The 288,358-nt window shown below is 36.9% G+C and overlaps 2 protein-coding genes across 4 annotated transcripts; both read left to right on the forward strand.

Moving 5' to 3' along the window:
- The first annotated feature begins 8,195 nt into the window (after nt 1–8,195).
- Nucleotides 8,196–151,796, forward strand: LOC131054660 (fructose-1,6-bisphosphatase, cytosolic). 2 transcript variants are annotated; one of them, XM_057989210.2, is made up of 12 exons: nt 8,199–8,580; nt 31,333–31,380; nt 31,586–31,660; nt 31,800–31,861; nt 31,982–32,048; nt 33,161–33,274; nt 62,837–62,923; nt 85,453–85,523; nt 85,603–85,668; nt 150,975–151,061; nt 151,201–151,276; nt 151,438–151,796. In XM_057989210.2, exons 1-12 carry the CDS (start codon nt 8,422–8,424, stop codon nt 151,555–151,557), a joined length of 1,032 nt encoding a protein of 343 aa, XP_057845193.2. In that variant the 5' UTR covers nt 8,199–8,421; the 3' UTR covers nt 151,558–151,796. The 2 variants fall into 2 exon arrangements, with proteins under 2 accessions (XP_057845194.2, XP_057845193.2); XM_057989211.2 differs by lacking the exon at nt 31,982–32,048 and having other exon boundaries at nt 8,196–8,580; nt 31,800–31,907.
- A 101,747-nt stretch (nt 151,797–253,543) lies between these two features.
- Nucleotides 253,544–270,969, forward strand: LOC131054674 (uncharacterized). 2 transcript variants are annotated; one of them, XM_057989229.2, is made up of 11 exons: nt 253,545–253,933; nt 254,176–254,330; nt 258,971–259,054; nt 259,170–259,259; nt 268,442–268,484; nt 269,266–269,372; nt 269,482–269,577; nt 269,681–269,791; nt 269,899–269,987; nt 270,198–270,267; nt 270,470–270,969. In XM_057989229.2, exons 1-11 carry the CDS (start codon nt 253,837–253,839, stop codon nt 270,704–270,706), a joined length of 1,179 nt encoding a protein of 392 aa, XP_057845212.2. In that variant the 5' UTR covers nt 253,545–253,836; the 3' UTR covers nt 270,707–270,969. The 2 variants fall into 2 exon arrangements, with proteins under 2 accessions (XP_057845213.2, XP_057845212.2); XM_057989230.2 differs by lacking the exon at nt 269,681–269,791 and having other exon boundaries at nt 253,544–253,933.
- Nucleotides 270,970–288,358: the final 17,389 nt, after the last annotated feature.

The raw sequence follows: 288,358 nt of genomic DNA on the forward strand, positions 1-288,358 counted from the left end.
CTACCTCGAAACTGCGCTCTATTCGATGCTGATCAACGTACAATTTCTGTTGATTCTGGGCCTGCTATATATTCTCCTTGAGCACTTTCAGGATGTCCTGACTATCCTACAATAAGTTTTTGGCTTTGGGCACTCTGCTATCCCCCAAAACTAAATCCATGAAGCTAGGTGCGTCATAACCATAGAGTGCCATGAAAGGAGTCATCCTGATGGACATATGATAAGTGGTGTTATAACAATACTCTCCCATATGCAACCATCTGACCCAAGCCTTTTGTTGTGTAGTTACATAGTTCCTCAAATATCCCTCCACCCATTTATTCACAATCTCTGTTTGCCCATCTATTTGCGGATGATAACTAGTGCTAGGTGTAAGATCTATACCACACAACCTAAACAACTCCTTCCAAAAAACACTCATAAACTTACTATCCCAATCACTGACAATGAATCTGGTTAACCCATGTAACCTGAATATCTCTCTAAAGAAAAGATTTGCCACTTGTGCTGTTGTGTAAATGGACGGAATAGAAAAGAAGTGAGCGAACTTTGTCAAGCGGTCCACCACCACATAGATGCAATCCCTTCCCTGCACTCATGGTAAACCAGTGATGAAGTCCATCGAAATACTTTCCCATTTCCTATCAGGAATGGGCAAGGGCTGTAATAAACCTGCAGGAAATGTGTGCTCTCCCTTATTCTGTTGACAAACCGCACACTCCCTGACATACCTCTGAACATCATCCTTGAGCCCTCTCCATGAGAACCGCTCTTGGATCTGCCTGTAGGTCTTGAAGATCCTCGGATGCCCAGTTGTGGGTGCATCATGAAATGCCTTCAGTATCACCTCTCTCAAATGTGATGACGGAATCAAATAAACCCTGTCCTGAACTCTGATCAATCCATCTATCACCTCATAGCGATCATCCTGTATAGTACCTGAAATCAATCCAGAAGCCCAAGCATCTCCAACATACTCTACTATAATCCGATCTCTCCAATCTCCTGAAACCTCTGCCAGAGCACATAAGTGAGGTCTCCGAGATAAGGCATCAGCCACCACATTTTTCTTACCTTTGACAAACTCTATGTCAAAGTCATAAGCCTACAATTCAGTAACCCATTTCTATTGCCGGTCATTAAGATCACGCTGGTTCATGAAGTATTTAATACTGTTGTGATCAGTTTTGATCACAAAACGTCCACCTACCAAATATGATCGGAATTTGGCCAATGCATGCATTATGGCCAACATCTCCTAGTCATAGACAGAATAACTCCTCTCAACTCCCCGGAGCTTCCTACTCTCGAATGCAATGGGATGCTTCTCCTGCATCAATACTGCTCCAATCCCATCACCCGATGCATCACAATGAAGCTCAAAAGGCTTTGAGAAATCTGGTAGAGCTAGAACTGGACATGAAGACATTACCTGCTTGAAATGCTCAAAACACCTCTATGCTGCCCCTGTCCACACGAAGGCCCCCTTCTTGGTGAGATCTGTCAAAGGCGCTGCCGTTTGTGAAAAACCCTTAACAAACCTTCTGTAAAATCCGCAAAGACCAATAAATCCCTTAAGCTGTGTGAGGTTCGTAGGAGTAGGCCAATCAACTATAGTTCTAATCTTTTCAGGGTCTACTCGAACTCCATCTGCACTAATAATATGCCCAAGGTATAGTAATTCTATCATACCAAACTCACACTTAGACTCCTTGGCATACAAAGACTCTCTCTCTAGGATAGATAATACCTCCTCCAAATGCTGTGAATGTTCCTCCCAGGTCTTATTGAAGACCAAGATGTCATCAAAGAAGATCAAGACAAATCTTCTCAACTGCTCCCTGAATACCTGGTTCATACAACTCTGAAATGTAGCGGGTGCATTGGTTAGTCCAAATGGCATAACCATAAACTCAAAGTGGCCATAGTGACATCAGAAGGTAGTTTTCTCAATGTCCTTTGCCCTCATCCTGATCTGATGGTATCCAGACCGTAAGTCTATTTTGGTGAAAAAGCATGCTCCATGTAATTCATCAATCAACTCATCAATTTGAGGAATGGGATATCTGTTTTTTATTGTTTTCTTATTCAATGCCCTATAATCAATGCACATGTGCATTGTTTGATCCTTCTTCTTTACCAGAACTACAACTGAAGCAAAGGGGCTTTTGCTAGGCCTGATGTGCCCCATTTCCAACAACTCCTTAATTGCCTTCTCTATCTCATCTTTATGTTTCTTAGGATGATGATAGGGAGTGATCATCACTGGTTTGGCTCCCTCCTCGAGCTCAATAACATGCTCTGCACCCTTGTCAGGAGGAACCCCATGAGGAATATCATTGAATACCTTGGCATGTCTATCAAGAATCTCCTGTATATCTGGTGGATGACTCTTCACCCGAGGCTCCGGTGAAGATGACATAACTAAGCACTCTGTTGCCCACTCTATGCCATTATGCCGAAAAAGTCTCTCCATTCTCCTCAAAGAGACTACCTTGCAACTCCCATCTGAAAGTCCCCTGAGAACAACAGTCCTACCCTCATGCTGAAACCTCATTTCCAACTTCGCTAGGTTGAAAGTGAACTCAACCAGCGATGCCATCCATGTCATATCGAGGATGATGTCGTAATCTCCCATGTCCACAACATAGAAATCATCCTCCAACTCATAGCCATCTCCAAATCTAATGTGAAGATTTGAAACCTTCTGAGTACATAATAGCTTTTGGCCATTAGCCACCATGACTCTAAAACCATCATGCTCCTCTGTCTGTAAGCCTCTCTTGGCTACCAACTGTGTATCTATAAAGTTATATGTAGCCCCAGTGTCAATGAGAGATATCACTTTCTGCCCCTGGATAGTACCCTTGACCTTAAATGTGATTGCCTTTTGGGCCCCTGTCAAGCGTGCCAATGATCTATCATCCTTAGAAATGCTGCTCTCCTCTATCGTGTTACCCTCATCTGAATCGGAGTGTTGATCCTCCCCCTCTGACTCTGACTCCTCTGCTGAAAAATACTCCATTTGATTTGCCTTAGCCTTGAGAGAGCATTTATGAGATAAGTCCCAAGGCTCTCTACACTGGAAGCACAATTTCTTCTTTCAAAGTTCATTCAAGGTTTCACTGTCTAGTCCTTTTGATCCTTCTTTGGGTTTGTTATACTCTTTCTGAAATGGTTTTTTGTCTCTGTCCTTGCGGTAGGAAGAATCTGTTGAATGGTATTTTCCTTTGTATACCGAAGGGGCTAAATCTTGTACCTTTTTAGTTGCTTCTACTAAGGTGAGTGGATCATGTCCCTTCACCCAACCACGTAATGGATCAACAAGCCCATCACAAAATAACACCACCAATCTCCTAGGAGAGATATCAGTAACAAGTATAGACAAACGCTGAAACTCGGTGATGTAATCATCCACAGAACCTGACTGTTTTAACTGTGCTAGCTCCTTGAAATGTAACTCGGGATCCCTAGTGTCAAATCTCTCAATCAGTCTTTCTGTGAATTCCTCACAGGATGTAATTTGATTATGCCCCAGAGTCACCATGCCATGATGCCACCATTCATGTGCAACGCCGTCCAAATGCATAGCCACATACTTGATAGCCTCCTCCTCAGGCATAAGATTTAGCTGCAAGTATGTATCTACCTTCTGCACCCAAGCTCGTGCGATCATCTTCCCTGAAGCATCATAATAAGGCAAGGAAAGTTTTCCAACTTTCTTTCTCAGCTCAAAATTCTAATTCCTCCCTCCTGCTCTAGGCATATGTCTCATCCTCAAGTCCATATAATCTTTGAGGGAAATATCTACCTGAAACTCGGGTCCACTAGCCTCCCATTCCCTCCTAAACTGACCCTGTAACTTAGTAATCTGCGGTTCGTTCACTGGTTGAACCGGATCCCTAGGTGGGAAGGTGGGTAGAAGAGGTCTCGAGCTCGTTGTTGGAGCTAGGCATGCAACGTGTCTAAAGTTATCCACCTCATTCCCATTGTTGCCATGTCCATTATTACCATTAATGTTATTCTCAAGGCCATTGTTGTTGCCTCGGCCTCCATTATTATCATTGCCCCTATTGTTATTGTTTCCCCCATTGTTATTGTTTCCATTGTTAGCATCACCTGGATTAATATTGACGCCCATTTGTCTAGCCATAAGCTGCAACATCATGTCCATTCACCTATTCTGCTCCTGCTGCATACGCTGCCCTTGCTCTGACGTACCCAGTAACTGTCTGAACATTACCTCCCCCTGATCTGGATCGATATTCCTATCATCTCGGTCACCCATACTGCTGTCCTGATCAAAGAATATCTCCTCTATGTCTGTATGACTGGATTCTATGTCCACCTGCACAGATGAACTAGACTGCTTGCTCTGTGAGTTCAAATTTCCGTTTTGTCTTGCTTTGGTATGGTGGAAGTTATAAGGCCCCTGTTGCATGCTTAAACATACATGCTTAGCATGTTTTTTAATTCATTAATTTCTGATTTTAGTGTTTTGATATTTCGTCAAACACTTTTCCCTCTATCCGGCTATTCTAAAGTCTTTGTAAGACCTCCACAAGATGGCAGGACTTATAGCTCTGATACCACTGTAATGGACACCCCGGAATGCCCAAAAACCATACCAATTGCTGCTAGGAATTTTATCAAATAGTTTGCATCCAACTCCTTATTTCTTCGTTTAATGTTTTAAATTCCCTTATTGCTTCAGAAATGAAATGTTGGTTTGTTTTACATGGAATTGAAATCACAGAATATGGACAAGAATGAAACTACAATAATATGCAAACTAAAAATTGAACTACTGCTGATAAGATGTTATTTTCAGATTTTAATAAAATCAAATACATGGCAGATTATCAATTCACTAATTATTCCAGCATTATTGACATAATACTCCAGCAATCATTTTCAATCTTGCTGCTATAGTGACATGAATACTACCCACGTGAATAGTAACTGCATGAATAGTACCCACGTGAATAGTAACCACGTGAATAGTACCCACGTGAATAGTAACCACGTGAATAGTAACCGTGTGAATAGTAACCACGTGAATAGTACCCACGTGAATAGTGTTGCAGTAATATTAATTTGTCTTCAACAGGTCCAATATCTTCATAAAATCATCTCCTCAAAATGGCATAAGCATCGGACAAGTAGGGAAGAAGATATGAACAAACATTAAATCTGCCTGTAGCTGGAAATGCACCCAATCTGCCTGATAATGAAGCTGATAGCAATGGACTTCAAAGGCCAAACCCCAGGGGAATGACGTCTAGAATGTCACAAGAGAGGATAGACGTCCTCTAATGCCAAAAACGGATCTGCAACTCACACATACCAATTCTTCTCATATTCAACATATCTAATGAAGCCACAAACGCTTTCTTTTATTCTTTTTCCAAGGGTCCACTCAGCTCTAATGGGCAATGTGGGATAAAAGATGAGCAATATAAAACATATATTAAAATATTCACTTATGTCTCCCTTGGGTACAGATCCCCATAGAATAAATATTAGAGTAACACTTTAATATTTTACAATTAAATTAATATTACTTTAATAAAACTTCAGGCATTAAAATGTATTAGCAATTGGACTCCGAATAATGCGAGTGATAGCTCGTTGGAAAGCTCTCACCAAGGAGTATCAAATCCAAACACCAAAACTGGCCTCCACTATGTCCTGCTGACTCACTAAAAATAGTAAGTATGCCTGAAACTGAGTAAATCAACTGTGTTTTGGCCCAAACTGAAAATGACTAGGCCAAAACACTCCAGGATCCCCTTAAACCCTTCGTTAGCCCTCAGGACCATGTAGAACAAGGCTAACGCACACACACTTGGTCAACTGCTAAAGTGGGGACATTACACTCTTCTTCCTCTTCTTTATTTTCCTCCTCTTCTTTTGGTCTTCTTCATTTTCTTCCTCCTCTTCTTCCTCTTCATATTTTCCTTTCCCTTTTCTTCCTATTCTTCATCTTCTTCCTCCCCTTCATTCTTGTCTTCATTTTATTTCTTGTCTTCTTCTTTTGGAGCCATTTATCTAAGGAAGCTTGTTTTGATTCATCTTAAGAGGAAATATCCTTAAATCTAATGGTGCACACCATTTCTCAGCTTCACCTCATAAATGATGAGAAAACCAATATTTTCATTGTATAAGATGACCAAAAGATCTTTTATATTTGTGCCACTATTGTAATGTATCTCCACTTCCATCAAAATTAAGAAAACCTATTGAAAGTAGGGTTTTTTTAAAAAGTGCCTCAATACATAACCCTTCTACCAAATCCAATTGACCCAACTTTGATCTGACCAAAAAAGGATGTAGTTGGCCTCAAATAAAAAAAAATGAAATTAATAAACCCCCAACAAATTTTCTACATGACCTTTCCAAAAATGTAATAATTTTAGAAAAAAACATTGGTTTGTGACTTGGAAGGCGAATTTATGAAAAATAATAAAATTTCAAAAACTCACAAATAAATGATAAAAACTCAAGTTTTGGACTGTAGATGTTTCAATGATATCCTCAAAAACCTTTTAAAAATATTCACTTAGATCTATGAGATATATGCTTCACAAAAAATTAGGGCAAACACACTAATTTTGCAATAACTCACTCAATTATGTTTAAATTGCTCTAAAAATAGGACTAGAAATGCTTTAATATGTTCTTCAAAAACCCTTTAAAATCCAAGAAAAAAAATTGCTCAAATTTGAAAGATATGTGACTTCTAAAATGACCTCCAAATTTGAAGAAAAATGTCTTGCCTTCAAGGTGCCAAATCTCATGCTTTGATACCACTTCAAAGAACTTCACATATATTAATAGAAATGATATGTTGCAGAAGATAGACATCACATGACATAAGAGATGTATATGGGTCCAATATTTCACATGGCATAAGATATGTACATGGGTCCAATATTCCCTAGTATCGACTATATAGAGCAAACCCTTAAGATAGAGTAACACCATACGATTCTCCTTAAGGAAGAAGCTATTCCATGCTATATCTCCAAGAGATCCCAAGTGCAATATATCATACTTCACACATATTTATTAAAATGATAATCACCTTCCTTTATATATACCACCTCCTAATAATACAATGAAAGGGTAAATCCTAAGGCCTACTCATATCTTGATATAACTAGTTACATGCACTATTCACATGACCCAACAAGAGTAACTTAAGGGATGTGTGTCACATGTTGACATCTCCATCCACCCTTAAAATACCTTATAATATCATATCCTTGGTTACATAATAATGCAAATCTCGATAAGCAATTTTTTTGTTAAAAATTGCACACCTATTCTATTGGGTTCCTTTTTGAAACCAAATGCTTCTAATATTCATCACTAAGATTGTTTATGGAGGATGATTATCTCTTTAAAACACAACATGTTGCTATTGTTTATGGAGGATGATTATCTTATTAATTTAGGTTGGGGTCTCATGGGGGGCTCAAGCTTCTATTTTTCAAGAACATGAGGTCCTATGAAAAAATAAAGTTAGGAGATTATTTGGAATCTTTTCCTTGAAAATAAGAGCTCCTACTTTTTAGGCTTGCATATTTGAGCAAGTGAAAATGAGTTGGAGCTAGAAATTGCCCCACTAGCTTAGGAATATTATTTGCCACCTATCAATCATCTAACCTTAGATTTCCGTCAAATTTTTTTTGGAGAGAAAATAAGTTTTTTTTTAAGTTATTTTTATCTTTGTATACATTCCATAGAATATAGAAGACAATAGATAAATGTACTATATTCATGAGACCACCAACTTCCTTAAATTTCAGAGCTTAAACTATTAAGTTGAGCTACACTACAAAATTAATGAGACCAAAAACTTTAAAATATTGCTAAAAATCTCAACAGCTCCAACACTATTTTTTAGGAAGCTCCCCTCCATGAAACCCAACCTTGGAGGTTTTATTTCAGTCTTATTGGGATCCCTATAAATAAATGCATAGTTTATTTGAAGTCATCACTTCTCATACCCATTCCATAACATTCATGGAACAATTGATATTTTCTTTGAAATTTTAAAAATGAACCAAAAAAATTAGTCAATAGAGAATAACTACAAATGACGCTGCCCCAGGTCACCATCAAACGCCGTTTTACGCAATCTATTTAGATAGCTAACACCTGATCTCGAGATGAACGTTAGCATCCATCGGGGAAATTGATTTTTTCTTGGAATTTTTGAAAAAAAAAAAGCAAAGGCACTATCGGTAGTGGAAGATTAGAAATGACGCGCCTCCAGGTCATCATCAAATTACGAAGTAATCCAATCAGACAACAAACACAAGGGCAATACCTATAAAAGCGGATGGCCAATAGCATATAGTTACCAGAAACTTGGAGAATTTTTATAGTGCATCTGCATTTGGAAGAGCCAGGATGGATCACGCAGCAGCTGCTTATCATACAGACTTGATGACCATAACGCGCTTCGTTCTTAACGAGCAGTCAAAACATCCAGAAGCTCGTGGCGACTTTACAATTTTGCTCAGCCACATTGTCCTTGGCTGCAAATTTGTTTGCTCTGCTGTCAGTAAGGTTGATTTCTCAATTATCCCACATCTTACATTTCTTTTGTTTTTTTATATTTTGGGTGTTTGGGAATTTTGCAAATTTCTAATATCAACTATTCTTTTCAACTACATAGAATTTTTAGGATCCCTGTAGAATCAAATTTTATTAGTTCCCCAGTTGTCCCCTCATATTTTGAAGTTAATTCCTCTGTTTTCTTGGAAGCTGAGTCACTGGTATGAGTCACCTGTATAATTGTTGGCATCTGGGTATCTGCTTGCTTTTGAAATGAATTCATATGGCTTTCGGTTGATGGAGTATTATTAGGATCGAAAACATGCACTGCATTTTTTCTTGGTTACTTGTGTGAATGGGTTTTAGTACGATTGTTCAGTTAGATTTCGATTCAGTTGAACTCTGGCCATTATTTTCATTAATACGCCGAAAATCATGATTTCGATACCTGTTTTATCGGTCAATCTAGTCACTGGCTTTCTCCAACAAACCCAGTGGTAGTCGAATTAGACTTCAGCTTGTGTCAATTGCAGATACATAATCTGTTTTGCGCACAGTTTTCCATATCCATGATAAGCTTGGTTATATTGGCGTCTAATCTAATTCATTGGCACACATCTTACTTCGTCTTATACCTGCCATAGTAGGATTATTTGTAGATTTAATACTAATGTCTATGCACATTCAGTTCATAGAATGGCCATGTGAAAAACATGAAGAATATAGAAATGAACATGTAGATGCATAAATGAAACAAATCCAGTACACAAATATTTCAGATTTGGCCCGGAGAAACCAAGTGTGGGAAAATTCGGACATCTTGGGTTTTGCTTTCAATTTGCTATCAACTAAGATTCACAAAGTTACAAGCTCACAATGTCATGTCATATGACTATATGCCTCTCTCCCGTGTTATGCATCTCCAAAGCCCTATTCTATGTTGACTTTTCCTTCCTTTATTACTCTGCATCTGACTTCAAATTCTTAGATGATTCTTGACATTCCCTTCAATGCTCTGCTATGACTTAAGCATACAGAAAATTCAAGACAAAAGAAACATATACGAAATTCAAGACAAAAGACTCCAATCGAGGACAAACCCAATAGACAGTGTTCCAATCCATCCAAACTGGGTGACAAGTTTCATCTTCTGTCTTATTGAGGATGAGATTAAACTTGAACAGACACATATGGATGAGTTTGGTCCTTGACAAACACTTTCATGTGTTATCTGGTTTTGGGGACAAGTTTCTTCTGGAACGAACTCGCCACAAATTCATAGGGCTGGTTTGGTCTGGACAGAGTTGCCCCTGTGAAATGCTGTAGCAAAACAGTATGTTCCAAAAGATTCTCTAAGGCTCCTATCCTTCCTAGATGAATTTTGGAGCTCTGTAAAACATTGTGAACACCTGTACAATTGTTCTTTAGCTGATCACTGGGCTAGAGTCTTATTGTCTTTCTGGGAGAGATACAACATATATGATAGCAACACAAACCACATCATGATCCGATTTCAGCCACACGGCCCCCGATGGGGAGGTTTTTGGCTTCCAAAAGCTTAGTTTCCTACAAGATGAGAGCAATAAACCCATAGTTTGTAACAGAAGCTCTCTTATTCATTATAATAGAATGTGAAAATGAAAAATCTCACATTGATGAATTCCTCTATTTTCTTCTTGGAATGCATCTTGGCTTTGCTTGTCAACTGTTCCTTCTGTCCAACTTGCATTTTATCCTCTCCTGGTTTTCTTCACTTTCTGTTGCAGCACCAAGTGTTCTTTTAAACCTCTACAGAGGTAAGATTTCAAATATGGGTAGCACGAGACATGTTTCTTCTTCATACAACATGTAAGGTTTGAACCTAAGTTACCGGTTCGGGTACGAATTCGTGGATTTGGCAAAAATTTTTTTTTGTTGGGTATGGGTACGGGTACATCAGTACATATATATATATATATTTAATTATATATATATATATATATATATATTTAATTAAATATATATATATATATATATTTAATATATATATATATATATATACACAATGTGACTTTCCATACATAAATGATAAATGATAAATCCATAATTGCCAATGCCAATAAATATTCATATATCGCAAATGTAATCAGTAATAACTAAAGTCTAATATCATGTTAAAAAAATATTAAAAAAAGCGTTTTTTATTGTTTTTTGTGTTTTTATGACCTGTGGGCCCTGTTTTTGGGAACCCACAGGCGTGCGTTCTCCTTGGGTTCCACCCGGGTCCTGCCCAGGTGGATGGGTTCTTTGTGGGTTTTGCGTCAATGTGACTTTCCATACATAAATGATAAATGATAAATCCATAATTGCCAATGCCAATAAATATTCATATATCGCAAATGTAATCAGTAATAACTAAAGTCTAATATCATGTTAAAAAAATATTAAAAAAAGTGTTTTTTATTGTTTTTTGTGTTTTTATGACCCGTGGGCCCTGTTTTTGGGAACCCACAGGCGTGCGTTCTCCTTGGGTTCCACCCGGGTCCTGCCTAGGTGGATGGGTTCTTTGTGGGTTCTGCGTAGGACCCACAGAGAACCCATCCACCTGGGCAGGACCTGGGTGGAACCCAGGGAGAACCCGGGGAGAACCAGGACCGAGCAAGAATCAGGACCCGGACCCAGCCTAAAATGCCAAGAACCGGTATCTTAGGTTTGAACAAGTCTAAGTTTTCCACATTGACAACAACACGCAATCCCATGGAAGGGATGTAGGTTTAAACTCATAGTATTCCCACTTATGTCCCTGTATCTTAGAGTGACCATACCTTAACTGCTTAAGTTTTCTTGCTTGGCTTCAAAGTCGATCTTTACTCAGGTATAACCATACCTTGTCTTCCACTTGGAACTTATGCCCAATCTTATTTTGATAATGCCTATCCTTGTGCATTGCTTGTGACTCTCTAACCTGAACATGCAAGTATATGTGGATTTGTGTCACTTTCTCAATCAACTTTGAGACTCAACACCTATTTACATGCTCCTCCTTGTCGTCTTGGCTGCCCGATCACAACATCAAAAGGATTAGGAATCATATTATCCAAAAAATGGTTCAAATGTAGATTTTGTGGTTGAATTATGCATAGCTCTATTGCTTGAGTGTTGAACATATCCCAAATTCTCATCACATAAAAAGGTTCAAATGTAGAATTTGTGGTTGATGTATGCATAGTTCTATTGCATTAGTGTTGAAAATATCCGAAATTCTCATCACATGTTTGAGGATGCTTTCCATTATAATCCCTCAAGGGGTGAAACAAATGTTCCATATGTCACTTTAGTCTAACCTAGTGTTGATACTTTCCCATAAAATTGTCCAAAACCAGCCCAACACCTTGTATCTTTGTTGGAAACAATAGGATTAGGAAAAATCAAATGTACTCAAACATTGGTGAAAAGCAACTTAACTGCTCACCCCTTTGATACATTTCTACATTGAACCAGAACTCACATTTTTCTAAAGTGGTCAACTTTTACAAATATATAGTCATGTGCTTCCTTGGCCTAGAAGGAACTGTAGTGGCATATATTGCCCAATTTTCTATATTTTTGCTTACTATGCTACATAACAAACATCCTGTTATGAACTTTGAAGTATCACCTCATAGCTTAGATCAGCAGACATAACTTCACAGAGTCGATAATTTCCCGGGCACTCCAAAATGACTAGCAACTTTGGAGGCATGAGGTTCATTCTTTCATCTTTAGGCATACAAAAATTCTCAATGTCATAAAACATTTGGTGCTGTTCTATTTTGAAATCGAATGCAATCATTGCAACCATTGATACTTCAGTCCAAAATATGCATCTTGCACATACTGCTCCTTGTTGGCCTCATGTTTGAATGGCTCAAGCTGAGATATAGTAACTAAGTTGCATTAAAGGTGTCCTTGATGTGCCAAAGATGAACCAAATGACCAAATGAAATTGCTAGAGGGAACCCATACATTATTGTGCTTGTAAATATTTGGAAATTGGATGGTTGGTATGAATGATTACTTCCTTACCTAGCATGTAACGCTTCCCCCTCTTCACTGTGTGGATAAAAGCATACAACTCTGTCATATTTATTCAAGATTTCTCTGGGAGAAAATTCAGAATGTGAACGCAGTGGTTTTCCTCTTTCCTTGTAATTGCTCCCATGGCACAGTTTCTTGCATCTGTTTGAACCTGAAAGGATTGCTGCAAATCAGGGAGTACTAACAAAGTGCATTGCTCATTTTGTGTTCAGCCAATCAAAATACTCATCACTATACTCACCATAGAACACGTCAGACTCTTGGACTAATTGAGCCACAACACATTGTGAAGAAGAGTGCGGAAGATTGCAAGCAATACACTATGGGGTGTCATCTACAACATTGGTGTTGGGTCTCTACAATGGATCCGGTGTCTCCTTGCTGAAAGATCCTTTGTAATTATTATTCACTGGTTTCCCATTGTGCCAGTTAGTATTATAAGGCATATCATGTAACCCGGGTCTGTCATGCCTGTGATAATTAGGTCTATCATGGGATAGGCCTTTCTCATTTTTGGCCACCTTATAACTCAAATTCTTCAATGCTCTCATGACCTTGTCGAATTTGTCTTCCTCTTTAAGCTGCTTGTTCTGATGCCCCTTTGGATTCTGCAAAATCTTATGTAATGTCCCCACTTTGAAATATAATTTAATAATAAATAATAATAATAAAATTTAAATACAAAAGAATAAAAACTAAAAATAAAATAAAAATATAAAGGAATATAATTAAAACTTGATTAAAATTAATGAATGGTCAAAAGGTATGAAATGATAAGTTGTGACTACCCCAAATATGAGGTATAAAAGGGAGAAGAGAACTCATTTGAAGGGGGGACAATTTGGGAATCAGAAGGGTAGATCTGATTTAAATAAGAAGTGCAGATCTGATTTTGAAAGGCTGTGTCCCTTTCAAAGGGCAGAAATAATGAAGAGTTGCACTCTTTCAAAGGGTGAAAGGATATGTCTCTTGCCAAAGGGCATACATGATGAAGAGGTGTGATCTCTACCTTATATGGAGAGATATAAAGGAAAGGAATCAAAAGCATCCAAGGAGATCACCATCAATCAGATCAGATCAGAACTGTTATTAAGTTACAGGCAGTAACATCCTTGTTCTTGGTGGTATTCATGGGGATGTGCTTAATATGTATGTTTAATATATGAAACTTGATAATGTTCTTATGCAGAATTTATTAGTAATATTAATATAGACTGCAATATGTATGATGGTCATACTTAATTACATATATATTCATAATACATGAGAAGTTAGTATACTCATAGCATGATAGCCCAATTACTTAATCAATTCTAATTCTTCCCCCCATAAGGAGAGGCAAGGTGTTGTTAGGGAGAGGGGGAGTAAATCCATCCCAAATGAGGTGAGCCCTAGGGTGAATGGACTGATGATCCTGAAATCTGGGCTGCACTATGAGCCCCAAGGGTGAATGGACTGATGTTCCTGAAATTTGGGCTGCATTATGGAGGTGTTGTCATCGTGCCCTAGTTAAGTAAATCTCCATCTGGGTTGAGAATAAGAAGGGATTAAGATTAGAGCTTGAATAAGGACAATATTAGTTGTACTATGAGCAACCATAGTTATTTTATATGTAATTAATGTAGCATAATAAGTAGTAATGTATGTTGCTTTTTAGGAATTGGCAGTCTTCTAGTAGGGGACATTACAATTGGTATTAGAGCTTTGATCCTGCCATCCTGCAGGGTAAACATGAATCAATGAATCTTTCTAGTCAATAAGAAGGAATCCAACAATACATGTATGCTCCGTATTTGCATATATCCCTGTGTATGCTCTGTGTTTGGTTTATGCTTGATATGTTTTTAAACATGTTTATTCCATGTGTGTTTCCAAGGCCATTTCATATTAGAAGTCATTTCAAACACTCCATGATCATTGCTTGAGGACAAGCAATCTTGGGTGGGGCGGACTGGAATGTCCCCACTTTGAAATATAATTTAATAATAAATAATGAGAAATAAGCCAAAATTAAAAAGTTCCCTTCTCGCTCTTTTATGGCCTATAAACCCGGAAATCCTATATCCTATAGACGAAGGTAGGTTGCATGCGGGAAACCTAGCAAGCAGGGAGGTAGTTTAAAATAGGCTGGGTAATATGTCTCTATGAACCTAGCGTAATAATAAAATTTAAAATACAAAAGAACAAAAAATTAAAATTAAATTAAAATATAAAGGAATATAGTTAAAGATAATTAAAACTTGATTAAAGTTAACGAATGGTCAAAAGGCATGAAATGATAAGTTGTGACTCCCCCAAATATGAGGTATAAAAGGGAGAAGAGAACTCATTTGAAGGGGGAACAATTTGGGAATCAGAAGGGTAGATCTGATTTTGAAAGGTTGTGTCCCTTTCAAAGGGCAGAAATAATGAAGAGTTGCACTCTTTTAAAGGGTGCTAATGGTGAAAGGGGGTGTCTCTTGCCAAAGGGCATACGTGATGAAGAGGTGTGACCTCCCCCTCATATGGAGAGATATAAAGGAAAGGAATCAAAAGCATCCAAGGAGATCACCATCAATCAAATCAGATCAGAACTGTTATTAAGTTATTACAGGCAGTAACATCCTTGTTCTTGGTGGTGTGCATGGGGATGTGCTTAATATGTATTCTTAATATATGAAGTTTGATAATATTCTTATGCAGAATTTAATAGTAATATTAATATAGACTACAATATGTACGATGATCATACTTAATTGCATATATATTCATAATACATGAGAAGTTAGTATACTCATAGTATGATAGCCCAATTACTTAATCAATTCTAATTCTTCTCCTCATAAGGAGAGGCATGGTGTTGTTAGGGAGAGGCAGAGTAAATCCATCCCAAATCAGGTGAGTCCCAAGGGTGAATGGATTGATGATCCTGAAATCTGGGCTGCATTATGAGCCCCAAGGGTGAATGGATTGATGATCCTGAAATCTGGGCTGCATTATGAGCCCCAAGGGTGAATGGACTAATGTTCCTGAAATTTGGGCTGCATTATGGAGGTGGTGTCATCACACCCTAGACAAGTAAATCCCCATCCAGGGTTGAGAATTAGAAGGGACTAAGATTAGAGCTTGAATAAGGACAATATTAGTTGTACTATGATCAACCATAGTTATTTTATATGTAATTAATATAGCATAATAAGTAGTAATGTATGTTGCTCTTAAGGAATTGGCAGCCTCCCAGTAAGGGACATTACATCTTAACATCATCCCTCTTACCCACTTTGCCAGAAGCCTTTCTCTTATTTTCAATATTCAAGGTGGCCTTGAAAGCATCCCTAAGTGTTTGGGGTTATCTGGTCCTCAATTATCCCATCTTGGGATCAAATGCATTGATATAAAATACCAAACACATGGAGTCATTAGGCTTCAAATGTTTAGGGATTTTATTGAATATCTTCATAAAATTTGCATTAAAATCTGCAGCAGCTTCATTATATCCCTTTTGAATATTGGTCAGATCATGTAAAGCAAACCTTGGGTTAGACCCAACAGACCCATCTGGCAAACTCATGTACCAATCTCTTGCATCTTTTGTTAAAGATTGCATGAAGAGCTTAAGAACATCTTCATCTTCTGTTTCAAAATTGTCGATGACATTCATAAACGCCCTGAGATGGTCTTCACCAAATAAAGCATTATTGCCAAAGAACTTAGGCAGAGCATTCCTAACCTCATTGCTGATTGGGTTAGGAAATCTAGGTATAGTAGTAAAATCTATCTGCCTATATCTATCCATCTGCATTGTCATTCTAACAAAAGGATTAACCCTTTGATTTGGAGGTACCGAGCATTCTAATTTTGCCGCATTGCAGGTTGTTGCTAGGCATTCTGATTTGCAATTTGTTGAGCATTGATATTGCCTTGTGCATTTTGTTGCAGTGCATTTTGGGGCTGAGGCTGTCAGGCAATATTTTGCTGTTGGGGCTGTTGGAATGCTTGTTGCTGAAATATCTAGTGATCTACTACAAATTTTGCTCAAATATTGTGTTATAGCAAATGGTTCTCAATGAAATATGCCAAGGAAAGCATGATTGACTTTGAATTTGGCTCTATTCTTGGTTATCAAGCATTTACCAGTAATTGAGAACAATTTCTAACTCTATACTACTAATAACATGAAAGGGAAAAAGATGGATAATCTGGGAGTGTTTCTGAACTCGAATCAAGCCATTTAACAAATTGGTGCCTACCCTAGGGCATGGTGTCAAATAGAGAAACAATAAACGTAATCCCTCAACAAATTAGATGCAACCATCGGATACTTGTGTTAATGCCTTGCATCAACAAATCCACTCTTGCTATCACAACTTCTACTTACAGATCCTAATTATTTATTCAAAACCACAGTAAATTGTTTAAAGCATTTAGTTGTTTTCTTAAAAGAAAGCAATAAATAGTCCACACAATCATATAAGAGTTGCAATGACAAATCCAAATATCCTTGATACATTTTGAATTCATATGATTTTGAATGTACAATCAAGAGACAATTTTGTGATATTCTCATGAAAATATCAAAAATATAGTTGACATTTGCTAGAAGAACACAACATTTACTGTCTACATTTTTCTCTATGCTCTAAATTCAACACTATTTTGTTCTACCCACCCAATACAAAATTTCAAAACCCTTGGAAATGGCCGTAAAGTTCCCTTTGTTGAATGAGGGAGCATTAAGCCTTAGGCCATTTACAATTCTGAAGCAAGTAGTTGGAACAGTGACAGATGGAACATAAGTGCTCATCATTGGGTAGTTGAAGGATTCACTCAATTGGCGAATCGCACACGAAGATTGTACCATAAAATAGGACCAAATCCAATCATTTGTTGACTGCCGCAACAAATCGAATCATTGTCCTCATGATTGGTCCTTCATACCTCATTATCAAAGATCGCAGAGAGGTACATGTGAAAGACCATGCCCATTAAATGCTGATTTAAGCATCTAAACAACCAGTCGTCCCTACACTTTATTTTATCTCATACTCTTGCTGGTTCAATCATGGCGATCTCATTAGGTCCCTGGAATGGTGGCTTGGACCCATAAAATCATCTTCAACTTGTTGCGCACATCCACCAATTTGAAAAAGAAGCCAATCTCCATATTTGTACAGTCGTGCAACCAAAAAATATTGAGCAATCAGACATTTGACATATTCTGGAAACCATGTCAGAGTTCTAACAAGGTTTCAGAACCTCTCCAAAACTCAGCCTTTAAGCCTTTTCAACCTACTACCTTTGCCTTTCAAAAAATCAACGGGTTTCGGAAATTGAAATTTGTTTCAAAACCATTCACTTATTCCACCCTCACTTTATGCATTCACCCACTCCTTTTCTTCAATTCTAGAAATGATGTTGGACTTTGAACCATTGTTGGCAACCAGAACTAGTTTCGAAACTGGTCCCTATCGCTGAAACTCCAACTTAAAACTTTTCTTTTCTGTCCCTTTTCTGGAAACAACTAGTTTTGACGACCAAGTCGGAATCCGAACTTGGTTTCAAAACCAAGGACTAACTCTGCCCTTCGGCCCTTTATCTTTGCTTTTCTCCTCAACTCTCCTTACTTCGTCGAAAAAGGAACCGATTCTGAGAACCTTGTCGGAAACCAATGAAGGTTTCAAAACCACAATAAAATGCCACCGACTTAGATTTTTTGAAAGAAATTAAACGTATGTCGACCCCAAATGGGTTTTGAGAACCTTGTGAGAACATGAACTCAATTTTGAAACCAATCTTAAGTGCCAAAATCCTTTAACTTTTTGAAAGGAAAAGAGTAAGTTGGGTCCTGAACAGGTTTTGAGAACCCTGTAAGAACCCGATGAAGGTTCTGAAACTAAGCCCAAAGTCCAACTAGATGAAATACTACCCAAGTATTTGAGCTTCTTGTGGGCTTTCTTAGGCCAAATGAACACTTTATTTTTGGAATGCCAAACAACTGAAAAAGCGAAAGGTAGAACCCTAATGCAAAAATATGACAATTTTGAAACTAAGGCAACGATTAAAAATTGCAGAATTTTAGAAGTGCTAAAAAGCCCATCCATCTATCTTTCCCATCCACATTAGGTATACTTATTGGGATGTTTTGATACATTTAGTTTATTTATTTTATTGCATATTATGCTCCTAGGGTAGCATAAGCTTGCTTAGCTAGCTGTCTACTTAGTTAGTTGTACTTGTATCATGTGACTTGTAGTTTTTTAGATTAGTGGAGATGTTTTGCACACATTTGCCTACATCTCCTTTATCCCACATTGGTTTTACATTCACATATCTTGGTGGGGTGTCCTATAGATATCCACTTGTAGCTCACATTTGAGAAATATCTCTCTCTCTTGCTTCTCTTTTGCATATTGCATCATTGAAGAGAATAACATTATTTTGTCACTTTGTTCTTTTGAGTTCTTTGTGCTTTCCTTTATCTTTCTTGATCTTGGGTGGCTACCTTCATAGCCAAATCTTACATCCTTAAATAGATTTATAATTGTCTTGTTTTAGGGCTCATTATATTTTTCTCTTCTTGAATTGGTTGGTTTCTAACCGATCTATGTATTGAAGAATGCAAAAGTAAGCCAAGTCCCTCCCAATATACATCATCTACAAGCAATTTTTTCAATTACAACAAATGTTCTGTAAGAACCTTGTTTCTTACCCTTCTACCTATGGTAGCCATTATTTTGTTAATGTGATAGCGTCGGTCAGAATCTTTGTGAGCCGACATAGACTATTAAATTGTCTAATTGGCCTTTTCGGCCTTAAACAATTTAATTGTATCGATTTGCTTCTATTTGTTAATATTCTGATCATGTGTAATCCACCACCCTTGGGTTATAAGACACATTTAATTAAGACGTGTTTGTACTAAACTGATTAAGATGTGAATCAGTTCTAATATGAGGCGTGTTGATTAGAAGCCGACTTGTGGAGAAGTCGTGATGGTTGAAAGTATCTATGTTCGGGTATATATATGTGTTGCATTTGTCTCTCAAAGGATTTATTCAATATATAGATCCTGGTCGAATTAAACACATCAAGAAGATCGAAGCATATTCATCCTACTGCAGTTCGTGATATTCATCCTACAACAGTTCGTGTCAATCAATCAGAAAGTAGAAACATATGTAGTGTGCTTGGGGGTGACGATAACAGTTTATCGTCTATGGTTGGGAAGGCAACAGATCTGAGTGATTGCCTGTGGTTAATCGAGCACAACCAGTCAACATGGTATTAGAGCAGGTTTGGTTGGTTGCAGGCTTTTATTGACTGGTTTCTAGATCTTGGCACCCCCCGTGTGTGGCGAATCATTCTTGTTGATGTGTTTTTTATGTAGATAACATTTCAGAATAAAATACCAAGGTAATTTACCCTCTCTTGAACAAAATCACCTTAGATGCTAAGAATGAGATCAACTAAAATGATTCCAAGGTTTCTACATGTCAGGTCGTGACGAGTGGGTAACTCAATGGTTGATGTGAATTGTTGTGTTCACTTGGGGACTTACGCAAATGTTTGGATTATCATGAAGATGTGGAGTAGGTGTGCTGACAACTTAAGATTTATCAATATGGCTCTGGATTTACTTCTTACTAAAAAAATGGGCAAAAGGAATAGGGTTCAGGAAATCTATTCTAAGCCTAGGAATGTAGGAAATGATGAACAGATCTAGTGGAATCAAACTAGGCGAGGTCTCATAAACAGGTATTGACACAAGCTTAGTGCAATCGTCTAAGGTATACTTAACGTTGACACCATCCAAGTTGATGCTTGTCAAGGGACGCGTAATAGTTGAAGTTAAGCTTACTTAAATTTCCAGTTGACCACACAAGGTGCACTTACCAGTGGCAAGAGGTTAGTGGTATGGATTAAGGATTCCACACAAATAAATTCAACAAATCTTTCACTCAATCTAACATACATGAAAATAAATTCTAATCTAACTTGGAGGAATTGAGAAGCATGAATGCAAATACAACACTTAAAGAGCAAAATCACCAACAATTGAACAATGATTATGATTCAAATCGCTGCAGCATATACCAACAATTCTACAAAAACTCTCTCTTACAAATGAGAGACAAGGAGGCATATACAGTCTCTTACAAAAATGGATGGCCCAGATTGATCCAAGATCAACGACCAAGATCATGCCAACAAAACCCTAGAATTGCCCTAATTAGGGTTTACATAAAAAATGGCACCACCTACATATGGCCCAATAAAAAGATACCTAGTCATCAAATAGGGAATCTTCTAGAAGATTCCTCCCTGCATCTCTCTCTCTCCTAGTATATTCCAAGAATCTAGCCAATACTGAATCTAACTCCTCCATGGAAATGCTAGGCAAGGTATCCTGTTGTAAATCAATCACGTCTAGTGAATCCGAGCAAGCATCCAAAGTGTTCTCCCAATCTGGCATAAGCTTCTGTGAACTATGAACATGAATCAACAAAGAGACCAAGTCATCTATCTGACCCTTCTTCAAAGAGTCCAACTGGCAAAAATACATAAATTTCATCTTGTCTCTTAATTCGTCTAAGTGTAAACAACTAGCATCACTAACATGAACACCCAATAATTCCTCAATCGAGGCAAGGATCTTCATCTGAATGTCCTGAATCAATCCTTCCATCTCCATACAACTCGACTGGGCATTCTCATAAGTTGATTTCTTCACGGCTAATGAACAATACCAGCCATGGAAATTGTATCTATCTCCACTGTACACAATGTTCTTGTTGACCAAGGTGGAATTAGGAATCTTCTTCAAAGCTTGGAGGCGTGGAATAGTCTTCTCTTGAATAGGTCGGAATTCTTCCCAAACTCTCTCCAAATACTGGATTCTAAATACGAGCCCTGTTGTCCTATCTTATGCATGGACAAATTGAGTAAGGAAATTATCTGCCTGCTTTCTTATATTCTCAATCCACTTTTCCACCTCTGAGAGTGTATCTCTCGCTGCCTCATAGTGTGAATGCATTCCATGGTCAACTGCAATAGGGGAAATAAGGGTGGGATTTCACGCCTTATCTCTACAATATACTCTCCAAGTCTGATATTCTCTTCTTTGTACCTTTCTTTCTCCGCAATCTCTTTGTCTAACTTGGCATCAATTGCCTTGAGGTTTTCACCAACCTCCTGAAATTCTTGCTTTCTGGATGTACGACCAAGGGCAACTGAAGTGATCTGGAAATCCATAAGAGTAGCTATGTCCGCTGTCACGCCTGCAATAGGAACAACAATCTGCGCAATCCGCATTCCTGTCTCATCTCTAGCTCTGTGCGACAAAATCTCCGCTTTCTTGGTCTCTTTCTCCTCAACACTCCTAGCTAGGTAGTCATCAATGTCGTCAATAGGCTGTACCTATGGCATTTTCTTCCTTTTCTCCATACTTCTTATCAGCCATTCAGGAATAGCGGCCATCTCCATACCATTGTCGAGACATATTTCTCGATCAAGTCCTCTCAATGCCGAGATAACATCATCATCATCAGGATTATTCCTGGTCAAATCATATATCTCATTTCCCAAACTAACTTCCAAAAGGACAGTAGGGGATCCCGACTGATCATCATTCTCATTTGGAGGTGCAGATGTCGCTGTGGCATGTAACTCCTGAATATTCCCTGGTAGTATCACTGTGTTGGAACATTGCTGAGTCTCCTTGTTTTGCTCTGTTACTTCGATCACTTGGGGGAATGATAGTCTTCTGTTTCTTCTTCACCTCCTCAATCTTCTTCCCTCTGGCCTTGACTTCTCCAGGCGTGTTCTTCCTTCTCTTGGGAGCTTGACTCTCTTCGTCTGCATGAATCCTGACATCACTAATAGTCCTCTGATCATCCTCGGAAGTAGACTCTTCCGGCTTCATCCTTTCATAAGTGAAGGGAACAGCCATATCAACTAACTTATTCATCTGTATATCTACCCATGCACAGGAGAAACTCAAGACCTCTCTCATCAATACATTCAAGTCAATCTCTTCTGACTCTGGCCAATTTGGCAATAGGATTGCCTTCTTCATTTCACTCTCATACTGTGGATGCGTATGATCTCTGTTATTTAACACTTGATCAGGAATGAGGAAAAGTCCACACTTCCTCATGAAATCCACTGACATTTTGGACCACATTCTTCTCTTTACTGCTTGCTCGTCCATCAGGTTGGCCCAATAATCTTCTATGTCAACTTTGTGAATGAACTTCTCTCCACTGATCAATCCTACTTTCTTATCTGGATCAAATCTTTCTCTTTTCTTATATGTAGCAAATCGATAGAATGCAAACTCCTCACTCGTAGTGTTGGCGGCTATGGCAGATTGGCAAACCTCTAACGTCTTCCCCACTGAAATAGGGAATGTCATGCCTGTCCTATGCTTCTCTCTTTGAATGACATCGGACTCTAGAAGCTGTCTCACCACTTCCAACAAGATCATTCTGTCGGTCGGATACCTAGAAAGCCTGTAGGGTTTGGATTGAAACCCATGAATCCTAAGGTACGTGAAAGTGGGAAACTGGATATACCACGATCCATATATCTCTATTAGCTCTGTTGCCTCCTTGGACAATCTTCTGTGGATTCCGCCTTGCAGCATCCGTGTGATGTATATAGTGAATGCATCATTCACTTTCTTATAGTCTTCAATTCTATACATGCTCAGCTGGGAGTAGCATTCATGACTCCTGAATTGTCCTTGCCCATTTTCGACTTCACCCTTGCATATCAATCCTCTGTATGAAACAAAGTGCAAGCAGGTATACTAGGTAAGAAGTCATGGCGAATGACTTGGATTGCTCTACATTTCTTAGCTGAAAGTCCAGATTGTCACCTATAATCTTAGACCAATTTACTATTGTTCCTCTAAGACAATCTTGGATGAAATAGAACATCCATCCATCGAATATTGCTCCCTACGGCATCCCCATCACTTTGTTGAGTAGGAATATTAAGTCGCTATACTCCTCTTTGAAGTCTATGCATATGAGTGTCTTGAGAGCCTTGGAATGATGAGACCTAGGCTCAATCATCCACTCTTTGTTTATCATATTCTTGCATGCAGCCATCTTCTTCATGTATCTTTCTGTATATTCATCCTTGGTCACATCCTTCATGTCTGTTCTGCATGGAATTCCGAACACCTCAGCAATGGCATCCTCAGCAAGGTAGGCAATACCAACTCCCTTAGGAGTCTTGATCATTCGCGTTTGCAGATCATAACATCGTGTACACTCCAGGATAAGCTCACTGCACTGTATGGACTGTAGAAATCCAGCGGCATGAAAAATACCACTCTTCATAATGTTCGCATATGCTAGGGAAGGAACCTGATTTCTGACTCCGAACATCTGCTGTCGCATCTGATCCAAGTCTAGGAAATGCATGTTTGTATCTGTGATCTCCTTCCATCTGGATGAAATCTTGAGCTCTGGTTAGAATCTAGTGTCTAGCATCTTTAGTAGTTCTTTCCTTTCCTTAAATCCGGACTTCGACATCGTACCTGTACAAAGCTTGAAGTTAGACTTAAGAAAATAAATAATGCCCTTTGATAAAATTCCCGACTTTCTAAAGGTTTTAGCTAATTAGAGCATAAGGTCAGGAGAATAATCCATACTCTTGGTAGTTTTTTGACAATTAGATTCAAAGTGTGACAATGCTAGGGCATGGAAACCCTCTATAAAATTCATTAATACCTCCTTATGCTTAGAAATTATGCAAACTAAAATGCAAAGGAGTATACCGGATCAGCGATGACTAAGGAAAGGTGTGAAAGGCTGTGTTTTCACACAAGGTATGTCTAAAGACACCTTCTGCAGTCAACAATGAAGACAACCTGCAACTAATAAATTAACTTCAAAAAACATGTTGCAATCCTTTAAAAATATGCACAAACTTGATAAAAATCAGTCTTGATAATGAAAATAATTAATTTTAGAAACATGGTTATGGCTGGTAAAAGATAAATTTTTGAGGACAAACAACCATTAACAAAGTTGCAGACCTTGAGGCAGCCTTCTTATGGTCTGAAAATGATTCCAAAATGCCTCCAAATACTCTCCAAATGTAAATCGCTAAAGTTGCAGCTGGCTGGGCAATAAAAGTTAAGTCTGAAAATTGAATGTACAGCCAACAATGGAGGTCTAAATCTGAAGCAAATGATAGCAAGTAGGGAGGCAAAGGCGGCATCAAACATGCATGGAATTCACCAAAGTAAGCTCCTAGCACTTACAAAATAAAAATCAAACTTTCCCAGCCATAGCGCCATTTTTGAAATTCTGAAAATGTCTTCAATGTAGCTCGAATCTGCAACAATGGAGGTCTGGAACAACAAGCAGCAATGGAGGAGAAAATCGCCAAAGTCAGCAAACACCAAAAATTGCCATCTTTCACCAAAAATCGCCAAACTTAGAAAATCGAAAAAATCTGGAAATGGTCTTCAATGGCAGCAATGGGATGGATTGCCAAGCTGGAAAAAATGGAGGAAAGAAATACTCAATCCAACACTTCACTTCAGCACTTTGCCAAAATTCGCCAATAAGAGAGAAAAATCGCCTTTCATGGAGACACGTGGCAGATTTAATAATAAAATATTGCTGGAGGCTCCTCTCTTATACTTGCTTTTGCCTCTCACTTTCACCACACAAGCAATATGGGATAAAACACTTGCTTATATACTTGTTTGGCAAAAACCAACTTGCTTCTAGAAGGGTAAAATCATTAAATGCTTATTGCAAGTCATTTAATTTTGCTTTTAAAATTGTAAATAATCATTAATCATCATTTAAAAACAATTAAAAATGGGGCTCACTTATTAAATATTTCAATTTTAAGTCAAAATTGAGCCTCCAGGGGAAAATCGACTTTAGTTGGGATTAAGAAATCCCATTAATATCACTTAAAATGTCAAAATAATCCCCACAAGGGAAAATCGATCTTAGCTTGGATAAAAATCCATGCAAAAGTTTATCAAAATGCACACAAAACACTCTAGGGGAAAATCGATGGCAGTTTGGACACGTAATCCACACTCTAAATTCACTTTACTTGCAAAAAACACTCCCTGGTGGAAATTCGACCTCAGTCTGGATGAAAATCCGGACTCAAAACTCATCAAAATGCTTTCAATGGAAAATTGACTTGGGTATGGACTGAGAGTCTGCACAAAAATCCGCACTAACCTGTCACAAAACAGCCTGGTGGAAAATTGACCCGGGCATGGAATCATCCTCAACGTTGTTCGCACTATAGTCCGCATTCCTGGTGGAAAATCGATGGTAGTCTAGAAAAATCCTGACAACCAAATTTTAGCACTTCCAGGGGGATAATCGACCCAGGCATGGATAAACAGTGGTGGAAAATCATAGCCAGTATGGATTTAAGTGGAAACCCATGTGTAGTGTGGATTTTGAGTGGGGGAAAAGGGTGGGTAGTCTGGAATATGAGGGGAAAAGCACCTCTAGCATAGAATTTGACCTTCTAACCCTTGGAATATGGATTTCCCTTAGGAATTCGGCATTTTAACCACTCAAAATCACTTAGAAACTTCAAAATTAGACTCGACTTAGGCAAATTTTCCAAAAAAATGAGCCAAACACTAGGAAATTATCGGGATAAAGTGCGAAATCAATTTAAATAATACCTTGGGAACGAGAAAACAACTCCAAAAGGTCTAGGAATACCTTGGCACTTTTAAATCATTGATGCGTGTGTTTAAAAACACCTAGACAAAATTTAGGATCATTAAAATATCAACGTTAGCAACTTGATCCTATGACCTCAAAAACCCTAAACGACACTAGGCATGATCAAAACTCCGAGACTCGGGCACGGGAAACACAAAATTGCCCACTAAGCAGCCAAAACCCTAACCTAACAACGCAGAACGCCAGAAAAGATGGGGTCCCCGTTAGCAATGGGGCGATGTGTGAAAAGGTCACAACAATTCCCAACAACAATTGCAAATTGTGGCACCCCCCATATGTGGCGAATCATTCCCAACAACAATTGTAAATTTGTGGCACCCCCTATGTTCCCATATGCACGACATTAACATGTCGCCTCACCATTGCCATTAGCGGCACCCTCGACCTGCAACTTCACTCAGCATTCTCGGCTCCCCCAGTGCACTCATGCAACACATTGTCTACAACCACGCTTCAACATTGTGGCAGATTGGTGGATGTGCACCCATGATGCATCCACACATGCAAAATGCTTAGAAGCGGGGGGTCGATTTGAGCGTGGACGCCTAGGCATAGGTCGTGGCGGTTGAGGTATTTGGTCTAGCAACACAACAACTAAAGGCTTTGTATTTGACTTGGATCACACAAAGTGCAGAGGAAATAGGCCGAATAGCACTCCATTTGGTGAACAAGGGTTGTCAGGAAGCGTGCTGCTCACACACAGGCAGAGCGATCAGCAACTTGCAGTGCGCAGGTTGCACCCTTAAACGCCATTGTTGACCACCAAGGACCGAGAACTAGGTGAGTGCAGATGTTTTTATGGAGCGAGGAGCGCGCCATTGGCTCAGCTCTAGTGGCGTTGCTCGGTGGAGTAGTTTGGACCAAGCATTAGCATTACCAACGTTGGAGCGACCAAATTATCTGTCCTTCCCTCTGGTTGTTTGATAGCCTACATGCTATTACCGTGAGCAGAAGCGTGATCTATGTGGAGCGGCAAATTATCCATCTCTTTCTTCTTCGCAGCATTCGTTGATTCCTATAGACTAGACGACGTCGCAGAAGTGGAATGAGATTAAGGATCCGTTCGAGGAGTGGCAGAGAATGTTGAATAAGAGTTCCTGGATGTGATTGCACAGATGGAAGTGGACTACGATGGCCTTGTCCCCAACACTGCCTCCTTCAACTTGGTGCTTAAGGCCATGTACCAGTCCCGTGAGCCCCTGGCCGTTGTCAAGCTGATTGATCGTTCCATAACTAGTTCATATAAGTTCACGTTCATGTTGGATGGATTGGAAATGGAGTTCTGGAAAATCTTTCTTCAACTATAAAAACAAAGGACATGTATAATCAGTTTTTAATGCAATTGCCCCTTGGTTGAATAAGCATTAGCAAATCAAGGAACACCGTCATTGAGTTTTCTGCACGCAGGCAGACTAGTCTAGATTTTGAATTTGATAGACGTAATAGTAGCATAGTTAGCTATAACAGTGAGGAGGAGAATGCTGTGAGTATGGAAACGGATCCATTGTTTGAAAGTTCTAATTTACCAATTATTAGTGAGGATAGTGTCAACCGTGGTCATAGAAGTGTCAACAGTTCAGGCATTGATGTTTGAGGATTTGAAGCCACTCAGGTTATTAGACTTCCAGCTGATGTTATTTCACAAGATTCAGATCATCATGCATTTGCATGGCAATAGGCTGAGGCGTGTTTATGAAGCCGTGGATTCCTGAGGCTAATATTAGCCTACTGATGCTACAATTGAGAAGTTGGCTATTGCATCCGAGAAGTTGGCATTTGAATATGAGAAGCAAATTGTCTCCATCCCAGATGTGATTCCTATTTCAGATGATGAAGATGACTTTGTTATTGATAGTGATGCGATTATCGGCTTGAGCTGAAAGCTTGGCCTATAGTGGAAGTGGATAAAGGTTCTGATATCCATCATAAAGAGATAAGTATTCCATGTTTGATGAATTTTTATGTAGTAATTAATTCATGCTATAACATTGGGATAGTGAATCTTGGTTACTTCTAGCATTGGTATTCCCCTTTGGGATAGATTAGTTATGTTAACTATTTGTAATCTCTCTTTGAAATGCTTTAAGGATGGACCAAGAAGCATAAGAGATTGCATTCAAGGAAGAAAGAACTTGATGCTTGCTGCCATGAGACTGAGTTGGTGGCTGAAGACGTTTCTTTGAAGAGGAGGAATTAACATTCAGAGGGAGTTTGACATTTCATCAGAGGCATCCTTGGATGAGGAGGTCAGAAGGTTGATATCAGATTCAGAGGGAGTTTGACATTTTATCAGAAGCAACCTTGGACGAAGAAGGTTGATATCTGTTTCAGAAGGAGCCACATCTCATGAAGATCTGCTTAATGCATTCTTCTCTGTGAGGGAGAAGTTTGAGGTGCAAGCTCTTGTTAGTGCATTCTTCTCTGCAAGAGAAGATTGAGGTGAAAGGCTTTGTTCCACCCTCTGGGAGTAGCCATGGTGAACGCCATGATGAGATGACGACATCACATTGAGGATTTCGTGATGGGCACTTGTGTTTATTTGCATTTCCATTCATGGGAGTAGCCATGATGGATCCACCCTCTAGGATGAGTCATGGTGGATGTCATGTGTGTGATGCCATGACAACATCACGTGAGAGAGTCTGTGATGATTTTCTTGTACTTGTGTGTCCACCCTCTGGGATGAGCCATGGTGAATCTCATTGTGAGGTGACGATCTCACAATGATGAACACTTGTGCATTTTACCATCATGGTGAGGTGATATCTATTCTTTCACCATCCATGGGAGAAGCCATGATGGTTGACATCACGATGAGTGATAAGCTTTCTTCATTCACATGAGTGTAGTCATTGTGTTAGTCATCACGATGAGGTGATGTGACTTGTAGAGATTGAGAAGGATTCCTCCCTAGCTAAGAGGGAGTGTTAATGTGATAGCATCAGTCAGAATCTTTGTGAGCCGACATAGACTATTAAATTGTCTAATTGGCCTTTTCGGCCTTAGACAATTTAATTGTATCGATTTGCTTCTATTTGTTAATATTTCGATCATGTGTAATCCGCCACCCTTGGGTTATAAGACACATTTAATTAAGACGTGTTTGTACTAAACCGATTAAGATGTGAATCGGTTCTAATATGAGGTGTGTTGATTAGAAGCCGACTTGTGGAGAAGTCATGATGGTTGAAAGTATCTATGTTCGGGTATATATATGTGTTGCATTTGTCTTTCAAAGGATTGATTCAATATATACATCTTGATCGAATTAGACACATCAAGCAGATTGAAGCATATTCATCCTACTGCAGTTTGTGATATTCATCCTACAGCAGGTTGTGTCAATCAATCAGACAGCAGAAACATATGTAGTGTGCTCGGGGGTGACGATAGCAGTTTATCGTCTATGGTTGGGAAGGCAACAGATCTGAGTGATTGCCTGTGGTTAATCGAGCACAACCAGTCAACATATTTGTTTAGGAGGTAGAATCATTTTCCCCTCCTCATGAAGGCAAGGTATAGTTGATGAAACCTTGAAATTTTGACCAATTAATTGCCCTTTTTTAAATAAGACTCATACAAGTAATTTCAAAGCATAGGCTAAAGTTCAACTCTCTGAATAATAGTTAAGGAACAATGATACTAGGGAAATAGTTTCTTTGATGCCTTATTATAAGATTAGTCTATTTTATTTAATTTTTTGGCTCTACTTTGATCAATCTGCAATTCAGTTTGAGCAGATTCCTGGTCTGTCTTAGCTGCATGACCATGGAAGTACCATATTTTTTCCCACAAGGTTGATACAAGGAACTGTTAAAGTTTGGATCAGATTAGATACGTAAACAGTTTTTTTTTTTACAAACCTATATGTCAATGAACTCTTGAATGCAGGTTGCTGCACATATGAAGGGAACACAACTTAATGCATAATTTATATGAGAGTCTGCTGTATGAGGCAGATCGATATCTAAAAGGCTTGCACTTATAATTACTGTACTTGCCTTATTAAACTCGAACTGCACCATATTATATACATTACGGTATAGGCATGTCAATGGACAGACATGCCTCTACGTATGTGGAGACATGTTGATGAATAGACATGTCTCCACATACGTGGAGACATGCCTCTTCATTGCGATGTCTCTACACCTAAGATTTGTACAAAGCAACGATATCTTAATCGTTATTTATTCGGTTTAATATTCAACCACGATTTCTCTTATCGTTTAGTATTTAACAATTCTTCAAATCGTTAATCATTATTGTTACGTGCAACAACGATTTCCATAATTGTTTTGAAGGAGATCGACTTAAGTCGATATGCATGATGATAAATATATATCGGATTTCTTTATAAGAAAAGTCGATTCACATTGATCAAATGAAATGATCAATATAATCGACACTTATGGATACGGTGCTCATATTCTGATTTGTATAGACAATAATAAATATTCGTTATGTATATATATAGATATTTGTATATATAATAATAATGACTATATATATATATATATTCATATCAACGATAATATGCATTACTTATACATATGAGACTTCTCCGACCGAAGCTATAAAACATCAACAGGGACAACCAATCCTGCTATAGATGGACTGGGTTCTCTACTCTACTAATCCTGTTTTGCATTTACTTGAAATTTTTTTAACAGAGTTTGATGGGTTTCCTGAGAAAATCGGTAGATTTAGCATCTTTGATTTGTTTACAAATCATATAAATGCAAATATCTGATGCCATCTATGATCTGAATTTCTGGACTACTTTCATGTATTAAAATTTGGTATTAGCTATCATCTTGTGTGTTGTTTGCATCTTCTATAGTTATGTTCTGTAACTTGATCATTGAAACTATCTTTGCAACTTGTCCATTGATATTTTAAAAGAATATGACAAGTACATTAAGCAAGGGTTGAAGTCTACTTTTTAACTATCTTCCTGTCAATGTTGCTTGAGTAGGCAGGACTCGCCAAGCTTATTGGTCTTGCTGGAGGGACCAATGTGCAGGTTGGTACATCCATTTTTGTTGATATGAATTCTCTATTGATTGTGATTAAAGGATTTCCATATGTATTTTTGAAATATGGATGAAGTCCTGATTATAAGAATCCTGGTTTCAAGAATTTGTGTTCAGGACTCTTTTGATAGCAGGCGTGTTTCTGGTAAATTATTCAACAAGAATTTGATTATTTTTTTTTACTTGTAAATTCAGGGAGAGGAACAAAAAAAACTAGATGTTCTCTCAAATGAAGTATTCATCAAGGCTCTAGTAAGCAGTGGGCGCACAGTAAGTTCATTTTATAAAGAAAACCAGCATAATGGATTTATTCTGTTGATTCCTTTGTACAATGATCAACAGTTCACTGGTGTCTATGCATCTTAACTTTCAACTTAAATATGTTTGATAACTGCTAGATTTCTCGCAGAGCATTCTTGTTTCTGAGGAGGATGAAGATGCATTTTTTGTAGAGCCATCAAAAAGGGGAAGGTGTTCCTTCAAATTTTTGACTGTGGGTTTTTGGTATTTAGCAATGGTATCTATTCATGACTACAAACTTGGTCTCTCTTTCTGATAAGATGTGTTTATTTGGACTTTATCCTTGTGCAGATACTGTGTATGTTTTGATCCACTTGATGGATCCTCCAACATCGATTGTGGAGTATCTATTGGAACAGTAAAACCACAATTAACACTCTCTTTGATATTGTTTCAGTAAATCTTGTTAGTTTAATTTTTTATTTTTACACTAATGAAAAATGGATGCCTTATTGATTGTCAAATGAACAACAATCAATTCAGAATACACATACACAATAAGGAGGTCAAATTGAACACACAATTCAGATATTTACCTGTTCAAACTGAAATTCATCACAATTTGGTCTTGATGGACCTTCTTTAACTCAAATATTTTCTTCTGCACAATTTTATTTAGTAAACCCTTAACTGCTAAACTAACCACTTTGTCTTTATACTTTGGGTAGACACCCCTCTCCCTTTCCTTCCTAGCACGCTTTCATTGAAGAATGCATTATAAAAAAATGTTGTTGTGATGCAAAAGGGTAATGCTATATCACCTTCTGAATGTTATGAAATTGCCAAGCCAAGAGACATGTCATCTTTGTCTGTTTTGTTTTACAAAGCTTCTTCTGCATCTCTTTCATCCTAGCCATTTTTCTAAACCTTTGATAAGAACTGTTTCTATTACTTTCAATGATTAAAAATTTAGTTCGCTTTAATTTCTTGTAGAACCTTACCACCTGTCAATCAAGAATCTTTACTGTTGTTTAAACTTTAAAGGAAAATTTAAAATCATTTACTTGCTTTGAGGGCACAAGGTGCTTTTGCCACTGTTGATACCAATTGGATGAATACTCAGGCCTGGCCAAATTATCCTCAAAAGGATTCTACTGCTGCCCATCTGTCAAAACATCATCTTCTGGTTTGATTCCATGTGATTCCCCAAGATGCTTCAAACAATGCTGACCATTAATGTGATCCAACATCACGTGCTCTTTTGTGTTGATATGGATTAGTAGCCTATTTCTACCTTAGCCCTTAAAAGCACGAAAGGCCATTGATCAAGATTGATCCGACTTCCTCCAGGCCAAGATTAGTATGCATTTTTAAACCTTCTAAACTGCTTCTTTGCTAACTAATGGCATGTTAATAATTGCTTCTGCTTTCTGTAGACTATCTGACACTGGAGCATGGGTATGGTTCTTTTTGTTTTATTGAAAACAATGAAAAAGTGGGCACTAATAAAAGTTTGTTGATTTCTTGTAGATCTTTGGAATATACATGCTCAAGAATGATAGTGAAGGAAGCTTGAATTCTGTATTGCAAGCAGGCAAAAACATGGTTGCTGCAGGGTATTGCATGTATGGAAGCTCTTGCACGGTAATAGATCTCTTTGTAACAATGCACCGTAATAGGCAGACTGTAACTGTTTACAATATTTTTGATGTATATGCCCCAATTTTTTTGAATTGATTGTATCTGATTTCCATGCAGAAAGTTGCAATAACAATGTTGAAGATATTTCATGTTCTGAACCTATGTAACCATTATAAGCCAATTTTGATGTTAGATTAGTATGACGTTGCACTGTGTGTATAAGTAGTCAATCTTCTTTTTTAGGTTAATCATACTAAGTCAAATGTGTATTTAGTGAGTCAAATTGTCTCGTTTGATATATTAAGAGTCATTTTATATGAGAAACTTATAAGTATACTCTTTAATGAATTTGATTTACGTGCTTTTCAAAAGTGGGAATATTTATGTTGAACTAAGCAAACTACATAGTTACAGTGAATATATATCAATGTTCACAACAGAACAGTTTCAGGAGCTAACAGTACAAAACAAATGATGCAAACATGAGTGCTACAAGCACACAGAAGTAAAACCGAACAGGTAACAGTAGCAAAAGACATAGTCAAGATCACTTTGGCTGTAGAAGAGAACCAAAAACATGAAGCAAATTGGCATGACCCCGGAAGATTCACAAATGAATGGCTAGAGATTGAACACTTTGACCACATGACATTTGATGTGCATGTCAGCTGAGCTGTTAATACATTTGATAGTAGCTTGAATAGTTTAAAGATAAAGATAGTTGGCCTTGTTAATTTTGCCTTTATTGTGGAGTGTGTTGGAAATGGTAGAGAGCTGATTGGACTTACTTGTTATTTGAGAGATTTTGGTAGCCATCTCTTGTTTACTTTCTAGAGCCTGTAGTTGGGATTGCAGAAGATTAACCTGTTTTTCAAGATCTTTGTTGATGCTTAGTTGCTTCTTCATAATTCTGGACAAATTGGACATCTGCAATGGAGGGCTAGAGTAGAGTATTGTTGAGAGAAGGCAACAATACACCAATATTTTTAAATGAATTATCCTCAACTTGTTTGCAAATTTCTGAAATCACATTATGAAAAATTGAAAGGCTTAACAGCGCTGATTTCAAGATGATTTGTGTAGGAAGAGGGTTGGGAGAGAAGACATGATGGATTGCTAGATCTTGTGAGCATGAGGACAGAACCAAAAGGCATGTTTGACAAGCTCTAGTTTGGTACAAGAGAGGTTTAGGATGGCTGGGTGGGGGATGAATGAAATTGAGACTAGATTCTATACAAAGTTGGATGAATAGGAGTTTCTAAGTTGTGAGGTGGGATTGTACAACGACTTTTGATTGCCACAAATGAAGGCTGAGTTCGTTGCGTCTGGCATTAGGAAGTTTGCATTTCCACTTGGCATTTAATCTAGGAGACATAGGGAGAATGGGGAGTAACTTCTTGTAAATTGATTTGAGTGGGAAGAAGTGGATAATGCATAAGGCCAATGCTAGTCTTTAAGAAAGTTACAATGCAGAGAGTGTGATAGTAAGGGAGAGGGGGAAAGCTCCTGAATTTCTATTATAGTTTGTTATCATTGCTGAGGCTGCACTCATGTTTGAGCTGCTGCTAGGCTTTCCATTGAGGTTGAGCATATACAACAAGGCTTGAAAAACTTGAAGGCCCTTTTTGAAGAGGCATTTGCCCTTTGGTTTGCAAATGAGCCCTAGAGGTTTTTCATAGAGTTGAATCAACTTGTTTCACCACATTGAGGGGGTGAAGAAGCTAAGTCTATGCCTTAAGGATTGGTTGTGCTGGTGAGTTGTTGGGACACAAGCTATTGAGCTTTCCAAACGTTGTCGAAAGGGGCGGATCCTTGGGTTTTAAAGGGGGCTAAGAGAATCTTGTCTTTTCAAGACACCTGATTGTGAGGTTTGCCTATAGCAGCCAATTGGATTTTGATTCTAAGTTTTACCAAGGGGTTTCTCCCTTAAGAGCCCTCTCAATTCACTTAATAGTTTAGCGAACACCTGATAGGAGCCAAGGGGTGGTGGAGGGTATACCCTTCTTGTTGCCCCATTTGAGCCATAGAAAGCTTCATATATGTTGTGCTAAATGGTTGTTAGAGCTCTGAGAAGTAAGCCAACAAGAGGAGATGTAGACATGATTGGTGAGGAGGATCTTATTTGCCATATGAATTCCCCCAACATGGACAAAAATTGGTTGCTTCAATTCGTGAGTTTACCTTTGAATTTTTTAAGAAACCAACTCCTCATATCTTTGAGAGAAACTCCATGCTAAAGAGGATTCCAAGATACTTGGTAATGACACCATGTTTAACTTCTTGTTGTTTGGTAGGGATCCAAGGGTGAGGATTAGGCCTAGTTATGAGGAATTTGGATGAACATACTATGCCCATAAGTAGGAGTTGAGGGCATTGACATTATGAGGAAGAGAGATACCTTGAATCAAGTGGTCAGAATGATTAATGAACATGTTGGAACAAGTAGCCAAGGGCATTAGCAATAGGGAAAAAGAGGAAAGGAGAACGGGGGTAGCATTGACAAATGGAATCTTGGATGGAAAGCGAGAGTGAGCTATTTATAGCCAATTTGGCATTGGTATCTATGACAAGCATTCTTATGTGGTCTAATAAGAGCTTAGGGCCAATCCCAAACCATTGCATCATTTTTAGAATGAAGTGTTAAGTTTATATAAATTCTGTGATCAAGAGGATAGAAAAGATAAAGATGTAGTCTGGAATTTAATTTGAACAGCAGTTGTGTGAATGAAGGAAGCACAACACTTATTAATTTTCGGTATTGTCTTCCTCCTTATCGTATGCATGTTATATATCTAAGTGAATGAGAGGGTATGTAGGGAAGAGATATGTCTTCTCATGTGGGAAGACACATCTCTCCCTATGTACCACTCAACACATTAACAAACATATCGCGATTTGTTTAACCCAGCCCATAAACATTACTGGGTGTGACCGATAATATTCCCAACCCGATAACAATGACGGGGTGTGACTGGTGGCACTCATCACAATTTGATATTTATTTATAGTTTATAGTTAACGTGTATACTACTTATGTTAACATATATTTAATTCATGTATCGGAAATGGTACGACCGATGTTACAAGAATTAACACTCCCTCTTAACTAGGGAGGACACATTTCATGTTAGATAAAACATCACAATTCATCCATTGATTGTGAAGAGAAGAGATATCACACCATAGTGATATTCAGAGATATGGTTCAACAATGAATATCAAGTCTCATGATACTCACCATAACTCATAGTTATCAAGTAAGGTATGTGCACTGGCATCAAGTCACATGATGCCTACCATACTGATAATGATTCATGGCATGTCCATGAATATTTTGTTCATAATATTCACCATGAATATCTCTATCATAATTATGGTTTATTTAATGATATCGACCAACTGATATCTACCATAATGTCTTAGAGATATATATACTATCATGACATGTCTACAGATATCAAGTCACATGATATCCATCAAGATAGATAAATTGATAATTGTAAAATCGTCACCTTACAATATCAATTTGAAACAAGTGTTCATTATTGAATAGTCGTAACCCTTCAATAATGTTCACAGAGGGCCCATGAAGTCATGGAGTCACACACATGACAAATAAAAGAGTTTACACATTAAACATCTTTAAATATATTAGTATATCAAAATAAATGAGACTATCTCAAAATTAAATAACATTTTCAACCATACCAAGTTTATCTCAAAAGTGTTCAATCTTGATCCTGGAGAGAGGCTTGGTAAGAATGTCTGCAATCTGATCACTTGTACTAAAATAATTCAGTCGGATCATATTCCTTAACACCATATCTCGAACATAGTGATAAGGAATCTCAATGTGTTTAGACCTGTCATGAAATACTGGATTCATTGAAAGCTTGATGCAACTCTGATTGTCACAATAGATGATAGTAGGATTTAAGGGCTGACCAAACAGTCCTACAAGCAATTTCCGGAGCCATACCGCTTCTCTTGCTCCCATGGAGGCTGCAATGTATTCAGCTTCTGTAGAACTCTGAGCAACTGAAGACTGTTTTCTACATATCCATGAGATCATTCCTGATCCTAAACTAAAGCAACATCCTGATGTGCTTTTCCTGTCAACTACGCTTCCATCCCAATCAAAATCAGTGAATCCATGTAGGTCAAGGTCTACATGTTTATATTTCAGACCAAAACCAATAGTTCCTCGAAGATATCTCAGAATATGTTTTGCAGCAACAAGATGTATTTCCCTAGGTTCACACATGAATTGACTTAGTGCATTAACAACATAACATATATCAGGTCTTGTGTTTACCAAATACATCAGAGATCCAATAATTTGTCTGTAGAGGGTAGGATCTCCAAACTCTGATTCTACAACTGCTTCCTTTAGCTTGTGCAGGTGTGGTCATGGATCTACAATCCATCATTCCAAATCTCTTGAGTATATCAATGGTGTATTTTCCTTGATTAAGGGTTATACCATCTGCTTGCTGCCAAACTTCCAATCCAAGGAAGTAGTGAAGAATTCCTAAATCTTTCATATCAAACTCAAAGCCTAATTCTTTCTTACATCGAGAAATACAATTATCCTCTCATGTGATTAGTAGTGATGGAAATATTGTCATTGATGTCGAAGATGCAAGAAGACTGGCATCAATGTCAAAGGTGATGGTTAAGGAATTGGATAGCTGTGGTTTATATGAAGACATCTCCATAATCAGATTAGTGATCAATTTTGAAGATGAACTCCATATACAAGATGTGGGTATATAGTGATCAATGCAGCGATCTTCTTACAAAGACAATGAACCACTAAGCAACAAACTGAAATATATATATATTGTCTCAGTAAATGGCTATAGAGCACAGTGACTGAGAATATATACTGTATATTCTGATATATAATGCTGTACATACACATCAAGACATGACTACAACAACAAATGACCAAACCATAGAAGGAAAAATATTGGTGCAGCAATCAAAGTTGTGGAAGAGACTAAGACAGATACAAAATGGCAACATGACAATGATTAAGACAGAGAACTGACAAATCACTAAAGGTATGGTCGTGGCTAAAGGCGACAATAAGGTTAGAATGCAATTACACAGATATTTAGAATGCAGTGATACAAATAATAAATGAAAATCTTCGAACATATCATAGTTTTAAAACTCGTGGACTCGCCACGGACTCGCCACGGACTCGCGAGTCCATGGGAGCCACGAGTCGACTCGCCACGGACTTGCGAGGCGAGTCCATCTGAAAGACTCGCGAGTCTTTTGCATGGACTCGCGCGACCCAGAAAAAAAGTCATGCAAGCTTTAAAATTGAGTTTTTAAAAAATTTTTTTGCCTTCATTTGGCATAACTGAGGGAGTGAAAAATAAAAGAAAAATAACACCCGACGCCTTTATAAAATAATAAAAAAAATGCCCCTTGACCCCAACTTGGGGGCGCTGCCCCCAAACCCCCGTCGAAAAATATAGGGGGAAATTGTGCCGATGGAAGTAGGGAAAATTTAACCTCCGAGTCTGATTAGGCTCCATATAACAACATAATTAGCATTGAAGAAATCTTGGTATTATACATTTTAGAGTTGAAAGTTTGAAACTATGAGTATGTGACATGTGTAATGTTTCAATTATGGCTCTTATGCTCTCTAAATCCATTAATTTCTTTATGTTTTTTTATAAAACTACGGTTTTTCTTTTTGCTGAGTCCTTGCCGAGTCTTTCATGAGTCCGAGTCCAAATTTTTGGTTTGCCGAGTCCGAGGCGAGTCCGAGATTTTCAACTATGGAACATATCATTGTGCTGAGTGAAAACGTTGATGATGACATGTGCATAGGTATATAGCATACAGACACAGAAGATCAAATCATTATGATAGCAGATTAAGGCGACGGAGAGCAGTAACTATATACAACAATTAATATTGCAATGATAGTGATAAGTTTACGAGCAACTAATATTAATAAACTGCAGTGAAAAAAATAGAGGAGTAAGAAGCGATTATCAGTGATTTATATGAGCAACAATTCTATCTAAGGAGAAAATCATTTGATAAGGAAGTGATTATTTTTTATAAACAACACTCCCTATAATAAGACAAATTTGTCTTATTCAAAAAGAGAAGTATTTCTGTCCTATTCCTATTGTGTCCTATTCTCATGAGAAGTGGTGCGATATGATCATTCTTCTTTGTTGAAGGTGTGATCCTATAGTAGAAGGGAAGATATGTCCAGGTGGCAATATGATTTGTCTTATTCAGAAAAGTAATGTTTTTGTCTTATCCACGTAAGACAAAAAGGTGCAATTCATTAAAGAGGAAATAATTATTAAGTAGCAGACGGAATCAAGGAAAGGTTCTATAAGCGCGATTTCATTAGAGCATTACACCTTGTGGGTGATTTCATTTGAATAAAATAATATGAAGAAAGTTGATTAATGTTAACTATTATTAATGATGAGTAAAGCAATACAAACATCTACATAATGAAGTAGTGTGAATATATACCACTTGACCATGGAAGAAGACACGTGATAATAGAGACAGAGTACAAATGAGAAAGGTGCGGATATTTTAAGATGAGATGTTCAATTAAAAACAGCAATACGATTCATACACAAAAGACATAGACTTAAAGTTACATTCTTGATAAACTTTGAAAGGGTGCGATGAAGAATATAATAGAGATACATTCAACTTAATTGTGTTAAAGTATTTTGAAGATGTGTGACTCCTCATTTGTGAAAAGACCTGTCTTTTAGATAAGGATATATATGTTGAATGATGGAAGAGTCGGGTGAGTGGAATATGTGTGGAGTATGTGATTAATACTGAAAGGAGTATAGCACATACGTGTGAATGTGTGTGAATATGGAATAAAAAGATCCTTGAGATTTATGTGTGTGCAGTACATGAGAAGAACTTTATGTCAGATTTATGAAGATTTTATGTAGACCTTATGAGCAGATCTTGTACAAAAGTTTGGATCAGATTTGGAGCAGACTTTATGTCTGATTGAAGAAAAAAATTGGATCAGATTTTGGAACAGATTTTGTGCCCTATTTGTAGCAGGTTTTGGATCAGTCATTGAGCAGCCATAAAGCAGTGTTAGATCAGATTTGTAAAGAGTGTTGGGGCAGATTTATAGAATGTGTTAGATCAGATTTGTGAAGTGATATAAGAGTGAGTAACAGTTAACATTGAGAATATAAATCAAAGAAGAGAAGGGATGTTTGCTGTCTGTGGTGTGCACAGAATGAAAAGATTTTAGAAAGTAATATGATGTGTGAATTGTATAAAGAGTATATATGCAAACATAAAGAAAATATATTCAGATAAACAAAAGGAACATGATCAGGCTGAATAAGAATATATAGAAGATCATTTCAGATTTGTGAAGGCTTTGTATGAGCAGATCAATTGTATATTTGATAGGAAGGATATGAGGAATTAATAGCAGATTAAGAAGATAGTTTTTATGTGACTGATTAGTAATATTCATCACAGCAGATTTGAGAAGATCAAAGTCCATCATCTATTGTTATAGCAACATTGTAAAGGTGGAAATTCAGATTTATATGAAGTGGGTTGGTGCTCACTAATTCTGAAGTGGGAGTTGGTGCTTCCAGTGGGTTGGTGCTCACAAAATTCAGATTTGGGAGTTGGTACTTCCAGTGGGTAGGTGCTCACAAATCATATTTGGGAGTTGGTGCTTCCAGTGGGTTGGTGCTCACAAACAGAGTTAAGGGTTGGTGCCTACAAATATTGTAAAAGAAGAAATATATATATAAGCATTGATTTACCGTGGTTTTCTCCCATAAGGGTTTCCATGCATATATCTTGTGTTCTACTTGTGTTCATATTATTTAGATCACATATGAATATTGGTGTGCAATGAATATGTTTATGAGATAACTTATATACTTGTGAATGAAGTTGAAAAAGTTCAAATTGGTAAAAGTAGCTGTTATACCGATTCACCCCCCCTCCTCTTAGTATAACCGTGTGCTCTTCAAGTAGATCATCAACATAAATAATAAGAATTAATAATTCACCATTGATTACCTTGTAGTAGAGATTTGGATCTTCTTCATTCTTGGAAAACCCTAATTCCAAGAGATAGTGATCAATTCTTTTATACCATGCTCTGGGGGCCTGTTTCAGTCCATATAGAGCTTTCTTTAATCTGCAAACATGTGGTTCAGCCTTATGAATCACAAAACCTTCAGGTTGCTCCAAATAAACTTCTTCTTCAATCTTACCATTCAGAAAAGCAGTCTTAACATCCATTTGATGGACTTTCCATCCTTTAGATGCTGCAATAGCCAAAACTGCTTCGACAGAAGTGTATCTGGCAACAGGAGCAAATCTCTCTTAATAGTCAATACCTTCTTTTTGTGAGAAACCTCTGGCAACAAACCTTGCTTTGTGTTTCTCAATGCTGCCATCTGCTGCATGTTTGATTTTGAAAAGACATTTAGAAGATACCACAGATTTTCTTTTAGGCCTAGGTACAATATCCTAGACATCATTTTTTAGAATTGACTGATACTCTTCTAATATAGCATCTTTCCAAACTCTATGCTTGAGAGCATCTCCAACACAGGAAGGTTCTGCTTCAATGATGTCACTCATCAAGGCAGTATAATTGGAAATAGGTTAGGTCCCTTACTTTCTCTGAAGGTCCCCTTTGGAGCAGCATAATTTTCAGCTTCTTGAAGTATCTTTTTAGCCCAAAGTGGTCTCTTCCTAGTTTCGGGATAATGTTCTTCTAAAGGTAAGTTTTGAACTTCATGCTCAGCGTTTTAAGGGGTCTCCCTTTGAATCTCAGGGGTGGAATCCTCATCCATGCTTGTAGGAGGATCTTGGTGTTCTAATTCATTAGAGCTTTTGGACCTCCTGAATGCTATGTCTTCTTCAAAGATGACATCTCTTCTTAGTTCAATTTGCCTTTGACCAGGTATGTATACTCTGTAAGCCTTAGAGGTTTCACTGTACCCAACAAATACCCCTTTCTTTCCTGAAGGTTCTAACTTTGATCTCTTTTCTTTGGGGACATGAATATAGACTGGACACCCAAAGATCCGGAGATGACTTATGTCAGGTTTGTTTCCAGTAAAGGCTTCTTCAAGGGTTTTATTATCAAGAAGAGAATGAGGACATCTATTTTGAATGTACACAACTGTCCTAGATGCTTCAGCCCAAAATGAGGTTTCTATATTCTGGTCAAACAACATAGCCCTAGCAACTTCTACTATAGTCCTATTCTTTCTTTCAGCTACCCCATTTTGTTGTGAGTTATAGGGTACAATTAACTCCCTCTTAATCCCAACATTTATACAATAATCTTTAAACATATCAGAAGTGTATTTCCCCCCATTGTCTGTTCTTAAGGTTATGATTTTCTTACCTGTCATGTTTTCTGCAAGAGCTTTGAATTCCTTAAATTTAGAAAGGATTTCTTCAGACTCTTTGTACCTCAGAAAATATATCCAGGTCTTCCTAGAATAATCGTCTACAAATATTACATAATATAAAAACCCCCCTAAGGAGGGTACAAACATGGGTTCACATAAATCAGAATGAACTAATTCTGATACATTTTTGGATTTACTGTTGCTAGAATTGAAAGACCCTTTAGTATTCTTTCCCAAGGCACACCCCTTGCAGGCTCCTTCAGAATTTTGACTTAGCCTGGGTAAGCCAATCACCATCTTCTCTATCTTAGGTAGGGCATGGAAATGAAGGTTCCCTAATCTTCTATGCCAAAGTTCATTTGAATTTGGAGTTTCATGAATCAAGGCTTGAGGTGGAGTGGTGCAAAGTCTGTAGAGGCTCCCTTGTCTTACTCCAATGGTGTGGGCTTTTTTGATGGTGAAGTTCTTTGGCCAAGAAAGTACCTTTCCTTCCATAAAGGATAATCTGTAACCCTTATCTTCAAGTGCAGAAACTGAGACAAGGTTTCTCTTTATACCAGGTACAAATAGAACTCCAGTCAGCTGTAGAGATATGACTGACTTTAGGTTGATATTGCAGGTTCCTAGTCCCATAACTGGATAATTTGAGTCATCACCAATTGTCACTTCTTCATTAGAATTTTCCACAAGTGTATCTAGGTGCTCACGAAATCCAGTGATGTGTTGAGATGCTGATGTGTTGAGATGTTCTGTTGTCAATCACCCATGTGTTGGAACTGGAGGTGACTTGACTAGAGAGGGCTGAGTAGAAGACTAGTTTCTCGGAATCACTCCCTTTCTTAATTTCTACCATTGAAGCCTATTGCTTGATCCTGTTTGGACACTTCATTGCATAGTGCCCATATTGGTCACATCTGAAACATTGTACTTTACAAATGTCTCTCTTCTTCTTTGAAGACCTCTTTCCATTTGAGTCGTTGTCCCTCTTTCTTTTAAAGTTCTTCTTTCATTTCTTGTGGGAATTAGAGTTTAGAACTTGAATGTCTTCATTACCATTGTTTTGATTTATTCCTCTTGTGACAAGCCGAGATTCCTCTTGAATGCAATCGGTTTTCAATCTATCAAATTTAGGAAATTTAGAATGAGCACTGATTCCTTGAATGAACGATTCCCATGAGGTAGGAAGTCCATTTAGGGCCATCATAGCAAGTTCTTTGTTGTCTACTAGATGTCCAATAGTGGATAGTTGACCCCTAAGCTCAGTGATCCTCAAGAAATAGGATGTAACTGTCTCTCCTTTATTCATCTTTATATGGTGTAGTTGATTCTTTAAGGTGAGAGCCTTGCTAGTGTTGTTGATTTCATAAATGTTAGCTAGGGCTTTGAACATCTGAAAAGCCGTCTCATATTTAGAGATAACTGGCACAATGTGGTCTCTCACTGAATCCACAATTATCTTAAGAGCCTTCTCAGTGTCCTTGCTCCACTAAATTTTCTCTGTATCATTAGAGGCTTTAGGAATTTCACTTTTGACATGGGAGTCAATTTTATTTTCTTTCAAAACAAGCATGATCCTGAATTTCCAAGATACAAAATTTGATACTCCATCTAATTGATCTTCAAACCTAACTCCGGTTGCCATTAGGATTATAGGAATGTGATCTACTAAGGGCCGGGTGAAAATCTATAAGATCGTTACAAAATTTAATTTGATCTTCCTTAACTTAGCTCTGATACCATGTTGAGACATGGACTAGCTAAGACTCGAACCTAGAACCTTCCATACGCTGCTGGAGTGCTCTACCACTGAGCTACTGGCCCCTCTTGGACCAGTCCATCGTCGGTCCGGGTGTGGCTTATTTCCAACACCAACACCCCCCCTTAAGCCACACCTCTTTTGTGCTTGGGGCTCCTAGCCTAAACGTTGCTCTGATACCATGTTAAGTTTATATAAATTTTGTGATCAAGAGGATAGAAAAGATAAATATGTAGTTTGGAATTTAATTTGAACTGCAGTTGTGTGAATGAAGCAAGCACAACACTTATTAATTTTTGGTATTGTCTTCCTCCTCATCGTATGCATGTTATATATCTAAGTGAATGAGAGGGTACGTAGGGAAGAGATATGTCTTCCCGTGGGAAGACACATCTCTCCCTACGTACCACTAAGCACATTAACAAACATATCAGGATTTGTTTAACCCATCCCGTAAACATTAATGGGTGTAACCGATAATATTCCCAGCCCGATAACAATGATAGGGTGTGATTGGTGGCACTCACCACAATTTGATATTTATTTATAGTTTATAGTTACTGTGTATACTACTTTTGTTAACATAATTTTAATTCATGTATCGGAAATGGTATGACCGATGTTACAAGAATTAACATGAAGGGCCATAATATGTGGTCATAGGCTTTGTGAAAATATAACTTAAAGATGAGAGAATCTAAGGCTACTTGTTGGGCCCATTTTGTAGTTTCCAAGGTGAGGACAAGGTTGTCTGATATGAATCTACGACCAAGGAACCCTTGTTTGTTCAAGTCTTCACAACCTCCTAAGTAGTATGCTTTATTTTGTTGGTGAGACTTTTGTGATGATTTTATACGAGGTATTAAATAAGGCGATGGTTTGTCATCCATTAATAGTCGTGTTATTTCTGCCCTTAGGGAGAAGTTTGATTAGACCTGGGATCACCTTCAATCTACACATGATAGAATCCTTTTTGAATATGGGGTAATAGAGCTTTGTAAAATTCAACTAGAAGGCCATCCATGCCTATTCTCTACTTAGTAGCCATGCAATTCAATGCTAAACCAAGCTCTTCCATGGTAAGAAGGTGCTCAATAAATTTGTTGTATTGTTGGTCAATTTTTTGGTAAACACAACCACCAATATTGTCCTCAAGAATTGTGATAAGAGGGTCATTAGCAGTGTCATTGGTGAACACCTGTTTGTAGTCTTCAAAGAATGTTCTTCCCATCTCTACTTGGTTGGTTTGAGGAATCCCATTGTTGTTGTTGATTGCAGAAATATGCCCTTTTTTGCGTTTATATCTTAGATATTGGAAGAACTTCAACCCTGTTAGTGTTTTATTCACAGCTTTCAATGTGACACAAGATGGAACAGTTCTTCAAATTAGTATTGGAAGAATTAAAAATTTAGAAGACTTTTCAAATAAACTAGGTTTAAAAACCTATCTTTGTGTTTTCTCAATCTGGAGCACAAAGCATTTTTGACATATTTACATAAGTTAATAAGTTTTGTGTATGTAAACGTATCTATTGTAGAAAATAAACTAACTATAATTAAGGACATTTATTGATTCTAATTAAATTCTGTAATGTTCCCTTCTCGCATGTGAGCAATTGTTTAGCCATTAACTTATTTTTCAAAGTTTTCTTGTAAGTTAATTGGCATTGGAAAAGGGAAAATAATTAAATAATTAAGTTGGCAAAAAGTTACTTTTCAATATTTTAATTGACAACTTACATTTAATTATTTAAAAAAGGTGTTTTAAGTGTGCAAATGAAGTGTCACTAGTCTCAAGGTGATGAAAAGTGGTCATAGAGACACTTTAAATTTTATTATTTAGGAAAAATGTTTTTTTTAAGATGAATGAAGAGCAAAAAAAGAACATTTTTTTGGAAAAAGTAATGAAAAAGAAAAAAAGTGCCTTAAAAAAACAATGGAAAAACAAAGTGTTTTAAAAGAGCAACAAAATAAAGCAAAAGAGCACTTTTTATTAAAAGCCTCAAAAAAGTTATGAGGAGGCTGGGTCTTAAGAAAAAGGGTTATTATGTTATGTCATTTTCTAGCGTCTCTGAGCAAGAACTTCTGTTCATATTTCTTGAGGATGGAAACCCTCTTGGAATAATAGTTTCAAGGATGAAAACTCTCCTAGCTAGATATGGTGATCTCACTTGGAAATCACAGTTGTGCTGCAAGTGAAGTTTGTTCCAACTAGTGTTAAAGATGAGATTTTTGATGTGTTTTAACAGGGGTTTGTTGCTCATTTTTCTTGGTAATGTTTATTTGAGTTTTTAAAAGATATGATAGTAAGATTTTGGCGTGATTGAATCAGTTGGTTGGAGGCCATATCCTTTTAAGGTAGATTTTGATGATTTTACAAGTTTCTATTGCATTAGTACTTGCTGTACCTATTGTAGCAATAGCTAATCTGTTCTGTTTTAGATTTGCAGTTATTAAGAATTGCTAATATGTTCAATATCAATTAGTTTCATGGGTTTGAGATGCTTTTTCAGTTGTTCAGTTGTTAGGCTTATAACATCAAAAATCATTTGGTGAAAAAATCAACAAATCAAAAGTATAAGGTTTTTTGGAAAAAATGGGGATATAAACGGGAAAAATCAGATTTAAGAAAAAATGTATACTATTAGATAGGTCATGGGTTGAAGAATAGGTGAATTGTGCGTTTTTAGTAGGTGAATTTTCTTCGATTTCTTCTCAATTTTAATGTGTTTACACAAAAATTTCGTTGAAAATTATGGGTCAACGACTTTGCAAAAAAATGAAATTAAATGAGGGAAAAATTGGCAAACTTGACGATTTTCAATTTTCCGATCAATAATGATTTTTTCGCAAGTTTTTCTTCTATGGTTAGACTTGGTTGCTTTCATAGTGGGTTGTTTCAGCATCTTAGGGTGATTACAGAGTATTTTGGGTATGCATCAGTTTTGATTTTGATACCATGAAAACAATACAGATTTGTATCAACACTCTATTAGACTCTCGCTTCAACTTTCAATGTACACTTATGTTGGGTTGATGAAAAAACATTTTTGGTATGATATTCCATGCTCATTTTGAATCTTTTAGACCAATAAATGTTATTGTAGTCATTAGATTTTGTAATCATAATATTATATCAGACTTGTTCCAGCAGTATATCAATCCCTTGCTTGAATTTGGGCTGACATCCCTGATATTTCTATTGAGTTTTGGAAATTATTTACACTAGCTTCTTCCATTATGTAATGTCCCTTTTTCGGTCCATTCCAACATTTTCGGAAACTCCAACTTTCTTGGAGAGAGATAGCTTTATTAGAAGGGTATTTTGAAAGTGGCAAAGAGTTCTTGGAGTGAATATGAGTACAATAGTACTTTTTGTGTACAAAGCAAAATTTTGGGAACACTCCACACTTCTTGGAAGAGTTTGTGATCATGGGAGAGTGTGAACCTTCATATATTTGGTCAAAATTCATATTAGGGCTTTTTCATATTTCCTGTAACTTCAGTGGTTGTGCGGAAAATTATTATGCTTTTAAATGGTTAAATATTTAAGTTGTCAAAAAGTGGAAAATTAAAAGACAACTTATATTCAATTATTTAAAAAAGTAATTAATTAAATTTGGAGGGAAAAGGTGAATATTTAATTAAAAGAAATGTTAATTACCTCTAGGGTTTGGATGGAAAGTGATAAAAAGAGAGTTATTAGGAAAAGAGAAAATATTCTACTCATTATCAATTTCGGAAAACCCTCATTTTGGAGAGCGTTGAGTTTTGGTGCAGCTCTTATCTTGAGGACGAAAAAATTCATAGTTTATTTAGGAATCAGAAGATGAAAACTTTTTGTTTCTCATTATTGATTCCATGTATGGGGGTTGAATCTGTTTCTAAATATTATTATTGGTAGTCAACAAGGAATGAGTAGTTTTACCTATGGAAAGGTAGTAGAGTGTTGGTCATACAGGTAATAGATGCCACCATCTTTACAAGGATGGAAATTATGGGATATGGAGCCATCACAAATTAGCTAGTTCATGTGAAGATCCTACCTATAGAGGGTGTTGTTTGGAAAAAGAGAGTTCTGGAACATTTGAATTTGCATTGCTTAAGGGCAAGCAATTCCGAGTGGGATAGAATCATCATGCCCCTTTTTTTGGTAATAATCTAGGTTATTGACTGAATTTCCCATTTCCTATTTTCCATGTTCTTCCCAAGCGCCATTTTGTGTACATGTTCTTGCTCTTCCTTCCCCCAATCCCTATATAAGGTCCTCAAAGTCTGATTTTGAAAGCATGCTCAATCTTCTATATGTTTGTCAATTAGTGGAGTTTCAGAGTTCTTTGTCCAAAAATGCTTTGAATGCTTTCCCATCTAAGTCCAGCCTTTCTTTGTTACCCATTGGACTTTTGAACATCTTCATCCTTTCAAACATATTTAATCTTCATCCTATCATGTGTTCCATCCTTCTCCACTCCTTTGTATTTGTTGAACTTTTAGACCTGTCTTTACTAGCATGCTTATTGCTCAATCTCCAACACTTGGAATTGGGGTATGAGTTTTGTGGAATCTTCGACCCCCAATCGTTGATATTCCTGCCTTTGTTTCCATTCTCTTTGTAATGTCATTAGTGGTTGGTTTTGGCACCATAACTTTTAGAAGTGCGAATTTTTCTCACCCATAATCATTGTTCAAATTTGAAGTTGCAGATATATATTATGGCCAACCCATTATTATTGTGACAGATATAAAGGGGTGAACACATCCATTATGAGGATAATCTTCAATTAACTAAATTCCTTTCATTATCTATTTTGAGCTCTTGTGTTCAAGCATGGGAATCCTAAGAAAGGCAATCTCATTTAGAGTTCATAATTGAGCTTCAGTTATTGGTATGAATTTTCTTTTGTAGTTAATGCTTTTGTAGAACTATTTAAATATTATAGTCGTTATTGTAATAAGGAGATTGAGATTTACACCTGTTATCTGCTGTTCATTGTAATGAGAAGATCATGAGTTATTCCTATCATTTGCATGTTTGAAATATTGCTGATGCATAAACAGTAATTCAAACTTGAGTTATATAAGATTTGAGTAAATGTTAGGGCCGATAGTGTTGTTATTCAAATAATAAGTGTGATGAAGGTTAGGAATCACATTTGCATTACTTTGGCCCTAGGACATTACGAGATGTCTTCTTCATGGAAATGGAACTTGGGTCTACAAAATGAATTTCATGATTCCCTATTGTTGTGACCTAATCACACATCACCCCGTTCCAATGGGGAACCCCTACATTTTTGGTCCTCTTGGTCTTTTGGTTTTGGTTCTTTGGGTCTTTTCGCAGCAATCCCTTCGGTCTCCCCAGTTTGCAAGTGTTTTTGATGAATTTTGATTAGGTTTGCAACTGTTTTGAGCAAATTTGACTGAGTCTGGAACCGGTTTTGTCTATTTTAGGGTTTTTCCCTTCAGACATAGATTTGAGGCCATTTCCTTAGGGTTTTGGAAAATCTGAATGTTGCAATGAAGTTAGGACCCTTCAATGAAGCTTCCAGTGAAATTTGAGCGAATTCTGAGCACTTACTTTTTTAAGTAAGTTTCTATTTTTAGTAAGCTTCATTGTCCCAAATTGGTCAAATATTGCCAAAAATCAAACTTTCTATTTTTAGTAAGTGTCACCCTTCCTCAGTTTGTCCTAATTTGATGTTTTGATGTACTTACTATTTTTTAATAAGTTTACTTTTGGCAAGTCTATCTCAGGCAGTGGTCAGGACATTGAAGGCAAAGCATACCTGAAAATCCAAGTCTAAATCTGGGAAATTGAAAAAGTAGATAGTTGACCAAAAAATGGCTAAGTATGAAATTCTTTCTTGAAGTGTAAAAAGCATGAAAAATATTCTAAGGCACGAAAAATCCACGTCATTCCGAAAATGGCAAAGAAATCCAGGAGATGGGCAAAAAATGTCCAAGGCAAGGAAGAATTTCTAAGTTTGTCAAAAGTCCTTCATCCTGATCAAAATGCATATCAGACTGAAGTTTGGGCTCCATGTAATGTCCCCTACTAGGTTTAAGACTGTTTTAACCATAATTAATCTATTTCAACAGACTTATGACTTAAACTAAATTTATTAGGAGACAATTCTATCTTAACCTGACTAAAATCACGGATAACGTAATCTTCTTTCTTATGTTGAACTGATGATAATCCAATCTGATTTATTTTCTCAGTCTTACTTGTCATTCAGATTATTAAGTTCGGTACTTAGATTATTAAATTTAGTACTCAAATTATTAAATTATAGTATTTAAATCATTGTATACCCAGATCGGTATGCTTAGCGGTACTATCTTTTATTACTATATAATAATATCAATGATCATATTCATTGTATGATGCAGAAGACATCATTTCTTAATGCAAAACAACGTTGTCGATTTCTCCTTCTATTCTGATTAAGCTGTGAGTATAAACACTAACAAAGAAAGATAGTTTCTACTTACCTGTGTGTACCAACTACGTCTCACGATGCCTTCATTTTTCTCTTGATAACACCCGATCCTTGTTTATTATCTCCTATTAGTCTTTCTTTAAGTATCACACCAAGAGCAAGGATGTTAGTGCCTCTAACTGAATAAGAGTTCTGATCTGATCTGATCGATGGCTGCCAGGTAATATATATATACCCTTTTTCCTTCCCTTCATGCATCGACTTCCCCTTATTGCTGGTAATAATACTTTCTGTATCCGGTATGCCGATATACTTATGCAATGCTGAAGATGCTAATAACACTGACGGTGATATGTTGCTGTTCCTGATCTGGAGATTTATGCTTGCAACAATGAATAATGGTGCTGTCTTGGATATGAATATGTATGCATGCAACCTGATGTGCCAAATGCAATGCTCGATAAAGAGCAGATCCATAAGGATATAAAGAATAAATAAAATACCAATCCCATGCCTGATTGTGGGTGTCTGATTGTCGTAATATATCTTGCAATATGAATGGATCGCATCTCTTCATAATCGATGAGACACAGCTCCCCAAGTCGAACTTCTTCCTAACTATCGGTTTACTTGATCAAGGAACCATAATCGCTGTCATCAACAGATCTTGTAATCGATGTCTTTGTTACTATAATATGTGCATTTTGATAATGCTCAACTAACACGATCGCTGACTAATCATCATTTCATCACCTAATTTCCTCTCATTAATATTGATTTTCATCACTAATCGCGGTTTGTTTGGATGCCTTAGTCTACTTGTAATCATATTTGATTTGTGTATTACTTCATCCTTTGTCTTATAATGATCTTCACTATTAATGGATATTGTCATCGATTGTATTCTTCCATGGACACTTGGCGAGTATACTTAGTCTTCCTCGATCTCCATGCCATGTATACGCTTCGACCAGATATCTCACCTATACATGATGATCGATATCTTCAAGACAATAGTCCCTTATTGCCAATGGTTACTAGTATTCATTCTTGAGATTATGCGTCCATAGTACTTAGTCGATGCTAATTGTTATTTAGACTGGGTAATTCTTATTAGTCATTGTCCACATTTATTATTGAATATATAAATTATGTGTTTATTATTTTAAATATATAAATTGTGTTTATAATATAATATTAATTTATTTTTATTTGAATATTTCAAACATTAATAAATATTAATTAAATAATAATATTTAATAAATAAATAGATTTCAAATAATCATTCTTTGATAATTATTATATTAATTAATAATAATAATTGTTTCATTTAGGATATATAACGATCAAGGAGGGGATATGACAGTCTTATTATAATATTAATATTATTTTTATATTAATGAATGATTAATATTACTATTAATATTATTAATTACATAATAAATGATAATTTATTATTATTATGAAGAATCACAAAATCTATTATTGATTACATCACCAGGATGTGGGGTTATGACAACCCTCTCACTTAGAGGAAAATTGTGAAGTCTCATAAATGAGACGATTTTCCCATATTATTAAATGTTAATTAATAAATGTTTTGATTATCGTATTTATTTAATCACAATAATCCAATGTCCAAAGAGGGGTTATGACACTCCAAATTAGGGTCATGGAGGAATTTCCAATTCCTCATGAATTCCTCCTGCATAGTAAAAATCTGCCCAAGTCAGTGCATGGGCACCAAATTGACCTCAAGGAGGAATTTCTTTCTTAGGCATGATTTCCTCCATCAAGGCTAAATCCCGCCCAAACTAGAAGGTGAGCGCCAAAGAGAGGTGGAGGAGGAATTTCCTCCTAAAACGTGAATTATTGCACAAGGTAAAATTAGCGCCCAAATTGGAGGAGTGCCAAAATGGTAAAGAGGAGGAATTTCCTCCCAAAGTGAAATAACCTCCTCCTAGTTGAATTTGCACTCTAGACTGAGATTGGGTGTCAAACAGGGCTAAGGAAGGAATTTTCCTTCCAAGACAGAACTCCTCATTAACATGGAAATTCCGCCCAAAAGTGAGAATGGGCACTAGATAGGGGTATAGGAGGAACTTCCATCCAAGGACAATATTCCTCCGTCATGTGAAATTAGCACTCAAGGATGAATGAGGTCGCCAATAGAAGTCAGGAAGGAATTTTCAATGTTTTCCAAAATCCTTCACAAAGTAGAAACAATACCCAAGGACAAAATTGAAGTGAAATTCATGGCCAAGGAGGAAAATTTCAAGTTTTCAAAAAATTCCTTTCTCAGGAAGAATTATGCCCAAGATGAAGAAATTCCAAGGCATGAGGAAAGTTTGACTAGGTGAGACATTTTCTCTCTCTTAAGTTCCAAAGCTCAAGATAGAAAAAATTCCTAAAAATTTGGAAAAGTGATTGATTGATCAAAAAATCTCTTTCAGAAAGAGATGTGCACAAGAACACGAGAAAATTCCTTCAGGATAAGATTTCTCTCTACAAGAATTTTCTCCTAAAAATTCCAGACGTATATGATTTCTTTCCAAGTGGACAAATTGACAAAATTCTTTCAGGAAAGGAAAATCTTTTAAAATATCTTTATGCATCTAGATTGGAAAGATTTTTGCAATTAATGAGTTGGCAACATGTAAAGGGAATATTCTGCATTCATGACACACAACTTAAGAATTTATGGAATTTTCCATTTTTGAACTCAACGTTGATGATAGGGCTTGTTTGCATGACGAGTTGTCAAAGGAAACATAACACATTTTAACTGCAATTGCCAATTTTAACCTTTCGCCAACTTTTAGCAACTTGGTAAGAGATTTCTATTTAAACGATGGATTGGAATTCATTTCTCACAACACTTATTGGAGAAATTCAAAGTTAGAGAGAGGTGGAGAAAAGTTAGAAGCAAAGAGTCTATTATTTTTCCAGAAGTTCTTGTTCTCAAAGGTTTTATTTTATTCCAAGTTTGGAATTTACAGGCTTGAATTCCTTTTTCATCAATTTATTAAATTCCTTTATGATGATTTTAATGTTATTTATTTTGTTTTGTAGGAATGGCGGAATCCAGTAAAGTTGTGAACACTTCACGGCAGGCGCAGATCAAGAATGAACTAAAAGGATTCCTTCCATAATTAAAGATTATTTCGAAGTGGAAGGAAATCAGCGACACAAACTTAGGGACTTTCCAGTTGGGAGAATTCCGGAATAGAGTTTTTGGAACGGCAGGACGTGCTCCATCAACCATTGCTACCAAGATTGTCAAGAGCGGAATTGTTGCAGCCACCGGTTTCCCTCTAGCCATCCAATACCCAGAGCTGATTATGGAGTGCGCGAAACATTATAATACTAAGAGGAGTAATGTTGACACCAGATGGCAAGAACCTGGCCAACCTGATAGTTGAAGCAATTGGAGACACATTTGGGATCTCGACATACCAATCCATGACTTACAGAACCAAAGAGAGAGTAGCGATGATCTATGATGCTGGCATCGAAAGATGTACTGGAATAATTAACAAGGCTTGGATGCAGAAGCCAAAACCGCATATTTCCAAGATGCCCGAGCAGATCACCAGTTTTGACTTTAAGCAAGAGTATGTCGACCTTGTGCTGATGTTAAGCAAAATTATGGAAGATCCACATGCCTTCATATTCAAAACTTGGATGTTTTACTTTATCAGTGAAGTAATGGAAGGCAATGGAATAGTAGATTGGGCAAGATTGATCAGCCACTACTTGCATGAGCAGCTGAAGAATTTGAAGCAAAAGCAATCCCAATCTTTTTATATGAACTCATATGTCATCTACTCATTGGCAAGAATGGGCAAATTCAATGGCTTGCTGGGACTTGGACAGTTGAAGGTCCACGAGTGCTATCTGCAGCTGCACTTGTATGATACTACTTCTTACAAGTTAGTTAGCAACACCTTTACAATGCACATAACCAGGTTGTTAAAAGGTGGTTTCCACACAAGGTTGTCGCAAGAAGCCAAAAAGCTGATAGAAAACTTTGGAGCCTGGTACATTCAATTTCCAAAGTTTACCTACATCCGAGTCCAAGGGTTTTCTTTTCAGCTGCATAAGCTACCGAGGTATCCAACAAACAAGATGGTGCTGCTAGAGCTTACTAGGCAATTAACCGCCTACGACAAAATCCAAAAGAAGATGCTGTCAATTGAATTTCCAGTTGTCCTAGGTGATTATGTAGAATTGTGTCTGACATTGGCAGCGATTGAAAAGTCCGTAGATGAATTGTTATTTTATCACCTGACATCCCATACGGCTAGATCCTACTTTGATCCACAAAACAAGATCAAGATGGTTGCCGGAGTGAAGCACAAGCATAAAATCCAGCTGGAGCATTACTAGGCTAATGCTAGGGATCTTGAAATCAAGAAAATAATATTCTCCAGATTGTCCCTTGACATGATAAGAATTTGTGAAGTTATTCAGGTGCCAGATCAGGTTAAGGAAGATGAACACGTGGTTCAACCGGAGTACGAAAATCTAAAGGATAGCTTATTCAGGCCCCTATAATATCCCCACAATTTTTTTTTTCAATTATTTTACAACCAACACAAACACCTGTTAGGGTTAGAAAATCAAATCCTAATACTATTGAAAGTAACCCTTTTCACCTTTTGATCACCAAGAGCCCAATTTGGGAGGGTGAGAGCATACAGTGTTGAGGGGATAGTTAGATGCAAGAAACTGAAATTGATTACAATACTTGGGCGGCAAGCCAGCCCCTTCCACTTTTCAGTGGGATAATGAGAACATTGAAAGATCACTTGGCGGTAAACCAGCCAAGGACAAGACAAGAAACTGAAGTAGCAATCACTCAACCACTTTTCAGCAGGAGGATGATTATTAAAACAAGGAAATAGATCACTCAACCACTTATGTAGTGCGAGGAGTAGGAATGAAAACAACAATCACTCTACCGCTTGTGTAGCGGGAGGACAGTATTACAAAATCCAAATGTAGGCGGCAAGCCAGCCTCTTCCACTTTTCACCAGGATTTTCTTTACAATCCAGAAATGGCTAATAGTACTACTATCCATCCTTACAATGATGAGATATGAATCTTAGAATAGAGAGAAGATACTGTCCATTACAATGAATACTTCCAAGCTAAACAAACTCAAACACATGCATAGAGAAATAACACACCACTGTTGTCGGGAATAATCATTATGTTATGTTGTTGTCAGTAATTATGGGTTACGACAGTCAGTTAGTCTTCCTGAAGGGCAGTTGGACGCGATGGTTGGTCGCACCCCTTCGGGTATTATATATTGCATACCTTTCCTTCGAAGTAGCATCATGACAGTCATATCTGGTGTGATGTTGTAAGCACTTGATGCACATGGACTGTTGAATTAATACAGAAACTGGTTCTTTAATATATTTCCGTTATGTTCTGTGCATTTACTTTCTGCGTTTAATCGTTTACCCGTATGTGCCAACCAACCACGGACTCCTATTCTGAAAAAGTAATTTGTAGTATGCAAAAAACAACCACTACCTAAATCACTGGAAAGCTCATAACTCGCCCAAAACACCTCCAAATGACACAAGAACAAAAGCAAATGAAAGATATGATAGAGGCGATAAGACTAGAACCCCAAACTTGCAACATAGATACCAAAAAACTTCAGCATGCAACCCGAGGCAGCCAAGAAGTGGTACGACCTAGCTGGGAAGTACGATTTGCAATATAAAATCCAAATCAGCAAGTGTTGATCTGCAAATTGGTAGACTCCATCGCCTAGGGGAAAGAATCAATCAAACCCAATATCTAGAATGACCTGGCAAACACATAGGGACCTACAAACAGATTTCTACTTCAGCACACACACCAACCAGCAACATGAACACTCAAAAAACACTCCAAACATCTGAAACTGAAACAAAAATCTGCAACATTGTTCCTCAAATCTACTTTGGATGAAGAGCAGTCACAAGCTCAATTAGTTGTTGTATTGCAAGCAAGAAACCAAGCGGTAGCTAGGAGGTATGCATTCCCCGAAGCTTCACTCCAAATTTCGGCAGCACTTCATTATATTTTTTTCATAGATGACAAATAGGAGCCTAACTCTCATATTTATAGATTCAGAGACTCAAATTCACATTCAAATGGCACCCAAATTCCTATCTTCTCATTTAAATTTCATTCCAAACATGTCCATGACTTGGCGTCACCCTCCTCTAGGCATAAGTTCGAACTTTTTCCTTGGTAAACAACTTTGCAACATAAACATCATAAACATGAAATGTTTTTTCATCCTCAATGCCATTTGACTTAGGAAAAATAATAAGATTTAAAATTTATTTTTCCCTTTCCTAAGTCACCCAACATAATAATTAAATATTAAACTTATGATAAAGTATTAATATTTAATAAATCACTTTCAAATCAAGACTGATCAATGCCAAATTGAACCCGAAATTGAAGTGCTAAAAACCAACAAAATTGACTGGGTCGGACCTCTGCACTGAACTGCTAAACATAGCAGAAATGGCACTTACTAAAAATAGTAAGTACTGAAAACAACTCCAAAAAGATTTCTCTTCGAACCTTGGAGATGAGCTCAGAAAACCTAGAAAGACTTAGAAATCTCGTCAACTGCCACCAACTTACTAAAAATAGTAAGTTCAGAATTCTTGTTGGAACTAAACGCATGTTACACCTCTGCAAAGCTTTCGTAAAACCCAGAAGGAATCCATAATCAGAATCATAGAATTCCAACTAGTCAAGCATCAAACAACTCACACAACCTCCTAAAATATTGAAAACCCTAGTTTCTGCTTCCAATTAGCCTACAGGTCTCCAGAATAGGCTAATGGCCCATTGAACTCCTCCTCACTGAGAAGGGGACATTACAACCCCAGATTGGTTAGAGCCAGAAGTTGATGATCTGAATGTTTTAAGTAGACGAGTCCTAAAATTTACTAGGCACTGGGTTGAACAACATATCACAAAGCTAAAAGGAAATAAATCTCAGCTGACCTACCAGTTGATGGGAGAACTGGACTCCCATAGTGAAGCAACGGAAGGATCATTAGCTACCCAGGCTAGAGAAGAGGGACTTCCACAGGATGGAACAAAACAAAGGAAAAAGAAAAATGTTCCGAGGAAGTCACAAACAAAGAAGAGAAAAGAAATCCAGCCAAACGAGCCACAACAAAAAAGACCAAGGATGGAGGATGCACAATCACTGGTTAGTTCTTCTGGTGTGCAAGAAGTTGAGATGTTTGTGCAGGAAGTCGCAAGGAGTTAGCCACAAGAAAATGTTCTTGACAATGCACAAGCACATGATATGCTCAGCATCAGTGCTTCTCATCGACCTATTGAGCAAGAGAATCAAAGGCAGGAACTTCCTCCCAATCCAGAACAATAGGATTGGGATGGTTTCATAGAGACAATTCTGGTGGGTGACTTAGGGATTTTTGAGGAAGTTTCATAGGAACAGGTGCGAATGGAAGTTCAAGATCAGCCAACAACCACTCCATACTAGTTGAAGGAAAGGATGAGAAAGGAGCCAAAAGAAGAAATGGATCCTGCGCAAGAATTGGAAAAAAGTCTAAGCAAAATAGACAAACTAGCAGAAAACAAGGCAGCTAGGAAGTTTTCTAAGATCAAACGAGACAAGTTGGGATCCAAGACATTGCACTTAGCTAAGCCTAGAGTGGATAAGGATAGAAGTGAAATCATGCCTGTTGAGTATGAGATCAGAGAAGTCAATTTAGGGCGTGCTTCCACGACACAAGTGGTCAAAGATTTTGATGAATCTTCCTTAGCACTGAAAGAACAAATGAAAAAGATGAAGGAAAAGAATAAAAGGTTGGGCAAAAATAGGGCCTTGTGTGAATATGTGCAGAGCCTAAAGCATCCACTCAGAGAAGAAGATCCATCCTTTGTTCCTCCTCCTCTTTCCAAGGAATCCATTAATGACATTGAATAAATAAGGAGAAGAGCTCAATATTCTAAGGAATGGGTGGAAGATGTCTTCGCTTCAGTTGGATAATTCATTGAAGACTTGGCTCAATTCCACTGGAGAATTCTAGCTATCCCAAACAGGTTGGAGATTGTGGATAGTTTATGGGAAGATGTGCATATTTACCAAGACTTGACTATTCTTCGACTTAGGGCATTAATGAGAGTTCCTAGGCAAATGTTGGTTGATGGGAAGGTTGTCCAAGAGAATGAAATTTATTACTTCCCACGGTGGTTTTATGCCATCAGCACTAGAAAGGAATCCTTTGAAAGATTTAGCAAAAAGTCAACATCACTGAAGGAATCAGTCAGGAAAGTTCAGGAAGAGGTTCTCAATGTAGTTGAGACCTTATTTACCAGAAGGTTGACTGAGGAAGAGCTGATAGTTGACTTCCTGAATCCTGAAGGACAAATTGCATGAGTTCTTCTTTGTGGATTCCTTTTCCAAGAGGCATCTAGAAAGCGTTCCTTGTTCTCCAGCACGATGCGAAGGAGTCAGGAGGCAGTGGCAAAATTGGGAGAAAATTTTCTCCAAGTGAGAAGAGGATATTTCCCTGCTAGAATTCAAGATGGAGAATGTGCCAAGTGTCCCCGTAGGAGAATTGTAGGCCGTCATTGCTAGATTCATTGCATTCGCCACTAATGAATGAGATAATGGTCATCCAATTTTGGATGAGAATCTTTTGACAGTATGATGGCATAGGTGGCACATTCATTGTTGGAATGTTTGACCAAGTGGCGGCTGATTCAATGCATGGCAGTCATCGTACTTAATGAGATAATAAAGCATCTTTTGCATGTAGCCAATTTTAGAGATAGTGGTGCATTCATTGCACAATGGGCAAATTTTAGCATAGTGGTACATTCATTGCACAATGGGCGAATTTTAGCATGATGGTGCATTAATTACATAGTGGGCAATTTTTTAATGTAAGGGGCGTTTGATGCATTGTGGGTGCCACTTTAAGCAAAGAGCAATTAGTTAGTAGTGGGCGTGATGCATCATAAATGTATGTTCCCACTATGTGGCATCATGAACTTGGAATCTTTTGGTCAAACCCTAATTAGGGTTTGCATGTTTAATCTTAGTCATTGATTGATTTGTAATCTAGGCCGTTCATTTTCAAGCTGGAAGCCTATATATGGGGTCACCCCCTCATTTGTAAAGGGGGGGGATTGTATGAAATTGTTGCGATAAGCTATTGAAGTAATAAACAGTGATATATTGTTCTCTGATGGTATACACTTGTGTTATTTTGTGGCTTGCATGGTTTCACTTTCCTCACTTAGTTTAGATTTATTTCCAAAATTAGATGAACAAAGTTGATTGCAATGTTTCACTGTGAGATTGATTGCTCATACCTTTTGTTAATAGATGATTTTTATCAACAGTGCAAGGTTGGACTGAGCTATTTTATGTGTGCACTTATTCTAAATTATTGGATGAACATTGTTCTCTGATGGTGTTCATCAGTGGTTTAAAACCTTTTAAACACAACCTCTAAAGATTGCACCCGCTTCATGTAGTTGTTTGCTAGTGGTGAAATGAAGTGTGGTTGATCCCATCTGAAACATTGCCATCTATTGAGTTCTTAGATTAAAATAGCTTTCCTAAACCCTTTCCCATTTTATTTTCAGCATTTTCTCATTGAAAAGACCCAAAAAAGAGTTATTTCATTGCCAAATCTTGGGAGAATATCCTTGAAGTTACAAATTTGCTGAAATCTTCTTTAAGTGCGTGTAAGTCCCCTTGGATTACCAGCATTTCACATCAAGCCAACTGAGTTCACATCCACTGCATAATCGGAACCTTGGAATCAACTGTATGAACTTGTCGCAATCTTAGCATACATTGGACTTTGATCAAAACAGGATAAAGTGACTGTTGGAAAACTTTATTCTATGTTGGTGTGGTCATAAAACACCGCTCAACACCTACCACTCACCATAAGTGCGTTGGGATTTGCACAATTAATACTTTTATTGCTTGCTAGATTGCTATAAGTTAATAGTTAAACACCCAATCTAGCTCAGCATAAAACTATAGTAGGAAGTATATTTCAAACAAGCACATGTAATTAAGCTGCTAATTCATATTATACATAAAGCACAGCATTTTAAGAAGATATTAAAGACTGTGTAAGACTGTTGTACATAGTCCATGTCCATTGTACAAATTAACATAATTTGCAAGTCTTGGGTTCTCTTGCTGTTATCAGTCCATTCTAATGTCTGCCATCACCAGTTTGCAATGGAGATAGTGCATTATTAGCTCCAATCTTTGCCGATAGGGTTTAAATCGGCTACAAAATATCATTCTGTGAGTAATTTATAGCCTTCTTCAAGTTAATCAGCCTAGGGTTTGCTGTACGTTCTGTTGCTGCATTACTGTTTGGATTTATGGAGTTTCCTACAATATTTCCAGCATCAATGATTAATTCTATATTTCATTGTGAAAATTTGTGCAGTTCATTGCCATATTGCTCTATATATTATTATTGTAAATGATTACTGTATTCTGGAAGGCATAGCAGCTAGATCCTTCATCTGATATTGCTCGGCATTGTAAGGGAGATTGGAAGATTAGGCACCAAGATCCACATTCATTTCAGTTGTATTTGCATGCATTGTCAGCTGTGAGACTTTCCGCCAACAAGCATATATGATGTAATCTAATCACTATATGCTCTCACCTTGCCCATCTCGGGATCTTGATGATCAGAAAGTGCTAGATTTCTTTTTTTGATATTGGAAATTTGACAAGTATCCCACTCAGGACATTACACAATATGACTTCATGGGATCTACCTTGGAGAAGGCCTCCATATAAGGGTTGATATGGTGATGTAGTAGCTTTGGATTCATGCAAAATATTTTAAATTTTCTTTTTCAGGAAATTTTTGTTCTAAGATGAGGAAGGTCCAATCTTGAAGTAAGTATGCAATTTAGGAAAAGTGGAGGGTTGAAACAGAAACATACTAGTTGAACAAATGGAATTGTTACTACCACATTAGAGAAAGGTAAAGTTTGGTGACAAATGGAGGTTTAAATAACTCTTCAATGAAGGTTTTGTCCCTCAAATGTGTAATTTGGTTGATAAAAAAATAAATATGGATTATGGCAGTTTAAAATCTTTGGTACAATACTCAAATCATCATATAACCACATTACAATCATTCCATCTACTTTTTTCTCTTATATTTCCATGTGTTTTCACGGAAGTTCTGGTCTGAATGATTTTTTCACAGCCACTTATAGTCCTATAGGTAGTTATTACCATGTGTATGTTAAAATTCCATAGCCTACATGACCTGTTTATATTTTTCCATCGTAGGAAAATAAGGTCTGTTCTCTAATAGACCATTCGGTCCTCATATTGGTTGGAAAACAAGTAGTGCATTTAATTTTTCTAATTGGTTTAGGGGAATATACATGCGTTCAATTCTTGGAGTTTCTCATACCATCTGTGATAGATAAATTTTCAATAACCAATTTAGTGCTCAGTACATATGTGGCATTATTGGGGAGCATAATTGTCCCATTTGGATATCTTTCTAGCTGGTGTACTGTGGATGTTTTGTGAAAATATTATTTTAGATCACACTTGAGGATTTTAATTGGAATGTGACTAAAACAAACCTGGTTTTGACAAGTCACATATATATATATATATGAATTAAACTATATAGTTGCTTTTTTAATTAATGAATCCTATTTGATATTATTATGGTAACATTTTGCTCTTTCTGTTGTTGTTGGAAATCATTTTAACATTTTTATATTAGTGGTATTGAGACAATTATTTAGAACATCTAAGATTCTAAGTTCTAACCCATTTTATGTAGTACTTATTTTTTGTATTTCTGAATTTTAAAAATGTCATGCTAGGAACAAGCCTAAGATTTTCTTTTGCAGCTTGTCTTGTCTACAGGGACAGGTGTGAATGGTTTTACGCTAGATCCCTCTCTTGGAGAATTTATTTTGACTCATCCAAACATAAAGGTATTTTAAAAAACCTAACTACTCTTTTTTTGGCATTCCTTAACTGTAAGCTTTATATTTTTAATTTTTGAACTTTGATTCAAGAGCATCCATGGTGTAGGGGCTATTTTCATCAACCAAAAATATTTTTAATTTTTAATTTCCTAGTTTAGTTGAATAAAAGTTGTAGGTAACAAGGTCAATTTTTTTAATAAATATTGTGGTCACTTTCTAAAGTTGCAGCCTTATTGTAATTTGAATGCATTTCACAGGCATTTACAAGGCAAAATATTCAAATATGCCTTCTTGGGCGTGGAAATTGAGAGTTACAACTTGGCATGACACAAGGAATCTTTCTTTAAATGCATCTCATTCAAAATGGGTGTGTTGTGACCATTTCACAACTTCATCCCATCAAAATGGGGACCCCCTCTTTCTTCAAAGCTTTTGAGTCTTCTAGCTCTCATCCCTTGCAAATCCGGTTGAGTGAAGGCTAAGTAGGCTCTTCAATGAGTTGATCAAAGATTAAGGTGGTGAAAGAATGAGTGAAAGGTATCAAAGAGGGGGAGATCTAGCTGTCTACCTAAGGTTTTTCCCATGATCTAATCATATTTCGTCAAAAGGCATGTTGAAAGAGCAAATTTTGATTAAGGATATGAAGACTTCTATTGCTCCCAAAAACAGAGCGATCTCCCCTTGATCACTTCCTTTGCTCCAAATTTAGAGCGATGTGGACTTCTTTTGCATTTTGGAGACGAGGAGTGAAGTCAATGCCTTTAGCATCAAGATTGATCATGGGGCAAAGGGTAAAAGCATCATGGATTGAGAAAGGAATGAAGACAAAATATAAACTTCATAAATCATTTCCTTTGCTCACAATTTTGAGTGATCTGCCTTAATATGCCCTACCTTTGCTTTCAAAGAAGAGCGATCTCCTCTCGGAATGGATTAAGACATGTGAATTTCCCCTTGTCACCATATAATGTCTTGGTTTGGGTCATAAGTCAATCAGCAACTTAAAATCTGGCTAAGTGTTACAGCACTTCCATTGCTCCAAAATTTTAGCGATGAGCATTTCAAGACTTCCATTGCTCCAAGATTTTAGCGATGGGCTTTTCGAGACTTCCTTTGCCCACTGTGCATATTTGAGCGAATTCAGTGCCATTGGCAATCAACTTGATGATTGAAAGGAGAGATGCACCATCGTTTTGACAAAGAGAAGGATGGAGATGGCGAACTAAACTCACTTCCTTTGCTCTTCAATTTTAGGGATGATCACCATAAACTTCCTTTGCTCTTGAATTTTAGCGATCTGCCTTAGGAGGATTTCTTTTGCTCACCAGTTTTAGCGATGTGCATTAGACTCATTTCTGTTGCCTCCAAATTTTGGCGATACCATTAAAAGAAGTTCCATTGCCTCCCAACTTTAGCGATCTGCTTTCTCATGCCCATTAAGAAGATTGAGTGAATATATTGGCACCAAAATACAAAATTCGAATTTGAATGAAAATGTGTTTAATTGTCAAAGTCGGCCAGCATTGAAAGATAATAACATTTTTTTTTTCTTTTTGCTAAACCAAGTCGGCCTTCACCTCAAAAGACACAGCTTTTGCCCCTAGCGCCTATATAAGATCATTTAAAGGATCATTTCAGACGTCAAATCAAACCATTCTCCTTCTCTAAACAGCAAATTTAAGAGCAGACCATCATCGTTAACAGCGAATTTGATCTAAAGTGCAGAAGTAGCGAACCCTAAGGGCAGAAATATTAATTATGATCAATAAAGGAAGCAGACTTATTCAGTGAAGGAGCATATTTACTCATAGAGGAGGCAAACTTCATCATAGGGATAACAAATTCAGTCATCAAGAGGGGCGAATTTCATCGAGTATAAGGCAGATTTATTGATCCACCTTCAGCATCAGCGAAATACCCAAGCATTTCCAGACATTTCTATTGATCAAGTGCATCAACTCAAAGGTGAAATCAGTAAAATCAGAGGTAAGTATAATTTCCACAGTGATAAAGTCATCTGCACGTCTGATTTAGGACTAAATTTTGATCATTTTTGTAAAATTAGATGCTGCAAATTCATTACAAGGTGCAGATAGGCATTCTAAAATAAAGAAATAAGTGTTTCTAAATCATTCACTTTTAAGTTTGTTTAGGGTTTGCATAAGCTTCAATCATTGTAATATCTATTATTATCATCGGTAGTTTAAGTATTCTTCACCACAATCCTAATTTAGGCAACTCTTTCTAGGTGAAAAATGTCAGCCCCAAAGACGAGTGGAGTCGGCACTCGACAAGCGCTCATCAAGGAGGATCAAAAGAGCGATGTGTTGGAAACAAGGATCACATCTCATTGGAGCAGCGTAGGAGATACTAGCCTTGGAAGCTTCGATGTCAAGAAATTCCGCAAAGCACCATACATAGGCAAACGTTCATCAACGGCTAAGAGAATAATAGAAAGTGGAATCATCAAGGCGGCCAGTTTCTCGCATACTGTGCAATGTTGTAACTTGATGGTCGAATGCGCCAAACATTATGACTCTCATACAAGAACCATAGTAGCTAATGGAGAAGTACTTGCATACCTATCAGAGGCAGCCATCAGTGAAGCATTTCATCTACCTGAGTCTTACTATGATGATGATCCAGAGACATGTTTGAGAATCATCAACAAGCATTGGTTATTGAAGAGCAGGGCGGCAAGAGCAAGATACCCGGAAGAATACATTGAATTGATTTCCAAGATGAATTTAGAGATTTGATCACCTTGCTCAACCGAATCACTGATGCATCTCAAGCTTTCTACTTCGAAAATTGGATGTTCTTCTTCATAGAAGTGATCATGCAAGGGAAAGGTATAATCAATTGGGCAAGGATCATCAGTAATAGCCTAGATGTGCAATTGAGGAGACTCATCCACACCAAGACCTTCTATATGAGCTCTTATGTTATATATTCTCTTGCTAGAAGTCATGAATATGCTGGACTAGTGCATAAAGGAGTAGTTGGAAGAGGACCTGGAGAGATAAGAGCTTGTGACTCATATCCACATTTGCACCACCCAGTTAAACAACCCTATAGGAGAGTCAATGATGCTTTCACCATGCATATCATGAGGATTTTACAAGGAGGAATTCATCAATGATTGTCTCCAGAAGCACAAAAATTGATCAAGCAATTTGGTGCATGGTTCATCCAATTCTCAAAGTTCACCTACATAAGAATTCAAGGATATTCTTCTCCTCCATATATGTTGCTACGCTATCCAGCAGATAGAATAGTGTTGCTTGAGGTGGTAAGGTAGTTATTAGCATATGCCAAGGCATTAAGGCACAAACATGGACCCAACATTCCTACTCCTATCTCACTTGGAGATTCAATAGAAGTTTGCCACTCTCTTCAAGTTGCCAAGAGCGCCGAAGAGGAATTATCTCTCTATTCATTCATGCCATATACTCAAAGATAATTTTGACCCTTGTGATAACATTAAGAATGCTGTCAGGAAGAAATACAAGCATATATGGCAATTAGAGGACTTTTGGATGAATGTGCAAGATGATTTTGAAGTAAAAAAGATGCATTCTAGGCTACCTCTCAACATCATCCGAAAATGTAAAGCCTTTAGCGTTGCCGATCAAGCACAAGATAGCGACAAGTATCTTCAACCAGTTTATGAGAAGGTAGAAAAGAGTATAAAGATCAATTGCAGTGAAGTTGAGGACACAAATTTGAAAAACTTGATAAAGCAAGTCTTGGCATATACAAGCAAGTGGATAGAAGTCCAACATCATAAGTTGAAAGAACAAAATGTACAATTGACATTTGAGTTGGAAAAGGAAGATGATGAGAATGATGCAATCGCAAGTGGAAGCACCACTCAATCAACCCCTTCCAAAGGTTCCAAAAGAAAAGAGAATCAAAAGGAGAAAGAACCATCAAAGAAGAAGCATACGTCAAATTCCGGTCATCCTTCCAGCACTTCTTCCAGACGTGAAGATATGATGAACCAAGATGCAAGCCATGAAAACCAAAGGCTTGATCGAGATGCAAGTCATGAAGTGATTGAGTCCATGGAATCTATAGTCCAGAATGACAGAAGTGAGACAAAATCAAGAAAATCCTATTCAAGTGAATGATGAGGATGAAAGAGAAGAAGGCAATGAAACAATTTCTCCTCCTAGAAATGGACAATTGCTTGAAGAATCACAAGTAGGGGAAGGTAGATCTGCTATCCCTGCATGGCTTAAGGAGAGGCTTGTCAAGGAAGTAATACCAATTGGTGAAGAACCATTGTGTGATTTAGATAGTCTCTTAAGCCAGATTCAGGAGGTCACGGAAAGAAAGAAAGCAACAAAGATGTCCAAGGTGATTAGAGATGATACAGGATCTCAAAAAATACAGATTGCTACCCCCATGGTTGATAAATTTGAAGATGAGATTACAACAGAGGAATATGACATGGAAACTATTGATTTGGGTCCAATTAATCCAAGACAAGCCATAGGTGATATGAATGATTCAGTGAAAACGGTTCATGACATGCTAAGGCTGGAAATAGATAAGAATAGAAAATTGGAGAAATAAATAAGGGCGTGGAGAAACTATTTCCAGCAATTCAATGAACCATTAGGATGGCAGGATCCATTAGTCACACCTCCACCATTGCTTCCTTCAGAATCTTTGGATCATATGGAGAAGATAAGAAATTCGGCACAGTTGATGGATGTATGGATATAGTTATCCTTCACAATGGCTAACAAGTTTATAAGAGATATGGCAAAGACACTTGATACAACTGCAAACATCCTTGTAAGAACTCAAGCTCTCAAAGATGCATTCGACACTTTTGTTTATACTAGAGACATCACCATTCCCGGTCTACAAGTATTGAGGAAGACACCTAAACAGATTTTGGTGAGAGAAGGGATATTTAAAGATGGGCAATTACCTAACTTCTTACAATGGGGAAGCTTGCTTCACATAAAGAAGGTCGTCTTTGAGGATATTAACAATAGATGCTATTAAGTTAGTGAAGCAGTTCACTTGATTCAAGATAAGATTATAGAAGTGATGCAAATCATCCTTGAGAGGGTGATAGAACTTGGAACAGATATAGAAATCAGTGAGTTGGAGGGAAGACTAAAAGTCATTTTCCATGGAACTGGTGAGTTAATCACATAAAAGCAGTTAGATGATATTCAAGCACTTATGATATTGATCGACAAGACAAGAGATCTCAAAACAGAATGGGATGCTACTTTCGCCTCAGCCCATGGAGAAGTCATCTATTTGGAAGAGCAATAGAAAGATATGCCATCAAACTGTTGTGACATATTCACACATCGCCCCATTGCAAATGGGGACCCCTGCTTTTTGCTTTCTGGGGTTCGCCTTCTAGGTGTTTAGGGTTCGTTTGTTAGCCTTTGCATTTTGAGTATCATCCTTGAAGGTCTGAGTTAGGTCTAGTTGGTGAGTGATGAAGTCTGGAATGTCATCCTGATCTTCAAATGCCCTGAAATTTGGCTAAGTCTGGAATGCCCTGATCCTGAAATTTGGCTAAGTCTGGAATGTCTTGATCCTGAAATTTGACTAAGTCTGGAAAACTGAAGAATCCTCCAAAAACTAGATTTTGCAATATAACTCCTGGAGGTTCGAAACCACTCTCAAACATCCTGGAAGTATATATGGAATATAACTTAAAGTATAAATCTTTCTTCTTTCTTATACTTAAATGTTATATTCCATAAAATTATCCTGACGGAGAGTCCAAAATGTCAAATTTCGCTCCTGACCCTTCCAAAGGGTCCAAAGCGAATTTCGCTCCTGACCCTTCCAAAGGGTCCAGAGCGAAATTCTCCATAAGACATTCTACTTTGACCAAAACCTAGAACTAATGCATTCCTAGGCTTGAATGAAGGCAAAAGCACTTGTTTGAATGAAGAAATGCGAAAAAATGAAGTTAGGATCATGGCGTAAGGTGAATTTCGCTCCTGACCCTTCCAAAGGGTCCAGAGCGAAATTCTTATTTCCTCTATTTTTTTCCTTAGCTTGACCAAGTTTGTAGACTTTTGAGGCATAATTGAGAAGGTTTGATGCAACTTTGCCTTGGAGAGGAGATTTTAGACCTTGGGATGATGGATTCTAGCTTGGGAGAGGAATTTCGCTCCTGACCCTTCCAAAGGGTCCAGAGCGAAAATCCTTATAACTCTCATTTTCCTTGTTTTGGATGGGCGTTGGTTTATTAGGCTTTGTGTGTGAGTCTTGATGTGTTCTTGCCTTGAGAAGTGTTTTGAAAAGGAAGAATCAAGCCCGAATCATGATTTTTGCTCTTGACCCTTCCAAAGGGTCCAGGGCGAAAATCCTCCTAGACCTCATTTCCTTCCCTATTTGACCAAATTGTGATGTCCAAAGCATGTTGAAAGGGGAAATGGACATGATCTTGCCTTTGAGAGTGTTTGGAGGTGAAAAAAAATGAAGGATACTAGCCTAAAAAGTGAATTTCGCTCTTGACCCTTCCAAAGGGTCCAGAGCAAAATTCTTGAAAGCACTCATTTTCCCTCTAGCCAAAGTCAGGATCTCGGTGGAGATGCAAGAGAAAGGATCTATGTTTGCCTCTCAAAGAGGATTGGAGTTGGAAAAGTCAAGAATCAAGCTCAAAAAGTGAATTTCGCTCCTGACCCTTCCAAAGGGTCCAAAGCGAAAATCCTTATATCTCTTGTTTTCTTCCTTGTTTTGGCTAGGCATTGGCATGATGAAGGAGGAATTAGTATGTTCTTGCCGTGAGAGGGAGTGGGATGATTTGGAAGATCAAGATTTTAGCCCAAAAGAGAATTTTGCTCCTGACCCTTCCAAAGGGTCCAGAGCGAAATTCCTTACAAACCTCATTTGCTACCTTGTTTGGGCTTGAAACCTTGTTCCTTAGGTGGAAAATGATCTATGTTTGCCTCCAGAGAAGATTGAAGTTTGAAGAATGAGCAATCAAAGCCTAACTCAAGATTTTCGCTCCTGACCCTTCCAAAGGGTCCAGAGCGAAAATCTACCTAAGACTCATTTCCTCCCCTGTTCGACCAAATTTTGATGTCCAAGGCATGTTGAAAGGGAGAATGAACATGTTGTGGCCTTTGGGAATGTTTGAAAGAGTTGAGGAATGAGTGTTTTAGCCAAGGAAGGAAATTTCGCTCCTGACCCTTCGAAAGGGTCCAGAGCGAAATTCCTTACAAGCCTATATTTTTAACCTTGCTTGAGCTTAAAACCTTGTTCCTAGGGCGAAGAGAGATGAGATTTTACCTTGCAAAGAAGATTGGGATTGAAAGAATGATGATTTTGGTCTAGAAAGGGAAATTCGCTCCTGACCCTTCCAGAGGGTCCAGGGCGAAATTGTGCAAAACCTATCTTTTCCCTTAGTTTCATGCCAAATCCAGTGTGGATCATGATTAAAGAAGGCCTTAGGAATGACTCCAAATTGCCAATGATTATCAAGATTGAAGGAATTGAGCCAAATGATGAAAATCGCTCCTGACCCTTCCAAAGGGTCCAGGGCGAAAATTCTTCAATCACCTATTTTCCCTTGCAAAATCAAGTCAAACTTGGGTTGGATGAGAGGAGAGAAGTGTTTTCTTGCCTTGTGAGGTGGATTCAAGTTGAAATAATGGAGGAATAAGCTCAAAACAAGATTTTCGCTCCTGACCCTTCCAAAGGGTCCAGAGCGAAATTCTTGGAAACTCATTTTTTCTTCTTGGAGATGGTCAAATTCTTGAGTTTTATGGCATGGTTAGATGGACTTTGAAGTGTTCTTGCCTTTGAATACTGGATTGAGGTAATGGAGTAGCCCAAACAAGCTCAAAATAGGAAATTCGCTCCTAAGCCTTCCAAAGGGTCCAGAGCGAAATTCTTAAGATCACCCTTTTACCTTGCAAATCAAGTCAAAATTTTGGCTTTTATGACCTGGAGAGGAGTGAGGCAAGGTGTTCTAAGTCTTGGAGGTGATTTGAAGTTGAAAGGATGGTGAAATAGCCCTAAAACAAGATTTTCGCTCCTGACCCTTCCAAAGGGTCCAAAGTGAAAATCCTAAAATCTACAATGTTCCACGGGCGTTGGGGACGGGGGGACGGGGGGGACGCGTTTCCGGGACGGGGGGACCAAGGGCCTAAATTTGGGACGACGGGGGGACGACGGCGGGGGGGGTGGCGGGGTGGTGGTGCTCATATACTTATACATATACATATAGTACTTGAAAAACTAGTTTTGAAAAGATGTATGACAGTATTACAGTGTAAGAATTACATTTCAAATGAGACTATAGGAAATTTGAAATACTAAATCTAAATACCAATATTTCTAAGTTGTGTTGTTATATGGAGCCTAATCAAACTCGGAGGTTAGATTTTCCCTACTTCTATCGGCGCGGTTTCCCCCTATATTTTTCAACGGGGGTTTGGGGGCAGCGCCCCTTGCGCGTTTCCGGGTGTTATTTTTCTATTGGCCCACGTCCAATTAGAGTTACCCCTTAACCCTCAAAAAACTTAAAACTCACTTTTTTTTTAAATTTTAATTTTAAACATTGCATATAAGTGGGGGCGACAGGAGACGTCTGGGCGTCTCTCCGTCCTTGGAGAGACGTCTGCACGTCTCTTGAAGGACGGGAAGACGCCCAAACGTCTCCCAAGGAGACGTGGAGGCATCTCCATGTCTCTCTGGGAGATGCCCAGACGTCTCCCAAGGAGACGTCTCCATGTCTCCACGTCTCCCTGGGAGACGCGGGGACGTCTCCGCATCCCGGTGGTGCTTGGGTGGCGGTGGCAGGTAGATGTGGAGACATGGAGACGTCTCCGCGTCCCGGTGGCGCTTGGGTGGCGGTGGTGGGACAGCGGGGGACGTCGCGTCCCCGTCCCTCCATCCCCGAGATGTTTCTGACGGGGGGACGTGCCCAAAAAGGGGGGGACGCGTCCCCGTGGAACACTGAAAATCTACCTATTCCTTTCAAATTTATGCTAAGCTATGCCTAGACCAAGGTAAAAGATGCCCTTGTGATTGCCCTTAAGTCGATGGTTGTCTCCATAAGTGATGATTTTAGGCCAGAAGAGGAAATTCGCTCCTGACCCTTCCAAAGGGTCCAAGGCGAAAATCCTTCAATCACCTATTTTGCCTTGCAAAATAAAGATAAACTTGGGTTAGATGAGAGAAGAAAAGTGTTTCCTTGCCTTGTGAGGTGGAATGAAGTTGAAATGATGAAAAAATGAGCTACAAACAAGAAATTCGCTCCTGACCCTTCCAAAGTGTCTAGGGTGAAATTCTTATAGGGTCTGTTCCTGGAGAAAATCTTGGGCAAGTTTCATGTTAATATCTTTTTGTTGATGATTTAAGTTGAAAATGCTATGTTGAAATGAATTTATGATGTGTCCTTAATCATCTTTTGGTTTGTTTTGGCAGATGAAAGAAGACCAGGCCAGGACAAGGACGGCCTTCTCCAGCCCAGCATCAACAAGGACGACCTTCTCCAGCCCAGCATCATCAAGGACGACCTCTTCCAGTCCAACATTTGAAGGAAAGACAAGGTGGCATCCCAGTCATCACTCCTCCAGTCGGGTTGGTCCACTTCAGCATGTCTAGATTCAATGTACCTGACTCATCAAAGATGGCACTAACTTCGATGTACCCACCCCAGCTATCCATTGGTCGAATATTCTAGAGAAGACATGTGTCCAAATAATGCAATTATTTCATTGGTCAGAATTAAGTTTGTTGTAACAAACCCTAATTAGGGTTTCATTGTAAAATCTCGGCCATTGATCTCAAAGTGATCTGAGCCATTGAATTGTATTGAGGGCGCTATATAAGCCCTGGCTCCTCATTTGTAAAGGCTAATAGTTAGTCAATAATAGCTAATAGTTAATAGTTAGTAATAGAGGCCAGAATAGTAGAATAGCAATTGGAGTAGATTAAGAAGAGAAGGCAAGACATTGTTGCCTTGATTGTAAAGACTTCTTTTCATTGAAGATATGGTGGAATATGTTGTTTCTTTGCAATGTGCATGGTCTCTTGTTGAATCTTCATTTTTGATGATAGATGATTAGATTGAGTGAAGAAAATTGTTGAATGCACCTGTGTGGAATCTGTCTAGTCCATACCACTAGCCTCTTATTGATGGTAAGTGCGCCCTGCGTGGTCAAATGGCATAAAATGAGCTTAATCTTATGTCGTTACACGTCTATTGTTCATGCATTATTTTGAATGGTGATCATTGTTAGATGGTGTACGATTTGAACGTATTGGAAGCACCCCTTAGAAGATCGCACTGAGTTGGTGTTGAATTGTTTAACCTGATGGTGAGACCCAGCCCAGTAGGACTCCACCTAGTCATTCATCCATCTTCTCGCATTCTAGATGGTAGAGTAGACTTCCCGAACCTTGCATCTTTTGCCATTTGTTTGTCTTCCAGTTAGTGAATAGGACTTGTGATTCCAGCAAATTAGACGTTCAGGTCATCGAGTGTAAGTCCCCTTGTGATTCCATCAAAATCACATCATACCGCGAAGAGCTTATCCACGAGTAGAGATCCTACATAACAGAGCCTTGGAGTTACTTCGACTGATCCTTCGGCGAGATCTTCAGTAGTCGGGAACTTTGTTCAAGAGAGGATAAGGTACCCTTAGGTATTTTATTCTGTGTTTGGTCGTGTACAAAATACACATCAACACAACCCCAATAACTGAAATTGATATTCATTGAATTTGCCAGGAAGGAAAAGGAGAAAGGGAACAAAATCCTAGATGATAGCTTGTTGTGTTTCTATTGGAGGATGCTTCCTCATTATTTGTGCTTGTTGATATCACTTTCTCATTGGCTAATATTTTGGACAATGCTTATCTAGTTAGGTCTTGATTGTATCAAACCCTAATTAGGGTTTATGTGTCAAAATATTGGCCCTTGATTCATATTCGATCTCGGCCATTCATTTCATTTTTTAGCGCTATATAAGCTCATTCATTCTCATTTGTAAAGGGTTAATAAGTTAGTCAGAAAGAGTCAGAAGTTAGAAAGAGAGCTATTAAGAAAAGCAAGAGGAGAAATTTGGAGAATTGTTGCTATTTTGCTACTTTGATTAATAAAGACATTGATGTGTGGTGTTTTCTATTCAATCCTTAGAGCACTTGCATGGTTATCCATCTTCTCAAGCTTTGAAATCTGCTTAAGCGTTTAGTATGAATGAGAGTATGTTGTGTATGATTCATAGTGAAACTCTTAATCCATCCCACTAGCTGTTTGTTGATTGCAAATATGCCTTGTGTGGTCAACTGGAATTCCTAATTGTGCTTAAGTTTCCATTATTATTCGATCATTGATATGCATTCAATTGATGGTTTCCGTGCTTGGTGATGATTGGAAAATCTATTTGATCTCCTTAGAAGATTGCATTAGACTTAGTGGAGTGTTCTTGTATGGCAAAACTAAGACTAGTTGAGTTTCACTAGAAAATCGTCCTTCATCTTTACATTCTTAGGAATAGTTTAATATTGCTCAACCCTCATCTTTTGCAATTTTTTTGATAAACATCTAGCAATAATAGGAAAGAACTTCATTGCATATCATCCATAAAGCACTTCATAAAGTCTTCTCATGCGTAAGGCCCCTTGATGAAACAACAATCACAACGACCACTCGTGCTTATCCACACGTCAAGACCTGACATACCAGAACCTCGGAGTTATCTCAAGTGATCCTTAAGCTAATCTTCAGCATTTGGGTGACTTTGATCAAGAGAGGATAAGATACTTTTGGGTATTTTATTCTATGTTTGCATGTGCATAAAAAACACATCAGCTAGGTGCCCAACAGTTAGTGGTTGTGTAGTTTCTATTTTTGGGTCCCAGGTGGAGTAATGGAGTCTTAATTGACTCTTGATATAGAATATTTGTATGGGTGGGAAGGAAAGTTCTTTATGGAGCATTATATGCCATTTCCTTAGCTTTTTGGCATCTTCCCAATCTGGGTATGGGTGGTGGTGAGTCCAAGTGGGACTTTATTCTCCTCCTTGTTGTTTCTTTCCCTTTTGATGGAACTCTTGAGAGCCTTAATGTAGTTTTTGCTTTTTCTTCACTTGTCTTTTGTTGCAGATTTGTAGCATTGGAACTTGTATACTCCTTTATCTTCTTTTGATGACAAAGCCAAGGCCAATTTTAATAAATAGTGGCCTTTGCGAATTAATGATCACATCCAATATTTTGGTGCTTTTGTCAAACTTCAAGCTTCGATTCAACTATTCAATAGATTTCTCCAACTCCTTTTTTAAAGAAATGATATCAAGCTCCAGTTTTTCACAATCAGATTCCTTTGCCTTGATCTGATCTCTTGTAACCTCCTCAACCTGTTTTGCCTCTTCTAATTGTACTTTCAGATCTACAATCATTTTATCCGACTATATAAGACTATTTTTGTTTTTCTTGGGTTTCACTATCCTCTTGAATTCATACCTTTTGTTTCGTACTTCTTTTCTTAAGCTTCTTGTTTTCTTTGTAAGCATAATGGAGTTCTTCCTCAATATCTACTTCCTATTCATCTTCATTGCACACCTCATTTTCTTCTTTCTCTTCGTCTCTATCGTCCTTTACTTCCATTGCCATGAAGAGTATATCTTCTCCATCACTACTTGAACTTTCTTCATTGCTTCCCTCTAATGAGCTATCGTCTTTTCTTAAATAAAGACTCTTTTTGTATTTGTGAGAATTCTTCTCTTCTTTTCATATTTTCCTTTCTTGTGGCTCTTCTTTTGATGATGCTTTCTTCCTTTATTGATGTAGTGATCCTCTTCATCCTCGCTACTTTCATTCTTATCCTATAGACATTTAGAAGCAAAATGTCATATTCTACCACAATTAAAGCATTTGAATGGCAACTTACCTTGATGATTCCCGAATTCTTAGCTTTCTCATGAAGTGAGCTTCTTCCTCATCCATTTCACTACTTCAATTCTCACTTCGTTCGTATACTTTATTGTTTCCCTTTCTTGATGCTTTAAATATTGCCTCCCTTTCAAATGGCATGTCTTCGATCATCATTTGATAGGTGGTAAGAATTGCATGCAAGTAGTTTTTTGTCATTTTGTCTAGATCTCTCATTTCTTCAATTGCCAAAACTTTGGAATCAAATCTTAGAGTTAAAGACCTTAGTACCTTTTGAACAATCATGACTTTTTCAACTTCTTCACTAAGACCTCTTATTGTGTCCATGATCCCATTAATACAAATCAAATAAGAGGCTATGATTTCTTTTTCTTTTATCTTGAGGCCTTCATATTGTCTTCAATAGGTTTGAAGCTTTGCTTTCTTCACTTTATCATCTCCTTCGTAGATATATTTCAACTTATTCCACATGTCTTTAGCTGATTTGTAGTGCATGATCTTCACAAACTCTGATTCGGATAATCCACACAAAATCGCATGCTTGTCTTTTGCATTGTTCTCACTTTCTTTCTTCCCATCCTAATCCGTTTGGGGAGTTGAAGGTATTGTGTAGCTATTTACAACTAATTGCCAAATATGTGCTCTCTTAGATCTTTACGTGGAAGCCCTTGTGGGAGAAAACCAGGCAGAATATTGCTTGCATTAGAAACTTCTTACAAACTTTGTAGGCACCTATCCATAGGAGACACTAATGCCCTTTCAATGACTAGTAGGCGCCAATACCCTCAATTGGGCACCAACTCAGCAAGAGACTAATCTCCTTGAATAGGAGAAACCAACCTCCAAAAGAATGATGTGATGAGTACTTGATCTTCTTCTTGAATCAAACCTAACTCTCCTCCACAAAGCTGCTAAAAAATGCTTCTTTAAATCTGCTTATAATCTTCAATATATTCTTCTCATAGGTCTGCAATAATTCACCTTAAAATCTGCTAATACATGCACCTTAGATCTGCTCTAAGGTTTTCTTGAGATCTGCTCTAAAATGGGAATAATATTTGATTAATGCTTGTTGAAATAAACCCCAAATGATCTTCTTTAAATACAGCCTAAGTACTCCCTTAGCCAATGGATGCAACCCTCCATGCTGGTCGGTCAAGGTAACATTTAAATTTATTTATTTATTTTTATTTCCTTGCCCAAAGTGGGTGCTCATGTCAATGAGGTCAGCCCAAGCAAAATATTTTAAATTAATTTATTTGCAACCCCCAAGTTAGGGCACACCTCTCAAGGGGGTCGTCCCTCGTTAAAATAAATAATTGCATTGAAAATTCCCTTAAAATAGGGTGTCATTAAGAGGGCGTCCCTTGTATTGCATGATAATTTTGCATTTATTTTTCTTCTCTAAACATGAGTCGGCCCATATATAGATAACTATGCAATTAAATATACCTGAATTGCTTCCTTGTTCAATAAAGCTTGAAAGTAGTGCCATAACTTTGGCACAATCTATCCTCCAATTTTGATCTTCAAATGCCTTTGACATCAATGACAATAATTGCCATCAACATGACTGTAATGTCCCCTTCTCAATGAGGTGGAGTTTAGTGGGCCATTAGCCTATTCTAGAGACCTGTAGGCTAACTAGAAGCAGAAATTAGGGTTTCCAATTTTTTAGGAGGTTGTGTGAGCTGTTTGATGCTTGACTAGTTGGAATTCTATGATTCTGATTATGGATTTTTTTTGGGTTTTACGAAAGCTTCGTAGAGGTGTAACATGCATTCAGTTCCGGGAAGAATTATGAACTTACTATTTTTAGTAAGTCGGTGGCAGTTGATAGGATTTCTAAGTCTTTCTGGGTTTTCTGAGCTCATCTTCAGGGTTTGAAGAGCAATCTTTTTGGAGTTGTTTTCAAGACTTAATATTTTTAGTAAGTGGCATTTCTGCTATTTTTAGCAGTTCAGTGCAAAGCTCCGACCCAGTCAATTTTGTTGGTTTTCAGCACTTCAATTTTGGGTTCAATTTGGCATTGATTAGTCTTGATTTGAAAGTGATTTATTAAATATTAATACTTTATCCGAAGTTTAATATTTAATTATTATGCTGGACAACTTAGGAAAGGGAAAAATACATTTTACTTAAAATCTTATTATTTTTCCTAAGTCAGATGGCGTTGAGGATAAAAAAACATTTCATGTTTATAATGTTTATGTTGCAAAGTTGTTTACCAAGGAAAAAGTTCGAACTTATGCCTAGAGGAGGGGGACGCCAAGTCATGGACATGTTTGGAATGAAATGCAAATGAGAAGATAGGAATTTGGGTGCCATTTGAATGTGAATTTGAGTCTTTGAATCTATAAATATGAGAGCTAGGCTCCTCATTTGTCATCTCTGAAGAAAATATAACGAAGTGCTACCGAAATTTGGAGTGAAGCTTCAGGGAATGCGTACCTCCTAGCTACCGCTTCGTCCAGAGGAGTAGATTTGAGGAACAATGTTGCAGATTTGTGTTTCAGTTTCAGATGTTTGGAGTGTTTTCTGAGTGTTCATGTTGCTGGTTGGTGTGTGTGCTGAAGTAGAAATCTATTCCTAGGTCCCTATGTGTTTGCCAAATCATTCTGGGTATTGTCTTTGATTAATTATTTCCCCTAGGCGATGGAGTCTACCAATTTGCAGATCAACACTTGGTGATTTGGATTTTATATTGCAAATTGTACTTCCCAGTTGTGTCGTACCACTTCTTGGCTGCCTCGGGCTGCGTGTTGAAGTTTTTTGGTATCTATGTTGTAGGTTTGGGGTTCTAGTCTTATCGCCTCTGTCATATCTTTTGGGCGAGTTATGAGCTTTTCAGTGATTTAGGTGGTGGCTGTTTTCTACGTGTTATGCGTACTACAAATTACTTTTTCAGAATAGGAGTCAGTGGTATGCTATTTCTCTATGGGTGTGTTTGAGTTTGTTAAGTGTGTTTAGCTTGGAAGTATTCATTGCAATGGACAATATCTTCTCTCTATTCTAAGATTCATATCTCATCATTGTAAGGTTGGATAGTAGTACTATCAGCCATTTCTGGATTGTAAAGCAAATCTTGCTGAAAAATGGAAGAGGTTGGCTTGCCGCCTACATTTGGATTTTGTAATACTGTCCTCCCGCTGCACAAGCGGTAGAGTGATTGTTGTTTTCATTCCTAGTCCTCCCACTACATAAGTGGTTGAGTGATCTATTTCCTTGTTGTAACCATCGTCCTCTCGTTGAAAAGTGGTTGAGTGATTGCTACTTCAGTTTCTTGGCTTGTCCTTGGTTGGTTTACCGCCAAGTGATCTTTTAGTGTTCTCATTATCCCATTGAAAAATGGAAGGGGCTGGCTTGCTGCCCAAGTATTGTAATCAATTTCAATTTCTTGCATCTAACGATCCCCTCAACACTGTATGCTCTCACCCTCCCAGATTGGGCTCTTGGTGATCAAAAGGTGGAAAGGGTTACTTTTAGCAGTATTGGGATTTCATTTTCTAACCCTAACAGGTGTTTGTGTTGGTTGTAAATTGAAATAATTGAAAAACAAATTGTGGGGATATTACAATGACATCGAAGATCTCAAACATCCAGCTGGCCAATGTCTCCTTTTATGAAGGTTTGTTAGGGGGCAATGAGGCCTCTATGCCTTTCCTAAATGGTTTCCTTGGGTGCATCCCACATCTAGTGTTAGATGTAGACAATGATTTTTAATAATCTTTGGTCTCCCTAGAGGAAGTTAAGTCTGGAACCCTCTAGCTCCACCCTGATAAGGTGTTGGGCCTCGATGGCATCCCTGTCAGGCTTGCTGGGATTTTATGGGGTTGGATATTTGGGAGGTCATCAAGGAATTTAGAAAGAAGTCAAAGATCCTAAGGGATATCAATAACACCAACATTGTTCTGGTTCCAAAAAAATTGGATTATTCCTCCATTGATTTGAGACCCATCTCCCTCTGCAACTTCATCTACAAAATCTTTTTTAAGGTTATGGCTAATAGATTGAAACGGATCATCCTCGTGCAAATTTCGCAAGAGAAAAGCGAGTTTATTCTTGATAGGAATATTGTGGATGTTATTATCACCGTCCACAAGGTGCTTCACTCAACAAGGAAGAATTAACTTCAAAGGTATGACTTTAAAACTTGATGTTAGTATAGCCTACAACAAAGTCAAATGGAGATTTTTACTCAAAATCATGGAGCAATTCGGGTTTAGGGAAAAGTGGTTAAATTGGGTCTATGAATGCATCTCCACCCCTAGATACTTAGTTGTTATCAACGATGCCCCTTGCAGTTTTTTTGAAGGGGCCAAGGGACTGTAGCAAGGCAACCCCTTATCCCCTTTCCTCTTTGTGCTCATGGACGATGCACTAAGCTGAAAAATGTTTCTGCCAGAGCATCTTTGGGGTCATGGCAGGGTATTAGTGTTTTACAGAATCTCTCGACCGTCACTCATCAACTTTTCACCTATGATACCCTTCTCTATGGCTGTCCAACCATCTCTAAGTCTAAAGAAATCAATAGAGTGTTGACTAAATATAGTTGTGTTGAGACGATCAACAAGGATAAATTTAAGGTCTTTTTCTTTAACACCCCAAGGGTGACACAGTGTTGTATTGCTATATCACCTGGTTTCAGCATTGACTGCTCGCCATCAACTTATTTGGGGATTCCATTGTTCAATGGTTCTCCAAAGAACAACATGTGGAACAAAACGGTTGGGAAGTGCTTGAAGATGGAATGCTAGAAGGGAAGGTGGCTCTCCTTGGCCAGTAGAATCACAATGCTCAAAATTGTGATTGCAGCCATACCAATCTATATGCTCTCATGTTTATAGGTGCCAAATGACATGACTTAGAAACTCACTTCCCTATAGAGGAAATTCCTATGGAGGGGTTAAACAACAAAAAGTACATCCCTCTTTTAGCATGGGATAAGGTTAAAAAAGCAAACTACGTGAGGGTGCTAGCATTCCTGACATCCATTTGCAGAACATTACCCTTGGGGCTAAGCTAACTTGAAAAATCTTTATGAATCCCGACGCTCAATGGAATAAATTTCTAAGAATGAAGTACCTTGATAATGATGAGCCCAATTGAACTCTGACCATTGCCAATTCATCGAGGAATTCCCTGATCCAAAACTTCATTATCAAATGCAAAAGCACTATTGTAGACTACCTTACGTGGAAAATCAATAGTGGTAGAGACACCTCTTTCTGGTTTGATTCATGGAATGGTTATTGGCCCCTTGCCACCATTCCTGGTTTGGAGGCCGCAATTTAACCAACCATAGAGGGATATGGATGTAAAGTGCAGGACTACTTCATGATGAATGAGGCTGATGGCTCTCGGTTTGTTAAATGGAAAGGCTTTGCTATAGTGGACTCTGCCTTTAAGGATACTCTTTTAAGAGAATTGCACAATCGCCAAGTACTTTTATTCCATGGCAACGACGAAATTATCTAGTGTGTGGTTTGGGCGAGCGAATACACTACCAAGATTGGCTATGAGGTCAGTAACCATGAACTTGAGGCATGCCCATGGCCCATTGAGCTCTGATGGGGCACAAAAGCGCTTCCCAAAGCTGACAGCTTCACATGGACTGCTCTACACAAATGCATTTTGACTGACCAATTGCAGAAGACTGACATTTTGGGCCCACATTGCTGCCCGTTATGCAAAGAGTGAGGAAATGATGGACCATCTCCTTGTTTAGTTATAGCACAAGCCTACTGGTCCCATTTTTGCTACAAGTTGGGATGGATTAGTCCTCTCCCAAATGTCATTTGGGAGGTCTTTACGAGTTGCCCTCACTAACATAGGTTCCCTTTGGGTTGGGCCTTTGGACCGAAGCCCGATTTTGATAATTTGGCATCTAGAAACTCACTTCCCTCTAGAGGAAATTCCTATGGGAGAGGTCAAACAACAAAAAGAACACCCCTCTCTTAGCATGGGATAATTTTGAAAAAGAAAATTGAACGAGGGTACTAGCATTCTTGGCATCCATTCTCAAAACATTACCCTTGGGGCCAAGCTAACTTGGAAAATCTTCAAGAATCTTGATGCTTAATGGAGTAAATTTCTAAGAATGAAGTATCTTGATAATGATGAGCCCAATCGAATTTTGACCATTGCCAATCTATTGAGGGGCTCCCAGATCCAAACATTTGTTCTCAAATGCAAAAGTACTATCACAAACCACCTTTCATGGAAAATCAATAGCAGCAGCAACAACTCCATCTGGTTCAATTCATGGAATGGTTGTTGTCCCCTTGCGACCATTCCTAGTTTGGAGGCTACTATTCAACAAATCATGGACACATATGGATGTAAAGTGTAGGACTACTTCACGGCCAATGAAGTTGATGGCTCTCGGTATGTTAAATGGAAAGACTTTGTTATGGTGGACTTTGCTTTTAAGCACTCTTTTAAGAGAATTGCACAATCGACGAGTACTTTTATTCCATGGCAATGAAAAATTTATTTGGTGTGTGGCTTGGTCAGGCGAATACACCACTAGGATTGACTACAAAGTCATCAACCATGAACTTGAGGCATGACCATGGCCCACTGAACTTTGTGGGCGCGCGAAAGTGCTTCCCAAAGCTAAGACTTTTGCATGGACCGCTCTACACAAATGCATTTTGACTGGGACTAATTGTAGAAGATCGACATTTTGGGTCCACATTGCTGCCCGTTATGCAAAGAGTGTGAGGAAACAATGGACCATCTCTTGGTTTAGTGCAGTATAGCATAAGCCTACAGGTCCCATTTTTGCTGCAAGTTGGGGTGGATTAGTCCTCTTCGTAATGCCATTTGGTAGGTCTTCATAGGTTGGCATTGCTTACACAAACATTTTTTTTTAATGAGCCTTTGGACTGAAGCCTCGACTTTGATTATTTGGCATCTACAAAAATAAAGCAATGCCTTGGACTTCACAGAGAAAGAGTTGTTTGTGGCATTGCTCCTGAACGAAATTGGACTTAATATTAGCAAATATCAAAATGTGAAGGTTTTAAATAGGAAGTGTAAATTCTTCTCATCATGGGACAATAAAATCCAAAAGGAGTGGGCTATATCTCATAATGCCAAGTGGTGACTTTATAAAGTCAAGATTGATCATAATATAGTGAAATAATCGCTCCAACCTTCAGGGAGATTGAATTTAAATTTTGGCAAGGCCTCCAAACATAATCTTAAGCTCTCAAGGGCGGGTTTTATTGTCAAAGATTGTGTCAATGATCTTGTTTGGGTTAGGTTTGTCAAACTTACTAATGGTTCCAACAATGATGTTGAGTTTGTGACTATTCTTGAAAGTCTTCTTCTATGTAAAAGTAAAAATTTGCATCAAATCGACATCAAGGGTGACTCGGCTATCGTGATTTAGGCCATCTTGGCACGCAATGTCCCTAGCTGAAAGCCTAACATGTTGATCGCTGGTATTACTTCGATCCTATATGGGATTGATGACTTTACCCTCAAACATGTCTATAGGGAGGCCAATGGGGTTGTTGACTACCTCTCTTACTATGCCATTGATCAATCAATAGGTGATATTATGTTGAATTGGTGTGAGGCTTGAAGTAACCTTCACAAAATCATCAACCATGATAGAATATCTTGTACGTTGTTGACCGCTCGCCCTATCCAATCTAGTTGACTCCTTGGGGTCCCCATTGTCATCTCTGTCTATCCCTATGTGGTATGTTTTGGATCGGTAAAGGTCTAAACTAGGCTGTTGTGGTAGTTGATTGAGGGTTCCATATCTCTTTTGTTGATCTCCTTTGTGGTTGTTGGTTGGGAATGATCTAGAAGTGTAGACGCACATATCCAAATTCTCACTCTCTCATGATCAGGCCATCCATACTTGGGCGGTGCCTCGAGGCGTCTGAAGTAAATCCACTAGTCAATCTTGAGGCCAGTCCTCTCAACCAAGCTCGATTTTATATTAACCTAGTGGCACTCGTCTATTTCCACTCTTGGCACTTAGGATGGCTAGTGTGTCAAGTGGTTCTAGTTCACCTAAGGAGGATTTCTTGAAGATTCAGGGGTGCGAGTGCGGCTATGCCTACCATTGTGTGATGGATCAATTGAAGGAGATCTTTTTTCTAAAAAGTGACGTTGAAGAAGGGGGTCATTTGAAGGAAAATTGGGGAAATTTAGCCCGCACGCATATGCACAATGCCAAAGTTTTGGAATGGTTTCTATACAACATAGAACATTAGGTGACTTTGGATGGGGATTAAAAGCTATCAATAGCCTGGTGAGACCTACGTTTCAAAATGCCACTTTTGCAGTTGTGAGCAACCTAAGTCAAAACCCATCTGAAGGCCTAGTTGGTGATGCAATATGCATCGCCATGACGCTTAAGTCAAAAAAATCAAGTAGGCCATAATTCTATTGAGAGAAGGGCTATCTAGAAATATCAAAAGAAATTAATATATTATTTTGTGTTTTATCTTCTTATATAGTAATGGCATATACGCTTACCATTTCACACATTTGAGGGAGGAAGTATGGCAAAAAGGTACTTCTCCACAAGTTTATAGAAATCTAGAGACCCATTTTTATATTGTTGTTGTGAATTAGCCAATTTGAGTCATTTTGGTGGAAGGTGAGAAATGGGAGGTTTGAGTACAAGACACAAATGACCTCTTGAATTCCATTTCTTTGACCACTTTGATTACTTGTCCATTTGTATGTTGTGTGAGAGGATGAGGGAAAATCAAGAGGTGATAAGTACTTGCTCTATGATATTTAGAACTTCATTTCTCTAATGCTTTCCATGGCTAGATTGGTGATATTGGAGTTAGGAAATAAAATTTAGGTGGTCTTAGGTCCTCTTCATGATACAATGAAATCTTCTACTCTCCACTAGGGATTTGAATCAGCCAAATATACGGATTGGGATGGAAAAAATGAGGAATCTAGGATCACTATGCAAGGTACAAATAACTTGGGAATGATTTTTTTCAGAATTTCTAGTATTGATTGGGAAAAGTTTATGCAGGATTGATTTAGATATGGTGTAGCATATCTTCAAATATTGTGGTACCAGTACAAAATAGGACTACTGGTATTTTTAGTTCTTTGGGGAAGAGGGTCTTATATATTTGGATAGTTTTGGAAAAGTCAAAGGTGTAGCTTGTGCATGAGAGATTCTTTTGATAAGTGCACTAACATGGGAATTGGCTAAACACATGGATAAAATAGTATCTTCCCATTCAAAAAGAAAAGTGAATGACAACAAGGTTGTTCAATGAGAGCTAGGAACTTGAAATCACTATATAATGAGAGGAAACTGTTTACAAAAGTAAAGAACATAAATAGTGAAAAATGTTTTTAAACATAACATTGTGTGAGCATTGAATTTTGTTGCAGGTTCCTAAGAAAGGAAAAATCTATTCAATAAATGAAGGCAATGCACTAACATGAGAATTGATTAAACATGGATAAAATAGTTTCTTTTCATTTATAAAGAAAACGAATGGTAAGAAGGTTTTTCAATGAGAGCTAGGAAATTGTAATGAGAGGAAACTGTTTACAAAAGTAAAGAATATAAATAGTGAAAATTAGTGATTTTTTTTTAAAACATAACATAATGTGAGCGTTTGAATTTCGTTACAGGTTCCTACGAAGGGCAAAATATATTCAATAAATGAAGGCAATGCAAGACATTGGGATGAGCCAACCAAAAAGTAAGTCATTTTGTCCCCTTCTCTTTGGATTGAATGAACTTGTATCTTCTGTTTCTAAAATACTAAATTTGCTTCACAGGTATGTTGAGAGATGCAAGTTTCCGGAAGATGGATCATCGCCTAAGTCTCTTAGATATATTGGAAGGTTCAGTCTAACCTAATGTTTGTAAGGGTTGGGACATGCTGGTATTCATTTTCTTAAGAAATCTTGTAACAGCTGGAGATTACTTTATATTTCTAATGAAAACTTGTCTTATAATAGTTCATATAGGATAAAGAAACTGCATAGATAATACCTTTCAGAATTTCAGAAAGTTCTCTTCCTATCTAAACAGGGAAAGCTAGAATTTTTTTCTCATCAGCATATCCTTAAAACCATATACAGCGATAACCTCTTGTTTTCCAATTCCTACCTTTCTTTCTTTTCTTCAACATTGTCTATCCTTGCCTCAATTGCCTTGGTGGTATCATGGATTCCTTGAAACTCTTGTTTCTTTGTTGATGGCCCAAGGTCAAGTGTCTTGATCTCATAGTCCATAGGAATGATTCTTCCCTTGACTTATCAACCATTGGGACTGCCACCTGTAAGATGTGTGATCCTGCACTGTCTCTAGTAATCTGAGAGAATTTCTTAGCTTTCTTTTGCTCCTTACTTTTGTCAATTCGAGCTAGGAAATCATCTATATCTTCAATTGGTTGAAGTTCCTCCACCGTTTTCTTCTTCAAGCTGTTTTTCAAGCAATCAGGAATTGTCAATAGTTCCATTTCATCTTCAAGCTGATTATCCTCATTAAGTCCTCTCAAAGCTGAAATGATTTCCTTATCTACCTCTTCATTAGTATTGGGATTATTGGATTCTCCCAAATTTTCTTCTATCTCAGTTTCAAAATGATGTGTAGTTGGAGAAGCCGAACCTTGTTCTTGATTCTCATGATGTACTAATGGTGATGATATGTGTTCATCAAGACTCCCTTGAGGTAGCATCTCTATTTCTGATTCCCTTATTGGTCCACTTCTTGTATTATGTGTATCAATCTCTGTACTGGGTAAAGTACTCATGGTGGATTGATTAGTATTGGACTTCTGCTTCTTATGCCTTTATTCTTGACTAAGTACTTCCTTGTCTTTCTCTTGTGAACTTTCAGCCATGACCTTTTTCTAGAAACCTGAATTTCTCCTTCATTATTTACCTTTTCATTGTTTTTCATCATTTCATCTTTATCGGAGGAAGATTCATCATCTTCCATCTTTCCATATGTTAAAGGAGTACTCTTTTTCCTTAGCTTGTTGATTTGATGATCTACACATTCTCTTGAGTAACCAATCACCTCTCTCATCAATGTGTTTAAGTCTTTCATTTGTGGTTGTGACCAACTGGGTGTTGGGATAGGTTTGTCCTTCTCCCGCTCATATTGAGGATGTATGTGATTCCCATTATCCTTCACTTGATCGGGAATTGGAATGGGACTGCATTTCCTCATGACGTCCATGGACATTCTTGACCATATCTTCCTTCTAACTCCAAATTCATTGGTGAGGTTCGCCCAATAGTCCTCTAGATGAATCCCGTGCTTGTATTTCTTTCCTTCAACTCTAAGGATCTTATGAAAAGGATCGAAGTGAGTCCTAGACTTGTATGTTCCAAGTTGATAGAATTGCAACTCGGTATTAGCCGTTTCTGCTACCAAAGTTGTAGGGCATATCTCTGACATTTTCCCAAGTATGATAGGAAAGTTAACACCGGGTCTATGCTTCTCTTTCTGAATGAAGTCAAACCCAGACAATTTTCTCACTACCTCAAGCAACACCAATTTATTTGTCAGATACCTCAGAAGCTTATAAGGATTATCTGAGTATCCTTGAATCCTTATGTATGTGAATGTCGGGAATTGGATAAACCACAATCCATATTTCTCTGTCAAAGCCATTTCTTCCTTGGATAACTTTCTATGTAATCCACCTTATAACAAACGAGAGAGATACATTGAGAACGCATCATTCACTCTTCTATATTGTCCTTTCTCATGCAATTGCAGCTGAGGATAGCAATCGTATACTTTGTGTTGACCTCTCCTATGTCCCACTTCGTCTTTGCATATCAGCCCCTTATACTTTATATGCCTAGCCAACATATATACCATGTAGGAACTTATATAAAATGTCTTTTTTCTTTCAAAGTTCCTTAGCTGAATATCCAAGTTGTCACTTATCATCTTTGCCCAATTTATCATTACCAATCTGGCTGCAATCTCCTCTATGAAGTAGAACATCCATGTTTGAAATAGCATTCCTTGAGGAGCCCCATGATCCTATTCAATAGGAATATCATATCACCATATTCCTCCTTGAAATTTGTACTTATGAGTTTCTTCTGTAGCATGGAATGATGTCTCCCAGGTTCGCTGACCCATTCATTGTTGATGATAGTCATACATGCTTCCGGTTTCTTCTCAAACATTGCTTGAGATTCCTCCTTAGTCTGAGTTAGCATTTCTTGATGATAAAGAATCCAAAACGTTTCCCTTATTGAATAGTCATTGATTGCGGATCATAATGTCTAGCACAGTCAACCATCTATTCATTGCATTGCACTGCTGGTGGAAAGCCTGCTGCTTGATATATCTCATTTTTCATCATGTTGGCTCCTAAAGAGAATGGCATTTAATCTTTCGTTCCATACATCCTTTGCTTGATCTTAGCCACATTCAGCTGCTCAAAGTTGGCATTCCCAACTTTCTTCCACTTAGATGACATTTGAGACTCCCAATAGAATCCTTCTAATATCTTCTTCATTTGAGTCTTCCTAGCAGCCACTATTGATTTCGACCCCGGCATGTTCCTGTATGAAGCTTGAAGTCAATAACCTTGAAGAGCAATTAAAATGTCAAATTGATTCTAAATAGATTTGCAAGCTTCCTAAGTTCTGTTTTTACTTCAGAATTTAGACCTTTTAGTTTTGACAATTAATGCTTAATTCTAGATAGGATAACATAGCAAAATTATATTCTAGAAACCTGATTCTTATCACTCTAATAAGATCTGATTACCACTCAGAATTATGAGATATGCCTTTTTTTCAAAAATTTAAGAGTTGTTGATTAGATTCTGCGATTTTGACTTTGAATCTTATTGCAAAAATTTGAAAGGGAGATCCACGGATTGTGTCTTGAAAGCGATAAGGGCTTTGATCTATGATCAGCCCTCATGAATCTCTCCTTGCAACATTTTTTCTCATATAATTTGCCCTTCATACTGCTGGATTCCTTATACTGATGGCGATCTTAAATATTTCCTTAATGCAAACTTGTTTACTTCTTCTTCTTGAGCGATCTTGAAACAATTCACTTGAATTAGTAAAAACTTCCCTTACTGCGATTTTGAAACAATTTTCCTGGTGCGATTTGTTGTGTCTTTCCTTAATGTGATTTTGGAAGGGCAGGTTTGAATTTGGTTCTAAATGGAGCGCTTCCCTCCTCCTTAATATATGCCTTGCTATGAACAATTGTATCCTTTCAATCCCTCTTGCAAAGCCGACTTGTTTGGAATTATTTTATGTTTGTTTAAATTCGAATTTGTTTTTGCACAACAATCAAGCCGGCCTTCTTTCATCTTTGTGCAATTTTTCAAAAATCATTAATTAAAGCGCTTAGGTTTGAGTGGGAATTTGATAAGGATAGTGACAAATTAGTCCCCATTTGGAACTGCATTATCCTTGTCCTCTCCACCAAATGTAATGGTGGAAAATTGATATGAATGGGGACAAATTAATCCTCATTTCAAGTCAACTTGTCCCTGTGAATTTGTTCAATCCTTAGCAAATTTTATTCCCATTTGGAGATTCTATAGGGATAGGGACAATTCAGTCCCTATGAATTTTGATTAATGCTTACAAAGTAATTTATCAAGTGGAAATTCGACATCTACAGGGACTATTTGGTCCCTACTTTTTGTTCATAGGTTTACACCCCCTTAGGCAAGTTGGATTTCATAAGGACAATTTTGTGTTTTATGTTGATAAATCTTTGGTGGAAAATCGATATTGATAGGGATATATTAGTCCTTGTGGAATTCATGATACCTTTGCAAGCTTTTCACTTAGGTGGAGATTCAACCTCCATAGGGACTATTTATTCCTTATGAAAATTCATCCTTCCATAGCACATTTGCTCCTTCAAGTGGAAACTCGATGGTAGGAGGGACTAGTTGATTTATCCCTATAACTTTGTTCAAATTTTGCAAGTTTAGCCTTGAGTGGAGAATCGATCTCCATAGGGACAAATTAGACCCTACTTTTATCCTTATTTTCAATGCAACCCTCCATAGTTAAGTTGATTCCATGCTGTGAGTGGAAAACCAAACCTCAAGGATTTTTTGATCCCTATTTTTGTCCTTATGAAATTGCTTGTTATCTTTGCAAATTTGACATTGAGGGGGAATTCGATCTTCATAGGGACAAATTAGACCTTAACTTTGTCCTTGTGGAAATTCCATTTGGGCCTTGTTCATATCATGGTGGAGAATCAATCTCTATAGGGAATTCTTGGATTTTCATCATCATTTTCTTCAATTTAAACCCTCAGGAATGGAAAAACGACCTTCATAGGACAAATCCACCTGTCGCCACAAAATTCACATGATCTTGTAACCATCTTATCGTTTTTGCGCTAATCCAAAGGAAGAGTGGAAATTTGATTCTTGTGAATACCTTTTGCATTTTTTGACCTTGCAAACACTACAAATCCTAAGACCTATTTACGCTTGCAAGTTGGAGACTTGGAGATTTGATCACACCTTGAGGGAATAATTCACTTTTGGAGCTCAAAATTGATACCTGGCTACCTTCACTCTAGGAGTTGACACGACCGGAAAGCAAAAAAGAGGTGGTCCCCATCTACAATGGGGCAATGTTGGAAAAGGGCACAACATCTGGCAACTCCATTGGGGAAATATTCCCAAACATTTCAAGAACAAAAATCAATCCAAACCTCGAATATTTCATCAACTCTCTCTAAGATATCAAGAGGTTAGAAGATATACTTGAAAGGAAAGAAAATCGGAAATTGTATCAAGGCACTTGGTCTTTGATTTCCTCGTGTGTGCAAATGCGTTCATCTCCTCTCACAAGGTAATTGTAACTCATAGAATACATCGTGGCTAGATACATGACTTGTCCTAACTCCAAAAGCATCCTGGATAGAGCCTCACTACTGTTGTGACGTTTTCACACATCGCCCCATTGCAAATGGGGACCCACGTTTTTTTTTTGCTTTTTAGGGTTTGTTTTTTTAGGTCTTTTAGGGTTTTGTTAGTTAGCCTTTGCATTTTTGAGTGTCGCCCGGGGATCACATGGATAAGCAAGTCCGGCTTGAGTGAGGTCCTGATCCTGAAAATTTGGCTAAGTCTGGAATGTCCTGATCCTGAAATTTGACTAAGTCTGGAAACTGAAAAACCTCCAAAAACTAGATTTTGCAATATATCTCCTGGAGGTCTGAAACCACTCTCAAACATCCTGAAAGTATATATGGAATATAACTTAAAGTATAAGAAATGTTTCTTCTTTCTTATACTTAAATGTTATATTCCATTAAAATTGTCCTGATAGAGAGTTCGAAAAGTCAAATTTCGCTCCTGTCCCTCGCCAAGGGACCAGAGCGATTTTTGTTTTAGATGATTTTCTTGCCCAATTTGAATGGATCCCAAGGCATGAATAAATGGAATGGAACATTGCGAATCCGTTGAATATAATTTTTGAAGGATATGAAGTAAAGTGAAGCCTACAAGAGCAAGATCGCTCCTGTCCCTCTCCAAGGGACCAGAGCGATGTAATGAGTATATTGCTTCTTATTCAAGTTCAAGACATTCCAAGACGGAGAACAAGGTGGCAAGGACATTTCAAGACATTTCAATCAAGCACGAAGTTACAAAGGTCGCCAAGTTGAAGGTTTTGCATTAAAATATTCTAGTTCGCTCCTGTCCCTCAGGGAGGGACCAGAGCAATATTTCCATAAAGGCATAGATTTCAAAAGTTAAGCAAGTGTCAAGCGACCAAGGAAGATCAAGGGATCACGTTTTACCCGATGAAGACAATTGCAAGTTGAAGAAAGTAAAGGCAAGTCCAAAACCTTGAAATTCGCTCCTGTCCCTCAGGAAGGGACCAGAGCGATATTGATTATATTGGCCAAATCTCTCAAAAATTGCGTTAAGTCAAGGTTTTGCGGGGTCATACAGGGTCTAAGATGTCTTTTGAAGATGATATACAAAGGTTTTTGACGTCAAAATGTTATCAATTGAGCCAAGGAGCCTATATCGCTCCTGTCCTTTGGACAAGGACCAAAGCGATTTTTATTAAAACACTCATGCTCCTTCAAAACCAAGACAAGGCAAGGATAGCCAAGGTCAAGGACGTCCTTTGGAAGGCAATGAACGAAGAACGAAGATCAAAAGGTGGCAAATTCTAGCTAGAACACATGGATCGCTCCTGTCCCTCTCCAAGGGACCAGGGCGATATCACATCTTAAAGACATTCCTTCGCACAAACAAGTCAATCAAACTTGAAGGACCCAGCTAAAATGCCGATTTGAACGTAAGGATCAAGATTTTGGACGTCAAAAATGCAAGGATCAAGACCAAATTGATGGATCGCTCCCGTCCCTCAGTCAGGGACCAGGGCGATGAGGTATGTATTATTTCATTTTCAAAAATTTGGCGCTCAAACACATTTCTTTAAATTTATTTTAAATGCTAAAATCGATGGATTGCAAATTTAATTAAGAATGGCATTTAAAATTTGCGCTTGATATCTATTAATTATTTTTGCCTTTATAAAAATCGAAATTTATTAATTTAAATAATAAAGGCATTTAATAATTAATTATTAATTAATAAAAAATCAAATGGGGCGCTTGATTTAAAATTTGTTTCATTTTACAAGGGTCGGCCTTTTAAGTTTATTTTAAATTTGTCTTATTTACCAAAGTCGGCCTAAGATCAATATGAAGGTAAGCGCCTATAAAGGGAAGGTGGTTTATTCATTTCAAATCATCATTTAACATCCTTCATTAGCATGCGATTTGGAGAAGACAAGGAGGTGCGAAATTGTCATCCAAGAGGAGGGCGCAGACATCATCAAAGGAGTGCGAGCTTAGTCTCAAGTTGGGCGAACTTGCCAAAGACCACGTCAAAGATATCCTCAAGGGTGATGAATTGATAAAGGGATCGTTCATTTAAAGGAGATCACGTTGAAGCCATCAAATTTTGATTTTTGCCTAGGCGATTTCCTTTATTTTGGCATTTTAGAGTTAAGCTCTCAAGTAAGGTATGGCAAGATCTCTTGTTTTAATTTCGAATTTTGATCGTCATTGCCTTAAGCTTGAATTTTGAATTTTGAATCCTTAGCTCAATCTTTTTTAGGAAATGATTAATAAAGGACTTATCATTAAGTTTCCTAAAATTTGCTCTCTAATTTATGTTATGTATTGCAAAATCATGGTACTAATTTTGAAATGTTGTGTAGGCATCAAATGGAGATCTCTTCAAGAAAAATCAAGCTAAATCAAGGACGATCTTCGCCGGGACGATCAAGCCAGGACATGGGCACCCTCTTTCAATCCAACATTCCAAGGCGAGGTACATCATCATCCTGCACATCAAGGACACAAGGAGTTAGAACAAGGGCTCGTTGAAGAAGCAAATAATTCCAGATGAATTAATTAAAGCAAGCTTCTCAACAACATCAAGTTGAATATTTACCAAAGTTACAAGTGTCAGATGAGGTGGCATCCTAGTCATCACGTCTCCAATCAGTGAGGTCCATCTCAGCATGTCCAGATTCAATGTACTTAACTCATGGAAGGTGGCACAAACTCCGATGTACCTACCCCGGCTATCCATTGGTCGATTTTTCTAAAAGGGACATGTGTCCAAGCAATACAATTTTGTCATTGGTCAAGCATTAAATGTTATGTAATGGTTGTAACAAACCCTAATTAGGGTTTTCATTGTAAAATCTTGGCCATTGATCTTGAATTGATCTAAGCCATCAAATTGTATTGTGGGCACTATATAAGCCCTGGCATTTCATTTTGTAAAGGCTAATTAGCAATAAATTAGCAATAGCTAGAGAGTTAGAAGATAGAAAGTAGTTAGAAGGTGATTAGAATAGCAATTAGAGTAGAATAGGAGGACAAGGCAAGAAATTGTTGCCATTGATTGTAAACAAACTCCATTTTCATTGAAGTAATGGTGAAATATGTCGTTTTCTTGCAATTTGCATGGTTTCTTGTTGAGTCTTCAATCTTAGATGGTAGATGATTAGATGAATGGAGGAAATGTGATTGATTGATGGTGGAATTCGTATATCCATACTACTAGCAGTTTGTTGATTGCAGACTTGCCTTGTGTAGTCAACTGGAATCGTTCAGCTTAAGCTCAATTTCAATTTGTTGCCTCTTCATTGATATGCATCAACTTGGATGGTATCTATGCCTGCGGTGATGATTTGAACATCATAAAGCTTCCCTTAGAAGATCGCACTAGTCTTGTGTAGATGTTCCATTGATGTCAAAACAAGATCTAGTTAGAGTTTCATCAAAAATCAAGTCATTGCTCCTACATTCTTAGTATTAGGATTAGATCCTCTCTTCGCCCTTATCCTTTTTTCATTTTTCAAATCTAAGTTAGTAAGAGCCTGTGTCCAGCAAAGCAGATCGGAAGTTCAATCATCACATGTAAGTCCCCTTGTGATTCCAGCAAATCACATCATACCACTGGAGCTTATCCACATGTAGAGACCCTACCAAAAGGAACCTTGAAGTCATCCTAACTGATCCTTCATGCGAATCTTCAGCAGTTAGAGACTTTATTCAAGAGAGGATAAGATGCCCTTAGGTATTTTATTCTGTGTATGATGGTGTACAAAATACACGTCAACAACTACCAACAAGCGTCCATAGCCCCGATGAGGTTATCGCTGTAATCTCACAGAGTTTTGCTCTACTTAAGGTAAATTTTCTTTTTTTGTACTTGTAAAGATGTCCGCATACCCGAAGCCAAGCATTTTGATATCTCCTTTTTTCTTTGTTTTTCTTTTGATTTTTTAAATTTTTCTCTCATATTTATTTCTTTTGATATATGTCCCTTTCCCCATATTGTCCTATTGTGACGTAGTCACACATCGCCCCATTGCAAATGGGGACCCCCTCTTTTTTGTTTTGCTTTTAGTTTAGGGTTTGTCCCAGGTCTCTTGCCTCTGCAAATTGGTCAAGTTTTGTGAAATTTGGAGGAGTCATTAGAGTCAAAAAATGAAGCAATGGTCGAATGGACGTTTTAATGCTATGGATGGTCTCAGATGGGTCAAAGGAGTAAAATCACAATTTCTCAGGGTCAATTCTGACAACTTGCTTTTTGCTTTTTTTTTTTAATTTAGAAAGTTTTGTTTTTGGCATTTTGGGGCCAATCCGGGAACTTCCTTTTTCGGCCTGCTTTTTTTTCTAAAAATAGAAAGTTGCTTTTTTCTTTTTTGAGTTCTTGGATTGTTTCAGGTTCAGGAAAACAGTCAAGTTAGAGGAATTCATCCAGAATGCACTAAGTATGAAATAACTTTCGAATCTAGAGGATAATTTCTAAAAAGCTAATTGAAGATTGCAAGAAATTGGAGTCTGGAACCTTGATCGAAAAGAAAAATTCCTAAAATTCCTTGGAAAAATTCCTAAATTCCTTGAAAAAAATCCTAAATTTCCCTGGAAAAATTCATAAATTCCTTAGAAAAGTTCCTTGTTTCCATGGAAAACTTCCTTGAGCATAAGCAAAGTCCGCCTAGGCAAAAATGTTCAAAATTAAAAAAAAAAAAAGAGTTGAGTACAAGGAGAAATTCGCCCAAGTCATGAAAGGAAAGAGTTTGAACTTCACTAAATTGAAAAGGAAATAACGCTTCTAGAAGAGAAGCTTCCAAGAAAAAAAAAAAGGAATTGCCAATAAGTCTTAAAACACAAAAAAAACAATAAAACAAGGAAAGTTCAAATTGGAAGCCTAATTGTGTCCACATTCATTATCCTTCAAAAATTCAAAAAAACAAAAAAACAATTCAAAGAAGGAATTCCAATTTCCCATGAGTATAGGCCTTGGCCTTTTATTATTCACACTTCTTTCTAGGAATTTGAACTTTCTTAGTCTCTCCAAGTTTTTTCTTAGGCAATTTAGGAGTTTTATTGCAGGTTTCAAGAAGAATTCAAGGCATTCATCAACCTTCTTTGAGATCTTCCTCCATTTATTGCAGGTCTGAAACGCTTCTAGACAGAATTCTGACATTGTGGATTCCAAATTTCTTCTTTTCTGTCTAAGTTCTCCAAATTTCTGAGTTCCATCCATGATACAGGGCTGCTTTTTGGTATTTCTTTTCGTCGTAAGGGCAGAAACCCTTAAAATCAGACTTTGTTTTATGATACTAAGATTATTTCATGTCTGATTTTAAGTTTTGGAGTTCAAATCAGACCAAATTTCGTGATTTCCAAATATATCCTCAGTCTGATTTTAATTTTCAGGCTTCATTTTAACCAGATTTCCACTTTACAGAGTTCAAATGAGACCAAATTTCATAACTTTCAGGTATTTTGGATCTGATTTTGGATTTCCAGAACATTTATAAAGTCTGATCAAACTAAGTTTCATAGTTTTTAGAGTCTGATCTTCGGCTTCTAGAATGATTATAAGGTCTAATTTTAAATTCTAGAACCTTACTTAAGTCTGATTTTGATAAGGTCTAGGTCTGATTTTCCAGAATCTTTTAGTTTGACCAGACTCTGTCCCATTAGTTTTCAAATTTTCGAAGTCTGATTTTGAGTCTCGATAGGACTCCTAGGTCTGATTGGCAATTCCAAGTTCATTATCAGTCATTATTTCTGAAAATTCCAACTCTGATTTTTATTTCTCAGACCATACTCGGTTTGATTCTGAATCTGATTTTCAAAGTTTAATCAGAAAAATCAGAGTTATTGTTCGAAATATCTTAAGTTGACATCAAATTTATCACTCCTAACTTGTGAATTTCTCTATATTGCAGATAGTAGATGTCAGCACAAGGGAGGATTTCTAGAAAGGTGCCGATGAAAGAAGGAACCAGTTGGAAAGATCATTCCACAATGCATGGAAGGACAACATTCACACTTCAAGGTGGAATCCAAGAATGAATGCAACAGAGAAGGACCTACACTTCATCAAGACATTCGAAATGATCAAGTCATACAAGGATGAAAGGTCCTACATCGACCTTGGATTTCTTTTGGAAATCCAAAATCAAAAGAACTCCACCCAGGAATCCAAGTCCAAGGCAAGGAATTCCAAAATCAAGGAAGGGGGATAGTTTCAGAAGAATTAATCAAAGTTAGAAACTTGATCATCCAAGATGATGCAATTGGAACAACTCGATCATCCAAAAGATATTGCCCAAGGCATCAACACTTATTCATGATGAAGAATCAAATCTACAAGGCAAGCTGAGATGGCATCCCAATCATCAATCGACCAATCCAAGGGTGCCAAGTCAGACATGTCTAGGTGCAATGAACTAGACATAACAAGTGGCTCCTATTTTCTCATTGGTTATCTAGAGTGTTGTAATTTTCCCATTGGCCGAAAGGATTTTTTTTGCAAGTAACCCTAATTAGGGTTTTATCTATTAATCTTGGCCATTGATTTCAAATCAATGTGGGCCATTGCTTTGTAATGGTGTGCCTATATAAACCAACCTCCTCTCATTTGTAAAGAGAGAGAATTCTAAGAAATTGTTGTACTGATACTTCTTAAGTGCTAAGACATATTCATTGTTCAATTGCTGGTGAATCTTGTCTACTTTTACAAGTTAGCATGGTTTCTTGGCTCTCCATAGAATAGATTTCATTTCAAATTGTTAGATTGAATGAAGGATCTGATAGAGATTGCTCAATGTGGAATGGATGTGTCCATACTTTCTATAATTGGACGATTTTCAATTATTTTGCAAAGTTAGCCTGGGCCAATTAATGCAAACTTAACTTCTATTGCTATGTTCATTGTTCAATATGTTGGTGAATATAAGTGATAAGAAAGTCTTGTGAATTTCTCAGAAGATTGCACCGTTCTTGTGTAGTTATTGAATTTGGCAAAGCAAGGATTGGTTTTGGATTCCACTTTTGCAATTTCCATCCTTGGAATTCATAGGATTAGATTAAGATTAGAAGTAGCTTCCTAAACCCTCATCTTTTTGTCTTTTTGTTCAAGTTTGGATAGAAGTAGGATTGAAAAGAGCTCATTGAAAATCATTCCAAAAAAAGAGAAAGTCACAAGTGTCAGTAGCTAGTCCATTTCCTCGAACAATTACATAAGTCCCCCTTGAGATTACTGGCATATCACAACGAACCAACTAAGACTATCCGCATGAATTTGGAACCTTGGAGTTGTCTTTGTGATCACACAGTCTGTTTGTTCAGCACATAGAAGATTTTGATCAAGAGAGAATAGGATATCTCTGGGTATTTTATTTTGAGTTGCGCGTGCATAAAAAAACACACCAACATGTCTGTAATTTGGCTCATAAGCAATGAAGTTTACATGGGTTTGAGAATTATAGTGGTGCTAAAGCAGGATTTTAGATTTTTCACTAGCCACGACCTCACCTAAGAAATCACAACAACTCCAAGTAATTGATTAAATGTGTAAAATATAATAATCAAAAGATTTCAATATCAACATACAATAGGCGATTTTCTTTCAAGTACAGTACAAATTCTAAACAAACGATACATTAGAAAAGAGCAACCTTGGATTCTAAAGAACTTCATAAGTGTTCATTCAAGAAATGGACTGAACATAACTAGTAAAATGTCAAAGTGTGTCTTAACAACATCACCTTTCTCACAAGCAGGAATCCCTTGGAACTAAATCTAAAGCAAACCAACTAAGGCTAAAGCACACCAAAAGTAACCTAAACTAAGGCAAACCAACATCTAAACTAAGAAACCAGAAGAAAATCTAAACTACGAAAGAAAATCTACTCTAAGACAAGAACGGAAAGGAAACCTATTCTAACTATGTACAAGGTAAGCTCTGAAAAGAAACCTAGGATTGGAAGTAATGTTTGGGGAATTGTCCATTGACGAGCAATGCAACATCCTCTTTAGTTAAGGTCTTCAGTTCAAATGCATTCTCTCCCAATATTTCAAAAATCTAGTAGGGACTCTTCCAAATTTTGTCAAACTTATAATGCTCACCTCCCCTCATGGGCTTTGTCCCAATATGACACAAGGTTGGAAATCCTAAAGGCTTTTACTCTCGCTTGTTTGTCCATCTTTTCACCACTCTCTAATGCTTGGCAAAGTTATCTAGAGTTTTGTCTCTCTTTTCCTCCAAGTTCATCAATTGTGTCAATCATGCTTGATTCTATCTTCTCCCTCCACATAATTTTGCATGAACTACAAGGTTGGGATTCTTAGCAACATTGGGAAGACAGGTTCCTATCCATATACCAAATAGTAGGGAGAGGTTCCTAGTGAACTTTTGCCTCGGGTTCTATCTACCCAAAGGGAAAATCTCAATTGTGTATGCCAATCTTTTGGATTCCTCTCTAGTAATTTCTTGATCACGCTCAAAAGGTTCTTGTTTGTTGACTCGGCTAGGCTGTTTCCTTGTGGATAGTAGTTTGATGAGAATTTTAGGGTTATCCTATATTCAAAGGCCCAATTAGAGAATTTAAAGGATGTAAATACAAAACCATTATCACATATCAAAGCATAAGGACATCCAAAACTGGTTATGATGTTCTCCTCTAAGAATTTAATCACAACATTTGTAGTGCATAGCTTTAAGGCCTAAGCTTTTGACCACCTAGTACAATAATTAGTTGCGGTTAGGATATATCTTTGTTGCGTTGAGGAAGGGGGATTGATCATACTGATAAAGTCCATACCCCACTTAGCGAAAGGTTTGGCCTCAATTATAAGCTGCAATGGCATTGTTGGGCTCCTCTCAAAAAACAGCTACTTGACATGTGTGACATGTTTTCACATGTTTGTGTGTGTCTTGAAATAGAGTGGGCCAATAATAGCCTACCCTTAAGATTTGATGTGATGTAGCTAGATTAGCTCCATGACTGGTCTTGAACCTGTTATGGAAATGTTCCATGATTTGCTTCGCCTCTTCTTTTCCAACACATCTTAAATAAATAACTTCATGATTTCTTCTATATAATAGTCAGCCTTGGAGCATATCACGTTGACTCTTCATCCTTAATGCTCTCTTTTTTGCATGCGATTCATGTGAGCGGGACACCTTTGATTGAGCAAGTAACATACGATGTCTTTGTACCATTCATTTGGAGTGAAATCTTGGAGTTCGTAGGCTTGTTGGACTAGTCGAGGTCCATCTATTGCTAGAGTCTGCGTTAGTGCTTGCCCTCAAACAAGTTTCTTTGGCTGGATCTCAATGTCATACTTCTCGATAGTGGCAACCCACTTGCTTCTTCTTTCTCCCAGCTCATTCTGCATTAGAAGAATTTAACTACTGCTTCTAGCACTATAGTGTGGACTTTGCTTCTTAGTATGTAGTGCCTAAATTTCTTGATAGCTTTTACCAGGGTGTATGCCTTCTTCTCCACTTTTGGTTATCTCAACTCAGCGTCCTTAAGCGACGCACTCATGAATGCTATAGGGTGTTCATCTTTTTCTTCATTCCTCTGGGTGAGGATAGCAACACATGTGTGTTCTGAGGTGAAACAATACAAATAAAAATGTTTTGTGTAATCTGGACTAATGAGAACAAGAGCATCAACAATTGCTAATTTAATTTCTTTGAACGCCTTCTTCACTGTTGTTGTCCATTCCATCTTAGCATCTTTCTTTAGCATTTCATTTAATGGTCTCACTATCTCCACAAACCCGGTGATGAATTTCCTTACAAAGTTGATTTTACCAAAGAATGATTTTAGTTCCTTTTTATTGGTTGGCAAGTTGATCTTTAATATAGCCTTTATTTGCTCTAGATCTGTGGAGATTCCTTTCTCCAAAATTACATGTCCTAATAATTTTCCTTCAGTAACCCCGAACATGCATTTCCTTGGATTGAGAAATATTCCATATTTTCTACATCGCTGAAAGACTTTTCTCAAATCTTCCACATGGTCTTCTCTTTTCCTAGAAAATACGGTGATATCATCCATGTAGATGATGATACATTTCCCTATCAAATTCTAGAAGGCGATGTTTAGTGCTCTCTGGAAAGTAGCTCCAACATTGATTAATCCAAAGGGCATTCTCCTATATGCAAATGTTCCCCACTTTATCGTGAAAGTTGTTTTCAGTCTGTCTTCCTGTTCTACCATCACTTGGTTGTATCTTGAATATCCATCCAAGAAGGACATCATCTATGATCCATTTACTATCTGCAATACTTCATCTAACGATGGCAGTGAGCAGTTATCCTTTTCTAATGCTTTGTTGAGGTTTCGAAAGTCTACACAAAGCCTTATCTCTCCATTCTTCTTTCTTACTGGGACCAAATTGGTGACCCACATGGAGTGCCTTGCTAGAAAGATAATTCTAGCATCAAGCAATTTCTTCACTTCTTAATATATGAGAAGTTCTAGTAATGGATTTATTGGTCTTTGACACTGCTTGAAGGGCTTGCTTCTTGGCTTTAGAGGAATTGTATGTGTGATGATGGAGGTGTCGCATGTGTTCAGGTCTTCATAGCTCCATGCAATCACATCAAGAAAATTGCTCATGTTCTTGAGTATGCCTTCTTTCTCATCTAGTGTGCATGATTTTCCTATGAACATGTTCTTGATCTCTTCATTATAACCCAAATTGATTGTTTCACAGGTACTTCCTTTTGCGCTTTGATGTTTGACTACTCGTAACTTGTCGAGATCAAAAATTCTCTCTAGCTCCACCTTTCCTTTGGGGATGGTATTAGTCTTCAAATTCAAAATGGCTCCAAGATCAAATTTTGCTTCTTCAATTTCCTCTTCATCAATTATTTGGCTCAAGAAAACATTTGAATTAGTCAGGAACTCCAATATGTGTTTATCGCCTTCAAACACCTAAAAATTGGTGATGCTATATGGAATTGAAGGTACTGAGGTTAATTCCATGGTAAAAAAAATTAATCCTTCCATGGCGAGAGGTGCTAAGGAACTAGAAACTTGAGCAAGTGAATTCGCCACTTGGTTTTGAGATATATATACTAACTTGATGCTGGAGGTGTCGAAGCTCTCTATAAGGTCCCATACTCTGTTGGGGTAGCAAGTCAACCTTTTATCGTGGCAAACATATTGCTTCCTTATTTGCCTTATGATTATGTTTGAATCTCTAAATACATGCAAAATCTTCGCCCCTATCTGAATGGCAAGTAATAATCCGTGGACTAGAGATTCATGGCAAGTAATAATCCGTGGACATTATTAATGCAAGGAAATTGCAATCTATAGGTGGCTAGGTAAGTCTCTCTAGAAGGACTAATCAACTCGAAGCCCACTCCTAATTCTTTCTTCGATTTGGACCCATCAAATCTTAGAGTCCACACCTAGCTCCCTTTACCAGTCTTTGTTTCTTCCCTTTGTTTCTCTTTTGGGGCTTGATCGAGCTGTTGCTTAACTTACATCTCTGTTTTCTTCATCTAATTTTGGTCGAGCTATTGCTTAACTTCATCTCACTCCACGTGGGTCGCCAATTTGGTCCGAGTAAGAAAAAATAATGAAGAGATAAGGCTTTGTGTAGATCCGGAACGGTGAGATACGAAATCTCTCTCAATCCAAAGAAATGTATGCTCAGGGTTACTGAAGGAAAATTATTAAGACATTTAATTTCAAAGAAAGGAATATCCATAGATCTAGAGCGAATAGAGGCTATATCAAAGATCAACTTGCCAGCTAGTAAAAAGGAACTAAAATCACTCTTTGGTAAAATCAACTTTGTTGGAAATTCAGCACCAGGTTTGCGGAGATAGTGAGATCATTAAATGAAATGCTTAAGAAAGATGCTAAGATGGAATGGACAACACCAATGAAGAAGGTATTCAAAGAAATTAAATTAGCAATCGTTGATGTTCCTATTCTCATTAGTTCGGATTACACAAAACCCTTTTATTTGTATTCTTTCGCCTCGAAACACACATGTGCTGCTATCCTCACTCAGAGGACCGAAGAAAAAGATGAACACCCTATAGCATTCATAAGTGCGCCACTTAAGGATGCTAAGATGAGATACCTAAGTGTGGAGAAGCAGGTATATGACCTAGTAAAAGCTATCAAGAAATTTAGGCACTACGTACTAAGAAGCAAAGTCCACGCTATAGTGCCAGATGCAGTAGTGAAAATTCTTCTAATGCTAAATGAGCTGGGAGAAAGAAGAGGAACGTGGGTCACCACTATCCCAGACTATGTAATGTCCCCAATTTTAGCCTTTTGGCTAAAAGGAAGTATAAGGAGAAATTAATTAAATTAATTTCTTATAAAGTCATTAAATAAATTAAAAATTAAAAAGTGACTTTATATTTAATTAAAAAGTGACTTAAAGTAAAATATTAAATTATAAAGTCACTTAAATAATAATAATAAAGTGTACCTACCCTCTTCTAGAAGGAATCTCATGATAGGCTATGAAAAGAATAAAATCAGCCAACAAATTAATTGTTGAACTTAGAAGATTACATCCTTCTGATTTCAATCGTGCAATCCACTCATCTACTACTCGGCCCTCGACTCCCACTTGTTCAACCTTCTTAAGAGCCTCATTATCTATTGAGGAACCAATAGGCTCGATTTCTTGGGAGGATTGAGTAACCTTGAGAAGAACACTGGTTAATTACTCACACTTTTGTTTTAACTCATTCTTCTCATCTCTTTCCTGATCAAATCTCCGCAACAAAGAGTCGAAAGCAGTTCCAGAATCTAACTTAACGCTCTCATGCGTTTCCACTCCAAGCTCTACAGTTTGCATAGTATAGTCCTCAGGTTGTATATTACCTTTATTCTTATCTGATGACGGTACCATGACCTCAACATATATCCTCTTGGTAGCTGGATCTACTTATACCCGAGAAACAGTCTTCGGCTTTTTTGCACCTTTGGGATTTGGGGGAACCAACTGTACAAAATCAAACTAATCCGGTGAAATTAGTTGTTTCTTTCTTTTGGGTGCTACTACCTCCATCCAAGGTGGTAATTCTGGATTGGCGGGTGGAGTGGTAGCCTCTTGTTGAGTATCAACTAGTATTTCAGAAGGATGTAATTACTTGTATCAAGGCTGAAGTGTCCTGTGATATGCCAGCTGATGTAGCGATAATAGTTGCTATTGATACCTCCTTTGTAACAACTATAGATGGAAGAATTGAAGGTACATTAGCAAATATCTCAATACTTACAAGGGGTGGAACTTCTGCTATAACCGTTGCAGAAGGTAAAGTCACCATCTGCTGTTCTGCAAATGCTTGCTCCATAGTTTCAATAAAATCCAACATTGAGGATTCAATAGTGGTTGAAGGAATATCATCCAAACTAGTGTGAAATATTGTTGGGCAGTCTCTGATTGTGGTATTTCCATTTCTAATTCTCCATCACCAAATTCCTCATCTTCTTGATCTGAGTCAGTTTCAATAGAATGAATAACAACTTTTGGATGAGTTGATACCTGCGAGGTGGTAAGAGTATTACCCTCTCCTTGAAGTGTTGGTTCTTCGAGTTGTGCTTCCACTTGATGAGGAATTTTCCCTTCTTCTGGTTCTTTTTCCTTTTCAGTTTCCTCAATAAACTGTTGCTATGGCTCCTTTGTTGTTGTCTCTTGCACTGTTGAAGAAGACTCACGTTTTTTAGACGTTTTGATTGTGAATTTGATTTTAGGTCCTTTTCCCTTAGATTGTGTTGAAAGGACTGAAGGTAGTGTTTGCTGATTTGCTTTGCATTTGGTCCTTGTTTCGGCCATAGTCGTTTTACCAACTGGGCCATCAATATTGTCATCATCACTGGAACTAGCAGGAAGTTGTTTCATTCTAAGCTTCTTCTTCAACAACCATGCATTGGTATTTGCCAAAATAGGGGAAATTCTTTGAGTAATAGATTGACTCTCCTTTTTTGACCATTGCACCGGTGGGAGTGGAGAATCAACAATTTTCCTTTCATAATAGACTGGGTCCACTATGTCATCAGTATCATCCATGGTCATTGGTATTTTAGCCAGATCTAGATTTTCAATCTGCTCTAAGGTAAGACGATTGAAGTCCATTCTCCTTATGTCTTCTTCATCTTGATAATTTGCCCATACATCTTCAAATCTAAAAACATGGGTGTAATTTCTTTTGAGCTTATTCTTCATACCACGAAAATCAAAATTATTTCGTGCTTTGAACCTCCTCATGGTATTCCATTGTATTTCCTCTTCCATGTTTTTGGCCTTGGGATTAGTCATAACTGAATACCGGCCAATAGATTCCGGGAATTTTAATCCAGTCTTATGGGTTTGCGACTACTTTTCGTGCACATAAATAAGTTGCCGACATAGCTCCATGAGTACAATTTTGTTAGATGGATATCTTGGCAAAATGAAAGGTTATCCCGAGAAACATCCTATCCGGATGTAGGTGAATGTAGGGAACTGAAGAAAGACATATCCAAAATGAGAAACCTTGTTATATGCTACCTCTGACAGTCTCTTCTTCTGCAAGTCTTTGTCAAACATACACTTCCATACAGCAAAGAAAGCGTCATTGACTCTTCTGAAATGGTTCCCTTGATTATTATCGTGAGTTGATCATAAGGATCCCAGACAGGTACTAAGCTCCTGTCACCTTTTGTAGATAAACTTGGATATTGCTTCATGGAAGCAGTTGCATATACAAGGTACGAGGTCATATAGAATTTCAGTGTTATCTTAACCTCCTTTAATTGTGCATAGAGTGCATCATTGATCTGTTCACGCCAATCAATCTTGGTAGCTCCTTTCTTGATTATGTTCATATAATAACACATCCAGCTTTGAAAATAATGAGAATCTTTCAAACCTTTTACCCGTGCCAACATGGTGACCATATCATTGTATTCCTCATTGAAGTCACTTCTATGGAAATACTTTGGCCATCTTGAAGTGGTGGAATTTCTAGCAGCAGAAAGAAAAACTATATTAATTACTTTCTTACATTTTACCTCATTTTTCTCAAAATATTCTTGAGCACTTTCTTGAGAAATGTCGGCCACTTCCTTGACTGGAGAACCCTTGAAGACGGTGTTAAAGAAAACACTATCCAATGTCATAACCACATTTTGATCAACATCCTTTACTTGTCTAGTATTTGGATCAGAATGATCCGCCATTGGAAGTACAAAATCTGGGTTGTGAGTTTTCTGTATCCTTGATCTCCTTGATATTGGAATCTACTGAGTTTTCTGGGTACATATTCAAGTATTTATCATACTTGTACTTCATCTTCTTGGCTGATGGTTTGCTCGATGAGGATTCCAATTGACTTGAGGAAGGCTCTGATTTGTCTTGAGAAGGCTTTGACATTTGCAAAGTACTGCATTCAACACCGAGGATTAGCTTCTTTGACAGTCATCGTCATCAGAAAATCAAATTTTATCAAATGGATCGAAAATTCGGAGTCAGAATGAACTTGGGAACAAAATTGTCGAAAATTGGCAGTTAGGGGAAAAAAGTCCGATATGCACCTTAGGAGTCAAAATTTGCACATTGGACTTTAAAGTCCAATGTGCACTTTAAAGTCCGATGTGCTGGGGCAAAACATTGTCCTTGTATATCGAACTTTAAAGTCCGATGTGTTGGGGTAAAACATCGTCGTTGCATATCGGACTTTAAAGTCTGATGTGCAAGTTGGGAAAAAGTTATTAGCACATCGGACTTTAAAGTCCGATGTGCATATCCTTTGAGCATACTTCCCTTGCACATCGGACTTTAAAGTCCGATGTGCTATTGTCAATTGATGTTCTTCCCCGTGCACATCGGACTTTAAAGTCCGATGTGCATATCCTTTGAGCATACTTCCCCTGCACATCGGACTTTAAAGTCCGATGTGCTAATAACTTTTTCCCAACTTGCACATCGGACTTTAAAGTCCAATATGCAAGAAAGATGTTTTGCCCCTGATGTGCAAATTTTAACTCCTAAGGTGCATATTGGATTTTTTTCCCCGACTTGCCAATTTTTGAGAGTTTTGTTCCCAAGTCTGTTCTGCCTCCGAATTTTTGATCCATTTGATAAAATTTGGTTTTCTGATGACGATGACTGTCGAAGAAGCTAATCCTCGGTGTTGAGTGCAGTACTTTGCAAATGTCAAAGCCTTCTCAAGACAAATCAAGGTCTTCCTCAAGTCAATTGGAATCCTCACCGAGCAAACCATCAGCCAAGAAGATGAAGTACAAGTATGATAAATACTTGAATATGTACCTAGAAAGCTCAGAAGATTCCAATATCAAGGAGATCAAGGATACGGAAATTGGTCATGTCAATTTGCAGGAGTTCATTGATGGAGTTGAGAAAGCTCCTTCACGCCTGACAAACTTGATCAAATCAGAGCTGCACAAATGCACTTCCTTCCCAGTCGCAACTCACAACCCAAATTTTGTACTTGCAGTGGCGGATCATTTCGATCCAAAGACTAGACAAGTAAATGATGCTGATCAAAATGTGGTTATGACATTGGACAGTGTTTTTTTTTATAGCGTCTTCAAGGGTTCTCCAGTCGAGGAAGTGGCCGACATTTCTCAAGAAAGTGCTCAAGAATATTTTGAGAAAAATGAGGTAAAATGTAAGAAAGTAATTAATACAGTTTTTCTCTCTGTTGCTAGAAATTCCACCACTTCAAAATGGCCAAAGTATTTCCATAGAAGTGACTTCAATGAGGAATACAATGATATGGTCACCATGTTGGCACGGGTGAAAGGTTTGAAAGATTCTCATTATTTTCGAAGCTGGATATGTTATTATATGAACATAATCAAGAAAGGAGCTACCAAGATTGATTGGCGTGAAGAGATCAGTGATGCACTCTATGCACAATTGAAGGAGGTTAAGATAACACTGAAATTCTATATGACCTCGTACCTTGTATATGCTACTGCTTCCATGAAGCAATATCCAAGTTTATCTACAAAAGGTGACAGGAGGTTAGTACCTGTCTGGGATTATTATGATCAACTCACGATCAATAATCAAGGGAACCATTTTAGAAGAGTCAATGATGCTTTATTTGTTGTATGGAAGTGTACGTTTGACAAAGACTTGCAGAAAAAGAGACTGTCAGAGGCAGCATATAACAAGGTTTCTCATTTTGGATGTGTCTTTCTTCAATTCCCTACATTCACCTACATCCGGATAGGATGTTTCTCAGGAGAACCTTTCATTTTGCCAAGATATCCGTCTGAAAAAATTGTACTCATGGAGCTATGTCAACAACTGATTTATGTGCATGAACAGCAGTCACAAGCCCATAAGACTGGATTAAAATTCCTGGAATCTATTGGCTGGTATTCAGTTATGACTAATCCCAAGGCCAAGAACATGGAAGAGGAAATGCAATGGAATACCATGAGGAGGTTCAAACCACGAAATAATTTTGATTTTTGTGGCATGAAGAATAAGCTCAAAAGAAATTACACCCATGTTTTTAGTGTTTGAAGATTTATGGGCAGATTGTCAAGATAAAGAAGACATAAGGAGAATGGATTTCAATCGTCTTACCTTAGAGCAGATTGAAAATCTGGATCTGGCTAAAATACCAATGACCATGGAGGATACCGATGACATAGTAGACCCAATCTATTATGAAAGGAAATTTGTTGATTCTCCACTCCCACCGGTGCAATGGTCGAAAAAAGAGAGTAAATCTATTACTCAAAAGAACTTCCCCTATTTTGGCAAATACCAATGCATGGTTGTTGCAGAAGAAGCTTAGAATGAAACAGTTTCTTGCTAGTTCCGGTGATGATGACAATAGTGATGGCCCGGTTGGTAAAACAGCTACGGTTGAAACAAGGACCAAAAGCAAAGCAGATCAGCAAACACCACCTTCAGTCCCTTCAACACAATCTAGGGGAAAAGGACCTAAAATCAAATTCACAAGCAAAGGAAAGGTGAGTCTTCTTCAGCAGTGCAAGAGACAACAACAAAGGAGCCAGAGCAGCAGTTTATTGAGGAAATTGAGAAGGAAAAAGAACCAGAAGAAGGGGAAATTCCTCATCAAGAGGAAGCACAACTCGAAGAACCAACACTTCAAGGAGAGGGTAATACTCTTACCACCTCGTAGGTATCAACTCATCCAGAAGTTGTTATTCATTCTATTGAAACTAACTCAGATCAAGAAGATGAGGAATTTGGTGAAGGAGAATTAGAAATGGAAATACCACAATTAGAGACTGCCCAACAATATTTCACACTATCCAATTTTTCTAGTTTGGATGATATTCCTTCAACCACTATTGAATCCTCAATGTTGGATTTTACTGCAACTATGGAGCAAGCATTTGCAGAACAACAGATGGCGACTTTACCTTCTATAGCGGTCATAGTAGAAGTTCCACCCCTTGTAAGTACTGAGATAGTTGCTAATGTACCTTCAATTCTTCCATCTATAGTTGTTACAAAGGAGGTATCAATAGCAACTACTATCGCTACATCAGCTAGCATATCACATGACACTTCAGCCTTGATACCAGTAATTACATCCACAACTGCCACACATTAAAGCTGGTTTTCTTCTGAAATACCAATTGATACTCAGCAAGAGGCTACCACTCCACCCGCCAATCCAGAATTACCACCTTGGATGGAGGTAGTAGCACCCAAAAGAAAGAAATAGCTAATTTCACCAGATGAGTTTGATTTTGAACAGTTGGTTCCCTCAAAACCCAAAGGTGCAAAAAAGTCGAAGACTATTTCTTGGGTATTAGTAGATCCAGCTACCAAGAGGAAATATGTTGAGGTCATGGTACCGTTATCAGATAAGAATAAAGGTAATATACAACCTGAGTACTATACTATGCAAACTGTAGAGCTTGGAGTGGAAATGCATGAGAGCGTTAAGTTAGATTCCCAAACTACTTTCAACTCTTTGTTGTGGAGATTTGATCAGGAAAGAGATGAGAAGAATGAATTAAAACAAAAGTGTGAGCAATTAACCAGTGTTCTTCTCATGGTTACACAATCCTCCCAAGAAATCGAGCTTATTGGTTCCTCAATAGATACTGAGGCTCTTAAGAAGGTTGAACAAGTGGGAGTCAAGGGTCGAGTAGTAGATGAGTGGATTGCACGATTGAAATCTGAAGGATCTCATCTAAGTTCAACAATTAATTTGTTGGCTGATTTTGAAGTAATTCAAAGTCAAATGCAAAGTATTAAGACTTCCTTATCTCAACAAAATGAAGATTTTGAGAGAAGTGCAACTCTTTGGAACAAAATGGAGGACTTCAGAATAGATGTCCTTGTAGAGAATAAAGTAGTTCCAACAAGAGAGAATTATATCCAAATCTTGTCATTGTTGTTTCACAAGAAAGAGACAATAAGGTTGATGATTGCAGTACTAGATCGAGAAAGGAAGGAAGGTGATGATGAGATTGATCTCATTTCGGCCAGGATTGCTGACATTCCTTGTTATCTATATGATGACAATCAAAATCTTTTTACTAGCGACGCCATCACACAGGAATTTCTTTCCCTAATGGATCACTGCACGGAACATGATTTCTCTCTAAGTGCATTTGATAAATTACTGGAGATTCAAGTCAGTTTTGAGGTCCTTGCATCCATGTTGAAAGATGGAAAAAAGAAATATATAAAGGTTGAGGATGCAATCTCCCGTGTTCGTATTATCACTGATTCTACCTGTTGTGACCATTTCACACATCGCCCCATTAAAATGGGGACCCCCTCTTTTTGCTTTTGTTTTGCTCTCTGCTTTTAGGGTTTTGATTAAGTGAGTGAGTCGTCTGGACTAGGGTTAAGCTTTAAGGGTTTCTTTTGGATATTTTCAGGCCGAGTCCAGTCAAATTTTGAAGACCATTAAGCATCCTCCCAAAGATTGCAAATTTTGAAATAGGATAAGCCTGTCAAAAGGTCAAGTATGTCTCAGGTTAGGTCCAGTCAGGATTTTGAGGGCAAATTCAAGTTATGTCTAAGTGTTAGCATTTTAATGATGGAATTGTGCATTTCTTTTGCCTAGGTAAATTTTGATCAAATTTTTGAAGGCTTGCTAACTAGTTCCCGGCCTTGAAGATGACCTAACCCTGCCTTGTCAAGTGACTGAAGACCTAAATTTTGGATATTTTGGCAAAATCGCTCCTGTCCCTCTCCCAGGGACCAAGGTGAAAATGACATTTGGTGCATCTTGGTTACTAACTTGTTTTAATTGTTTTGTACAGGGTCTCCAGCGGAGGTGATTGGACATAACTTAAAGATTTTGGAGATTTTGAAGACTCAAAAATGATGAATTTTGAAGGTTTAAGGTGAATTCGCTCTTGTCCTCCACTGAAGGACCAGGGCGAAATGGTTTGCTTAGGTCATTCTTGGCCTTGATTGATCAAATTGAAGCACCAAGGATACAATGGTGGATGAAATCAACATGATAGAACACCTAGACTTAGTCAAAAGCGATGAAAGGTTGAACGTTTTACCTAGCAAGATGAATTCGCTCCTGTCCCTCACCAAGGGACCAGAGCGATTTTCTTCAAACTGTACTTTCTTGGCCCCTTTTTGGACTTGGGCTCTCATTCACCGATTGTCAAAGGATGATATCTTCCCCAGCAAAGGAAATTTGAGATGAAAATTGTAATGATTTGGCCTTGAAGACAAAAGGTGCTCCTGTCCCTCACTGAAGGACCGGAGCTTGAATTCTAAATTTGCATTTTCCTTGCAAGATTTAAGTGATTTTGCGATTTCAGGAGGTCGAGAGAAGTATGTTTTATTCGTTGAATATAACTTGAGTGGCCCACAAAGGAGAAAATCAACCCAAGTTGCAATAGGCGCTCCTGTCCCTCTCCAAGGGACCAGAGCGATTTTTGAAGGATGCTCCTGTCCCTCTCCAAGGGTCCAGAGCGATTTTCTAAAAGTGTAAATTTCTTACAAAAGACAAGGCAAGTTTGTGATTGAAATGGATGGAATAAGGCATGATTAGCCCATTGAAGATAATTTGGAAGGCTAGTAGAGGACAGACAAGCTTGAATTTACAAAAGGCGCTCCTGTCCCTCTCCAGGGGACCAGAGCGATTTTCCCTCAAGACAAGTTTTTGGCAAAGGAAAAGCAAGTCTTACGTCTGAGATGAATGAAGGAAGGCGTAATCAATCCATTGAAGATAATTTTGAAAGTTTGCAAAACACAAGTGAGCTCATAATGGCCAAAGCGCTCCTGTCCCTCACCAAGGGACCAGGGCGAAAAACACATTGTCAAGTCTTCCTCCCCAAATTGGGACGAATCCAGACCAAGGCATGAGATGGCGATGATATTTAAATTACTTCAAGGAAGAATGAAGTTGCAAGGACCACAAAACTTGATGAAAATGGCTAGGGTGCTCCTGTCCCTCACCAAGGGACCAGAGCAAAATCTTCAAATTTGCCTAAATAGCCTAACATTTTGGAATGCTACTTTCGTTTCCAAGACTCAAGATGGAATAAGGGATGATGTTTTATGCCTCGAAGGTCATTGGAAGTTGATGCGATCTTGAATGTGTGCAATAAGCTAAAAAGCGCTCTTGTCCTTCACTGGAGGACCAGGGCGATTTCTATAAAGTCAACCATTTTCCTCCAAAGCCAACACAAGACAAGGTGATACAAGATGAGAAAGGTCCTTCGAAAGATGATGGACAAAGAATTGACCCTAAAAATCAACTATCTTAAGCTCAAATGTAAAAATCGCTCCAGTCCTTCACTGGAGGACCAGGGCGAAAACCTTTGGAGAGTCTATGTTGCCTTGGAGAAGCGAGTTAAGCATGCATAGAACAAGCAAAAATGATCATTGCCTACCTCACATCATGGATTGGCGATTTGGAAAATGAAGTCCAAGGACAAAAGGTGGGATCGCTCCTGTCCCTCACCAAGGGACTAGGGCGAAAGTGTTTTAAGGCACACTCCTTCCAAAGAAGGAATGAATTAAACTCAAGATTCCAAGCTAGAATGCCACTTTGGACGTCTAGGAAGAGACTTTGAACGTGAAAAGAAAGAAATACAAGGTCAAAAATGAAGGGGCGCTCCTGTCCCTCTCCCAGGGATCAAGGCGAGGTTCTTACAAATCAATATTTTACCATGTCTAGGCGCCAATGTCCTCTAAGACACATTAAATGCCAATTTCGCTAAAACTCCAAGATATTTTAAAATCAAATTGACATTTAATAAAAGCGCATACCATTTATTAATTAATTTTTTGAGGCCTTTAAAAAATCGAATTTTTTAATTATAAAGGCATTTAAAATTAATTATTATCAAATTAAATTTAAAAATAGAGCGCTTGGGGTATCATTTTAATAATTTTTTATAAAGTCGGCCTCCTCTTTTATTAAATTTTTGTTTATTTTTGGCCTATTTTCCAAGTCGGCCTATGGGAAATTGCAATAGTGAGCGCCTATATAAGAGGGGTATTTTGAGCGATGTTAATCCATCATTCATCATCCATTCAAGTGCGATTTGAAGAGGCAATAAAGGTGCGAAATCTGGTCCAAGAAGGAGTGCGAAGTGTGATTTAAGAGGAGCGAATTTGGTTGAAGGCTAGAGGTGGTAAAGTTAATGCTTGCGAAGTCTAAAGAGGAGGCGCATTTTGCTAAAAGACTTCGACCCACATTTTGCCTAGCAAACTTGCCTAATTTTACATCATTTCTTAGATTTAGTTCTCAAGTGGAGGTATGGTGAGATCTTCCTAGTTTAATGTTGAAATTTTGAATTTTGAATTCCATTGCGTAGTTATATTTAGGAAATGATAATTCAAAGATTTATCATGAAGTTTCCTAAATTTGAAACTTAAATCTAGTCTATATTTCTACGTTGCAAAGTATATTGCTGATTATGAAATGTTGTGTAGGTATCAAGATGGCGACCCCAAAGGCAGGAGCATCCACCAGTCGTCCAACCCTCATGAAGGAAGATCAAAGGCATGAAGAATTGGAGACCAAGATCGTGTCAAAATGGAGCAACATTGGAGATACCAACTTGGGAAACTTCAGTGTGAGGAAGTTTCGAGAGGTCCCTTATATTGGAAAACCATCACCTGTCGCAAGGAGAATAATTGAAAGTGGCATCATCAAGGCGGCCGGCTTCCCTCCAGCAGTCCAGTGTCATGAGCTGATGATTGAGTGTGCCCGCCATTATGACCCACAATCAAGATCAATCGTGTCCAAGGAAGGAAACACTTTGGCTTACCTTTCAGAGGAGGCTATCAGTGAAGCTCTCCATCTGCCAGAACATAAAGATATGATTTACAAAAGCTTGGAAGGAGCTAGATCCATGTACGAAGATGATCCAGACACTTGCTTGAGCATCATCAACAAGAATTGGTTACTCAAAAGTCGTCCTCGTCTGAGCAAGATTCCCAACACACCACATAGGATCGACTTCCAGGAAGAGTACAGAGATTTGATAACTTTACTCAATCGAGTTACAGGGGCTCCTCAAGCCTTCTATTTTGAGAAGTGGATGTTCTACTTCATCCAAGTGATAGTTCAAGGGAAAGGGACAATTCATTGGGCTAGAATTATTAGCCATTGCTTGGACGTGCAGTTGAGAAGACTGAAGGCTACCAAGTCATTCCGCATAAGCTCGTACATCATATATGCCTTGATCAGGAGTTTTGAATATGCAGGACTACCTCACAGAGGAGTGATCGGAAGAGGGCCCGGGGAAGTCAGAGTTTGTGAATCTTATGCTCATTTGCATCATCCACCTGGAAATAACTACAAGTTAGTTAATGATACCTTCACGATGAACATCACCAGGACATTGCAAGGCGGGATTCACAATCGGATATCTCAAGATGCACAAGAGCTTGTAAAGAGGTACGGTGCTTGGTTTATCCAATTTCAGAAGTTTACATATATTAGAGTTCATGGGTGTCCTTCACCTCCATATATGTTGCCAAGATATCCGACAGACAGAATAGTATTACTGGAGGTGACTAGGCAGTTGGCAGCTTATGCAAAGGCATTCAGACACAGGCATGGAAATGGAATTCCTGTGCCTATCATACTAGGGAATTCAGTTGAGGTATGTCCTAATGCTCTAGCCATGGATGATGCAGAGAAAGAATTGGCCTTATATTCATTTTCATTCTTTGCCTTGAGAGAGAACTTTGATCCTTATGGGTATAAAGAAGAAACAGTTGGTAGAAAGTACAAGCATGAATTTCAGATAGAGGACTTTTTGATGAATCTCTCAGATGATTTAGAAGTGAAAAGAAAGATGCATTCCAGGATACCTTTAGATCTCATCAGGAAATGCAAAGTTTACAGAGTGGCTGATCAAGCTCAGGACAGTGGCAAACATCTCCAATCATCTTATGACCAAGAAGACAAAGCAGTGAAGATAGATTGGAATGAACCTGAGGTTTTTGACTTAAAGGCTTTGATGGCACCAGTTTTGTCTTGTACTCGCAGATGGGTTGATGTGCAACATCAAAAGTTGAGAGAACAGAACATATCTATGACTTTTACTTTGGAGGAAAGGCCAGGGGAAGGAGGGGCAAGCACAAGCGAAGGCAATCCTCATCCTAGGAGCACAAATGAAGACAATCCTCACCCCAGATGCGTAAGTGAAGGCAATCCTCATCCTAGAAGTGCGAAAAGGAAAGAAAGACCTGAGAAAAGGGAACCCTCCAAGAAGAAGCAAGAAGCCCATCGAGATCACTCATCTGGCACATCTTCCCGACATGAAAAGAGGACAAGTCAAGGACAAGAGAAGAGGGTACTTGAAGTTGAGGAATCTATGGAATCAATGGTTCAGAATGATAAACATGAAGAAAGGCAAGCACCTCAACGTTCATCAAGTCAATCTCCCCAAGTCAATGAGCTACATGAAGACAAGAATGATGATGAAGTGACATCTCCTCTCCGAGAAGAAGAACCATTGCCTAAAGAGATACAAGTCAGAGAGACAAAGTCCGCCATTCCAGATTGGTTAAAGGAGAGGCTAACAAGGGTGATTGTGATCGAAGACGAAGATAATGTGATTGATTTAGAAAACCTTGTTGGAAATTCTCAGGGAGTAACAGAGAGAAGGAAGGCCACCAAAATGTCCAAGATGATCAGAGATGAGACAGGGTCCAGGAAGTTGCAGATAGCTACACCGGCAGTGGACAAGTACGAAGGTGAAATCCTTGCAAAAGAGTATGATGTAGAAACATTTGAACTTGGTCCACTCACAACCGAGTAGACACTGGATGAGGCAACTGATTCATTTGAGGCACTTAAAGACAAGCTTAAAGAAGAAATGGAAAAGAATAGAAAGCTTGAGCGAGAGGTCGGTGCTTGGAGAGGCTACTTTACCCATCTCAATCAACCTTTGGGACGTCAGGATCCAGCAGTTTCTCCTGTGCAAGCACTTCCCCTTGAATCAGTTGGTGAGGCAGAAAGAGTTGATAGCTTGGTCCAGCTTATGAGCTCTTTGATTGACAAATCCCATACCATTGCCATTGAGTTCGCAACAAGAATGATGCAGACTACCCATCGAGCTATCCAGGTCCTTGAGATCATTCACAACCTAATGATAACAGTAGCCGCCTTTGCCCACACTAGAGATGTTATCATTCCTGTTCTGCAAGTAATCAGGCAAACACCAAGAAAGATCTTAGCACAAGAAAAGATAATGGATGGAGAAGCTCATAATTTACTCCAGTGGTCAACTCTACTTCAGATGAAGGAAGTTCTTTTCGAAGACATTAGTACGAAATGCAATCAAGTTGAGGAGGTCATCCATCCGATTCAGGACAAGGTGTTTGAGGTGTTATGTTCTATTCTTGGCAGGAGGATTGAAGATGAGACAAATGTGAATCTTCAAGAGTTGGAGGAGAAGGTCAAGGTCATCTTTTGCAAAGATGAGAATGTTATCACAAATGAGCAAAGAGATCAAATGTTCGCTACTATGCTCCTGATTGAGAAAATCAAAGAACTCGAGCCTGGATGGGACATAGCTCTTCTCAATGCTTTCGATCAGGTCATCCACTTGGAGGAACGAATGAGGAATCTTCCAGAGATTCCTATTGCTAAGATTGAGGGAATTGTGTCTAGATTCACTGCATATGCTAAGAAGGAGCATTGGAAAGGGAACAAGGTTCTAGAAGAGAGGTTGTTATAGATGATGTGGCACCTTAATTATCATTGGTCTATGTTTCCAAGATTTTTGTGCCAATTAAATATTTGGCTATGCATTTAATATTGTTCAATAAAAGGGGAACTTTTGTAATAAAACCCTAATTAGGGTTTAGGTGTCAAAATCTCAGCCGTTGATCTTCTTTTGATCTGGGCCATTCATTGTAATTGAGGATGCTATATATCCTCTCATTCATTTTCATTTTGTAATAAGAAATAGATATAGATAGAGAATAGTAGAATAGAATTAGAGCTTTTGGAGAGAAGAAAGTTATTTTGTAGCAAGATTGAGTTTTGAAGAGAGAATTTCAAGCAATTGTTGTCTATTTTGGCTTTGAGATCAATGAAATATTGAAGTTATGGTGTTTTATTGCAAATCTTGTGGCTACTTTCATGGTTGCTTACTTTCTTGAATCATTCTTGGTCGAAGTAGTATTTAAATTTGAAGGACTAAGTGTTGAGCTTGATCTTTGGTGAGATTCACGTTCCAAACCACTAGCTTCTTACTGAGTGTAAGAACGCCTTGTGTGGTCAACTGGAGATATTTGGATTACTTAAATCTTCAATCATCATTGAACCCTTGATATGTACCTTCATGGTAGTGTCTACGATCCTTGATGAATTGGAAAATCATTAGTCACCTTAGAAGATCGCATCAATTTCAGTTGAGTTGTTATGTTTTGGCAATATTGAAATTGGTCGAATCCTACCAAGTCTAGCCCACATTGAGTCATTTTTAGGATTAGATTAGAATTCATCTCTTGCAAACCCTACCCTTTGATCTTTTTGAGAACTTGTTAGTTTTAGGAAACCCTGTTCCTGTACGGAAACGTAAGGCCCCTTGATGAAACAACATTCACAACGACCACTGGTGCGTATCCACAGTAGAGACCCTACATCAAAGAACCTTGGAGTCATCCTGATTGATCCTTTCTCGCGACATCTTCAGCAATCAGAGGCTTTATTCAAGAGAGGATAAGGTACCCTTGGGTATTTTATTCTGTGTTAGGCAATGTACAAAATACACGTCAACACTACCCCAATGCTAGACAAAGCTGTGTGTGAATGACATATTTTGTCGTCGGTACACTAGTGACAAAATATTCACCCAACAGTTTTTTGGCGACTCCATTGGGGAAGAACATCGATTGACATGTCGGTTTTTAAAACCCGACATGTCAATCAGACAAACCTGACTTACATATCGGACTTTAAAGTCCGATATGTAAGATATAACCCTTCTGCTAACACTTCAGGTTTTAAAACCTGACATGCCAGCAAGAAAGATATCTCCTGCATATCGGACTTTAAAGTCCGATATGTAAGATATAACCCTTTTGCTAACACGTCAGGTTTTAAAACCCGACATGCCAGCAAGAAGGATATCTCCTGCATATTGGACTTTAAAGTCCGACATGTAGGAAATATCTTCCCTCACTTGCATGTCGGGATTCTAAACCCGACATGCAAATGAAGAAAAAGAGGGTAAGGAAAGATTGAGAGCAATCGGATTTCAAAATCCGATGCACTCCAACCTCAAACATGGAAACCCCAAAACGGTGAAAAAAGAAGAACAGAGGACACAAAACAAAAAGGAAAAACCCGAAAAGAAATAAACGAAAACCTACCTCAATCAAGGTGATCAATGAAAATCCAATGAATCCGCAAGATAGGCGAGCGAAAACGGAGGAAAAAGCAGGAGGGCACGCAAGATTAGCAAACGAAATGAGGAATTAAAACGCAAAACTTAATAAATAACCCTTTTTTAGCAATTAATGCCCTCATTAATTACTAATTGCGCTGTGCATGTCGGACTTTAAAGTCCAATGTGCAATTCTTTCAAAGGAGAACCCTGCAAACGAAATGAGGAATTAAAGTCCGACATGAGAGACCTTTATTGTAAACCTGCACATCGTCCGATGTGCAAAGGCAAAGACCCTGCAGGTCAATCTTTAAAGTCCGATCTGCAGGAGAAAGACTACCCTGCAGGTCGGACTTTAAAGTCCAATGTGCAATTCTTTCAAAGGAGAACCCTGCAGGTTGGACCTGCAGGCAAAACTGCAAAAAATAAGAGAACTTAAAAACAAAAGACAAAAAGCAAAATGAGCTAACCGACGGAGTCGATAACCTCTCCCGGAGGACGTAAGGTACGAAACGGACCAGTTTCGTAGGGTTGCCTCATGATTTTAGCCGTGCTGAAATCGAGGACAACACATATGTAACATTGTAAATTCAACTCTATGCATTGTAGTGTTGATTTTCAAGCATTGGAAGCCATCTATAGTCATTTTAATAAGGACATATCAGACTGATATAATAGACCAGCAAGCTGGAAGGCTGCATATGAAGTGTTTGACAATATCCCTTGGGTTAGAATACATCATTTTCTACTCCTGTTTGACCAAGGGATATTACAAACTATGACATTGAGATCCAACCAAAGAAACTTGTTCGAGGGCAAGCACTCAAGCAAACTCTAGCAGTAGATGAACCTAGTCTAGTCCAGCAAGTCTACAAACTTCAAGATGTCACTCCAGATGAATGGTACAAAGACATCTTATGTTACTTGCTCAATAAAAGGTGTCCCACTCAATGAATCTCGTGCAAAAAAGAGCATTAAGGATGAACAGTCAACGCTATATGCTCCAAGGTTCAATATTATATCGAAGAAATCACAAAGGTTTTTATCTAAGAGGTGTTGGAAAAGAAGAGGGAAACCACATCATGGAACATCTTAAGGGCGGGCTATTATTGGTTCTCTCTATTTTGAGACACACATGAACATGTGAAAACATGTTACAAATATCAGGTAGCTTCTTTTCGAGAGAGGAGCCCAGCAATGCCACTGCAACCTATAATTGAGGCCAAACCTTTCGCTAAGTGGGATATGGACTTGATCGGTATGATCAATCTCCCTTCCTCAACACAACACAGGTATATCCTAGCCGCAATTGATTACTATACTAGGTGGTCAGAAGCCCAGGCCTTAAAGCTATGCACTACAAATGTTGTGATTAAATTCTTATAGAACATCATAACCAAGTTTGGATGTCCTTACACTTAAGTATGTGATAACGGTCCTGCATTGACATCCTTGAAATTCTCTAATTGGGCCTTTGAATATGGGATAACCCTAAAATTCTCATCAAACTACTATCCACAAGGAAACAACCTAATTGAGTCAACAAACAAGAATGTTTTGAGTGTGATCAAGAAATTAGTAGAGAGGAATTCGAAAGATTGGCATACAAAACCAAGATTTGCCCTTTGGGCAAATAGAACTCGAGCCAAAAGTTCACTAGGAACCTCTCCCTACTATTTCGTATATGGACAAGAACCAATCTTCCCAATGTAGCTAAGAATCCCAACTGTACAGTTCATGCAGAACTATGTGGAGTGAGAAGACAAAATCTAGGCATGATTGACACAATTGATGAACTTGGAGGAAAAGAGAGACACAATCCTAGATAACTTTGCCAACCATTAGAGAGTGGTGAAAAGATGGTTTGACAGACAAACGAGAGTGAAAGCCTTTAGGATTTCCAACCTTGTATTATATTGGGACAAAGCCAATGAGAGGAAAGGTGAGCATGATAAGTTCAACAAACCTCGGAAGGGTCCCTACCAAATTTCTGAAATATTGGCAAAGAATGCATTTAAACTAAGGATCTTAACCGGAGAGGATGTTCCATTGCTCGTCAATGGACAATTCCTCAAACATTACTTCCAATCCTAGGTTTCTTCTTAGAGCCAACCTTGTACATAGTTAGAATAGGTTTCCTTTCCGTTCTTGTCTTAGTGTAGATTTGCTTCCGGTTTCTTAGTTTAGATGTTTGTTTGCCTCAATATAGTTTTCTTTCTGTGTGCTTTAGCCTTAGTTGGTTTGCTTTAGTTTTAGTTTTGAGGGATCTCCATTTGTGAGAAAGGTGATGTTGTTAAGACACACTCTGACATTTTACTAATTATGTTTAGTCCATTTCTTGAATGAACACTTATGAACTGCTTCAAATTCCGTGATTGCTCTTTTCTAATGTATTGTTTGGTTAGAATTTGTACTTAACTTGAAAGAAAATCGCCTATTGTATCTTGATACTGAAATCTTCTAATTATTATATTTTACACACTTAATCAATTACTTCGAGTTGTTGTGATTTCTTACATGAAGTCATGGCTAATCAAAAATCAAAAATCTCGCTTTAGTGCTACCGTAATTCTCAAACCCATGTAAGCTTCATTTCTTACAAGCCAAAGTACATAAAATATGTGAAAAGAGAGATGTATCAAAAGAAAGAAAAATGAGAAAAAATAATCAACAAAAAAACGAAGCAAAAAGGAGATTTCAAAATGCTCAGCTTCAGGTGTGTGGACATTGTTAATGCATGATAGCCTCAGTAAGATAAATGATTGAATGAGAGATAAATGAAGTCTCTCATTCAAACATTTATTATCGTGAGGGGGCACGATCAAGTGATGTCTTGATCGGCCATGTCCAAAAGACATGGTCGGTCAAGGCATTGCTTGACCATACCCAGCCCACTACATATACCAAATGAAATGTGTGAGAATGTACATTGAAATAAAAATGCTCCTCCTCTCCTGCAACATAAAAGAAGACAATTAGATTTATACAACAATTCAATGATAGATAATACATAGAAGAAGATAAATTTTAATTCTGATCCACAAAATTAACATGGTATCAGAGCTAGGTCCAGGCTAGGAGCCCCAAGCACATGAGAGGTGTGGCTTAAGGGGGGTTGTTGGTGTTGGAAATAAGCCACATCCGGACCGACGATGGACTAGTCCAAGAGGGGCCAGTAGCTCAGTGGTAGAGCACACCAGCAGCGTATGGAAGGTCCTAGGTTCGAGTCCTAGCTGGTCCATATCTTAACATGGTATCAGAGCCAGGTTTCCTTCTATAAAGCCTAACCGCCTGAAGGAAGATCCGATTAAGATCAGATTGATATCTCCTTGAAAGTCTCGAATATGGCCACATTGCAAGAACTTGTCCTCTCAAACTTAAACTACAAGCGTCCCTTGCTGAAGTCAGAAATTCAGACGTATGTTCGGAAAATATGTTCTCTAGAAGAAACTCAAGATACCTTGTGATTGAGAGGGAGCTTACTAATCAAGATTGAGCACTTCTGAGGTAAAAATTGTAAATATTGATTATTATTATTAATACTAATAATTATTTTATGGGCCCTGTGTAAATCATAAGGAAGTGACAACTTCCAAATGATTTGCACTTGTATTTTTGAGGTTATTGGAAGGTGACAATCTTACAATAACTCAAGATTGTGGATAGAATCGCTGACTGAGGCAATCCACGTAAAAGCTTGTGGATAGAATTGCCGACAGAGGCAATCCACACAAGAGCTCATGGATAGAATCGCCGACTGAGGCAATCCACGTAGGAGCTTGTGGATAGAATCGCCGACTGAGGCAATCCACGTAAGAGCTCATGGATAGAATCGCTCACTGAGGCAATCCACGTAAGAGCTCATGGATAGAATCGCCGATTGAGGCAATCCACGTGAGAGCTCATGGATAGAATTGCCGACTGAGGCAATCCACACAAGAGCTTGTGGATAGAATCGCCGACTGAGGCAATCCACACAAGAGCTTGTGGATAGAATCGTTGATTGAGGCAATCCACACAAGAGCTTATGGATAGAATCGCCGACAGAGGCAATCCACTCAAGAGTTTGTGAATAGAATCGCCGACAGAGGCAATTCACATCTTGAAACTATGGTCCCAAGATAAGCATCATACGATTTATGAATATTGCTCCCAATACCTTTTACATTTATCTTACCTAGCTAAGAGGGAGTGTTAATGCATGATAGCCTCGGTAAGATAAATGATTGAATGAGAGATAAATGAAGTCTCTCATTCAAACATTTATTATCGTGAGGGGGCACGATCAAGTGATGTCTTGATCAGCCATGTCCAAAAGACATGGTCGGTCAAGGCATTGCTTGACCGTACCCAGCCCACTACATATACCAAATGAAATGTGTGAGAATGTACATTGAAATAAAAATGCTCCTCCTCTCCTGCAACATAAAAGAAGACAATCAGATTTATACAACAATTCAGTGATAGATAATACATAGAAGAAGATAAATTTTAATTCTGATCCACAAAATTAACAGACATCTCTACAAGTACAAAAAAAGAAAATTTAGCAGAAGTAGAGCAATCTCTGTGAGATTATAGCAATAACCTCGTTGGGGCTATGGACGCTCCCTAGCAACGAGGCTCTATCCAGGATGCTTTTGGAGTTAGGACAAATCATGTGGCTACCCACTGTGGATTCTATGAGTTACAATTACCTTGTGAGAGGAAATGAATGCATCTACACACATGTAGGTAATCAAAGACTAAGTGCCTTGATACAATTTGAGATTTTATTTCCTTTCAAGTATGTCTTCTAACCTCTTGATATGTTAGAGAGAGTTGATCAAAGATTCGATGTTTGTATTGAGTTTTGTTTTTTAAATGTTTTTGATCAAAGTATCAATTTTGAGCTCCAAAAGTGAATTATTCCCTCAAGGTGTGATAAAATCTCCAAGTCTTGAACTTGTATGTGTAAATAGGTCTTAGGATTTGTAGGGTTTGCAACGTCAAAAAATGCAAAAGGTATTCACAAGATTCAAATTTCCACTCTTCCTTTGGATTAGAGCAAAAACGATAAGATGGTTACAAGATCATGTGAATTTTGTGGTGACAGGTGGATTTGTCCCTATGAAGGTCGTTTTTCCATTCCTAAGGGTTTAAATTGAAGAAAATGATGATGAAAATCCAAGAAGTCTCTATAGAGATCGATTCTCCACCATGATATGAACAAGGTCCAAATGGAATTTCCATAAGGACAAAGTTAAGGACTAATTTGTCCCTATGAAGATTGAATTCCCCCTCAATGTCAAATTTGCAAAGATAACAAGCAATTTCATAAGGACAAAAATAGGGATAAAAAAATCCTATGAGGTTTGATTTTCCACTCACAGCATGAGATCAACTTAACTATGGAGGGTCGCATTGAAAATAATGATAAAAGTAGGGACTAATTTGTCTCTATGGAGGTCGAATCTCCACTCAAGGCTAAATTTGCAAAATTTAGACAAAGCTATAGTGATAAATCAACTTGAAATACAAATCAACTAGTCCCTATTACTATTGAATTTCCACTTGAAGGAGCAAATGTCCTAAGGAAGGATGACTTTTCATAAGGAATAAATGGTCCCTATGAAGGTTGAATCTCTACCTAACTGAAAATATTGCAAAGGTATCATGAATTCCATGAGGACTAATATGCCGATATCAATATCAGTTTTCCACCAAGGAGTTATCAACATAAAACACAAAATTGTCCTTGTGAAATCCGACCTACCTAAGGGGGTGTAAGCCTATGAACAAATAGTAGGGACCAAATAGTCCCTCTAGAGGTCAAATTTCCACCGGAGAAATTACTTTGTAAGCATCGATCAAAATTCGTAGGGACTGAATTGTCCTTATTCCCATCGAATCTCCACTTGGGAGTAAAATTTGCTAAGGATTGAACAAATTCTTAGGGACAAGTTGACTTGAAATGAGCATTAATTTGTCCCCATGCATATCAATTTTCCGCCATTACATTTGGTGGAAAGGACAAGGATAATTCAATTCCGAATAGGGACTAATCCATTCCTATCCTTATTGAATTCCCACTCAAACCTAAGCGCTTTAATTAATGATTTTTGAAAAATCGCACATAGATGAAAGGAGGTCGGCTTGATTATTAATTGCAAAAACAAATTCAAATTCAAACAAACATAAAATAACTCCAAACAAGTCGGCTTTGCAAGTGGGATTGAAATGATACGATTGTTCATAGCAAGGCATATATTAAGAAGGGAAACACTCTATTTAAAACCAAATTCAAACCTGCCCTTCCCAATTCGCATTAAGGAAAGACACAGCAAATTGCATTAGGAAAATTGTTTCAAAATCGCAGCAAGGGAAGTTGTTACTAATTCAAGTGAATTGTTTCAAGATTGCTCAAAAAGAAGAAGGCGCGCTATTTGAAACATGGATGTTCTACTTCATAGAGGAGATTGCAGCCGGATTGGTAATGATAAATTGGGCAAAGATGATAAGTGACAACTTGGATATTCAGCTAAGGAACTTTGAAAGAACAAAGACATTTTATATGAGTTCCTACATGGTATATATGCTGGCTAGGCATATAAAGTATAAGGGGCTGATATGCAAAGGCGAAGTGGAAGGTAGGAGAGGTCGACTCAAAGTATACAATTACTATTCTCAGCTGCAATTGCATGAGAAAGGACAATATAGAAGAGTGAATGATGCGTTCTCAATGTATCTCTCTCGTTTGTTACAAGGTGGATTACATAGAAGGTTATACAAGAGGAAGCAATGGCATTGATAAAGAAATATGGATCGTGGTTTATCCATCTCCTAACCTTCACATACATAAGGATTCAAGGATGCACAGATAATCCTTCTAAGCTTCTGAGGTATCCGATAGACAAATTGGTGTTGCTTGAGGTAGTGAGACAATTGTCTGGGTTTGACTTCATTTAGAAAGAGAAGCATAGACCCAGTGTTAACTTTCCTATCACACTTTGGAAAATGTTAGAGATATGCTCTACAACTTTGGCAGCAAAAACAGCTTATACCGAGTTGCAATTCTATCAACTTGGAACATACAAGTCTAGGACTCACTTTGATCCTTTTCATAAGATCCTTACAGCTGAAGGAAAGAAATACAAGCACAAGATTGATTTAGAGGACTCTTGGGCGAACCTCACCAATGAATTTGGAGTTAGAAGGAAGATATGGTCAAGAATGTCCATGGACTTCATGAGGAAATGCAATCCCATTCCAATTCCCGATCAAGTGAAGTATAATGGGAATCGCATACATCCTCAATATGAGCAGGAGAAGAACAAACCTATCCCAGCACCCAGTTGATCACAACCAGAAATGACAGACTTAAACACATTGATGATAGAAGTGATTGGTTACTCAAGAGAATGGGTAGATCATCAAATCAACAAGCTAAGGAAACAAAGTACTCCTTTAACATATGGAATGATGGAAGATGTCGAATCTTCCTTTGATGAAGATGAAAAGCAATGAAAGGTAAATAATGATGGAGAAATTCAGGTTTCTAGAAAGAGGAAGGGCATGGCCGAAAGTTCACAAGCGAAAGACAAGGAAGTACCTGGTCAACAATCAAGGCATAAGAAGAAAAAGTCCACTACTCAATCCACCATGAGCACTTCACCCATTAGAGAGATTGATACACAATACAAGAAGTGTCTTAATATGGGAATAAAAAACATAGATGCTACCTCAAGGAAGTCCTCATGAACACATATCATCACCATTAGTACATCATGAGAATCAGGAACAAGGTCCAGCTTCTCCAACTAGACATCATTCTAAAATAGAGAGAGAAGAGAATCCAATAATCCCAATACTAATGAAGAGGCAAATAAGGAAATCATTTCAGCTTTGAGAGGGCTTGATGAGAAAAATAAGCTTGAAGATGGAATGTCACGAACCGTATTTTCGATAATGTGTTATTAGGAGGAATAATGTAGGTTTTTATTTATGAATTGAAATTGAAACAAATATGAACATTCATTTTGATGATAATGCAGTTGTATACAAATAATAGGAAATGATGTATGCATTTTACTCATGCAATATGTAATTAGATAGCTAGTATTATCTTAATTGGGGATCGTCAATGGTGGTGAATTATTGAGCGCAAGTGATGCAGGGACAGGTGAACGAAGATGAAGGCGAGAACATGACTCAAGTAGAGTTGTTTTTAACTTATGACTTCAGTAGACTAGAGGAATCTCACACACCACAATAGAAAAGTTGTTTGTGCAAATATGACTTCGTCGATGCATCATTGTTTGAATTGTGACTTTGTCGATGCGTTATTTTAAATTGAAATGATTTGAGTAAAAATTAGTCGTTACGTTGATTTCATATATAAAAATGACTATTAGTTGAAAAATTAGAGTTAATTAATTAGCGATTTAACATTTCTATTAAGTATGATTTAGAATGCAAACTTTATGTTGACATGATTTCAATCCGTATGAAGTTGATTATTGTATATATTTCATAATTAGTTTAATGAAATTGATCAATATAGGTATATGTATATATATCCTTATATATTATTAGTTTATTAATCATAGAAAATCATATTAGAATTTAATTACTAATGATTTAAAATGAAAGTTTTTATTATAAATATGTTATTTTACCAAAGGTTGCGATGGCAGGTTATTGGTCGACTAGTAGAAGTTGACAAAGTCAACTTCCCCCACCAAATGACAGTCACACCCCAAGTACTGCAGATCACTCCGCTTAGACTGCAGAACGACCATTGTTAATGGCTCGTGACCGGCAGGAGGAAGGAGTAAATGGGCATGTAGTGCCATGGAGTTAAGTAAATGCAGATTTTCCATGATCCATGGAGGCAGTTGGAAGACTGCAGACTCCACGATGATGGTGGAGAAGACCAACCATCTCTCCACGATCCAAGGTCGATCACTTCAGAAGACATTACTTGGCCTCCCATCACTCCAAGATGTGTCGACAAGAGAGACTGCTAAACTGGTAATACTTTGGGAAGGAGAAGATGTGGAATAGTTAAGCATTAGACCTGTCTATAATGCAGCCAATATTACAAATTCATAAAAATAACTAAGCCTTAGACGTAGCAGATTTCATAGGGAAAAATAGTATAAATAGAGGAATAGGCTCGATAGTTAGAGAGAGGAAAAAAGATAGCAAATAGCAAGTTGGAGCAGAGAGAAAGATAGTAAAGTTAGAAGAGAGATCAGAGAGAGAGCACTTTAGAGCAGAGATAGAAGGAAAATAGATAGGTGGTTAGAGGAAGATCTGATAGAGAACTCTTGAGCCATCAAGGAAGAAGTAGGCCGATTTAGAGGAGGCACGAAAGAGTTCATTCCAAGTCAGTATCAAAGCGTAAGGAGGTAGGATCTTCATTTCGTTTTGGTTATTTTGCACTAAGAAATGATAGTGAAATAGAGCTATGGTTGTAGCATAAGATTTCATTTATGATATTCCATGTCTTTATTGAATTTGTTTTATTATTCCTTGAATAGACATAGAGGGAAAACATTAGGTGGTACATATATTGAAATAGCTAAGAAATGCTATTTTATTGTTTAAGAATGATAAATAATGCTAATGGGTTAGGATAGATATTCATTTAAAGAATGTGTACTCAAATTTAACTCATTTATATGAAAAGAATCATATTTGCGTTACACCTTCTTCTTACTTTGTATATAAATGAGTTACATTTGAGTACACATTCTTTAAATGAATATCTATCCTGACCCATTAGCATTATTTACCATTCTTAAACAATAAAATTGCATTTCTTAACTATTTCAATATATGTACCACCGAATGGTTTCCCTCTATGTCTATTCAAGGAATAATAAAACAAATTCAATAAAGACATGGAATATCATAAATGAAATCTGATGCTACAACCATAGCTCTATTTCACTATCATTTCTTAAGTGCAAAATAACCATAACGAAATGAAGATCCTACCTCCATACGCTTTGATACTGGCTTGGAATGAACTCTTTCGTGCCTCCTCTAAATCGGCCTACTTCTTCCTTGATGGCTCAAGAGTTCTCTATCAGATCTTCCTCTACCCACCTATCTATTTTCCTTCTATCTCTGCTCTAAAGTGCTCTCTCTCTAATCTCTCTTCTAACTTTACTATCTTTCTCTCTGCTCCAACTTGCTATTTGCTATCTTTTTTCCTCTCTCTAACTATCGAGCCTATGCCTCTATTTATACTATTTTTCCCTATGAAATCTGCTACGTCTAAGGCTCAGTTATTTTTATGAATTTGTAATATTGGCTGCATTATAGACAGGTCTAATGCTTAACTATTCCACGTCTTCTCCTTCCCAAAGTATTACCAGTTTAGCGGTCTCTCTTGTCGACACATCTTGGAGTGGTGGGAGGCCAAGTAATGTCTTCTGAAGTGATCGACCTTGGATCATGGAGAGATGGTTGGTCTTCTCCACCATCATTGTGGAGTCTGCAGTCTTCCAACTGCCTCCGTGGATCATGGAAAATCTGCATTTACTTAACTCCATGGCACTACGTGCCCATTTACTCCTTCCTCCCGCCAGTCACAAGCCATTAACAATGGTCGTTCTGCAGTCTAAGCGGAGTGATCTACAATACGTGGGGTGTGACTGTCGTTTGGTGGGGGAAGTCGACCAATAACCCGCCACCGCCACCTTTTGTGGAACAAACATCTGCCACCTTTGGTAAAATAACATATTTATAATAAAAACTTTCATTTTAAATCATTAGTAATTAAATTCTAATATGATTTTCTATGATTAATAAACTAATAATATATAAGGATATATATACGTATATATATATTTATATAGACACATACATATATTGATCAATTTCATTAAACTAATTATGAAATATATACAATAATCAACTTCATACGGATGGAAATCATGTCAACATAAAGTTTGCATTCTAAATCATATTTAATAGAAATGTTAAGTCGCTAATTAATTAACTCTAATTTTTCAACTAATAGTCATTTTTATATATGAAATCAACGTAACGACTAATTTTTACTCAAATCATTTCAATTTAAAATAACGCATCGACGAAGTCACAATTCAAACAATGATGCATCGACGAAGTCATATTTGCACAAACAACTTTTCTATTGTGGTGTGTGAGATTCCTCTCATCTACTGAAGTCATAAGCTAAAAACAACTCTACCTGAGTCATGTTCTCGCCTTCATCTTTGTTCACCTGTCCCTGCATCACTTGCACTCAATAATTCACCAGCATTGACGATCCCCAATTAAGATAATACTAGCTATCTAATTACATATTGCATGAGTAAAATGCATACATCATTTCCTATTATTTGTATACAACTGCATTATCATCAAAATGAATGTTCATATTTGTTTCAATTTCAATTCATAAATAAAAACCTACATTATTCCTCCTAGTAAGACATTATCGAAAATATGGTTTGTGACATCCTTCCCCTCTTGGAAGAGACATCGTCTCAATGTCTTATTATCCATCAATAAGCACATAGCAATTCTATCTCATAAAAATGTTAGCCATACATCAAGTTTCAAATATAAATAATAACAATAGCATACATGCTATCCAAGTTCACATCTTAAAAATCAAAATCATTGTTTCAAAGATATCTCGTATGATAAGCAACTATTTCCTAAGAAAGCAAATGAGGAAAATGACGGTCAATCATCTCAGCATCCTCCCATGTAGCACTATCCTCAAAATATTGCTCCCACTGAACCTTATACTGAGTGAAATCTTTGCTACGTAGCTTCACGCTACGCTGATCTAGGATTCGGATGGGCTCCACTAGCACCACCCCTGGATCCTATACCTGTAAAGATTGCCAATCAAGAATATGAGATGCATCAGCATGATAAGGTTTCAATAAAGAAACATGAAACACATTGTGGATTCGAGCTAGAGCAAGGGGAAAGCTAATCTATAAGCAACTGGATTAATAACTTCCAGTACATCAAAGGGTCCCACATATCTTGGTGCCAACTTTGATGATTTTCCAAACGAGATACAGCTCTTATGAGGTTTGACTATCAAAAAGACTTTATCTCCTGCAGCAAATTGTTTGAAAGTCCTATTTCGGTCTGCATAACTTCAAAGTGCCATCCTTCTTCTTTACGAAGATCACCGGTGCACCCCACGGGGATACACTTGGTCTAATAAATCCTTGCCTAAGCAATTCTTGCAATTGAGCCTTAAGCTCATACAATTCTGTTGTTGTCATTCTATATGGAGCCTTAGATTGCGGCTCCGTTCCCGGATACTTAAGAAGGTTGGTAAACTTCTCCCAGAATTGAGTTACCGACATGCCACCTTGTGTTAGGTTCTGAAATTCAGTCATCTTCTTATCGAAGAATAACTGAGGAAGCCACCTCTTTGTAAAGGATTGTAAAAATAATTCCCAAGTGATATCTCTAGGTTGCAACTTCCTTTCGGACTTTTCATTATCCCACCAAGTAGCAACTTCGCCAGAAAGCTGGTAAGCAACCCAAACTGCCTTGGTTTTGTTGGACATGTTGCGGAGACCAAAATACTTTTCCATTTCTATCACCCATGCCTCTGCACCATCACCAATAGTTTTTCCATCAAACTTTGGTGGGGCTATTCTTTTCAAGTCCTTAGCCAACTCTACTTCAATCCTTGCTTCTTCAACCCTTGGAGCTTCATTTCGGACTTCTTCGACCCTTTGAACCTCCTGCTCAAGTCCATTCATTTTGGCACTCTGCTGGTTCAATAGATCAAGGATTTGGTCGAGTCTCTCATTTCCATTACTAGACCCAGCCCTTGTGGTCCTTGAGCCCATTGTTATTCAACAATTTCTGCATCAGGGAATGTTAATATTTCTTAGCGAAAGAGAAAGAATATTTGCAAGGTTATGATTTCCATAACTTCTATTTAATCAAAGCTCCCTAAAATCTACCCTTACAATATAACTATAGAGATTAATATCCATATTTACTACTGGAAGGAAACAATATAGTACTATAATAAGACAGATAATTTGCACATCTATATCATCCAAGTTTATAATATAAGCTAAGGTCCAAATAAGCTTGAAGATGGAATGGAACTATCCACAATTCCCGATTGCTTGAAAAACAGCTTGAAGAAGAAAACGATGGAGGAACTTCAACCAATTGAAGATATAGATGATTTCCTAGCTCGAATTGACAAAAGTAAGGAGCAAAAGAAAGCTAAGAAATTCTCTCAGATTACTAGAGATAGTGCAGGATCACACATCTTATAGGTGGCAGTCCCAATTGTTGATAAGTCAAGGCAAGAATCACTCCTATGGACTATGAGATCAAGACACTTCACCTTGGGCCATCAACAAAGAAACAAGACTTTCCAGAAATCCGTGATACCACCAGGGCAATTGAGGCAAAGATGGACAAAGTTGAAGAAAAGAAAGAAAGGCTGGAATTGGAAAACAAGAGGTTGAAAGAGTTCATACAACGTTTGATGAACCCAAAGAGGCAAGAGGATCCTACATTTGTTCCACCAATGTCTATTCCTCAAGAATCATTTGATAGTTATGAGGCAATGAAGAGTACAAATCAAGAAGTGAAGGAATGGATTGGTGGTATTTCAAAGCAAGCATAGGAATTCCTATGTAGACTCATCCAAGTATATAATAAGACAGTAATATGCATGAACAGAATACAAAGTTTGGATGGAGTGTGGGAAGATTTTCAAATGGTCCAAGATAAGACAATTCCACATCTTAAGATATTGAAGAAGATTCCTATGACAACCTTGATTCAAGAGAAAGTAATTGAAGAAGGAGATATATATGATTTTGATCATTGGTATTGTTCTTTGGTGATGAAGAAATCAACATTTGATTGAGCTAAGGAAGATTCTATTGAGATGGAAGGATCGATTAGTGTAATACAATGAAGGGTCCTTACATCAATTGAGGAATTATTGGGTCAAGAAATTACTACCACAGGTGGTTTGGACTTAGTAGAATTGAAAGAAAAACTGAAAGTTGTTTACTTCCGAAAGGTAGAATCTATCAAAAGAAATCAGTTGGATGATCTTCTTTCCCTCATGATCTACATCAACAATTTTCAGAAGCAAGAAGCTGACTGGGAGAACATCTTTGATGCTTGTACAGAAAATTTGGGCGTTATAGAGTTTCAGCAATATGCCTTGCCAAGTGTCACAATGGAGGAGCTTGAATTGGTGATGTCCAGATTCATTGAATATGCAATCAGAGAAAGGGATAAGGGCAACCAGATTCTAGAAGATAGTTTGTTAGGATGATTGAGTCTCATCTAATTGTCTCATTTGCTCTTACTCGTAATTGGTGATGAGGATAATGTTCCACTTTTGTTGCGTTGCATGTGATGATTTTACTGTAAACCTTAATTAGGGCTTAGGTGGTTTGATCTTGGCCATTGATTTAGATCAATCTTGTCCCCTCATTTGCAATAAGAGCTCTACATAAGCTCAAGTCATTTCATTTGTACATAATAAGAGATTTGGAGAATTGTTACTTTGATGCTGCTAGAATTGAAATAAATCATTGAAGATTGGTGATTCTATTTGATATTTTGGAGTGTTTGTATGGTTCTTTACTTCTCAAGTTAAAGTAGATTTGCTTAAGTAAAAGTTTCATAATTGTATGGAAGACATTGTTGATGATTGATGGTGAAACCCATAAGTTCATACCATTTATAATTTGTTGATTGCAAGTTATAGTGCATGGTTAGCCTCAACTCCTTAAGTGTTTAATTTTGATTTCTTATTCCTCATTAATTTGCAGTACTTTTGGAATTGATGTGTGTGTTGGTGATTCGAATATCATTTGTATTCCTCAAAAGATTTGCACCATCTTTGCGTAATTGTTCCTAATAGTGAAGCAAAATGTGGTTTGGTTTCACTAAGTTGTCATCAATTTCCATCATTGATAGTGTTAGAGCTAGATTTCCAAACCTTTACCTCATTTGCATTTTATTTCAAAACCTTATTAGAATTAGGATCAAGCTCTCATATTGCTAAATCATAAGTTAATCAAATCGTGGTGATTGTATTCCTAAAGCTAGTCATACTTGAGTTGATCAATCCTAGAACAAAAACGTAAGTTCCTTTGTGTACCCAACAAAATCGCATCAAACCATTGAGTTATCCACACGTCAAATCCTAACAGTAGAAACCTTGGAGTGACCTCGTATGATCACATAATTTAGCATCTAAGAAGATTTTGTTCAAGAGAGGATAAAATACTTGATATTTTATTCTGTGTATGAAGTTCATAAAAAACACATCAGCAGAATTGGTGCTGGGAGGGCCCAAAGGAGAAATATCAATCCAAGGACGTTAGTAGCTACAATCTCTCACCATGAGTCAAAATGGTTTTGCCACATGAGAATATATTTCCAGTACTTTAACCAAATCTAGGGTGGCAGAACGAACAAGATGATATCATTTCATAGTTGAACACTCTTGCGTGGAATAATAGAAGGAATGTTGCCAAATATATGCGAGTACAATCTGTTTTGGAAGAAGAAGAAGAGATAGCCCAACGACCTCAAAGGAGCTAACTGAATTAAAATTTGTCGCCTAGCCAAGACTTGGGAAGAAAGGGAATTCTTCAAGTGAGCAAATATTAAGTGGAGAGGATATCACAAGCTCGTTCCAAACTTCACCACTTCAACATCAAGTTCAAGTAGCTATCCAATTGAGTACTCAAGCTATTGTACAATCGGTTGGTCAAACAAGTCCAATCCCATCAAGTTCTCGATCAAGTTCTCAATCAAGCTCTCAACCAAGCACTCAGGCAAATCCCACAATGGCTCACAATAATCTGCTGGATAGATTTTATGTCAATAAGGAATATTTTTATCTTTGATCAAATTGATGAAGGAAATCTAAATTCATCCCTACAAACTATTCTAGCCACCACCCTATTAAGGTTAGAATTCATATTCAAAATAGTGGAAATCTGAATGAGATATGAAAGAAGAATAATTTGAGCTCAATACTACTCTGCTTAACATAGAGGATCTGTAATAATGGTATCTTTGCTTTGTCGACCATCACAAAGGAGGGAGCCAAGATCCGAATCGGACATTAACTTTTTCCTCAATCTAAGCCTTTGGATATGGGGGAATATCATTCCTTTTGAGAGTATGAGGAGGCTCTCGGTTCTCGTTCTATGGGGTGAGGAAGGAGGAGAATGTGAGAGGGGTGGAGTATCGCTCATCAAGACTTGGGACCCCGTTTTGCCTTACTAGTCTGAAATAAGCATGGGTTCTCTGGCCTTGAATCAATTATCCATTCAATCATGGAATATCAGTGATGGAACATGTATTCGTATCTACTTCTATCAACGAGACCATGGAGCCAAGTAGATGGCTAGGGAAAGGCTTCTCTTTCACAAAGATCCATCTCCAAATAGGAGGACAACGGGATCAATTGGAGCAAAGAGAAATCAATAGGATTTTGTTAAAGAATCATTCATATTGACAAATGGGATACCAATGATAGCAATTGGAGATCTCTTTTCTAGGTAATGGGGTTAAAAAAAGCCCTTGATGGAAAAGGACTTAGAATGATCTTCAAGAAGAGCTTCTCTCTATTGAATCTTAAATTTAAAATGATACTTTTGATGAATCCTTGAATGATGAATTGGTGGGACTCAAGCATATCTTGAGAGAGTTGATGACTAAAAATATTGAGGGATTAAAAATTAGGGCTAAAGTGAATTGGCTTAAAAGTGGAGACAAAGGATCCAAATTCTTCTTTAACTATATGAAAGAAAAAAGAAATGTAGGGAAGATATGGCTCAATCTATGTGAATAATTGCAAATAAATGATCCTTCTTAGGTTAAGGAAGAATTTCAAACCTTCAATAAAAGTCTTTTCTTTGCTGAAGATAACTATGTTGAATGTAAAGTATCCCAAGAGCATTGTAGATAGGGCATTCCTAAGAAAGTGAAAGAGGAGGATAGTGATTGGCTTCCTAGAGATTCATGAAGACCATTAACACTTTTAAAAATAATAAATTCCCAGGTGATGATAGACTTACTGCTAAATTTTATAGGAAAAATTTAGATTGGATCAATGAGAATCTTCTACAAGTCTACTCTGAAGATATTACTAAAGTTTCTTTGGGTAGCAATATTAATAGAGGAATCATTATGCTTTTGGTCACAAAAGGGGATAGATCTCAACTGAAGAATTGGAGCCTCAATATGCTCAATGTTTTCTAAAGAATTTTCGTTAACGTTGTGGCTCTAAGACTTATTGATATCCTCTCTTTTTTTGTTGGTAATACTCAAACTGGTTTTATCAAGGGCAGGTATATCTTGGAAAATCTAATTACCAGTTGGGAGGCTATGGAGTGGGACAAAGCTAATAATCAAGGGATTGGCATGCTCTTGGTTGACTTTGAAAAGGTCTATTATAGGGTTGTATGATCATTTTTCATAATGACTCTTGAAGCTTTGGTTTTCCCCATAAATTCTTTCAAATGGTAAAATTCCTATTTAAGGATGTTATTGCTCAAGTTGATATAAATGGTTCTCTTTTTGAGCCCTTCCAACTCCAGAGGTCAATTAGAGAAGGATGCCCATTGGACAAGGATGCCCATTGGCCCTTGCTCTCTTTGTGATCACCTCTGATTCTATTTGTTGAGAGACATAAGTATGGGAATGTAAGTTAAAGGGCTTACACACCCTAATGAGGATAAGCGCCTAAATATTTAATTTACAGATGACACTACAATCTTTGTGAATTTGGGGGAAAGGAACTTTGAGAATTTGATGAGCAGGTTGGAGATTTTTTGTAAAGCTTCTAGAGCAAAGATTTCCAAAAGAAAATTTGTGTTGCGTAGTTGAAATGTTTCACCTCCTGATCTGTTTGAGAAATTGAATTACAATGGGGTGGACCTAACAAACAAGTTAGATACTTAGGATTTCCATTTGCAATTAGCCCTTTTCTTAAGGCTATGTGGGATTGGATTAAAGGAAAGATTGAAGATAAGATCTCAAAGTTGAATGGAAGTATCATTCTTTGATTGGTAGCCTGGTATAGTACAAGTTTGTTAAAAAAGTCTTGTCTTCTTAGAATTTAAATTATGGTTCAGTTTGGTTGTTTTGCATCTACCAAGTAAATGAAATCCAAAAGCGTATTAGGAAGTTTCTATGGTTTGATTGCAAAGGAAAGAGGCAAAACTTTTTTAAATGGATCATTAATTCTCTCAGAGATGATGAGCCTTTTGCTTACTCTTGTAGGAAACTGGTTTAGATTACGTAGAGTAAACAAGTATAGAAATCATATTCTACAGCAATGCAACATAATAATATCAAATACGAGAATATGGCCAGAAATCTATATCATTTATTGCCAAAATGTAATGTGTACATAAGCATAACTAGTTTCTAAGGCAACATTGAAGTACATATACAGTACCCAACAGGTGGTTAAGATTGCCAACTATCGAGAACCACTAACAACTACTTGGAAACAAATGTCCTTACATAGCCAACTATGATATTATTAATTAACTAACAACTACTTATTTATGAACTACAGCAAAACTGTCGACTACATCAACCCCCCAAAAAAGAAGTCGTCTTCTAGACGATAAAACAAAATGGGAGCTGGAACACAACAAAACTAAAGGGACTACTGGGAGGGATGAGAGGATGTCCCTGAAAGCAAAGAGGATGTCGGGGTAGATGCCTGGGAGTGTTGTTGCTGCAAGTGTTGGAGGCATTGGTTAGTGACTATCTTCTGCTCCCTAGATGCCTTCACCATGTAGGTCGCATCCATCAGTTGCTTCTTCATCTTTTCTAGCTTGCAGTCCTTCACCAACAACCTCTCATCAGCTGGGTGGCCTTCTTAGCTATCTGCTTATCCTTCTCATCTATCTGCTGGTCATGATCTGTCATGGACTTCGCTAAAGCAATAACATGAGAATGCTCTTGGGATAACTACTCCCTGGATGTCTGTGCTTGCTTAGCCAGGGCCTTTCAGGCCTGCTCTGCCTAGCGGAGTGCCCTCTCCTTTTGCTTAGCCAACTCATCAATGGTCGTTGCCAGCAGATTGTACCATAGGAACAAGTCTCTGAAGCATAGCGCCATGCCATTTGAGTGCTTGTAGCAGGCAATCGTGGTGGCCTCCGTCTTGTGGCCGCAGAGGATGCCAGGTGTCCCTCATCTCCAAGTTTCTAGCCTTGGCCAACCTCAAACTACCCCATAGTCAATCATAGTTTAGTTTGGTGGGAAAACTTGAAAGGGCACCAGTAAACTGTCCAACCCCACTAAGCCTGGAGCGTGCAACACCCAACTATAGCAACTCGCCCCTCGGCCCACAAACAACAGGAACGTCCAACTCTGATCAGTTCCATCCCTTGGGGTGATCTACTTAGTTCAGGGGAGCCAGTAAACTGCATCTCCCTAGCTCATTTGCTCCAACTTTACTTCTGGTTGATTATGGGATAAACATATATACATATATGATCTATTTATTTGAAGAAATATAATTTAAGTATTACTCTTATTATAATCAATGACTATGAATACATATAGGAAAATTGACTGCATAAAACATTTAGACTTCATACCAATCACTTGTATAATGCACAAAGGCTGTATGCCTGAATCTGATTCACTTATATCAGATCTGTCCTTGATCGACCGATATCCACCCCTAAACTTACTAATATTAGGCTGCTTATATTAAATCAGATTTCTGCATTTTATTTCATATTTTTCTGATTTCCAATCAAATGTTCCTTCTATTCGATTTGATTCTTTCTTGGATCTAATTCAGATCTCAGAATGTTGTTTCTCTTCCATTTAATTGATCCTTCATGGATGGATGTCCTCATAATTGAGTTCCATCTCCCTTCTATATCTTTATTCTTGAAGGAGACACACCCCTTCAACATTGCTGCCCTTTGCTAGAGTTATACATTTTCTTTACTAATTGCTGTCAATAATATAATTCAAATTAATTTAAATGCTTTTATTATCTTGGCACCTTCATATTAATATTGCTGACAATGTACTTTAAGGGGCTGCGATCCAAATAAGGTTTGTACGGTGGTTAGGCATAATAAGATATAAAGTCGGACAGAACAGGTTGTTGCATCAGAAATTGTCTCCTCTAGTGTGGGGGTTTCCTTATGAAAGTGTACGGCTGGCAACTCAAGGAAATAATGCACCAATCATTATCAATCTTTCATTTGATTATATGTATTGATTTAATTGTATGATTATTATAATTATAATATTTATTTATTGTTAATATTTAATTTATTATTAAATCTCATAAGAAAAGGATATTACAAAAATTTATTTATTGTTAATATTTTAATTTATTATTAAATCTCATAAGAAAAGGATATTACAGAGCTCTAAAGAATTTTCTTTGAAGAGCCAATCTCAGCCAAGGGAGCTAGACTATTTTTATCCTTATAGGGGAACTCCCCTCACCTAAACTCAGAGGAGGAATATGAACCAAAGGATGCATAACATCTTGCTTGTCCATTAGGAAAGACTCCTTAGATTTTCCAGCGGGGCTCACACCAAAGAAGCCCAAATCGTTTCCGTCAACACTAGGTAACGAGTTCCCAGAAGAAGGATCTTTGTGGATTGAGTATGGAGCTTATCTTTGAAATATTGGCATGAGTGGGAAAAATGCCCAACTATATAGCAGTGAGAGCAAACCAGTGAGGGAGACTCATAACTTGGAGTAAAGCTTACTAGTTATTGGAAGAACTATCCTTAAAACAAATGCAAAATTCGACATAAACCAATCTTTTCATGTTGTTTTGACCCTATAAATTTTTATAAAATAACCAAGAGCATTAGCGATACCTCTAAAGATCTCTTCATTCCAACATTCCAAAGGGAGCATTGGGAGCCTCACCCAAATAGGGACCTAGTTGGATTTTTCCTTAGATGCAACAAATCTAGTAGTTCATCTTTTAAAAAAAAGGATACATTTGAAAAAAAACCGAGACCTACCAAGCAAAACTGTAACATCCCCTATTAGGGTTTGGTCAATTTTAACCATAATTAATCTATTTTCAAAGTACTTATGACTTAAACTAACTTGGTTAAGTGTCAAGACTCTCTTAACATGAATCAAATCTGAGATGTTCTATCTTTCTTAGTCTATCAAGTACTTACTATCTTATCATAATAAATAATTAATCTTGCTCAGATCCATTTACAAATCCTTAACATAATTTATTAATTACTAATAATATGAATTATTACTAATTTCTAAAAGTATTATTATAATTATTATATTAATATTTATTATTATCCATATCTATATTTACAATCCTTATTTTATCCCGTACTCTGATTTGAGTATATATATATATATATATAAATATTACCAATTGTTTATGTATCAGCTAAATCCTTTTATATAATTTACTAGTACTATTACAACTTAAAACAATCCTAGTTAGTAATTTGTTTACTGGCTGGTAATGGCAGACAAATCTGACGCATGTCAGATCTGGTCTGCCACTGTCATGTTACTTGGTATCCTTATATTGCAATCTATGTTAATATCTATTGATATTAAATTCTGCATAGAAACATTATCAAACTTCATAAATACAAAACATACATTCCCATGTATACCATCACGGTCAAGGATGCTACCACCTGTAACTTAATAGTTCTAATATGATCGATGGCTCTCCCATCATATACATATTCCCCTAAAGGTGTCCTTTGAATGATTTTTTTATCTAACTCTTATATCTCCCAAATTTGACGGATGGCAACCTTTGGGATTGATGAGTCATCTCTGTCCTGGATCGACATCTTTCATAACAACTGTGGCCACACTTAATCGCTACCCTTATACCCCTTACAATCGGCATCTTAATTATTACAATCACTATCCCATAGTCAAAATCGTGTCTCTTCATGTTTTATACTTATTAGTCATTATGGACTGGATATCCTATAATGACGATTGATCTATTTATCGATAGGGATGGTGAATCGGAGGGACAAGTATTGCCATTCGATTATTAATAGTTGAGGCTAAACATTGATTAATCTACTTTATTGGATTGAACTTATATTTACCTAGTCTTTATCTTCTACTCACTTCATATTTAATCAGGGCATGGACTTAATCAGTTGATTAGTTAATCTTCAATCGTCAGCCATAGGTTTATAATTCTTAATCATTGTTGGCTAAACGATGTTCCTTATCGACTGTTGTTCCTGAGGTTACTTGGTTTCTATGTGATGCTATTGGCTGCAAAACAGAGAGCTATGTTGTTCCTTGATATTTTCTACAGAGCAACCCGAATAGGCTCAAGGCAAAAGCGCTCAACGGAGCTTACCCATCTGAATATATGAAAGGATGAGTTACCCATTCCCCCCTGTATTCTCCTCCACCTCCCTTGAACTTGATCGTTGTCTTAATATATTTATGTCTGAATCTCTGTCATTTACACAGTGTTGCTTTTAATTGTGATCGATAATATTATTAATTTAATATTACTAATAAATAAATAATAAATTATGTTTCATGTAAATAGTAAACAAAAATAATAAAATAATAAATAAATAAATAATAATATTAGTAATAATATATTTATAATATTATTAATTTAATAAATAAATAAATAATAAATAATTCGTTGGTAATTATTCTTTTAACTAATAATAATAATTATTTTATTAAGATATATATATATATAACGATCAAGGAGGGGACATGACAGTCATTTCCTAATAAAACACAAAGTATACATAAAGATACAAAGCATACATGAATTATACACACAACAAATGTAAGGTAATGAGGATGAAACCTGAATACATTTAGTACACATGAAGCATGAGGCATTAAGAGTGTATCAATCATGGATGGCATGAAGTAATACACACGAAGTGATTTAAACACATGCAAGGTTTGAAGTATACATGGAAGTCTTGAAGCATAGACAAAAGTAATACTTGTAACAATATTCACAAATACACGTAGGACATGAAGCGTATACGTCACATGGAGGTGCAAAGCATGTATATGAAACGCACACAGAGTAAACACTCTTGTGTTCAAACCCAATTCATCAAGCATACACATGAATACTTAGGACATGAGTCATACATACGAATACATAAGGTGTAAATCCAAAGCATAAAAGGCAAAAACATTGAATATATACACAAGGTGTGACGCATACTTATAATATAAGTGAATATATATGGAACGCATGAGTTATGAAGCACATAAAGCATGAAACATGTGTAGAAATTCTATTGCAGTCACTGATTATTAATCTCCTATCTCATAAAAATTATTTAACTGCTGAAAATAAATTTACAGCTGAATATCGAAAAATAACACAACTACAACTTCACTAAAAATACGGAAAGAAATAAGCAACACAAGGGCACAATATTTTTGGACAATCGTCCCTGGAAAAACCCCTAAGGGAAAACCAGTTCTACAAATGGAAAATATATTAATCTTCAGCAATATAAGAATTACAAAAGAATTCCTTGCCTCTTACTGGCAGAACTCCGACAAACTCCTAATATCTCCTGCTGATATCCTCCACTGCTATATCAATGCTATCACTGCGCCTCTTGCTAACACTGCAAGACTATTTGCTATCACTGCAAATTCTTCTCAAAACTTCTTGTTTTCCAAATGACCCATGACCCCTTTTTATACTACTCTATTGGAAAACCAACGACCGAGATTAATTCAAACCAACGGCTGAGATTAAGACAACTCAATTAACCAATACCTAATTTTGGCTATGAGGTGTCACCTAAAAAGAGCCACTATTAAATAACAATTGTTATTATCCTAACAACACTTGTTTGACAAAAACAACCATTTTCTAATTCTAGGTCAGGACGAACAGCTGTCCAAAACTACCCATAACTAATGCTGTTATTTCTGGGTAAGGACGAACAGCTGTCCAAGCTACCCATAATTAACACTCCCTCTTAGCGAGGAAGCTGTTCTGCACGACACCCATCTTATCTCTAAAGAAGATGAATTTTGCCTTCCCCAATGCCTTTGTTAGAATGTCTGCTACCTGCTCCTTTGTAGGTATGTACTGTAGCTGAACAATCCCCCTCTGTACACAATCCCTGATGAAGTGATACCTGATGTCTATATGTTTCGATCTATCATGAAACACTGGATTCTCAGTCAACTTGATGCAACTCTGATTGTCGCAGTGTATCACCGTATTCTCAACCTTCTGACCAAACAAGGCTACTAGCAACTTCCGAAGCCATATAGCTTCACACGTCGCCATGCTGGCTGCTATGTATTCTGCTTCTGATGAACTCAACGCCACAGATTTTTGCTTCCTGCTGAACCAAGAAACAACTCCTGATCCCAGGCTGAAACAACATCCTGAAGTACTCCTTTTGTCCGTTGTACTGCCTGCCCAATCTGCATCAGTATAGCCTATCAACTTGATACCTTCACCTCGAACATATTTGATCCCGTACTCAACTGTACCATGAAGATAACGCAACACATGCTTAGCCCCCGTCCAATGCACTCTCTTTGGCTCTACCATGAACTGACTAAGAGAGTTTACTGCAAAGGCTATATCTGGCCTGGTGTTGACCAAATACATGAGCGAACCAATCAGTTGCCTGTATAGGGTGGGATCAACATCCTTTTCCTTGGATGCATCTACCTTCCTCCAATTAGTGATCATGGGTGTAGACATGGCTTTGCAATCTTCCATCTCGAATCTCTTCAAGATTTCAATGCAATATTTCCCTTGACCAAGGAAAATCTCTCCATCAGTCTGCCACACCTCCATGCCTAGAAAGTAGTGCATAAGTCCCAAATTCTTCATCTCAAACTCTTCTGCAAGGTCCCTCTTGCAATCCTCTATGAGTCCTAGCGCACCAGTAAGAAACAAGTCATCCACATATAGAACAAGAATGAGAACCTCACCCCCAACCACCAAGTAGTAGAGGTTCGCATCAGCCTCACTCTTCACAAAGCCCATTTCCTGCAAGTATGTATCAATGCACTCATACCACGCTCTGGGAGCCTGCTTGAGTCCGTATAAGGCTTTCTTTAATCTGCACACGTGGGTCTCTTTGTTGTGTGCTACAAAGCCTTCTGGTTGTTCTATGTATACCTCCTCCTTCAATTCTCCATTAAGGAATGTTGTCTTGACATCCATTTGATGGATCTGCCATCCCATCTGTGTTGCAAATGAGATTACAGCTCGTATAGAAGTATACCTGGCCACAGGAGCAAATGTCTCCTCATAGTCTATTCCCTCCTTCTGAGAGAACCCCTTAGCCACAAACCTCGCCTTATATTTCTCGATGCTACCATCTGCACCATGCTTTATCTTGAAGATCCAACGCGATCCAACTACTGCTCTATCAGTTGGTCTAGGCACTACCTCCCATACATCATTCTGCATTATTGAGTTATATTCCTCAACCATAGCATCTCGCCATACCTGATGCTTTGCAGCTTCCTGATAGCTGGAAGGTTCACTATCTACCAACTGGCTGACTAATGCCACATAGTCATTGAACTTGGCTGGTTGTCTCCTCTGTCTTGTACTCTTCCTAGGAGCTCCCACAGACTCCTGAGTATCCCTTTGTATGTCTTGAACCTCATGGTTCCTACTGCCAACTGTAGAGGATGAAATATCAACCTCTATATCATCTAGATGCATATCTTGCTGCACCAGTTGCTCCATACTCTGTGAATCTTCACTACCTGAGTCTATGCTTGTACTAGTAACTGTACTTGAGCTTTGCTGTCCTTGACTTGGACTTGGAGCTTTCGTTGGCTGCTCACTCCGATCATCTGCTGGCAAATCTCTGGATCTTCTAAACGCCTTGTCCTCCATGAACTTGACATCGCGTCTGACAATAATTCTTCTGGTCCTTGGAATGAACATCCTATATGCCTTTGAAGTTTCACTATACCCAACAAAGTACCCCTTCTCTGCAGTCTGATCTAACTTGGTACGTGTGTCTCCAGGAATAAGGCAATAGGCCAAACTCCCAAATATCCTGAAGTGACCAACATTTGGCTTCTTCCCCGTGAAAGCCTCCTCTGGTGTCATTTTCCCTAGTACCTTGTGTGGAACCCTATTCTGAATGTAGACTGTTGTACTACACGCTTCTGCCCATAAGTAGCAGGGCATGTCCTGGTCATGTAGCATAGCCCTTGCTGCCTCCGAAATAGAACGGTTCTTCCTCTCAGCAACTCCATTCTGCTGTGGATTGTAAGGAACAGTCCACTCTCTCTTGATTCCTTCTCTGGTACAGAAATCCTGGAAGTCATTTCCTTTGTACTCGCCTCCATTGTCTGACCGAAGAACCTTTATCTTCCTTCCTGTTGAGTTCTCCACAAGAGCCTTGAACTCTTGGAAGCGACTGAAAACCTCATCCTTGGTCTTCAAGAAGTATATCCAGGTCTTCCTGGAGAAATCATCAATAAAGGTAACATAATACTCATATCCTCTGAGAGACTTTGTCGACATTGGTCCACATACATCTGAATGTACTAGATCAAGAACAACCGTAGATCTGGTGTCACTCCTTGGAAAAGATGCTTTCACAAACTTTCCCAACACACATCCCTTACATACATCATCATGCTCTGTGTTCACCTCTGGAACACCTGTCACCGTCTCACGAAGCAATCTAAGTGCTCCATGATGAATATGGCCCATCCTCCTATGCCATAGCTCTCCAAGATCTCTAGCGTTTCTGCTGCTCATGAGTGCCTTAGGAGTATCAAACTGCAACCTATAAAGGCGACCACTCCTAACTCCAATAGATACGGGTGATTTCCAATCTTTATGCTTAATCAAAACATGCATCCCTCTAAAGAGAACATTATACCCTTTATCCTGAAGGACAGATACAGAAACCAAATTCATACCTAAGCCTGGCACATGCAACACATCATGAAGAGGAATTACCTTTCCATTCTCCCTCTGAAGTTGAACAGTCCCTTTCCCAACTGAGTTGAGCTTGGACAAGTTCCCCATAGAGATCTGGATTCTGGTGTTCTCCTCCTTGTAGCTGGAGAAGTACTCTCGAACTCTTGTCATATGAAATGATGCCCCACTATCTATATACCAGACACTCTGTGAGGTTGAGCTAATCATACAGGCTATGAGTGCAAACTCATCCTCCAATCTACTAGAGAGCTCCTCTGCACTTGCTGAAGCTGCCACTTGGTTCTTTCCCTTCTTATCTTTCTTCCTTTGTGGGCAATCACTGACATAGTGGCCAAACTCGTGACAACCAAAGCACTTGGCCTTAGATAGGTCCTTCTTCTTCTTTTCAATTTGTGAATTTGGTCCTTTGCTAGATCCCTTCTTTGTTTTCCCCTTTCCCGCTAGGGCAACATTTTCTTGTTCTACCTCACTTTTCTGACTCTTATTGTTGGCTCCATTGACAAGGCTTAGTCTAAGCTCCTCCTGAGTGAAATCACTCCAAAGTCGATCCCAACTTGGTAAGGTGTCTCGTCCATTAATAACTTGAACAAAGACATCCCACTGCTTAGAAAACCCATTTAGGGCTATTCTTACTAGCTCGTCTTCATTTGGCTTATCTCCAACAGCTGCTAACTCGTCCTTGACAAGTCTAAGCCTGGTGAGGTAACTTGTAACATCTTCTCCCTTGTTCATCCGGGTATTCCTCAATTTTTCTCTGAGAATCAGCTTCCGGTTAGTGGTAGCATTCTGGTACAGATTCAGAATGGCGTCCCACATCTTCTTCGCTGTATCTAACTCTGTGATATGTGGAACAACATGGTCCTTGACACCATCAAGGATTATCCTCCTCGCCTTGGCATCATCCTTCTTGTATGCTGCAAGTTGTATTGGATCTGTAGGTACAGCTACAGTACTGGTATCATATTCCTTGATACCATTCTCTTCCAGCAATAAAGAAATTCTGGCTTTCCAGACACCAAAATTTGAGGCACCATCCAATCTGTCCTGATCTCTCAAACCTGTTGAGGCCATCTCAAAGAAATAAAGGAAAACAATAACTCGAAAGAGGTCAAACTCAAATTTCTTTCCTTTGCTTAGGGTAAACCTTTTCTACCCTCAACAAAGCTCTGATACCATGTAGAAATTCTATTGCAGTCACTAATTATTAATCTCCTATCTCATAAAAATTATTTAACTGCTGAAAATAAATTTACAGCTGAATATCGAAAAATAACACAACTGCAACTTCACTAAAAATACGGAAAGAAATAAGCAACACAAGGACACAATATTTTTGGACAATCGTCCCTGGAAAAACCCCTAAGGGAAAACCAGTTCTACAGATGGAAAATATATTAATCTTCAGCAATATAAGAATTACAAAAGAATTCCTTCCCTCTTACTGGCAGAACTCTGACAAACTCCTAATATCTCCTGCTGATATCCTCCACTGCTATATCAACGCTATCACTGCGCCTCTTGCTAACACTGCAAGACTATTTGCTATCACTGCAAATTCTTCTCAAAACTTCTTGTTTTCCAAATGACCCATGACCCCTTTTTATACTACTCTATTGGAAAACCAACGGCCGAGATTAATTCAAACCAACGGCTGAGATTAAGACAACTCAATTAACCAATACCTAATTTTGGCTATGAGGTGTCACCTAAAAAGAGCCACTATTAAATAACAATTGTTATTATCCTAACAACACTTGTTTGACAAAAACAACCATTTTCTAATTCTAGGTCAGGACGAACAGCTGTCCAAAACTACCCATAACTAATGCTGTTATTTCTGGGTAAGGACGAACAGCTGTCCAAGCTACCCATAATTAACAACATGCACATAAATCCTCTTACGTCATGAAGCATGTGGTTATGAGAGAGGCACTAAAGTATACGCTAGATAGGAAGCAATCGCATGTGAAGCATGTAGGATACATATAACACTTAGAGAATGCACAAGGGGTAAGCATTCTGAAAACACATCAGTCCTGAAGCATTTGAAAAAGGCAGATAAAATACACATTGAAAACATATCAATCATAATGCGAAGCATACGTTAGGATGCTGTGGGTGACACAGTCATGCTAAAAGATGTGACAAACATGGAGCAACGCATAGTTATACATACAATACATGTATACATATAAAACATACAATGGGGCCAACACAGTAAACATATAAAAATTCACAAATTATGAAGTATATATACTTTTAAGAGAATCATACATAAGACATGCAAATACACTTAAAGCATGAAGCAATTCACTTAAATACGTATCAGACATGTAGCACAAATCCATGTAGCACAAAAAGTATGAAATAGCACACATGTAAACATAAGGTAATATACATAAGGCATGGAGCATTCACGTAAAACACCAAGTAATATATAGGACATGTAAGGCTTGAAGCAATATACACAGATATACGTAAAACATGAAGCAAGGCACATCAGGGAGGAAGTAGCTACATAAAGCATGAATAATACATATGAATACACGGAAAATCATGAATCATGAAGTATACAAAGGAATACATGTAAGGCATGAATCATGCACATAGTACATTTACGACCAATTCGTACATGTGGAAGACATATTAGGCAGAAAACCAACATGTCGTTTATGAAGCATGGATAACAAATATACATGAAGTATAGACATGAATATGCATAAGGAATGAGTCATTCACATATCTTACATGTAAACAATGAAGTAGTACACAAGCATACATGAGAAACGCACTTATGGAATGGACATGCTGAAGACACATCAGTCATGAGGCATACATAAAGACACCAGGCATACATGCTGAAAAACATATTAGACATGAAGCAATTTTTTAATACATGTAGTATATATATACGAAGAATACAAGGAACATACATTAGAAAGGTGCATGATGTAATTATACCGAAAACATGACAACATTAGCCATTTAAGACATCATAATTCCAACATTCTCAAAGCAAACAGAAATAGAAATAGAAATTAACCTCCAAGTGGGGTTCAACTTTAAACCTTATTAACAATGTAAGTTCGGAAAAGATTACACTTCTGAATAGGACGCTTTGATACCTCAGCGTGACAACTTCCCTCAGGGTTTTTGGATCCAAGCCTAGGCCTAATTTTGGGACGACACCCTCAAGATCTTACATGGGTCCCTGATCTCTACCCATCTTGGGATAGACGCTCGATGGTTTTACACAGGCCTTTCCCTATTCATTCATACAAACTTCCAACTACATTCATATTAAGGATTACAATTTGCTTTTGTCTTGTTTAATTGTTCTATCTTGTTCATTTGCTAGTTACGGATAAGAGTTTAGGACACTTTGATACCTCAGCGTGATGACTTCCCTCAAGGTTTTTGGATCCAAGCCCAGGCCTAATTTTAGGACGACACCCTCAAGGTCTTACATGGGTCGCTGATCTCTATCCATCTTGGGATAGACGCCCGATGGTTTTACCCATAGATATTTGCAAACACGAAGCATACACATGAATACATGTATTGTCAGATTTCTTCTTACTGACTAGAAAGATTCAATGATTCATCTTTACCCTGCAGGATGGCAAGATCATAGCTCTGATATCATTTGTAATGTCCCCTACTAGAGTTTGATCAATTTTAACCATAATTAATCTATTTTCAAAGTTCTTATGACTTAAATTAAATTGACCAAACCTTAATAGGGCACATTACAAAAACACACTTGCCTTCTCAAGGGATTGGAAGGAGAAAAGGAAGAACCCATCAGACATTGCAGCCACTAAAATTGACTACAAACACCCCATCTTTTAAAGGCCCACCAATGGATAGCGTTAATATTTGAACAAGGGCCAGAGAAACTCCCAATGAGAGCATTCTCCATGGAAGCAATGGCTCCATCGGCCAAGGCATCGGGAATCTTTATTGAGAACCAAGAGCCAACAGAAGGAACGGCATCACTAGGCAGAGGATCTACAAAAGGCTTGGAAAAACCATTAGTATGGCAACTACAAAATAAGAAGGGGAACTAGGGGACTTGTCAGAAGGCACCTCCACAAATGCAAGACCCATGCTCTCACAGAGAACTTCCTCACATAGCAGCCCAATGGAGACAAGGCTCCTAACACTCACAACCTCCACGTTCTCGAACCCAAGTTCACTAGAAAGCTTAACCGGAGGAATCAACGCCTGGGAGAGAAAAACCTTTGGCAAGCCCAGTGTAAAACCCTTTGAAGACTCATTACTAGCAACTGACACATGAACAACGGAAGCTTTCTATAATCTGGCCCCCGACAGGTTTCGTGAAGGAGCTCATCGTTATTCTTATCCATGCTCCAAAACTCCCCCCAGTCGACACTGCCTTCACATTCTTTACCATTATCATCTGCATCTTCCTCTAAGCAAATCCCTCTTGCAAAGGATTCAAACCTTTTTCTCCCACTTCCTCTTCCACACCCACTTCCACTTCCATTTTTTTCCTTCTTTGCATTGTAACTTGACATTATTCTATATATACGAAATTCCTCCCCGAAAACAATTTTTCATAAACAAATCAGCAAGGGAAATGTGTATGTATATGTATATTTTATTTTTAATTTTTTTAAATATATCGTTATCATTATCTTATGTATAAGATATTTATAGAATATATAATAATTGCATGTCTTTAGGCAGTCTTATATGTATGTGAGGATAACCTCATATATGTCATTTAAGATGTATATTTATTGTTTGTATTATACTTAATATTATTATATATATCTTAAATATATTTATTTAAATGATGTTGAGAGTAATCATTCTCTTAAAGTCTTTATATTGGATTTGTCATGTAAATTGGATAAATGTTTAAGAGTAATATTTCACAACATTTTTACATAAATATATTTATGATATGTATGGTAGCATGTTTTCACGTCTCTTCTAAGTTGAAAAATGCACCATTGTCAAAAGTACTGTAAGACTTTGTTGAATCATCTTTTAATATACTGTCTGATTTTTCAATGTGAGCCAGGGTGTAAACAATTTGATTTAATTATGGCACTATTCTTACAGTTGTTTTAAAAGATGATAAAATTTCTTGTCAATCATCATGTGAAAACAAGCACTAAGCTCTAGCATTATTCGTCAAATTGTGAAAGGGTTTTGTATTATTAGTCACACGCTTCAACATGTTCCCAATTAAAGGATTCAGTAGGTGATATGAAGACATGTACTAATAAATCCTTTAATTGGTTATTGGAAATTTCACATAAACATTAGTTATATGTGCAATTCATTAGTACATGTCTTCATATCACCAAACTTGAAAACTAGAGGCCTTAAACATATCTTATCAGGACACCATCATACAGAAAATACAAGCTTGTTTGGTAATAGCATTTATTGTTTGATCTTTGATAAGGCGATCTTGTACTTATGTTTCAAATGTACCTTACCGTGGTGCTTATGTTGCACACTGCTAATATTTTCTAATAACAACTTGCATTTCTACAGCATGGTAGCTGACGTGCACCGAACACTCTTATACGGTGGCATATTCATGTACCCTGCAGATAAAAAAAGTCCCAATGGAAAGTTACGGTATGATACAAATCAAGATATAGAAATTCTTAGGCTTTTATTTAATTAGAATAAAAACCCCACCAGAGCCTTGGATCAAATTTCATTACATACATATCGGTCCTTAATAATATCCAACCCTATGATTGCTTGTGTACAGCACACTCTATGAAGTGTTTCCAATGTCTTTCATAATGGAGCAAGCTGGAGGTCAAGCTTTCACAGGGACAGAACGAGTAAGGATTGCAAGGCAATTGTATTACTAGGCATATGTACATATGTAGATAGTAGATTTTCATATTACTGTTTTCTGGCTTACTAATCCCAAATTTCTGTTGAGATTGCCATCCAGTTGCTTTTCACTTATGTCAAAATATTTTTGATTCATTTATTGCAGGCACTTGACATAATACCTACCAAGATTCATCAACGTTCACCAATCTTCCTTGGGAGCTTTGATGATATTGAAGAGATCAAGTCTTTATATGCAGCAAATGAAGCGAGTAAAGCCACCTAAGCTCGACACTGGTTCTGTTAAGTTCAGATTCAAGTGTTAAACAGATAATTACCATAAGCTCAGTTTCCCAAAGGATAATAATCATTAGATGCTTATAGAAGATGACATCTTTGAAGACACAGAAGGATCTCAATCCTCAAAACATAAATAATATTTGATCCATAATCAAAAGAATGTGGATCTTAAAAGCACCTTGCAGGAATGAAATTTTCTTCCATTTTAATCCCTTATTTCATTTCTCTAAAGTGTTTATATATTTTAAGTTTGTTTTCCTTTTCCTTAATCTCTCAAATGTTTTTTGATCAAATATGTGCACAAGATATGTTTTTTTGATAAAATAACAATTATATTAAGAAGAAAGTCACAGCTTTCTACAAAATGTCACTTTCAGCCGTTTTCTGAGGATATGTCAAAAAGTCTGGAAAAATTTGCAGAGACCATCCAGACCCGGGGCTTTGTCCTTGTCCTTGTCCTTGTCAGCTTGAGTTTAGCTTCCTTGACAAGGTGAAGGAGACTAATCATCCATGTTGGTTAATTAGTATTTTCCGGAGCAGAGCTGGTGTTAGGTTTCCTCTTTGACTTGTTATTCTTGGGAGTTTTGATATGTTGTTTTTTCATAATAAATTTGTGGAAATTGCCTGGACATTTGTCTCATGAAATTTTAATCACTTTCTTTCACAAATCTGTTATGTATATATAACATTTGTCTCATGAATTCCTCTTTATTGGAAATGATAAAATGTGTGGAGATTAGGTTGGGGTCCCATGGAGAGGGGCTTCTTTAAAAATTTAGTGGGTGCTGTTGAGATTTTTTAGGATTATTTTAAAGCAGGCAATTCACATGAGTAAATAAATATAAAAAATAACAGAATTTATGAATAAAAAGTTTAAATTGGTAGGGCAATTTCTAGCCCCCATGTTTTCCACCCGGCTCAAATCTGCAGTCCTAAAAAGTAGGGGCTGCTATTTTCAAAAAAAGATTCCAATAAGAGCTGCTATTTTCAAAAAAAGATTCCAATAAGAACTGCTATTTTCAAAAAAAGATTCCAATAAGGGCTGCTATTTTGACTTCATGACCCCATGCTTCTTTAAAATAGAATTTTAAGCCCTTCATGAAACCCCGGCCTTAGAGATTGTTATTGTTTGGCCATGGCTGCTCTGGGTCCATCGTCCGATTTAGAGATCTCTGTATTTCGTTCTGTTGGTCTATATAAAATCATTTTGAAATTGGAGGTCAATTAGCATAGATATCAGTTAGCTGTCTGGAGTTCTCCATATTAAAATGAAAGAGAATTGATGATAAACTCCATAAATTCAATATATGCACGTGGAAATTGATCTATTTCTAAATAATGCATATAATTATTACAATTTTATTTATTAAAATAATATAATCTTTTTACTAATTTTACTTACTATTTTAATGTTTTGCATTTTTTCATAATCTTTTATTTTAACTGTTTTGAGAAATTAATAAACGTTATATATTTATATAGAAATACATTAATCAATTGTTTTGCACCAATAAAAACAGTAAATATTATTTTTGTTTTCGAAATAAACTTTATTTTTATAAAGTTAGAATTATATTTTTAAATTTAATATATTATAAAAATTATTTAAAAAAAATTGGTGTTATGAGAGAATGATAGATTTTTTAGATTATTTTTGGATTTCTTTATATTTAAAAAAGAAATGTCTATTTTAAATAAAGAAAAATTATTTATATTATTGTAAACAAAGTGATTTTATTATTGGTGTTATGAATGATAGTTTTTTTTAGTTTTTTTAATTTCTTTAAAAATGTCTATTTTAAATCAAAAGAAATTAATTATAATAGTGTAAACAAAGTGATTTTTCTATTTTATAGGGATTTGATTCACTTTATTTAAATTAAATAAAAAATTAAACTATTTTATTACAAGCATTACAAACAAATATTTTTATTAAAAAAATCAGCCCAATTATTCTATATATTCTTTATAATTATAATTTTTTATAAAAAATTTCACATTATTCTATTTGTTTATACTTTTTGAAAATTGTGATTTTCTTTATTATCATTTAAAAATATAATAATAATTTAATTTTTATTGATTGATTCAAATATCTTTCATTGAATCATTAAAAAAATTGCATATTCTCTCACTCTAATGTTTATATTTTAGAATTTTCTTATTATTAATAGCTATTTTATTAGGATCAGTTTTAATTAAATTATTATTATTATGATATTCTAACCAATATTAAATTATTATTAAGATATTATAGTTATTTTTTTATATTTTATATTTCTAATAAACTCTTCACAAACAAAAATATATATTAAGACTACTTATTATTATCATATTATCATACCTTTATATTATTGTTATAATATTAGATTGGCATAACTAAGAATTTAATTGTTAGTGTATGGAGACAGAATTGATTAATAGGAGAAAATAAATAAAATATTTTTTTTTTACTTTTCATGCATTTAAATCTCATAAACAGTTCGAGAGGCATATTATACTCACATAATATAATGTAATGATTAATAATATCACATAATGGATTGAGAGATATCCACGATTAAAAACCTCCTATGATTAAAATTGACACTCGTCATAATTACAATTAGTTTTACTATTACTTTTATTTTTAATTTTTAATTTTTAATTTAATAAAAAAATTGCATGGTAAATTTGAAACAATCTAAATCCTCTATTAAAAAAAGTGAACAATATATTAGGTCCACTGAATTTGTGGATTTTAATTTAAATTAAAGTAAATTAAATAATTAAAAATAAATTAGCCATCAATAAAACCCCCTATGATTAAAATTGACAAGTTCGTCATAATTACAATTAGTTTTACTATTACTTTCACTTTTAATTTTTAGTTTAATAAAAAAAATTCATGATAAATTTAAACAATCTAAATACTCTATGAAAAATTCAACTATCCACAAAATTTGTGGATTTTGTTTTAAATTAAATTAAATAATTAAAAGTGAAATGAAATAACATAAATTAATTGACCTGTTCATGGGTTCCCCAAGGTTAATCTTGCTAACATCGTCTAGATAGAGAGACGAATCTTGCTAACGTCGTCTAGATAGAGAGACGATTAAATGGTCAAAAACAGAGAAGGGATGGATGAAAATAAATTTTGATGGAGCATCAAAAGGCAATCCAGGGATCTCAGGAGCGGGATGTGTGGCTTGTGATGACAAAGGAAAGGTCTTGTGTAAAGGGGCTGGAAGACGTCAAGACGACACTAATAATGAGGCGGAAGTCCAAGTGGCTTTACTTGCAATTGATTTAGCAGCTAATTTGAAGGTGTCGAAATTACATTTAGAGGGTGATTCCCAAATTGTTGTCCAGGCTCTAGTTAAAGGACATACTCCGTGTTGGAAATTAGATAAATATATAAATATAATAAGTGAAAAACTAAAAAAAATTAATAATTATTGCATCTCACACTTGAAAAGAGAGGGAAACACTCTTGCAGATGAGCTGTCAAATGAAGCATTTGGCCTCGAGCCAGGGGAGGTGAGGTGGCAGAATGACAGAAACAAAACTGTTGAATGGAGTTAAGATGTACTGCCAAGTTGGTACGACATTAAATTCAAATCCCTTGTCAAAAGCTGGTTTTTTCCTGCGCAAATGTGAGTTAATGAGCAATTATTGCGACATGCTCTAAAATGGCGACGATAGTGGAGAGCCATGCATTTAATGCCAATTTCGTAATGCCCGCTCAGATTATGAATAGACTTGGCGAGTTGGTGAAACTAGCTTTAAAACTGGTTTTATTAGAAATTTCTGCATTTTCTCAGAAAGCTCAAAAATAAAAGCTAATTTCACCTTGGAATCTTCCAAACTGATGTCAGCATTTCGTGGTCATGTTCCGCCAAACAAACTCGAGAGAATGTTTCTCGCTAAAGACCTGCTACTTCTAAAAGCGGTTCAGTTGGTTTTAGGAGAAGAGGTGGTTGTCATTGATCACCGCTACAGGTGCAGAGCAGACATTTACTCATTGCTCATGGCTTGGGGTCTATAGCTAGGACACACGGTTGAAGAGGTGTGAAAGGTGTTGGAGAGACTAATCCCAAGGGAATATCTGTTAAACCTGGAGTCCTTGCTGGAGTGGGCAGTGTCGGGATGGGGATTTAATCTTGCAGAAGGTATCCCAGAGGCAAATGAGGAGATGAAGGTGCGTCACTCGCGCATTTAGTTCTTCGACGGCGTGAGGAAGTTAAATTGTGGTTCAAGGATGATGCGCAAAGAGGCTAGGAAGGGCTTTTAATCTTCGTCCAAATTATGGACATAGAAGATGTGATCAGGCAAGAGGGTGGTGGGAGAGCGGTGGAGATCATGAGCCCTAAGAGGTGGATAACAAGGAGACTATTCGCAGAACTAGCTAAACATGTGGGAGATGATGCAGAAGGTGGATGGGATGGCGGGGTGGTTTCTCTGAGCCGACAAGGTGCAACGAGCAAGAAGGCAGAAGGAAGAAGGAGGGGACAACATGTCGAAAGTGGAGACTCTCGCCATAATTGGGTGATTAGTGAATCGAGTGCCTCGGTTGCAAGAGGCATGAAGGAGGAATCATGAATAGGTTATTACAGGCATGGTATCCATAGGTGCCAATTTTCTCTGCTCTTTTTTCTCAATTAATTTCACAGTTGAACTTTAAATTTCAGTTTGAAATGCCTAATTTTTGACAGGCAAGATGTAATAAGTTTTTTTGTACTCTTACGTTTGGGGGGGGATGTGTGGGTGTTGGTTACTGGTTTTGAATTCCAGCTTTTGGGAGGGTGGCGATAGTAGTCATGGATGTCTTGTTTTGGGAGATTTTTGATAGTTCATTATCTTCGAAGTTGTAATGCTTAAAGTTTAATTAAATAAAAATATATATTTTACCGATTAAAAAAAAAACCTAAATTAATTTAAGTAATTAAAAGTAAATTAAAAATAACATAAAGTATATATATATATTGAAATTAGTAAAATCTTTTCTGAATTTTGTTTTAAATTAAATCAAATGAAATTAAATAACTTAAATAAAAATACATTAAATAAAAGATATTAAATTTCACAGTTCATGATAGATAATTATGCGAGTTTCTCGATTCAACTGTGTATATTTTGTTTGCATCAATGTTTCGGATCACATTCCATGATCCATCATTAGCTCTCTCTCATCCTGATGATGGATCATGGTGTGTGATCTGAAACATTGATGCAAACAAAATATACACAGTTGAATCTAGAAACCCTGATGATGGATCATGGTGTATGATCTGAAATGTTGATGCAAACAAAATATACACAGTTACATTAAATAACTTAAATGAAATTAAATAATTTAAATCAAACTAAATTAAATAAGTTTCAAGACATGCATTTTCAATGGCCTCCATAGTATTATTAATTTATGGTTGTACTTAGTCTAGTTAAGTTGTAATTATAATAAGAATTCTCAAATAAAATATTTAAAATTTTTATTATATTGAAATCAATAGAATGTTTAGTAGATTTTATTTCAAATTAAAGTAAATTAAATTAAATAATTAAAATTATTAAAATTAAAGTAAAATAAATTAAATTAAATAACTTAAATTAAAATAAATTGCATGTGTAGTATTTAAAAAGTTAGAATCAGTTTAATATTTAGTTTTATTTAACTATATATCCAATATGTAATGCATTTATTTTATAAAATTTTAATTGATCTAATAAGTATGATATTGGCTTCTAATTTTTCTTCATAAACAATTATCACATCAATATAAATCTATATTTTTATCAATTCTATTCATCTATGTTGTTAATACATTTTAGATTTTTCTTTCAAAAACCTTGAACAATCTATTTAAACAATTCACTTCAAAATCATTACTAACAAACTCTTTATTATTAGTTGTGAATATTAAATATTTTCATTATTTGATCTCTCAATACTTGGATTTTTTAAAATATAGGTATGCTAGTTATATAGATTTTTATATTAAATTAAGATTGTATTTTTAAGGAAAATTTATATTTTTAATATAATGCTTATATTATAATTATAATTACTAATACTATTTTATTGAAGTGAAAGTTATAATTAATATTAAATAAATATAATTAAAATAATATATATTTTTTTTAATAAAAGTGACTTAGCTACTAAATATATTAAATCAATTGTATAAAATGGGAGTAAGGAGAGAGACCAAGCCCAACGTGTCGGTGAACCCTCCAACCAATCCAAAAGCAAGACTTTACATTTAGGGTTGAGACCACAAATCGAAGGGTATGTAAGGTCAACTGGCTAACAAAAAACCATGGAGACACAACAATCGAGACCAAACTCAGAGGAAGTAGGGCGATTAATCCAACTCCATCTAATCGCTTGAGCCCACTTTCAAAGGAACCTACTTGAGAGGGGTAGCTAAAATAGGGAAATTGGTCTTGTGGTTGATGTGATTGAACAATCTATAGATGCCAAGAAAGAATTCCAAAGCCATTGAGAGGATATTGGCCTCCACATAATCAAGAAAACGTTCAAATAACATAATTTTAAAATAACAACAATTCAAAATTATATTAATTAAGAACTATGATAAATACTTTTATTACAATGCTATGAAGGCAAGCATTCGCCATTATGTGACACTTGTTTATATTATGTAAAAAATATATTTAAGATATTTAAAATTTTAGATATGAAAATATATTTACTATTATTATTTTATTTAATAATAATATATTTAAATGAATGATATTTATTTTCTTTTTAATTTAAAAAACTATTATGTATTTATTGTCTATTATATAATTGATTAGATAGATATTTCAAAAATATTATTTATTATTTTATATAAATAGTTATTTCATTAAAAAATATATATACAATAATCAAAAGTTGTTTAAAAATTTTTATTAAATTTTTATTTTGTGGGTTATGTGATTTTTTTTACTTTTTGTGAATACTTTAATGCTATTACATTCAATCTCGCTATTGTTATCTCTCAAAGTTTCACCCTCATCAAGTTGCAGAACTTGGTACTTTAGAGGAACATGGAAACACTCCTAGGTTGTGGGTCACCTAAAACTTGGAGTGAATCTCCAGATAAGGCTGGTTCCTAGCTGGTTATCACCTAAGTTTAACTATTCTAATGAATTTGTTGAGTAAAGTGTAAGGAAGACTGCATTAACTGAAACTATAATCTAAAGGGTGATGCACTAGAATGTTCTACCCAAATCTGTAAAATCAGAAATAACAATTACACAATTTCAACTAAGCCATAAGCTAAATTGCACAAACTACAATTGCATAACTTGCATAGAGACTCTACAAAAAGGTTATCACTGCACCTGATTTAAGAAGGAAAAAATAAGCTTCACAACCTTAATAGCTACAACACAGCACAACTTGTAAAAATCTGCAACAAGGCATAATCTTTCTGCAAAAGATACTTAAATAATAAAACATAAAATACAAGAAAGTGCTAAACTTCACAAAATAGCAATTTTAAATCACCTAAGTGCATATAATATGACAAAAATAAGAGAAGGCAAACACTTATATATTAATCTCAAAAGGTAGTCTGATACACAAATCTATAAAAATGAGTTACAAATCTCTCTAAGGAGCAAAGAACTTTGAAAAATGAGTTACAATAATCCAGTGAATGAAAAAGAACTCCTTTACAAATGAAGACTTATGGTATATATACTTTTTCCAACAGCTGTACCCCATCAAGTAAACCCTAACCATCTTGGTCGAATTCACCCTAAAAGCCTACTTTTTAGGGTCCAAAACAAGACTAGAAGGAGATGGGATTGAGAAAAAAGTCAAGCCACCCCATCTCCTACCATAAAAGCTCTTAAATGCCCAATAAATGACCCTAAAATATCTTTGAACGAACTGCAACTCCTCATAAATGCAAAAAATATCATTGACCTGCTCAATAAATGCAAATAAAATAAATTTCTAATAAAGTGTTTTGTTTTCTTTTATTAACACTTTAATAAATATTTATCCTATTCCATTTGTACATTAGTCAAAATATTAATAAATGTAATAAGAAAACATATAATTTAATAAAGTGACTTATTAATATCACTTTAAGAAATATTTTATTTACTCCATTTCTTTAAAAAAAAAAAAAAAGTTATTTAATAAAGTGATAAATTAATAAGTCACTTTAATAAATAAGTTTATTATTTCATTTATAAAAATTGCTTCATAAAAAACATATTTATTAAGTGATTTATAAATTTTTCACTTAATAAATATTTTAAATTGAAAATCAATTATTAAGTGATAAATTTGTAAATCACTTAATAAATATGACTTTTATTACATAGACAAGGGGAAGCAACTATAGAATATCGACCCCCATCATGGACATATTAGAAGAAAAGAAAAAAGAATGAAGGCAAAAATGCCTCCAAGACAATTTGATGTATAAATAAAACCCTAAAATATTCATTTCTCCTCTTCATTTGGCATTCGATATATTCTTATAGCTGATATATGACTATTAAATGTGAAAGGATATTCTTAGTGATTTTTTGGAATTCTGATTTTTTGTCTTTATCAGCCAAAAGGTTGCTCTCCTTGTGTATTTGATAATTTCCCTTTGGCATCTACCAATTCATAGACACATATTCCCTTTGCATAACCTTATGACAGTCCCATGTATATATCCATTGTCACTATATTTTAACTCTATGACTATGAGGTGCGACTCCTCATTGCTCATTGTCCTTTGATCTTAGATTATGATTCTTATATGATAGTGCTTCTTATGCTTTTGTTACTGTCCTCTAAGGCACTCATACCTTCTTGATGACAACCGTGTATCCTTTCTTACCCATTTATATGATGATCCCCGTAAATGAGTATTTCTTACTCTTGATAGTAGGATGGTAATGATAAATTGATTTGCACATTTCTATCAACCTACTACCATGATCAAGACACACTCATTTATTGTGATTACCATGGGAAAGGGGTAAAGGATTGTTGCATGATTTCCACCAAGAAGCTCGCACTGAATGTGTTGTCAAAACAATCATCGTTCCTGATTCTTAATGCGTGTTGGGCTCAACCCTTGTGGGAGCCACATTTCACCCCACATGTTGAATCTGATTAATCAAAAGAACATGATTTTTGACTTGTAGTTGCACATGAAGCAAATATGTTAGAAAAATATGATGAAGCTTAGAGACTTCCATTGAGGATCTTACGACACTCTTACAACATTGCACTTCCTTTATGCTCTTTACTTTCTGTATAACTTGTTGAGTGCTCTATCAGGATGGATTACACATTTGTTGATGTGTAAGATGTGTATAGTGATCCCGAGCTGTAAGATCTCTCCCCTATTTACTTGTAGGTATTCAGGGACAACGGAGCATCACACAAGAGAATTCAACTAGATATGACAAGCGACCTTCGAGGTTCATCATTCCAAGCAATGACGGATCCCTATTCACTTCTTATTCTTTTTACTTTATTGATCATCAAATGTATAATCTATTTTCATATAGCATGAAATAATTTACACCCACGGCTTGTGTGGGAAGCTATACACTTGTAATGACTTTGATCAATTTCAATATATATGCAAAGTTCTTATGAAATTTGTTCTATTTTACAAACTTGTGCAACAATCTATAATCAATCTGATAAATGTATGCATGAGAACAAACCAATTCCAAAAACCAAATGTGTACCTCTTTCTCTTTTCCTGGTAATAACTACTTAGCTTTTCCTGATTGAGTTGGAAGTAAAATCGAGTAATATTTTGGTGACATTTGCTATATGTTTGCCTACTAAACATCATGACTAGTTGCTTGTATCTATCCATTGGGTACAGAGTTGAACTGACAAAATTGAAATAGTCTTGCAATCTGCATTGTAACTCATCCAGAAAACGTACAACATCTGCAACTCTATTTAACATCCTAACTAACTATGCATACAACACTTGGAGGAAATGGAAAATGCTTCTAAACTATGTGCAACAACACTTATTGAAAGCAAAAAATCCTAATCTAAACAATAATCAAATGTTCATACCTCAAAACAAACTTTGAGGTGTATCCCATTGATTGGGATAGGAAGCAACTCACCATCCAATTTTGACAACTGAAAGGCATTATGTTGTTTGCACTCCATAATGACAAAAGGTCCACTCCACATACTATCAAACTTGGTATGTCTTCTAGGTCTACTCTTCAGCTCATCCCATTTGAGCACCAAATCACCTTCCTTGAACACTCTTGGTGTAGCTTTCTTATCAAAGACTCTCTTCACTTGGAGTTTGTGAGACTCCATGTTTTTCATGGCCTCATTTCTAGTTTCTTCTAGCTCCATCAGTTGTGCATATATAACTATCATTGGATCATTGGCTTCAAGCATTTCTAGTTGAATTACAATGTCAAGTGCTAGAAGTTCAGTTGATAATGGTAGTCTGGCCTCTTTTCCATACACCAACATATAAGGGGAATTCCCAATTGACCTCTTTGGTGTTATTCTATCTGCCCATAGTGCAGATTGTAACTTGGTGTGCCAAGTTCTTTGGTTATCTTCCATACTCCTTTTGATAATCTTTATCAGATTTTTGTTGGTTGACTCATCCAAACCATTACCCTGATGGTAATAATTTGAAGAAGTACTCAGATGTATGCCATTCTTGACAACCCACTCACTTAGTTTTAATCCAACGAAGGCCAAAGCATTGTCATAAATAATGCAATCAGGTACACCAAACTTGGTTATTAAATCACATAAAAGTTCAAAACAACACCTTCATTTGCTTCTTTTAAAGCCATTGCTTCAGTCCATCAGGTGAAGTAGTTTGTAGCGGTTAGAACCCACTTGTTCCCTGCACTAGAAGGTGGACTTATAGTACCTATAAAATTAATACCCCATCTCATAAAGGGTTGTTCCACTAGTATCAGTTGCAAAGGAAGAGTTGGCAACCTCTCTTTGCCTACAAACAGTGCACACTTAACACACTTTTAACACCACACATAAGCATCTCTGAAAAGGCTTGGCCAATAATAACCATGCCTCATGATTTTCCAAGCATTAGTTCTTGGGGAAAAAAGCCCACTGACTGATCCATCATGGAACTCATGTAGTACCTTATTAGTTTGATCAGTATCTATACATCTTAATAAAACTCCATTATGATCTTTCCTGAATAGAATACCATCAACTAAAACATAAGGAATAGACTACAATCTAAAATACCTTCTCTTTGCCTTGTCCATCCCATAAGGATACTTGCCATTTTGTAGAAAATGAATTATCTTTGCATCCAACTGTTTGCTACAATAGGTATAGCTTCTTGTACCTCATCTAGGATAACTAGGAGTGCTTCTTTCTTAGTATCTTCTCCCTCACCTAAATGACCAGCCATTGGTTTGCAAAGGCCTTTACCCCTCACTAGCTTAGTCGCCTTGATTTCAATGTCATATTACATAGTTTTGGTGATACAACCTGTTCTCTTTTCACCCATATCTATTCTCAACAGAAAATCTTTAACAACGGGATGTGCAACCAGCAAAGTAACCTTGTTGTTAGATAACATATGTCTAAATTTTTTTAAACATCTAATGATAGCAAGTACATGCTTCTCTACCAAAGTGTATTTTAACTCATAATCTTTTAGTCCCTAACTGAAAAATGCAATGGGTTGTTCCATACCATCATTGTTTTGTTGTACTAACATGGCTGAGATACTGTCAATGTTTCCATATGCATATAACACAAAATCTTGAGAAAAATCAGGATTCAAGAGAGTGGGTGCTGATGCTAAAGCCTCTCTAATGGCCTCAAAACCCTTTTTGCCCTCTTTTGTCCAACTGAAAGAAATGCCCTTTCTCAACATAGTTGTTTCAATAATTCAAAACAATTAGGATTAAACTGTCTAACAAAATTAATCTGACCTAAGTAACTTTGCAACATCTTCTTGTGAGCTGGTAAAGGGGGAGCCAAGATAGCACTCACCCTCTAAGGATCAATAGTAGTGTCATACTTGGAAACAATAAAACCCAACAATTTCCCTTCAAGAGCAACAAACACACACTTCTTAGGATTTAGGGACACACCAAATTCCCTGCACCTTTCAAAAATCAACCTCAAGTGATTTAGATGATCTTTTGCTTCTTTAGAAAAAATTCTGATATCATCCAAGTAGACTAGCACTATTTTATACATCAAGCTTTCGAAATCCATATCCATGGATCGCTAAAAATTTGCCCCCGCATTGGATAAACCAAAAGGCATCATCCTATAAGCCATTGTGCCCTATTTAGTAGTAAAAGCTATCTTATATTGGTCCTCCTCTCTGACTAAAATATGGTTACAACCAGAAAAACCATCAAGTAAAGAAAACATTTCAGATCCTGAAACTACTTGCAGAATTTGTTCCATGGTAGTACATTCGGGGTTAATTTTCGATGGTCGATTGTCAAAATTGCAACTACTTTTTGTCGGAATGCCAACAAAAGTAATCATTGAAAACTCATCGTCGGACTTGTCGACGATGCCTTTGACCGTCAGAAGTACGACGACCCCATGGACTCTGCTGACGGTGGGCATGATCGCTCTTCTAGTCAAAAAAGTTGTCAGGCATACAACATCCTCGTCAAATGTTTGTTTAGATTGTGTCGGAAGTCTCAAACTTTGCACTGACGGTAATGTTGTTTGTCTTATGGTTTTGTCGTCGGTCCATTAATATGCATCGACGACCGTTCGACAAGGAAGTGTCGTCGGACATACAACATCCTTGTTGGATGTTTGTGTAGTTTAAGTTGGAATTTCAACAGATTCCAGAAACTTTGCACCAAAGAGAATGTTGTTCGTCCGACAATTCCATCATCGGTGGAAAGCTTAGTCTCCGTCATAATTTTGACGAAAATTTATTTAAAAATAAATAAATTATTATTATCTAGACGTAAAGCACACCTCATTGATATGTACAGCGAATGATATTCTATCCCCATCAGCTACCAATAGGGGGCATAGGTTTGAAGCTAATATGATGAGGTGCACTGGTTTCAAGCTAATATGATCAGGCGCACCATGGTTGAGATGGTCCAACTCCTAAGAGGACTGTATGAACCACTGAGTATTGGTAAACCTATTAAAAATGGTGTTGATAGGGAACTAGCTAACCCAAATATAAGAGCCTTTAAAGCCAATCAGGGAGATGAAATAACTTTATCTACCTTATCTAAGTTAGTTGTTATTGGGAGCTACCAAAACTTATCTACTATATATATACATGAAATGAATTTATCTACTATATATACACATATTTCTTATAAGTATATCCCAAATTGATAATCTCATATAAAGTGTCATCCTATGTCAATACATGACATATACCTATTGAATGACATATATATATCTCATCCTAAGTAGTCACTCATTATTATATATTCAACATATATTCAAAGACGATAATCATGCATTCCAGACTACATGAATATCCTCTTTAATAAAATAAATCACATGTACAAGGTTATTGGGTTGATCAAGTCCAATAGAAAAGTACAATAGGTAAAGATAGTACTAAAAATAATGTTACTAGCATCTTAAAAGAAAACATAAATGTATTATGACCACCCACAAAACACTTGATATAAAATAGTTCCAACCTTTCTTTTGTTTAAGTAACTAGGGTATTTGAATTAGAATTTTGGTATAAAAAAATAAAATTTTAAAGGTCATCTTTCCCCCTGTATAGTTCAACATGCCCACATGTTTACTCCTAAAAATTTTCAACTCATTTAGATATCTTATTTTCTAGTTATGAAATTGATCTTGAGACCTATGGGTTATGGGTCCATAATATACTTAAGTGAAGTTAGCATAAACCATATCAATTATGTTCAATTACATCAATCTCCACTTGGAGTGTTTAATATACATATCATCAATGATTACAATGCTTATTTCAATATACATTTGAATTGCAACTTGCAAGAATAGATGAAAGAGAAAAAACATGTGTTGAGGGAGGTGTAAGTGCTCTTCGAGGTGATCACGAATTGAGTCCATCGGCCCCCAACAATGGTTTGCAATGCCACCCAACCACATGGAACCCTTAGGTTCACCCCATCGTGCTTGTGGAGATAGTTCCAAATAGTCAATAAAAGTATACAAGGGGGATGATAGGCTCACACATGCCATACATGATGCATACATGACACAAGTAATGGAACAATACAGTGCAACATCAATAGAGAAGGATGATACCAAGTCATGAATCCACATAGGGTCACTACTTTAAAACTACACAAGGCATTAGATTCTAGAGTGTAGTGGAGGAAGTGCCATCGTATGTCTCTTTGCACAAGTCCCAATGCTCCATGTGCAGGCTTGCCTTTCATTGTATGTTCTCATGGGGATGCACCATATGGAGCATTCTCTCACGCGAAAAAGAACAATAATCACACAATCCCTCTACTACATGAGCGGGTATGTCTCTTTGCACAAGTCCCAATGCTCCATGTGCAGGCATGCCTTTCATCGTATGTGCTACATGGGGACGGACCATATGGAACCAAGCATTCTCTCATGTGAATGAGAACAATGATCACATAATCCTTGTGTGAGTGGGCATGCCTCTTCACAAAAGTCCCAACGCTCCATGTGCGAGCATGCCTTGCCAAAACACCCTTGGTGTTGTGATAGCCCTCAAGGCGTGCTCAAGGAACCAATTTTCTTGTTGTTTTTTTAACCCAAGTCTATTGTTATGTTATCAATTGATTACAAAACTCTCCAGACATGAATGCCAAGCATACCACTTTCAGACGAGGGACACGAGTGGGAGCCACTCCCTAGTCTCACTCTAGGACTAAGCTCATGCCATGTCTAAATGCAAGACATCTCAAATACATCAAATTGTCTCAATTACAAAATGTCATTTTCATACATAAGCAAGACATACTCAATTGGACACAACACCAAGAGAACGGATCCCAATTGATCCCTTATCAAAATTCACATATATGTTATCATTGTAGACACCTAAAATTGTCATGTCTAATTAAATAAATATTTCTATTTATTTAATTACTTTAGCCTAATTCTTCTATTAATTAAATAAATCTTTATTTATTTAATTAATTCATTTATCCTCTGCTAGCCTTATTTCTCATTTAAATAAATACTTTTATTTATTTAAATTATCCTTTTCATAGATTAAATAAATATCTTATTTATTTAATTGATCCCTATTCTTCTATTAATTAAATAAATCTTTATTTATTTAATTAATTCATTAACCTTTTCTACCCATGACACATGTCATTCATCTCTTAATTCATACACTATCTACCCTCTTATTATTTTATTATTTTCTTTACCTACCCTCTAATCATAGCCAACCTCCTTTTACACCTCTCAATCTTATCCCTCCATTTCATATAGTGTCTTCTATATGAGGAGATACTTCCTTCATTATCAAACCCTAACAACCCGACTACTTGACTACACTATGCTTTTCATATGCGATCCTACTTGCAACCACATTCTGTTCTTTGTTGAGCTCTTGTGCACATAAAATCTGAGAGCAAATATATATCAAGCAAGATCAATGGAGATAGGAAGAATGGAGATTCAAACCCTATTGGACATGTGATGGTATAATCTTTGTGATTTCATTTGATTTACATTGTCTTAGGTAATCTTCATATGTTATGGTGGATCTTTGTTGTTGTTAGGCTAGGGTTTTGTGGTTGAATCCATTTAGTCTTTCAATATTGTTGTATCCATTTTTCACCGTAGACATTTTGGCATGCCCGGTGGGACTCTTGTCCCTTTTGCATTTAACATCCTTGTTGCAGATATTGTATTTTGAAGTTGCAAATCTGACATTTTCGACGACATTTTGGTATTTTCACGTCTGCGTACTTTCGGAACGCGGTTTTGGTTTTCTGCCATGTTTGCGACATCTTGGATCGCGTCTACATCCTCGACAGTATTTTATTTTTTCAGATTCCAAAAACCGCGTCTATGTTCCTTAGTCGCGTCTGTGGTGTTTTTAGACGCGTCTATGTCCAGAAGCCACGTCTGCGTTTTTAAACTGCGTCTGTGTTTCACAGAAGCGTGTTTGTGTTAGAGAGCCGCGTCTGTGTTTGGGGTAATCGCGTCTGTGTGTATTGATTTCATTTTTGGAGTTTTATTGATTCGGTTTTTAGTCATTCGGTTTTTTTGTTTTTTTAGATCTGGATTATTTTGAGCTAACATTTGCAAATCTAGCTAATGAAATTGGTGCAGCTTGTCTTGAAAGCAAAATCGTTTTGTTGAAGGCGCCTATTTTCACAAAGTCTTTTGGGTTTAAAATTTACCTAACTTGTGTGCTTGCAGGAAGGGGTGATTATTTCAAACAATCCAAATTACTAACAACTCTTTGTTGCAGGACCTTGGCAAGGGTTTTTAGATTTTTATTGTGTGCCTTGTTTTCATAGACTAGCAAACACTTCAATTGGTGCACTAAAATTGAATCATTGTCTTTTGTGTCTTGAGCAATAGGCTCTTTTTGTTTAATCTTTAGAGGGCCTGTCTTCCCGTGTGGTCATTAGGATTACTAGTGAGAAGAGAACGACCCAAGTGGTATCATGGAAAACCCACTTCTTCCGAACCACTATAAACAACTGTATTCATGGTGAAAACTATGGATAACGTGTGCTAATTAGTTCATACTGACACTATGTCTCCCCATAAACCCATTTGATCAAATTTATTTGATCAGTTGTAGGGCGTAACCCCTACCAGCTGGGAGCCTTCTGTATTTACAAAGCTAAAAGTGCCGCATGTATAGCCACACGAGAAGATGCCCTTACTAGCACCTTTTTGTTTTAGAAGCCCAAATCCTTCTAGTTGTTGGGGCAGGAGGTTGGACCTTTGGTAGCGGCCCACACACATACAGTTCTTAGTAGAGATACAAAGTTTGCCACGGGGAGTTTTCATGGGGACTGATGCTTGGCTGACTCGAGAAGTGAGTGCCGAGGGTGGAGCCAGTGAGGTCAAGCATCTAAGTATCTGCTCTGAATAGCGTAGCCTCGGGGGTAAAACCCCATGTGGGATCAACAACTATTGTCTTGGCCAGCCATAAGAATTGTGCTTGACTTATTTTAAACATTCAAGACCAAACAACAAAACATTGTCTTTTGTGTCTTCAAGTGTATGCAAAACAATTTTACATCAAACAACACACTTTTCTTTGAGTCATTTTGTCTAGACACTTGCAAACATTAAGTCCTCATCAACACTATGTCCTCTTGTCACGAAAAATAGTCAAACATTCAGATTTGGTCACAACAAAGCAACTTCACAGATTGGAAAAAATTGCACAAATTTTGCAGAAACGCATCTGTGTCTAACATAATAGCGTCTGTATCGTATAACCGCGTCTGTGAAGGGCAGAAATGCGTTTGTGTTCTCAGAATCAACATTGCATTGACAAAATCTCAGAAACGCGTCTATGTTAAACAGAACCACGTCTGTGTCAGGAAATTGAGTCTGTGCAGTATACAGGCACGTCTGTGTTCAGCATTGAAAAAATTTTACAATCCAGCAAACAAACACAGTCAGTTTCAAAATTCTTGAGCTTCCTAGGTTGTTTCTCTAGGTTTTTATCTAGCATTCAACCTATCTTTGGGTCTCACACAGTCCATCATTGCTTTACACCTTACATTACATTCACATTTGTCTAAACTTGAGTCTAAAGGTCACTTGGTTGTCCTCATCATACTTTGTCAACACACTACATACAACAACACTTTGCTAAGTGATCCCTCATCAAGGTCTATCACCTTTGGGTCTCATTTGGTCTTACTTAAAGTCAAGGTCAACTTACCTCATCAGAGAAACTATCCTCTCTTTGGAAGCCACACCTACTCTACTACATACATACTTGGTCTCACATTTTGGACATTGCAAGTAAACCTCAAATTCATTTACATTCCATCCAACTCTTGGTCTTCCATACTCTTTCCATTTTCATCTAGTCTCACAAATCTTGGTCAATACCTAGTTCATGGTTGAAACCCGTTCCCACAAATCTAGGAGAGAAACTAAAGAGGCTCAAGAGTCCGCAAACATGAGTTCATATGAGTATGACAATGATATCTTTTTCAATTCTGATCATACTACATTACCTGACATGGATGCTTATAGAAATGTTCCAAATGTTGAGCACATGGACACTACAAACAACAATGACACACATAATGACAATATGGACAACTTTTCTGTACATTCAGCAGAAGTGGAAGACACCATTATGAATCCTCATTTCAATCGATTGGTTGAGGAAATAATGAGGAGAGATAGACAATACTTTCTACAAGTGATGGCACAAAGTGGAACCAAGATCCCTCATGATTTTGACATGTCTCAAATAATGGAACATAGACCTTTGCAACAAACTCACTCCAACATGGATCAAAGGAGGCCTAATAGTGGAGGCAATGGAGGACCACATATGGTGCCTGAATCACCATCATCTTTGTTTCAAAAACCAGAGGTCCCATACACACATGGTCAAGCATATGATACTCATCTCCGCAGACCATTATGGAAGTCTTATGCAGAAAAATATGCTCAATCACATACCAATGCTAGGGAACCACCAAAGTAATTGGATATTCAAAGGCATGTTCAAAATTTGGACACAAGGAAACCCCATGTCAAATTTGGGGGCAACACATTAGAACATGACATGCCTATAGAGTATGGTATACATGGACAAAACAAATATTTCGTTCCTCAACATGAATCTATACCAAGTGGTCCATACACGCAACATCATTATAGACCTCCTCCATATGAACATGTATATGATCAATATCATCCATATATGCAACCTAATCCTCCTCCAATTGGTGCCTCAAGCATGGGATATGGTCCAAGAAGTCGATCTCCACCTAAGAGCAATTTGGAGCAACAAATCAAGGACTTACAAAAGAAAATGGAGGATATAAATTCACCGAAGCCAACATACACAATGAGAGACATATGTCCCAATCCATTTGACAAAAGCATTCCAATGCCTCCTTTTCCTACACACTTTGTGACGCCTAAGTTTGATAAGTATAGAGGAAAAGGGGATCCTAAGGCACACATAAGATAGTTTTTCACAGCCTGCATTGAGGTAGCAGTAGAAGAGACATATTTGATGAGATTATTCCCACAAAGCTTAGGTGATCAAGCTATGGAATGGTTCTCCCAACTTTCACCTAGTATTAAGTCATGGTGTGACTTAGCAGAGGCATTTATTCAACATTTCTCCTACAACATAGAGACAAACATATCAATCACTACTTTGTGCAACACCAAGCAAAAAGAGGGAGAGTCTTTTGCATCATTTTTACAAAGATGGAGAAATCTAGCTAGCAGATGCTATTGTGAAATTCCACAAAAACAAATGGTAGAGATGTTCACCTAGAATGTTAACAAGGACATTGGTTATGACCTGAGAAAAGCTTGTTTGTCCACCTTCAAGGACGTCATTGAAAAAGGCTTAGCGACAGAAAAGGTCCTAATTGAACAAGGAGTCATTAAGATATTCAAGGAAAACAAAGATGACTTTAAAGGAAAAGATAAGCCAAGATTTTGGAATAAAAACAAGAATACAGTCAATGATGGTGTTGTTGATGCCAATACAGTGCAACCCAAATTCGTTTTTTCGGGATCAAGTTCTACAAACAATCAAGTGAATACTCAAACAACTTCTAGATCATGAAGGAAGCATACCCCATTGGGAGAGCCACTTGAATCAGTCTTCAAGAAGCTAGTGGCAAACAAAGTAATCACAATTCCAGATTTTCCTCCATATGAGCCAAAGGTCAAACCAAATTGGTAGAATGATGATGAGTATTGCGAATTCCATAAGAGAAAGGGTCATAAGACAAGAAGTTGTCATCAACTGAAGAACATCATACAAGATCTCATTGATAGAGGTGACATTGAGATTGAAGGACACTCATCCAATCAAGAACATGAGATGTTTAAGGAACCATTCCCAAAGCATGACAAGGGAAAAGCTGCAGTCACAAATGACCAAACCAACTATACCAGAGCATCTTATAACTATGATTCAACTATCAATCACATCTTGATGGATAATTATGTCTCTACCATTATCATCAAGGACAAAAACCCTGAGAATTCTACCCAGAGACCCAAGATTGTCCTAAAAGGAATTGGATCTTCTTCCAAACCTACCTCTGAATGTCATGTTACAACCCGTCAAGGTAAATTCACTTTGCAAGGTGCTCTAGCTAAAAATACCACTTCTTCATCAACCAAACTTGAGTATGACCTTGTAGAATAGTTAGGGAAGACACCTGCACTTATTTCCATCCTTGAGCTTTTACGCATATCTCCCGCACATAAAGCTATTCTTGACAAAATCTTGAGAGACACTGTCATTCCTACTGATCTGAACGTGGACCAGTTTCAAGCCATGGTGGGATACCTTTCCATTCCACACTCCCTTACATTCACAGAAGCTGATGATGCCTCCGTAAGTCAGCCACATAATGCACCTTTACACATTGAAGCCTTCATACACTAACATCGCATAAAATGAGTCCTGATAGATGGAGGAGCAGGTCTAAACATTTGTACATTGAGCACTATTAAACAATTGGGATATTCTGACAAAGTTGTGAATTCTACAAACAAAATTACCATCAAAGCATATGATGATGAAGAGCGTTCATCCAAGGGCATAGTCACCTTACTTCTTAGAGTTGGGCCAGTTACAAAGGATGTGGTTTGTCAAGTACTTGATCTTGATCTCACATACAACATATTGCTAGGATGTCCTTGGATTCATGAAATGAGGGCAGTCCCATCTACATATCAGCAATGCATTAAGTTTCCTCACAATGGAGTTGAAATAACAGTTAATGGTGATCCTAACCCATTCATATATTGCAATAACTTGAGACCAAAAATTGAGACCATCATTCCCAGTAATTTTGAAGTTGTTCCTTCTTCTGCATACATTGATCTCGAGTCATTAAAACCTTCGACATCAAAACAAGGTGAGCTTAAAGGGAAATTCCAGGACAAGGGCATGGGTGAATACACTTTGAATCAGACCATGTACTTACAACAAGTCATGAATTCACCAAAAGAATATGGATGACCACATCCTACTAAGCGGGTATCTATCATTACACTTGAATGGGATCCTACAATCTTCCAAAAATGGGTGAACTGGAAGAAGAAGAGTTATACAAAATGCTTTACAAAGACCTTGCAAATGATACACAAGATCACATCAGTTTACCATGTGAGAAGTATGGCAAAGGGTTTAAGATTCTACAAAAAATTGGGTATGATGGCAAAAGTCCTCTTGGGTTAAGAAAGGAAGGCATCATTGAACCTTTACAACCTAAATTGACATTCAAAAAGGAACGTTCCAAAGGACTTGGTTTCATGACTTCCAAGGTTCATTCTCAAAAGATAGAAGAAGCATTACAAATCAAAGCTACCAAAATTCAACAAGAAAATCGCTATTCCACAAACTCCAATGAATGGGAATGGGGTTCAGACAAATCCTCTAGTGACTATGAGCTCACCGAGACATTTAGAGAACCAAGTGAGCCAACAGAAGAAGAGGAATGTAATAGGAAATTCAAATTTGGTCAAGAAACAACCCCAGAGGATTCCACAAAGTCCTTGTCTCTAAGTTCTAGGTTGAAATCACATAGAATGAGAACACCTGTCCCAGAATGCGCTACTAGTGATGATAATTTGGATTCGTTCATGATCGAGACTGATGAGGAAAGTGCCAACGATGACCTCGATAACTACCTCGACATACCCAAATATAACTGCATCTTCACTCTTAGCCCTGCTAACTTTGAAGACATCAAAGGACTTCCTCTTGTCCACCACCAACTCATTGACTGGGATCATGAAGGACCTGCACAGTTTGACACATTCCAAAATGATGAAGCTTTTATTGACTATCTTGGCATACAAGATGATCTTCCCCCTGGGGACCATAAAGTGGGATACACTATAGAGCTCAATAGCGTGGCATGTTTTGGTGAGGGTGTCAGGCCTTCTAGTCACAAAAATATGAAAATAAAAACAAACCAAGGGTTTTATGGTGAAAACCACACTGTGGTGCTGTCTGACCCCAAAAAAATAAAAAGAAAGGACGTATCTAAGGGTGAAAACCTCTCTGAGGCACCTGAAGATGGAAGGCTCGACATTCTCCCAGCATCATATGAGGAAAAGTCATCCATGTTGGTAGAGGAGACTATCAAAACAAACATTGGTACAAAAGAAGTTCCACACAACATATTCTTGGCTCAATCTTTGCAAGAGTCAGAAAGGTCAAAATTCATAAGTTTCTTCACGAAACGACAAATCAACTTTGCATGGTCATACGTTGATATGCATGGATTGGATCTGGATTTGGTAATGCACCATTTGACAGTTAAACCTGGGGCAAAACTAGTGAAATAGAAATTAAGAAAGATGCATCCACAAGTGGCATTACTAGTCAAAGAAGAACTTGAGAAATTATTGGATGTCGGATTCATACGCCCAATTGATTATCTTGAATGGATCTCCAATTTAGTGCCTATCAGTAAACCAAACCGTAGCATCAGAATATGTACAGATTTCAGAGACATCAACAAAGCTTGTCCGAAGGATGATTTTCCATTACCAAATATTGACCTGATTGTTGATCTCACAGTAGGTCATGCAATGTTATCCTTGATGGATGGATTCTCTGGTTACAATCAAATAAAAATTGCATCCGAAAACTAGCACAAAACAACATTCACTTGTCCTTGGGGAACCTTTTGCTAGAATGTCATGGCCTTTGGGCTAAAAAATGTAGGCGCTACATATCAAAGAGCCATGACTACTATCTTTCATGACCTCATGCACGTTACTGTGGAAGATTATGTTGATGAACTCTTGGGAAAATCAATAGATAGAGATACACATTTGGACATACTTTCAGTCATCTTTGATCAGTTGGAAAAATTAAAAGTAAGATTAAACCCCAAGAAATGTGTCTTTGGAGTAACCTCCGGGAAGCTCCTAGGATTCATTGTATCAAAAAGAGGAATCGAAGCCGATCTAGCAAAGGTAAAGGCCATCCTAGAGATGCAACCACCAAGAAATATCAGTCAACTTCAGTCCATACAAAGATTCATAGCACAACTTGTAGATAAATGTAATCCTTTTCAGCACTTGCTACATAAAAACATCAAATTCAAATGGGATGATAATTGTCAACAAGCTTTCTAGTTCCTCAAAGATCATCTTCTGAATCCGCTAGTTTTGATGCCACCAGTTCTAGATCAACCTCTACTACTATACATATCAGCTACTTCAACAGCACTGGGGGCACTCTTAGCACAACAGGTTACTGAAGGCAAAGAAAAGGTAGTCTATTACATCAGTCACACATTGGTGGGATATGAGCTAAACTACACACCAATTGAGCACGCATGTCTCACCATGGTCTTTGCTTCGCAGAAATTACGACATTACATGCTAACTCATAAGACTAAGTTGGTTGCAAGGATCTATCCATTGAAATACCTTCTCAATAAAGCAACACTTACTAGGCGACTAGCAAAATGGGTGATGCTCCTGAGTGAATTCGACATCGAGTATGTGGACAGAAAAGCAATAAAAGGACAAGCTATTGCAGATCAGTTAGTGGATTCTCCCATGATAGATGATGTTCCTCTAACTTTATAATTTCCAGATGAATCAATTTTAACAGTGTCGCACGCGAAGCCTTCACAACTATACTTTGATGGCCCATACACACATCATGGGGTAGGAGCTAGCATCCTCTTCATAACTCCTCAGGGGGATTCTATACCAAGATCATATCGATTATCATTTCCTTGCACTAATAACATAGCGGAATATGAGGCATTAACAACTGGATTACGAATTGTAGTTCAGTGGAAGATCCAGGAACTTCGTGTTTTTGGGGACTCTCAACTTGTAATCCGTCAAACAACAGATAACTACCAAACAAAGGAAGAGAAATTAATGCCTTACAAAAGAATGGTAGATGACCTGAAACAACATTTCACAAAGATAAACTTTGAGCAGATACCAAGAGAGAAGAATCGAGCTGCAGATGCTATGGCTAAAATTGCTTCATTGATCGATCTACCTCCGAATGAGACCCGCTATGAGTTCTTGGTGGATAACCTTTTGGTTCCTTCATATGAAATCACTCCTACTAAGATGATATGTGTCATTGGTCCTGAGTCCCAATTATATGGTTCCATTTTCACATACCTTCGTGACAATACCCTACCTCTTGATCTATCCAATAACCAACGTCGCACTTTCATTCGCCAATCTTCTCGATACATCATTTTAGCCAATATCCTATACCGTCAAGGTCTAGATGGCACTCTTCTTAGATGTTTAGAAAGCAACGAAGCTCAGATTGCGTTACGTGAAGTACATGAAGGGATATGTGGTCCACATTCTATTGGTCCTACCTTAGCCAAGAAACTCATCAGGACTGGATATTACTGGCCCAATATGGAAAAAGACTCATATCAATCTGTCAAGAAATGTAAGCAGTGTCAACTTCATGGAGACCTCATCCATGCGGCAGCACAAGAACTTCAACCAATTGTGACTCCTTGGCCCTTTTGTCAGTGGGGACTCGATCTCATAGGCAAGATTCACCCTCCATCCTCCAACGGTCATAAATTCATTATCACTGCCATAGAGTATTTCAAAAAATAGATTGAAGTCGTGCCTCTTATGCAAGTCACTGGAAAATAGATTGCTACATTCATTCTCAACTATATCATTTGTCGATACGGTATTCCTATTTCCATTATCACCGATCATGGGCGTCCCTTCAAAAATCAGGATGTTCGTGAACTCTGTGACCGCTTCCATATTTCCCATCATTTCTCCAAACCATATTACCCCCAAGGTAACGGTCAAGCTAAGACGTCTAATAAAACAATCCTTAAAATCTTAAAAAAGATAGTCGACGACGCTGGCCGTAATTGGCATATCCAACTTAATCTCGCACTTTGGGCCTACCGCACAAGTGTTCGCACACCTATAGGAGCTACACCCTATTCACTTATCTATGGTGCTAAAGCCGTCTTTCCTATTGAGGTTGAGCTACCCTCTTTACGAGTCTCTTTGCAAAACATTATCAATGATGAAGACTATAGGGTCTCTCGCTTACAAGAACTTGAACTATTGGATGAACGATGACAAACTGCTTTTAATCATCTCAAGGCTTATCAACAACGAATGAGTCGCAGCTACAATCATAAAGTCAAGCCTTGCACATTTGAGGTAGGTGATTTGGTTCTCAGAGAAAACCCCAAAAATCAGCAAGACAGAGAGAAGAAGGGCAAGTTCGAACCAAACTGGCTTGGTCCTTACATCATTACAACAACATATGGATTTGGTGCATATCAGCTCTCAACCATAGAGGGTGAACCTTTAGAGGATCCTATCAACAACATACACCTTCGCAGGTTTTACACATAGCTCTTCGGAATATCCTAATTCAAAAATACAAAAAAAAAGTCATAAAACTAAAAATCGTTACTTGGTGAAAACCTGACAAACAGGCGCCTTGTGACACAAAAAACATTGAAAAAAAAAAAAAGTAAAGAAAAACATTTCGTCCAACAGTGAAAACCACTTCAATGGTGCCCTGGGCAAGTACCATGGTGAAAATTGGGTCACCAGTGCCATGTGTAGAGACATTGCTCCTCCCTCCTTTAGGATTCCATCTCATCCTTTCACTTTGCACACACTCACAGCCTATTCGTTCATAATAAACTTACACATTCCCATCATGGCTTGTTATTGATCTACCCAAGATTGGTTCACCATTTATAATAAACATTCCTTTACTCTCGTTTCAATCCATAATAAATCAGCTCCTATCTGTGGCTAAGGAAAATCCTACGTCTAGTGATGGGTCTGGAACTAAGAGCATCACATGTTTCGAGGAGTATAGTTTCTTCCACTTTTCTTCAGTCTATTCGCACACAATCCACAATAAAACAGCACTTGCATCGCCAATCCGCAATAAAGTTCCATCTTCTCCACAATACGGTATCAGTTGCATGAATTCAGTCAGTTTCAGATGAGACACAACAACAACAATGGGCTTCAACAAATCAAATCTTTCAACAGACTCGAGCAACATTATGGTTCAGTGCGATCTATACTTTTTGTGAAAGTAAACATTGTGACCACAATCAAATAAGACTTATACAAGTGACAAGAGACACTAAATTTGAGGACTACAGTGGATGTTGGTGTTGAGTCTTGGTTTTCTTTTGATTTTTTATCTTTTGGTGACATGTCTTTTAGCTTTTCTAGGATGTCTTTGACTAGAAAGGTGAGAATGGGGTATTGTCACCTATTTTTCTTTTGTTGTATGTGGATTGTCTCTTAGTAATGTTATGACTTGTCCAAGGATATGAGGACATTGTGAGTCTAGTATGAACTGGGGCATTCCTTGTTTGTGACTATCTTATCTCCATGCAAACAGGTACAATGACTTTCTGGGTCAAACATATGCCTTGATTGTCATAACCTACTTGCCATAATAAAGCTCAATGATGATAACACACAAGAAGTTCTTTCACTTTCATATCTTCTATTTTCCATCCCCCCTTTCTTGATTGACTTCCATCATCCTTCTCGAGTCCGCGTAGCCTGCTATCACATGACTGAGTATAATGACATGCCAAAATAATATTTGCATTTCATGTCGTCTGCACCTACATTACCACATATAAGCATTCCATACATACATATAGATATCACAATTGCATCACATCCTGCACACAACACATATTAGCACATTTTACATTTTCATCATATAAATAATCATTTGCATTCTCATATTCATTTGCATTTCATATCATCACATAGGTACACATGCATATAGCTATCGCAAAGGTGAATCATCTCATATATATATAAAAAAAGTGCCATGATACAATGATGTTGAAATCATATGGCTACAATCACCCGCAGGTGTCTATATCATCATACAAAAATGGTACAATATTGATACATAGGGATCCCTCTATGGCTATGATGAACGCTTGGCCTCAACGGAATCTGAGCCCTGGAAGGACCTGCCCCAGGATCATCCCTCCTATCCCCTCTATCTGGTGGTGGTGGAGGACCCATAACCCCACCGCTAGACGCCTATCTCCTCTGGCTCCCTCCCGTAGCTGTCGCTATCCGCGATGGTCTACGAAAGCTCCTCGCCCACTGATCTAGTGGCACTGCACCATAATATAGATCCTGCTAGTAGCCTATCTCCTCTCCTACCCGCAGGACATAGGCATATCCAGCCCCTGTGTCCTCTATCGCCTGCCTCCCAACCCTTAGTGCTATCTCAGCCTCAGTGTAGCACTATATAGCCTAGTCTCGCTCCCACTCAGTATCTTTGAGCTACCTCCTGAGTCTATCCCTCTCACTCTCCAAGTCCTGAATCTCATCTGCCTATCCCTGGTAGATCTCCCTCAGCTCAACCATCTCATCCTCCTCTGTCTCGGCCCCCTGTGCCTCTGCCTATGGCTCCCCTTGTACGGGTGCCTATCCTTGTGCTTGTACTAGTGGTTGTACCTGTACCTGCCTCTGTCCCTGTCCTTGCACTTGTCTGGGACCCTGTGCTGCTGGCACCTGTAGCGGCAATCCACCGTGACCCCTCACAATCTGAGCCTGTCTGTCCTCTCCACCCTCCCTCCGCGGTGCCACCCTCCTCTCTCCAACTGCACCCTACCTCCTCCATCGGCCTCTACTCTCATCATCTCCATCATCATCACCATCATCATCACCATCCCCACCACCATCTCCGTCTAGCGACTCTCCTGGATCTGTCAAGCATGGGAATGGATGCTCGGCCCAATACACTGTGTACTTTGCATCCATGTCGGCATCCTCGATCTATGGCCACATATCCTAGGGTAAGGGCATCATCTCCACTAGTTGTGTAACAACCTGATCATATGATAGCAACGACCCAAAGTGCACCTGATCCCTGACAGTTTGTGCGTACATGCCTGAACCCCATGGCATCCGCTGGATCCTGCCAAACTGCCTGCCCACCCTGTCAACCAGCTACCTCTCCAGTACATAGGGCATCCACCCAATCAGATACCTACTCCAGAAGGTGTAGGGTAGCTCTACTGCATCATCCTCCCACTGCTCACATCCCAGGTACGACCTCCATATAACCATATCAATCTCATCTATAGCCCGTCGCCAGTACTCCAACCTGCCAATCCGTGGTTGCGAGGTGATCATATCGTACAAATTCACGAAACTGCGCCCATGACCTCTGCCCCTGAAATGTATCGGTCGTGTCACCAGTAGATGCTCATAGGCCCACACCTATAACAATGTGACTTCGCGGCCCAATCCCACGGATCCATGGTAAACAAACTGATGCAGCTCATAGTATAAGTGTGCTAGTACACATGGTCCCCAAGCACATCTGGTGTGTTGAGTCACCAGTGTCTCCAATGTGCTCCCCCGGCCCACATCCAACCCTCGTGTCGCTCTGTCTAGACACAGGAACCCACTAATCACTCCTCCTACTACTGCTGTTAGTGCTAATCCTGTCGCGGTCATGGTATCCCATGCCACGTGTCCTACCCTCATCTCCAGTCCTAGATCGTGGAACACTTGTCTCAAGGTATCCCTATCTGCCTCTCGATCATATGGAATCAGCTCCCCATTGATCGGTATCCGTAGAATCTTGTATACATCCTCTAGGGTGAATGTCATCTCCCCCATCAGCAAGTGGAACATGCAAGTCTTAGAGTGCCATCTCTCAGCCAGTGCAGTCAGCAACCCCATGTTCACCTAAAACTCAGGCACATATAGCATATGTCTCAGACCCATGCCCTCAATGGCAGCCCTGTCCTTGAATGTCAACTCAGGTCGCAACCTCTGAGTCGATGGGAATCTCTCCCGTGACTCTAGCATAGGCAGATACTCCTGCAGTCAATCACATCAATCATGTCAGTCATAGTGGCATTCACTGTTCATCACAAAATGCTACTTTTTATCTACATACATATGATATTCTATCCTAGTGACACTCCCTGTTCATCACAAAGTGTTGCTTCTATCCTAGTGGTACTCCATGTTCATCACAAAGTACTACGTGTTTTGCACTCCCTGTTCATCACAAAGTGCTGCTCACATTTGCACTCCCTGTTCATCACAAAGTGCTACTCATATTTGTACTCCCCGTTCATCACAAAGTACTCTCTATGTCTCGGTACTCACTGTTCATCATGAAGTGCCTCGACCTATCCTAATCTTCCCTAGAGGATCTGCTTGAGTTTATCCTCTTAGCAGCTTATCCAATCAACAGCGTATGTTCATCACAGACCTGCCGATTTGACCTTGAAGACATAAACGTGCCTTCATGACATAAACGCGCTTATAGATTGCATAGACATGCCTGCTCTGCACAAACACGCCTGAAAAACATAGACGTGCCTATGCTTTGCACAGACTCACCTACCTTCCACATACGTGCTTCAATTTCACAGACATGTCTACATGACATAGATGCAACCGCATTCTGCACAAATGCTTTTCCTAACATAGACGCGCCTGGCACCAACGCAGACGCACCTAGCGAGCATAGACGCACCTGGCACCAACGTAGAGGCGCCTGGACGTTTTTGACATTTTTTTGGACCCTATCCTAGAGCGCATTTATTACCCTATCTAGCATGCATTAATGACAACAATAAATGCAACAAAGTACAAGGAGGTTTTGTGGTACTCACCGGCTCTCCTGCCTCTGTTAGCCTTTGGAATCAGTGAACGCGGTCGAATATGTGAACCAAAGCCATCCCTGCTGACTGCTGCTACTCTTTTCTCTCTCTGCACTCTAATCTCTTGGGTGTGTGGATGACAATGAGGATGTATTTCCCTCGTGGTCTATCTTATAGACTACCCTAGCCTTAGCCCTAGCCCTCATTTCTCGAGTTAGTCTTCTTTATCCCATGACTCTGTCACTCTATCCGGTCGGTCCATTCTAGCCTTTCTTTCTTATTGAGAGATTGTCTGTGATCTTTTCAAACATTTTCATCCAATCTCTCGAGGGGGCATATCATTCCCATCTTGGGGCAACTTTGTATCAGTTCATATTATCTTCTTTGAAACAACGCAACAAGTTGCATTGTCTCAAAGAGGGGCAAAATGTAGACACCTAAAATTGTCATGTTTAAATAAATAAATATTTTTATTTATTTAATTACTTTAGCCTAATTCTTCTATTAATTAAATAAATCTTTATTTATTTAATTAATTCATTTATCCTCTACTAGCCTTATTTCTCATTTAAATAAATACTTTTATTTATTTAAATTATCCTTTTCATAGATTAAATAAATATCTTATTTATTTAATCGATCCCTATTCTTTTATTAATTAAATAAATCTTTATTTATTTAATTAATTCATTAACCTTTTCTACCCATGACACATGTCATTCATCTCTTAATTCATACACTACCTACCCTCTTATTATTTTATTATTTTTTTTACCTACCCTCTAATCATAGCCGACCTCCTTTTACACCTCTCAATCTTATCCCTCCATTTCATATAGTGTCTTCTATATAAGGAGATGCTTCCTTCATTATCAAACCCTAACGACTCGACTACTTGACTACACTACGCTTTTCATATGCGATCCTACTTGCAACCACATTTCGTTCTTTGTTGAGCTCTTGTGCACATAAAATCTGAGAGCAAATATATATCAAGCAAGATCAATGGAGATAGGAAGAATGGAGATTCAAACCCTATTGGACATGTGATGGTATAATCTTTGTGATTTCATTTGATTTTCATTGTCTTAGGTAATCTTCATATGTTATGGTGGATCTTTGTTGTTGTTAGGCTAGGGTTTTGTGGTTGAATCCATTTAATCTTTCAATATTGTTGTATCCATTTTTCACCGTAGACAATCATGATTCCATAATAAAATATCATCTCAAAATCATCAAATACCACTTTTAAATAATTCCCAAGTTTGGACCAAAAACCAGTCATGAGGCCAATTACCATTACTGAATGAATGAATGAAATATTTTAATGACGTCCACGACACTAAATAGTCTATGGGACCAAGACAAACACCCTTAACTGATGGACCTCAAAAACCCTGAAATTTCAAAGTGCATAAAATGAAAATGCAAGATTAGCCTTTTGATTCGAATCAACTCAACAATACAATACTCCCTCGATTTGTCATTTCAACATCCCAAATAGAATTGAACAACATAACCTCATATATACTCGTAATTTCCAAATTTGGTTCGTACAAATCATATAGTCATCCAAATGGAGAGATTTAAATTGGAAGAATACTTTAATTCACTCAACAATTCATTTGCAACAAACTAAAATCAATTCAATTGAAAAAAAAAGAGGAATTTGAGTTCCTACCTCAAACTTGACCAAATCTTCAAATTGACAATGTAATTGAACATAATTGAGATGAGACATGAGTTTCTTAAGTGAAGTTACCCATAAACTATGTACAATTATTTGAATTCTTTTAGCATAAACCACAATGAATCTACACCTATAGTCCAAAGTAATCTAGCGAGGCATGTTATCTAAAATACAATATCATGAGTATTGGATCCAAGAGTATAGCACAAAAATTCTATTATAGCAATCGGTTATACATAAAATATCAAAGAAATTTGCAACAATATCTATTTAAGAACGGTTCAACATATAAACTCTTATCTTTCTTTTTTTTGGTAAGCATTATCAACTATAATGAATATATAATACTATAAAGAAGTCTTTATTGTTCATTATATAAATGGGGATATGTATAATATGGTATCGTTATATATATTTAATTGTAATAGATAAGATTTGAAAAATATGTTTTATGTTTATATGTATTTATTCAAATAGCTGATATTTTGTCATTGAAATATAAGGATATACACAACTTTATTAATATTGAAAATTACTCACTGATAATTAAAACAAAATAAATCTAGGATATGGAACAAAATTTTCTTAAGGTTTGAAAATGGATGTATCCCTCAAATCAATCACAAAATTAACTATATAGATCAATATCTTACTTGAAATCACATAGAGAAAGCTTATTGATTGACTATGAACATGTTACCTTAGGATGAGCTTAGATATGAATTTGGAGTTATCAAAGCAATGTTAACAGCATGTATCAGACATCTGGGATAGCAACATAGAGAAAGTGGAATATAAGATAGGTGAGAGTGAAGTGCTTTGGATGGAATGTTGGAAGAGATGTGTGGGACCCCTTCACACCCCATAGAATCATTTAGAAGCCATAAAAAAGTGCCATAGACCAAATATTAATGACTGTCCTAAGGGTACCAATTGTGACAATCACAAGTTTACCAGTGATACTGCCTACTCAAACAAGTTGTGTTTGGAAAGCCCGCTAGGTGTGTATATGTAATGGTAATGAAATGTCCTAAGAGTAGCCCTTACACTAGTATGCACAAACCTTGGTGTCACAATGGTGTTGATGTGGCCTTGGGCCAAAGGTGGTTGACTGTTACAATTAGGACAATGATCTCAAACACAATTTATGGTGTTTATAACTCTAATGTCCCAATATACTTGTATATATTTTCACAAAACAATTAGCAACCCAACCATAGCTATTAATAAGATTTCCCCATAAAATGCATGCAAAACATATCATCGTTGATAGGATAACTGACTTGCATTCAGTAAGAGACTTCAATGAGTGGAGTTTCATACTGAAAAGAGTACTTGCAATAAAGATTTTGAAATCAACAAGACATTATGCATTCAAAAATCCACAAGGAAGATCTAATATTTATGAATGAAATTGCAAATCAATCTAAGTTACATGTTTGATATCTTACTTATATCATGGCAACATAAAATGTATATCTGCACTCAACATACCTCTTTTCTTGTTTATTTGAGAATGTTGCTAGGAATTAGTAGGTGAATGGTACATTGATCTACACATGAATCACTTGTACTTTCCTAATACTTTCATCCCTTGGTCAAGGCCACGTACCCCCTAACACCTGAATATTGTTTCCACCCTCATGATTACTTTAAGTCCATGCTCAAATCACACTAAATGACAATAGTTAGTACACAATACTAACCATAGCCAAGGAAGCCCAAATTTACTCATACTCAACATAATAAGAAATAACTAAATCATGTAGACCATTATTCATAGCATAACCTCTTTTTCACATCATGGAAGGCCAAAATTACAAGGATCACGCTTCTTTGAAGGAGTCATTGTTCAAAGCCACCAAACTATCCGAAAGAGTAGAAGTTATTAGGCTCATACAATTTTAGGACATATAAAGAGTTGAATCAGAAGCAAGATCATGAAGCATACAATAGAGAGGTATTCATGGAATAGACATTTGAAAACATCTCATTCATGAAGTAACAAAATGCTAAAGAAAATGACAAGTAATAAAAAAACTTACAAGGATGAGGCGTATTCATAACTTTTGCAGTCCCGCCATGGATATCAACACTAGAAGAAACTCGTATTGTTAGTGTACATACAAGACAATATGGTAGTTCATTATACCAAGCAACTTGTGGTGTTGTTGTTCGTGTTGGCTTTGTTGGACCATGCAATTAAGATTCAATATACATTATTCAATAAGATTAACTGTGCAACATAATGAAATATTGAAAAGTGTGTTATCTTGTTGAGCTTCACTTGGTTTCGAGAATAGTTTAATATTTTCTACTTAACAAGGCCAACCACATGAACGTGGAAGCTCATTTGGTCCCTCCGCCCCCTAACATCACTCTAAATTCCCCATTAACATCTTATAACATTCATTCATTCATTATTTCTACCATTAATAAAATATAACATTCATTCATTAGTATCACATAACGTTCATTAACACATAACATTGATTAACATTAATTAACACGCAACATTCATCAATATTAATTAACACATATCATCCATAACCATTAATTAGCACATAATTACATTCACTAACACATAAAAATCAGTCATTATCAAATAAGGTAGATTACAATCATTTCTTTTTTTGTTTTTTCTTTGAAGCTATGAAAAGACTAAGTGCAACATCGGTTTCTTCATCATTTCCCCCCTCTGCAGTTGTTTCGCCCTCTGCTCGTGATTTCGATGTATGCCTAGTCCTATATTGAGGATGAGGACACTGAAGTGAAGGGGGGTCCTCTGCAATAACAAAGAAATGGGTTAAATACAAAACATTTTTTATTATTGTTACAAGTATTTCATTAATTTAGAGAACATAACTGTTACACTCTTTACCTGATGGGGCCACATCATTTTGTCTAGCCTCAACCTCAACATGCGGAACATCCTCTAGATCATCTGGAGTTGAAATACTAAAGGTTACATTAATGTTGAACACCAATTGCAATTATATTTGTTTAAAGGAATAACAGTGGTCCTCTTTACCTGAGTGGGGAACATCACGTTGTTGATGTTGTGTACCCAGATCATGCTCCACTTGGTCGCCACTGATTACATGCTCTAAAATATTAACAAAAAAGGTTACATTAATTACTACTCTAATTACAAATTAAGATGTTTAATTGTATTAATAACTACATAAATAAATTTGAATAGCAAATGAATACCTCCACTACTGGGATGCACATCTGAACCTTCATGTGCAGGTGATGTTTCACGATTAGCAATCTGCATTCCAATGTCATGCACATTGTTATCATTGCTTGCTTATTTAAAACAAATATAGTCACTTTATGTTGGAACTCAACATCAATTAGATTATTGGTAAAGTATTCAATTTGAAACAATTTCCATTTAGCATATTTACTTGTGTGACGGATGCACTCGAATATTGTGTATGCCCACTCAATTCTCATAGCCGATCAACCATGGCTGAATAGCCTTGCTAGTAGGCAATTCTCTTGTCATCTTCTATGGGTGCTCTATTGAATTTAGAGCCCTGAATTTTTGCTTGGTATCGTGAATTTTGCTTGGATTGTTTGATAAAAAAAAAATCGTTTGCAATTTATTAATATTTTGATGCAATATTTCATTTACATGAGATACTTACAATTCGTGCAGCAAGTTTCATATAACCACCAGAGCCGAGTTTGTGTTTCTCATGCTTTTCTTGTCTTGCTTTGGTTGCCTTTGACGTGTCACTCAGTCTATAAAAAGTTTGAAATGTGAACTATATTATATAAATATAAAGAGTAATTAATTAGTACATAATTACATTCTTAATAGTATCTCGTACCTTCTTTTGGCATCTGGTGGTTTATTTCCTTTTTTCCTTTCAATTCTCTCCTTGACATCCAAAATCAGGTCCTTCCATTCCCTCTCTAGAATCATGGGGGGACGCTCGTACTTTAGGTTCCTCTCTAAATGGGTCCTGTATTGGTCCCTCACATACTTTAGATATGTAGCAGCTTTTTCAAGGAGCTTGCTTTTGTCAAAGGTGTAATTTCCAAACCATTCAACCATTTGGTTTGTCAATTCATCTTTTAACCTTTTTTCTTGGTCATTCCACCTTTTAAAGCAAAAGCAAACCTGTTAGATTCATAAATGAACTAAAGCTACATTTATTACACTTCAAGAAATGGTACATTTATTACACTTCAAGAAATGGGTCAAAGGAAAACTATTCTACCAATGATATGAAATCAAAATAGTGGATTAGGGTTAGTTCATATATGATGTACCACCTTTTACGTATGGTGGGCCCAAATATCTGCAATGCAATGTCACTAAGATGTTTATAGAAAATATCATTTCCTGCAAAAAATTCATGGGATCATTAGTCCAAAATGAGTGATCATAAAGTAAATTACAATTAGACTATATATAATAATAATTTTAAAGTACCTGGAACCTTTTGTATCTTTAAGAGAATCATTTCTTCGTCGCTCACCACCAATGTGGCCTGCAACGTTCCCGTACTAGCAATACGAGAAGATCCAAGAAATGATGGTATGTTATCAGCAGTAGTCGCCTCTGGCACATCCTCATTTTCATTTCCTCCTGCATAAAATGAATCCACTATGAAATGCCCCCAAGAAAGAAGGCTTGAAGGGAAATAAACACATAACATAAGATAGAGCAAAAGAGGGATCTACCAATAGTGGGCGGGCTAATATGACATGCAGTAGAGGATGTTTGCATGCTACATGTTGCCAACATTGCAGTCAGAAATACAAGTGGGGCTAACCTTTGATGAAGCGGCAACAACATTTGCACAGGAACATTGACAACACCTAAAGAATAATACATTAAATATATGAAAAGTGCCAGAATTGTAAACAAGGATGAACCTTTATTTTGAAGATTGACAGTATCAAGTATGATGTGTTTTGGGTACTCAAAGTGATAAGCCAAGCAAGCGATAATACAAGAAAATCATCATCACCTAAAGTACCTGCAACACCCTGATCATGGCAACAACTTTCATGAGGGCGGATAAATTGTTGTAAAAACAACACGTACATATTTTAGTTAATGACATAAAAGAGAATAAAATATAAACCATTATTGAACTTTTGTTATAATTAAAGCTTTCATTACTGCTTACTTGCAATTTTTCTACTGTCCAAATCAATACTTGCACCCTCTCTCGTATCTCATCAATCATAGGATGCATGGCTACCAAAGAAACAATCTCTTTAGTAATTTTTCTAAGAGGCGTTTTTATGAATTCCATAAGGTGTGTGGAATTTTTAGGGTCATCATCGCTTAATCCTATTGAGTCCACATCCCTAGAGAGGTGCTCAAGTACTGCAGCTCCCTTTCCCCGAACATCCGTCTGTGTCAAGAATATCATTAACAATTACAAAATTAGTCTAAATCACTAAAAAAAAGAACATAATAATATAACAGTTTGCTTCTATCTAATTTGTACAATTACAATGAGGTTTACCTACTCAGTAGACGTGTCACGACCTACATCCCTGTCTATGATATGTGATGGATCCATGTCGCCTTGTGACAAAGAAAAAATATAAAAAACGTTAGCGAAATTAAACCAATAGACTTAGCAAAAAAACTTCATAATAAAATGGTATATTGGACTCATTAATTGGAGGTTGGTTAATTTAAATGGTATATAGTACGTACCACCCCCATGATATTAACTTTGTTTGTATCTATACGATTCAAACTGTAATCGATTAGAAGCTCTTCGCTTGCACTTATTGATTTTATCGCACATACAAATACATGATTTCCCTCGCGCACCTCAAATATGCAATTGGATTGTTTATTAGTTGACCCAGGTTGCGTACTATTTATAAAACTTGCAATATTCCCTGTTGCTTTTGGTCGACCATCAATGTATACAGCCACTCATTTAATTTGATCATTATCTTTCTGTTGTATATAATTTGTTGACAGTGCATACCTACGCATACTTTTTTTATATTGAACAATCTACATCCAATTATTGTAATTATAACAAGGTCCAACAAACTCCATCAATTCAGCAACTTTGTTGTAATAGACCTTTATGTCGTCCATGGAAAATAAGCCGAAACCATGTAATGATGAAGGTGTTATGCGATATATCCTATCGTTAACACAAAAAAAATGGTGTTTATTGGAGGAAGTTCCTTGGGCACCCATTGTTTCTGTAGATGTTTATACCTCAGTGGCACCTCAATGTCGCCTTTGGTCTCATCATCATAAGAACATGACCCCCGTTGAGCAAGGAAAAATTTCATGTGTTTATTGAATTTTTTTCTAATCTTTTGACCTCTTGTTGATCTCCCTATTGTAGACCTACTACATGTCTCACTTTCATTTTTTGGAACCTGCATTTCCCTCACTCAATGAAGACAGATCTGACAAATACCTATTTGGGGTTACCTGCACTCCATCAAATGAGAGAGAAATTTGCAAATGAGGGTAATGTCGATGAAGAAGTCGGCCCTAAAGTTGATTTTGGGATTAAAATTTGAATAAGTCCAACTGGAGCCTCAAGTGTTGATAACTGTATTAGATTTGCTGCTAATGACGAGGTTTGAAAAATTGAGGAAGTTTGTTTTCCAAGTAATTTTTAAAAAATAAACTATTTCTATAGGGTGTATTGACTAGTTATACCTGTCCATCCATGAGACTATGTAGGATCCTCGTCAAAGGGGTTCAAGTTCCTACACATGTAATTCAATTATCTTATGTTAGCTAAAAATTACATAGTACACAACATGAACACCATGAACTTTGTAGACAAAAAGAGTATTGAATAATAAAAAGATGTTATCAAAATCATTGTAAATTTTTGCAGGGACAATAACATGTTCCATCACCTTTTCTTTTCAAGTTAGACCACAATCTAGCAATTGTCTCCTTATTTTGTTGTTCGTTGATATTGTCTGACATGGCCTTTCTTCACAGGCAAGAAAATCGGGCTATAGAACTAGTTATATAAAAGTTGAAATGTTAGTTATGAAATCATGTTTCAGTATAATATACCAAATTAAATTACTTGAACATAGAAATTATCATCACTGAACCAAAACCATTTAACTCTTATTTTTCATCTCAAAATATATCGAATGGCTTTGTGGTATGCAATCCTTGTATCATATCTTAAGTTGACTAATGTCTAATTGGGGTAATCCATGAGTGTCTAATGTGAATTCATTATCAATGTTGTGAAGTCATCGAGAGTATGGTGATAGTCACTCCTTATAGGATCCTCTCAATAATGTCCAAATCAATCTAAAAGGAAAGCAACTATCCATTCCCATGCTCATACATACTTACATGACTAATGTTTCCCTTGTGTATCCTAAACATTGGAGAGACCTTATCTGACTTGCCTAATCAATGTGGTTGTTGTCCTAATATGAAATACTGAGTTCTACCCTTGCCTTTGCATCAAACTTCTCACAAAATGTTTCTTCAACAAAACACACTAATATGAATTGAGCCAACACCATGAGGATAGGGTCAAGTATCATGGCAACTAATCATAATATGTGAAGATGGGGTTCACACACAAGTGTTGGATCTCAACAATTCCACACTTCCAAAATTGTCAGTCTCAAGACTTCTCCTATTGAGTCAACACTCATTGATGGTCACAACCAAAACCATTTAACTCTTCTTTTTCATCTCAAAACATATCTAATGGCTTTGTGGTATGCAATCCTTGTATCATATCTTAAGTTGACTAATGTCTAATTGGGGTAATCCATGAGTGTCTAATGTGAATTCATTATCAATGTTGTGAAGTCATCGAGAGTATGGTGATAGTCATTCCTTATAGGATCCTCTCAATATTGTCCAAATCAGTCTAAAAGGAAAGCAACTATCCATTCCCATGCTCATGCATACTTACATTACTAATGTTTCCCTTGTGTATCCTAAACATTGGAGAGACCTTATTTGACTTGCCTAATCAATGTGGTGGTTGTCCTAATACGAAATACTGAGTTCTACCCTTGCCTCTGCATCAAACTTCTCACATCATGTTTCTTCAACAAAACACACTAATATGAATTGAGCCAACACCATGAGGATAGGGTCAAGTATCATGGCAACTAATCATAATATGTGAAGATGGGGTTCACACATAAGTGTTGGCTCTCAACAATTCCACACTTCCAAAATTGTCAGTCTCAAGACTTCTCCTATTGGGTCAACACTCATTGATGGCCACAAGGCCAAATCAATGTATCTAGGCTTCCAACTCCTTACTCTAGGCTTGGAGGACCCTACACAAGGTCTATGAACACTCACTTGGTATTACAATAGAAAGAGCCTTCCTCTAGAACTTTGTTTGGAACACACACATCATTGGTAATCATTGTTATGATGGATGGTCTATTAGGACGGTAAATAAAATGCTTATTCTTTTTCCACCCTTTGAAACTACAACAAGGCATTTGACTTGGCAGGGTCCTCACACATCACTTCAACAACAAACATTAGGAAATTCAACCTTTTGCCTTCTCAATGCATTTTTTTTTGTCTTTCACCAATTTTCTCAGTCTGATACATAGGGATATCAGACCTTTCATGGCATCATCACACGCACCTTCCAATATGTAGTCCTTTCATATTTTAGGTGCCTACACACTATGTTGTTGTTAAGTATTGATGTAGTCTTAAGACATCTCATGAATCCATTACATGTCCACACTTGGGTTTACAAACACAACTCTGTCAAAACAAAAACAATATCACTAGTAAAACTATGACTGTGACAATCAATACCCTTAGGACAGTCATAGAAATTTAATCTATTTCATTTGGTTTTGATCCACAAACCCTTCCGAAGGTTGCATAGGGTCACCTCACCTCTCTCTCTATCATCAACCACTTCAAAATACCAATCGCTTGGTCTTCCCACCAAATTCTTCACTCTTACTACCTTTTACTATCTGATACATAGAGATATCAGATTGTCGTCATGCCCAAACACATACCAAATCTAATTTGGAGCCCTGCACACAACATAATATGATAAATAGCATGAACAAAGGTCTTCCCACACATTTGGGTGAATTTATATACATAAGAGACCAAACTATACATTAGTTACTCCTCTCGGTAAACACTAGGCAAGGTTTTGACATTTTTTGGAAAAACTATGATATCTTCTTTAAAACACTATGAGATTCAATGCCACAAAAAGACAAAATGAAGTTAACTCTATAAACTGCAATCTTGTATTTATTTTTAATCGATGCTTTCCTACATTGTTTGATCTACCATCTTATTAGAAATCTCATCTCTATTATGTTTTGATGGATGTCGCATCCTGTTACAAACCTCACATTTTGGCACTGAAAGAAAGGATTTTAGCAAAGGTTGTGGAATGTGGCTTTTACATCTACCAATTGTCATTACATCTTGTGCATATGGATTTTACATGTAGAAGAAATAAATTTGATAAATAGGCCATATGGTGGATGATGAGTGAAGGATGTAAGTACTAAAGGTGTGGCACTAGTGGCTTTGGTACATGAAGGTGACTAGAGGTTATGGAAGGAGAAATGGTGGATGTTGGATCTATGGTAGAGGTGGTAGTAGATGTTAGTTACGCGTGAAAATGTTAAGCTAATACTCATAAAATATCTAGAAATCCAACTTATGGCATTCTATTTGTTAATAAATTTCTCTACCATTGAGCTACTGCCCCCTTTCTTACCATTCCATTATTGGCTTGAGTGTAGATTATTTTCAACACCCATTACAAGACACATTATAGGTTCTTGGGGCTCCTAACCTAACCTAGCTTTGATAAAATTTTGAGCTAATACTCATGGACTACTTAGGTTACCAAGATATGACCTTCTATTTGTTGTTAGAATGTGATCTATGACTAAGTATTAGAGGAGCTTACTAACTTGGGTATCATGCTTTTATGTGTCTCTGACATGACTCCTAGTAACTATATAAGTATCTTACTAGTACTAGATCTATGCCTTGTCTTTTTTATATGGTTCCTAGTGAGAATATATGAATCTTACTAGCTCTAAATGTCATAACTTTGTGTTTTGCATGCTCCATGTGTGTTACCAATGTTACTCATATTACTCACTTTGTACTTCCCTTTCATCTCAATATTGTAGATTGACAATATCATAAATCTTGGGAGCTACCACCTTTCCAAACTTGTAGTCATCTTGACTCTTCAATATCTTGGTTTCAGAATACTTGGTTTCTCCATATTTTCCCAAGAGTACAGCATAATTTTATACTCTTGCTAAGAGGGGGCTAAATATTGCATCATAAGTTGTATCTCTTTGTAAATATACACTAGGTTTGGACTCACTTTAGTGGTTGTGCCTTATTTATGCCTAATTGTACTTAGGTTTCAGAATGTTTCCATAAATTTCATGATGTTCCTCATGGCTCAATTTTCTAGGACTAGGGTCTTGGGAACCCTTATTCATGGAAATTAGACATAAAATTTGAAAGATGAATGTTGGATTCACAAATAGTAGGAATTTTCTCTCCAAATTTGGACTTTTCCAAAAGTTCAATTTGAAAAGGTGCAAGCTACATATAGATACAAGTCTATTTCTCATTTCAAACCCCTATAAACTCCAACCCACATCTACCAATTTTTCATTCAATCAATTCAAATCAATTGAGCATAGATCTATAACCAAGGAACAAGGCATTCAAAGATACAACTTTGTTACATCAGTTATGATCAACTACATTATGTTTTTCCATGATGAAAGCATACACTAACATGTTCTAGAAACATTAAAGCATTTCAAAATTGAGGTATATTTGTCAATTTTTTATTTACATATATGTTTGGAACATATTAACACAAACTGTAATGTTATGAAGCTTCCTCTGTTGGATACCTCCCTAAAACTGGTTCAAGATGACTCTCACACACATTTGCAAATGTGCAAGGAAACATAGATATGCCTAAGTTTGAGAGCATAGTATAAATGCGGTATAGTATGCTCTCAAACTTAGGCATATCTGCTTCCTCTGCTAGATACCTCCCTAGAACTAGTAAGCTCATTCTTCCTTGTGTATATGTCCTAGTTCCATGGTAGGGGTAGGGTGGGAGAGAGACAAAAGAGAAACATAGGTCGATTTCCCTTCGGGGTGTATAGAATTCATGGTGGTGAAAGGGGAAGACTAAACATCGACAACCGAGGCATGGGGGCAACATTAAAAGACTTTCGATGACCTAGGAACAACAAAGCATAGGTAGTTGTGAAATGCAGTGGATAGCTCAAGCAATGGGTGAGACACAAGAAATTCCTCATATATGTAAATCAATGAATGAAGGTGAAGATTCAGCTACCTCAAATGGTGAAGATTCTACCCAAGCAATTCCATAAATTATGCAAATATTATGCAAATCCAAAATTCCTCATGCAAATCCGAAGATTCAATGAATGAAGGTGAAGATTCATAAATTCCTCATATTATGCAAACTCGAAATGAAGGTGAAGATTCTACCTTGAGTAGTGGAGCTCGATGCGGAAGCCTGCGCAGGATTGCAAATGTCACAATTGAATTGCCCTCTTTCTTTTTTTTAAAGTATAATGCCTATTGTCGTCGCAATTGCGACAAACACTGGCACTTTTTTGAAAAAAAAACAAATTTCATTGCTAATGTCCTCTTTGTCAAAACCAAATGTGAAATTATCATCGGAATTTTGACGAATTTGTGCATTTCTTAAAAAAAAATCAAATTTGGTCACAATATACCTTCTCCGTTGGAATTATAGACCAAATGTATTAGTGAGGTAAAGGATAGTGATCCTTTAGTGAGGCTTGATTAAGGTCTCTAAAATCAACATAGAGCCTAATTTCATCACTTTTATTTCTTACAGGAACTAAGTTAGAAATCCATGAGGTCTGCTTGATGGGAAATATTATGCTAGTTACTTTTTCATGAGGGGTTCTAACTTGGGATTTATCGGTCTCTTCTTTTGCCTTACTAGTTTGAAATTGGCCTCTAGTTCTATTGTGTGTTGAGCAAGCTTAGGGTCAAACCCCTTCAAATCAGAATATTGTCAAGCAAATACATCATTAAATTCTTGACAAATGGAAGTAAAAGCTTATTCTTCTCCTTTAGTATGAAACTTGCCAAGTTTAAGAAACTTACCATTTGAGATTTCGACCTCCTCATAGTGTTCTTGGTCAATCTGAATGTTGGCCTTTTCCTTCCTAACTTGATCATCAGAATTAAAGATGGACTCTAGGGTGACCAATCCCTTGGGCAGTTTGTTACTTTTCAACTGTATCACTTGGTCTTCATATTGTTGTTGAAATCTGTCTTGATTTCTAGCTGAAAACTCAGCTTCCTCTCTTATAAAGTTCACAATTTGCTAGTCATCTTCAAAGACTTGCCAAAACACATTTTTATCTAGAATGGAAGGTCGAACAACAACCTTCACATAATGTTGCTTTCTATCAGTACTTAAGTTACTCAGAATATCATATTGCGCTCTTATAAAAACAAGCCTATCAACATTCTTATTCTTACTTCTAGGAATGGACATCAAATTAAGTGCACAAAACTCCTCTATCAACTCCCATACTTTATGTTTATAACATTTCAAAGTATCATTTTTTATGGTATGGAAGCCTCTTACCTAGTTCATAATAAATTCACTGTCTCCAAAAACTTGGAGACATCTGATTTTCCTTTTTCTTGCCCATAACAAGCCATGAACAAGCGACTCATACTCGGTTGTATTGTTAGTACAACTGAATGAAAATCTAAAAGAAGAATAATATTTCTCTCCTTGAGGAGATACAAGCATGCAAACTCCTCCTTGACCATTTGAACTTTTAGAACCATAAAAAAATAACTTCCAAACCTCACTATCCTACAAAACAGGTTGTTGTACTTCACCTTTCACCAAGTTGGGCAGCAAGACATCAGGCTCATGCATCATGTAAACACCAAATGCAAACTCCTGCATCTATTTGTTTGCAACGTTATGATTGTTTTAAGTTTCCCACTCATCCAAAATCAAATCAAGAATGCCATCAACCTGTGTATCCTACTCCTTGGCCATAGGATAATCCTCTTGATCAAGAATAGACAAGTTAGCATTCATGGAAAGGGGTATATAAGGCTCAATATGATAATTTTAAATAGCCTCTGACTTAATAGTAACATTAGAGCCATATTTTGTCCTGAAGAACATGTGGGACCAATCTGAAGAAAAATACCCACCAATCTTAGCAGTGAAATCTCAAGATTAACATATAGAAAAATAGGGAGGTAAGTTGATGGCATGGATATCTTGAGGGATAGAAAAATTTGAACAAGCATGTAATGTCAAACTCATATTTTTGATGAAACCAACTGTATTAACAAAAATACCATCCAATTGGACTACACCCTACTCAAGAGGCTTATACTCAATTCCTAGCTTGTCAGCTATTTGTTTGGGCATTACAGAACTACTAGGTCCCGAGTCTATCATGAAACTTTGGACCAGGTGCTTACCAATGATTAGAGACACATAAAAAGGAGGTGGTTTAACTTCTTTTGTTGGTTGTTCAATACTTATCTTGGGATCATTGGTAAGAATCACTCTAGATTGTTCATTGGTGGGCTTAGATGATAAACTAATATTTGACAATGCTGACTACGAGAGGTTCTTTTGGCCAGGAATAGCCGATGAGTCCCACATGGACATGGTGACATTAGCCTTCTTCATATGATCTATTATATTAAAAGCAAATACACTCACCTTGTTTTGAGTCTTTTTAACAATAACCTCCTTTTCTTTAGCAAGTAATGGCTATGTTGAATCTTTCGTCTGTTCTTTACTCATTGTAGCTTGATTTGATGCTGAAAATGGAATATTCGATACACTAGATGGACCAACAGCCCCTTGGTGAGTGTTTGGAACTTGCTTCTCTTTAGAAACACCACTATCAACTTATTGTCCATCATCTACAACTCTCTTTTTTGACCTTGTGTATGTTGCAATAGTGCTATGGGATTGATCAAGCGATTGTGGGTTGTTCATTCCACAAAACTCTTCCCTTTGAAAATTTAGGAGGGAAACGTCTCCTTGCATATCCAAGTGTGGAGATGCATTTTGTTCCATTGTATCAATCCTTGAAATTTGTTGAATAACATATGCACTTTGTACCATAAGTGCTTGGTTGATAGGACCATTGGTACAAGTGACCTAGCTGTGAGGTAAACTACATGGGAAACACCACTTAGGTTCATGCACCAAATTGTTTTGTGTGGGTACCAATTCCCTTGAGGAACTTGCAGTGTTTGGATTGTAAGGTTGAAATTGCCTTTGATTCATAATTGGCCATTGGCCTTAAGGATTTGGCTAATATTGAGGTCTATTCGGTTGAAAAGGGACTTGATAAGGGGCTAGATTTGGTCTATAATTTTGTTTTTGTTGTCTTTTCAGATTCACAATCTCATTCCCAAAGTTTTGTAATAAACTTTTTATCTCTTGAAACTCAGAAGATGAACTTGGAACATTCTTTTCTTAGTTAAAAGATGACATATTTACTGTTGGAAAAGTAGGAACAACAGGAATGACAGCCAATGGTGGTATTTGTAAAGGCATATTAGGATGAATCTCTAGAAAGATAGGCATTAGAGGCCTGAGTTCTATCTTTCCAGCAAGTGAATAAGTCTATTTTATGCCCTCGCAACAGTGTGAAATGTTGCTAGTAATGTAGTCCCTCCCATTGATTGTATCATGACAGAAATATCACTATTAAGTGCTCTTAAATAATACAAAAATTCATGCTCTGAAGAAGGTCTTACCGTGACAGGAATTTGATTCCATGTACGCTAAAAATGAAAATTGAAATATGTCATTTGCTCTTGAGGAACTCTTTTGATGGTAATCAACTGCTCTACCAAGGACAGGTTGCCTAATTTGTCTTCAAATTGTTTGCAAATAAAATCTCCAAACACATCCCATGTATCCACTTAGTTTATTGCTAAACCTCTGAACCATTGTAAATCTTTCCCTTTGAGTGAAGCATCCAATAATCTCAAGGGTACATTCTCCTCAATAACATGATGAACTGCACACAAGTTTGCAACATCCTTGATGTGTTCAATAGTTGTTGTGTGATCCTCTCCTGAGTAGTGTGGAAGACCTTTAAAAGCAACAACTGGAATAACGTCATGTTGAGTCAAGTTCAATGGGCTTGCCCCATTGAATGGAGAAAAAACATGTTGCCTTGCTCCAGGAATCATTGTATCTTGAACTTTTGGTGGAATAAAAGGCGAGACAACAGAATGAAATCTTGCAGAAGGAGTAGACTTGGCTCTCCTAGAATAAACAATATTTTTCTCAGCCTTTTTAGTTTCTCTCCCTTTTCTCCTGGGTGGAGACAACTGCAAATATTCAAAAGGTGAAGATTTGCTTCTTGTCCTTATTCTTCTCATATGTTCTAACAATATTGGTTCTTTATATTTCCACAGCTCAGAGTCACCATATATGAAAATATTCAGCCCTTGTAGGTATGAAAATCACTGCTTGCATATCAAAACCAGTAAAAATTGAAAAATTCTTGAACTGATGTGCTTCAACAATCCCACCGGGCGTGCCAAAAATTGTTATCTCTCAAAGTTGCACCCTCACCAAGTTGAAGAACTTGGTACTTTAGAGGAACATTGAAACACTCCTAGGTTGTGGGTCACCTAAAACTTGGAGTGAATCTCCTGATAAGGTTGGTTCCTAACTGGTTATCACCTAAGTTTAACTATTCTAATGACTTTGCCTAGTGAAGGGTAAGGAAGACTGCATTAACTGAAACTATAATCTAAAGGGTGATGCACTAAAATGTTCTACTCAAATCTGTAAAATCAGAATTACACAATTTCAACCAAGCCATAAGCTAACTTGCTCAAACTCCAATTGCATACCTTGCATATCTTGGCCATTTGGAGGAATTGATTATGTGTTGCATTGATGTTTTGTTATTGATGTCAACACTAGTTGTTTGGATACTTTACCGACACCCTTCTGGTCCCAGTAGGTTGAGTATTTTTTGGTTGGTTTGGATTTGGCATGATCCGGTAGGCTCCGGTATAGTTTGGTTATGGAATTGGCTTATTCATGATATTCATGTTCATATTCAGTAAGTTGGTTTTGGTCTGGTGATTGGATGTTATCATGTTTGCTTGGAAGCTTGGCTTGTGCTTCCAGCAAGGGTTTCACCGATAGAACTTTTGATGAAGATCTTTGGTGATATACATAAGTGGTGTTGGTGTAGCTTCTGGTGGAGATTCAGGATGTTGTTGGTGATCATGTTTGAGACTTGGCGGATAGAGATCATTTCTTTAGCGTGTGGACCTATATTGGGTCCCGATTGATCTAGGTTATGGACCGACTTAATGTAACGTATGGATTGGACCTCTCGATGTGTTTCTGGGATGTCTTATGTGTTGGATATTATTTGTTTGGTCTAAGGTCGACATGTTTTGTAATTATGTAATTGGTTTATAGTCTGGTGGTCGACCTGATTGTTTATGGTCGAGGGTTTGTATATATAGATGTAAGATCTCATTATAGATCATATATAAGATATAAGAATGTGTGAGGATGTAATGTGCGAATAACGTAATATCATTCAGGCAAAGGATTTGGTTGATCATTGGAGAATGAATTGGGTTTATGTAAGAGGATTTATTCCTCCAGTATTGAGCTTAACCGGAACTGTACTCAGTCATAGGAGATGTTATCTTTGCAGTTCAAACACTTCTTGCAGATTGTAGTCTGGATTTATATGTAGTCAATGAGACTCCTTTTGTGATGAGCAGTGCGCTCTAGGCTGTTGGCCTTCCTGCAAGTGCAAGCCCCTCAATTGTAATTCACATACTTACTGCAGAAGTATTATCTGACTGTGGGTAGGCTTCCCACCATGGTTTTTCCCTTTACTGATTTTTCCACATATAGATCTTGATGTCATGTGGATGGTATTTATTCTGTGATTATTGTTTATGCTTAATTGATTTAACTTCTATTCTGGTATTTGGTTTAAGCATTCCAATATTAATGTTTTGGGTTCTGGTAATAAAATTTTAATTGCTTAAGGTTTCGGTAATCTGAGACAACTGGTTCAATCCCCCCTCTTAGTTATCTTCCAGTTATTTGAACTATCTAACAATTGGTATTGAAGCTTTAGTCCTCTCTGCATAAATCTTAACTTCTTAAGGAAGATCCTATGGCATCTAACAGTTCAAGTTCATCCAATTCTTCTGGAGCTATCTTTTGGAGGGATATTCCTAGGCTTGATGGGACAAATTACACAATATGGAAGATTCAGATGGAGACTCATCTGAGATGTCTTGGCAAGGAGATTTGGGAGATCACACAGAATGATGTCACACCTTATAATCCGGCATCTGACAATGCTCCTTCGACAAACTTGGATAAGGATTTTGAGAATGATTGTAGAGCAAGAGAAGCCCTCTTGTGTGCACTTTTTGGTCAGCAAATAATGAGATTGATTGACAAATCATCTAGAAAGGCTATATGGGATAAGTTGGAGACTCTTAATGAAGGTGACCCTATAGTGAATATTTCTAAACCTGATGGTTATAGGGTGAGATATCAAAACCTGAAGATGGAAGAAGATGAAAGGATTACTGCATCCATGGAAAGGGTAAATGAGATTGTTATGGGAATTCAATGTTGTGGTGGAACTCTGAATGAAGATGCAATTGTTTCTAAAGTTTTGAGAGCTCTACCACAAGCTTACAAGATGAAGGCTACTGCTGTTAATGAGTTGAGAACAATGGCTAATACATTTGTCAACAAAGATACCTTGGTTGGGAAATTATCTTCTTTTGATCTTGAAGAATTTGGACCTTTTAGAGCTATGAAGACTGGACCTTCTTTTCATGCATCTGCATCAGCAACCGGTAAGAAAGATTGGTAAGCTTTATATGCAAAGGAATTGGATGATATGAAGAGAGAAGATGAGGAATTTGAGCAACTTGAAGCACTATTTTCTAGAAGAGTACCTAAAGGACCGATAGGAAGTAAGTGTGAAGTTAAAGAACCTTTTAAATGTTTTGCATGTAATAAGATTGGTCATTTTGCATCTAGATGTCCTAAAAGGAATTCAAGCTTTGAAGAAAGAGTTAGAAGATCTTTTAAACCTAACCCTAGATATCAAAACAAGTATAAGTACAGGAAAAATAGAGATAAATCAAGCTACATAGCAGATGAGGAAGGCATTATTGATTCTGATGATGAACCGGCAGAAGACTCTGCTAGTGGTTCAGATAATGGGAAGGAATGGGTGTTCCTGACTATCAAGGAAGATGTTCTAGTACTGGAAGAGAATGTACCTAAAGAGAAGGCACTTTCTGCTAAAATTGAAGACAAGGATGAATGGGTAATTGACAGTGGTTGTCCACATCATATGACTGGAGATAAATGAAGTTTCTATCTTTGCAAGAATTTGATGGTGGTCTGGTTAGATTTGGAGATGACAAAGCATGTATGATCAAAAGAAAAAGAATTATATCATTGGATGGTAAGAACAATACTGACAATGTTTATTATGTTGAAGCCTTAAGGCATAATCTTTTGAGTGTAGGACAATTGGTGGACAGGGGATTTCAATTACAGTTCAAGGATGGAAAATGCAAAATCATTAATAGATCTAGTTTGGAGATTGCAACAGGTACACAAACCAAAGGTAATATATTTCATTTAAATTCCAATGAGAAGACATGTTTGATTGCACAAACTGATGAGAGTTGGCTATGGCATAAAAGGCTATGTCATGTGAATTTTGATTGCATTGTGAAGATCAGTTCAACTTAGGCAGTTAGAGATATACCTAAGATTATGAAGCCCTATAATCCGGTATGTAAAGAATGTCAAATGGGTAAACAGGTCAGAACCTCTTTTAGGAGTATACAAGATAAATCTAATGATGTTCTTGATCTTATTCATACTGATTTGTGTGGCCCTGCTAGAGTAAAAAGTTTTCAAGGTGATAGATATTTCATGCTAATCATTGATGATTATTCTAGAATGATGTGGGTTACTTTTCTAAAGGAAAAATCTGAAGCATTTGAAAAGTTTAAAATCTTTAAGGATAAAGTGGAAACTGAGATAGGATTGAAGATTAAATGTTTGAGGTCAGATCATGGTGGAGATTTCACATCCGACGAGTTTAATAACTTTTGTGAGAAACATGGTATAAGAAGACAATTTTTTGCTCCCCGGACACCTCAGAAGAATGGAGTTGTGCAAAAGGAAGAACATAACTATCTTGGATGTTGCTAGAACAATGATGATGGAAGCTAGTCTACCTCATATCTACTGGAGAGAAGCAGTAAGCACAACAGTTTATACATTCAACAGAGTACATATCAAAGGAGAAATCGGTAAGACACCTTATGAATTATGGTTTGGCAATACACCTATAGTTAAGTATTTTAGAATCTTTGGTAGTAAATGTTATATTAGAAGAGATGATATCATTGGCAAATTTGATCCTAGATGTGATGAAGGCATATTTCTTGATTATTGTAACAAAAGCAAGGCATGTAGATGTTATAACAAGAGATTACAAAGAATTGTGGAAAGTTCTAATGTCAAAGTGGATGAGAGAAATAGAGGTCAAATCAGAGTTTATGAGAAGGAAACGACGGTGAAAATGATTATATCTAAACCGGTAGCACCTTTACCGGGACAGAGTGTTGAACCAGTTACTCCGGTAGTATCAGAAAATTCTAAAGGAATAGAAGAACCGGGAAGAGGAATAGAGAGTCAGAAGACTCATAGGTATGTGAGATTAAATCATTCAGAAGATCAGATCATTGGGGATAAGAACAATGGAGTAATGACAAGAAGAAGACTGACAACTAATAAAGTATGTTTAATTTCTCAAGTTGAACCGGTATCAGTAATTGAGGCATGTAAATATGAATATTGGTTGAAATCTATGAAAGAAGAATTAGATCAGATTGAGAAAAATAACACATGGACTTTGGTTCCCTGACCTAAAAATAAGAATGTTGTTGGAACTAAATGGGTTTTTAAGAATAAATTGAATAAGGATGGTCAAGTTGTAAGGAATAAGGCTAAATTGGTTTGTAAAGGATATTCTCAGAAGGAAGGAATTGATTATGGAGAGACTTTTGCACCTGTAGCTAGGATTGAAGCTGCAAGATTATTTCTTGCCTATGTTGCCCATAAAAACTACAAGGTTTATTAGATGGATGTTAAGTGTGCATTTTTGAATGGGGATCTTGATGAGGAAGTTTATATTGAGCAACCTGATGGGTTTTCACTATCAAATGATACAAACATGGTTTGCAGGTTAAGGAAATCTTTATATGGATTGAAAGAAGCACCTAGAGCTTGGTATGCAAGGTTGGATAAATATCTTTTGAAGCTTGGTTTTACTAAGGGTAATGCTGACAGTAATTTATATTATAAAATCACTGATGATGATATACTGATTATTGAAGTATTTGTTGATGACATTATTTTTGGAGGTGAAGATAAGTTGTGCATCAAATTTTTTAAGAATATGGAGAAAGAATTGGAAATGTCTATGATTGGGGAAACAAAAATTTTCTTAGGTTTGCAGATTACTCAAACTGATAAAGGTATTTTCATCTGTCAAACTAAGTATGCTAGGGAATGGTTGAAGAAATTTGGTATGGGAGATTCTAAACCGGTAAGTACTCATATGGTTACAAGTGAGAAATTGACAAGAAAAGATGTTTCTACACCGGTAAATCCTACAAGATACAAATCTATGATTGGAGGTCTACTTTATTTGACTCAGACTAGGCTTGACATAATGAATATTGTTTGTATTATATGAAGATTTCAGAGTGATCCTAGAGATAGTCATGAGAGTGCAGTGAAAAGGATTTTTAGATACTTACAAGGTACATCAGAATATGGTTTATGGTACCTTAAGGATGATGACTTTACATTATGTGCATATAAAGATGCAGATTGGGTTGGAGATGTTGATGACCAGAAAAGTACTTCCGGTGGAGCTTTCTTTCTTGGAAAGAAGTTGGTTTCATGGATCAGAAAGAAACAATTATGTACTTCTTTATCTACTGTTGAAGCTAATATGTTGTTGCTGCTACTAACTGTACACAAGTTTTATGGATGAAGCAAATGTTGAAGGATATAAAAGTGGATTGTAATGCATTGGTAGTTATTCATTGTGATAACTCTGCTGCTATTGATATATCAAACAATTTGATATTTCATTCTAAGACAAAGCACATATCTATCAAGTATAACTTTTTGAAGGAAAAGGTGAAAGCAAATGAAGTTAGATTGGTTTATGTGAACACTAAAGAGCATATTGCGGATATTTTCACTAAACCTTTGCCTAAAGAATCATTTGAATACTTCAGAGACAAATTGGGAGTTTCTGCCCCTCCGGTAGAGACTTGATTGATGTGGTTTGGCATCAGTTTGGTATGCATTATCAGATATATTTTCATTCTGGCACTGATGTGGGGATGCTACTGCTCAGGGGGAGTAGTCAGCTTTGTGACTCAATGGTTTATGTTTATCTAGTGTTTCCATCAATGTCAAAGGGGAATATTGTTGGCCATTTGAAGGAATTGATTATGTGTTGCATTGATGTTTTATCATTGATGTCAACACTAGCTGTTTGGATGCTTTACTAGAACCCTTCTGGTCCTGGTAGGTTGAGTTGTTCTTGGTTGGTTTGGATCCATCATGATTCGGTAGGCTCCGGTGTGGTTTGGTTATGGAACTGGATTATTCATGATACTCATGTTCATATTCAGTTAGTTGATTTTGGTCTCGTGATCGGATGCTATCATGTTTGCTTGGAAGCCTGACTTGTGGTCCTGGTGAGGGTTTCACCGACAAAGCTTTTGATGAAGATCTTTGGTGATATGCATAAGTGGTGTTGGTGTAGCTTCTGGTGGAGATTCAAGATGTTGTTGGTGATCATGTTTGAGACTTGGCGGATGAAGATCATTGCTTTAGCGTGTGAACCTATATTGGGTCCCGGTTGATCTAGGTTATGGACCGGCTTAATGTAACGTGTGGATTGGACCTCTCGATGTGTTTTCAGGATGTCTTATGTGTTGGATATTTTTTGTTTGGTCTAAGGTTGACATGTTTTGTAATTATGTAATTGGTTTATTGTCTGGTGGTCGACCTAATTGTTTATGGTCGAGGGTTTGTATATATAGATGTAAGATCTCATTGTAGATCAGATATAAGATATAGGAATGTGTGAGGATATGTAATATATGAATAACGTAATATCACTAGACAGAGGATTTGGTTGATCATTGGAGATCAAATTGGGTTTATGTAAGAGGATTTAGTCCTCCGGTATTGAGCTTAACCGAAACTGTACTCAAGCATAGGAGATGTTATCTTTACAGTTCAAACACTTCTTCTAGATTGTAGTTTGGATTTCTATGTAGTCAGTGAGACTCCTTTTGTCATGAGCAGTGTGTTCTAGGTTGTTGGCCTTCCTACAAGTGTAGACCCCTCATTGGTAATTCACATACTTACTGCAGAAGTATTATCTGATTATGGGTAGGCTTCCCACTGTGGTTTTTCCCTTTACCGGATTTTCCACCTATAAATCCTAGTGTCATGTGGATGGTATTTATTTTGTGATTATTGTTTATTCTTAATTGATTTAACTACTATTCCGATATTTGTTTTAAGCATTCCGATATTAATGTTTTGGGTTTCAATAATAAAGTTTTAATTGCTTAAGGTTCTGGTAATCTAAGACAACTAATTCACCCCCCACCCCACCCCCCTCTCAGTTGTCTTCCATTTATTTGAACTATCTCATAGCATAGACACTCTACAAAAGGTTTATTACTGCACCCGATTTAAGAAGGAAGAAATAAGCTTCACAACCTTAATAAATACAACACAACACAACACAACTTGTAAAAATCTGCAACAAGGCATAATCTTTCTGCAAAAGATATTTAAATAATAAAACAAAAACTGCAAGGAAGGGATAAACTTCACAAAATAGCAGTATTAAATCACCTAAATGCATATAATAGAAAAAAATAAGAGAAGACAAACACTTATATATTAATCTCAAAAGGTGGTCTGATATACAAATCTAACAAAATGAGTTACAAATCTCTCTAAGGAGCAACACAATCTGAAAAATGAGTTACAATAATCCAGTGAATGAAAAAGAACTCCTTTACAAATGAAGACTGAAGGTATATATGCTTTTTCCAACAACTCTACCCCATCAAGTAAACCCTACTTTTTAGGGTCCAAAACGTGACTAGAAGGGGATGAGCTTGAGAAAAAAGTCATGCCACCCCATCTCTTGCCATAAAAGCTCTTAAATGCCCAATAAATGACCCTAAACTATCTTTGAACAACCTGCAACTCCTCATAAATGCAAAAAATATTATTGACCTACAAAATAAATGCAAATAAAATAAATATCTAATAAAGTGTTTTTTTCTCTTTTATTAACACTTTAATAAATATTTATCCTATTCCATTTGCACATTAAGTCAAAATATTAATAAATGTAATAACAAAACATATTTAATAAAGTGACTTATTAATATCATTTTAAGAAATACTTTATTTACTCCGTTTATTAAAAAAATGAAAGTAAGAAAGTTATTTAATAAAGTGGTAAATTAATAAGTCACTTTGATAAATAAATTTATTATTTAATTTATACGAATTGCTTTTATTTTAAAAAAACATATTTATTAAGTGATTTATAAATTTATTACTTAATAAATATTTTAAATTGAAAATCAATTATTAAGTGATAAATTTGTAAATCACTTAATAAATATGACTTTTATTACATAGACAAGGGGATGCAACTATAGAATATCGACCTCCACCATTGACATATTAGAAGAAAAGAAAAAAGAAAGAAGGCAAAAGTGCCTCCAAGGCAATTTGATGTATATAGGGTAAATAAAACCCTAAAATATTGATTTCTCCTCTTCATTTGGCATTCGATATATTTTTTTTGTTTGTTGTGAACTCTGCTTGGGCGCTGCCATGGGGTTTGGAAGAGATTCAAACTACAGATTTGTTGCCTCATATCCACCATGGGGTTTTCTAGAAAATTTGAAAGCATTCACAGCAAGGTGAAGGGAAGATTTTGACGTTTTCCCACGTGCTGAGTGTTTCCCTAAGGAATTTTGTTCCATTGAAGTTTGAATGGAGGTTTCTGGAAGTCTTGTTTGCAGGCCTTATATACACAAAATCTACCATGGGTAAGCTTTATTTCCACAAAACATAACATTGTTTGAAATTGCACGATACTATTCCTCTATGCATTTGGCATTCGATGCTCTTTGATTTTCTTCCATGAATGTTACCGAATAATGAGATTTCAGCAGACCTATGATGGCTTTTTCTCCTAATAGTGATATACTTATGATTACATCCTCTGGCCTCTATGTATATGAATACTATAACTTTATTGACGAATGTAATCTTAATGCTGCAATATTGTAAAATGATTGCCATCACATGCACCGTATTTTCTCATTATAATGCATAAAAAATCCTTGACATCAAACCTATAATAAGACTTTATGAGGGCTCTTGTGCTTTCTACTAAGTTTGCATCTTTAATGGTTGTAGTTATAATAATACCTTTGTTATCATAGACCTGAAAATTGCCAGCTCACTGTGTGTTTTCTGCTTCTTAGAATTATTAGCGTTTTGATTGATTTTACTGAGTCAACAAAAGGTTGTGATTGTCTTTGTCCTTGGTATGTATTATAGCAATCCCTTTCTTGTTAATAGTCTCAAGGTAAAAGCATTTGACTACTAACTATGATAGAGACTTTGATTATAAGGGTTGTGAACTATGTATTTGTTGATCTCTTAAAGACTCACAAGGTCATCATGCTCTTTGATGGCTATCTTTGTCTTCCATGATGACTGTATTTGCATGCTTTGATTAAGTTGATCATTATCTCAGACCTAAAAATTCTTCATTGTAGCAGTCACAAAGTTCCCCTTTTGCTCCTCTAACGGGTCTGAAAGTATGATTTTAACAATGATTTTCTGAAGGTTAAGATTGCTCTAGCAGTCCTCATATTTATGACTAGATCTCCTTGCTTCATTGTTGTTGACTACTTCATAACATTAATATACTGTTTAATGAATCTTTTCGTTATTACTATGATTTTGACACTAAGATGATTAGGTCACCATTTCCTTTGACTGCAACTAAACCATGGTATTAACAATGCTCTCTTAATTATCTTTTCAACTTCAATGACCCTTTGAATACACTATTGTGCCTCTTATAATTCTCTGTCATCTGTATTTTGGCTTTGTACTAGCTCTTTGAATTCCTCACTGTGACCTCTCTCAAGTCCTCTTATACCTACTATATGACTATTAAATGTGAAAGGATATTCTTTGTAATTTTTTGGAATTCTAATTTTTTATCTTTATCAGCCAAAAGGTTGTTCTCCTTGTGTATTTGATAATTTCCCTTTGGCATCTACCAATGCATAGACACATATTCCCCTTGCATAACCATATGACAACCCCATGTATATATCTATTGTCACTGTATTTTAACTCTATAACTATGAGGTGTGACTGCCCATTGCTCATTGTCCTTTGATCTTATATTATGATACTTATATGATAGTGCTTCTTATGCTTTTGTTATTGTCCTCTAAGGCACTCATACCTTCTTTATGGCAACCGTGTATTCTTTCTTACCCATTTTGTATGATGATCCCCGTAAATGAGCATTTCGTACTCCTAATAGTAGGCTGGTAATGATAGTTTAAGATTCACGTGTTGCTATCATTCTACTGCCATGAGCAAGACACACTAATTTATTGTGATTACCTTGGGAAAGGGGTAAAGCATTGTTGCATTATTTCCACCAAGAAGATTGCACTTAATGTGATGTCAAAAAAATCATTGTTCCTACTTCTTGATGCATTTTGGGCTCAACCCTTGTGAGAGCCACATTTCACCCCACATGTTAAATATGATTAATCAAAAGAACATAATTTTTGACCTGTATCTGCACATGAAGCAAATATGTTATAAAAATATGATGAAGCTTAGAGGCTTCCATTGAGTATCTTACGACACTCTTACGATATTGCACTGCCTTTCTGCTCTTTGATTTTTGTATAACTTGTTCAATTCTCTATCAGGATGCATTACACATTTGTTTATTTATAAGATGTGTTTAGCTATCCTGAGCTCTAACATCTCTCTCCTAGTTACTTGCAGGTATTTAGGGACAATGGAGCATCACACAGGAGAATTCGACCAGATTTAACAATCGACCTTCAGGGTTCGTCATTCCAGGCAATGACGGATCCCTATCCACTTCTTATGATTTTTACTTTATTGATCATCAAACGTATAATCTATTCTCATATAGCATAGAATAAGTTATACCCACGGCTTGCATGGGAAGCTATACACTTGTAATTACTTTGATCAATTTCAATATATATGCAAAGTTCTTATGAAATTTGTTCTATTTTACAAACTTGCACAACAATCTGTAATCAATCTGATATATGTATGCATGAGAATGAACCAATACCGAAAATCAAATATGTACCTCTTTCTCTTTTCATGGTAATAACTACTCAGCTCTTCTCGATTGAGCTGGAAGTAAAATCGAGTAACAAGTACTATAGGTTATGTCTATTTGTGTAATTAGTTGATTTCCATGAATGAAAACAAATAATTGTGTTTGCATTTTTTTCATCTTTGATTGTCTACCTCTTATTTTTTCAATGCTTTTTTAATAGAATTTGAACAAACTTCTTATCTTGGTTTTCTTGCTAGCAACACATCAGACAAATCTTGGAGGCAAAATATCCAATTGTCGACCAAGATGAGGCATGCAAATATTTACTATTATGAAACCCTTGTGTTATTGAGATGAAAAAAAATATAAACTAGTGCCCTCTATTGGCAATATGCTAGATTTGGTTAAGTGTTGTCATTGATGTTAATACTATATCTAGGTTGGATATGGTTCTGCTATCCCGGTTGGACCTATCCCGGTTAGACTTGGTGTTTGTCTTGGTTTTGCCTATGATTCTGATCCAGTATGATCTGATCCTTGCATTCAATTTTGGATGGTTATTCAAGTTGGCTACATGCTTGTCATATTCAGTCGGTTCATGATTTGGTGCTCTGGAAGCTATAGCTTATGTTCACGATTGATATTTCTTGGTACCAGTTGGCAATACTTGATGATTTGGTTAAGTTATTTTGGTACCGCTTATGGAAATGATTTCTAATGTGCTGAAGGTGCTTCCTTATCTTGTCCCAATTGTTTGGTGGCTTTGCATTGGCTAATATGCTAATATGATGGTCCTATTTGGATCCGGTAAGATATTTTGTGTTATTATACTGAGGGTTTCTACTAGTTGGTGAAACATGTTGGATATTGGTCTTAGTATGATTTCCAGTGGATGTAATTGTTTGGGAATTTGAATTAGGTCCATGCTATGTAATATAAATTAAAATATTGGTTTGATGATATCGCGTGATGTAATTTTTGTAATTATGGGTTTATAAGTTTAGGGTTTAGTCGACCTTATCACTAAGGTTGATGAATTGTATTTATAGGTGACTTATTCATGTAATCTTGGTATCGATGGTTATGTCTGCATTATCAGAGAAAGGTTATGTGTGAACAACGATATATCATTTAGCAGAAGGTTGTGAAGGATTTGGTGTTGCAGGGCAGTCATCTGTGCTTAACTAGAACTATATCAAGCATTAGGAGATGCTACTTCCATAGTTCATTCTTTCTGGATTGTAGTCCAATGTGTTTGTAAGTCAATGACACTTACCTTTTGTGATGAGAAGTACGCTCGAGGCAGTTGGCCTGATTGCAAGTGCAATCCCCATTCTAATTATTTCACATACTGCTACAAAAGTATTATCTGATTGTGGGTAGGGTTTCCCACTATGGTTTTTCCCTTTACTGGGTTTTCCACGTCAAAATATTAGTGTTGTGTGTATTGTTCTTTCATGATTTATCTTTCATTGTGTTGGTTTCTTTGTGCTCCGGTATAAAGTTTATAATTCGCATTAATTGTTATACTTGTGTGAAAACTGATTCACCCCCCCTCTCAGTTTTCTCCCGCTATCAGAACTATCTAACAATTGGTATTAGAGCAAGGTCCTCTCTACAAAAAGCTTAATCACTTGAGGAGATCCAATGGTATCAATATCAAGTTATACATTTAATCTCTACTGGAAGGAGAGTCCCATATTTGATGGTACAAATTATAAAATATGAAAGGAGCGAATGAAAATTTATCTGAGATGTCTTGGAGCTCAAGTTTAAGAGATAGTGGAGAAAGGGTATATACCTCATGATCCTAATTCTAGAACAGTGACACCTGCTAATGAATAGAAGAGAGATGAAAATGATGTCAAAGCGAAAGAAGCATTGTTAAGTGCCTTATCTGATGAGAAGCTATTCAATGTCATAGAGTTGGAGAATGCAAAGCAGATTTGGCTAAAGCTTGAAACTCTTTATGAAGGTGACCAAGCAGTAAAGATTGCAAATCTTGAAGGTTTTAGGGTGAGATATGAAACTTTGAAGATGGAAGAAGATGAGAAGATAAGTTCTTTGATGGGGTTCACCTAGTTTTCTCAACACTTCACCCAGTTGGTGTTGCTCAATTCCACCAACTCACCAGGCCTAGTTGCTCTCTAGACCTCCAAGTCCTTCTCAATCTCTTATAGGGCTTGATTCTTGACCTTTCTAAGGTGTTTGCTTCAAGTGTTTTGGCTAGGAACCCTACCAATTCCTAGTGCTTCCCATGTGCTCAATTATGGCTTCTTGGCTTCAAGTTGTGAAACTGACCTCATACCATTGTGAGATGATGCAGAGGTGTGGAGGTGTCTTCTTTAATTTTTCTAATGCATTTAGGTTCCATTTGAGGTTTGCAATCAATAGGTTTCTTACCAATTTCAAAATCTTGCCTAGAAAAGGGCTAGAAGGAATTAGCCCAATTAGGCCTCCTAAAACCGATTTTTTAGGGCTTGAGTGAAAACAGTCCAAAAGACCCCCTAACAATTTTTAATTTCCTTCAATTATTCACCTAACCTCAAGATATTTTTTGGGTTTTTGTTTCTTGTTCCACCATTCAATGTGCTAACCCCAAAATGAGGGTTTTGAAGGGTTTTTTAGGCCTCTAACCAGCAATGAATGGTCAAGTTAGGGTTTGAGCATCAAATGACATTTTCAAGGCTCCTCCTTGAAATGGTAACTCTATCCCAACTCCTTGCACCCCTCCAAAATCTTGGATAGTGATTTGGTACTCACCCCTGCACTTTACACCACATTTTCACCTTATTTCCTCTAGTCGGGTTGCTCCTGGACTCGCCTAGAACAAGGTGACAGTCATCCTTAAAATCTTCTCCAACACTTGCCCCTGCATATGTACATTGTATAGGTGGTTTCCCTCCATTTCCCAACAATCTGTGATAGCAGCACGTGTGGAACTCATGGGGCAACCATATTTACAAAAAACTGCTATATACAAGCCAAAACTAGTTGTTTGCAAACTAAAGCAAGAAAACACAAATGAACGGTATCTAAAAAGCTTTAAATGGAACCAAAATCACTATAACACACTAGATAAACTCAATCCATCTTCAATTACAAAATGAGTAAAATCAAGCCAAAATGCTGCCAACTAGTCTGAAAATGAGTAGTTTCAGATTGTTGAACTTACATGACACATTCTCCAACCTTGGTAAGAATGCAAGAGAGGGTACTTATATCTTTCCCACATGTGGAGTCATCCTAGGGCATTGGACAATCCCTAAGTCAAACGCTAACCAATTCAGGACAAAAGTTGTCATGACAACTTTCAAAAGTTGTCATGACAACTTTTTGCAACTTTGCACTTTTGGATCTTTTCAACCTATAAGACCTATTATAAGTCATCACACATGAATTTTTAAACTTTACTAAGACTAATTTAACCCTCCCTAATTCCTATACCAAGTTTTAACACTTTTGACCATCAAGAAGTTCAACTACCTACTCAAATCCACTATTTACACAAAAATGCAAACCTAAGAAGAATGAAATCAACCTAGGCCTACACTGACTCAAAACACTAACTCTTGGACCTTCTTGGAGTCTTTATTCATTAATTACTTGGCTAGGTTCAGTACAAGCCAAAATTGAAAAACTAGATAGTCTAAGTCCTAGGTGCTCCTGCACCATTCTCCCAAACAAAAGAAGATCATGTTACCTCCTTGGGAATCAGATATTGATCAATTCCAAGCTTCTTAAACTCTATCTCAAGGACACATGTAGCTTCAGCATCATCCATGCCCTATCATTTGATTAGGTCCTCCCAATAGACTTGATGCCTTGTCTTCTTGGCGATCCTTGAACTCAACACCTTCTCAGCCTTTGGATTTGGTTTGGCTGGTAACTGAAGGTTGTTCACATCATCTGAAACCTCTAAGTGACTACAATCTGAACCTTGAATTGGTCCCTTGTATGCAACTAAGTCTTCTATGTTGAAAACCGGTGACAACCCTATGTCACTAGGTAGATCCACCTTGTATTAATTTTCTCCATACTTGGCTAGAATGGAACATGGAACTATCCTCCTCATTTTCAACTTGTTTGGAACTCCTTGCTATAGCCTTGCTTTGTTTAGGTGCGCCATGAAAAGATCTCCTACTCAAAATTGTAGGTTCTTCCTCCTTTCATCAACTTTTTGTTTGAGTTTGCTTGTGTTCTCCATCAATTCTTTCTTGACTGGTTCATGGACCTCCTTCATTGATTGAGAAAAGTCCTCTGCATATCCACTTCTTGCTGATGCACTTCCTAAGTATCTCAACTCCAAAATGCCTCTTGGGTGCACACCATAGACCACTTCAAAAGGGCTCTTGTGGTAGTCCTATTTATGGTGTCATTATATGCATATTCACCTTGTGAGAGTACTTGATCCCATGTTTGACCATATTCCTTAGTAAGGCACCTTAACAAGTTTTCCAAACTTCTATTCACCACTTCGGTCTGCCCATCTGTTTGAGGATGGTAGGTTGATCCAAAAGAGAGATTGATGCCAAGCTTTTTCCATAGTGTCTTCCAAAAATGACTCATGAAATTTGAGTCCCTATCTGAAACAATGCTCATGGGTAAACCATGTATCCTCGCTACCTCTTTGAAGAACAATTGAGCAATTTGGCATGCATCATGAGTAGTCTTGCAAGGCACAAAGTGAGCCATTTTGCTAAATCTGTCCACAATGACATAAATGTTTTCATATCCCTACTTTGTCCTTGGTAAACCTACTACAAAGTCCATGCTAATGCATTCCCAAGGTCTATTTGGTATGGGAAGAGGTTGGTATAAACCGGCATTTGTAGAAGCACCCTTGGCCTTTTGGCAAACTATGCAAGTCTCCACATATTTATTCACATCTTGTTTCATCCTTGGCCAATAATAGTATCTTTGAACCAACTCTTGAGTCTTATTGACTCCAAAATGTCCACTAAGGCTACCATTATGCTTCTCTTGTATAAGGTTTTCTCTCATTGAGCCTCTAGGCACACAAAGTTTCCCACCTTTGAACAATAGTTCATTTTGAAAAGTAAAATTAGAATACTCTCTATGGAAGTGATTTTGATACTCCTTACACACCTTGTAGGAATTTGATAAGTCTTCATCCTCTGGGTACAAGTCCCTAAAACTGTCCCCACCTATGCTTCTCAATTGGATTTCTTGGACTGTCAAAAGCCTCCTACTTATTGCATCAACTACCCAGTTTAACTACCCTTTCTTGTGCTTAATGGTGAATGTATAGGCCTACATATACTCCACCCATTTCATGTATTTATGACTGATTTTGTCTTGTGAGTTTAGAAAACTCAATGCTTGGTTGTCCATATAGACCACAAATTATTTAGGGAGGAGATAGTGTCTTCACTTCCTCAATGCCTGCACTAAAGCATACAACTCAAGGTCACAAGAGGATTATTTCCTCTTGGCATCACTTATCTTCTCACTATGGAAAGCTACTAGTTTTTTTTCTTATCTTAGGACAGCACCTACTGCAACATTGCTTGCATCACATTCTACAATGAAAAGTTTCTCAAAACTAGGCAACACTAGCACCGGTTGAGTAGCTATCTTCTTCTTCAAGGTTTCAAAACCTTTGTTTGCTGCTTCACCCAACTGAAAATTTGCCTTTATCCCACCTCTAATGGTGTCTATAATTGGTGCACATATATCATTGAATTGCCTAATGAACTTCATGTAGTACTGAGCTAGTCCATGGAAGCTTCTCACCTCTGTTGCTGACTTAGGAGTAGGCCAATTTACAATGGCTTCAACCTTGTTGGGATCCATCTTGAGGTTTCCTTGAGAAGACACAAACCCAAGGTAAACCAACTCCTTCTTAACAAACTCACACTTATCCAAGTTCATGGTTAGCTTTTCATCATACAATCTTTGTAATACATCTTGCAAATGATTAATGTGAGCTCCCCTATCTTTACTGAAAATGAGAATATTATCTAGATATACCACCACACATTTACCTATGAATTCCTTTATCACCTCATTCATGAGTCTCATGAAGGTTCTTGGAGCATTGGATAAGCCAAATGGAATTACAAGCCACTCATAAAGACCCTCAGTAGTCTTAAATGCAGTTTTCCATTCATCACCCTCCTTAATCCTAATTTGGTGATATCCACTTTTAAGGTCAATCTTGGTAAAGTACTTGGCTTCCCCTAAACAATCCATTAGGTCTTCTATTCTAGGAATAGGGAGCCTATATCTGATGGTGATCCTATTTATGACTCTAGAATTAGTACACAATCTCCAAGTACCACCTTTTTTTGGTGCTAACACAGTAGGGACAACACAAGGGCTTATGCTTTTCCTAATTAGGCCTTGGTCTAAGAGATCTTGGATTTGCTTGGCAATTTCAATGTTTTATTGACGAGTCATTTTATAATCTGCCTTATTAGGCAAGGATGCTCTGGGAATGAAGTCTATTTGATGGCTTGTGGTTCTTTTAGGAGGTAAGGTGGTTGGTTGTCCTTCACTTACTATGCCTTTGAATTTCTTCAACAAATCTTGCACCTCTAATGGCAAATCTGGCTGCTCTTTCTTGTCTTCCTCTTTGGGCTTTATCACAAGTACAAACCCAATACCTTCATCTTCCTCAAGTGTCTTCAAGAACTATTTCTCACTCACCAAAAGAACATTAGGACCTGCTGCCCTCTTTTCACCTTCTTCAAGGATAGACTGAATCTTGAATGTGACTCCCTCTTTCTTGAATGGGTATGCATCCTTGTCTCCATCATGGATAGCTTGTCTATCAAATTGCCATGGTCTTCCTGATAGAAGATGCTATGCATCCATGGGTAGCACATCACATAACACCTTGTCCTTATATCTTCCAATGGTAAAATCCACCCATGCTTTCTCATCAACTAGGACATGTTGGCCTTTGTTCAACCAGGTGACTCTATAGGGATTGTTGTGAGGTATCCTTTGCAATTTGAGCTTACTCGCTGCCTCTTCTGACACAATATTGTCCGTAGACCCTGAATCAATGATTACTTTGCACACTTTGTCCATAATCTTGCATTTGATCCTAAATAAGGACCTTCTTTGGTTTGGCTCCTCTCTGACCAGTTCTTTGATCAACATTCTCCTTATCATCAAGTTATCACCTACCTCTGACTCTAAGGCAACCTCTGAAGTCTTGTTGCTTGAAGACTCTTCTTGAAGATAGCTCACTCTTCTTTCATCACCATGTGATGATGATCCCTTCTTTGGACACCTATATGCTGGATGACCAAGTTGGTTGCAATGGTAATACTTCATTGTTGCAAAATATGAAGAACCTCTAGCTTGGCCACTAGATTTTCCTCTGAAACCATTGTTGGATCGCCTTCCTTTATTGAATCCTCTTCTATTAGCGCCACTCTCTTGCTGCTCAGTGAGTTTAGACTCTCCTTGTGTTCTTTGTTCATAACTTCTTCCTCCAAAGCCTCCTCTATGGCCTCTATTATCTTTTACTCTACCCCTGCCCCTATTGTTGCTTGAGTCATGTTTTCTTTTCATTTTTTCCTCTACCTTAAAGGCAAGTTGGTAGGTTTGATGGACTGTTTTTGGGCTCATTAAATTGATTTCTTCTTGGATGTTCCACCATAGACCATTTAGGTACCTAGCAACCTTGAGACTCTCTTCTTCCATCGCATGAGATCTAAGGCTAAGGTCTTTTTGTCTTAATTTTTTCCTCTTCCTAGGAATTTGCACTTCATAGTCATCAGGGAGATAGACTTCTTTAATTTTGACTAACATCCCTTTCCAAGAAGAGATGGGTGCTTTGCCCATTTTCTTCCTTTCATCTTGCACAAATTTCCACCATGTGAGAGCAGCTCCTCTCATCCTTGACTTGGCTACCTTGACTCACTGGGATTTAGTTATGCCTTCACATTCAAAATGGTTCTCCATGCCTTCTATCCATTCTAGGACTAATTTTGCCTCCATCTTACCAGTGAACAATGGCAATCCTTCTAGTGATTTACCACTCAAGGCCTTCAATGCCTTCAGGAATGGTTCTTGCTCTAGGATGGGATTAGGTTCAGGTATCTTGTCTATCTCTGACACTTCTTTACCCTTCCCTTCTGCTCCTTCTACCTTTACCAATACTTCATCTACCTTGGTTTCTACCTCACCGAGCTTACTCTCCAATTCTAGCAACTTCTCCTTCAAGATTCTATTCTCTTCCTCCTGATCATCCACTTTCTTTACCAAATCTGCATTGGTAACCATGTTGTTATCTCCTACAGATTCCACTAAGGACATCTACTCACCTAGCCCAAATCTTATAGGCTCTAATACCAATTTGATGGGGTTCACCTAGTTTGCTCAACACTTCACCCAGCTGGTGTTGCTCAATTCCACCAACTCACCAGGCCTAGTTGCTCTCTATACCTCCAAGTCCTTCTCAATATCTTCTAGCACTTGATTCTTGACCTTTCTAAGGTGTTTTATTCAAGTGTTTTGGCTAGGAACCCTACCAATTCCCAGTGCTTCCCATGTGGTCAATTATGGCTTCTTGGCTTCAAGTTGTCAAACTGACCTTCTACCATTGTGAGATGATGCAGAGATGTGGAGGTGTCTTCTTTCATTTTTAGAATTTATTTAGGGTCCATTTGAGGTTCGTAATCAATAGATTTCTTACTGATTTCAAAATATTGCCTAGAAAAGGGCTACAAGGAATTAGCCCAATTATGTAAGGAAGTTAAGTAATGGAAACAACTTCCTACACTAACCTTGAGAGGAGGGTAATGCAAAAAATTTTCAGATCATTACAACAGTTACAGAAAATAGAAATAGATATAATAACATTCATACCACAACACAATGATTTACGTGGGGAAAACCCTTTCGGGAGAAAAACCCCACCCTCCAAAAGCAGCTCAATATTTTATTCAGCAATCAAAACAGATTACAACATACTTGCAGAGCAAGCTCTTCGTAGGAGTACCATTAATCAGAGATTCAGAGGCAACTCAATAGCCATAGGACTCTTACACACAACCTTTATCTCACACTCCTCATAAATAGGAGATACAATACAAGAAACCGTCAAACGGTATTACAAAACCATGGGCTAAAACCACCCAATAAGGTGTAGCCAACCTTATCTCCCTTCTAGATGCCCTATGACATGTTAAAGCACACATCAACACGTGTTTCTCCCTTTTACAGCTCATTTATGTATCTGATACAAATTATTTTTCCTATTTCAGGAGTACAAACTTCCGGAGGCCATAACTTGAGAACCGGGTGTCCGATTGACGAACCGTTTGAAGCGCCAAAAAGCTCGCAAAGTTCTCTATCACCTCGTAACCCGCTTCACCGGTTACGGCCACTTTTTAGGGCGTTTCGGAGCCTCTAAAGTCCCCAAAATTAAGTTTAAACATTTTATTGCCCCCCTCCAAGACGAAAACTTTAATATCTTCAAAACTAGCTATGACCTTGCGACGCAACTTTACCGGAATGCTTATCTAGCCAACCAGAAGCTTCAGGGAGAGTTTCGCACCATTTCGTGCTCAAATGAAAACTTACTATAAATAGTAACCTCGCATAAATGCAAGGTTGAGACACCATTTTTCCCAACAAATCTCCCACTTGTCGAACACCTTGCAAGAGCGGAAGGGAATGTCAACACAATGAATCAATTGCTAGGGGCCATAAGGCCCATAGACTCTGAACACCATTTGAACTTCTCTGTGCTCACAACCTTAGTTAAAGCATCTGCAACATTCATCAAAGTTTCCACCTTAACCAGCTTCACCCTACCATCTTCGACCATATCTCTAACAAAATGATACTGAATATCAATATGTTTGGTCCGGGCATGAAATGTCGGGTTCTTAGCTAGGCTAATTGCACTCTGACTGTCGTAGTAAATTGTCACTGTACCTTGTTTTATTCCAATATCCGAACACAGTCTCTTAAGCCAAATGGCCTCTTTACAAGCATGAGTAGCTGCCATATACTCTGCTTCAGTAGTGGATAAAGCAACCACAGCCTGTCAATTACTCATCCAACTAATTGCACCACCAAACAAAGTAAACACATAAGCACTGGTGGATCTTCTGCTATCAATATCACCTGCCCAATCTGAATCCACATAACCATGGATATCAAGGGAAGTCATGTCTCCAACTGAATTACCATGATAACACAAAGAATACTCTGAAGTACCCTTCAAATATCTGAAGACTCTTTTGACTGCATCCCAATGAACTCTACCAGGATTAGACATATATCTAGAAAGTACTCCCACTGCTTGGGCAATGTCTGGTCTAGTACAGACCATAGCATACATCAAGCTTCCAACCGCACTCTGGTAAGGCACTCTACTCATGTGTTCCATCTCCAATGGGGATGTAGGACAATCTGAAACAAATAGTTTCATTCCAACTGTAAAAGGAACACTCAATGGTCTACAATTCTGCATGTTGAACCTCTGTAACACTGAATTCACATACTTACTCTGGCCTAGCCATAGCTTTCTATTCACCCTATCTCTTCTAATTTCCATCCCAAGAATGTGCTTTGCTGCACCAAGATCTTTCATTTCAAATTTAGCAGTGAGCTGAGACTTCAGTTCTGAAATCATACCTTTCCCTTTGCCAATGAATAACATATCATCAACATACAATGCAATGAATAAGAAATGATCACCATAAGATTTATATTAAACACAGTGATCTGATTTAGAACGTTCAAATCCCAAACTCAACACATATGTATCAAATTTCTGGTACCACATCCTAGGACTTTGTTTGAGGCCATACAAAGATTTCTTCAATTTACAGACCAAATTACTTTTGCCTTTCACCACATAGTGCTCCGGCTGTGTCATATAAATATCTTCCTCCAAATCACCATGAAGGAAAGCAGTTTTCACATTCATTTGCTCAACCTCTAAATCATAAGCAGTAGCAATAGAAAGCAAAAATCTAATGGACGTCATTTTTGCAACAGGAGAAAATATCTCACCGTAATCAACACCCTCAACCTGAGAGTAGCCTTTTGCAACCAACCTTGCTTTATACTTCTCAATGCTTCCATCTGAACCAATCTTTTTCTTGAACACCCATTTACAACCAATAGGTTTTCGTCCTTCAGGCAATGGTACAAGATCCCATGTATCATTCTTTTTCAAAGCTGCCATTTCTTCCTTCATAGCAATCTTCCAAGATTCTGCATCATTCATACCTAATGCCTCTTCTACAGATTTCGGTTCATCCACACTAGTATTCAGAGCAAAAATACATCTCCAATCATCAGGTGAATACCTTTCAGGTGGTTGTCTATGTCTTGTAGACCTTCGAACAAGTTGAGTTGGAGGTTCTTCCTCCTCTTCTGAAGATTCAGAGCTAGACGAGCTCTCCTCAAATTCTTGCCTATCTAGGGGTCTTGATTCAACTCTTTCAGGTGTAGAAGGAAGTTGAATCACATCTTCCTTTTTAGTCTGTTTTGGCTGCAATGTAACAGAAGGAGACTTAATTTCTCTAAAAATAACACTTCTACTGTGAATTACCTTTTGTGCAACAAGGTCCCAAAGCTTGTATCCTTTCACACCATAACTATACCCGATGAAGATACATTTCACAGCCTTGTTCTCCAACTTTGTTCGCTTCTCCTTTGGCACATGTGCATATGCCTCACAACCAAAAACTCTAAGATGTCTCAATGAAGGCTTGTGACCTGACCATGCTTCCATAGGTGTTTTATCAACAAGAGCTGATGTAGGAGACCTGTTAATCAGGTAGCAAGCAGTGGCAACAGCTTCAGCCCAAAACTTTTTTTCGAGACCAGCACCACTCAACATACTCCTAGCCTTCTCCATCAGTGTCCTGTTCATTCTTTCTGCAACTCCATTCTGCTGTGGAGAATACGGAGTTGTCTTATGCCTGTTAATTCCACAGTCTTTACAGAATCTATCAAAATCATTAGAGCAAAACTCACCGCCATTATCAGTTCTCAAACATTTTATTTTCTTTCCAGTCTGCAACTCAACCATTGCTTTAAATTCTTTAAAACGACTAAAAACTTCAGATTTACTCTTTAGAAAATATACCCATGTCCTTCTACTAAAATCATCAATAAATGAAACATAATATGTGGATTTTCCAATCGAAGAGACATCTACTGGACCAAACACATCAGAATGAATAAGATCCAAAACACCACAAGTTTTATGAGAACTCGAGTAAAACTGAACGCGGTTTTGTTTTCCATAAATGCAATGCTCACAGAAATCAAAGTCAAGATTACAATCATTCAAACCTTCAACAAGATTTTTATTTTTCAAGGTCTTTAGACCCTTTTCTCCAATGTGGCCAAGTCTCTGGTGCCATAACATAGTCTTCTCTGCAGGCAACTTTGCTTCAGACGAAAGAGCACCCTTAGGTACCCAAAAACCATTTCCATCTGCTGAAGGTGAAACCTTCAAATCTTCCAGTGGAGTATCCGCAGATTTGCTTTTTACAGAAGTGCTATTACACTCAACAGTGTATGCTTCAAGCTTATACAAAGTGCCAAACCTGACACCTCTAGCAACTACCATAGCACCCTTAATCATCTTACATCCTGTTTCAGAAAAGACTACCTGCACACCCGCATCTATCAGTTTGCTCACAGATAACAGGTTTCGTTTTAATCCAGGGATATGCAGCACACCATTAATCCCTTTTATTCTACCATCAGAAAACCTGATTCTAACTTTACCTTGACCAACAATGTCTAGAGGTGAATCATCACCCAAGTACACCTTACCTCCATTAAATCCTTCATATTCAGAAAACCAATTTCTATTGGAAGTCATATGAAAAGATGCACCTGAGTCAATTAGCCAGGCATCATTACCTGCATGAGTTGCCAAAGCCGCAATAAATGCATTGCCATCTTCCTTATCGGACTCAGAATCAGAATCGAACCTTTTCTTTTTCTTCTTCTTCTTTTCTTCTTTGCAGTCCTTACGGATGTGACCCGGTTTACCGCAATTCCAGCAAATGACTTTGGACTTTCCAGGAGATTTCGATCTCCCTTTGGATTTGGACTTGTCGCGCTTCTCATTCTTCTTGCCTTTCTCCTTAGGTCTTCCACGAACGGTTAGGGCTTCCTTTGAACTGATGGATACCTTCCTTCGCATCTCTTCACCGAGTAAGGCACCCACCACGTCTTCAGATTTCAAAACAACAGAAGTACTACCGATAGCCATAACAAGAGAATCCCACGAATCAGGCAAAGAACAAAGCAAGATCTGACATTTCTCCTCCTCGTCCATCTTAACACCGACGGATACTAATTGAGCCACCAACATATTGAATGCTTCCAGGTGGTCTGCAATTCGTCCGCCCTCTTCCATCTTCAAGGAATACAATTTATTTCTTAAGAAAATTTGATTTAATAAAGATTTCACTTGATACATCTCACCAAGCTTAGTCCATAGCTTCTTTGTAGAGTTTTCTTCATGGACATTGATTAGAACAGAGTCTGCCAAGCACAGTCTGATTAGACCCTTGGCTTTTCGGTCCATAACATCATACTGAGCTGCCGCAGTAGGATCTGAGGGCCTTTGGACATTCGCATCAACAGCATCCCAAAGATCTCGATCTATTAGCAGATCTTCCATCTTCAACTTCCACATCTCAAAATTACTTCCATTAAATTTCTCCACCTCTATTCTCCCTGACGAACTCGCCATCTGAATATTCCTACAACAAGATCAAAAAGTGTCTTCTGCACAAGCTCCCACTCAAATCTGGATTAGTTCAAAAAAAAACCCAACTGCCCACAATTGAAACCAAAGGTGATCAGGCTCTGATACCACTTGTAAGGAAGTTAAGTAATGGAAACAACTTCCTACACTAACCTTGAGAGGAGGGTAATGCAAAACTTTTTCAAATCATTACAACAGTTACAGAAAATAGAAATAGATATAATAACATTCATACCACAACACAATGATTTACGTGGGGAAAACCCTTTCGGGAGAAAAACCCCACCCTCCAAAAGCAGCTCAATATTTTATTCAGCAATCAAAACAGATTACAACATACTTGCAGAGCAAGCTCTTCGCAGGAGTACCATTAATCAGAGATTCAGAGGCAACTCAATAGCCATAGGACTCTTACACACAACCTCTATCTCACACTCCTCATAAATAGGAGATACAATACAAGAAACCGTCAAACGGTATTACAAAACCATGGGCTAAAACCACCCAATAAGGTGTAGCCGACCTTATCTCCCTTCTAGATGCCCTATGACATGTTAAAGTACACATCAACACGTGTTGCTCCCTTTTACAGCTCATTTATGTATCCGATACAAATTATTTTTCCTATTTCAGGAGTACAAACTTCCGGAGGCCATAACTTGAGAACCGGGTGTCCGATTGACGAACCGTTTGAAGCGTCAAAAAGCTCGCGAAGTGCTCTATCACCTCGTAACCCGCTTTGCCGGTTATGGCCACTTTTTAGGGCATTTTGGAGCCTCTAAAGTCCCCAAAATTAAGTTTAAACATTTTATTGCCCCCCTCCAAGACGAAAACTTTAATATCTTCAAAACTAGCTATGACCTTGCGACGCAACTTTACCGAAATGCTTATCTAGCCAACCAGAAGCTTCAGGGAGAGTTTCACACCATTTTGTGCTCAAATGAAAACTTACTATAAATAGTAACCTCGCATAAATGCAAGGTTGAGACACCATTTTTCCCAACAAATTAGGCCTCCTAAAACCGGTTTTTTAGGGCTTGAGTGAAAATGGTCCAAAAGACCCCCTAACAATTTTGGATTTCCTTCAATTATTCACCTAGCCTCAAGATGTTTTTGTGGTTTTAGCTTCTTGTTCCACTATTCAATGTGCTAACCCCAAAATGAGGGTTTTGAAGGGTTTTCTAGGCCTCTAACCGGCAGTGAATGGTCAAGTTGGGGTTTGAGCATCAAATGAACTTTTCAAGGATCCTCCTTGCATTGGTAAATCTTTCCCAATTCCTTGGACCCCTCCAAAATCTTGGATAGTGATTTGGTACTCACCCCTGCACTTTACACCATGTTTTCACCTTATTTCCTTTAACCGGGTTATTCCCGGACTCGCCTAGACAAAGGTGACAGTCATGCTTAAACTCTTCTCCAACACTTTCCCCTACATATGTAAACTTTATAGGTGATTTCCCTCCATGTCCCAATAAGCTGTGATGGCAGCACATGTGGAACTCATGGGGCAACCATATTTACAAAAAACTGTTATATACAAGCCAAAACTGGCTATTTGCAAACTAAAGAAAGAAAACACAAATGAATAGTATCTAAAAAGCTTTAAATTGAACCAACAACACTATAACATACTAGAGAAACTCAATCCATTTCTGGATCAATGGATTCAATCCATCTTCAATTACAAAATGAGTAAAATCAAGCCAAAATGCTGCCAACTAGTCTAAAAAATGAGTAGTTTCATATTGTTGAACTTACATGACACATTCTCCAACCTTGGTAACCATGCAAGAGAGGGTACTTATATCTTTCCCATGTGTGGATTCATCCTAGGGATTTGGATAATCCCTAACTCCAATGCTAACCAATTCAAGACAAAAATTGTCATGACAACTTTCAAAAGTTGTCATGACAACTTTTTGCAACTTTGCACTTTTGCACTTTTTGATCTTTTCAACCTATAAGACCTATTCTAAGTCATCACACGTGACTTTTTAAACTTTCCTAAGACTAATTTAACCCTCCCTAATTCCTATACCAAGTTTTGACACTTTTGACCATCAAGAAGGTCAATTACCTACTCAAATCCACTATTTACACAAAAATGCAAACCTAAGAAGAATGAACTCAACCTAGGCCTACATTGACTCAAAACACTAAATCTTGGACCCTCTTGGAGTCTTATTCACTACTGACTTGGTTAGGGTTGGTACAAGCCAAAATTGAAAAACTAGATAGTCTAAGTCCTAGGTGCTCCAGCACCATTCTTTCATGGATAGAGTGAATGAGATTGTCATGGGAACCAAATGCTACGGTGGATCAGTTAATGAGGATGATTTTGTGTCAAAGATTCTGAGAGTTCTGCCTCCGACTTACAAGATGAAAGCTACCACAATTAATAAACTTTGGACAATGTCAAGTACCCCTATTACCAGAGATACATTACTTAGGAAATTGATTGCTTTTGAGCTTGAGAAACTTGGAGATTAGAGTACTACTAAGACAAAAACTATATTTAAGGTATCAACCTCTGGTAAGCAGAAGATAGATTGGAAGGAGTTATATGCTAAATATTTAGAAGACATTGAGAGAGAAGTCAGAAAACTTGAAGAGTTGGAAGCCCTAATTGCTACAAGAATCCCTAAAGGACCGACTGGAAGTAAGTGTGAAGGAAAATTACCTTTTAAATGTTTTTCATGCAATAAGATTGGTCATTTTGCTTCTAGATCTCCCAAAAGAGCTGCTAGGAATCATGAAAGATTTATGAGGTATTATAAGCCTAATCTGGAATATCAAAGCAGACCTAGATTTAGAAGGAATAAGGATAAATCATGTTACTATGTTGGTGATGATGATTTTGGTATTACTGATGATGATGATGATGAACCTATAAGTGGATCTGATAATGGAAGCTCTGGTAAATATTGTGTCTTTATTGCTATAAAGGATGATTCTCTGGAACCTATCATTGATACAACTAATATTGAGGAGAAGGCTTTGCCTGCTAAAATTGAAGAGAAGGATGAATGGGTTATAGATAGTGGTTGATCACATCATATGATCGGTCACAAGAGGAAATTCCTATCTCAGCAAGAATTTGATGGTGGACTAGTCATATTTGGAGACAACTAGGCATGCAGGATCAAAGACAAATGAACAATATCCCTGAATGGTAAGACTAATACTAATAATGTTTATTATGTTGAAGGATTGAAGCATAATATTTTGAGTATAGGTCAGATGGTGGATAGAGGATTTCATTTGCAATTTAAAGATGGAAAATGCAAGATTATCAATAGATCTGGATTGGAGATTACATCTAGAACTCAGACCAAAGGAAATATCTTTCATTTGAACTTCAGTGAGAAGGTGATGCAAGAGCATCCCCGGTTCATAGCAATCTTGCATCAACCAAAAATATTTTCCTTTTTGTTTGCTTTTTGTTTGCAGTTTCAACATTTCTTTTTGTGTGTCCCGGTTTTGGCTCACCGGATCTTGTGGAGTTGGATCCTACTTGAAGACTTGATCATCTTTCTTGTTTCCAGACCGCATCACATTTGGATCATTTTCTGGCAATATATTGCTATCAGTTTCCTTGACAGTTTATTGTTACTGGTTGCCTGAACCTATTTTGGTGATCTACCGAAATCCCTTCCGAAGCTTATGGAGCCTTGGGCATTGATTTCAATGTTCCTTGGCCTGTGGCCGACCTTTTCCTGCGATTTACACTTCCTCATTTGGATTTTCTGGAGGAATGTATTGGTGGAGGCCAACCTTGTTGATTTTACATGTTAGGTCTAGTTCTTCAAGTTTTGATCCCTTTTGGGCCGACCGGATCCTTTGGATCGTATATATAATTGTAATTGTGCATTAGACTATAATGAACCAAAGAATCAAGTAGCTAGACTGAGCATAGAAGATAAATCTTAAGATTAAAGGTCCCGCTTGTGACCTATTCTATATTTGAGCATGTTTTAGCAGGCCTGTGAGCCGGTTGTTGTAACCTGATTGTTACCGGTTGGTTGTAATTAGTTTTTATGTTATAATACAATCTGTTCTACATTGCCTCCATCATATCTTTGTGTTTCCATTGTGTTTACTCTTGATGACCGGTCTGGATTGATCTCTTTGAGGTCCCTCCTCACCGATGACTTCTTCAAGTGGTATTAGAGAGAGTTTTCATTCCAGAGGTTGCGTGTCCTAAAATTTTTGTTGTAGGGTGGCGGATTGTGGATTCTACCTACAGCTGTAGAGGACCGGTGTGAACGATGGTGCGAAGAGGAGCTATGAATGGTGGAGCACGTGGGAATGCAAACCCTACTATGATGGAAATATTTTGGTTAGAAGCCGTGGAGACAGCCTAGAGAAGAGGCCGACATATTGAAGATGTAAATGAAGATGAAGGAGAAGAAGCCCTAGCAAAACAAGTAAACCTATCGACGGTTGATCGGGATGAGGAAAGGTTTTTGAGGGTTTTGAGTAGGGCGAATACTAAACCTCATTTTACCCCACCGAAATATGATGGGCAGTTGGATTCGGATAAATTGATGGATTGGATCTCTGAGATGGAGAAGTACTTTGATTTTGAAAACACTATAGAAGAAAGGAAGGTGAAATATGCATGTACCCAGTTGAAAGGCCATGCATCTCTTTGGTGGGAGCATTTGCAAGTTTATAGATAGAGAATAGGTAAAGAGAAGATTAAGACATGGAATCGGATTATTGCTAAGTTGAAGTCAAAATTTATGCCAACTGATTATCAAGTGAATCTGTTCCAGAAGTTGCAAAATTTGAGATAGAAGGAATCTAGTGTGAAGGAATATACTAAATCATTTAACAATTTGAATATCATATTTGGACATGTTGATGATGAAGTTGAACAAGTTGCAAGATATTTGAATGGATTACAAATATCTATACAAGATGAGCTCAATTTGATCAATTTTGAGAGTGTTGAAGAGGCTTACCAGTATGCCCTAAAGGTAGAAGAGAAGCTAAATAAAAGACATGAGCAAAGGTAGAGAGGCAAAGGTGGAGGTTTACCAGAGGAATATTTCAAGGAGGAAGAGGATATACCAGAGGTAGAGGAACTTTTACAGATCAAAACAAGGACAAGGAAGTAAACAAAGAAGGCAATTCATACCAGAAGGATGATAGAAATTTTTACCAGAGGAGAGAATCAGATGGCTACTGGAATGAGAATTTTGGAAGATGAGACAAGAGAACATTTAGAGGAACTTGCTATAAGTGTGGAGGAGAAGGACATCATGCTTTCAAGTGTAAGAAGACAAAGAATACCAGAAGAGCAGCAGTGGTGGAAGAAAACCCCACCAAATCAGACAATAAACTGAAAGATGGAGAACTGTTGATGATGAGGAGAGCTTTGTGTCATACTAGAGGAGATGAAGAGCCCTTGCAGAGGAAGAATTTGTTCAAGACCAAATGTAAGGTATCTAGTAAGTGTTGTAAAGTTGTTATTGATAGTGGTAGTTCAAATAATCTTGTTTCAGAATAGATGGTGAATAAGTTGAATTTGGAGAGATTGAACCCTAAACCTTATCAGATAGAATGGATTCAGGATGAACATAAGTTGTTAGTAAGTCAACAATGTTTGGTGAAATTGAAAATTGGGTTCAATTATAATGATGAAGTCTTGTGTGATATTATGCATATGGATATTTGTCATCTTTTGTTGGGTAGACCTTGGAAGTTTGATAGACAGGTAGTACATGATGGGAGGAAGAATACATACACTATTGTGGCCAATAGGATGAAGAAAACCTTGTTGCCCTTGGAGGAACCTTTGAAGAATGAAGTTTGTACGAATGCTAGAATCTATTTGGTAGATGGAAGGAAATTCATGGATGGATTGAGACATGAGAATGTGTGTTTTTTCGTTAATTCCTAAGAAGACTGAGAATACGAAGGATGAGGAGGAACAACCGGAAGAGATAAAATTTTGCTGACAAAATATGAAAACATCATTTCAGATAATGTACCTGATGGATTGCCACCTGTGAGAAGTATTAGTCATTGCATGGACTTGGTTCCCGAAGCTAGTTTGCCTAACAAAGTTGCACACGAGATGACACAGACAGAGAATGAAGAACTGAATAGACAAGTGGAGGAGTTGTTGAAGAAAGGTTTGATAAGGGAAACTCCTATCCCTTGTGCAATACCAACAATATTATCACCTAAGAAGAATGAAGAGTGGAGAATGTGTATTGATTATAGAGCAACAAACAAGATCATAGTGAAATACCGGTTTCCTCAGCCTAGGATGGATGACGTATGGATTGTTTGAGTGGAGCAAAATACTTTACAAATATAGATTTCAATAGTGGATATCATCATATCAGGATCAAAGAAGGAGATGAGTGGAAGACAACATTTAAGACAAATGAAGGACTATATGAATGGTTGGTGATGCCTTTTGGGTTAACTAATGCACCGAGTACTTTTGTGAGGATGATGAATGAGGTATAGAGAAAATCTTGGGTAAGTTTGTTATTGTGTATTTGGATGATATTCTTATTTTTCAGTCAGACAAAAGAGGAGAATTTGTTGCATTTGAGACAAGTTTTGCAGAGGTTGAGAGAAGAAAAGTTGTTGATCAATATTAAGAAGTGTACTTTCATGAAAGAGGAGTTAGTCTATTTAGGATTTGTGATATCTGAAGATGGCTTGAGGATGGACCCTGAGAAAGTGAAAGCAATTGTTGAGTGGCCTACATGGGAAAACATTGGAGAGATAAGATCATTTCATGGATTCGCTAGTTTTTACAGGAAGTTCATCAGAAATTTCAGTTTAGTTTGTAACCCTATGACTGAGACCGTGAGAGGAGATCAGAAGGAATTCAAGTGGACCACCAGAGCAAACAAAAGTTTCAAACTATTGAAGCAAAAAGTGACTGAGAAGCCTATGTTAGCTCTACCAGATTTCAATAAAGTATTTCAAGTGGATTGTGATGCAAGTGAAACAACAATAGGAGCAGTCTTGAGTCAGGAAGGGAGAGTAGTAGCTTATTTCAGTGAGAAGTTGAATGATGTCCGGAAGAGATATTCAGTGTATGATCAGGAGTTTTATGCCATAGTTCAAGCCTTGAAGAAGTGGAGACATTACCTGTTGCCTAAGGAGTTTGTGTTGTATACAGATCATCAAGCTTTGCAATATTTGAATAGTTAAAGTAAGTTGAATCAGAGACATATGAGATGGGTAGAATTCTTGTAGAGTTACACCTTTGTGTTGAAGCATAGAAGTGGGAAATCTAAAAAAGTTGTTAATGCATTGAGTAGGAGAAGGAATATGTTGACAGAGATGAGACTGACAGTATTAGGATTTGAGGAATTGAAGACCTTGTATGATGATGACCCAGATTTTGCAGAACCTTGGAAAGCATGTAGAGAACCAGTTATGGTAGACAGAAGCAAGTGGTTGGATTACTTAATTTAGGATGGGGTGTTATTCAGAGGAGTTTAGTTGTGCATACCTAAGAGTTCTATGAGGGAGAATCTGATAAAGGAGAAACACCATGGAGGATTAGCTAGACATTTTGGTATTGACAAAACAGTAGCATTGGTGAGTGAGCAGTACTTTTGGCCCCAGATTCATAAGGATGTTAAGAAATATGTGCAAAGTTGTAGAGTTTGTCAAGTTGCAAAGGGTAGTAGTCAGAATGTGGGATTGTATAAACCTTTGACAGTACCGGTAAGACCTTGGGAGGATATAAGCATGGATTTTGTACTTGGATTGCCTAAAACTCCAAGAAGGAATGATTATATATTTGTGGTAGTGGATAGATTCTTAAAGATGGCTCATTTCATACCTTGTAAGAAGACATCATACACATTACATGTAGCAGGCCTATTTTTCAATGAAGTAGTGAAATTGCATGGTTTACCTAAGAGCATAGTTTTAGACAGAGACACTAAGTTTGTTGGATATTTTTGGAGAACACTTTGGAAGAAGATGAAGACAAATTTGAAGTTCAGTTCTACTTTTCATCCACAGACTGATGGACAGACAGAAGTAGTTAACCGAAGCTTGCGAAATTTGTTGAGATGTTTAGTTGGAGATAAGACCGGAAGTTGGGATTTGATTCTTGTACAAGAAGAGTTTGCCTACAACAATTCAATAAATAGGAGTACCAGAAGAAAACTTTTTGAGATTGTTACTAGAGTGCATCCTAGAGGTATATAAGAATTAAGAGATATTAGCAGTGAAGACTAGAGAAGTTCAGAAGCCGAAGATTTTGCAGATCACATGGCAGCCTTGCATATTCAGGTTAAGATGCATTTAGAAGACATGAACAACAAGTATAAGGAGAAGGCAGATGAGAAGAGGAGATATAAGGAACTTGAAGTTTGTGATGAAGTCATGGTATATCTGAGAAAAGAGATATTCCTAGTTGGAACTTATAACAAATTGCAACTAAAAAAGTTTGGACCTTGCAGGATTTTGAGGAAGTTCGGTTCTAGAAATGCATATGAAGTGGAGTTACCAGATAGTTTGAGTATTTCACTTGTGTTTAAGATTGCAGATCTTCATGAGTATCATGAACTAAAATTCAATGAGGACAGTTTTGCAGATTTGGAGAAATAGTTGCCCCGAAAGGAACCAAGTTAGATTGAAGAAATTTTGGACAATACTATTGGGCATAGTACCCAAAGAAATCAGTATAAGGAGTATTTTGTGAAGTGGAAGGATAGACCAGTTGAAGATTCATCTTGTATTTCTTAGGCAAAGGTAGATCGCCTTGGTTTTCCTTTGACCCCAGCAAAGTGAGAGTCTCACTTTTTCAATAATCTCAGATGTCTGATGCAGGAGCACCTTGGTTCATAACAATCTTGCATTGAATAAAAACATTTTCCTTTCTGTTTGTAGTTTCAACATTTCTTTCTGTGTTTCCTAGTTTTGGCTCACCAGATCTTGTGGAGTTGGATTCTACTTGAAGACTTGATCATCTTTCTTGTTTCCAGACCGCATCGCATTTGGATCATTTTCTGGTAAGATATCACTATCGGTTTCCTTGACAGTTTCTTGTTACCGGTTGCCTAGACCTATTTTGGTGATCTACTAGAACCCCTTCCGAAGCTTGCAAAGCCTTGGGCATTGATTCCATTGTTCATTGGCATGTGGCTGACCTTTTTCATGCAATCTACACTTCATCCTTTGGATTTTTTGGAGGAATCTCTTGGCGAAGGCCGACCTTGTTGATTTTACATGTTAGGTCTTGTTCTTCTGGTTTTGATCCCTTTTGAGCCGACCCGATCCTTTGGATCGTATATATAATTTTAATTGCACATTAGACTATAATGAACCGAAGAATCAAGTAGCTATAATGAGCGTAGAAGATAGATCTTAAGTTTAAAGGTCTCGGTTGTGACCTATTCTATATTTGAGCATGTTTTAGCAAGCATGTGAGCCGGTTGCTGTAACCCGGTTGTTACCGGTTGGTTGTAATTAGTTTTCATATTACAATACAATATGTTCTGCATTGCCTCCATCATATCTTTGTGTTTCTGTTGTGTTTACTCTTGTTGACCAGTCCAGATTGATCTCTTTGAGGTCCCTCCTCACCGATGATTGCTTCAGAAGGCCTGCTTGATTGCTCAAATTGATGAAAGTTGGTTATGGCATAAGAGGATGTGTCATATAAATTTTGGTTGCATAATGAATATTAGTCCAACACAAGTTGTCAAAGATTTGCCCAAGATTGTTAAATCTCATAATCCGGTATGTAGAGTGTCAAATGGGTAAGTTAGAACTTCTTTCAGAAGCATACATGATAGATCTAATGAAATTCTTGATCTTATTCATACTGATCTATGTGGACCTTCAATGACTAAAAGTTTTCAAGGTGATAGATACTTTATGTTGCTTATTGATGACTATTCTAGAATGATGTGGATTGCATTTTTAAAACAAAAATCTGAAGCTCTTGAGAAATTCAAATTTTTCAAAGCTATGGTTGAGATATAAACATGATTAAAGATAAAATGTTTAAGATCATATCAAGGCGATGAGTTTACATCTGGTGAGTCCAACAACTTTTATGAGAAGCATGGAATCATAAGACAATTTTCTGCACCTACAACCCCACAACAGAATGGAATAATGGAAAGGAAGAACATAACTATCTTAGATGTTGCAATAACAATGATGATGGAAGCTAGATTGCCCAGTATATATTGGAGAGAAGTTGTTAATACCGTAGTATACACTTTCAACGGAGTACACATAAAAGGTGATACCAGTAATACTCCTTATGAACTATGGTTTGGTCATACTCCACCTATCAGATATTTCAAAGTTTTTGAAAGTAAATGCTACATTAGAAGAGATGATGCAATAGGAAAATTTGATCCTATAAGTGATGAAGTTATATTTTTGGGTTATTAAACTAAGAGAAAAGCATACATATGTTATAACTAAAAATTGAATAGAATTATGGAAATCATAAATGTCAAGGTGGATGAGCAAGATAATAATCAGATCAGATCATATGATTATGGACCAGAAGATGAATTTGTCAGATTAGAACCGAGAGTGCAAGATTCAGTTCAGAGCATAGATCCAATTTCTCTTCTAACATTAGAAAATTCCACAGTGACTGATGAAGGATAGAAAGAATCAGATAGTCAAGAAAATCTGAAAACTCCCGGGTATGTGAAGATGAATCATTCTGAAGATCAGATCATTAGAGATAAAAGGAAAGGTGTGATGACAAGAAGAAGGCTAGATCCTAAAGAAGTATGTTTAATTTATCAAATTGAACTGGAATCTTTTATTGAAGCAAGTAAATATGAGAATTGGATGAAAGCAATGGAAGAGGAATTAGATTAGATAGAAAAGAATAAGACTTGGGAATTGGTTTTTAGGCCTAAATATAAGAATGTTATTGGAACTAAATGGGTTTTCTAGAATAAATTAAATGAGGAAGGTCAAGTTGTGAGAAAATTAGCTAGTTTGGTTTGCAAAGTTTACTCACAAGAAGAAGGAATTTATTATGGTGAGACTTATGCTCTGGTTGCAAGAATTGAAGCGGTAAGACTATTTCTTGCCTATGTTGCACACAAGAACTGCAAGGTATATTAGATGGATATCAAATGTGCATTTCTAAATGAAGATCTTGAAGAGGAAGTCTACATTGAGCAGCCTAATGGATTTTCTTTATCAGAAGACAAATACATGGTTTGCAGATTGAGGAAAGCTCTATATGGATTGAAACAAGCCCCTAGAACATGGTATGCTAGATTAGATAAATATCTTTCTAAGATTAGTTTTAGCAAAGGTAATGTTGATAGTAACTTATATTATAAGATTGAGAATGATGACATACCGATCATTGAAGTCTTTGTGGATGATATGATTTTTGGAGGAGAAGAAATTTTATGCATGAAATTTGTTGATGATATGAAGAATGAATTTGAAATGTTTATGATTGGTGAGATGAAATTTTTCTTAGGCTTACAGATTACTTAGACTGATAAAGGTATTTTCATTTGTCACACTAAGTATGTGAGGGAATTGCTTAATAAATTTATACTTTAAAATTGTAAACCTGTCAGTACTCCTATGATAACCGATTGTAAATTGTCAAAGGATGATGAATCTCCTAGAATAAATCGAAGTAGATACAAATCAATGTTTGGTGGATTATTGTACTTAACTCAGACTAGACCTGATATAATGAATGTTGTTTGTATGGCTTCTATATTTCAGTCAAATCCTAGAGGAACTCATGATATTTTTGTTAAAAGGATATTTAGATATTTGGCAGGTACACCAGATTATGGGTTATGGTATCCAAAGGATGATGATTTTAGACTATGTACCTATACAGACTCCGATTGGGTAGGAGATGTGGATGACCAAAAGAGAACTACAGGTGGTGCATTCTTTCTTGGAAAGAAATTGGTTTCATGGCTTAGCAAGAAACAATCATGCACTTCATTATCTACTGTTGAAGTTTAATATGTAGTTGCTGCAACTAACTGTACTCAAATTTTATGGATGAAACAAATGTTGAAGGATATAAGGGTAAGTTATGATGAGCCTATTGTTATTAACTGTGATAATATTGTTGCTATTTGTATGTCGAAGAATTTGGTATTTCATTCCAAATCAAAACATATTTCTATAAGGTATAATTTCTTAATTTCTTGAAAGAAAAGGTTGAAGCAAAGGAAGTCAGATTGGTTTATGTGCCTACTAAGGAACAGATTGCAGATATTCTAACAAAACTATTGCCTAAAGATACTGTTGAATATCTCATAGATAAGTTGGGGGTCACCACCCCTCTGAAAGAGTCTTAGAGATGCAAGGATGCATCAATCCGGTAAGCCTATCATACATGTTTTCTGATTCGAGTTGATGAGATGATGTTGCTGCTCAGGGGGAGTAATCAGTCATTTGGTTCAGTTTCTTCTTGGTTTGGTATCATTCCTTTATCATTCATGTCAAAGGGGGAGATGGTGTTCATGTTTTCTTCAGTTAATCAAAGGGGGAGATATATTTCAGATCAGTCTTTGGGAGATTGTTGGCATTCTTTGGCACTTGGATGTTTTTCACATTCAGTGTTGCCATCAATGCCAAAGGGGGAGATTGTTGACAATATGCTGGATATGGTAAGTGTTGTCATTAATGTCAACACTATATCCTAGTTGGATATGGTTTTGCTATCACGGTTGGACCTATCCCGGTTAAACTTGGTGTTTGTCTTGGTTTTGGTTGTGATTCTGATCTGGTATGATCAAATCCTTGGATTCGGTTTTGGATGGTCAATCAAGTTGGCTACATGCTTGTCATATTCATTTGGTTCATGATTTGGTGCTTTGAAAGCTATTTCTTATGTTCTCGGTTGATATTTCTTGGTACCGGCTAGCAATACTTGATAATTTGGTTAAGTGATTTTGGTCTGGATTATGAAAATGATTTCTAACATGCTAAAGGTGCTTCTTGATCATGTCCCAATTTTTTGGTGGCTTCACATTGGCTGGCATGCTGATATGATGGTCCTATTTGGATCTAGTTAGATATTCAATGTTATTATACTAAGGGTTTCTACCGGTTGGTGAAACATGTTGGATATTGGTCTTAGCGTGTTTTCCAGTGGATGTAATTGTTTGGGAATTTGAATTAGGTCCATGCTATGTAATGTAAATCATAATATTGGTCCGGTGATATCACGTGATGTAATTTTTGTAATTATGGGTTTATAGGTTTAGGGTTTAGTCGACCTTATCACTAAGGTTGATGAATTGTATTTATAGGTGACGTATTCATGTAATCTTAGTATCGATGGTTATGTCTACATTATCAGAGAAAATTTATGTGCAAACAGTGATATATCATTCAGCAGAAGGTTGTGAAGGATTTGGTGTTGCGGGGAGGACATCTATGCTTAACCGGAACTGTATCAAGCATTAGGTGATGCTACTTCCACAGTTCATTCTTTCCAGATTTTAGTCTGATGTGTTTGTAAGTCAATGAGACTTCCCTTTTGTGATGAGAAGTGCGTTTGAGGTGGTTGGCCTAATTGCAAGTGCAATCCCCATTGTAATTATTTCACATACTGCTGCAGAAGTATTATCTGATTGTGGGTGGGGTTTCCCATCGTGGTTTTTTCTTTTACTAGGTTTTCCACGTCAAAATATTGGTATTGTGTGTACTATTCTTTTATGGTTTATCTTTAATTGTGTTGATTTCTTTGTGCTCTGATATAAATTTTATAATCTGCATTAACTGTTATACTTGTTTGAAAACTGATTCACCCCCCCTCTCAATTTTCTCCCAGTATCAGAATTGTCTAACACCCTCCACATGGGATAAATAATCATTGAGTATGTTCCTTAAAGTATCCATTCGTATGATTGTTTTGAGATTAGAGTAAAGTGGAAATGCTTACTTCCCCATGTTCCTTTGGTAGTATAGTGTTTAATCTTTTCTATGTTCCATGGAGTTTTCAAGACAAGGATCGAGGAGGGAAAAAGGAAATCTTGAAAAGTATATGAAATATAAATTATTTAGATACAAAGAAATTTTTATCATATATATTATAGAACCATGTTACATAACATTTGAGCTTCATTATCAATGTGCATATACAAGTTTACAACAAAATGAAAAGCTCAAAATTCTACTAGGACATCTACAAAATAAAAAAATATGTAGACTTAGATTTTCTATCATCATGCCTTTTCCTCAACTTGAATCAATATCATACTTTTGAATCTGAACCATTTCTAATATGAGGACTAGCTCATCTAGTAGAGGCTCAACCAATCCATTGAATTTCGCCTCATCAATTTGTGTGGCATCTTCAAATCTAAGCACATAGTGAAGCTAGGAGTCTATATATCCTAAATTCACACGCCATTTTATACAACTATGGTCTTTACTATGTTTGACTAAATGAAGTTGTATGTGGACCAATTCCTATGTATAGTTTGTTCAATTGAGTTACTATAACTCTATTTTTCTTCACCTTTAATTTGTTCAATGTTGTACTCTAAAAATAGATAGAGGCGAGCCATTATGCTCAAATTAAGATTGCCTCATTGTTAATCTTCTTTAGAACTTCATCATCAAAAGAAGGTGTTATCCCAACCCTTGATGCATACCATTTTGGATTTAAAGCAAACATTGCTATATGAAATAGGGTGTTCATAGTGCTCACTGCTACATCCCAATGGGATTTATATGCTCCTCAATAAATCCTAAATCAAGATCCCTACAATGAATTATTTGTTTCATTTTCCAAAATAATCAAACAAATACCCCTTAAATATTTTCATGTATGAGTGTTTTTCTCAACATATTTAATAATCGCAATAGGTGAGATGAATGAGCAAACACTTTGCAAAAAAAATTCAAATTTTAGGCTTAAATGACAAAGAATAAACTATTGAGGACCTCCTCCCTAGTAGGGGGAATAGTAAATTCGTGGCCTAATCCTAGATTGTTTGGGGATTGGGGCAATAATTTTTTAAATGGGCCTATTTTGAAGTTATCATGGTAGGGAAGAGTTGTAATTGGTGTGCAAGAAGTTTTCTGTTGTTTCATATGAAGTCTATAGTTGGTGTGCAACAATCCTCAATTGTTACATATAAAATCTTCAAATGATGTGCAACAATTCTTAGTTGTTTTTTAACAAGTTCTCAAGTGTTGTGCAATAATCCTCATTTGTTTCAATAACAAGTTATTTACAAACATAGCTAAAGTTCTCAATATGTAGTAGTCATTTAATAGTGATTTTTTTGATAAATGTATAACTTTAAACCACTCCAGTTTAAGAGTTGATGCTTAGACAACTTCTATTACTTTTAAGTTTTTATATGTAAGGCATTCAACCCTTAATCAAAGATTTTTTTTCATAAGAAAATTGGAAATGTGTTATCTCAGTTTGGACCACCAATAATTATTAAGGGTTGTTTTCTTCACAATTTTCCTTTAGATGTATTTACCTTCTTCCATATTTCCCACTTTCCATTGAGTATTACTAATTGTAGATTCTTGTACACCTCAAACATCCTCTCTAAAAAAATAAAGTAGCCAACATATATAGTTTGCACAAGTTTAAGAAATTTCTTCCTTAAAAAAGTTTGAAAAGAGCAAATAAGGTGTCATGATTGTAATTGAATATTTGTATATCTCTTATTTTTGCCACCTCTCCCTTCACACAATCTATCTTTCTTATTTCTTCCAACATATTGTTCAATGTATGAACACAAATAGATAACATAAGACCTATTTAAGATCTCTTATATTAGATATAAGTGATGGGCCATAATAGCAAAAAGAAAACAAAAAAATCAAGAGCCAATACTCAAACAATTTTTGGTAATTCAATGTACCAAAAAATCTAAGGACCAATAGAAATATCAAGGTGGATGATCTGGGAGTTGTTCATGCATTTTCATGTTGCATGGTGATGACTTGGAGATATTATTCGGTAGTATGTAACTACCCTTATAGGTGCTACAAATAGCTCAAGATAGGTTCACTAGGGATCCCCTAAAAAGAAAATCTTAGATCAATCTTTTTAGGAGAAATAAATAAAAAGGTCAACTTTATCAATTCATCCATTTTTGGATGTACCATAACTAATTGGTTGATCCCCCTAGTGGTTCTACTTCCTTTATTGGTTAGAAATATTGGTAAACATGGCTAGCTTAAAATATGATATGGATGAATCTAAATATTTTGTTGTCCAAATATCCATTACATAGCCATTTAAAGTGGGTAAGACTTCTTTGAATTTTGGTTTGTCTTATGTAAAAGAATGAAATCTTAAAAAATTTCTATTAGATCAATTAAATAAACCTCTCTTAGATTCACCCACCTCTTTTGAATTTGAGGAAGAAGAGGATAATTCGGTCACATGGAAGCAATCTACAAGAATTTACAACCCAAAAAATATAAGAGAGGGCATATATTTCATAGTCACACAAGAAAAATGAATTTTAGCATGTATGTTCTAGGTCCTATCACCTATTCACTGGTCTTGCATAAAAAAATTCTTTTGTTTAGTTTATATTTTTTTATTATTGGATTGGGGCCCTTAATAATCCCCCACATTCAAATTAAAAATAAGCTTCACAAATTAACCGTATATTTAATATTCACAATGACTAAGGCCTCACATATGGCTAGGAGAAACTCTCTGATCTTGACTTGCCACCTCCTCCTACTAATTATATAGCTCTCGTTACATATTATTTTGACTATAATTATATTTTTTGGTTTCTATTTAAGGCTTCACCTTGTCTAAACATTTCTATGTGTATGTTCTCCAAATTTAACTTGGCACTAGGGTAAGTGCACAAAGATGGTGATCAAAAAGGGGGGTATAAGTGGACACTTTTTTTTTGAAATCAGGTGAACCTGAACTTGGAGGCAAAATTTGAAAGTCATCCACTCAAGATATGAAGACAATAAAAGAACAAATATTGTATTACTTTGAATCTAGTTTTCAAACTACTAATTTTTTTCAAAATTGGCTAAGATTAAGGGGGTCAAATCCTTTGTGCATGAAAAATAGACCTTGATTTTTTCTAAAAAATATAACATAGTGTCTGGCGTGCGCATCAAAAAAGTCATAGTTAGGTCTAGTATTTTGACAAATCCTTTGGCAGAAAGATAGTTAAGAGTGAGCACTAGAAGATGTGTATTTTTTTGTAATTTTTTGTTGAGTATTTTTTTTTATGATTTTTCCAATCAAGCACATCTTGAAAATTAGGTACCTGTTCGTGCATGAAGCATAACTTGCACTAAAAAAAAAAAAAAAATACAATTTTTTTTTTAAAATTGTAAAAACTCAAGTGCACTACAATAATATATAAAGTTTTTTAAATTTGGATAAGTAGATCAAAATTTATTAAAAAAATGGTACAGGTATGTCTGTGAGAACTAGGAGACACTGGTAAAAGAAATTCAATAATAATATGCTATTGTTGTTCAATTTTTAAAAAAAATTGTATGGTTAGAAAGCTCTGAATATGGGTGAAAATATGGTGGCAATTTTAGAAATACCCACTTGATGAAGTGCAAACTTTATGATGACAAAGTCGAGAAACCAAGTTGATAAAATAAAACACGTCAAAAAGGAGGCAAATGGAAGGAAATCAAACTTCCAACCCGTAGCTTTGTCATCCAGGCCTATTTCCAAGCCTAAATAGTCAAAAGCACGTACGGGGTACCTATGGTATAAGAAGCGCGTACGGGGTACCTATGGTGTAAGAAGCGTGTACGCTCTATCTTTACTATAATCAATGCGTACGTGCTATTTTTACTATAAATAGCAAATAGGCGCTACTTTTGTTTAAAATTTGGGAGTGTGTATAATATGATATTATATGTATAATATGTCTATATACATATAATATATAAATAATAATATCTAATATTTATATATATGTATATAATAATATATGATATATAATATATTAAGTATATATATACACACATATGTGTGTGTATGTGTATTGTCTCCCTCTCTCCCCTTCTTCCCCTCCCTCTACCTCTCTCTCCCCCTCCCTCTACCTCTCTCTCCCTCTCTCCCCTTCTCCCTTCCTCCATTCTCTCTCTCTCTCTCTCTCTCTCTCTCTCTCTCTCTCTCTCTCTCTCTCTCTCTCCATACCCCATCCCTCTCTCTCTTCTTCTCTCCTCTCTCTCCCTCTCTCTCTCTCTCTCTCTCTCTCCCTCCCTCCCTTTTCCTTCACATTTTTTTTACTACAAATAGCATGTATGGGGTATTGAGCCTATTAGTTCGTTGCCTTGCCATAACATTTTTAAGGCATAGGAGCTTTTCCATGTTAATTATGAGTTCTAAGCGCATATAGGGTGAAAAAAAATACTATTGGGCTTGCCAGCATTTTAGGGACTAATAACGCGCATGCGGTTATTAATATATCGCGTATGGGGTACTTAGACATAGTTTTATTTGCCCAAGAGCCTCAACAGCCTCAAAAGAAGTTTTTGAGGTTGTTGAAGGCCCCATTGCAATTGTGTCTGCACTTCTATCACTATTTTATACATAGATGTGATTTTTTGTTTTTGCATGATTTCAAATGATTGAATTGTTGTTCTTATTAGTTTTGTTAATATTATTGTGATTGTTTAATAGTTTTGATTCAAAAAAATAATGATAAGATGTATATTTATGGTTATTTGTTTGTTTATGAACTTTTATTTACATATATATGTAATATGATTCTATTTAGGACAACCGATATCAACCATGGGAAAGAACAAGCGAGGAATGATGGAACAACGAGAGGCTGAAAAGGAAAGACAAAGGCAACGTATGAAGAAATTACGTGACATAAGAACAATGGGAGAAGAAGGTATGTCATCCTCAACATCTCAATTCGATTTACCAAATGAACATAATGCACCTAATGCAATTGAAGAAAAGACATTTGATTTACCGTATGAATCTAATGCAATTGAAGAAAAGACATTTGATTTACCGTATGAACCTAATGCAATTGAAGAAGATACCACATTGAATAATCAATTAAATGATGAACATACACCTATTCTATATGATGAATTGAATGTACACAATGCACCAATGTTAACACCTCCTAGAATCATTCGTAGGAAACAAAAGTATCTAATTGACATTGATGAGAATATATTGAAGCCAATGCCCGATAAAATGAATGAACGAACTTGTAGGAGAATGGTTAAAAGAATATGGAAAAACTATTTTGAAAACTTAAATCAAACTGCAAGATGTCAATTAATTGTTCAAATGATTAAAATTTGAATTTTAGAGAGACAATGAAAATTCTAGGCCTAAGATCATCTAAAAGCAACAGGGAAAGAACTATTGTGATAAATCTATTTGATGCATATCAAGCTATTGGTTCAAAATCATGTACTAAATATTCTAATGCTAGTCGACGTGTCATAACACCAACCATAATTAGCAAGAAAATAAAAAAAGATCATTTTATAAGCAAAACAAGTAAGTCATTAAACGTTAGTAGAACAAAATTAAGTAAAGCATTACATAGGCAAGAAAAAATAGAGGAACCTAACAATAATTCTCTTTGGGCATTCTCGAGTAGACTACCACACAAAGACAAGGTTGTTGTTGACTCACTAAAAACATTAATTGAATTTTTTTGGCATGATAACACAAGAGTTTCGCCCAACCAAAGAGATGTTGTTATAAGGCGAATCAGGTCTACAAATCATGAGCCACATGCCAAACACTATTTGGATATGACTCAAACAAAATTTTAATGAAAGATTTCTTGAAAAGTTTCCTCAAATAAGAATTTCTCAAAGATTTTTTGAAATGGAAAAACCTTTTTATATTAAGATTAATCATGTATGCACCACGTGTTGTTGTAGGATGCATATTGAATTTTCCATGCACTATGATATTTTTCATCATATTTGTTCTAGTTTGCACACTAACGATGTTTTGCAGGAAAGCAATATACAAGCACCTCCTAAGTCGGTAAGAGAATTTATTTCAAGTATGCTATGTAATAGACATGATGGTTGCATTTATTATAAGATGTCTTGTTTGGAAGGTTCGTGTGCTATATGTGGTGGTTTGCAATATTTACCAAGATGTGTACATTCGGAGAGCACACATGAAATTGGTAGGAAACTAGTTTCTTTTGGAAAATACAAGACAGTCACATATGGAGTTAAAGATGGAAAAGATTTGAAGAGATGTGAGCTAGTGAAAAATGATATATGTGTAGCTGAATTTATGAAAATGTTTCAAGAGAAACTAGTTTATGAGTACATAATGCATTCACATAGAGCTCGATGGTTAGATGAGAAATCCAAGTTATGTAAGGACACATTTCCTCTTGGCACCATTGTCTCTATCATTGATTTTGCTGAAAATTATACACTACAACCTCAAAATGAAGTGCAATCTATGTATTATCATTCTACACAAGTTTCTATTTTTGTACACATAACATTCATGCATGCAGATGATAGCATAGAGGAGGATAGAAAGGTTGCAAGAGACTATCACTTCTACATAAGTGATGATCGTACTCATTCATTGGAGTTTATACAAGGATGCTTTAAAGTTTTCTATGATAATTTAAAGGAAATAAACATACAATACAACCGACACTTAATATGGTCAGATAATTGCACTACACAATTCAAGAATGTGGGGATGTTTTATTGGTTGACAAGGATGCATATGACAAGCGGTGTACAACATTTTTGGAATTTCACTGAGGTTGGACATGGTAAGGGAGAGCACGATGGTGAAGGAGCATGTGTAAAAATATCCCTAGCTAGAGAAGAATTGGAGTACGAAGGTGGTGCCGAGTTGATAGGTGTGAAAACAATTGTGCGATGGTGTAACTCTATGATGGGTCCAGGTAATCTAGGTACGTCAATGGTCCGTAGATATTTTTGGTTGATCACTAAATCTAACATTTAAAACTATCTAGATTGTTGTACAGTTGTAGGATCGAGTGACATGCACTCATTTATGAGTTCAAATGCATGTTCAGTAGTAATTTATACGAGACAAATGGTATGTTTTTGCTCTTCATGCATGTATTATTTGTGGGAAGAATGTGAATCACAAAAGTGGGTTGACAAATGATCTTGTAGACCGTTGGTTCCCCCAAAGCACTACAATTGAGCCAGATGGAGATACCAGTGGATTTTGACCATGTATCCGACCTAGTGGATTCAGGTGATTTTTTGAGTTAGTTTTTTTGCAAGTATTCTTTTTGGTTCATTTTGTTGTACATCACACTTTATTTTTGGTATTAATTATCACTTTATAAAATGTAGGTCATGTGTATGCAGTTGTTGCAGAAGAGAACAATGAAGAAGGAACAAATTACTATTTGTGTCATTGTGTTGAGCCTAAAAGAAAATTGACAACCACAATCATTGACAGAGAGGGTATTAAGTACCCAATAGGGTTTGTTGTCGTGACAGGAACATGGCTTAGGAGATACCCTATCGAGACTTCTGATGTTTGGTTGTTTGAGGACTTTGAAACACAAAGACATATTCTTCATTTCTCTAACCTTGTTGTTACAACAAATATTCATTTGATGAAGTATTGTGGTAGACCTCATAACAAGATTTTATGGAAAGTTTGTGAATCTGACCACAAGGCAATACTTGACACAACATGGGTTAGAGACGATCCTGAAGGCTCACTTGATTGATTCTAAGATTCAGAGTAGAATGATTTTGAGAATTTTGTATATATCATTGACGAATTGTTCTATATTCATTTTTTGTATACATAAATGCCCATAAGCTGATTTGTACATGTTTAGGGGCATACTTTTGTATATTTAAATGGCAATGAGCTTATTTGTACATATTTAGATGCCAAATTTTGTATATTAAAATGATGATGAGCTAAATCACAAATATTGTAATGCCAAACTTTGTATAAAAGCCCATGAGATAATTTGTAAGAAATTTTTTTGTATATTCAAATAGCTAAGAGCTGATTTGACCATATTTAAAGGCAAATTTTTGAATAATATGTGACTATTTTTTGTGTCTATGTTTTGTGACTATGTTTTGAGTTTATGTGATGTGATAAGGTCAATCATGACCATTATTGATAAGGTCAATCATGATAATTCTTGATTCTATAATCATGGATAATTATTTGAGTCATTATCGGGTCATACGAGTCATAGATTGAGTCTAGATACAATCTGAGAAAAAAATTTCATTATTGTCAAAAAAGTTATCAAAAACGTTGTCAAGCAACTTGTACATCTCGCCAGTAGGGTATGACTCTCGACATTCCAACTCTTTGGGATGCATGAGAGGAGCATGCCTAGCGTAAACCTGCCCACTCGGACGCGCTCGTGACATCGGTTTGTGCACAGGACAAACCGAATCAATTCTATCCTATCTTGCAACTTTGCATTGCATGCAACTGACCGTTTTTGTAGCAGGCGAACAAATGCTACCAATTAAAAATGGCTCTGAGTTGTCAAAAAATGAGATATTCCATTGTAGAGGAGCCTCATGCAACACCACAGGTTCAGATGGATTGATCATATGTGCCTTGGATTGGAAGAAACGGTCTATTAAAGTTTGACAATTTTTTGGACTCAGGGCACTTGAGAGATCACATCGGTAGGGTATGACTCTCGATGTTTTAGCACTTTGGGATGCATGAGAGGAGAATGCCTAGCATAAAAATACCCACCCGGATGCACTCGTAATTTCAATTTGTGCACACGATGAATTGAACCAATTTTAGCCTATCTTGCAACTTTGCATTGCATGCAATTGACGGTTTTTGCAACGGGCAAAAAAATGCTACCAATTGAAAATGGCTCCAAGTCATCAAAAACCAAGATAGGACATTGTAGAGGAGTCTCACACAACCCTAAAGGTTCAAACAAATTGATCATATGTGTCCTGGATTGGAAGAAATAGTCCATCAAAGTTTGACAATTTTTTGGACTCATGGCACTTGAGAGATCGCGTTGGTAGGGTATGACTCTCGATGTTCTGGCGCTTTGAGATGCATGAGAGGAGCGTGCCTAGCATAAAACTGCCCACCCAAATGTCCTCATGATGTCGGTTTGTGCACATGACAAACCAAATCAATTCTAGCCTATCTTGCAACTTTGCATTGCATGCAATTGACAGTTTTTGCAGCAGGTGAAAAAATGCTACCAATTGAAAATAGCTCCGAGTCATCAAAAATTGAGATAGGTCATTGTAGAGGATCCTCATGCAACCCCACAGGTTCAAATGGGTTGATCATATGTGTCATAGATTGGAAGAAATAGTCCATCAAAGTTTTATAATTTTTTGGACTCAAGGCACTTGAGAGATCACTTCAGTAGGGTATGACTCTCGATATTCTGACGCTTTGGGATGCATGAGAGGAGCATACCTAGCATAAACCTACCTACCCAGATGCACTCGTGACGTTGATTTGTGCACACAACGAACCAAATCAATTCTAGCCTATCTTGCAACTTTGCATTGCATGCAACTGACAGTTTTTGTAGCACGCAAAACAATGCTAGAAATTGAAAATGGCTCTGAGTTGTCAAAAAATGAGATAGTCCATTATAGAGGAGCCTCACACAACCCCACAGGTTCAAACGGATCGGTCATATGTGTCTTGGATTGGAAGAAATAGTTCGTCAAAGTTTGACAATTTTTTGGACTCAAGGCACTTGAGAGATCGCGTCGGTAGGGTATGACTCTCGACGTTCTGACACTTTGGGATGCACAAGAGGAGCATGCCTAGCATAAACCTGCCACCCAAACACTCTTGTGATGTTGGTTTGTGCACACGACAAACCGAATCAATTCTAGCCTATCTTGCAACTTTGTATTGCATGCAACTGACGGTTTTTGCAGCAAGCGAAAAATGCTACCAATTGAAATGGCTCTGAGTCATCAAAAATCAAGATAGGCCATTGTAGAGGAGCCTCATGTGACCCCACATTCAAATGGATCGATCATATGTGTCTGGACTAGAAGAAATAGTTCATCAATGTTTGACAATTTTTGGACTCAAGGCACTTGAGAGATCGCACCAATAGGGTATGACTCTCGACATTCCGATGCTTTGGGATGCAAGAGAGGAGTATGCCTAGCGTAAACCTACCCACCCGAATGCTCTTGTGACGTCGGTTTGTTCACACGAGAACCAAAATTTGACCATTGCGAGCATGAGGGTGCTCTCACACCACACACATATTGTTATTTATATTCATATTGTCGATTTTTGATGTTTATATTCATATTGTTGATTACATAGGGAAATTTTCATTTAAATTTATAAAAGGGCAGCCACCAAATACAACGAATACACAATAATGAACTGAATACAAGGAGTTTTGTAGGGTTAATTCGATATTTTAGAAATTTTATCAAATCATATTTTACGATTGAAATGTTTTATATCATAGATTTGTGTTGTTTATATTCATATTGATTACATAGGCAAATGATCAATTAACTTTATAAAAGGACAGCCACAAAATACATCGAATACACAATAATGAACTTAGTACACATCTATTGGATTGAGTATCAACATTTATATATATATCAAAAAAAGGCATGTCTGCCAAGTCAATACAAGTATTACAAAAATGTGGCATATGCCATGTCCAAATCGATATACAATAAAAATGTAGAATATATCTACATGTATTGGTCATTCTATGACCACAACTAACACTTTATGATCCTAAACTTGTGGTGGATCATCGAAATTGAGCCTCTTCGATGTAGTACGTGGCTCTATAAATGGCTGCAAAACCACAATTCTAAAGCCAAGTTAGAATTCTTTTGTAGACAATAGTTCACAATTAACAACATAAATATGCATTTAACTATAATTCATTTGCAATTGAAATGTAGATTACCTCATCGACTGATTTTGGAGCTAATGTCTTCGCTCTCCTCTCCTTGTCACTCTTAGGAGTTTTCTTGAAGACAAACTTAAAAGGATCCAAGTTATGGCCGAACCGCGAAGGGGGCTATTGTAGATTAAATGTACAATTAATATAATGTACTAATATAAATACATCAAAAACACTTAAAAGTTATAATATAAAGAACTTGATGACGTACCGGTGCCTAAGATGCTTCTCCAATGGACTGAGGATGGCTCACCATCGATGGAGAAATTGTCGCTATTACCTATACAAAAAATGATCAAATATTAAATACAAAATTAATATAATGATAAGTATTGTAGGTTAAAAATAATTAATGTAATATATCAAACAAAAGTGTATCGGATCCTGAGATGCTTCTCTAGTGCACGGAGGAGGGCTCTCCATTGATGAAGTAGCTATGGATATTTTCTGTATGAAAAAATTATGAGATTATAATTTATCACAAGTTCACATGTATACGTGCATATAATCATGAAATCAATAAAATAAAGTAGAGATACATACCTCCGCCCTCTCTCGATCCACAAGAAAATCAAGTGCATTCAACAAATCCACATAGCTCATTGGTTGTTGTACATGTAAAATAGATTAAAAAAAACACTAATCAATATACAAACCCCAACTAAGACTTGATTTCAACATTTTCAAACAATTGTACAACTAAAAATGTGTTCAATTACCTTCTTCCCATGTTTTGGCGTCTTTGAGGAACTCTTTTGCTTAGGACAAGGCCTAGACACGGAGGGGGTACCCTAAAAAAAAAAATTAACATGAGATATTAGTACAGATAATATATTAAACATAATTTTAAAAATCTAAAATGAAATGACTTGCATATTCCATCAAAATAATACATAAAAAAGGTTGTACAAAATATGATACCATATAGCCTTGTAGGCCAAAATCGATCGCTGAGAGCGTGATGTCATGAATCTGGGACATTTGGTCCCCTGTCAACACCTACAAACCAAAAATTGGACCAAGCATTAAAGATAGTTAGTATATCTTGTATTTTTTTTTAATTCAAAGTATACTATTCTATTTTAACATGTTACAAAATTTATACCTCAAGCATCGAAGTTACAGCTATAGTAACTGTGGGAGGAGTATGGGATACCGATGTTGCATCCTGAAATGCATATTATTTGTCTCAATTTAAATCGATGTATAAATGGAAATTCATTTATGTAACTATAAATTTAAAGTGTCTGATAAATAAAATGCTATGAATTCAAATCAACACACCTGTGTCTATCGCTGATGGGGAAACAACATCTGCAACAACTTCTCTGTCAGTGCCACATCCTTAGCCGTGCGGGTATGACATCTACTCCCACAAATCGTACATGAATGAGATGTAGATCCATCTGCAGTGGCCTCATCATCTGTCCCTGACCATATCCTCGAGCAACTGACACACAGATGTTGAATGGGCTCTTTGTCGCCACCTGGAGCAACTAATGGCTCATCATCCAATACAAGAGGGTGTGCTAACTATGTCCCATACTAGATGATGGCACCAGTCAATGTTGTGGCCACCTGAAGAGTTTGTAGCTCCATCGACTCTTTTAGCTCTACTGGGACAACCTGATGCACCTTGGGTTTGGGTGCTAGGGGACGACGACTCTCTGGGGCTACTCGCCTACGAGCTCCAAGTCTATCTTAGGCAGAGCTGCCACCTCTACCATGGAACTCTCTCATGTCAAAATAGTTTGGCTGCACATTGAGGACAAACTCACAATATACTTTCCTCAAAAAATACAATGGCACCTCATAATTATTACAAGGTGGATCATCAAAGACCATCCACCACCTCTGCCAAAAAAGATTCTTCATCTGCACATTGGTACACCAATGTATGGGAAATCTCTTTGCATTAAGAGGTAACGACTAACCAGTTTTAGGATCAACAAAAAGGGCACATATTTGTTGTTTACTAATATTTTTGTTTTTCACTCCCTCGTATGATAACCCACCAGCATAGTATTGATGCCACATATCCCTAAAGTTTCCTCATTTTGTAATTTGTGTGAAAACGATTGTGGCACCACTAGCTAATGTTTCTAGGCTAGTGGCGAGGGATTTATGATGCTCAAGCTCAGATGTTTTCAATTTATTAATCAGTCTATTTATTTTAGACGTGTTTTTCCCTAACTGATTAATCAATTGCTCTTGTGTTTCAGGTGTACGGTCAAAAGGAGGAACTAGAGGTGTATCTTGTGGGTTTTGTTCGGGGTTTTTAGGAGGTGCATTTTTGTTGTTGTTGTGGATTATCATAATCTAGTTTTTGAAACAAAAAATATAAAAACCTAATCAAAATAAACGAAATTAAATTCAAAATGTAAAACAAATTGAATAAACGAGAAAGAAAGACAAAAATTAAGAAAAACTAACCTTGATCCATAATGTTTGGTGGAGAAATGAGGCAGCCAGTTCGCAGTTTCGTGGAGGAAATAGAGGAAAAAATGTCGTGGTCACGGGAAAATAAGACCCAGTTTTTTTTAAAAAAAACTTTTTTTGACAGGTACCACATATGCAGTTCTTTAGGGATTATGGGTGTGTGCGCACTCACTTTCCTAAGCACTCACTTTCCTAAAGACAACACGTACACACTATCTTTTTTAGGCTCGGGAACAACAGACCTAAGCGCGTACAGGGTGATTTCAAATTTTAGAACCGCGTACACACTGCTTATTTTTTCATGTTTTTTCTTGGGTGGTGTCCACTTTTCTGACCACCATCTTTGTGCACATACCCACTAGTATGTATGAATCATCAATGATAGGCATACCATGGTTTATGTTGATGAAATAAATCTAACTACTTTTTTTGTGAGGCAAAATAGGTGCAATGTTAAGAAATTAGGTGGGCCACCCTCTTCATGATGAAAGAATCCCACGTGAATTGTGAGGATGTTCAATTGTTGTGTAATCATGGGTCACAAGTATTGGTTGTGGTTTTCAGATGTTAACTTCATGATGGATTTGATTGAGGTTTTGTCAAATAGTTTCAAAGTGAAGGGTGTCAAGTTCTTGGTGGAGTTGATCAAGGTTTTGTCAAAGAATCTGAAAGTGAGTATCAAGATGGGCAATCTCTTGCTCAATGATTTCATATAGATGAATGGATCAAAGTGCTTGTAATATCATTTTTTGTTGGATTTGTTGAGGAGTTTGAGTTTTTTCTTCCTCAATGGATTCAATAGTGGGTGAATTTATTCTCAACTTCATCAAAGTAATATCTATTCAATTATTTCTAAATCATAAACATATGGTGTGATATGCAAAGTGTATGAGAGAAAATATGACTATAAACCTCTTTGACATCTTGGTTTGAATGTTTTACTTTTTATTGATTTTAGTTTGTGAATGAGATTTGAAATTCACATGTTTTTTGTTGATATTTGATTGTTGAATGTGCAATTAATTTTAGGATCTTTCTAACTCAAATGTAGAGGTCCTATGAGTCATTTATCTTATTTTTAGTTGGAAATTCTCAAAAATCACAATGTATTTATGAATAAATTAAAATAAATATAATATTAATTATAAATGTTATTAATAAGTAACATTAAGCTAAATGATGAAATTTAAACTAATTTTGATTGTGTGTTTTCTATGCATTTTTTACATGCAAACTAATGAAGTCTAACTAATTCAATTTCTTGGAATAACATGTAGCAAAAAAATTAAATAAATAAATTGCTTAAAGAAACTTTTTTAATCCTTGCAATGAATTCTAAATATTTAAAATAGTAAAACTTTTTTTTTCTTTTTTTTTTAATTAATTGCACTTTGAAGAATTATGAACACAAATATATGAAAGAAAGTAGTGATCAAGCAATTTTAACTCCTTTCTTTTATTTTGCTTCAATTAAAATGTCAATTTTATGAATTGAAATAAAATACACACTTTTTTTTAATTGACAATGCTAGTTTTAAAATTATTTTGTTCCTATTTAACTTGTATTCATTTATTGGATCATTGTCTTGTTTGAGGATAAATTAATTACATTAATTTTGTAAGCTTCTTGTTTTGGGTATTTAAGTGTTGTTGTTTTGATCAATGAAATGATAAAGAAATGAACTAATTCAATCAAATAAATTAAAATTAATCTAAAATTATGTTTTACAAACATGTGTTGTGATTTCAAAGTGATGAGATATGTAATCTAGAACTCTCTATTCTATGAAAATAAATTAATCTAAAACAACTACAAAGGAAATCACACACCTAGATAAATGAAAACCCTACATGTAAAAGTGTGATGCTAAAGGTGTAGTGGTCCTTAGAGACCGTGCTATCAAGTATCTTTTATCCTTTCTAAGATGGACTCTCCATTTTACAGAGACATAGTGAAAAGGACAAAAGACAAAGATCAAAAAAAAAACAAAAAAGAAAGTTGGTGTTGAACATTAAAAAACTTGTAAGTTGTTTTTGCATGTGTTAGATAGGGGTGGACATTGTATAAATCTTGTTACCAACTTGGAAATTTAATATGACTCCTCAACATGAAGAATGAACCTATTGTTGTTCATCAATAGCACAAGACATAAACAATTGTTTATCCAAAAAAGATCATTAAAAGACCCTCAAAAATATTTTCCACAACTATAAATAAAAGGATGATCTATAAATAGTAACAATAATTGAAATTCAATCATGAATTTCTCTAGAGCTTTTGAGCCAAAATTAGTGCAAAAAAACAAGGGCAAAATAATGAATAGGATCATTGATTTTGCTAGGTAATAGAATTCCTAGATAATTATGTATTTAAAAAGGGGAGATCCTATCAATTAACAATAAAAACAAGTTTTTCAAAATCAGCAAAGCACAAACACTTGTAAATGATCAGTAAACATAAAGTAAAAGATCGGGTAGGAGAGTTGGCTTGGGCCATGGGTTTGCTCCTTCCATTGACTTACTACTTCCATTAATGTCATTCAAATCATGCATACCTATCTATTTTTAAATACTTACAAAATTTAATCTTATTTCACTAACATTTTTATTAATATAATATATTTAAAAAAAATATGCATATTATTTTAATAAATTTGTATTTGGCTTTGTTCAATTAAAAAAAACAATAATGTAACTAACTTTACATCTATAATTTGATTTTAAATTAGCCCAAAATAATTGAACTTTAATTTCAAACGCAATGCTCATTTTCATGATAGATTGCAACAGGTGATGCGAGGACATTACATTGAGAAAAAAATCACACAATTTTTCCTTAAAAATCTTGTGTTCTACCACAATGTCGTCGTTAAACCATCATCTTTTCCGTAGATAAACACCATAAACAAATCTCGAATTCCTTTCACTTCTCAATGTTGCAAACTATATCAATTACTCTACTGTTATCAAATCCACTTCTTTGGACAAATTTATAACACGATATATTCGAGAAATTCAAATCTTCAACAGCCTGATTATACCTACGTAACAACATCAAGAATTGAGCTGACGCGCAGACCAGGTCATCAAGAGAACATGATGGACACCCAGATGCATGAAGATACTCAAGAGCATCCCAATTCAATGGAAGATCGAACTCTTCCTCTTCTACATGATTCCAAGATCGATCAAGGTATCAATCTATCCAGAATTCTTACTTGTCTTTGCATTTGGCCTCAGATGCACTGCTTTGTTTTTTTCCATGAAAATGAAGATTATTTTCTTACACCCACAAAGTTTTTTTCTCACTGCATTTGATACCAACTAGTTTTTTTTTTAGAGCCGAATTTCTTATGGTGGCCTCTGCTGACATTTTTGTATGGAGTCTGCCTTAGATATTTGTAACTCAATTGATAAAATTTGAAATGGGTGCAGAGATTCAGGAGGTGAAAGTGAAGAAGAAAGGAGGACGCAAGCACAAAGCAAAATGGCTGAAACGGCCCATGGCATTGTCAGATGTAATTGTAGAGCTGTATGAAACGGATTTACGAGAAAATGCCCTCAGATGCCTTAGTAATCATCTCAACGAGGTTTGTTCAATGTGAGCATGTATTAGTTCCCTTTCTTTGCCTTTGGAAAATACAGAATTAGTATAGGAAATGCCAGAAAATGCATAAACTCTGTACCCAATTGGGTTGAATTAGTATAAAGTACGCCAGGATATGCAGAAACGTTGTACCCAATTGCTTAATGGTCTATACTCAGTGAGGTTGCAGCTCCAATTCCAATATATTGGAATTTTCAAGTCCAAGGTGGAAATGCTGAAGTTCTGTGCAGTCAAAGATTAAAAAAAAAAAAAGGACATACCCAAAACCAGAAAAGACGGCTGCACATAAGTGCTTTGCTTCACCACTATAAAATCCATATCATAGAAATGCTGTTGTCATAATTCAGGATCCTCTTATGGAGTAAGGATTATGAGTTGGTAAGATCTGGGTTCAAAATCTAGCCAATGTTTATTAGGTGACCCAAGTTCAGAAATCAGCTGGGGACATATTCTCTGGCGGGCATATGTGATGCTTGCCCGAGGCCAAGCAATTCTGGTGACCAGAGATTACACCTGTGAGCTGACCATAGGAGGAATCGTCTCAGCTCTGAAAACCTAAAAGCCCGAGACTCTAGCTTCTAGCGTCGCAAGAGGATTTGGTCTCCACAGTTTAGCACTGACTCAAAGGCTCGAGATTAGGATTCAGGGCTGCTTGAAATTTGGGTTTAGGCTTAGGGAACACTCCTTGAATAATTCTTTTATCTTTTATTTGTCCTAGAAAGTAAGCTATTCACAGACTCTGCAAGTGTGTGAAATTGAATTATCGTTGATCTGTTCTGGAGCTACTCTACTGGTGTCCTTGATATGCACCATTTATTTCAAGAATATGTTGATGTGGCTTTTGGTTACCCTGTTTTTACTTATTATGTGGAAGGAGAGACATCCATTACTTTGCCGTCCTTCTGCTGTCGTGAGAAGTCTTTATGAATTATAAGAGACATTTGGAGGAGATCATATTTTTGTCTGTTGCTGTTCCAGTGTAGCTGCGTAGTCATTGTAGCAATACAGTTTAAACTCACACGCATTTCAGATGAAAAACATTTTGACGTAATCTATTATTGTTTACCATAGCGCACAACCATAGTAGCAATAATGCTTAGACAGTTGGATGTTTCAGGGGAAATATATTTAAGCCAAAAACATCATCATATTTAACTGTGGTTACATAGGTATTGTTTCATTGTTATCTGTTTACCGTGGCTGCGTAGGCATTGTATCAATAAATTGACCCTGGGAGGAAAAGGTCTATAAACATTCTTTCCCCAAACCACTATAAACAGCTCTTTTGGCAGTTGTTAGGATGGGAATAAACTTAAATCGCTTTATTAAATTTTGAACTAAACAATGCACCAGTTTCTTAGAGTGAATGGATTTGTAAAGATAGCTGAGCTCATACTACACGTTGCCATCTGCATGATGATGGATCTGTTTTCTCTCTTACTGTTAACATTGTTTTCAACCATATTCTTGTCGATCATTCTCATGCATATCATTCTTTCCCAAAAAGGCATCCTATGTTATACCAAATAACAAGAAACAAAGCATGGCTGAACAGCAGAGTAAAACGGAAAATCTCACCAGGGCAGCACGAAAATCAGCCTACCTTGGTCTATTTGTCAGATTGCATCTTGCCATGGCCAGGGTAGAGCAGAAGGGAAGATGAGACGCAGAGGACAAAGATATGGGAACTATGCAACAGACAGAAATGGGTGAGTGCAGAAGCAGGCAGATAAATATAGTTGAGTCAGCGCACAGCTTAGGACTTAGAAGGAAAACTTAAGAGAACAACTTATAATGTGAGACAATCAGTTGTAGTGATCCATGCATCATGAAGTGCAGACTAGGAAGAGGGAAACAGTTGCTTCCAATAGGGCAGTTCAGATGTAGTTGGAGCTGGCCAAGAGCAAGAACGGAGAAGCAAGACTACAAAAGGAAAGTCAAGAAATGGTTGCATATAGGTAGAAGTGGAAACGAAGATGGGAGTGGATAATCTATGAAAAAGATTCACTCTGAGAACACATTGGTAGAGATAGAGTTGTACCTCTCATAACATGAATTTGATCATGAAGGGGGAACTTCAACATCAACAATATCTCTTGCTCAAGCTCTTCGAGTTTTATCACCACCAGCTCCAATTCATTGCAGTTTTCCCTTATAGAATTCAAGAGATGAAAGTATCTGGAATGAGCAGTACGTCACCTCCTAATTGCCAGTGTGCTATTCACAAAGTTTAACAACATAATCTATGGGTGATAAAATGTAGCAGGCCAATAAAGAGATGTACATGTTATGACTTATGAGGGATGCACTTGTATGCATTTTTAATGTTTGTGACTAGGGAATCCCAAGTGGGGTGGTTGTCCTCCTATACAATCAGTGGGTTTCCTTGTACTCAGGTATTGGATGATCGCTGTTCTTGGGAGATCAAGGAGAGATGCATCCTTGATGTAGGTGATAGATTGCATATTGGTGTTTATCTTGTCATGGAGCTCTTCATTATCATGATAAAGAGTAAATAGGCTAGATAGCATAAGCCCCAGATTTAGAGGTGTATGAATAAAATATCTGAGTAGATTATGAACATCCAGGAGGACCAAGCAGTTTAAAGTAGAAAACCAAGAGAAGCAGAAATAAAACTAAGGCCTGAAACATAGTAAATTGCATATTCAACATTAAATACTTAAGGGGAAGATCATGGTTTCTAGCATGGAAAGGACTATCTTTAGAAACTGGGATGTGCACGTGTACCATGAAGTTATGGTGTCTGAGGATTATGGGCTACAGTATTCCTTCTATCCAGCTGTTAAGCGTTCTAATTCTGACCAGCAGCAACTCCTTCCACTCGTTGTGGATCTCTGCGTTAATCACAAATATGACAGTATGAACGAGAAAGGCCCTTCCAATAAACATTCTATTCTATGTATGATGCGTTCAATTCATCTATCTAACGAGTGTGAGGCCTGGCAAAGCATATGACCTCTCTTAACTTAAGTTTTCAATTTTCTGATCTGTGAATTATTGTCTTGTTTCTCAATACATGACTGAAATAAATTAATCATGTCTAATGGTTTTGATAGCAAATTACACTGTTGGTGAACTGGCTAGAATCACCCAAATTGATCTTCCCACTCAATATTTGAAGGCTGTTTGTTAAAAAAATTTCAAATACCTTCTGCCCTTCTAGAACCACTGGTACCTTAACTAATGGTAGGTTCTAAGGCAGTCTGTTGGCAAAACTGCTCTTCTAAATGTGGTGAGAAGAAAAACTAACAGTTTTTCAGAATGTGGTGGGGAGCATATGAAATTCTGCAAGTCACTCTTTATTTTCTCAATTCTTCTCATATTGACACTATTTACTTCATCTACTATTTGAATGCTAAAGGAAATTACAGGCAGCTAACCCTGTTTATTGGTGTGTCTGGGAGCTTTTTCTACAATTGTTGGCACTCAACATCATGTACATCAAGGTCATCTGTATCTGCCATGTCGTCCTGTGATTACATCAGGAATTATGTATTCTGTTTCTTCTCCTTCGCATCAAATTGTACCTTTAGGGCTTTTTTATCTAATCACGTGCATGTACATCTGAAAACAGTTGTCTTGTTATCAAATAGATGTCCTATGGTGTCCCAACATTTCAGAAACAAGGAATATAAATAAATTGCCATGGAGAAACTGGACATTCTGATTCTGCATCCCTTGAAGATTTTCTTTAACATTTTCTGGTAAATATTTTTCGAATTGTGACAGACATCATCTGAAATTCCATGGATATAAGCCATATACTACATAGGGACTTCATATGATATTTCCATACAAGACAGTTGGATCATTCCAAAATCAACCCCCTCCTCTAAACTATCGCATCTGGAATCAGCAATATTGGTCATGTGAACTCTTGCTTTCATCTCATAACAATCCTCCTGCAAGAATTATTCTGTAATAAAAATTGATTACTGTTCTGGTGATAACAAAACCTAATTAGATGCTTGCTAGTATTTGGAAATCCAAACACCCTATGGAAATCCTTTGGCTCCAATGAAATTGTCACTCTCCACTGTCCTAGTTCAGCATTTGTATTCTGTTACTTAGGTTTGTACTTAACCACAGGAATCTTTATTAAGTGGTTCAATGTGGAATTAGAGATTACAACATTGAGATGTTAAGGATAGAATCCAAATTAGTTTGGTATTCCTCTATGTAATTGTACCGAATTATGCCAACTGGTTGAAACCTTAAAAAGAGATGATAAGGAGCTACTCTCCTGATCACGGAAATTTTATTCCCTCAATTTTCTTCCTATATTCTAATAACCACAGTTGTTAGAAGGAATCACATTGTATAGATCTGCTGTTTACCATAAAACTGAGATTAAGGATACATGCAACATAAATATTTTCTCAACCTTATAAGCTAACTCAACCATGCACATCTAGAAATTAAAACTCTATTTGATCTGTGTATATATAGAAATTAGTTGGGAAAATGAAGCTATTCTTTCAAGGACTCCCTTATTAGCTCTTGGTAGTCCCGTGAATTCCCTGTTTTTATTTTTCCCAGGCTAGTATTATAGAGAAATATATTTTGTATGCTTGAATTTTAACAATGCTTGATATTTTTCAGAGGAGAGAAGAAGAACCTGACAAATACAGCAAGGCAGGTTTCTTCATTTTCCATGCATGCGGTATCATGGCCATTTTGTTACAGGTACCAATCATTCAAAGATTTTTGTAGGAAGGTATGAAAATCATTCCCTTCCTGTATACGAGAACCCCTGATATAAATTTGTTAATCTAGAGGTTGTTATTCACTGGTTTTGTAGGAAGTATTGAGTGCATTTGTCAAAATGAAAGCAGGTGATTTGAACATCAGAGGCTCAAAAAGGCTAGCAAATGTCTTGACATTGTTTCAGGTGACATTTTCTTTCCTTATTCTATACAAACCTTCTATTAATAAAAATATCATTGAAAATGAGTAATTTATTGTTCAAAAGTTTGAGGGAGCAAGAGAGATTGGTTTTGGCTTGCATGCCTATCTCCCTTGCTTTATTTTTTGTCATATTGTTAAGCAATATTGCAGTGAGATTTTTAATTTTTCTTGAATGTATCATGGAAGTTTTTAGGGTTTTTTTCCCATTGGGTGATTACCTCTATTAATGGAAGTGAAGCCTTTCTCTTCAATTGTCAATGTTAAAGTGATAGGAATTGGAAGGAGCGATGACACCTTCAAAGCGACAACCTCACATGTATGTCCCCAAGCTGTTCCACAAGATATGTTTTCTACTAACCCTTCAAATGCTATCCTTCTAGATCCTCAATTTAACAATGCTTGCAAATGGCTCAATTATTTTATTATAATTGGCTACTTTGTTGGCCACCATCTAAAAGCATCCTTTGTAGTTGGTATTGGGAATTGAGCTGGCCATTTCACCCAAAAGATGCATCTATTTAGGAAACTAATAACATCCTAGTTAAGGATCTCACAGGAGGCTGTTAGGCCATGTCACAAATCCCGAGGGGATATACTGGACACTTATCAACAATCTCCCCCTCAGCATTACCCGAGGGGATTTGAACCTGCAACCCTGCTCTGATACCACTTATTGGGAATTGAGCTGGCCGTTTCACCCAAAAGATGCATCTATTTAGGAAACTAATACCATCCCAGTTAAGGATCTCACAGGAGACTATTAGGCCATGTCACAAATGCAGAGGGGATATGCTGGACACTTACCAACAGTTGGGTTAACACTACATAGGTTCTACATGGGTAAAGTAGGATGCCGTCTAGAATTTAACCAAAGGCATTTTTTTTCCATCTTTTTGGAAGCTAACCATGTGGATGCAATCCTCTACCATGCTCCATGCTGTGTTCACAATTCTTGTTATTTTTTTCTCTTTGAGCAAGGGATTTGATGTATCCAACCAACATGCTCTCAAAGTTTCAGTATGGGTTATCTTTTCCTTGTTGGTCATTCCTCAACCATATTGCCTCCTCTCTTGGGATGGTGATCTATGTTGAGTTCAAAAATTTCTATTTATCTCAACCCCACCATCAAGTCCATGTGTAGATAGATGTCTCTCAAGACTTAAAGGAAACTCTTGATGTTCAAATTGTGGCATGCATCATGTGCGACATGTTTTTACAAATTTTCCCTACACCTATTTTTAGTGCCAATCCTTTGACCATAAAATTAAAGACTACCCCTTAGTTACCCACAAGCTTCATCCAGCCTCCAAACCAGTTAATGGTACAAAGAAGAATAAAGTTGGCTAGACCAATATGGGAAACTATAAAAAAATGGTCACGATGGGCCTAATAAAGTTTCTAGTCTGGGAATGGTGAACTCGATAATGGTTTGATGATAAATCCATAGCAATGGGCTCCTCTTAGCCAAAGGCCAATGATAAAGCAACAATATCAATGAGACGTTCTCAACCATAGGCTATTGACAAAGCCAAACAAGTGGTTGTAGCTTAACAAGAGCCCTTCCATCCTTCTACAAATATTTCTCAAAGGTAAACCTTTATACTTTAGAATTCTACTCCCTAAAATGATACTTTATACACAGGGCCAGCACCATAAATATCTCATCATGAACATTGCAGGTCTGAAAATCACCATGTAGACTGTTGTATGTGAAGGATTAAGTCTGATATGACAAGAAGCACTGTTACAGGGTCTGATGTCTATCTGTTGCAGATCAATACAGCCATGGTGAATCATCAAAATCCATGCAAAGTTGACATAAATCACCTCCCCATGACTCCAATCAACATTACACACACCCAACATTCCCTAAAATGGTGTGAAATGGCAACTTATAGGTCGAATATTGACAAAAAATGCTGTTACCGGTTTGCTGTCCTGAAGTTGCTGGTCATAACAGCATATTAAACCCTTCAAAATCTGTTCCAATGAGCATAGAACACATCCAAATGTTTCCTATTTATCTCATACATAGCCATCACCTTTAGAAACCCTTGAACTGATGAGAAAAATGCAGATATTCACTGTCATCCATACCCAGCATTATCCTTAGCGTTGAAACAAGGGCAACTAACTTAAAAATTATAGAAACTCACTTTAGCTTATTTTTTTCATGGCAATTAGCCCCACAAAGATGCATATTTTCATGCTGCTAGCAAATGTGAAGAACGAGACACCATAAAATAGGCACTTAATCCTCTTACCCCAGCCCTCCAGGTTTCTTGTACAGCAGCCAATGGACAAAGCACAGCCCCTCCACATTGATAAATCTTCTTAAAGTAACTTGTACAGCCTACAAACAATGGATTGGTACTACAATAATAGACAATAGCAGATAACAAAACCTTATACTTGCTAAGAGAGGTATGACTAGGGATAGAAATGGATGATATGGCCAGCTTTGTCCTTGTCCCAATCACCCAAAACAAGAAACTCAAACAACTTAGCAATAATCACTGAAATCCACACTCCAAAATGAGCAACATGAAAACACTTATAAAATCTTCATTTTGAAACCCCAAATCTAGAACTTTGTTGAAGTATAATGTGATTCTTGAAAAGAACCACTCCAACTAGCTAGGGATTGTCTTTCAAATCCAAAACTAGGAATCTAATGAGGGTTTTCGCCCTCAAAAGATCATGGAAGAACGTGCAGGTTCAATCCAGCAGCATAAGAGCATAAGAAATTTTCAGTATATCAGCAAATGAGACCCCCAACCTCCTTTTATAGCTTTGGAGGGAAAAACAATTTGGAAAAATATAATTATCCATTTTCCCACCAAAAGATCTTTTTGAATTATAAATTGACCTTTCATGCGCAACTCCCCTTTCACTTTTCCCGAGGAATCCACTTTTGAAGGGGTATAAAGAAACTTTAATACAATATAACACTTCTAAGTAAATAATTTAACATTGAACATTAGAAACTTAAGTGTATATTTTAAACACTCTACTCAAGTTTCAGAAAGCATTGCCAAGGCATCGAAATCCAATTATGATCATGCCATGATGTAACTGAAGTAGTGGTACAATGACAAGTGCTGACTCAAAGACTTACTAAATATAGATGTTCTCTCCAAAAAGTTTGGAGAACACCCCAAGAGCCCAAAAACACTTCTGAAAGTGTCACCACGATCTATAATGCCAATTGTTTTTATGTCACAAATAGAAACCCTAAAATATTAAATTTGCATCCTCCAAGAAGTTTGGTGTTCTCCCTAGCATACCTAGAAGCTTATGAGAAAACTTGAAATTGGCCAAAAGCTTACAAAACAATATTGCTAAAAATGGGGACTTTACATTGATGTGCATGAAGAAGAGCTTCCATGTGCAAATCAATAGAAAGGTATGCACATACTTTTCATCACCTTGTGTGATAGAGATATTCTCCTTTGCCTTCAGCTCATGTCTAAAAGAGGTCACATATCGCAACAATAGTGTGTCTTTGTGTGGGGAAAGTGTTTTTTCCTTTTTAAGTGGTATTTCTTTGGATGCTGACCTATTGTTGAAAATATTCCCCATGTTGTTTGTACACGTAATGCATCATTGGATGAGTAAGTACTTATGTTTTATGGGAACCCTATAGTGGTAAAGTTTATGGTGAAGTCAATCTTCACTACATGGGCAGTATGTGTGACTTGATTCATGAAAGCTAAAAATCTCAATGGTTGTAGATGGGTAATGAATGCAGCTATGGCATGAGGGAGACCAATTCCTTTAGAATTTTTGTTTTTGATAGAGGCAAATATATTAGTTGACAATTTTGTAAAATCATGTACGTATTAGTTTAGCTTTTCTTGTTTTTTCAAGAAGTGTTGTTGCATACTTTGTGTTCTCATTAGCGGAATGCATGAAGGAGGTTTTTTGTTGTTTTCCTCCTAGTGCTTTTGCACATATTGTCCCGTTTTGTGACTTTGTGCCCAAAGGACTATTTAAGCTTCTGGATTCTTCCATGTTTAGCAAGAAAACAACCTACAAAGGTTGCCAAATGTTGACATTTCATACCTCCTTGTAAACAATTGATGATAATCGATCAAAGAAAATCAATGTGGTTAATAATTGCCATTTCGTGCTTCTAGTTTGTGTTCCTATCTTAGCTAGTTAACAAAATTCCAAACACAAAAAATTACCTAAGTTAAAAGAGGAGGCTTTCAATGGTTCCTAATGTGTTGGGAATCTTAGGAACCCTAATGGGTTTGTAGTTTCCGCTCCATCCTTGACACACAATCAAAATCAAGTGAGCAATAGGCAAGGCAGGCGACAAAAGCAGGAAACGGACTATTAGCTCCACCCATGACAAGGCAAAGGAAGTGTCAGAGGTTATGAATGTTTAATACCTCCTTTTTGGTGCTCAAGAAGCAAAACTCCCAACCCCTGACAACAATTAGAAAGTGGATGCAACTAAGGAAGAAAAAAGGTGGCTAAGGAAAGCCAAAAAATTGAAATGGAGAGACCACACACAATAAACCCTAAAGCACATCTTCTCCACCATGACCTCCCCTACAACACCATTAATGTTGTGTCATCCTCCTAGCTACCATATTAGATCCATCGCAGCTACAAAGGGGATCCGATTGTATTTTTTAGCATGTTTTCTTGGGAGAAATTGTGACACACTTTAGCTATTGTTGCAAGATCCTTTTCTGACATTCATTCCTCTAGAATGCGCTTTTGCAATGGATTTCCTTCCACGAATATATCAATGTTAAGACAATCTGAGATGTTAGGATGCTTTGCCCACGCCTTTAGATCGGATTGAGATGGACAAATGTTTTCTTTCCAATGGTTGTGCTCAAGTTTCTAGGGTTTCAACAATGTTCTTAGAATAAAGGCACTTTTTTTGCTCATTGTAAAGGGTTCTTTTTATTTTCTCCATGAGAGCTTTGCATCGCTGCAACTCTACTTTTTAGAACAGACTCCGTGCCTTTTTATCGAGGAAAACTACCATTTTTTACCTCTTCTCACCTCTTATGTTTTGTGTAAAACTCTCTTACCTTCTTGTCTAAATGATTGTTTTGTTGTTCTTTTATGTTTTTATAATATTTTGAACTCGTTTGTAGGTACTAATTGTGGTTAAACCTTCCCTCTTAGCATTTTTCAAACCCCAACGCCTATTCATGCCTCCAAGAGTTGGTATGACAAAGAAATGTGTAGTTCTTTAGGTAGTCTAGTTGATTCTTTGTGTTGTAATGGACAATCTGGAGACACCATTTTAATCTAGGTGCATCACCACCTCTTTCTTTTTCATGCATTCCTTCATACACTTTTCCCAAGTAATCAATAGATTAGGAGTATTTTTTAGGTTTATTTCGTGTTGGGTTGGTCCGATACCCTACATCTAAGCTAGAGAGGAATCCAACCTTCTCTAGAGGCTTGATTTCATCTGAAAGGTCCCACACCTTGAGATCATTCCCATGATTCAATAGAATGATGAACATTAGATTCAGCAGGGTGTGATTCTGATTGACAATAGGTATGTCAATACTCCTTTCCATAATTACAATCTTAAGAAAGGGTATATATGACTTCACCTCATCTTCCCATGGTTCAAAAGTTGAATACTAGGTGGTCTCTTCAATCACCCAAAATTTTTCCAAGCATTTTCAAACAATTTGGAAAGTGGTTGTGGAGCCCTTATTTTCCCATTTTACCTAGTGTTTATTGTATAAGGGCCTTTTGATACATCTTGACTTATCTAATCCAATATGTTCATTTTTTTAGTAGCTATAAACCCTTCATCTTTTTTGGTTTTGTGTTCGTCTATAAAATGCTTTGCAATGCATCCATTATTTTTTCTAGTATTTAAGGCCTAAACCCTTTGCTTGGTACACTGTCATTTTGGTGATGGGGCCAAGTCTTCCAAACTTTTCAAATTAGAAAATCTTCTTTTGTATTTAGGAAGATAGAATTTTTTGCTATTTTTTGCTCATTTTCTTGTGGATACTAAGTTTTTCTACTCACTCCAAATCACTAGTGATCTCTACTATGATCATGTATATTCAAGTTCAGACCAATAAGATGGTGTTGGGGGTCTAAAATCTTCATATCCTACTCAATCATTGGGGAATGGCCCTTGCACGATGGCTAGAGATTTGCTTTCTCTATCACCCTAACAATACAATTACTTTAAATCCTCTTAGTGACACCCACATAGCTAGCAAAGATCCTCTACTCTCCAGCGCCATTGTCAATTACGAAACACTCTAGTTGGGCCCAACTACCACCTTTGTCATCTAGGAGTTGGGGTGGGCGGTTTCCATCTTTGCATCATTCTTCTATGTCTTTTTGACAACATGGATGTGCACCTCTAGAACAAGGGAAATTTTAGTATTTGGCTCTTGATATGTCTTCATTGGGGACTATGTAGAATTAGCTGTAGGGGGGTCTATAGGAAGGAAAATAGCGTTTCTCTTACTGGATGGGAACCCATGGAGGATGGAAAGGATCTGCTAGGCCTAACCGCCACTGACACCGTGGTATAATTGTATCAGTTTCTTCTATTAGATTGGTGACTTGATGGTTATTTCCCTTGTGGGAGCGTGCTCACATTGTTTTTTATGGTTGTGTCAGTTATTTGGGGCCATGTGTAGATTTTTCTCTTGGCTCAGCCAATCTGACTCTAGGGCATGATCATGTGCCACCCATATTCTTTGAGGATTCAGCCTTATGCTTTAACTCTTGGTTTTAATATATGATCTTCTCATTTAAAAAAATGTGTAATATGCACATTAAATTATTTGTCTCTTCTTGATATAGTTTCGCAACCTCCTTGACCTTTCTTTTGTTGCCAAGCATAGACCATTTTTTAAGACACCCAGTGTTTTTTAAGTATGTTGTGTTGGAATCCAAGAACACAGAGAGAGGGGGGGGGGGGGGGCAGTGAATCAGTGTTCTACCGGTATGATCAATTTTAGCCTTATTAAAACATGCATACACCAACCGATATACTGGTACATAAAGAATTGAAAGAAGTAAAGCAACCAATAAGCCAATCACATAAATGAACACCATAACACACAAAATTATACATGGAAAACCTCAAAGAGGAAAAACCACGGTGGGATTTGTGACCCAAAATATCAATTCACTGGCCATATGAAGAGATATTACAAATATGAGGGGCCTGCACTTGCAGGAAGGCTTACAGCCTAGAGCACACTGCTCAATCACAAAGGAGCCTCACTGACTACATATAAATCCAAACTACAATCTGGAGAAGTGTTGAATTGCAAAAGATAGCATCTCCTATGCTAGAATATAGTTCCGGTTAAGCTCTGTCTATTCCAGTCAGAAACCCTAAACCCTTTACCGAAATAACCCTTACATAAATAACCTCACATACATGATCTCTCTGATATATTTCACATCATATCACATCCACATATTCCATAACACCACATAGAATATGTCTCACAAAATGATCTAATCCAACTGACCTATATACCCTATACAATTTATCATGCCTTATGTTGGCTAGATAACATAAATACATGAATATCAAAAACAATTGCCGATGCCGCATCCAAAAGATGTCGGCCTCCAATACCAATAACCATATTCAAATCATGTCAGCCTGCATTGCCGGTAACCAAAAAAACCCTTCCATCCTGTCGGTGCCAGTGAAGTGTCTGTCGGTACACAACTGAACCAAAACATGAAGCCGGAACAAGATACCATGTTGCCATCAATGACAACATAGTGAAACCAACCAATTGAGTGTCAATTGCCAACAATCTCCCCCTTTGGCATTGATGGCAACACTCATGTGAAAAATGATCATGGTTTCATCTGCCGGTTTCATCCTGCCTGCTTCCCCTGAGCTGAATATCCATCAATACAAAATACTCCATACTCCCCCTAATGTATACAACTCCCTCTATTCTTTTTCACATCTATATCACTCCCCCTTTGACATCAATGCCATCAAAATTTCCAAAAAGAATGCCAAAGATCCAAAACCGGGACAAGGAATGAAAGATACTGTACAATGAATATTCCAAAAATATCTTACCGGAGCTTAATATATTTGAAAATATCTAGGTATGCCTTCTCCAAAAGCTCAAGATAAGTATTCCAACTAGATTTGAAAGTGTCTGAAATAGATGCAAATCCATTTAGCATATGTGCAAAGGACTCTTTCTCACTTAGCTCTGTCGGTGTGGGCTTACCAACCATATCCATGCACTCCTTCTTATGTACACTGAGTGAATCCAACCGGGGACTCACCAAACCTCTCAGACTTCTGGCCCTTCTTATGATTTTGTCTTTTTCTTTCTCAAGAGCAGAAATTTGAGCTTCCAAAACCAAAATTTGACCATCATTGGATGTAGTCAATGAGGTCAACCCGTCAAAAGAATTAGCTATACTTGCAATTTTCTCCTGGAATTCCTTAATCTTTTCATTTAAATTAAATGTAAGAGCATCTATGTTACAACATACTCTGTATATATTTGTACATTGCTTCGAAGAATTATCTATCAATTTCAATTTCTCATCAATTTCCTTTCTCTCAGACTCAATCATCTGATCAAATGCAGCTCTTTTAGCTTGTGTGAACCTCTCCAGTGCTTGCCGGATTGAAATCTGCTGCAAGGATTGAAAATTCTTTGAAATGTGCTCAGTAATTGTCTTAAGCTTGTCGGATGGGCTCGCTTCCTTGTCAAACTTGCAATCCGGGACTAGTCTGTGCAAAACAATGATAAACTGATCAATAATCCCTTTATCCATAGATCCCTCCTTCATTAATTTCTGTGTAGCCATCATCATGAGTTCAGTAGGACTCATCTCGGTTATGTTTTTCTTTACAACCTACGAGGTGTCAATTGACAACATGTTGTTCCTGACATTTTGTTATTATGTTCTTTGTTGGATCATCACCTTTCTCGTATTAACTTTCTGCAATTTTTTTCCTGCACATTATGTTGTACTCAGTTTTTGAAAGTTTCAACAAAAAATACAACAATAACTACTTCTTACTGATTGTGGAATATTCTTTTCATCTTGCAAGTATTTGGTTATGAAGTTTATTATCAATTTAAAAGATAAAAATGAAGAGCTCGATTATTTATAATAACATAAAGATTATTGGTTGTGCAATGATAACAGTGTACTGCAGCTAATAAGGAGATCAGAGGCAAGTTTGTGAATGGTAAGGCCATGGTGTCCTGAACAAATGGTGAATTGTTTGTATTTTCCATCATTTAAAAAATCCATGTATTTTAGTAATTTTACAATAAATACAGAGATACATGTATACTTGGATGCCTATCATGGAAATACATGTACTTACATACCTATTATTGAAATACATTTACATAGATACCTATTATGGAAATGCGTATACATAGATACCTTATTTTGAGAAATAGCACAATAATCTGCATTTCTCCATCCTGTTGTTACTTGGAATTAGATTTCCACTAAGATGACTGACATAGGAAAGTTCCTCATTGGAATTAGATTTCCACCAAGATGGCCAACATAGGAAACCTCTGGCTTGCATTAACGTAATTGATCTAAGCTATACTCTGGAAATCGCATTTCTGAATAGATACATGTTTCCCTTGGATCCCAGATTGGAGTCACATCATATCTCAATTTCATTATTTTCTATATTTATTATTAGCAATCTCACTGCTAGCTTGCCCTCCCCATAACAACTGTAGAGAGTCCTTCAATTGAGAAAGCTTGTCAAGTTATATATAATGATTCCATAGTGGTCACCTCTGATTCTTGGCAACTAGGGGCACTCAGTTGAAGAAACAAATAAAAAAAAATATTCTCTTGCATGGCATATGCATCATACCACAAATGTCTATATATTTGTAATTTTTCACTATATTTGATTTAAATTCTAAATGGTGCAGAGAATAGATGCACAATTTACCTCTAGTTCTCAAGCTAATTGTGCATTCCTTTGGTCACACCAGCACATATTCCAAATTACCTGGTGCCCTTCATTTTGTTCGAGAACACAGAGGAATATGTTGAGAGTGTTAGAGCTATTGCTCTTTCGGTCATTGGGATCGCTGTTCAGGTTCAGTTCTCACAAGTTATTTCTTCTACATTTATTCCACAGTGTTATGCTTTGAAATGTTACTAATAATATGAATTATTTGTGTACCACAAAAAAACTGAACATAAAGGCTAGAGAGATGGAAGTTATCAGATGGGCTATCAAAAACAGTATTATGGAAGTCTGTCTATCTGCAATTGATATTGGAAGCGAGCTTTCAAAAGTGGTATGTTCATATCTAAGCCATTTATCATTTGCTTTCTGATTACAATCTTTTCCATGGTTTTCGTCTGTCATACTGAAATGATAATGCAACAATTTTCTGACAGATTGCTATGCACATTATGGAAACAATTTTACAAACCAATTATGGTATTACTTATGTCTGTGAATCAAACACTCCGTTGCTTGATAAACTCTTAAAAATGTGTGAGCAAACTGTAAGTCGATCATCAAGCAGTGCAGTTATAAATGGAATACAAATTATGCTCTGTTGTCAATTTTGCTAAGTTATCCATCTTGTAAGAATTTTTTTTTTGCTTTGCAGGTTTTGGCCCTTGTCAGGGAACAAGATTTTTCTCCGCGTCCTCTATTCCATGTTATCAGATGTTACATTCTGCTTTGCAAAAATCACAGGTAATTTGCTTCTACTTTGGCTATTGGAATCCTTTAGCACCTTTGATTATTTGCTAAAGTTGAAGTTATTTAAAGTTCCACATACTCACTTTAGTCAGTTTGGGACTTCAGTACAGTTTCTTCCTTTCTGTTCCCCAAAATGGATGATTTAGGTACCTGATAAGTGATAACTAAGTACTCATAAACATAAGTTGGGTTTTTACATATCAGGGCTCTGGAATTAATAAAGAAGAATCTGCCAGAACATCTTCTTAATAACACATTTCATGAGATCACTGAGGTAATTCAAAATACAACCCATTGTTTCCAGGTTTAGGAACATACTAATGAAGCTATTAGAGAAATAGAATCTGTAGCACAATGTTTGCATCTGGGTAATAGGAAACGATAATTCCTCCATTTAAAATCTCATAATGTTTGGGGTTTTGATACGATGCTATCACAAAAGCAGAGATGTTTATCTATTTTGTGTCTGGGTGCAGGAGTTTCCTGTCATAAATCAACTGCTGAATCAGTTGCTGCTGAATGTGGGGAAGTTGGAGGACATTCAAGTTATGGTTAAGTCCAAAATAAACTATCAAGATGTTCGGTACAACTCTAAATATACATCACCATCTGAGGTTTTGATTCCCATGAATCCAAGAGACCTGAACAAGGAATATTGGCCCTCATCTGGTTTTTGCCCTTCCATTCCACTCTTCTATGGAAAGGAAAACTGACAAAAACAATTAGAGTGGTGAATATTTTCTGCACTTTTTACTTCTTGCAACCATTGTAAATTACTGTAAATGTTACAAGCATTGTAGAGTTAAATCATTTGCCACTGGTGCTGACTAATGCCAACTGCTCATTGGAATACTAGATTACCATACCTTACAAAGAACTTGTAAATATGACAGTGGCCCTTCAGATGCCAAGCACAACTGTGAACATTGTAACTAATACTCAATTGTCAATATAAACTCACAATGAATTACCGTTATTCTCAAGCCAGTGCGATTAGGAGAAAATATTTTTTAATCCAATTTTTTATGTGTGATTACTGTTGATTGCGTTGACATTACTGTAATTTTTAAACAAATTATTATTATTGTTTTTCCAATATATATGTAGCAAGTAGTTTTAGAAGAGCTAGAAGAGCTGTGGGAGCCTTGGACTAAAAAATACTTGATTTCTGGTGGGCTCGTTAAGAACCTTTCAACTTCACCTGCAGACCAAGGGACCCATTGACAACTTGATTTCTTTTCGTGATAAATTGCAATATATTTTATTAAATATAAACTTGTTGCTTTATGCCTCCTTGGACACCACTAACACAAGTGGGTCTACTACACATTACCACCGGAGTCATTGATGTCTTTTGAGAGAATTGATTATGTAGAGTTTCAGTATGAGAATTGAATGGTCCTATCAATTGATTAAATACATTTGATAATAAACAATTTTTTTAAGAATATGAGTTGAGCTAGTAATTATTTTAAATAATGTATAAAAATAAATTAAAGAATTTCAAATAAATAAATGTATTTCACATTTAGTTTAATATTTCCTTATAATGTTGCTAGATGTTTCTTATTGATTTGTCTCTAAATGAGAAAATTAAATGATGTCAGAAAAAAAATTAAAAATTAATTATATTTTATTTAATTATGTGGGTTGTTTTCATGACAATATATATGATCTCTATGCAATTGTGCAATTATGCAATTAATCCCACAATTGTGCATCTAACACTTATAAGTGAATATGATTTGACATAGTGGATACGAATTTTTCCTAATCTTAGATCTTAAAATGGGTCACCTTAATATATGAACTTGCATACAAATTTTGGTTTGTGTAATAAAAGTTAAAATGATCACGAATTTTCTTCTTTTTGTCAAACTCCTAAGATATTGATTCACAAGCCTTGGAAAGCTAGTATCACATCAAACATGTATGATGCTTCTTGACGTATGTGAGAGATGATTGTTAAAGCTTTGTAGACCATTTATATTAAAATGAGTTATGGTTACTTCTTGAATACATCTCTAAGGTGGAAAGTGAAACATTTTGTGCTTCTAGTTGGCACATAATTGTCCAACGGAGAGAAATAAATGGGCCCACCTTTGAATTTTAAATTTAGAAGCTATGGGTTCATTCCTACAAATCATGCATCTAACTTAGGTCACTTGAGCAAATTGTAGATATAATCCTAAGTGAGAAATGGATGAAATTAAGGATTGGTGTTGATTCCTAGCATGAGTACAAATGGGAACAAATAAAGTTATATACCGACTCTTAAGAAATTGGACCACTTGTACACTCATCATTGCATCATGAATAACCAAGTCAAAATGAGTCCGAAATTAATGTATACAATTTTCATCATTATATTTTTCCGCACTTTCACTTGTACGCAAACTACTATGAGGATACATGATGTAGGAGCATCTTCGGGTGTAGGAGTGATCGTAAATCACCCAAAATAGTTTTAATGTGTTTGTTAGTTTTGTTTAATTTTGGTGTTTGTAGGCCCAGTGAATAAACTTTGCAATTAACGAGGAATCAAGAGTCATTGTTGCAAGAAATACTTGGAGATTCATAAGCATCCCTTTTCAAGATGAATTAATTTAAAATATTTTATGAAATAGAATATTGTCTCGTGATTTTTTTTCAAATCAGCAACCAATTTGCAAGATAAGAACAAAGGGAGTTACCAACTATTTTCAACACAATTTGGCTATGATAAACCATCAAATAAATATAAAATTTTAAAAAACAAGTGGAAAGAATATTAAATGCCCAAATGGTATTTATTATTAAAATATTTTCAAGACTTTAAATTGTTAAATGGTAGGAGTTATAAAGTGGGTACATGAAACTATTATTGGGGGGAGGGGGTGGGTTGGCGGGGTAGAATTTCTAGCATTTTTTATTCAAAACGAAGGGGGGAAGTGTCTAAACATATTTGAACAACCAACAGAGGTGTTAAGAAGAAACTAAAAGATATTTGAGTTTATTTATACATTTGGGGTCATGCATGAAGAAAATCTAAGGATAAAATGCAAGAAGATAGCTCTAACGATGCATATTTAGCTCTAGATTGTAGGTTTTTAACACATAATTTGATGTTATTTATTGTTGCACTATTCTAGATTCCTATCTGATATTTTTTTTGTAAAATATTCTATGTTGTTGTAAAAAGAGGTTTAAGAAGTTGCATGTTGAAAAGAACAATTTTCTACATCAAGAAGATCACCCAATTTGAATATTTTAGCTTAAGATTGCAGTGAAGTTGCACAATTGATAATTTGTTAGCCCAATTCAGATGAGATTGTATAACACTTCAAACTATTATAGATGAGGCCTTGTGATGCAAGAGCATCCCCAGTCGATGAGCAATCTTGCATCAACCAAAAATATTTGTTTTAGTTTTGTCTTCAATGTTTCTTCTAGTATTCTCCGGTAGATGTTTATTTTTCCTTGCAGATCATATTCATGGCTTCCAGACGTGTTCTTATTCCTTATTCCAATTTTTTAGTTCATTTGGATCTTTTTCCGGCAAGTTGTCACTTCCGAATTATCTATTTCTTGGTTCCGGAAGCAATTTTGAGCTTAATGGCTAGTTGGAGATTTCTTCTTTTGCAGAGCATTTCCTTGACTTGTGAATCTAATTGGCACCATGCTCGATGTTCTTAGGCCCTTGGCCGACCTTCCTTAGTGGTATGCACTTCATTATTGTCTTTGGCGGAGGAGATCTTCACATTCTGGGTCCAACCTATCTTACACATTTCATTTTCCTGTCTTGGAGAATGCAATATTTTCGTGGTTGACTCGGATGTGTTCCAAATTCTATATATATTGTTGTATTTGATCTTTAGGGGGGGAAGTGAAGATAGATGATAATTAGGATTCATGATTTGTAATTTAAATGCTTCTGGAGGTCCAGATGGATTGTATTCTAGAATGTAAGCAGTTCTAGGCCTGTAAGCTTGTATGTATACCGGATGTTGCAGATGTCTAATCTTGCATTTTCTACATTCTATGTTGTTTCTTCCGTTGTGTTACTCTTGTTGCATGATCTGGATTGTTCTCCTTGAGGACCCTCTGATTCATGGTTGCATCAAATAGTATCAGAGCTGGTTGTGAACCTTGAGGCATTCCTTTGGGTGAACAGATCGTTGATTTTCGGTAGGTTACAAGTGTGCTCAATAGATCGTCGACAAAGTGGCAATTGGAAATTTGTAGTTAGATCGTTGAGCTGAGGTAGTTGCACCGGAGCAAAGGAGGAGATGTTGTCGAGAAGGATGAACCTTAGAAGGGTAGAGCAGATGATGGAGGATTTCAAGAACGAGATGAGGAATGAGATCCAAAATGCGATAGCTGGTTTGTGAAGGAATCTGGAGTCAAAGGATGAGTATGAAGAGGTAGAGGAAGAGCTAGAGGTCGAAGAGGCTGAAGGACTGGAAGATGAAAGAGAAGATAGATTTCTTAGAGCGGTGGCACAAGTGAGTAAAGTTCATAAAGTGAAGGTTTCTAACTTTTCAGATACATTGAATCCATAAGACTTGATAGATTGGATCAGAGAGTTGGAGGACTACTTCGAGTTTGAAGATGTTAAGGACCCACAGAGGGTCTGGTTAGCACAAACTAAGTTGAAAGGGCATGCTTCTTTATGGTGAAAAGAGTTGCAAAGGGATAGAGTGGAGAATGGTGAGATGAAAATCACCCGATGGAGGATTTGGTCGCGAGATTGAAAACTAAATTCATTTTGGGATACTATGAGTTGGAATTGTTCAAGAAGTTACAAAACTTGAAGTAGAAGGACATGAGTGTGAAAGAGCATACTGAGAAATTCTACAAAGTGATGATTAGATCTAGACATCGAGAGATGGATAGGGAGAAGGTGGCTAGATACATAAATGGACTCCTATTTAACATTCAGAATGAGATGAGTATGCTGAAAATTTCTACAGTTGAGGAGGCTTACCAATATGCTTTGAAGGTTAAAGATAAAGTGAAAAGAAGACAACAAAATAAACCTAGAGGAAAAGAGAGATACACAATAGATAGAGGCCAAATGAGTAGTACTATGGAGAGGCAAACTGTTAAAGAATCAAAGTCTAAATGGAGTAAAGAACTGGAGCAAAAGACACAAAGAAAAGGAAATGGCAGTTGCATTAGGGAGTTCTTGGGTAAATGTTTCAAGTGTGGAGAAACCAGACATAGATCTTATGAGTATTCTCAAGGAACTGGTAACAAAGGAATGGCAAGGAATTTCATGGCACATGAGGAACCAGATGCTGGAGCTGTAGATGAGAGTATTATAGCACCGGAACAAGGAGAATCCATTATATTTAGAAGAGTCCTGATGGAGCAGAGCAAAGAAGAAACCAGACCTACTCAAACGAAGAATCTATTCTAGACTGTATGCAAATCAGGTGTTAAGTGTTGTAAAGTAATTGTGGATGGTGGTAGTACTGAAAATTTGGTATCAAAGACGATGGTAGAGACGCTTGGTTTGAAGAGGCTTGAGAATCCTTGTCCTTACAAGGTGACTTGGTTGAAAGATGATCATGTTGTAAAGGTGAGAGAGCAGTTCTTGGTGAATTTTAATATTGGACCTTACAAAGATAAAGTCTTGTGTGATGTTTTGCCTTTGAGTTCTTGTCATGTTTTTTTGGGTAGACCTTAGCAGTATGATAGAGGAGCTATCTATGATTGTAGAAGAAACATGATCACTATTGAGAAGGATGGACAAAAGTTTACTTTGGCTTCTTTGAAGGAGAAGAAGGAAGTGAAGAATTTGAGTCTTGTAAAGAGTTGCAGTGCTGAGAAGCAGGATGTAGAGAATATACCAGATGATAGTGTATATTTGAAGAAGGATCTTGTGGATGAGTTTGTTAGCAAGGTGGTACCGGATGGCAGTAAGGTTAGATTTGTGGTGGCAGATAAGAAGAATTATGGTGGAAGAAATAGATTAGATTTTTAGAAGAAAGAGAGCAGTGGTAAGAGACAACTGCAGGTATGAAGCAAGAAAAACGAGAATTGGAATTTAAGAAGTTAGAGAATTTAGTTGAGTTTCCCGAAGGGGTAAGGAGGAAGAACTTTGTAGACAAAGAAGACATTTGGATCATAATTGAGCATCAGGTCTATCTCTTGAATCCTTTTCGATGTTCATGAGCTTCCTCTCATGGAACATATTTTTCTACCTAGGGTTTTTGATGCAGGAGCATCCTCGGTCGATGAACAATCTTGCATCAACCAAAAATTTTTGTTTTAGTTTTGTTTCTATTCAGTTCTGTGTTTCTTTCGGCATTCTCCGGTAGCTATTTACTTTTCATTGCGAATCAGATTTGTGGCTTCTAGACGTGTTCTTATTCCTTATTGCTGATTTTCAGTTCATTTGGATCTTTTTCTAGCAAGTTGTCGCTTCCGGATTATCTATTTCTTGGTTCCTAGAGTAGTTTTGAGCTTAACGGCTAGTTGGAGATTTCTTCTCTTGTGGAGCATTTCCTTGACTTGTGGATCTAATTGGCGCCATTCTCAATGTTCTTAGGCCCTTGTCCGACCTTGCTTGGTGTTCCACACTTCGTTATTGTCTTTGGCATAGGATATATATATATATATATATATATATATATATATTGTATTTGATCTTTAGGGGGTGAAGCAAAGATAGATGATAATTGAGATTCATGATTTGTAATTTAAATGACTCTGGAGGTTCGGATGGATTGTATTTTGGAATCTAAGTAGTTCTATTAGACAACTCAGATAACCGGTGGACAATTGAGAGGGGGGGTGAATGAGTTGTCAACAGATTATAGAACTTTAAGCATTAAAACCTTATTACTAGAATACATAAACCAAATACCAGATTAGCAGATATAACAGTTAAGCACAAATATAAGCCACATAACATTTACCAACCATCCACAAAATATAACACTAAGATTTGTATGTGGAAAACCCGGTAAAGGGAAAAACCACGATGGGAAGCCTACCCACAGTCAGATAATACTTTTGCAGTAAGTATGTGATTACAAAAAGAGGGCCCTGCACATGCAGGAAGACCAACATCCTAGAGCACACTGCTCATCACAAAAGGAGTCTCACTGACTACAAAATAAATCCAAACTACAATCTGGAAAGAAGAGTGAATTGCAAGAATAGCATCTCCTATGCCCGAGTACAATTTCGGTTAAGCTCAATACCAGAGGTCTTAAAATTCTTTCACCAACCCAATTCGATCACCTATGATTGACCAAAACCTTTGCATATGATTACAACCTTATTCGCACACAAATAATTGCATAACCCCTAAAACCATAGACCCATGATCTACAAAGAGATCTTACATCATAGTTATACCAACCTGGGACCTAAACAATTAGGTCGGCCTCCTAAAAGATAATACAATAAATTCATAACATAAACCCATAATCCAATGATCAACCAAGTTGACCTAAGACCGAAACAGCATAATCCAATCAATAGATCCAACCGGTGACACATCGAGATCATCCAGCAACATGTTACATAAACCAGTCCATCACCTAGTAGAATAAGATAGCATTAGGTCTGGTCCTAAATGCAACACCACCGATCAATAGGAACACAAACAAGATAACCAACAGTATCCCAAAAGCCATCTAGAAGCCGCACCAACACCACTTATTAAGTGCATCAAAAGATCTTCAACAAAGCTTTGTCGATAAAACCCTTCCCGGTGACCAAAAGGCTTACTAGAACAAATGATAGCTCCTAAGTCATCAAATCCCAAACAAACTAATCGTGATACTCATTTGAATAGCATGAATGACAAATCCAAACCAATTCCACAAGCCAAAGCATACTGGAGCATACCGGATCAATATCATAATCCAATTGCTCTATCGGAAATTGGTAAACAACCAAAATAGTTGGTGTTTCCATTAATGACAAAACATCAATGCAACACATAATCAATTCCTCCAATTTGCCAACAATCTCCCCCTTTGGCATTGATGGCAACACTAGATGTGAAAAACATACAAGTGCCAAGAAATGCCAAACAAGTCTCCCCCAAAGGAAGACAACCAACAATCTCCCATAAGATGATATTACAATGAAGTTAACAAACTCTCCCTATGAATGATATCCCTGTTAAGCTCCGATCTCTCCCCTTTGACTGATATTCTATTAAGCTCTATTTTTCACATATATCTCTCCCCCTTTGAGATCAATGCCAAAAATATGACATAAACATCAAAGAAAAATCATAAATCCACTGAACCACACAGCTGACTACTCTCCCTGAGTAACAACACCAACACATCAATCCAGAATGAATAGTAGCTTTGTAAATGCATACCGAACTGATGCCAATCATCATCACTCAGGTCTCTACCGAAGGGGCATAAACCCCCAATATGTCTTTGAAGTACTCAAATGATTCCCTAGGCAAAGGTTTAGTGAAGATATTTGCAATCTGCTCTTTAGTGTTCACATAAACAATTCTGACTTCATTTGCTTCCACCTTCTCCTTCAAGAAGTTATACTTGATAGATATGTGCTTTATCTTAGAATGAAATACCATATTCTTGATAGTTCTAATACTTAATGTTAAGTACAGATGCCAAGCTAATAAGATGAGAGGGGGGGGTGGGGGGGGGTGAATCATACAAACTTAATCTTCCATAAAAACATCAGATTCAACCTCGGTAACATATACTTTAGTAATATAACCAAAAATGCTAAACATGCAAACTCAAAAGCATATAAACATCATAACACTCATAACACCAGATTTAACGTGGAAACCCAAATAGGGAAAAACCATTGTGGGATTTCGGACCCACTAAGAAATATACTCTTCTAGAGTATGCTCGGTTAAAAGCAAATCTTGTTAAAGATTACAAACACATTGCTAGATGTGACCCGGTTAAGGGATTTCCCTTAGATCTATTAGGATCTTCACCTTGTTAGAAGTGACCTTGTTAAAGGATTTCAAACACTCAATCAAAATGTCACCTTGCTAGAGGGTTTTACAAATAAGACTGTTAAGTCCACTCGGTTAAGAGATTTTCTGTTACTTCACAAAATAACAATAATAAAAATCTATCTACAACTTCACATCTAAAAATGCTAAAGCAGATTCTTATTTGCTCAATACAATATAGGACTTATCTTGTCCATCTGCTGGGCTCTATACTCTATTATTCAAACAGGTCTTCAAGCTTCTGTGCTCGGTAATCACTATGTAGCATCCCTATGCATACACTTGCCCGCATACATTGTTTATTAACAGTTCCTTATTTATAAACAATTCGCCAACCGCTTAATCTTCTTGATCACATTTCCCATGATCAATCATAGCCATCAGATCTTCAAACTTTGACCAGGTTCAATGTATCCTTCAATCTGAAAACATTTTACCCCACCTTGGAACTTGCATACATTTCTTGGAATGTGTGCTAGGGTATTGCGGTTCAATCTGAGTTGTAGATCTTCTTGCTGATTTTCCTTTGCCATAGATTCTTTAACAAACTTCATTCATGACATACCAATCATTTAAGCATAGCTAGCTCATCAACTTCCTTCATTAAATAATGCTTTTATTCATTCAATGCATTATGTTATTACTCGGTTGCAACTCAGTAAATACTAAACTTCACTCGGTAGACATACCGCCTTCATTAACTGATAGCGATAACCTTAGGGTTTACCAACTAGGTTCCTTAGGGTTTACCGACTAGGTTCTTTGCTCGGTAACATAGTATAGTATTACCCTTACAATCAATAACATATGTGTGATATCAAAACAATCTAAACATCATGATCTCATCATTGTCTAACTCAGTAATAGTTGCCCATTGAATAACTTATTCCTCCCCTTATTCATCATAATCTTTTTGTGTCTTTTACCGACATCTTTATACTCATCAATTCATACTTCTCAAGATATGGCAACATCATACTAAATTAGAAAATCAATTTCTTGACATCAATGACAAAATAATAATATTAAGATAGTAAATATCCTTAATCAGTTATATCCATAATCATCAAGAACCTTCTCAATATCCTTATTGAAATGCCAACAATCTCTCCTTGTTTGTTATAACGCCAACAATCTCCCCCTTTGGCATTGATGGCAAAACCAATTGATTTGACCTAATTGATTCAGATTGTTGTGAGATTCTGAAATGCTCTCCCCCTGCCATCAGAATTCTCCCCCATACATTATTCTTCTCCTCTTTTCTTGAGTCTTCTCCCCTTTTCTTTAGTCTTCTCCCCCTTTGACAACAATGCCAAAAAATAAAGAACTAAAACATAATTTCTTCCTATATGAAGTGATTTTCTGCTGTTGTGTGTCAATTTAGTCTCGGTCAGAGCATTTATGTCTTCAATTCCTGTTCCTTGTATTGTTTCCTACACACCTTTAGAAACATCCTAAAGTGTGTAAATCAACATCAACTCCTAAAAGATATTTTGTAGAGTCATCAAATTGATGCTTTCACCGAACTCGGTCAGTGAGTAGAAGATAGGGGTAGGACCCCCAACTTACTTTTGAGATACTCAAAAGTGTCCCTTGGTAGTGGATTGGTGAAGATATCTGCTATTTGTTCCTTTGTGCTAACATACTCCAACACCACTTTCTTCTCTTGAGCTTCTTCTCTAAGATAATGATATTTGATAGAGATGTGCTTTGTCTTAGAGTGCATAACAGGATTCTTTGAAATGTTAATGGCACTAGTATTGTCACAGAATATAGTTACTGGCTTGGTAACTTTCTCATTTATACCATCCAATATTTGTTTGATCCATGCTATGTTGGTACAATTCAATGTTGTAGCAATGCATTCAGCTTCTGTTGTTGACTGTGAAACACATCCTTGTTTCTTGCTAAGCCAACTCACTAGTCTTTCTCCTAAAAAGAAAGCTCCTCCACTTGTGCTTTTCCTATCATCAATGTTGCCTGCCCAATCAACATCAGTATAAACTTTTAAATCAAAGTCATTTCCTTTCTGATATACTAAGCCATAATCCTCAGTGCCTTTCAAGTATCTGAAAATTCTTTTGATTGCTATCATGTGTGTTTCCTTAGGATCTGCAGAGAATCTTGCAACTATACCTACTCCATGTGCTATGTTTGGCCTGTTGTGAACAACATATTGTCGCTTTCCAATCATGGATCGGTAAAGTATATCATCAACAAATGCAGATTCATCATTCTTTGATAGTTTACAGTTGGTAGTCATAGGAGTATTTACTGGTTTTGAATTCTCCATTCCAAATTTCTTCAAGATTTCCTTTATGTACTTGGATTGAGTAATGAAAATCTCATTTTTTATTTGCAGTATTTGTAAACCTATAAAATACTTTATCTCACCGATTAATGACATCTCAAATTCTTTGCTCATTTCATTTCCAAAGTTCTTGCATAGAGAATCATTTCCACAAAAGATAATATCATCAACAAATATGGTTGAGATCAGTATTCCATTTTCATCATTCTTCATGTACATGTTACTGTTTTCACCTGTCCTTATAAAACCAATCTTGATTAGATAAGAGTGCAATCTTTCATACCATGCTCTAGGTGCTTGTTTCAAACCATATAAAGCTTTGTTCAATTTACATACCTGATCTTTATTCTTGTCTTCAACAAATCCTTCAGGTTGTTCAATAAAAACTTCTTCTTCTAATATACCATTCAGAAATGCAGATTTGACATCCATTTGATATACCTTGAAATTTTTGAAAGCAGCATATGCCAACAATGTTCTTACTCCTTCAAGTCTTGCCACAGGTGCAAAGGTCTCACCATAATCAATTCCTTCTTCTTGAGCATAACCTTTGCAAACTAGTCTTGCTTTATTTCGAATGACCTCACCTTTTTCATTCAGCTTGTTTCTGAAAATCCACTTTGTACTGATTACATTTTTGTCCTTTGGTCTTGGGACCAGTGTCCATGTGTCATTCTTCTTGATTTGATCAATCTCTTCTGTCATAGCATTTATCCAATCTTCACTGTTAAATGCCTCTTTCACTATTCTCGGTTCAAATTCAGATATCAGATATGTGTTCTGTCTCAGTTTGTTCCTTTTTATTACTGGATCATCCTTATCTCTTATAATCTGACTTGATGCATGATGTCTTCTGACATACTTGGCTAATACAGGCTCGGTAGGCTCTGTATGATCTTCTTCATCACTCGGTAACTGAATATTCTCTTCATTTCCTTCTACAGTTTTCTCAATAGGACTTGTCAGTTGAACATAGACAAATTCATTTTAATCTTTTGGTTCTTTGGAATTTCCTTCATCAATTTTCACATTTGCACTTTCTACTATTTTGTTATATGATTTGATCAGACATTTAAATGCTTTACTTCTAGAAGAATAACCAAGAAATGTTCCTTCTTCACTTTTTTTTATCAAACTTTCCATTTCTATCATCTTTGTGTACATAGCATCTACTTCCAAAGATTTTAAAATAACTTACATTAGGTTTCTTGTCATACCAGATTTCATATGGTGTCTTCAAAGTTCCTTTCTTCAGTTGTACTTGGTTCAGGGTGTAAACTGTTGTGCTTATTTCTTCTCTCCAAAATGTTTGTGACACTTTCTTTTCAATCATCAAGGTTCTGGCACAATCCACAATAGATTTGTTTCTTCTCTCAGCAATTCCATTTTGTTGTGGATTTCTCGGTACAGAGACTTGTCTTTTTATACCATGATCATTGCAGAATAAGTTGAACTCATCAGATGTGAATTCTCCTCCTCTATCTAATCTAAGACATTTCAGTTGTCTTCTTGTTTCATTTTCAACTCTTGCCTTGTACCATTTAAACATTTGAAAAGCTTCTGATTTTTCTTTTAAAAACATAACTGACATCATCCTTGAGTAATCATCCACAAATAATATGAAATATTTATCACCATAATAACTTTGAACTTTCATAGGACCACAAAGATCAGTGTGCACAAGATGTAAAATTCCCTTAGAGGTGTAGGACTTACTTGTAAATCTTGATCTTGTCATTTTACCCATCTGGCATCCTCGGCACATAGCATTCTCAGGTTTCTCAAGACTCGGTAGACCTCTTACTCAGTGCTTCTTTCTTATTTTGATCAGATTACAAAATTTACATGACAAAACCTTTTATGCCATAACCAGGTATCATCTATTTTGCATACAAACATTTATTCCAAGTTGAGTCAAGGTGAAATGTGTTACCTTTTGTTTGTGTCCCGGTAGCAGCTAACTTTTCATGCTTGTCATGAACTTTGACAATTCCTTTCTGAAATTCTATTCAGTATCCTGTATTGTTTAGTTGTGCTACACTCAACAAATTGTATTTCAAACCTTCAACCCAATAAACATCATTGCATCTTGCATTGTCAAGAAGTGTTATGGATCCTTTACCTTTTACCGAACATGGTGCATCATTACCAAATCTTACATAGCCTCCATCATAGTCTTCTAACATAACAAACTTGTGTTTATCACTTGTCATGTAATGTGAACATCCACTATCTATGATCCAAGAATCATTAGTATTTATGTGAGATATTAGGGCTTTTTCTTCATACCTTTCTTCATCTGATCCATCTTTGATAGCCACATAAAGTACTTCCTCTGTATCAGTTTCATCTGATTTATCATCATTGGATTCCTCATCGGCTATTAAGCATGACTTTCTATCTCTTCTTCTGAAGTCTCGGTGTCCTCTGTAATGATTATCTTTCTGTCTGTCATCTTGGTAATCTCTCTTTTCAGTAGAATCTTTGTCAGGACAGTTAGAAGCCATATGTCCTATCTTATCACAATTGAAACATTTCAAAGGTAGTTTTCCTTTATACTTACCTTTACCTCTCGGTAACCTTCTAGGTAATAGTGCTTCAAACTCTTCTTGCTTTCTGATTTCCTCATATAGTTTGTGTACTTCCTTCATGTTCTTGCAAAATATTTCTCTTACTCCACTATGATCCCCTTTAGTGTACTTACTCATTCTATCATTGTAATCATCAGATTCACCAATATGAAAAGAACTAAATGTAGATTCAACTTTATTTACTGAAGACCCATTGTTATCAAAGTTACTTAACTCAAATGCATATAGCTTACCAATAGTAGCATCTAAAGAAAGTGGCATATTGGGTACAGACCTTAGTTCATTGATTGCAGAGACTCAGATTGCATAAGTTGGTAGAAGGGTTCTTAACAACTTACTTGTTATATCCTTTTCTTCAATAGTTCCACCTGCTCCTTTGGTTTGATTGACAATCTCCTTTAGTCTTGTACTATACTGGGTTATGTTCTCACCTTCATTCATCCTCATAGATTCAAGTTGTCCTCTTAGACTATCCACTTTTTCTCTTTGAACATGTTCGTCTCCACCATACATAGATATGAGCTTGTCCCACATTGCCTTTGCATCATTGCAACCTTCTAGATCATTAAACTCTGAATCGGTCAATGCAGATGTTATTTCAATCATTGCTTGAACATGTTCTTTCTTTGCCTTTATCTCTTCCATTGTTAATGGACAGGTGCTCGGTGTGATGAAATCATTCTCTAGATAATATACAGCATATTCTCCAACTCTTGATAGGTGCAACTTCATCCTTTTCTGCCATGTAGAGAAACTTGACTTCTTCAGCTTCGGTGCATCCCTCTTATACATCTTTGGATCTTTTCCTCAAGTACCTTTAAACTTTTTCTTCTGGAGTCCAAAGCTCCGATACCAATTGATAGTTCTAATACTTAATGTTAAGTACAGATGCCAAACTAATAAGATGAGAGGGGGGGTGAATCATACAAACTGAATCTTCCATAAAAACATCAGATTCAACCTCGATAACATATACTTCAGTAATATAACCAAAACTGCTAAACATGCAAACTCAAAAGCATATAAACATCATAACACTCATAACACCAGATTTAACGTGGAAACCCAAATAGGGAAAAACCATTGTGGGATTTCGGACCCACTAAGAAATATACTCTTCTAGAGTATGCTCGGTTAAAAGCAAATCTTGTTAAAGATTACAAACACATTGCTAGATGTGACCCGGTTAAGGGATTTCCCTCAGATCTGTTAGGATCTTCACCTTGTTAGAAGTGACCTTGTTAAAGGATTTCAAACACTCAATCAAAATGTCACCTTGCTAGAGGGTTTTACAAATAAGACTGTTAAGTCCACTCGGTTAAGAGATTTTCTGTTACTTCAAAAAATAACAGTAATAAAAATCTATCTACAACTTCACATCTAAAAATTCTAAAGCAAATTCTTATTTGCTCAATACAATATATGACTTATCTTGTCCATCTATTTGGCTCTATACTCTGTTATTCAAACAGGTCTTCAAGCTTCTGTGCTCGGTAATCACTATGTAGCATCCCTATGCATACACTTGCCCGCATACATTGTTTATCAACAGTTCCTTATTTATAAACAATTTGCCAAGCGCTTAATCTCCTTGATCACATTTCCCATGATCAATCATAGCCATCAGATCTTCAAACTTTGACCAAGTTCAATGTATCCTTCGATCTGAAAATGTTTTACCCTGCCTTGGAACTTGCATACATTTCTTGGAACTTGTGCTAGGGTATTGCGGTTCAATCTGAGCTGTAAATCTTCCTACTGATTTTCCTTTGCCATAGATTCTTTAACAAGCTTCATTCATGGCATACCAATCATTTAATCATAGCCAACTCATCAGCTTCTTTCATTAAATAATGCTTTTATTCATTCAATGCATTCTGTTATTACTTGGTTGCAACTCGGTAAATACTAAACTTCACTCGGTAGACATGCCGCCTTCATTAACCAATAGCGATAACCTTAGGGTTTACTGACTAAGTTCTTTGCTTGGTAACATAGTATAGTATTAACCTTACAATCAATAACATATGTATGATATCAAAACAATCTAAACATCATGATCTCATCATTGTTTAACTCGGTAATAGTTGCCCATTGAATAACTTATTCCTCCCCTTATTCATCATATTCTTTCTGTGTCTTTTACCGACATCTTTATACTCATCAAATCATACTTCTCAAGATATGGCAACATCATACTAAATTAGAAAATCAATTTCTTGACATCAATGACAAAATAATAATATTAAGACAGTAAATACCCTTAATTAGTTATATCCATAATCATCAACAACCTTCTCAATATCCTTATTGAAATGCCAACAATCTCTCCTTGTTTGTTATAATGCCAACAATTCTTTGATAAGTCAATAGCAGTAGAGTTATCACAGTGAATAACTACCAGTTCATTACAATCCAACCTTATATCCTTAAACATTTGCTTCATCCATAGAAATTGTGTACAGTTAGTAGCATCAACAACATACTCAGCTTCAACAGTAGACAAAGAGGTATATGACTGTTTCTTGTTGATCCATGAAACAAGTTTCTTTCAAAGAAAGAAAGCTCCATCGGATGTGCTCTTTCGGTCATCAACATCTCCAGCCCAATCTGTGTATGTATATGCACATAGTGTAAAAAAAACCATCATCTTTAGGATACCACAAACCATATTTAGTTGTTCCCTAGAAATGCCTGAAAATCCTTTTCACTGCACTCTCATGATTCTCTCTAGGATCACTCTGATATCTTGATACAATACAAACTTCATTCATTATATCCAATCTAATCTGATTTAGATATAGCACAAGTCCAATTATAGACTTGTACCTTGTAGGATTTACCAGTGTTGATGCATCTTTCATTGTCAATTTCTCACTTGTAACCATAGGAGAACCAATTGGTTTAGAATTTTCCATACCAAATTTCTTCAACAACTCCCTAGCATACTTAGTTTGACAGATGAAAATTCCTTTATCAGTCTGAGTAATCTGCAAACCTAAGAAAAAATTCATCTCCCCAATCATAGACATCTCAAATTCATTCTTCATATTATCAGAGAATTCCATACATAACTTATCCTCACCTCCAAAAATGATATCATCAACAAAGACTTCAACAATCAATATGTCATCATCAATGATCTTATAATATACATTACTATCAGCATTACCTTTAGTGAAACCAAGCTCAAAAGATATTTATCCAATCTTGCATACCAAGCTCTAGGGGCTTGTTTCAATCCATATAAAGCTTTCCTTAACCTGCAAACCATGTTTTTGTCATCTAAAACTGAAAATTCACTAGGCTGCTCAATGTAAACTTCCTCTTCAAGATCTCCATTCAGAAATGCACACTTAACATCCATCTGATAAACCTTGTAGTTCTTATGGGTAGCATAAACAAGAAATATACCTCACAACTTCAATCCTAGCTACCAGACCAAAAGTCTCATCGTAATCAATTCCTTCTTTCTAAGAATATCCTTTACAAAGCAATCTAGCTTTATTCCTCACAACTTGTCCATCTTCATTCAATTTGTTCCTAAAAACCCATTTAGTTCCAATAACATTCCTATTTTTAGGTCGAGGAACTAAAGTCCATGTATTATTCTTTTCTATCTGATTTAATTCCTCTTCCATAGCTTTCAACCAACATTCATCTTTACATGTTTCAATTACTGATGTCTGTTCAACTTAAGAAATTAAACATACCTCATCAGTTGCCAACCTTCTTCTTGTCAACACTCCTTTATTCTTGTCTCCAATGATCTGATCTTCTGAATGATTTAACCTAACATATTTAGGAGTCTTTTGTTTTTTGTTCCTCTATTCTGATCTTCAGTTATTGTTGAATTTTATGATACTGTTGGAGTAACTGGTTCAATATTTTGTTGTGGTGTAGGTGCTACCAGTTCAGTTATAATCATTTCCACTGTTGGTTCTCTCCCCTAAGTTCTGATTTGACTTATGTTATACTCATCCACCTTGACATTAGTGCTCTCCACAATTCTCTGCAATCTTTTGTTATAACATCTATATGCTTTTCTTTCATTAGAATAACCAAGAAATATCCCTTCATCACATCTAGGATCAAACTTTCCAATGGAATCATTTCTTTTGATATAGCATTTACTACCAAAGGTTCTGAAATACTTAACTATAGGTGTATGACCAAACCATAACTCATAAGGTGTCTTATCGGTGTCTCCTTTGATATGAACTCTGTTGAATGTGTATACCACCATGCTCATAGCTTCTCTCCAATAGATATGAGGCAGATTAGCTTCCATCATCATAGTTCTAGCCGCATCCAAGATATTTATGTTCTTCCTTTCCACAATAACATTCTGCTGAGGTGTCCGGGGTGCTAATAACTGTCTTCTTATCCCATTCTTTTCACAATAACTGTTAAATTCACTAGATGTGAATTCTCCACCTTGATCAAACCTTAAGCATTTAATCTTCAATCATGTCTCAGTGTCAACTTTAGCTTTAAAGATCTT

Source organism: Cryptomeria japonica, chromosome 8 (assembly GCF_030272615.1).
Source record: "Cryptomeria japonica chromosome 8, Sugi_1.0, whole genome shotgun sequence".
Classification (NCBI taxonomy): domain Eukaryota; kingdom Viridiplantae; phylum Streptophyta; class Pinopsida; order Cupressales; family Cupressaceae; genus Cryptomeria; species Cryptomeria japonica.

Excerpts from the sequence above, each read along its gene's own strand:
- LOC131054660 (XM_057989210.2), top strand. The coding sequence starts at position 8,422 with ATGGATCACGCAGCAGCTGCTTATCATACAGACTTGATGACCATAACG. Across the intron at positions 8,581-31,332 it reads TTTGCTCTGCTGTCAGTAAG|GCAGGACTCGCCAAGCTTAT; the intron begins GTTGATTTCTCA and ends TTGCTTGAGTAG. Across the intron at positions 62,924-85,452 it reads TGACTCATCCAAACATAAAG|GTTCCTACGAAGGGCAAAAT; the intron begins GTATTTTAAAAA and ends ATTTCGTTACAG.
- LOC131054674 (XM_057989229.2), top strand. The coding sequence starts at position 253,837 with ATGATGGACACCCAGATGCATGAAGATACTCAAGAGCATCCCAATTCA. Across the intron at positions 254,331-258,970 it reads TTAGTAATCATCTCAACGAG|AGGAGAGAAGAAGAACCTGA; the intron begins GTTTGTTCAATG and ends GATATTTTTCAG. Across the intron at positions 259,260-268,441 it reads ATGTCTTGACATTGTTTCAG|TGTACTGCAGCTAATAAGGA; the intron begins GTGACATTTTCT and ends CAATGATAACAG.